This window comes from Amblyraja radiata, chromosome 11 (genome assembly GCF_010909765.2).
Source record: "Amblyraja radiata isolate CabotCenter1 chromosome 11, sAmbRad1.1.pri, whole genome shotgun sequence".
In the NCBI taxonomy this organism is placed as follows: domain Eukaryota; kingdom Metazoa; phylum Chordata; class Chondrichthyes; order Rajiformes; family Rajidae; genus Amblyraja; species Amblyraja radiata.
Genome location: NC_045966.1, coordinates 7,433,793 through 7,722,150, shown reverse-complemented (window position 1 = coordinate 7,722,150; position 288,358 = coordinate 7,433,793). Strand labels below are relative to the sequence as shown.

The 288,358-nt window shown below is 44.2% G+C and overlaps 5 protein-coding genes and 1 non-coding gene across 7 annotated transcripts in view; 3 read left to right on the top strand and 3 right to left on the bottom strand.

Moving 5' to 3' along the window:
* The window catches only part of LOC116978252 (solute carrier family 22 member 5-like), a 306,466-nt gene extending 296,979 nt beyond the window's left edge, over nt 1–9,487 (bottom strand). Inside the window, exons 1-2 of the mRNA XM_033029253.1 lie at nt 9,100–9,487; nt 7,342–7,445 (exon numbers count right to left, since the gene is read on the bottom strand). Of these exons, the coding sequence (XP_032885144.1) occupies nt 7,342–7,445; nt 9,100–9,486 (491 nt within the window). The 5' untranslated portion in view covers nt 9,487. The remainder of the gene's footprint in view (nt 1–7,341; nt 7,446–9,099) is intronic.
* Nucleotides 9,488–13,553: 4,066 nt separating this feature from the next.
* LOC116978249 (solute carrier family 22 member 5-like) lies at nt 13,554–125,031 on the bottom strand. 2 transcript variants are annotated; one of them, XM_033029250.1, is made up of 10 exons: nt 124,548–125,031; nt 105,885–105,988; nt 96,898–97,052; nt 89,666–89,837; nt 88,969–89,095; nt 85,385–85,485; nt 79,939–80,153; nt 77,172–77,354; nt 75,820–75,955; nt 13,554–13,726 (listed from the first exon to the last, which is right to left on the bottom strand). In XM_033029250.1, exons 1-10 carry the CDS (start codon nt 124,932–124,934, stop codon nt 13,651–13,653), a joined length of 1,656 nt encoding a protein of 551 aa, XP_032885141.1. In that variant the 5' UTR covers nt 124,935–125,031; the 3' UTR covers nt 13,554–13,650. The 2 variants fall into 2 exon arrangements, with proteins under 2 accessions (XP_032885141.1, XP_032885140.1); XM_033029249.1 differs by lacking the exon at nt 13,554–13,726 and adding an exon at nt 73,050–74,074.
* LOC116978820 lies at nt 96,025–96,211 on the top strand. Its single transcript, XR_004413575.1, has one exon. It is a non-coding gene; the product is annotated as a U2 spliceosomal RNA (small nuclear RNA).
* Nucleotides 125,032–155,930: 30,899 nt separating the features above from the next.
* On the top strand, nt 155,931–206,511 carry LOC116978250 (solute carrier family 22 member 5-like). Its single transcript, XM_033029251.1, has 10 exons — nt 155,931–156,623; nt 170,831–170,934; nt 175,447–175,601; nt 175,965–176,136; nt 183,858–183,984; nt 200,507–200,607; nt 200,996–201,210; nt 201,993–202,175; nt 204,038–204,173; nt 206,269–206,511. Exons 1-10 carry the CDS (start codon nt 156,237–156,239, stop codon nt 206,345–206,347), a joined length of 1,659 nt encoding a protein of 552 aa, XP_032885142.1. The 5' UTR covers nt 155,931–156,236; the 3' UTR covers nt 206,348–206,511.
* An 18,690-nt stretch (nt 206,512–225,201) lies between these two features.
* Nucleotides 225,202–259,604, top strand: LOC116978248 (solute carrier family 22 member 4-like). Its single transcript, XM_033029248.1, has 10 exons — nt 225,202–225,635; nt 233,430–233,533; nt 235,937–236,091; nt 236,893–237,064; nt 239,328–239,454; nt 241,648–241,748; nt 248,828–249,042; nt 249,969–250,151; nt 255,897–256,032; nt 259,449–259,604. Exons 1-10 carry the CDS (start codon nt 225,249–225,251, stop codon nt 259,522–259,524), a joined length of 1,656 nt encoding a protein of 551 aa, XP_032885139.1. The 5' UTR covers nt 225,202–225,248; the 3' UTR covers nt 259,525–259,604.
* A 9,438-nt stretch (nt 259,605–269,042) lies between these two features.
* On the bottom strand, nt 269,043–286,235 carry LOC116978247. Its single transcript, XM_033029246.1, has 5 exons — nt 285,978–286,235; nt 280,851–281,455; nt 273,355–273,513; nt 270,255–270,411; nt 269,043–269,496 (listed from the first exon to the last, which is right to left on the bottom strand). Exons 1-5 carry the CDS (start codon nt 286,027–286,029, stop codon nt 269,372–269,374), a joined length of 1,098 nt encoding a protein of 365 aa, XP_032885137.1. The 5' UTR covers nt 286,030–286,235; the 3' UTR covers nt 269,043–269,371.
* Nucleotides 286,236–288,358: the final 2,123 nt, after the last annotated feature.

The following is a 288,358-nucleotide window of genomic DNA, read 5'->3' as shown; positions in this document are numbered from 1 at the left end:
TAATATTTAAGTATCTCAAGTATTACAAACACCAGGAATATAAAATATAAAGATAATATACTCGTATAGTGATAGGGAACCACAGACAAAGCCTAAAAATAGAGACATGGAATGCAGCAGTGATGACACCCAAGTTTCCAGAATTTCATTGATGATGTTATAGCGTGCACCCATCGTTGTACCAGAAAATTAGATCTACTGTCAACTAAGTTAGACTTGTGGATAATCATTTTATTCTCTAATCAAGACTTAGTTTGTTACCTAATTAAGCATTTCGGTAACCTCCCTTCTGCATTCAAAACCAAGTTTTATGGTTGCATCCAATGTCTTATACAACTGTTACATAGCATTCCAACTTCTACATTCAGTACCTTGACTGATGAAGGCCAATGAACCAAAAGCTTAGTGTGTAGGAAGGAACTGCAGATGCTGGTTTACACCGAAGATGGACACAAAATGCTGGAGTAACTCAGGCAGCATCTCTGGAGAGAAGGAATGGGTGACATTTCGGGTCAAGACCCTTCTTCAGACTGAGTCAGGGAAGAGGGAGACATAAAGATATGGGTGGGTAATGTGTGATTATGTCAGATCAAAGCAGACGATGATAAGGAAATGTAGAATGGTTCATTGCTAGCTGAGGGGAATGTGATAAGGATCATCTGAAAACAAGTGGATAACAAAAAAAAAAAGGAAGTGGGACAGACTTGTCAGACCAAACCATAACAAGTGGTTGAGCAGGGAGGAACTGCAGATGCTGTTTTATACTAAAGAGACCCAAAAACACTGGAGTAACATCAGGTCAGACAGCATATCTGGAGAAAAGCAATAGGTGTTGATTTGGGTCGGAACCCTTTTTCAGACTGAAAGATAGAGAAGGCTCAATATGAAGGAGTAATCACCTTAAGAATAGAAAATATGCCATATGGTAGGAGCAGAATTGGGCCATTCTGCCCATGTCTACTCTGCCATTCGATTATGGCTGATCGATCTCTCCCTCCTAACCCCATTCTCCTGCCTTTCCCTCCTAACCACTGACACCCATACTAATTAGGAATCTATCTATCTCTGCCATTGATGGTCCCCACAGCCTTCTGTGGCAAAGAATTCCACAATGTCACCAACCTCTAACTAAAGAAATTCTTCCTCATCTCCCTCTTAAAGGAATGTCCTTTAATTCTGAGGCTATGACCTCTGATCCTAGACTCTCCCTCCAGGGGAAACATCCTCTCCACATCCACTCAATATGAAAATGATTGAGAGGAAAGTATTAAAGAACTGAACAACCACGTAGCAATGAAATAAATGGACTTGCCCAAATACCTCCTCGTCGGTGAAAAGTACTGCTGGTGGAGTGATGCCATTTTTCTTTGCCATGAATTGAATTATTGATTCAGCTTCCTTTACCCTTCCCTTGGACAGTAGCCAGCGTGGAGATTCAGGAATAAACCTAGAATTAAACAAGGTATTCTGTAACAGAATTATTGAAGCATCAAATTACTACAATGATATTCTTTAACAATGATTGGCACAGCTGGTAGGTCTGCTGCCTCACAGCACCAAAGACCTGGGTTTGAAGCATCAAAGGACTTGTAAAATTACTACCACTATATTCTTAACCAAACGATAGGATACCATAAAACGTTATTCATCCCCGGAGGGAAATTGGTATGCAGTCACAACACAACAAGGTACACAAAAACTTGAAATTAACATTCAATTAAGTGAGAAATAAAGAAAAAGACAAGCGACTGTTGGCTGGCTGCCGTGTGCACAGCACCTTATCCAGGACGAACGAACGAACAAACAAACAAACGATTGAAGGCTTATCCCATGGGCAGAGGAATCTAAATTTAGAATGCCCCTCCACTCCCTTCTCCACCCCCCTTTGTTCTCCCACCGTCCCTCACAGCGGTCCCCCCATGCTGGGTCCCCATTGTCTTCCCCATCCCCCTCACATGCACATCGAGCGCTAATCGCGGGTCGATCACTAGGCCCCACCACCACCAAGGCTCCCGCTCCTGCCGAGGCTCCCGTTAACGCCTATGTCGAGACTCGTGCTACTGCCAAGGCTCTTGCTGCCGCCGCCGAGGCCCCTATCGCCACCACTGAGGCTCCTTCAGCCTCTGACAGGTCTCGCTGCCTGGCTTATCTGCAGTCCCCTCGGGGGGCCTTTGGGGCGAGTTGCCTACTGGACTGGCAAGTAATAGGTTGAAATGTGTACGAAGGAACTGCAAATGCTGGTTTACACTAAAGATAGACACATAATGCTGGAGTAACTCAGCGGGACAGACAGCATCTCCAAAGAGTAGGAATGGGTGACGTTTCGGGTTGAGGCCCTTCTTCAGACTGAGATACAGGTGAGGGGGTTTTTCGATGGGCAAATGGTGGACATATTTTGGTTATCTTGGTCAGAATGAATCCCACTGACACCAGCATTGTGAGGTCATTCAACCTCATGGTTTGAAGGTTGAAAGTTCTACATACCACCACAAAGGAATGTACATCAAACTGATCAGGCTCAGGGTCAGTATCAACATTCTCCATCCTCTTATGAAATAGGCAACAAAAGATAGCATCATGTATCCCACGGCATAAAAACAGCCAATTCCAAGTGTAGAGAATGTAACCCGGCTGGATTTCTGAAGAAGTTCAGATCCTGCAAGAAATGTATAACAAGGTTCAGTGATTTGTGAGTTCATTTTCATTCACTGTCACTGGAACATTTACATTGAACTAAAAATTGCCAACATTAAATTTCCTGCTAAACCATAAACCAAGCCCTGTGAAGCTTGAAGCATTTCACCTTAATGAGGCCACTTATTAAAGTAATAAAAAGCAGCACATCATAGGGAACAAAGTTTAATTTTTAATCATGTGTCAGGGCGTTGGGATGTCTCTGACAACATCTAGCCTCTTTGATAATGGTTCAATGGTACTTTATTTATCACTTGTATCAACTGAGAGGGGAATTCATTTTCTCCATAGCGATCAGTAAGATATTGCCATACATAATAGGGCGACATGGTGGTGCAGCGGTAGACTTGCTGCCTTACAGCGCTTGCAACGTCGGAGACCCGGGTTCGATCCCGACTACGGGTGCTGATCGCAATCGCAACTGAATAGTTAAATGTAGAAAAAGGCGAAGAAATGGCATGAATGAAACTTCCATGAATGAAACTTACCAAGCACAAACGTAATCATATAGTTTGAAATCTCACCGATGCCTCTGAAGAAATGAATCAGGCAGAAGATTTCCCAGCTGGGTGACAATGTGATAAGAAGATTAAATAAAACCTGTACCGCCATAGTTCCAAACAAAACAATCTTCCTCCCAAACCTGGAAAACAGAATAAAACTTTCAATTATATACAGAACTGCACGCTTACTGACCAAAGTATCCACGTAAACATCTGCATGTATTTAAACACAATCTAAATCACACATTTAGTTTAGTTTAGTTTAGAGATACAGCATGGAAACAGGCCATTCGGTCCACCGAGTTCATGCCAACCAGCAATCCCCATACATTAGTTATATCCTACACACTCGGGACCATTTACAGAAGCCAATTAACTAATAAGCCTGCACATCTTTGGAGTGTGGGAGGAAACCGGAGCACTCGGAGAAACCCCACAGTCATCGGGGAACATACAAACTCCATGCAGACAGCATCCATATTCAGAATCGAACCAGAGTCTCTGGCACTGTAACACAGCAATTCTACCACTGCGCCACTGTGCCGTTCCTGAGATTTGTTGAGATAAATGTATATTGTCTACAGGTTACGGTAGAGAGCATATGGCTTGCTTCATGGCCTGGTTCGACAACTTGAATACCCAGGAGCGAAGAAGACTGCAAAAAGTTGTGAACACTGTCCAGTCCAACACTCCCCACCATCGAAGAGATTTACCGTAGTCACTGCCTCAAAAAGGCAGCCTGCATCATCGAGACCCACATCACTCTGGCCACACACTCATTTCACCCCTGCCATCGGGAAGAAGGTGAAGGAGCCTGAAAACTGTACAGTCCAGGTTCAGGAGCAGCTTCTTCCCTACAGCCATCAGACCATTAAACATCAAAATCTCAAATAAGCTCTGAACTACATAGACTATTATTATTATCTATGTCTATATTTCTGTGTATATGTGAGCGTGTGTACAAATACACACACTGAAATGTTTTCTCTCGTTTTTATTATATTGTTTACAGTATACTATGCATATTCTGTTGTGCTGCTGGAAGTAAGAATGTCATTGTTCTATCTGGGACATATGACATTAAAACACTTTTGACTCTTGACTAGATGAACATGCTTGTTTGATAAACTTTCCCTCAATTACACAAGTGAACCAGCCTGCAGATGAGTCTTTTTACAATACTGGAAGGATTTTGAGGAGCGAGATTGTTATTGAGGTTTTTTACACCATTACACTGTTCTCAACAAAATTCTACCCATCCTGTGAAACCTTACAAAGAACAGAAATCAATTAGATAACTTCAAGACCGAAAGTCAAAATCTTTTTTCATAACAGACAAATTTTCATCATTTTACCACCATTTTGGACACCAAAAATGTGACTTTAAAAACTGTCACATTTAGTCATGAATATTGAATTCATAAATAAACTTCATATGCCCCCTCATACATGATCTAGGGAAATATTTTCATCAATACCAAGAGAAAAATACAATAACATGTCTGGTATTCTGCCCAGCAAAGATCCCGTAGTGGTCGTTGTGCTTGGTGTCCATTGTCACAATGACTGTTTCAGGGTCGACATCTCTGTAAGATAAACCACGGGGGCTCCAAACCAATAATGCTTTTCAAACACCCAACGAGGTATCCTATGGCAGTAGTGATTTTTGGGCGAGTTAATTATTTTTTTCTTATTTTCCAATTTAATATGGTGTCAAAAACACAACGATTGTTTACGATATATATTCTAACTTTTTAAAATCAATTAAAAAAAAAATTTGGACTTAAATTGGTCATCAAAACTAAGAAACTGAGCCAATCTTCAATGTGGCAACACACTGTCTCTTATTAGCTTTCGTACAGACCAAGTCGCTAACTTCATTCCTTCGTGTCAACTTCCAGAAGCTCCACAACGACCGTTACGGAGACATTTTACTTACTAAAAAATCATCCAAAATCAAACCTTCTGACGAATCATCGGCCAATGGTGTAGCTCAAATCCATAAGGTAATGTACCGATTAGATCACATTGGTGAAAATGTTTAGTTTTCGCTAATAATGTAACGTTCGTTTTCTGGGACACCAAACCTTTGAGTGTTTACTGCAACGTACGTTTGTGTGTATGATGTGTTACGCACGATGCGGTGTCCTCTCAGATGGATGCCGTATTCTAGTACATGATCAGGTGAATGAAGTGCAAACGGTGTTTGCAATTTTATTGTTCTATGTGGTATTCAAAAAAATAGAAAGGAATAAGAAATACATGCACTTACTGTGCCAACCAGGTTACTGGTGGACACCACTCGACAACCGTTACACAAAATGTATTTGTGTATTCTGATGCCATTTTCGGAAACTTGCCGTCAACATGCTACCTTTTCTTATATTTTTTGTTGATACTATATTAGTCATGAACCCAATAATGTGCTTGTCAACTTTTTTGAAGGAATTTGAAATTTGACCCCCTTTGTCACATTTTTTGTGTGCAGTATTTTAAAAAGACACAGATAGAAACATTTTGTATTACTCTAATACTTGGGATTCAGAGGCAGACTCGTGGTGTCGTACAGCATGGAAACTGGCCATTCAGTCCGACTCGTTCACGCCAACCAAATTGCCTGTCCGGTCTCATCCCATTTACCTGCAATTGGCCCATATCCTTTTTCGCCTTACTTATCTATTTATCCATCTAAATGCTTTTTAAACAATGCTATTGTATCAGTCCATTCCACTTTCGAAGGCAGCTCGTCCCACATACTAACAACTATTTGTGCATAAAAAGCTATTCCTCAAGTCTCCTTTAAATCCTTCCCTTCTCACCTTAAATCTATGCCCTCGAGTTTTTGTCACCCTTACCCTGGGAGAAAGTCTGTGATCATTCAGCTTATCTATGCCCCTCATGATTTTATGTATCACTACAAGTTCACCCCTCAGTCTCCAACACTCCAGAGAAATGAGCTCTAGCATTTCCTTGGATTCATATACAAGCCACCATCTTCTCAGGCAGCCCCTTGTGGTTGTGGATGACTTACTTCCAGAGAAACAAAATGCTGGAGTAACTCATCGGGTCAGGCAACATCTCTGGATAAAATAGATAGGTGACATTTCAGGTTTGTTCAGACAGCCTGAAGAAGGGTTCCAATCTGAAACATCATCTGTCCATTTTCTCCAGAGATGCTGCCTGCCCCATGCAGTTACTCCAGCATTTTGTGCCTATCTTTGGTATGAACCAGCATCTGCAGTTCTTAATTTCTATAGTCTGAAGAAGGGTCTCGACCTGAAACATCACATATCCAAGCTGCTGCATCAGGGATCGGGCAGCCGAGTGGCTGAGTTGTCCAGTTATTAAAGAGAATTCTAATGAGGACAATTGGTCAGATATGTCCTTTTAAAAAGTGGGATAATTGTTACTACATGGGCTAATGGCCGGTTCATCACATAGTAAGAGGTTAAAACTATGCTGCAGTTATCTGAATGTGAGCAAATGTGTTCAGGCTTGAAGACGTATCTACTTCCTAAAACACTACATTCCACAGACCGCATTTCTGGGTTCGACGTTAAACTTTAGGGATACAGTGCATAAACAGGCCTTTCAGCCCACTGAGTCTACGCCGACCAGTGATCACCCAGTACACTAGCACTTTCCTACTAACCACGGACAATTTGCACATTTTTACTGAAGCCAATTAACCTACAAACCTGTAGGTCTGGAGTGTGAGAGGAATCCGGGGCACCCGGGGAAAATACACGTGGTCACATGGAGAACGTACAAACTCCATACAGACAGCATCCATGGTCAGGATCGAACCTGGGTCTCTGGTGCTGTATAGCAGCAACTCTATCGCTGTGCCATTGTGTCACGTTTGTTGTAATCATCCGTAAAATATATTTTTTGGAGTCTAATGAGGCATGTAAATAGAAAGGACAGGTTTAGAGGTTTCCGAGCCAAACATAGGCAGGTAGGACTAGTGAAGATGGGACATGTTGGGCAGAGTGGGCAAGTTGAATGCAGGGGCCTGTTTCCACACTGTATGACACGAAAGCATCCAACTGCTGTGAGCCTATGTCTTGCCTTGGGGTACAAAAGTGATGGAGAAGATTTATGATGAATATACCTCTCTGTGAATACAAAGGAAAAAGCTCACCTGTCTGATATTACCCCAGAACCACCAGAACCTATCAGCACTCCGAAGAAGTACAGTGATGTGGTAAGTGGTTCTTTCCATGTGGCGTCACACACCAAGTCCCACTGAAATGCAAAAAAAAATCTAATTAACCAAATATATGCACAAAATGCTGGAGGTCCTCCTGCAGTTCCCCAGGGCCCTGGTGAGACCGCACCTGGAGTATTGTGTGCAGTTTTGTTCTAATTTGAGGAAGGACATTCTTGCTATTGAGGGAGTGCTGTGTAGGTTCACCAGGTTAATTCCCGGGACACTTTAAGAATAAGGCGTACACCATTTAGAATTGAGATGAGGAAATACTTTTTTACCCAGAGAGTTGTGAATCTGTAGAATTCTCTGCCACAGAAGGCAGTGGAGGCCAATTCACTAGATGTATTCAAGAGAGTTATATATAGCTCTTTGGGCTAACAGATTCAATGGATATGGGGGGAAAAGCAGGAACAGGGTACTGATTCCGATGACCAGCCATGGTCATATTGAATGATGGCTCGATAGGCCGGATGGCATACTCCTGCACCTACTGGCCACGTCTTCAAATTATCCCTGATCAGCCCTTGTCCGAGGAAATGCCTGTATATCCTAACCCTCAGAATACCCTCTAGTAAGTTTCCAACTGCAGATGTTAAGCTCCATCAGGAAGATGGAACTGCATCTCTTTCGGGAAGACATCAAAGCTCTCAATTTCTTCCCAGATCAGTGGCCACCAGTTCCCCAGAACTAACTCATTCCTCCACTTGGCAGAGTCTATCCTCACCCTCAACAACATTTCTGTTGAATTCTCTCGCCTTCCTTACATCGAAGGTGAAACCATGGGTATTCACATCGGCTCTGTCTTTTCTTTGACTATGATGAATGCTCTAGTTCCAATCGTAAAGATCCAACACCGATTTTCCGGCACCATTGGTCCCAGAGCCTAGCCGTACTATCTGTTTTGCCGGACCAACAGAAACCGGCCCGCAAAGTCGGCCGTGGAAGTCGACTATGGGAATGGATCTGCCGGCTGCGGGCGGCCGGGAGTTCCAGAGCCCCGGCCGCAGGGAGCAGATTCGACCCGCCGATCGGCCACGGAAGTCCGATGAGGTCGAGATCGGCTGCTTCATTCGGGCGCCACATTTTTGTGGGGACTTCCGGAGGTTTGGGGGCTGGTAGATATTTTTCTGATTACAGGAGCAGGTGGGCCACCAGTTGCCGGATAATCGGGGATTTGATTATTGCCCAGAAAGACGAAAAAAGCGGGAGAAACTCAGCGGGTCAGGGAGCATCTCAAGAGAAAAGGAGATTTCAAGAAGAAACACTTTTTCAGACACATATTCCTACACATGCATTATTCCCCACCCCATTTTCCTCTGGATTCCTAGTAAGAGGCAGGTTGGGAAGAAGTGTTGTCAAGGTAGATGTGGCTGGCAGTGGATCTGTAGCAGAGGTGCATTAGGGTTGTCTCCTGAATCCATGCAGGACCATGCATCAAATGACATGATGTTCATTCCTTATCTCCGACACCTCTCCCCTTTTTTCATCTCTCAGTCTCCATCTCAAGAGACAGACTATTCAAACACGTCTGCTACACATCCACTGCCACCCACATCTACCTTCTATCTACACTTCTTCCAAACTCTGCAGGGGACGTTTCGGGTGGGGATCTTTCTTCAGGCTTCCTCCAGCACTTTGTTCCTCGCTCGCGGGTGACTACTGCCACAAGCTCGCTGCCCTCAAACAAACCTCGGAGACGATGGTGGAGGTGTACTGGTCCTGACTGTAATCCCACCCATCCAAACACGGCTCCTCTTCGATCCCGGACACGTTGAGGAGATCTGGGTCTGGAAACACCTCCGAGAGGTTCCTGATCACATCCAAGCGGTAGCGACTGCATTGGCTGTACTGGACTTGGGTTCCCGGCACCAGTGGGATGGTTCTGTTCATCCAGGCTTGGCTGAGGTTGAGATTCCCGGGAATCGAGCAGCGATGCTCTGGGGTATCCCCGACAAAGATGATGCTTACTGGGACCAAACCGTTGGGAATAACGCTGACAGTCAAGAGCAGGAAGATGAGTTTCTGAGCCGGTCCCCATTCTCCCAGGAAGGCTGTAATTTCATCGTAATCCCGCATGTCAGTTGCGGACGCAGTCACGGTGGCACAGCGGTAGATTTGCTGCCTTACAGCAAAATGCAGCGCCAGAGACCCGGGTACGGGTGCTGTCTGTATGGAGTCTGTCCGTTCTCCCCGTGGGTTTTCTCAGAGATCTTCGGTTTCCTCCCACACTCCAAAGATTGTTAGTTTATAGGTTAATTGGCTTGTTTAAGTGGCTTGATAAAAATGTTAAATTGTCCAAGTTGGCGATATGCAGAGTACTACTGCCCTGCCGACTACAACATTCAGAAGGTTCAGAAGGTCGCGGCGCTGACTGCACCCGGGTTCCGAAAACCTGGAGCGCTTCAACATAGTGAGTGAACCTGAAGTTGTAGACCAGGATTTTTCTAAAATACTGATGATTGATTTATCCCCTTGCAATAATTATGCAACAGGTTCTGGAAACACACCGTCCGTGCTAAACAGCAACACTTTCTAGTAGCCCAACGCATCACCGGTTCCTCGCTCCCCTCCATTGAGTCTGTCCAAAGCAAGCGTTGTCTGCGAAGGGCGCTCAGCATCGCCAAGGACTGCTCTCACCCCAACCATGGACTGTTTACCCTCCTACCATCCGGGAGGCGCTACAGGTCTCTCCGTTGCCGAACCAGCAGGTCCAGGAACAGCTTCTTCCCGGCGGCTGTCACTCTACTCAACAACGTACCCCGGTGACTGCCAATCACCCCCCCCCCCCCCCCCCCCCACCCCCCGGACACTTATTATCACTTATTATTATTTATTCAAATCATTTGCTATGTCGCTCTTCCAGGGAGATGCTAAATGCATTTCGTTGTCTCTGTACTGTACACTGACAATGACAATTAAAATTGAATCTGAATCTGAATCTGAATCTGAATCTGAATCTGAAATGAATGGGAAAGAACTCCAGATGCTGGTTTACACCGACGATAGACACAAAATGCTGGAGTAACTCAGCGGGACGGGCAGCATCTCCGGAGAGAGGGAAGGGGTGACGTTTCGGGTCGAGACCCTTCTTCAGACCGAGTAGATTAGTTCTTCAGACTAGTAGAAATAGGGTGGATTAAATGGCTTTAGGGCCAAAGGCCATTTAAATATTGCCGACAACAGACCTGTTTTCGTGCTATATCGCTAACGTCTAAAATCTAAATTAAATGAAGAGAGAATTAAGATGTGCGCGTCGGGTCAAGGTTTGTGGTTAACCATGTGATATCTTTGTTAATCATTTATCTCTGAAACCCAATGCACACATCTTAATTCTCTCTTCATTTAATTTAGACTTTGGAGATACAGCAAGAAAAAAGGCCTGTTTTCACACTCTGTGACTCTAATCAAAACTGCAGTTGTTTGTGTCTACGACATATAACGATAATCCCTTACTCGGTTATAGTGGACAATCGGCAATAACGGATACCGTTCCCCTCCCAATGGTCCATTATAATGAGGGTTTCCATTGTTAATGTAAGCTGAGAACTGAGGCAAAAGAACATTGTTACAACTTACCCTTGATTTTTTGCATCTGATCAATAGTATCTGGGAGATGAGCGTTGAATGTTTCAGACACATGTAAACACAAAAGCAACATAGAAATATAGAAAATAGGTGCAGGATTCGGCCCTTCGAGCCTGCACCGCCATTCATATGATCATGGCTGATCATCCAACTCAGTATCCTGTACCTGCCTTCTCTCCATACCCCCTGATTCCTTTAGCCACAAGGGCCACATCTAACTCCCTCTTAAATATAGCCAATGAACTGGCCTCAACTACCTTCTGTGGCAGATAATTCCAGAGATTCACCACTCTCTGTGTGAAAAATGTATTCCTCATCTCGGTCCTAAAAGATTTCCCCCTTATCCTTAAACTGTGACCCCTTGTTCTGGATTTCCCCAACATCGGGAACAATCTTCCTGCATCTAGCCTGTCCAACCCCTTAAGAAAGTTGTAAGTTTCTATAAGATCCCCCCTCAATCTTCTAAATTTGCGAGTACAAACCGAGTCTATCCAGCCTTTCTTCATATGAAAGTCCTGACATCTCAGGAATCAGTCTGGTGAACCTTCTCTGTACTCCCTCTAAGGCAAGAATGTCCTTCCTCAGATTAGGAGACCAAAGCTGTACGCAATACTCCAGGTGTGGTCTCACCAGGACCCTGTACAACTGCAGTAGAACCTCCCTGCTCCTATACTCAAATCCTTTTGCTATGAATGCTAACATACCATTCGCCTTCTTCACTGCCTGCCGCACATGCATGCCTACTTTTAATGAATGGTGTACCATGACACCCAGGTCTCTTTGCATCTCCCCCTTTCCTAATCGGCCACCATTCAGATAATAGTCTACTTTCCTGTCTTTGCCATCAAAGTGCATAACCTCACATTTATCCACATTATACTGCATCTGCCATGCATTTGCCCACTCACCCAGCCTATCCAAGTCACCTTGCAGCCTTCTAGCATCCTCCTCACAGCTAACAATTGAGTTAATTGGAGAGTGGGAATTAGGGAATGAGATAATTAGTACAAAGTTCAGAGTTAATTAGGAGCTGCATATGCTGGTTTACAAAGAAGGACACAAAGTGATGAATTTCCCAGCTGTTATCAGGCCACTATATCATCCTATCAACAACTAGAGAGTGGTCCTGATCTACTATCTACCTCATTGGAGACCCTTGGACTATCTTTAATTGGACTTTATCTTGCACTAAACTTTATTCCCGTTATCATGTATCTGTGCACTGTGGATGGGTCGATTGTAATCATATATTTTCTTTCTGCTAACTGGTTAGCATGCAATAAAGGTTTTTCACTGTACCTGAACACATGACAATAAACTAAACTAAACAGCAGGTCAGGCAGCATCTCTGGAGGACACGGATAGTTGATGTTTCGGATCGGGAAGGACTGAATCTGAAGACGTTCTGACTCGTCAACTATCCATGTTCTCTAGAGATGCTGCCTGACCCGCTGAGCTACTCCAGCACTTTCTGTCCTTTTAATTAGTTAATTAGGGAGTGAGAATTTTTGAATAAGTGAATTAGGAAGTGAACTTTTTTGTCTGTGTTATGTGTTGCTATTAGCAATGTTTTGGGACTTGTCCAGCTTACTTGGAAAGTCTCATTTGCCTCTTCATTAATGTGCATTTTCCTTTTTCAAAAACTGGAAAGCCTTGGCTGCATTTCACTTTGGCTATTGCAGTTTACAAATCCCGACGCCAGATGGTTGTGTTGTCCCTAACATTAGGCTGTTGCAGATTGCTTGTACCGACAGCAGATGGCGGTGGTATACCTCTGCATGGACACTTGCAGTTTACTCACACTGACAGCAGATAGCGGTGTTGTACCTCCATATGGACACTTGCAGTTTACTCGCACCGACAGCAGATGGCGGTGTTGTACCTCTGCAGGGACACTTGCAGTTTACTCACACTGTCAGCAGATGGCGGTGTTGTACCTCCATATGAACATTTGCAGTTTACTCGCACCGACAGCAGATGGCGGTGTTGTACGTATGTATGGACACTTGCAGCTTTCCACATCTACCACCAGAGGGCTGTATTTTACAGCAGTTTCCACTGCTATATGATGGTGATAATGGATAAATAAGGAACTGTAGATGCTGGTTTACAGCAAAGATAGACATAAAGTGCTGGAATTCAGTGGGACAGGCAGCATCTCTGGAGAGAAGGAATGGGTGACGTTTCAAGTCGAGACAATTCTTCAGACCTGCTGAGTTACTCCGGCGATTTGTATCTATCTTTGGAATAAACCAGCATCTGCAGTTCGTTCCTACATGTTTTGGGTTGGGACCCTTACGAAAGGACCTTAAGTGAACATGTTAAGGGTTGGTTCATAGCATTTAATAAATTGCTCTACAAAGAGGAAAATATCCAAGGAATATAATGTAATCGGATGTAAGAAAGACATAAAAAGTTAATGTTGTTTTTAAAAATAATGTTTTAGAGAAAAGGTCCAGTAATTTGATTTCGTGAAACTTTGGAAGAATCATCAAATCCTATTTCATGCAGAAGATCTGATCATTTCACTGTGATCGCCAGGTGTCTCAGTTTAATTCTGTATCAACAGAAGAAGTTGCCACTCCTGAAGAGTTGGAGCCTGACCCAAACGGCAATGAATTCCTCAGTCGCTTGGCTGCTGGTGAAGATCTGTGCTCAAAGCATTTCCTCTTTGAAAATCACCACATTGTTTTCTCTGGTTTGAGTTGAATCAGAGTGAGAACATTTGCACCTGTATATGAAGAAAATAAGTCATGAACCATGGACACATACTGAATCATTTTCTTGTAACACTCTACAAATGTATCATTTATTTCAAGACAAGTTATTTTTAATTCAACAAAGTTCAGTGCCAGAGTTTATCATCATGGGCTGAGTGTTTGCAACAATGCATTGTTGTGACACAGATTGCTAGCATGTGGGGTCCCTGCACGCAGGTTTTTGCCAAACCATCCCGTGCATTACTTGAGAGAATTATACAATCAAATAACGAAAAAAAGTTAAACAAGCAAACAATGAGACAATCTGGTTTCTACGTGTTTCTACATTTTCTATATTGTTATAGTCATAGATAGTCATAGTGTCATATAGCGTGGAAATAGTCTCTTCAGCTCAACTTGCCGACACCGACCAACATGCCCCATCTACACCAGCCCCACCTGCCTGCATTTGGCCAATATCCCTCTAAGTCCATCCTATCCATATTCTGAAGACAGACACAAAAATCTGGAGTAACTCAGTGGGTCAGGCAGCATCACTGGACAAAAGGAATAGGTGAACTTTTGGGTTAAGACCCTACTTCAGACTATCCATGTACCTGTCAAAATGTTGCGATATGACCTGCCCCATCTGTTATAACATTCAAAACAGATGTAAGCAGATACATTACTGATAGGATAGGAAGGGGATTGAGGACTATGGGCCAAATGTAGGCAAATGGAACTATTCCAGTGTGCAAATGTGGAATTCAGTCCTCCCATAAATAAACCTGAGACATTATCTACATTTTTCATGCATACCAAATTAAAGGTGTTGTATTTGAATGCACGCAATATAAGAAATAAAGTGGATGAGATTTAATTCGACAGGGAGAAGGTGAAATCGGATGTGCCGGTATTGCAGCTGAACAAAGGGGACTACAGGGGCATGAGGGAGGCACTGGCCAAAGTTGTCTGGAAAGGGACCCTAGCAGGGATGACAGTGGAACAGCAATGGCAGGAATATCTGTGAATAATTCGGTAGATGCAGACCTTTTCATTCCAAAGAGGAAGAAAGATTCCAGGGAGAGAAAGAGGCGACTGTGGCTGACAAGAAAAGTCAAGGACAGTATAAAACTAGAAGAGAAGGCATATAACATTGCCAAGATTTGTAGGAAGCCAGAGGATTGGGAAGCTTTAAAGAACAACAGAAGGCAGCTAAAAAGGCAATATGGGGAGAAAAGATGAAATACGAAGATAAGCTAGCTAATAATATCAAAGAGGAATGCATGAGTTTTTTCAGTTATATAAAGGGTAAGAAAGAGCCAAGAGTGGACATTGGACCACTGGAAAAGAATGCAGGAGAAGTGATAATGGGGAATAAAGAAATGACGGAGCAGTTGAATAAAATGTTTGCATCAGTCTTCACAGTGGAAGACACCAGCAACATGCCTGAAATTCAAGAGAGGCAGGGGGTGGAAGTTAGTGGAGTGGCCGGTTGGGTCTGACTTTGATGGTTGGTAAGAATTTAGAGCCCATTATAAAGGATGAGGTTACGGAGTTCTTAGAGGTTCACAATAAAATACGCCAAATTCAGCATGGCTTTGTGAAGAGGCGGACTTACCTGACAAATTTTCTGGAATTCTTTGAAGAAGTAAATAGCAGGACAGACAGAGGAGAGCCGGTAGATGTTGTATACCTAGATTTTCAGAAAGCCGTTGATAAGGTGCCACATGGGAGGCTGCTAAGGAAGACAAGAGCCCATGGTATCAAAGGGCAGATACTGGCATGGATATCAGGTTGGCTGGATGGCAGAAGGCAAAGAGTGGCATTAAAGCGGGCTTTTTCTGGATGGCTGCCAGTGACTAGTGGAGTTCCGCAGGGGTCGGTGCTGTGGCCGCTGCTCTTCACGTTGTATATTAATGATTTGGACGAGGGGATTGTAGGCCTTGTGGCAATGTTTGAGGATGATACGAAAATAGGTGGAGAGGCAGGTAGTGTGGAGAAAGCAGGGATTCTGCAAAACGACTTGGACAGGTTCATGGAGTGGGCAGAGAAGTGGCTGATAGCATATAGTGTAGAAAAGTGTGGAGTCATGCATTTTGGTAGCAGGAATAAAGGCGTAGACTATTTTTGTATTGGGGAGAGAATCCAGAAATCGGAGGTGCAAAGGGAATTGGGAGTGGGGTGCAGGATTCCCAAAAGTTAATCGGCAAGTCGAATCAGTAATAAAGAAAGCAAACGCAATGCTAGCATTTATTTTGAGTGGCCTTATATACAAAAATAGGGATGTACTGCTGAGGCTCTATAAAGTGCTGATCAGGCCAGATTTGGAATATTGTGAGCAATTATGGGCACCATATCTAAGGAGGATGTGTTGGCTCTGGAGAGGGTCCAGAGGAGGTTTACAAGAAAGATCCCAGGAATGAGCAGGTTAACATATGATGAGCGTTTGATGGCACTGGGCCTGTAAAAGAATAAGGGGGGACCTCATTGAAACTTACAGAATAGTGAAAGGTTTGGATAGAGTGGATGTGGAGTGTCTCGGACTAGAGTTCATAGCCTCAGAATTAAAGGATATTCTTCTAGGAAGGAGATAGGGAGAATTTATTTAGTGAGAGGGTGGTGAATCTATGGAATTCTTTGCCAAGTCAGTGGATATATTTAAGGCAGAGATAGATAGATTGTTGATTAGGGTGTCAGAGGTTATGGGGAGAATGCAGAAGAATGGGGTCAGGAGGGAGAAATAGATCAGCCATAATTGAATGGTGGAATAGACTTGATGGGCCGAATGGCTTAATTCTACTCCTATCACTTATGATCTTATGATCTACACTAAAGCTACTGTCATTTAGGGCATAAGTTATTTTTAAGAAAGGAAAAAAATGAAAAAGACCACATTGACTTAACATTTAATTTTTTGCATTTGGTCAATTGTATCTGGAAGAGGAATATTGAACGTTTCTGGCAGAAACAAGACCACAATTCCTGAGAACACCATCAACACCCCCATCACAATAAACGGCAGGTTCTCTTGATAAATACCTGTGAAAAGAAAGCATACATTTACCTACAAGTGAAAATCAACAAATTAATATAAAAAGCCAAAGTATTTCATGTAACAGAGATCAATGTGAAATTAAATGTACTTCAAGAAATGTATATTTAAGACATTTGTCAGCATCCCTGGGTAGAAGGAATGGGTGACATTTCGGGTTGAGGCACCTCTTCATACTGAGAGTCAGGGAAGAGAGAGACACAGAGGTAAGGAAAGTTAAGATGTGAAAATTAGACATCAAAGGAGAAATAAATCAAGGAACGTGTAGACTAGATCATTGTTAGCTAGGAGAAGGTGAGACCAAAGCACACAGAGACCAGGGCATCGGAGATGTCCTCATTCTTTAGGGAACAGGGGTCCCCTCTTCTATTATAGATGAGGCTCTCACCAGGGTCTCCTCCATATCCCGCAGCTCTGCTCTTACTCTCCATCCCCTTCTCGTAACAAGGGCAGAGTCCCTCTTGTCCTCACCTTCCACCCCATCAGCCGCCGCATACAACATAATCCTCCGACATTTTCGCCACTTCCAACGGGATCCTACCACTGGCCACATCTTCCCATCTCCTCCCCTGTCTGGTTCCACAGAGACCGCTCCCTCCGTAACTCCCTGGTCAATTCGTCCCTTCCCACCCAAACCACCCCCTCCCCAAATACCTTCCCTTGCAACCGCAGGAAATGCTACACTTGTCGCTTTACCTCCCCCCTTGACCCAAGCAGTCTTTCCAGGTGAGGCAGAGGTTCACCTGCACCTCCTCCAACCTCATCTACTACATCCGCTGTTCTAGGTGTCAACTTCTCTACATCGGTGAGACCAAGCGCAGGCTCGGCGATCGCTTCGCCCAACACCTCCGTTCAGTTCGCACTAACCAACCTGATCTCCCGGTGGCTCAGCACTTCAACTCCCCCTCCCATTCCGAATCCGACTTTTCTGTCCTGGGCCTCCTTCATTGCCAGAGTGAGGCCCAGCACAAATTGGAGGAACAGCACCTCATATTTCGCTTAGGTCGTTTACGCCCCAGTGGTATGAACATTGACTCCTCCAATTTCAGATAGTCCTTGCTTTCTCCCTGCTTCCCCTCCCCTCCCCTTCCCAGCTCGCCTACAAGCCTACTGTCTCAACCTTTTTCTTTCTTTTTCCCTACCGCCCCCCACCCCCCGACATCAGTCTGAAGAAGGGTCTCGACCTGAAACGTCGCCTATTGCTTCTCCATAGATGCTGCCTCACCCGCTGAGTTCCTCCAGTATTTTTGTCTACACAGAGATAAAATGTAATAGTGGACAGTCAGACTGGGTGGAGAACTGGGAAGGTGGAGGGATGGAGAGAGAGGGAAAGCAAGGGTTACTTGAATTTAGAGTTGATAATCAAAGCGTGCACAAGTCATTTCCATTTTCAGGTTTGGGTGATTTGCATTGTTCCTGACCTGGTTACTCTGATATGGTTAATCAAGACCTAGTTTGTTACTGTCTTTCAGTAACCTCCCTTCTGTAATTAAATGTTTAAGAAATAATTGCAGATGCTGGAAAAATCGAAAGTAGACAAAATGTTGGAGAAACTCAGTGGGTGAAGCAGCATCTATGGAACGAAGGAATAGGTGGGGTTTCGGGTCGAGACCCTTTTTCAGACTGATGTGGGGGTGGGAGGGTGGGAAGAAGAAAGGAAGAGGCAAAGACAGTGGGCTGTGGGAGAGCTGAGAAGGGGAGGGGAAAGACGGAGAAAGCAAGGACTACCGGAAATTAGAGAAGTCAATGTTCATACCGCTGGGGTGTAAACTACCCAAGCCAAATATGAGGTGCTGCTCCTTCAATTTATGGTGGGACTCACTCTGGCCATGGAGGAGGCCCAGGACAGAAAGGTCAGATTCGGAATGGGAAGGGGAATTGAAGTGCTGAGCCACCGGGAGATCAGGTTGGTTATTGCGAACTGAGCGGAGGTGCTGGGCGAAGCGATCGCCAAGCCTGCTCTTGGTCTCACCGATGTAGAGCAGTTGACACCTAGAGCAGCGGATGCAATAGATGAGGTTGGAGGAGGTGCAGGTGAACCTCTGCCGCACCTGGAAAGACTGCTTGGGTCCTTGGATGGAGTCAAGGGGGGTTGTAAAGTGACAAGTGTTGCATTTCCTGCGGTTGCAAGGGAAAGTACGCAGGGAGAGGGTGGTTTGGGTGGGAAGGGACAAATTGACCAGGGAGTTACCGAAGGAACGGTCTCTGCGGAAAGCAGAAAGGGGAGGAGATGGGAAGAACTAGGGTGGGGGAGGGACGGAGAGAGAGGGCAAACAAAGGTTACTTGAAGTTAGAGAAATCATTTTTCTTTACTACCTAATCTACCTGTGATCTATGTTGGGATAGTGTAAAAAATCCTCATAATCTACAAGAATAGGGTGGCATGGTGGCGCAGCGGTAGAGTTTCTGACTTACAGCGCCAGAAACCCAGGTTAGATCCTGACTATGGGTGCTATCTGTATGGAGTTTGTATGTTCTCGCCGTGACTTGTGTGGGTTCTCTCTGAGATCTTTAACTTGTTCCCACACTCCAAAGACACAAAGGTGGCTTTGGTAAATTGTAAATTGTCCCTAGCGTGTGTTGGGTAGTGTTAGTATATGGGGATCGCTGGTCGGTGCGGACTCTGTGGGCCGAAGAGCCTGTTCGCGTGCTGTATCTCCATATTAAAAAAACGAACATCAAGAGATGTCATTGTTACCTTACCAAGTAAAACAATGTAAGGAGAAATAATACTGCCAATTCCGGAAGCCACTGAACTCACTCCAAAACCTGTGTTTCTAATGGGGGTTGGATACAGTTCGGAGGTGTAGACAAAAACCATGGTTGCAGCACATGTGCTTCCCAGTTTTCCAATTAGCACCAGCACTGTAGAAATTGTTGAATGATCTAGAAAAAGCAGAAAGAGCTGTATTAATGCTATCGGTCTGCAAGCGGCAAGCTGTGTGGATCTGTCACAAACGTAACACAGAGCTTAGTTTTCACCAGTTCAGTTCAGTTTAGTTCATGGTCACTAGGTGCAATGAAAAGCTTTTGTTGTGTGCTAGCCAGTCAGTGGAAAGAAAATACATGATTACAATCGAGCCATTTACAGTGTACAGATACATGATAAGGGAATAATGTAGAGATTAAGGAGATCATAGTTAATGTAAGCAATGTTGCTGTAGGAGTAGAGATTTGAGAGTGTGGAGCGAGTGTAATATGTGATTGTAGATCTGTTTCTGTGGCTAGCACGCTAATAATCACCTGGGATGGGCACCATCTTGTCTGCTTCGGTTACATGTACAAGTTAGCTCCAAAGAGTAAACATCGGGAAACTTTTGTGTCTTTTCTCTGCCTTTAAAATTGGTTTGTGTGGGTTTATTTTTGAAATGAAGGAAGCAATGCAGTGTATTTCATCTTTGCAAACTGACAGCATCTTATGATGTGATTTTTGAAACATTGTTGTAAGAGATGGTTGGCCATTCAATGAAGCGTGTTAATTTGGTAGCTCAGACTGTTAATTGCTTCGATAAATGACACAGCGGCACACTGGCATAGCGGTAGAGTTGCTGCCTTACAGAGCCCGAACCATGGGTGCTGCCCGTATGGAGTTTGTACGTTCTCCCTGTGACTCCAGTTACGGAGTGATCGCTGGTCGGCATGGACTCGGTGGGCCGCAGGCCCTGTTACCACGCTGTATCTCTAAAGTAAAGTGCAGTCTAAAGTCTAAAGGCTTGTTCACGATTGTCACACTAGGGTGTAGAAGTAGTATAAAACTTACTTGATGGTATGAGGTTCATGAAGAGCAGAACACCTCCACTTAGAATAAGAATGCCCGAATGGCTGAGCCTGCGTGGAAATTTCCAGAGGAGAAACCAGGATGCGAAATTGGCCGGAATCTCAATGGCACCAAAGAGGAAACAATTCAGATAGTCGTTGCCATGGAGATTGGGTACATTCAGAGACAGACCATAGTATCCAATTATTATAATCATCCTGCAAAATAAAAGGCAAAATACTTACTCTGTAATACAACCTGTTTTTGTTGTCTTGTAGAGTCTCATTGTCTGTAACTCATTTTCACCTAGCCCCCAGCCAACAATGGTTGCGTCATTGTGGGGTACCACAAGGCTCAGTTCTGGGACCCCAGCTATTTACGATATATATTAATGATTTGGACGAGGGAATTGAATGCAACATCTCCAAGTTTGCGGATGACACGAAGCTGGGGGGCAGTGTTAGCTGTGAGGAGAATGCTAGGAGGCTGCAAGGTGACTTGGATAGGCTGCGTGAGTGGGCAAATGCATGGCAGATGCAGTATAATGTGGATAAATGTGAGGTTATCCACTTTGGTGGCAAAAACAGGAAAGTAGATTATTATCTGAATGATGGCTGATTAGGAAAGGGGGAGATGCAACGAGACCTGGGTGTCATGGTACACCAGTCATTAAAAGTAGGTATGCAGGTGCAGCAGGCAGTGAAGAAGGCGAATGGTATGTTAGCATTCATAGCAAAAGGATTTGAGGTCTCCTAATCTGAGGAAAGACATTCTTGCCCTAGAGGGAGTACAGAGAAGGTTCACCAGACTGATTCCTGGGATGTCAGGGCTTTCATATGAAGAAAGACTGGATAGACTCGGTTTGTACTCGCTAGAATTTAGAAGATTGAGGGGGGATCTTATAGAAACGTACAAAATTCTTAAGGGGTTGGACAGGCTAGATGCAGGAAGATTGTTCCCGATGTTGGGGAAGTCCAGAACAAGGGGTCACAGTTTAAGGATAAAGGGGAAATCTTTTAGGACCGAAATGAGGAAAACATTTTTCACACAGAGAGTGGTGAATCTGTGGAATTCTCTCCCGCAGAAGGTAGTTGAGGCCAGTTCATTGGCTATATTTAAGAGGGAGTTAGATGTGGCCCTTGTGGCTAAAGGGATCAGGGGGTATGGAGAGAAGGCAGGTACAGGATACTGAGTTGGATGATCAGCCATGATCACATTGAATGGCGGTGCAGGCTCGAAGGGCCGAATGGCCTACTCCTGCACCTATTTTCTATGTTTCTATGTTTCTATGTCATCATCGTTACTTCTTTGCATATCTTTCATTCATATCTCTCTACATCACCATCTATATTTCTCATTTTCCCTTCCCCTGATTTTCAGTCTGAAGAACGGTCTCGACCCGAATCGTCACCTATTCCTTTTCTCCAGAGATGCTGTCTGACCCGCTGAGTTACTTCAGCACTTTGTGTCTATCTTCAGTCTCATTTCTAAGATTTCTTCTTCCATTTGATTTCATGTCGTTTGTAGAACCTGAACATGTGTGGCCTTTGCAGCCTTGTTTTAACATCGAACTGTACAGCACAGGAACAGGCCCTTCAGCCCACAATGTTTGTGCTGAACATGATGCCAAGTTAAACTGATCTCATCTACTGTGGGTGATCCATATCCTTTTATTCCCTGCACTTCCATGTGCCTATCTAAAAGCCTCTTAAACACCACTATCGTATCTGCCTCCACCACCACCTCTGGCAATGCGTTCCAGGCCCCCACCACGCTCTGTGTAAAAAAACTCACCTGACACATCTCCATTAATCTTTCTCCATCTCACCTTGTAACAACGCCCTCTAGTGTTGGATGTTTCCATCCTAGAACAAAGGTTCTGACTATCTACCCCTTCTATACCTCTCATAATTTTATATACTTCCATCTAGTCTCCCCTTAACCTCCGACATTCCAGACGAAACAATCCAAGTCTATTCAATCTCTCCCTTGAGCTAAACCCTCGTATCTAAGCAGCATTCTGGTAAACCTCCTCTGCACCCCTTCCAAAGCCTCCACGTTTCCTGCATTGGGGGGGGGGGGGGGGGGGGGGGGGGGGGGGGGGGGGGGGGGGGGCGACCAGAACTGTACGCAATACTCCAAATGTGGCCTAACCAAAGTCCTATAGAGCTGTATCATGACTTCCTGACTCTAATACTCAAAGCCCCTCACAATGAAGGCAAGCAACACCATAACGCCATCTTTACCACCCTATCTATGTGCTGCCATCTTCACTGAGCTATGAACTTGGATTCCTGGATTCCTCTGTACATTAATATTGTTAGGGGTCTTGATATTAACTGTATACTTTTGCCTTCCTTTCATCCTCACAAAATGCAACGCCTCGCAGTTCCTCGGGCTAAGCTCCAACTGCCATTTCTCTTCCAATTTCTGCAATTGATCTATATCCATTATATCTCTGACATCCTTCCTCACAGTCTGCAAAACCTCCAATATTGGTGTCATCGGTAAAATTACTCATCCATTCCTCTACATCTACATTCCATAAAAAGGCTGCCAACATCATCAAAGACCCACACCATCCTGGCCACACACTCATCTCTCCACACCCATCAGATAGAAGGTACAGGAGCCTGAAATCTGGTACATCCAGGTTCAGGAACAGCCACTTCCCCACAGCCATCAGGCTATTAAACTCACCATCAAACAAACTCTGAACTATAACAGCCTATTGCACTTTATCTGTTTATTTATATGTGTAATATATGGTCTATGGTATATGGACACACTGAACTGTTCTGTATTTAAGTTTACAATATTCTGTTGTGCTGCAGCAAGCAAGAATTTCATTGTCCTATCTGGGACACATGACAATAAACTCTCTTGACTTGACTTGACATTTACGTCCAGGTAATTTATATAAAGCACAAACATCAGAGGTCCCTGCACAAATTATGGTCTGTAGGTTAATTGGCCTCTGTAAATTGTCCCCAGTATGTAGGGAGTGGATGAGAAAGTGGATAATATAGAACTAGTGTGAACGGGTGATCGATGGTCAGCATGGATTTGATGGGCAGAAGGGCCTGTTTCCATGCTGTATTTCTAAACTAAAATTAATAATTAAAACCCGGACAGTGGAAAATATTTAGAGAAATTCTAGTTTAGTTTAGTTTTGACTAGTTTAGAGATACAGTGTGGAAACAGGCCCTTCAGCCCACCAAGTCCGCGTCGACCAACAATCACCCGTCCACTAATTCTGTTAAGCCAGTTTTGCATCCTACGCACTGGGGTGATTTTACAGAAGCCAATGAACTTACAAACTGGCATTCTTCGGAATGTGGAAGAAAACCGGAGCACATGGAGGAAACCTACGCGGTCACATGGAGAACGTACAAACACTGTACAGACAGCACCCGTAGTCAGGATCGAACTGCGTCTCTGGCGCTGTGAGGCAGCAACTCTACCGCTGTTGCACTGTGCCGATAAAAGAACATATTCCTCACAGATTATTTTTAATAAACAGGTCAGAATATTCTTTTTGAAACTCATACTTACCACACGAGTGCGCTAATGACTGTGATGACTAGGATATTGCGAGATTTTATCAATTGAGTAACTGGAACAGATTTTACTTGTTCATTCTGTATATGTTCAAGCTGGAAGAAAAACAGAAGATTCAACATTGCGTCAGCTCAGCGGAAATTGTCAGTATTATTATCCACGTCTCCCGATTCATATTGGACATGGGATGGTCCAGAAACGGATTATTCACAGTTTGTTCTGTGAGCTTGTGAATGAATGAATGAATGAATGAATGAATGAATGAATGAATGAATGAATGAATGAATGAATGAATGAATGAATGAATGAATGAATGAGTGAATGAATGATACAAGTCACAGTGATATTCTTTGTTTTGCACACCAAAGGCATGCAAAGAGTCGCCACATAAAGACCGCTGAAAAAGTTACAAAGTATCCCAGCTTATACACAGAGGATTGAGCAATGTTGCACAAATTGCAAAGTTGCCTTAAAAAACCTTGGCACAACCTCCTAAAGGGGCTGTCCCACTGTGGTGACCTAATCCGCAAGTTAAGAAGAGTGTCTTCGACCTTCAAGCTCGAGAGCACTCGCCTGGAAAACCACGAGCTGGATTGACCGTCTGCGTTGAAACCACGAGGTGGATCGACCGACCACACACACACGCACGCACACACACACACACACGCATGCACGCACGCACGCACGCACGCACGCATGCACGCACACACACACACACACACACACACACACACACACACACACACACACACACACACACACACACACACACACACACACACACACATCGCAAAGGCAGGGGCCAGGGAAAGCGGGTGAGCTCTGTCTGAAATTCACACCTATGATAAAGGGGAAGGTTTAAAGATGGCTGCACAGTGTATGGTAAGTCCTTTAGAGAGCGCAGAGGGGGGGGTGGGGAGGAGAAGGGGTGAGAAGGAGGGGAGAAGGGGGGAGAAGGGGGGGAGAAGGAGTGGAGAGACTTTTAAGAAATACTAGACTAAGTGGGACCCGTGGGTCCTAGCTTCACACGGGAGGGCTGGTATCCCAACACAATATTCCACCTCACCACCAATTCCAAGATTGCTGGCCAGTGTGGGGGGGGGGGGGGGGGGGGGGGGGGCTCTTTCTGGAGTGCAAGCATGGGTGTTTTGGGGCCGAAGGGACTGGTTTCCAGAGGGCTAGTATGGACATTGTGCGCTGAATGGATTCTTGGGCTGGCAGCTCAGTCACTCAGGCCTGGCAGCTCAGTAACTCAAGCCTGGCAGGCTGGCAGCTCAGAAACTGCCAGAAATTCTGCCGGAAACAGGTGAGAGTGTGAGAGAGAAGAGGGAGAGGGTGGGCAATCAATTTTAGACATTTTCTTTTTTTTTACAGTTGCAAAAGGCACACACAGTTGCAAAAGGCACACGCAGTTGCAAACGGGAAGGTTTTTTGTAAAATATACTCTTTTATTGGCATTCCACAGCAAACACATTTACATAAAACGGGTTTCAGGTATAATGCTATATGTATACATCATCCACTTATGTTTGTCTTGAATTACCTCTTTTTGAGATTTGTACAAAACAAATATAGAAACAAGAACACAGTAAAAACTACGAACACTTAGGGAGTGATCTTTTCTTTACCATATAATCCAAAATTTGTAAAAATAAAGCCTGGCCTATGAGGCATTACATAGTTAATGTTCCCAGTGTGACACAAATAAATCCAGTTTAAAGTCCCATGTCTTGAACCCCTTTCTAGAGAAAAACTCTTTGATAAATATCCGTTAACTTCAATTCTAGCAGTGGGCTTATTATATAGTACCTGTCTGGTTTTAATAATAGTGACATGCAGGCCAAATCTATGTAGAACTCGATAGAGAAAGTTCCAGTTCACAGAGTCGAATGCCTTTTCAGCGTCCACACTTATCACTATTGCTTCAATTTTATTTTTTTTAATGTAGTCCACAATATGTAGTGTCCGTCGTATATTGTCCTGTGTTTGACGTTGCCGAATAAATCCTGTCTGGTCATTGTGTATTAATTTAGGCAAGAACTGTTCTAACCGTTTGGCCATGATAGAAGTGAATAATTTATAATCTACATTAAGAACTGATATTGGTCTAAATGACCCACACTCTGTTTTATATTTACATTCTTTTGGTATAGCAGAGATAATTGCCTCCCTCCAGCTCGGTGATGTTTGTGTCTTTTTAAAACCCAGTTTAATGTACGGAGTATAATAGGTGTTAACTCATCTTTAAATTCCTTATACCATTCTGCCTTATAACCATCAGATCCTGGTGGCTTGCTTAGCTTGAGCCTACTAATTGCAATTTTTAATTCACCCTCTGTTATGTCTCCAGTCATTATCTTGTTTTGTCCTTCAATTAATATAGGCAAATCTAAGGAATTCAGGTGTCTACTTGAGTTTGGTTACCTCCTGGAACTTCAGAATACAGTTCTGTAGAATACTTCAAAGGCTTCCTGAATTTCACTTAATTTACTTTTCAATATTTTTGTTCTTGGGTCTTTGATTCTGTGAACTGTATTTTCAGCCATCTTTTTTTTCAGTTTCCACATCAATACTTTCATAGATTTAGAACCATTTTCATAGTGCCTCTGTTTAAGGAACATTAACTTTTTCTTGATTTCTTGTGCAGGCAGATTGTTGATTTCATTCCTAGTATTCCTAATTTCCTGCAATGTATTCCGCACCAGCGTCAATTTGTGTTTCCTTTCTAGTTCCTTCAGCTTATTTTGCAAATCATCAAATCTTTTATTCCTTATTTTTTTCATATATGAAGATATTGCTATAATTTTTCCTCTTAGAACAGCCTTCAAAGTATCCCACAAAATAGGGGAAGAGACCTCTCCATTATCATTGAATTCTAAATAGAGACTTATCTCCTTTTTAATTTGTTCCTTAAAGTTAAGATCATTGAGTAGGCTCGAGTTCAGTTTCCATGAAGCATTGTTTGGACGTAGGTCTAAATCAAAAGATAGGTAAATAGGTGCATGGTCACTTAAATCTATTGTTCCAATTCCACAGGTGTGTATTTTATCTTTATCCTTTCCAAATGTTATAAAATAGTCTATTCTTGTGTATAGAGAGTTTGGGGCCGAGTAATGGGTGTAATCCCTTCTATTAGGGAAAAGGTCCCGCCATATATCAATTAAACCGACCTCTTTAAAAAGAGTTTTGACTTTCTTATGTAAAGACTTTGTATCATGAGTTTTTCTACTGGACGAATCTAGCTCTGGTTGTAAATGTATATTTAGGTCTCCCCCACAAATAAGAAGGCCTTCCGTTTCCATTATCATGATATTAATAATTCTCTGGAAGAAATTAAAATCACTTCCAGGAGGTGCATATACATTCAGCAACGTAACCTGATTCCCATCTATATTCCCCCTATCTAAAATAAATCTACCCTCCTTATCACTCATTTCAAATACTTTCTCAAAATGTAACTTGCTTGAGATGAGAGTAGGACTCCTCTCCTACGTCCCGATATATATGAGGAGAAACAGAGGTTAGTGAAACCCATTCTTTTGGGACGACAGATGGCACAATGGGCTAAGTGTTCGGCTGGCGACCGGAAGGTGGCCGGTTCGAATCCCGCTTGGAGTGCATACTGTCGTTGTGTCCTTGGGCAAGACACTTCACCCACCTTTGCCTGTGTGTGAATGTGTGAGTGATTGGTGGTGGTCGGAGGGGCCGTAGGCGCAGAATGGCAGCCACGCTTCCGTCAGTCTGCCCCAGGGCAGCTGTGGCTACAGAAGTAGCTTACCACCACCGAGTGTGACTGAGGAGTGAATGAATAATGCGATGTAAAGCGCCTTGAGTATTAGAAAGGCGCTATATAAATCCCATCCATTATTATTATTATTATTCTTTTAAGTTTTTCGAGTTCTTTGTCATTCAGGTGGGTCTCCTGTAGGTATACTATATGGGCTTGTTCTTTCTTCATTTTAGTTAGAATTTTGCTGCGTTTAATTGGGTTTAACAGTCCATTCACATTAAAAGAGATGAATTTTACCTTGCCAGTAGCCATTTGTATTTAACTTTCTGTGTATCAGTAACATGGTGAAATTAGACATAACAAATCTACTCCCTGAAGAGACAAAAACAAAAGAACATATGAAAATACAAAGGCATGATTCCAAGGTAGGAGCCTCCTGTTGGATAGGGGAAAACAGTTGAACGTAACAAATGAAGTAACGCACCGTCAACTTTTAAGTTCTGTTCAGCTCACCAACATTTTTTAAATTATACATAACTTAAAGCTCTTCTGAAGATGAGGGCTGTCTTCTGAAGACCCACAGTCTTGCCACGATGTCCTTCTCCCGTTCCTCGGCCATCCCCTGAGATCTTGATCTTTCCACCATCTCCCACGCAATGCGGGACAGTTGCCCAGCCAGGCTCTCTTTTTCGGTGTGGTCACTCTGACGGGCAGTCCTCTGTTCCTCATTTCAGTGGTCACCTCATCCACCATCTGGTGCAGCCGTGTCTCGTCATCGTAAAATACTCGTAACGTGGCGGAGAACGGAGTTTGGAAGTGGATCTTGTTCTGCTTTAACACCCGTTTCGCCTCAGAATATTCTTTTCAAGGTTTAAAAACACATAAAGGGTACTCCCAGGTCAGTATTCTCAGTGTTCTGTAGATTTCCAGCTCAGACTGAGAGTCGTGACCCTTTCCCTCCCCCATCTTGCAGAGACTGAGCCACGCCCACACTTCTGGGTTTTATAGCTCCTCCCCCTCTCACAGGAAGGGGCGTGGCCTTCATGGCGTGATTGACAGGAGAGAGCATCTCAGCATTTTTTAAACATTAATAAGTCTTTTATTTTTTATCGATGGAAAAAATCCTCTTGTCATGCTAAGCGGAAGGGGACTCTGAGTAAGGTGGCCAAAAATCAAAGCCGTAAGTGATCGCATTTTTTCTAAAATCAACATACAGCGCAAACAGGAAGTGGTCAAGATTAGACTTTAACCAAACTACTAGCAAATGCGGCCTAGTGGAAATGAAATTTCAACACAATTAAATTTGTGGCTTTATAAAAATGTGCTGAATATTCTGCCACCTTTAAATTCCAATTAGATTCTGAGTTGTTACAAAATCTGAATCTTGATCAATAGTGCAAATCCCATAAATAGTGCTCTGAAATTTAATTAGAATTTTTGTAAAAATGAGCAGTTTTTAAACACATGTGGATACAAGGAACTGCAGATGCTGGTTTACAAACAAAGACACAAAGTGCTGGAGTACTTCAGTGAGCCAGGCAGCATCTCTGGAGATTTTTTAACAAATGACTGTTTCAGTAGAGGAACTACTGTCCAGTATTGGTTAACGTTTGTGGAGATAACTTCTTACAACCAATCATTTCTAGATTATGACATCTGTGTATTACACAAGGGGCGGCACAGTGCCACAGTGGTAGAGTTGCTGCCTTACACCGCCAGGAACCTGGGTTCAATCCTGATTACTGGTGCAGCCTGTACGGTGTTTGTACGTTCTCCCTGTGACCATGTGGGTTTTCTCCGGCAGCGCTGGTTTCCTCCCACACTCCAAAGACAAAAAGGTTTGTAGGTTAATTGGCTTCAGTAAATTGTCCCTAGTGTGTAGGCTCGTGTATGGGGTGATCGCTGGCTGGCATAGACTCATGGGGCCGAAGGGCCTGTTTCCATGCTGTTTCTCAAAAGTCTAATATAAAGTCCAACTCCAAAGCAGAATATTTTTGTTTTCTCAATATTACAAGCAATAGACTAATTTTAGTTCTCCACTAATAAAGGTTTATAGGATAAAGCGCATGGAAATCAGAGCGAGAATTAGTGAAACAATCTTGCTAATGATCTGAGAGTAATCCTATGTAATGTATTTCAAGAACGGTGAGAATTACATTCTGCATTCTGTATCTTTCCCTTTGCTCTACCTATTGTGCTTGAATTTGGTTTTTGAGTGTATTATGTATAACATTATCCGATTTGAATGGATAGCATGCAAAATAAAAATATTCACTCTACTTCTGTATACGTGACAATAATAAACCTGAACCTGTCTTTTAATGGAATGAGGCAAATGTGATCTTATCTCCAAATCACTGCTAATAAAATCAAAAATAACTTTATCCAGTGAGAAGTTTTGACACACAGTTCAAGTTGATCTCGTTTAGTTTAGTTTAGTTTAGTTTAGGGAGACATCACGGAAACAGGCCCTTCGGCCCACCAAGTTCGTACCGACCAGCGATCCCCATACACTAACACTATCCTACACACCAGGGACAATTACAATTTTACCAAGCCAATTAACCTACAAACCTGTACGTCTTTGGAGTGTGGGAGGAAACCGGAGCACCCGGAGAAATCCCACCCAAGTCATGGGGAGAACATATGAACTCTGTACCGACAGCACCCACAGTCAGGATTGAACCCAGGTCTCTGCTGCTGTAAGGTAGCAATCTACCGCTGCGCCACCGCTGCCCTATTTGTGCAGTTGCTGTTGTACAGGTGCATATTTGTCAGGATACTCGTGCCTAATATTTCAGCAGTGAAGTTGGGTCGAAAATGTACATCCATTCTTTTTTGTGTGAAGTCAGGTTTCCAATATTAAAGTCTTAATGATCGAGTAGCTTGGTGAAGACTTATCATCTTAACACAAGTGGATAATAAAAGCTAACACAAGTGGGACTGACTTCAGACCAAACAATATCAAGGAGTAGTGTAGGAAAGAACTGCAGATGATGGTTTACACCAAAGATAGACACAAAACGCTAAAGTAACTCAGCGGGTCAGGCAGTATGTCTGGGGAAAAGGAACAGGTGACGTTTCGGGTCAGAACCCTTCTTCAGGCTGAAAGATATAGAAGGCTCAATATTAAGAGGTAATCACCTTCTGTATAGAAGGTATATGAAAATAACTGAGCTCTGTATTAAAGAACTAAACAACCACACAATGAAATAAATGGTCTTGCCCCAATACCTCATCGTCAGTGAAAAGTACTGCTGGTGGAGTGATGCCATTTTTCTTTGCCATGAATCGAATTATTGATTCAGCTTCCTTAACCCTTCCCTTGGACAGTAGCCAGCGTGGAGATTCAGGAATAAACCTAGAATTAAACAAGGTATTCGGTAACAGAATTATTGAAGCATCAAAGGACGTGAAATTACCACCATGATATTCTTTAATAATAAGAGTGGCACAGGGGCGCAGATGGTGGAGCTGCTGCCTCACAGCACCAAAGACTTGGGTTTGATCCTGACCTCTGGTGCTGTCTGTGTGGAGTTTGCATGTTCTCCCTGTGACCATGTGGGCCTCCCCTGGGTGCGCCTGTTTACTTCCACATCCCAAAACACATGCGACTGTAGGTTAATTGGCCTTTGTAAATTGCCCCGAGTATCTAGAGAATGGATGCGAAAGCGGGATAACACAGAACTGGTGTGAATGGGTGATTGATGGTCAGTGTTGCTTCAATGGGCCGAAGGGCCTATTTTCATTTGATGGAGATTGCACGTTCTCCCCGTGACCGCATGGGTTTTCTACGAGATCTTTATTTTCCTCCCACATTTCAAAGACATACAGGATTGTAGGTTAATTGGCTTGGTATAAATGTAAATTGCCCCTAGTGTGTGTGTGTGGAATAGTAATAGGTGCGGGGATCGTTGGTTGGAGCGGACTCGTTGGGCTGAAGGGCTTGTTTCCGCGCTGTAGCTCTAAACTAAAAAAAACAACAAAAAAACATTATCTAATTGTATTCAAATTTACAAGTGGATTTAGAAATGACAAAAACATGGGATAGCATGTGGGGTGTTCAATGCAGATTTTCACTTTTGACATGTTATGTGAATTCTCAGATGGTGAACAACATTGGCAAATATCTATGACTTAGATACTCTCTCTGAGGCACTGACGGGAAGAAAAGAAAGAGATTAAAGAAACTCCCAAGGCTTTTTATACCTACATTAAAAACAAGTGGGTAACTGGGGAGCAGGTAGGGCAGCTTATGGATAAAGTAGGGAATTTGTGCTTGGGGGCAGGGGATGTAGGTACGGTACTGAACAAGCTCTTTCCTCTGTTTTCACCAAGGAGAAGGACATGGAGGACAGTGAGATCAGTGTGGAGAATAATAATATGCAAGGACATTTTGAGATTATGGAGGAGGAGTTTTTGGCGCTCTTAAAGAGCATTAAAGTGATTAAATCCTCAGGACCTTTACTTTTAGTTTAGTTTTACTTTAGAGGTGCAACATGGAAACAGACCCTACGGTCCATCGAGTCCATGCCGACCAGAGATACCCACACACTAACACCATCCAACACACACTAGGGACAATCCACAATTTTTACCAAGCCAATTAGAATTTACAAACCCCATACCGACAGCACCCAAAGCCAGGATCGAGCCCGGGTCTCTTAGTGTTTGCCAAATTGGCTTGGCATTTAAAGAGTTTTCAGAAAATGTGTTGGTTGCAAAGTGTTTGCCAAATTGGCTTGGCTTTTAAAGACTTTTTAGAAAATGTGCTGGTTGCAAAGTGTTTGCCAAATTGGCTTGGCTTTTAAGATGCTTGCAAACATTTTCGGATGGATAAAGCATGAATAAACATTTTATTAGATCAGGACTGTGTTTAATTGTTAAATTGGCGCTTATTCCGTGACTTCCGCTTATTTGAAAGATGGCGCCGATGACGTCATTTCCGGTTAGCGGCAAGATGTCGCTGAGTGCGTCATTTCCGGTTTGTGACAAGATGGCGCTGACTGCAGAAGGCACAATGAAGACGCCGTTGAATAATTCAAGAGAGCCGACTGCTCTGTCTATGGTGAGTGTGTTTGTTGAACGTTATTTAAAGCACGTTTTTGCTTCAGCAGCAGCAGCCTCTACAGGAGGCTATAAACGTTTGAATCATTCGGTTTACGCACTGTATGTTTACCAGGTTCTGAAGTTACTTGGCATTTTAGTATTGGTTGTGTGCGTGAGTGAGCGTGAGTGTGTATGTGTGTGTGCGAGTCAGTGTGTGCGAATCAGTGTGTGCGAGTCAGTGTGTGTGAGTCAGCGTGTGCGAGTCAGCATGTGCGAGTCAGTGTGTGTGTGTGTGTGTGTGTGTGAGTCAGTGTGTTTGAGTCAGTGTGTGTATGTGTGTGAGTGAGTCTGTGTGAGTGAGTCTGTGTGAGTGAGTGTGTGTGTGTGTATGTGTGAGTCTCTGTGTGCGAGTCTGTGTGTGAGTGTGTGTGTGTGTGTGTGTGTGTGTGTGTGTGTGTGTGTGTGTGTGTGTGTGTCTGAGGGTCTGTGTGTGTGAGTGTGTGTGTGTGACTGAGAGTCTGTGTGTGTGTGTGTGTGTGTGTGTGTGTGTGATTCTGTGTGTGTGTGTGAGTGTGAGTGTGTGTGTGCATGTGTGAGTCTGTGTGTGTGTGTGTGTGTGTGCGTATGAGTCTGTGTGTGTGAGTCTGTGTGTGTGTGTGTGAGTCTGTGTGTGTGTGTGAGTCTGTGTGAGTGTGAGTGTGTGTGTGTGTGTGTGTGAGTCTGTGTGTGTGTGTGTGTGTATATATGTGTGTGTGAGTCTGTGTGTGTCTGTGTGTGTGAGAGTCTATGTGTGTGAGTGTCTGTGCGTGGTGGAGGGTGTGTGTGTGATCAACAAATAGTACAAATAATATAGTCTGTCATAGTTCAGAACTTATTTGTTGTTTAATAGCCTCATGGCTCTCAGGAAGAGGCTGTTCCTCAATGTGGATATTACAGTTTTCAGTTTACAAAAGTTGGACATGACTCCAGAAGTCGGGCAACAAGCCGTGATTCAGTCTGTCAGTCCAGAGGCCATGAGTGAGTGAGTGAGTCAGCCCAGACCCAAGTTAGCCCCAAGGCAGTGAGTTAGTCGAGAGGCCATGAGTAGGTCGCTCACAGTCCGCCCCCCCCCCCCCCCCCCCCACTGACATCCCCCACCTCAAGATGCTGCCCTCTGCCTGGCTATAGGATGTTCCCCATTCTGAAGCCGCCGCCATCCCCCACTGCAGGACCCCCCTCCCTCATCAGCCCATGAGAGCCCCCGCCTGAAGCCGTCCCGCTCCCTCGGCTGCAGGACGTTTGCCATCCCCCAACCCACCCCGACAGCCCCCACCTCAAAAAAATGTTTTGCACACATTCTTCAGTGAGTCCAGAGGATTGAGAATTACAACAAATCAATGGAATTCTTCAATTTGCCACAACCACAAAATGGAAGGATGCACCTTGATGATGACAATCCAGAATTGCTGCAGGAATTACTATGCGATAGAACTGAACAACAGCAATTTGTTGAGGAGAATGGGCCTCTGCTGAATGCTGAGCAGAGAGCAGTGTATGCAGTCAATTTAACAGAAGGTGAAGACATTCCCCTTCAGTAGTCCCAATTCCCCATTCAATCAAGTTTTGCTATGATGGTCCATAAAGCACAAGGACAAACAATGCAGAAGGTGTTGATCTACCTCAACAAACCGGTATTTCAGCATGGAAAAGTATATGTGTCTCTTAGCTGAAGAAAGAAGAAGGGAAATGTCAAAGTTTTCCTGCAGGATGGAACATCGACCAAGAATGTTGTCATTAAAAGCGTGCTTCATTGAATGAGGACTTCTGAGATTAATTCTCAGATTTTCTTTGTTAAAATTTGACCGCTGAATCTCTCTATATTTAAATAGTCTCTTTTTTTTATCAACAGCAAAGAGACATAAAGACGCAGTGAGCAGCAACAAGAGACACACCAAGAAAGAACTTAATAATTCTCATCTTTAACATTTAAATTGTTCTTATATTTTAAGAGGCATTCACATTTTAAACTTTAATAAATCCTTTTTCCACTTTTCATGCCTTCTTATGTTCTTCATCACAATGGGAACCTAATGGGCAGGAATGGATGCTCTGTGGGAGAGCCACGAAGAGTACATGGGGGGAGGTTGGGAGATGGACTGAATGCGTGGGGGGGAGGGGAATGGCAAGGAGCAGAGTGGGAGGGTGAAGGCAGCAGGGGTGACTGAGTGAACTGCCAGCGTACCAGGCGTGAGTGACTGCACTGCTAGCCCACCAGCCGTCAGTGACTGAACTGCCAGCCCACCAGCCGTGAGTGACTGCACTGCCAGCCCACGAGCCGTAAGTGAACTGCCAGCCCACCAGCTGTAAATGACTGAACTGCCAATCCACCAGCTGTAAATGACTGAACTGCCAATCCACCAGCCGTGAGTGACTGCACTGCCAGTCCACGAGCCATGAGTAAGTGAACTGTCAGACCACCAGCTGTAAGTGACTGAACTGCCAGCCCACCAGCCGTGAGTGACTGCACTGCCAGCCCACCAGCTGTGAGTGACTGCACTGTCAGCCCACCAGCCTTGAGTGACTGCACTGCCAGCCCACCAACCGTGAGTGACTACACTGCCAGCCCACCAGCCGCAAGTAAGTGAACTGCCAGCCCACCAGCTATGAGTGACTGAACTGCCAGCCCACCAGCCGTAAGTGACTGAACTACCAGCCCAATAATCCATACAGTCCACCCTCTCCCCCTTCTCTCTCACATTCACCTGTTTTGGGCAGAATTTCTGGCAGTTTCTCAGCTGCCAGCCTGCCAGGTCTGAGTGACTGTGCTGCCAGGCCTCAGTGACTGTGCTGCCAGGCCTCAGTGACTGTGCTGCCTGGCTTCAGTGACTGAGCTGCCAGCCCAAGAATCCATTCGGCCCACAATGTCCATACTAGCCCTCTGGAAACCAGTCCCTTTGGCCCACAACACCCATACTAGAGCAACAGAAAGCACCCCCCCCCCCCCCCCCCCCCCCCCCACTGGCCAGCAATATTGGAAATGGTGGAGAGGTTGAATATTGCGTTGGGTGACCAGCCCTCCCGTGTGATGCTGGGACCCAACGGGTCCCACTTAGTCTAGTGTTTTGTATTTCTTCAAGATCTTTGTTAGCTAAAATCACACTCTCACATTTTCCTTGTATATCTTTGCCTACATCGCCAGGAATTTTATGGATATCGTCAGTTACTTTGTTGAAAACCTGCAAGTTATTCACTAATGTTTTGCCATATTTCTCAAGGGAAGTGATAGCTTGTGGGAAGTTTGCAAAATTGGAAGCAATAAACACAAGATCGCGATGGAGGGACTTTTTCTGCATGATTTCATTGACGATCCTGACTGCAGCAGATTCTTCTTCTTCAAAACAGTTGATGATTTATTTTATCTTTTCAAAATTTGCTGCATAGTAGAGTACAGCAGAGAGCCATGTACCCCAACTAGTAAAAATAGGCTGAGGAGGTAGCGGAATCTCGCGTGCCATTTCCTTGAACAACTGCACATGCGATGGTGCTTTGAGGAAGATTCTCTTGACATTGGAATCTAGGCAATTGACATTTGGAAACAAGCTACGTATGTGCTTGGAAATTCTATGAAGTACTTGAGCTAAGCATGTCAAATGCAACATTTTGGGGAATAAAACTTTGTCACAAACAGAAGAACATTCTTGTGTTTTATACCTTCTGGTCAAAGTACAGCAAGTGAAGATGTAAACAACTGAGCAATAGTAGAGCTGTTTGATTTCTCCAATACTTGCAATGTCAACAAATACTCCTTTGATGGTTGACCTGCCTCCAATGTACCAATGACCACATTGGCAACATATCTCCCCACAGCATTGGTTGTCTCGTCTATTAGGATCCATATTGTGTTGCATGCAACTTCATCTCTAATTTTCTGCACTACAATGTTGAAGTTGCTGTCAACATAATTATGTTCCTCTGTGTATTTCTCTAAAAAACTCTGAGAGATTTGTTTTCCAATTTCCACGGTGGAATTCCAGCATCAATGAATGCCTTGCACAGATCACTCGAAAACACAGATTTGCGACTGGAGCCAGCAGTAAATGTAGTGAGGAGAAAAGCTTGGGTATTTCACTTGAGTAGTCTACACCCCAGCAGTATCAACATTGACTTCTCTAATTTTAGATAGTACTTGTCTTCTCCCTCCTCACCCTCACCCTTCCCAGCTCCCCTTTTAGTCCTACTGTCTCAGCATCTTCCTTTCTTTTTCCCACCAACCCCCTCCCCACATCAGTCTGAAGAAGGTTCTCAACCCGAAACATCACCTATTCCTTCTCTCCATAGATGCTGCCTCACCCGCTGAGTTTCTCCAGCATTTTTTGTCTACCTTTGATTTTTTCCAGCATCTGTAGTTCTTTCTTAGGTAGATCTTGGAGAAGGCTGAACCAGTGGGCAGCGGCATGAACGAATGAATGACTGACGGTGGTGCCCCCGGTTTTGACCCGGTGGTGGAAATTTTCTTGTAAGTTATACTATGTTAACACGTTAATAATAACATTTATTTTAACGTGTTAACATAGAAAACCTCATTGTAATCACGGTGCAACTAGAGAAAATAGCACGACCTTTTAGCAAAATGGCAAAAAATGGCTGATTTAGGCATCGTGAAAAAGGCATTATCTTGGTGAAATCATCAAAAAAGGCATGAAAAGGCATTTATGGCATTTATGGCAAAATCCTGGCTCTAGTCATTACCTACTGATTGAATGGGTTGAAGGTTAAAGGGTCTACATACCACCACAAAGGAATGTACAGCAAACTGGTCAGGCTCAGAGTCAATTTCAACATTCTCCATCCTCTCACGAAATAGGCAACAAAAGGCAGCAACATGTAACCCACGGCATAAAAACAGCCAATTCCAACTGTAGAGTATGTAACCCGAATGGATTTCTGTAGAAGTTCAGATCCTGCAAGAAATGTATAACAAGGTTCAGTGATTCGTGAATTCATTTTCATTCAGTCACCCTGGAACTTTTAACTATCTATATTTTCTATACTATTACTAAAACTCTCATCTTGTCCTCTTCCGGTTTGCGTTGTTTTTAAATTTGAGCAAAAACGGTACCTTATATCGCTAGGAATTTTTCGCCACCTTACTCACCGTTCTCCTCTGCTCCAAGCACACCAGGTTTTGTTCAGATCGGTGAAATATTACACAAGTTATTCCCCGGGATGGCGATGCCCCTTCCGGCACCCGCTGTCAATCACACTGAAGAAGCGGAGTGTGGGCTGTGTTTGTGCGTGGGGCTGGCTGTGTTCACGGGCCGGGGCTGGCTGTGTTCTCGGGCGGGGGCTGGCTGTGTTCGTGCGCGGGGGCTGGCTGTGTTCGTGCGCGGGGGCTGGCTGTGTTCGCGGGCTGGCTGTGTTCACGGGCTGGCTGTGTTCGTGCGCGGGGCTGGCTGTGTTCGCGCGCGGGGGCTGGCTGTGTTCGAACGCGGGGCTGGCTGTGTTCTCGGGCTGGCTGTGTTCTCGGGCTGGCTGTGTTCGCGGGGCTGGCTGTGTTCGCGCGCGGGGGCTGGCTGTGTTCGCACGCGGGGCTGGCTGTGTTCGCGGGCTGGCTGTGTTCGCGGGCTGGCTGTGTTCGCGCGCGGGGCTGGCTGTGTTCGCGGGGCTGGCTGTGTTCGCGTGCGGGGCTGGCTGTGTTCGCGGGGCTGGCTGTGTTCGCGCGCGGGGGCTGGCTGTGTTCGCACGCGGGGCTGGCTATGTTCTCGGGCTGGCTGTGTTCTCGGGCTGGCTGTGTTCGCGGGCTGGCTGTGTTCACGGATGGGGTCTATGAGCCGGACAGGTGCTGGGGACGGGAGCCGCTGAGTGATTCCGGAGCCTGGTCCTGGAGCCGGTAAGTACGGTTGAAGCCGGGGCCGGAAACCGGTGAGCCCACCCCCCCCCCCCCCCCATCTCCCCCTCCCCTACACCCCCCTGCACCACACCCCCCCTCCCACACACACCCCGGCCCCCTCCCCCAAATCCCCCACCCTCCCCCGTCCCCACATCCCCTCTCCCCCACCCCCCCTCCCACTCACCCCCCCACACCTCCCTCCCCTACACCACTCCCCTACATTGACCCGCTACCCTCCAGTATGTACCCAACTACCCTACAAACCGCCCCCTCCCCTACACCGCCCCTCCCCCACACCACCCTCCCACACACCCCCTCCTCCACACACCCCTGACCCCACACCAGTCGGCTGAAGGGCCTATTTCCACACTGTATCTCTAAACTAAACTAAACTAAACTAATGCTGAGGCATTATAAGGCACTGATCAGGCCGCACTTGGATGAATGAATGAATGAATGAATGAATGAATGAATGAATGAATGAATGAATGAATGAATGAATGAATGAATGAATGAGTATTGTACACTTGGAGTATTGTAAGCTGTTTTCCGCCCCATATATGAGGAAGGACGTGCTGGAATTGGAGAGGGTCCAGATAAGGTTTACGAGAATGATCCCAGGACCATTGGGTTAACATATGATGAGCGTTTGGCAACACTGGCATGTACTTGCTAGATTTTAGAAGGATTACTTTCTCCGGTTATTTCTCCGGGATTTAGCATTATACCAATCGCAACATAATAAGTGCCCAATACCAATGAAGTGCTTTGAAAGGCTGGTCCTCTCCCACATCAAATCCAGCATCCCTGCCTCACTGGACTCTCATCAATTTGCATACAGGGCAAATAGATCAACAGAGGATGCCATCTCTCTGGCTCTTCACACTGTCCTGACTCACCTGGAAAGACAGGGCACGTACGTGAGAATGCTCTTCATAGAATATAGCTCTGCATTCAATACGGTCATCCCCACCAAGCTCACCACCAAACTCCACCAGCTAGGCCTCAGCTCGCCGATATGCGATTGGATCCTGAATTTTCTGACGGAGCGACCGCAGGCAGTGAGACTGGGCCCACACCTGTCCTCCACTATCACCCTGAGCACCGGCACACCACAGGGCTGTGTACTAAGGCCCATGCTCTACTCCCTCTTCACTCACGACTGTGTTCCTGCATTCGACACCAACAGTGATTGGGCTGATCACCAACGGTGTTGAAACAAAATACAGAGCGGAGGTGCAGAACCTGGCGGACTGGTGCGCACGTAACAACTTGTCACTAAACACCTCCAAGACCAAGGAGCTGATTATTGACTTCAGGAGGTCACATAATGGAGAATACGCCCCAATCTCCATTTACGGGGAAAGTGTGGAGAGAGTGTCCAGCTTTAATTTTCTGGGCACTCACATTTCAGAGGACCTCACATGGTCCACCAACACCGCTGCGCTGGTCAAGAAGGCACAGCAACGACTGTTCTTCCTGAGAACATTAAAAAAGACTGGTCTGCCCCAACAGCTGCTGACAACCTTCTACCGCTGCACCACAGAGAGCATATTAACGTATGGCATCTCTGTGTGGTATCTCAGATGCACGGAGGCGGAGAGGAGATCTCTTCAGCGCGTCGTCCACAGAGCGCAGACGTTTATAAGTAGCAATGTTACAACATTTTGAGATTTTAAAAATCAAGTCTGCAACTTATCCCATCAGATAAAGCATAAAAACAAGTTTAATTTGACACCTAATTCACTTTCATATCTCAAGTATTTAAAAAGTTATGGCCATTTTCATACTGGGAAATGAGCATCTTGTTCCCTATTGATTTTCTATGGACATAACAAAAAAGCTGTGATCGTGAACAGTCAAAAGCCCATAACTTTCTTAAAAATTAAGAGAACTGAATGAAATTTTCAGTTATCATAGATTGAAGCATTCTGAAACAAATATAAAATAATCTTACTTGGATGACCTGAAATTAAAGCATATAATTAGTTAGTTACCTAATTGTAGCTAATTTCAGACTTCAATTACTAGATCTAAACATCTATCCATTTCTTAATAAATGATTAACATTTTTAAATAGCCTAAATGTCCAAATAATATTCACAAATAATTCACAATAAAACATGATTTTTAAATCTCATTTACATTAATTTATAGACCAAATGGAAGGAATTTAGTGTTCAATTGCTGTAAATAAATGCCCATTTAAATCAGCTTTCCAGTGGGTCCCTGTGGAACGCGCTGGTTTAGAACGTTCACATTGCGCTAGATTCGTGCCCCCAAATGCCCAGAAAAATACTGCGGGATATAATGGGGCCAAAATGAGCTACTCGCAATATTAAACTTTGTATAAAGGGATCTTTAGAAGCCCTTTTTAATGTAAAAATATACAGCTTACCTTCATTTATTTGCTTTATGAGACCCTGCGGTTGCTGGTGGTCGCGGGTTTAGAGATTGATTTTTAAACTACTATAACTATTATACGAGGCCTTTAAAACTAATAATAGCTTTTGCGACGGGGTCTTTCAGCGATTTTTCGTTAATAATTAACTAGGCTGAACATCTTCGATTTGAACAGCCTGGAGAAAATCGCGTTTTAAACCCGCCCCCTCTAAACGGCGCCAAAATCGCGCACACCCGCAGCGACAGATTTTCAGCGACGCTTCAGGTAGGCTTTGCAACATACCTATTATAAGGACACAGCTACCAGCTTTGGAGGGCATCTACCACACACGGTGCCTCAGGAAGGCCGTCAGCATCCATACAGACTCCTCACACCCTTGTAATGGACTGTTCGAACTACTTCCCTCCGGCAGACGTTACAAGGCCTTCTACGCCCGAACCTCCAGACTCAGGAACAGCTTCATTCCCAGAGCTATAGCGGCTCTGAACCGCCCCTGCTGAGTGCCCCCCATCCCCATGGACTGTCTCCCTTGGATGGTCACGTCACACAGATACATCTGCACTTTAGTCTGTTTGATCTGTTTTGACTATTTTACTGTTGTAATGTTCTTTTTACAAACCATGTTCTCGGGGTATCTAAATCTGAATGTTATTAGTTATTTAAGTTATGACATCGGATGGAAGCTGCATACCCAAATCTCGTTGTGCTTATGTGCAATGACAATAAAATATATTATTATTATTATTATATTATTATTATTATTATAAATAAATGTAGAAAAGGGCTAAGAAATAGCATGAATGAAACTTACCAAGCACAAAGGCAGTCATGAAGTTTGAATCCCCACCGATGCTACTGAAGAAATAAATCAGGCAGAAGATTTCCCAGCTGGGTGACAATGTGATAATAAAACTGAATAAAACCTCTAGTGCCATCGTCCCAAACAAAACAATCTTCCTCCCAAACCTGGAAAACAGAATAAACCTTTAAATTATATACAGCACTGCACACTTACTGATAAAAACATACATGTAAACATTAGCAATGTTACAAAATTTTGAGATTTTAAAAATCAAGTCTGTAATTTATCCCATCAGATAAAGCATAAAAATAAGTTTAATTTGACATCTAATTCACTTTCATATCTCAAGTATTTAAAAAGTTATGGCCATTTTCATACTCGGAAATGAGCATCTTGTTCCCTATTGATTTTCTATGGACATAACAAAAAAGTTGTGATCGTGAACAGTCAAAAGCCCATAACTTTCTTAAAAATTAAGAGAACTGAATGAAATTTTCAGTTATCATAGATTGAAGCATTCTGAAACAAATATAAAATAATCTTACTTGGATGACCTGAAATTAAAGCATATAATTAGTTAGTTACCTAATTGTAGCTAATTTCAGACTTCAATTACTAGATCTAAACATCTATCCATTTCTTAATAAATGATTAACATTTTTAAATAGCCTAAATGTCCAAATAATATTCACAAATAATTCACAATAAAACATGATTTTTAAATCTCATTTACATTAATTTATAGACCAAATGGAAGGAATTTAGTGTTCAATTGCTGTAAATAAATGCCCATTTAAATCAGCTTTCCAGTGGGTCCCTGTGGAACGCGCTGGTTTAGAACGTTCACATTGCGCTAGATTCGTGCCCCCAAATGCCCAGAAAAATACTGCGGGATATAATGGGGCCAAAATGAGCTACTCGCAATATTAAACTTTGTATAAAGGGATCTTTAGAAGCCCTTTTTAATGTAAAAATATACAGCTTACCTTCATTTATTTGCTTTATGAGACCCTGCGGTTGCTGGTGGTCGCGGGTTTAGAGATTGATTTTTAAACTACTATAACTATTATACGAGGCCTTTAAAACTAATAATAGCTTTTGCGACGGGGTCTTTCAGCGATTTTTCGTTAATAATTAACTAGGCTGAACATCTTCGATTTGAACAGCCTGGAGAAAATCGCGTTTTAAACCCGCCCCCTCTAAACGGCGCCAAAATCGCGCACACCCGCAGCGACAGATTTTCAGCGACGCTTCAGGTAGGCTTTGCAACATACCTATTATAAGGACACAGCTACCAGCTTTGGAGGGCATCTACCACACACGGTGCCTCAGGAAGGCCGTCAGCATCCATACAGACTCCTCACACCCTTGTAATGGACTGTTCGAACTACTTCCCTCCGGCAGACGTTACAAGGCCTTCTACGCCCGAACCTCCAGACTCAGGAACAGCTTCATTCCCAGAGCTATAGCGGCTCTGAACCGCCCCTGCTGAGTGCCCCCCATCCCCATGGACTGTCTCCCTTGGATGGTCACGTCACACAGATACATCTGCACTTTAGTCTGTTTGATCTGTTTTGACTATTTTACTGTTGTAATGTTCTTTTTACAAACCATGTTCTCGGGGTATCTAAATCTGAATGTTATTAGTTATTTAAGTTATGACATCGGATGGAAGCTGCATACCCAAATCTCGTTGTGCTTATGTGCAATGACAATAAAATATATTATTATTATTATTATATTATTATTATTATTATAAATAAATGTAGAAAAGGGCTAAGAAATAGCATGAATGAAACTTACCAAGCACAAAGGCAGTCATGAAGTTTGAATCCCCACCGATGCTACTGAAGAAATAAATCAGGCAGAAGATTTCCCAGCTGGGTGACAATGTGATAATAAAACTGAATAAAACCTCTAGTGCCATCGTCCCAAACAAAACAATCTTCCTCCCAAACCTGGAAAACAGAATAAACCTTTAAATTATATACAGCACTGCACACTTACTGATAAAAACATACATGTAAACATTAGCAATGTTACAAAATTTTGAGATTTTAAAAATCAAGTCTGTAATTTATCCCATCAGATAAAGCATAAAAATAAGTTTAATTTGACATCTAATTCACTTTCATATCTCAAGTATTTAAAAAGTTATGGCCATTTTCATACTCGGAAATGAGCATCTTGTTCCCTATTGATTTTCTATGGACATAACAAAAAAGTTGTGATCGTGAACAGTCAAAAGCCCATAACTTTCTTAAAAATTAAGAGAACTGAATGAAATTTTCAGTTATCATAGATTGAAGCATTCTGAAACAAATATAAAATAATCTTACTTGGATGACCTGAAATTAAAGCATATAATTAGTTAGTTACCTAATTGTAGCTAATTTCAGACTTCAATTACTAGATCTAAACATCTATCCATTTCTTAATAAATGATTAACATTTTTAAATAGCCTAAATGTCCAAATAATATTCACAAATAATTCACAATAAAACATGATTTTTAAATCTCATTTACATTAATTTATAGGCCAAATGGAAGGAATTCAGTGTTCAATTGCTGTAAATAAATGCCCATTTAAATCAGCTTTCCAGTGGGTCCCTGTGGAACGCGCTGGTTTAGAACATTCACATTGCGGTAGATTTGTGCCTCAAATGCCGAGAAAAATACTGCGCGATATAGTGGGCCCAAATTGAGCTACTCGCAATATTAAATTTTGTATAAAAGGATCTTTAGAAGCCCTTTTGAATGTAAAAATATACAACCTACCTTCTGCTATTTTCTTTATGAGACCCTGCGGTTGCTGACGGTCGCGGGTTTAAAGATTGATTTTTAAACTACTATAACTATTATTCAAGGCCTTTAAACCTAATAATAGCTTTTGCGACGGGGTCTATCAGCGATTTTTCGTTAATAATTAACTAGGCTGAACATTTTCGATTGGAACAGCTTAGAGAAAATCGCGTTTTAAACCCGCCCCCTCTAAACGGCGCCAAAATCGCGCACAACCTCAGCGGCAGATATTCAGCGACGCTTCAGGTAGGCTTTGCAACATACCTATAAACATATGCATGATATTAAACACGGTACGCGGACGCGGCACTGACAGACAAGAAGCCGAAGCTAAGAAGCCGAAGCCAAAGAACTGAATAGAAACGAGGCCGAAATGCCAATGAACCGAAAGAGTCCAAAGACAAAACGCCTACTAACCGAAAGGATGGGATGCCTAAATACAAACTAACCGAAAGGGCGGGACGCCTAAATGCCTACGAACCGAAAGGCTGCGTCGCCTAAAAGCAAACTTACCGAATGGCCGCTCAGTCGAAAATGCCACCTACCCGAAAGGCGGCGTCGCCTACAGGCCAAAGGACCGACTGCCGCTCAACAGAACAGTCCAATAACGGACTTGTCGTTGCCGGGGGGCGGGACATGTCAGCGATTGGTCCAAACCCCCGCGGCCATCACATCACTGTGAAGGCATGAACATTGTCCCAAACCTCCGCTCCACCCGACCCGCAGCCCGCAGAGGGTGGCCGTGGAAGAGTGGGGGCTGTCCCGAGCGATGCACACCTTCAACTTGGTGCTTGGGTTCAGATTGTCCAGTCACCTATGGCTTGTGTGGGAAAATGAACCCCACGCTCCCATCTCCCCCTTCTCTCTCCCCTCTTCTCTCTCTCCCCTTCTCTCTCTCTCCCTTCTCTCTCTCCCTTCGCTCTCTCCCTTCTCTCTCCTCCTCTCTCTCTCCTTCTCTCTCTCCCCTCTTCTCTCTCTCTTTTCTCTCACCCCCCTCTCTCTCACCCTTCACTCTCTCTCCTCGATGCACCGCCATCGGACCCCAACCTCCACACCAGGGTGATTCCTTCCCCCCCTCCGACCCCCGGTCTTTGACACCAACACCAGGGTGATTCACCCCGGACGCGGGGACAGACGGTTTATATATTACCGTCTCAGTGTTTGCGGAACACACCCAAGCTCCCACGCACAAAACAGGCAGCATCTCTGGAGAGAAGGAATGAGACCATTCTTCAGAGTGCGTCTGAAGGGTCTCGACCCGAAACGCCACCCATTCCTTCTCTCCAGAGATGCTGCTTCTTCAGCTGAGTTACTCCAGCATTTTGTGTCTATCTTTGGTGTGACAGTTGTGTCATTTCATCGGCTTTGTGTATTGCGTGCCCATGACAGACGCTGGACATGCCGCTCGCATCTATTCAAACAAGTGCGCTCAAATTTATACATGTAATACATGATATACATGTTAATTAACCATGTATAAATGCATATCATGTATTTCATGTATAAATCGTTCCTACATTCGGAAACATGGTTAATGTGGGATTTCAATTTGAGCGCATTTGTTTGAATAGATGTAAGCGGCATGATGCTGGAGAAACTCAGCTGAAGAGGCAGCGTCCGTTATTGGACTTTTCTGTTGAGCGGCAGTCGTTCCTTTGTCTTGTAGGCGGCGCCACCTTTCGGGTAGATGGCGTTTCGACTGAGCGGCCACTCGGTAAGTTTGCTTTTAGGCAACGCGGCCTTTCGGTTCGTAGGCGTTTAGGCGTCCTGCCCTTTCGGTTAGTTTGCATTTAGGCATCCCATCCTTTCGGTTAGTAGGCGTTTCGTCTTTGGACTCTTTCATTGGCGTTTCGGCCTCATTTCTATTCGGTTCTTTGGCTTCGGCTTCTTGTCTGTCGGCGCCACGTCCGCACACAATTAAACATAATCTAAATCACACATTTAGTTTAGTTTAGTTTAGTTTAGCTTAGAGATACAGCAAGGAAACAAACCCACTGGTTCATCGATTCCACGCCGACCTGTAATGCTGAGGCTCTATAAGATGCTGGTCAGGCCGTATTTGTAGTATCGTGAGCAATTTTGGGCCCCATAATCTGTGAAAGGATGTGCTGGTTCTGGAGAAGGTCCAGAAGAGGTTTACGAGAATGATCCCAGAAATGAGTGGGTTAACATACGGTGAGCATTTGACAGCACTGGGCCTGTACTTGCTGGAGTTTAGAAGGATGGGGGGTGGACCTCATTGAATCTTACCGAATAGTGAAAGGCCTGGATAGAGTGGATGTGGAAAGGATATTTCCACTAGTGGAAGTCTAGAATCAGAAGTCATAACCTCAGAATTAAAGGATGTTCCTTTAGGAAGGAAATGAGGAGGAATTTATTTTCAGGAAGCCTAATGAAGCCAATGGGGGAATCATAGGCTCTTCTGTGGACTGGGTGTGTAGGTTGTGAGGTTCACAACTACTTCCTCATTGAAGCATTGAAGCTCAACACCATCTGTAAAGCTGCTGCATCAGGGATCAGGCTACCGAGTGGCTGAGTTGAACACTTGTTAAAGAGAATTCTAATGAGGACAATTTATCCTCCTAAAAAATGCGATAATTTTCACTTGATGAGTTAATGGCCGGTTTATCACTTGGTAATGAGTGCAGGCAGGTGGGACTAAGGGAAAAAAAAAATTGTTCGGCGCGGACTTGTAGGGCCGAGATGGCCTGTTTCCGTGCTGTAATTGTTATATGGTTATAAGAGGGTAAAACTATCCTGCAGTTATCTGAATGTGAGCAAATGTGTTCAGGCTTGAAGATGCATCTATTCCCAAAGACATGTAGGCTTATACAACACTACTGTCCACTGACCACATTTCTGGTTTGGACTTTAGAAATACAGCGTGGAAACAGGACTTTCAGCCCAACGCGTCGGCGCTGACCAGCGATCACCCCGTACACTAGTACTATCCTACACACTAGGGACAATTTACAATCTTACCCAAGCCAATTAACCTACAAACCTGTAGGTCTTTGGACAGGGCGGAAACTGGAGCACCCGGGGACAACTCACACGGTCACAGGGAGGATGTAAATTTTTGGAGTCCAATAATAGTCACGTAATTGCTCAATCTGCAGCCACGGTCTAAATGGATGGATGATTTCTATCCACTTCTACTCTACTTGGCAGATGGGCTGAATATTAGAGATATTCAAATTATATCATTTGCATCTTGCTCTTATTCTTTGAAGTGATGCACAGGATAATTATTAAAGAGGTGAAATCTAACTTTCTGCTGGTAACATGTGGAGAGGAATACATCGTGAAAGGGCACTGAGTTCCTTGCCCAGAATAGGGGTATTGTGAACCAGAGGGCATAGGTTTGTGAGGGGTGAAAAGATTTAACAGGAACCGGAGGGGTAACCTTTTTCCACAAAGGGTGGCAGGTTAATGGAACAAGCTGCCGGAGGTGGTTGAGGCAGGTACTATCACAACATTTAAGAAACATTTAGATAGGTACATGGATAGGATAGGTTTAGAAGGGTATGATACGTGGGACTAAAGTAGATGGGACATGTTGGTTGGTGTGGGCACGTTGAGCCGAAGGGCCTGTTTCCACGCCGTATCACTCTATGCTTCCTTGACACAAAAGCATCTTACTGCTGTAAGCTTGTGTCTCGCCTTGGGGTACAAAAGTGATGGTGAAGATTTTTGATAAATATGCCTCTGTCTGCGAATAAAACTGTGCAGCGAATTGTGGACACAGCCCAGACTCACACAAACCAACCTTCCGTCTATTGACTCCATCTACACCTCACGCTGCCTCAGCAAGGCCAGTAGCATAATCAAGGATGTTGCAACCTGGCAACTCCCTCTTCTCCTCTTTCCCATCAAGCAAAATGTATAGAAGTGTGAAACGCACGCCACCAGATTCAGGGCCAGTTTCGTCCCAGCTGTTATCAGGCAACTGAACCATCCAACCGCAACCAGAGAGCAGTGTTGAACTACTATCTACCTCTTTGGTGACCCTCGGACTATCCTTGTTTGGACTATGATGACTTTACCTTGCACGAAATGTTATTCCCTTATCATGTATCTATACACTGTAAATGGGTTGATTGTAATCATGTATTGTCTTTCCACTGACTGGTTAGCATACAACAAATGATTTTCACTGTACTTCGGTACATGTGACAATAAACTAAACTTAACAAAGGAGAGAGCTCACCTGTCTGATATTACCCCAGAACTTGCCGAACCTATCAATACTCCGAAGAAGTAAAGTGATGTCGTAAATGGCTCTTTCCATGTATCGTCACACACCAAGTCCCACTGAAATGCAAAAAATAAACAAATTATCCAAATATATGCTCTTCTTATGTAAAGTTGCAAGCAACATTTAAAACAATTATTCTTACAGCCTTCACCATGGAGAGCCTGTCTCTTTGCATGTCCATTGGGAAGATGTCAGGGCTCTCCATTTCTTAGCTCTCTATTTTGTGGTACGCTGCTCCTGTGCGACGTGGCAAATCAGGTTGCTTCCAGTCACCCTGACGACTATGTGTGCGGGAAGTGCGTCCAGCTGCAACTCCTGGCATGCCGCATGGCGTTGCTGGAGCTGCGCATGTATACACTTTGGTGTATCCGCGATGCTGAGGGTATCGTGGATAGCACGTTTAGTGCATTGGTCACACCGCAGATGAGGGTTGCTCGGGCAGAGAGGGAATGGGTGACGGCCAGGCAGCCCAAGGGAAGGCAGCTACTGCATCTCCCTCCAAAACAGATATACCCTTGTGGATACTGTTGGGGGAGATCGCTTATCATGGGAAGGCAGCAGCAGCCAAGTCCATGGCACCATGGGTGGCTCTGCTGCGCAGGAGGGCAGGAAAAAGAGTGGGAGAGCTAAAGTGATAGGGGATACCATTGTAAGGGAAATTGATAGGTGTTTCTGTGGTCGCAAAAGAGACTCCAGGATGGTATTTGCCTCCTTGGTGCAAGGGTCAAGGGTGTCTCTAGGCGGCTGCAGGGCATTCTGGAGGGGGAGGGCGAACAGCCATTTATTGCGGTGTACATAGGTACCAACGACATAGGATAAAAAACGGGATGAGGTCCGACAACGCGAATTTAGGGAGTTAGGAGGTAAATTAAAAAGTGGGTCCTCAAAGGTAATAATCTTTGGATTACTACCAGTGCCACATGCTGGTCAGAGTAAAAATGACGTGATATTTTGGATGAATACGTGGCTTGGGAGATGGTGCAAGGGGGAGGGGTCATATTCCTGGGGCATTGGAACTGGTTCTGGGAGAGGTGGGACCAGTACACACCGGACAGTCTTCACCTGGGTTGGACCGGAACTAATGTCCTCTGGGGAGTGTTTGCTAGTGCTGTTGGGAAGAGTTTAAACTAATATGACAAGGGGGTGGGAACCAATGCAGGGAGACAGAAGGCTGTAAAATGAGGGCAGAATCAAAATGTAGAAGGAAGAAAAGTACAAGTGGAAGGCAGAGAGATCAATGGTAAAAATCAAAAAGCACACATTACATCATAATTCTATAAGGGCAAAGGATGTCGAAACAAACCTGAAAGCTTTGTGCTTTAATGTGGGGAGCATATGTAATAAGGTGGATTAATTTAATGTGCAGTTAGTTGTTAATGGATCTGATATAGTTGGGATTACGGAGTCATGGCTCCAGGGGGACCAAGGCTGGGAGCTCAATGTGCTGGGGTATTCAATATTCAGGAAGGATAGACAGAAAGGAAGAGGAGGTGGGGTGGCAATGCTGGTTAAAGAGGATTTTAATGCAATAGTAATGAGGGTTGACGGTGGATATGCAATGGCAACGATTTAAAGACCGCATGGATGAATTACAAAAATCGTTCATCCCTGTCTGGCGTAAAAATAAAACGGAAGGCGGCTCAACGATGGCTAATGAGGGAAATTAGGGATAGTGTCAAATCCAAGGAAGAGGCATATAAAGTGGCCAGAGGAAGCAGCAAACCGGATGATTGGAAGAAATTTAGAATTCAACTGAGGAAGACAAAGGGGTTAATTAAGAGGACAAATATAGAATATGAAAGGAAGCTGTGGGGAATTTAAAAACGGACTGTAAAAGCTTTTGCAGATATGTGAAGTGAAAGATTAGTGAAGACAAATGTAGGTCCCTTACAGTCAGAAACAGGTGAATTTATAATGGGAAACAAGGAAATGGCAGACCAATTAGACCAGTACTTTGGTTCTGTCTTATCTAAGGAAGCCACAATCTCTCAGAAATATTAGGGGACCTAATCCACATTATCCACATCTAAAATCTCCATTCGTCATGAAATTGTGTTGTGTAAGCTGTTGTGGCTGAAGGCAGATAAATCCCCAGGACCTGATGGTCTGCATTCCAGAGTACTCAAGGAGAAAGCTATCAAAATCGTGGTTGTATTGGTGATCATTTTCTAATGTTCTATTGATTGGATCAGTTCCTGTGGACTGCAGGGTAGCTAATGCAACTCCAATTTATAAGAAAGGAGGGAGAGAGAAAATAGGGAATTATTGACCAGTTAGCGTGACATGTGGTTAGTGGGGAAGATACTTGTGTCGATTATTAAAGATGTAATATCAGTGCATTTGGAAAGCAGACAGATTCGGTCAAAGTCAGCATGGATTTATGAAAGGGAAATCTTGCTTGAATAATGGTTTGGAATTTTTTGAGGATGTAACAAGTAGAATGGATAAGATGAGAGCCAGTGGATGTGGTGTATCTGAACTTTCAAAAAGCCTTTGACAAGGTCCCACACAAGAGATTAATGTGCAAAATTAGAGCACATGGTATTGGGGGTAGGGTATTGACATGGATAGAGAACTGGTTGGCAGACAGGAAGTAAAGAGTAGGAATTAACCGGTCATATTCAGAATGGCAGGCAGTGACTAGTGGGGTGTTACAAGGCTCCATGCTGGGACCCTAGTTATTCACTATATATATTAACGATTTAGGCGAAGGAATTAAATGTAACATCTCCAAATTTGCAGATGATACAAAGCTGGGTGGCAGTGTGAGCTGCGAGGAGAATGCTATGAGTCTGCAAGGTGACCTGGATAGGTTGGGTGAGTGGGCAGATGCATGGCAGATGCAGTATAATGTGGATACATGTGAGTTTATCCACTTTGGTGGCAAGAACTAGAAGGCATATTATGAATGAATGAATGAATGAATAAGTTTATTGGCCAAGTATTCACATACAACATGACATACAGTGACAGTTAGGAATGACACATAAAACATTAATAATAAAACATTATCAATTAAACATGTGAATTAAATAAAATACCAGAGCAAAAGAAGGCTACAGATTTTTGGTTATTGAGTAGAGCTACTACTCGTGGAAAAAAGCTGTTTTTATGTCTGGCTGCGGCAGCTTTGACAGCTCAGAGTCACCTTCCAGAGGGAAGCGATTCACAGAGTTTGTGGGGTGAGAGGGGTCAGAGATGATCTTACCCGCTCACTTCCTAGCCCTTGCAGTGTACAGTTCATCAATGGAGGGAAGGTTGCAGCCAATAGCCTTCTCAGCTGGTTGGACGATTCGCTGCAGCCTCCGGATGTGATGCTTGGTGGCTGAGCCAAACCAGACCACAATGGAGGTGAGGACAGACTCTACGATGGCCGTATAGAATTGGACCATCATTGCATGTGGCAGATTGTGCTTCCTCAGCTGCCGCAGGAAGTACATCCTCTGTTGTGCCTTTTTGGCTGTGGAGTCGATGGTGGCCCCCCATTTAAGATCCTTGGAGATGATGGTTCCCAGGAACTTAAAATACTCAACAGATGTGACTGCGGGGTTGTTGATGGTGAGTGAGGTGAGAGAAGGGGGATGGTGTCAGATTAGGAAAAGGGTGGGTGCAACGAGACCTGGGTGTGCTTGTACATCAGTCACTGAAAGTAAGCATGCAGGTACAGCAGGCAGTGAAGAAAGTTAGTGGCATGTTGGCCTTCAGAGTGAGAGGATTTGAGTACAGGATCAAGGAGGTCCGATTGCAGTTCTCCAGGGCCCCGGTGAGACCACACCTAGACTATTGTGTGCAGTTTTGTTCTCCTAATTTTACGAAGGCCATTATTGCAATGTTGAAAAAATTGAGTGACTGGGCTTGTATGCACTGGAAATAGAAGGATGAGAGGATTCTTATAGAAACATATACAATTAATAAGGGATTGAGTAGATGCAGGAAACATGTACCCAATATTGAGGGAGTCCAGAACCAAGGGTCACAGTTTATGAATAAGGGGTAGGCCATTTATAACTGAGATGAGGAAAAACGTTTTCACCCAGAGAGTTGTGAATCTGTGGAATTCTCTGCCACAGAAGGCAGTGGAGGTCAATTCACTGGATGTTTTCAAGAGAGTTAGATATAGCTCTTGGGAGAAAGCAGGAACATGGTACTGATTCTGGATTGTGGCTGAACAAGGCACTGATTCTGGCCCTTGTGGCTAAAGGGATCAGGGGGTATGGAGGGATGGCAGGTACAGGATACTGAGTTGGATGATCAGCCATGATCATATTGAATGGCGGTGCAGGCTCGAAGGGCCGAATGGCCTACTCCTGCACCTATTTTCTATGTTTCTACTTTTCCCAGATCGGTGGCCACCAGCTTCCCAGAACTAAACACACTCCTCCACCTGGCCGTGTCTATCCTCATCCTCAACAACATTTCTGTTGATTCCTCTAGCTTTCTTTAAATCAGTGAAACCACGGATTTTCACATCGGCCCCGGCTCTGTCTGTCTTTTCCTTGGCTATGATGAATGCTCATTGTTCCAATTGTACCCAGGTAAATGTCCACCTTCTATTTTACGGCACCCTTGGTTCCACAGCCTTGCTGTATTGTCCATTTTCTGGACCAACGGAGGTCACGGCCTGGGGGGGGGGGGGGGATATTTTTCAGTTTGCGGGAGGGGGAGCAGACCACCAGTTGTCGGAAAATCGGTGATGTATTATTACCCAGAAAGACAGAAAATGCTGGTCAGGGAGCATCTCTGGAGAAAAGGAATAGGTGACATTTCAGGTAGAAACACTTCTTCAGACACATATTTCTACACATGCGTTATTCCCCAACCCATTTTCCTCTGGATTCCTAGTATGTGGCAAGTTGGGAAGAAGTGTTGTCAAGGTAGATGTGGCTGGCAGTGGATCTGTAGCAGAAGTGCATTAGGTTTGTCTCCTGAATCCATGCAGGACCATGCATCAAATGACATGATGTTCATTTCATCAACATCACCATCAATGTTCCCCCCCCCCCCCCTCGAATTCCTTATCTCTGGCACATCTCCCCTTTTTTCCATCTCTCTGTCTCCATCTCAGGTGACAGACAATCCAAACACATCTGCTACACATCCACTGCCACCCACATCCACCTTTTATCTACACTTCTTCCCAAACTGCCTCTTACTAGCAATCATGAGGTTCCTCCATCTCTGCTGCATCTGCTCATGAGATGGGACTTGACATTCCAAGACATCTGAGATGTCCCCTTTCTTCAGGAAATGTTGTCCCCTTTCCCCCTCGCCCACTTACCCGGCAAGTGTGGAAGATGCCCTTACCCGTGTCTCCTCCATTTCCTGCAATTCAGCCCTCGACCCTTCCCTCCCCAGACCAAACGAGGATGGTATTTCCCTGGTTAAAAGTTCAGAAGTGATTGGAGCAGAATTAGGCCATTCGGCCCATCAAGTCCATTCCGCCATTCAATTTTGGCTGATTTATTTCCCCCTCTTAACCCAATTCTCCTGCCTTCTCTCTGTAACCACTGACGCCCGAACTAATCCCAGTCTGTTCATTTGACCTCACCGGTCTCCGCTCCTGAATCCTGCACTTTGTGCTCTCCATTCTTGTCCCACTCCTTCCCTGCAACTCCTTCCGCCAGCTCTCTCCCGCCAAGGTCCCCACACCAAACGCCGCCTGTCCATTCCCCTCCCCAGATGCTGCCTGGCCTGCTGAGATCCTCCAGAATAGCAAGTGCAGGAGTAACTCAGTAAACAAAGTGCACACAAAGTGCTGGAGTAACTCGGGGTCGGGCAGCTTCCCCGGGAGAACACGGACAGGGGACGTTTCAGGTCGTAAGTCTGAATCAAACCTCGGAGACGATGGTGGAGGTGTACTGGTCCTGACTGTAATCCCATCCATCCAAACACGGCTCCTCTTCGATCCCGGACACGTTGAGGAGATCTGGGTCTGGAAACACCTCCGAGAGGTTCCTGATCACATCCAAGCGGTAGCGACTGCATTGGCTGTACTGGACTTGGGTTCCTGGCACCCGTGGGATGGTTCTGTTCATCCAGGCTTGGCTGAGGTTGAGATTCCCGGGAATCGAGCAGCGATGCTCTGGGGTATCCCCGACAAAGATGATAGTGAACGGGGCGAAACCGTTGGGAATAAAGCTGACAGTCAAGAGCAGGAAGATGAGTTTCTGAGCCGGTCCCCATTCCCCCAGGAAGGCAGTAATTTCATCGTAATCCCGCATGTTAGTTGCAGACGCGGCGCTAACTGCGCCTTGGTTCCGGATGCCTGGAGGGCTTCAACCTTGTGGGTGGACCTGAAGTTGTTGAGCAGGATTGTTCCAAAATACTGATCATTTATCTCATTGCACTAATAATGCAACAGGTTCTGGAAACACCGTCCGTATTAAACAGCAACATTTCCTGGTGGAAGTAACTGGGAAGGAAATCCAGATGCTGGTTTACACCGAAGATAGACACAAAATGCTGGAGTAACTCAGCGGGACGGGCAGCATCTCCGGAGAGTGGGAAGGGGTGACGTTTCGGGTCGAGACCCTTCTTCAGACTGAGTAGATTAGTTCTTCAGACTAGTAGAAATAGGGTGGATTAAATGCCTTAGGGCCAAAGACCATTTAAATATTGCCGACAATAGACCTGTTTTCGTGCTATATCTCTAACGTCTAAAGTCTAAATTAAATGAAGAAAGAATTAAGATGTGTGCGCTAGGTCCAGGTTTGTGGTTAACCATGTGACATCTTTGATAACCATTTATCTCTGAAACAAGATTGCTCTCTTAAATTTCTCCCATAATATCTATAATATCTGCCTGTTAAACAAGTTGTACTTTGATACCTACTACGGTTACCCACGATAGACACAAAGTGCTGGATTAACTCAGCAGCTCAGGCAGCATCTCTACAGAAAAAGGGACAGGTGACGTTTCGGGTCGCGACCCTTCAGCAATGATACCTGGGTGTCATGGTACACTAGTCATTGAAATTAGGGATGCAGGTGCAGCAGGCAGTGAAGAAAGTGAATGGTATGTTGGCATTCATAGCAAAAGGATTTGAGTATAAGAGCAGGGAGGTTCTACTGTAGTTGTACAGGGTCTTGGTGAGACCACACCTGGAGTATTGCATACAGTTTTGGTCACCTAATCTGTGGAAAGACATTCTTGCCATAGAGGGAGTACAGAGAAGGTTCACCAGACTGATTCCTGGGATGGCAGGACTTTCATATGAAGAAAGACTGGATAGACTCAGCTTGTACGCGCTAGAATTTAGAAGATTGAGGGGGGATCTTATAGAAAATTACAAAATTCTTAAGGGGTTGGACGGGCTAGATGCAGGGAGATTATTCCCGATGTTGGGGAAGTCCAGAACAAGGGGTCACAGTTTAAGGATAAGGGGGAAGTCTTTTAGGACCGAGATGAGAAAATCAGAGTGTGGTGAATCTGTGGAATTCTCTGCCACAGAAGGTAGTTGAGGCCAGTTCGTTGGCTATATTTAAGAGTGAGTTAGATGTGGTCTTTGTGACTAAAGGGTCAGAGGGTATGGAGAGAAGGCAGGTACAGGATACTGAGTTGGATGATCAGCCATGATCATATTGAATGGCGGTGCAGGTTCGAAGGGCCGAATGGCCTACTCCTGCACCTATTTTCTATGTTTTTATCAGACGACCATAATCGCCACCTGTTCCTTTTTCTACCTGACCCGTTGTGTTACTCCAGCACTTTGTGTCTATTTTCGGTATAAACCAGCATGTGGCACCAACGGCTGAGATCCGGGTTTGATCCTGATTACGGGTGCTGTCTGTATGGAGTTTGCACGTTCTCCGTGACTGGGTGGGGTTTCTCCTGATGCTCCGGTTTCCTCAAACACTCCAAAGACCTGGTGTGTCGGTTATTTAGCTTCTATAAATTGAAAATTGTCCCTAGTGAGTAGGATAATGCTAGTATACGAGGCGATCGCTGGTCGGCGCAGACAGCACACGCAGTTAGTATCGAGCTCAAGTCTCTGGTGCTGTGAAACAGCAGCTGTATCTCTGCACCACTGCACCACTCTATTTATTCCACAACAATACTGCAGAACATAACATGACAGAACATAACAGGACAGCATGAATGTAACATAAAAATCATGTTAAAATGCACATTGTAAATAATTAGTCGCATCTCAATAGTTTAATGATACTTCATAGATACAGAGAAATTATTTTATTTTAAATCATTTCAGTCAAAATCTTCACATACTTCCATAAGCACAATCATACTTAAATACAAGAATATAAAACTCAATCAGATTTGTGAGACACGTGCAAAACCATGCTGACGAGCATGTATCACTGTGGATGGCTCAATTGTAATCATGTATTGTCTTTCCACTGACTAGTCAGCATGCAACAAAAGCTTTTCACTGCACCTCAGTACATGTGCCAATACATTAAACTGAATTGAACTGAATTAAACTAAATGCAGACATATCTTATCCCTCAGATAACTCTCCAGTAATTTGCCCACCACAGATGTTAGGCCCATTGGTCTATAGTTATGGGGCTTTTCTTTGCAGCCCTTGCTAAGCTGAAGTAAAACATTTGCCACCCTCCAGTCTTCCGGCACCTCACCTATATTTAATGATGGTTTACGTATCTCAGCCCGGGCACCTGCAATTTCTTCTCTAGCTTCCCACAGTGTGGTTGGATATATTGGGTCAGGCCCAGGAGATTTGTCTATTTTCATATGCCTTACAACATTCAGCACCTCTTTGACAGTAATACTGACTGTCCTCAAGAAGATCTCCACTCACCGTTCCAAGTTCCCCAGTCTTCATGTCTTTCTCCAAGGTGAATTACTCATTGAGAACCTTGCCCATCTCCTGCAGTTCCATACAGAGATGGACAAAAATGCTGGAGTAACTCAGTGGGGCAGGCAGCATCTCTGGAGAGAAGGAATGGGTGAAGAAGTCTGAAGAGGGGTCTCAACCCGAAACATCACCCACTTCTTCCCACCGAGCCTGCGACGATCAGCGATCCTCGCTAACTAACACTATCCTACACACCACGGGTACAATTTACAATGTTATCGAAGCCAGGTAACCTATAAACCTGTACATATTCAGAGTGTGGGGGGCAACCGGAACACCCAGAGAAAACCCACACGGCCACGGGGATGTTGGCGATGATCAACTGGACTCTGACAACTTGCATTCGATTTCCAAACACACTTTATTTACTTGTGCACAAGGAGAGCAGCACAGGCCCAATTGCTGTACTACTGAAATTCTACACGAACGGTCACATTTTTATACAGATTTTGACCCTTGAGATTGTGCACCATTTCTAATTTCTTATCATCAATTACAATAAGGTTTCAAAACACTAATACCAATGCAACAACACAAATACAACTAAAACTACATGCTATTTAATCCTTTATTTAATTTTCGATATAAAGAACCTAGTTGTGTGCGTCAAGGAATACCAATCCCAAACAGTTGTGGTAGTTCAATGAATACCTATCAGGAACATCGATGTGCGTCAATGAATATCTAAAGGTTGTTGTGCTGTACAGCTATCTCAACCTTTGTCACACTGCAGCTTCCACATTGTGCTGTACAGCTACCTTAACCTTGTGCTGTACAGCTATCTTCACCTTTGTCATACTGCAGCTTCCACAGGGGGTACGAGGGCTTCTAACACTAAACTGTGGCACCTAGGCCGGGTGAGGCGGCTGATCTCGACCTCATTGAGGCTTCCATGTCGATCAGCGGGTCTGATTTGTCCCCCCGCGGCCCGGGCTCTGGAACGAGCTGCATTAACGAGGGTGCACGGAACGAGCCGCTGGAGGAAGTACTTGAGGCAGGTACGATCGCAATGTTTAAGGAACACTTAGACAGGTACATGGATAGGACAGGTTTAGAGGGATATGGGCCAAATACAGGCAGTAGGCTGTGGGCCGAGCATCAAAAATGTGTCTAGAAATCGGTTTTCGTGACCCAAGCCACCAAACTGCATGAAATTTTCCACAGATTTCGATGAAATATAATTGAGAAGGATGTCATAACTCGTCATTGCCAAAAGTTGCACATTAATTAATTAAACTAATTAGAAAATGAAATCTGGAAAGTAAGTGCCATCTAGTGGCCAATGCCCATATTACACCATGGCAGCCTATTTCTGTGTTGTATTCCATTTAAACTGTATATTATTATACCAAATTAACATCCACCACAGTGAGTTCACCAGGCACCTCCTCACTGTGATGGAAGGCAAAAGTCTTAAGTCTTTGTCTCATCCCTTCTTATTCTCCCTCTGCGCCGAGGCTTCGATCCAGGCTTCAGATGTTGTGACCCCGTCAGGCGATGGTAAGTAATGTCAGTCCCGCGGCTGAATCCGAGCTCCGCGAACGGGCTGGTTCAAGTCCGCGGCCCGGGGTGGTCGAAGCTGCCGAAGCTGCGGCCCTCCAGTCCAGCGGACGCAGCTGTTGTTGCGGGAGCTCCGGAGAACAGGTCACCAACCTGTGACTGTGAGCTCCCGACGATGTCGTCCACTGGGCCCGCGGTCGGGTCGGGTGGCCGCTGCCGCTGCCGCTGCCGCTGCCCCAGCTCCGAGGCCGGGTGGTATAGAAGTTTATATAGAAGTTATATAGAAGATTAAAACAAGTTACTTCTTACTTTTACCAATATGTTTAAAACATTATTTTTATGTGATCAGACATCAAGGCACAAAAACAAGTTGCTTCTTATTTTTTATTTTTGCTTTAGCTAGAACACCATGGTAGCTCAGAGATTAAAGTTAAAGGGCAAATACATAGTGAGAGATTAAAGTTACAGAAGCATGCATGCCAAAGTAGCCGAAGATAAGGCTAAAACTGTAATAAAAAGCTGTCTGGTTTTATGAATCAGAGAGCAATTAGAGAGCGAACAGGCCGTGTTGTCTCTGAATGTTCCAAGCCAAAATTGTTTGCAAATAAAGGCTTTTCGGCTTCTTGAAGATTTCTCCGTGTCTGTGTCATCTGATCCAAACTTTGAGTCTTAAAACCACGACAGTGGCCGCTTCCGCTGCCCCAGCCCCGAGTCCGGGTTGTGTGCCAGCCTGAATGAATGAATGAATGAATGAATGAGTGAATGAATGAATGAGTGAATGAGTGAATGAGTGAATGAGTGAGTGAGTGAGTGAGTGAATGAGTGAGTGAGTGAAATTAATGAGTGAGTGAATGAATGATTGAATGAATGAATGAGTGAATGAATGAATGTGAATGAATGAATGAATGAGTGAATGTACAGCTTCCAAATCTCATTTTTTCACATTATTAAAGGGTGCAATTAAATTAATTAAAGTCCATACAGATAGATTTTCATGAATTCAGACTTTAGATCTTACCTTTCAGTTCCAGTTGATTCACAAAGTTTGACTGCAGCACCTCAGCAGTGACTTTGCTTTCAAGACTTTCTTCCTCTTCTATCAACTTAGCAGCACATTCTTCAGCCTTCTTAATGCTTGGCCAGATGGGGCTATGAAACTGGCCAAACCACCTGTGAATGTGGAGAAGAGGGCCATACAATGCAGCACTGCCTTGTCTGCCCCCTACTACCCAACCAGTGCAGCCCAAAGGATCTTGCAGTGTTCAATAAAACCGCAAAGGACTGTGTAAAGGAATGGGAAACTGTCATATAACCAACCAGCTTCAAAGACACGAAAAGAAGAAGAAGCCTTCTTAATGCTTTTCTCACTAAATTCAATTACCCTGCTTATCAAGTTTCCACGACATGTATTCCACAAAACTAGAAAGAACCTTCATCGGAATCTCCAGTAAAACAGGCATCAGTCAAGTCCTCTCAGCTATGTTGTGTGCTAGCCTGAAGCAAAGCGCGTGATTGGCCAACTGGCATACAACTCAATGTTAAACGTGCTTTGATTGGACTAGAAATACCCCCAAATTTTCCGGGTTTTCTCTAATTTAATAAAAATGTGCAAGTCTTGCTCATGACGAGTTTCAGGGGTGATTTATATAATATTTTTACACAATATGTGAAAATTTCATGTCGTTCTGTGACTTGGGTCATGAAACACTGGAATAAAGCTGCTCGGCCCACAGCCTACAGGTGGAACTGGTGTGGATGGGACATGGCCGGTGTGGGCAAGTTGGACCAAAGGGCCTGTTTCCACACTCTATGACTCTAACCAACAGCTACAGTATTTTGTGTCTACCACTTATACACTGACAATCATTACTCGGCTATAGCGGACAATCGGCAATAACGGATACCATTCCCCTCCCTATGCTCCTTCTCTCCCCCCCCCCGCGCTCTCCCCCTTCTCTCTCTCCTCCGTCTCCACCCGCAGGAGCATCCCACAGTCACTGACCGCGATGCACCACCATCGGACCCCAACCTCCACACCAAGAGGTGAGAGAGAATGGGTAGAGAAGGGAAGAGAGAGATGGGAGAAAGGGGAGGGGAGGTAATCACCCTGGTGTGGGGCTTGGGGTCCGATGGCGGTGCATCGCGGTCAGTGACTGTGGGACGCTCCCGCGGGTGGAGACGGAGGAGAGAGAGAAGGGGAGAGAGAGAATGGAGAGCAGTGGGGGAGAAGGGGGAGAGAGAGAGAGAAGGGGGAGAGAGAGGAGGGAGAGAGAAGGGAGAGAGAAGGGGGAGAGAGAGGATGGAGAGAGAAGGGAAAAGAGGGGAGAGAGAGGAGGAGAGAGAAGGGAGAGAGAGATGGGAGAGAGAGGGGGAGAGAGAGGAGAGAGAGATGGGAGAGAGAGAGGGGGAGAGAGAAGGATGGAGAGAGAGGATGAGAGAAGAGGGGAGAGAGAGGAGGAGAGAGAAGAGGGGAAGAGAAAAGAGGGGAGAGAGAGAGAGGAGGAGAAGGGAGAGAGAGAGATGGGAGAGAGAAAGGGGGAGAGAAAGAAGGGAGAGGGGGGGGAGAGAGAGAAGAGGGGAGTGAGAAGGGGGAGACAGGAGCGTGGGGTTCATTTCCCCACACAAGCCATAGGCGACTGGGCAATCTGAACCCAAGCACCAAGTTGAAAGCGGCCGAAGGTGTGCATCGCTCGGGACAGCCCCCACTCTCCCACGGCCACCCTCCGCGGGCTGTTGGTGTTCCAATGCCAGGTGGTGGTGTTGTACCTAACATTACGCTGTTGCAGTTTGCCGCACCGACAACAGATGGCGATGTTGTACCGCTGTATGGACACTTGCAGTTTGCTCACACCTACAGCAGATGGCGGTGTTGTACCTATGTATGGACACTTGCAGTTTGCTCACACCGACACCAGATGGCGGTGTTGTACCGCAGTATGGACACTTGCAGTTTGCTCACACCGACACCAGATGGCGGTGTTGTACCTATGTATGGACACTTGCAGTTTCGTCGCATAGACACCAGATGGCAGTGTTGTATTATGTATGAACACTTGCAGCTTTCCATATCTACCACCAGAGGGCTGTATTTTACAGCACCAACAGGGAGCCAGTTTCCTCGACAATATGATGGTGATATTGGATAAATAAGGAACTGTAGATGCTGGATTACACCAGAGATAGACACAAATTGCCAAAGTAACTAATGCGGGTCAGGCAGCTTGAGAAAAAGGATGAGTGACGTTTTGGGTCAGGACCCTTCTTTGGACTGAGATTTAATACTTGGAATAGTTCTTGAAGTCACTCCCCATGCTCCCCTCTCCTATCAGTAAGAGTATAAAAGTATAAAAGTATCCTTTATTGTCATTCAGACATTTCAGTCTGAACGAAATGGTATACCTTGCAGTCATAACATAGAATAAAATAACAAAACACACACTTAACACAGGTTAACATCCACCACAGTGAATCTACCAGGCACCTCCTCACTGTGATGGAGGGCAAAAGTCTTAAAGTCCTTGCCTCTTCCCTCCTCGTCTCCCTCTGTGTTGAGGCGATCCAGGCTTCTGGTGTTGGCCCCCCGCCGGGTGATGGTAAGTCCCGCGGCCGAATCCGAGCTCTGCGAACGGGCCGGTTCAAACTCCACGGCTCTGGGCGGCCGAAGCTGCCGAAACTGCCACCCGCCAGTCCAGCAGACGAAGCTGTCATTGCGGGAGATCCAGAAAACTGGTCACCAACCTGGGACCTGTGAGCTCCACTGGCCGAGCCTCCGAGGCTCCGAAGTCGGGTCGCCGCCACCGCAACGCCACCACAGCCCTGAAGTCGTCCAGCCCTGCGTTGGTTAGTCCTGGCTCTGATTTATCTGGGAGCATCGAGGTCGGTCCCAGTTGGAGGCCGCCAGCTCCGCGATTAGGCCTCAGCGCAGACGGAGACAGGGGATACGACAAGAAAAGGTCGCATCCCACCCAAAGGATTTCTCCCCCCCCCCCCACACATTCACAACTAAAATAAACTGAATAAACTAAACAACAGGACAAAAGAAAACAAAAAAGAAAATACAGATGTACTGCAGGTGAGCCGCAGCTGTTTGGGCAGCACCGCCACTTCCGGAAGAGGTACAGAAGTGTGAAAACACACACCTTCAGATTCAGGGACAGTTTCATCCCAGCTGTTGTCAGGAAACTGAATTGTACTCTCACCAAAATGAGAGAGGCCCTCACCTCCCATCTACTGCAATGGAGACCCTGGAACTATCTTTAATTGGATCTCATTGGGCAGTGTTATATCCTTTATCCTGTATCTGTGCACTGTGGACGGCTTGATTGTCATCTTGTTCAGTCGTTTCGCTGACTGGATGGCACACAACTAAAAAATCATTTCACTGTACCTTGATACACGGGACAACAATAAACTAAAACAAACTTATTCCCCAAATCTGAGCCTCCTTCACTGTCACAGTGAGGTCAAATGCAAATTGCAGGAACAGCAACTCATATCTCGCTTGGGCAGGTTACAACCCAGTGGAATGAATATTGATTTCTCTAACTTCAAATAAATCTTGCTTTCCCTCTCTCTTCATACCTCTCCCATCCTATTCATTGTACTAGTTTCACTGTCGTCCTGTCTTGACCCGAAACGTCACCTATTCCTTTTCTCCAGAGAAGCTGTCTGTCCCATTGAGTTACTCCAGTTTTTGGTGTCTGGATTCAGTTTAAACCAGGATCTGCAGTTCCTTCCTGCACACAAAGTTTTAATCTGCTCCGGCTCTCGTTCTGCTGCTAATACTGTCGGAACCTTTGTCATTTTTGTACATCTCTTATCTCAGTATTTTGCTTATGTGACTGTGTGATTTCATTTGGCTTAAGTCTCCGAAATGGGAGTTTTACTGAGATGTTGTCACCTTGATGAGCAAAGGATGAGTTTTGGCACCAGGCAAAATAAATGAGTTGTCAATATAAAATATATCACACACAAAGACTTGGCATACAGGATCTAAATAGCAAGTCACAGGAACAGATGTAGATTCATGCTATGAGATGGATGGATCTGTAATGTAAATATTTCACAGTATAAAATCTTCAGAATGAACAAGGTATTGTAATATGAAGAAGGGTCTCAACCCGAAATACCACCGATTTCTTTTCTCCAGATGCTGCCTGACCCACTCAGTTACTCCGGTATTTTATGTCTATCTGAGTTGGGGAAGAAGCAATGGTCCTGCAGGACTTCTTAATTAGTAGGCGGAATGGAACTGCAGATGCCGGTTTACTAGCAAAGACACAAAGTGCTGGAGTAACCCTGAACATTTCCAAAAAAAGCTGCTCCATCACTGAATTCCATGTGGAGCCGAGAGAAAGAACACAACTACAAAACTTCCAGCTTCCTACCCACTGCTGCAAATAGTCTGAAGATGGGTCACCTCCTTCTTCCAACTCTCCCCCGCCAAGATCCCCACACCAATCATCGCCTGTCCATTCCCCTCCCCTGGCACCTCTGAGATCCTTCAGAATAGAAAGTAGAAGCAAGGAACTGCAGATGCTGGTTTACCAAGGAAAAGCCACAAATGCAGGAGTAACTCAGTGGGTCAGGCAGCATTGTCATTGCCAATCAACTGGACTCTGACAACTTGCATTTGTTTCCAAAACACACTTCATGTACAAGAGGGAAGCACAGGCCCAGCTGCTGAACCACATCGCAACGTCAATTCTTACACAGCTTTTGACCTTTGAAATTGTGCACAATTTCTCATTTCTTATCATCAATAACAATACGTTCTGTAAACACTAATACAAATGCAATGATACTAATACAAGTACATACTATTTAATCCTTTATTTAATTTTCAGTGAGGAGGACTATCAAGAACCTTGTAGTGGGCCTCAAGGTTGTTGTGCTGTACAGCTATCATAACCATTCTCATACTGCAGCTTCCACAGCATCTCTGGAGAAGGTGATGTTTCAGACAGCCGTGGAGACCTTTGTCGAGGCGCTGCGGCTCGCTGGACAGTAAAACCCACCCAGAGCTCGCTGGGCGTGGAACTGCCGGAGGCTCCGTCGGAAGGCTGGACAGTTCTTGGTTCTTGATTTCTTGGTCTTCCAAAATATTCCAAATGGAATTTAAACTGGAGGTGGTGAAGGGAGGGCTTAAGCCAGAAAAGGTTATTGGGAAGAAAGAGCTACTTTAAATTTAGTTGCATCTGGTTGGGTAACTATAGTTGGGTGGAGATTATTCCATGCTTTAATTGTGCGGGGGAAGAACGAATTGCTGTACACATCTGTCTTTGTAGCTGGGATCACAAATTGGATCGAATGCCCTCGTCTGCTCCTAATTGGTTTGGGTTTGGTGTAGGTCTTGTAATCTATGTCGAGCTGACCATTTAACATTTTGTAAAAACAGGTCAAACAGGAACGGAGGAGGCCGGGAACGGCGCAGCTGAAGCCTAGGTCGGTGGAGCGGAGGCGTCAGGAATGGACCCGGCGGCAGTCGTTGAGGCGCCGTTGGAACAAAGGATGACCAGGGTTGGGGGGACCCCCATGAGGGGCAGGGGAGGGGTAAGAGGGCAGAGGGGAGCGGGGGGCGGTTTAGAACAAAGGAGGACCAGGGGTGGGGGGACCCCCATGAGGGGCAGTGGAGGGGTAAGGGGGCAGAGGGGGAGTAGAACAAAGGAGACCCTGGCGCGGGATAATTTGTAACTGTGTTGCCTTCCTTAATGTGGTGACTATTTGCATACGTTGGGTATGCAAAACAAAGAGTTTCACTGTGACACGCCATGTGGCAATAAAATATTCATTCATTCATTCATTCATTCATTCATTCATTCATTCATATAACTACTGACTGCATATATAGGAATTAAATTATGTTAAGGTTGTAGGGTCTGAATTTATTTTTACTTTAGAGATACAGTGTGTAAACAGGCCCTTTGATGCGCCGAGTCCGCACCGTCTAGTGATCACCCCGTCACTACCACGATCCTACACACACACTTGGGACAATTTGCAATTTTGGCCAAAGCCAATTAATCTACAAACCTGTATGTCTTTGGAGTGTGGGAGGAAACCGGAGCACCCGGAGAAAACCCACGTAGACACGGGGAGAAGGTACAAACTCCATACAGACAGCTTCTGGAGTCAGGATCGAACCCAGACACTGTAAAGTAACAACTCTATTGCTATGCCACCGTGCCATCCCTTCTCTCACAGGCTCGGATCCCTGATTCCACCACATGGTCCACCACAATCCCTGATTCCACCACATGGTCCACCACAATCCCTGATTCCACCACATGGTCCACCACAATCCCTGATTCCACCACATGTCTGCACTTGGTCAAGCTCTGTACGGCACTGACATTTTGGGCCGAAGGGCCTGCTCCTGTGCTGCAATGTTCTATGTAATCTGGGGAAAACCCATATAGTCACAGGGAAAAGGTAAAAGCCCAAAGAACAACCTCAGGGGTCAGAATCGAACCCGGGCCACTGACCCGTGAGGCAACAGGACTACCTGCTGCAGAGTTGTGTCACATCACGGCTCCAGTGACCGGGATCAATCCTGATCTCCGATCCATCACAATCTTCCTGCTCTAATGCCTCTGTTCCACTTAGGAAACCTGAACGGAAACCTCTGGAGACTTTGCGCCCCACCCAAGGTTTCCGTGCGGTTCCCGGAGGTTGCAGGTGGTTGCCGGAGGTTGCAGGTAGTGGAAGCAGGTAGGGAGACTGACAAAAACCAGAGGTTTCCATTCAGGTTTCCTAAGTGGGACAGGGGCATAACCTTCCATGCTTTAATTCAGCCAAATAAGGAAAATATCCCATGTCCGTTTTTATCAGGTTTTTGACCTTCTTGTCGTCGTAAGTTCATAAGATATTTACGAAGGAACTGCAGATGCTGGGAAAATCGAAGGTAGACAAAAATGCTGGAGAAACTCAGCGGGTGAGGCAGCATTTATGGAGCGAAGGAATAGGTGACGTTTCGGGTCGAGACCCTTCTTCAGAATGACCAGTACTTTTTTGGTACTGGCAAGTCTGACAAGCCAGTACTTTTTTGGAAGAAAATGGCAACGTGTTTCATTAGCAATAATAATTTTCTAACAACAACATGAGACTAAAGTTTACAGAAGTCCATTTGTCATTAGTTGGACAAATCTAACCGATTCTTATTTGGCAGCTGGTAACATTTATGTTCAGGATTCAACTTGGACCTAAAACTGGTGTTTTATTGAATCTTTCTCAGAAGTCTGGCCTAATGAGATCTAAGGTTCATAAGTTGCCTGGGTTTCAGCAACTATGTTACAGAGAAAGGTTGAACAAGTTAGGTCTTTATTCTTTGGAGCGCAGAAGGTTAAGGGGGGACTTGATAGAGGTCTTTAAAATGATGAGAGGGATAGACAGAGTTGACGTGGATAAGCTTTTCCCATTGAGAGTAGGGAAGATTCAAACAAGAGGACATGACTTGAGAATTAAGGGACAGAAGTTTAGGGGTAATACGAGGGGGAACTTCTTTACTCAGAGAGTGGTAGCTGTGTGGAATGAGCTTCCAGTGGAAGTGGTGGAGGCAGGTTCGATTTTATCATTTAAAAATAAATTGGATAGGTATATGGACGGGAAAGGAATGGAGGGTTATGGTCTGAGTGCAGGTAGATGGCCTGTTTCTGTACTGTAATTGTTATATGGTTATAAGTTCATAAGTAATAGGAGCAGATTTAGGCGATTTGGTCCATCAAGTCTACTCCACCATTCAATCATGGCAGATCTATCTCTCCCTCCTAACCCCATTCTCCTGCCTTCTCCCCATAACACCCGACACCCGTACTATTCAAGATTCTATCTATCTCTGCCTTCAAAATACCCATTGACTTGGCTTCCGTAGCCTTCTGTGGCAATGAATTCCACAGATTCACCACCCGCGGAGTCAAGAAATTCCTCATCTCCTTCCTAAAGGAACATCCTTTATAATTTGGTAAATGTGATTGATGAGTCATTAACACAAATGTTTAACGGGAAGAGTTTGTTGTGGTACATCAATCTTGAACAATTTTGCTATCAAGTAAAATCACACCAAGCTGTGTGGCCATCAATAATTCCTCTTACTCAAAAACAAACATATCACTTGCTTTCTGCAGTGGTTCCATTGCATTTATGGAATAACTGGGTGGCACGGTGACGCAGCGAGAGAGTTGCTGCCTTACAGCACCAGGGACCCGGGTTCGATCTTGACTACGGGTGATGTCTATATGGAGTTTGTCCGTTCTCTCTGGGCCTGCGGGGGTTTCTCCTGGAGGAGCTCTGCTTTTCTCTCACACTTCAAAGACACACAGGTTTGTAGGCAAATTGGCTTGGTAAAATTGTAAATTGTCCCTAGTGTGTGTAGGATAGTGTTAGTGTGCGGGGATCGCTGGTCGGCATGGACTCAGTGTATAGTATAGGTTCTTTATTGTCATTATAACATGTAAACATGTAAAACAAAATTAAAAATGCCAACCAGTCAGTGCACCATTCACACATTATCTAAAAGCTAACGATACGTAAATCTGAAATAAACAACTAAAATAAATAACATGAAAAAAACAAGCATAAACACACAACCACACATTCTTCTGTCGATTGCACAATCCCTTTGGTATGTAGCGCACCTGCGCTCATTTGGTGGCTATATTAAGTGTAGTTATTGCTGTGGGATAAAAACTGTTTTTGAGTCTGTTTGTCCTTGTCCTCATTGATCTGTACCGTCTGCCTGACGGCAACAGTTCAAACAGGGAGTGTCCGGGGTGGGAAATGTCCTTTATAATGTTCTGGGATTTCTTGAGATGGACCGAAGGGCCTGTTTCCGCGATGTTTCTCTAAACAAAACTAAACTGTTGTTAAGCTGGAAAGGGTGCGGAGAAGATTTAGGAGGATGTTGCCAAGACTCGAGGGTCTGAGCTCTAGGGAGAGGTTGAGCAGGCTAGAACTCTATTTCTTGGGCAGCAGGAGGATGAGGGGTGATCCTATAGAGGTGTACAAAATTATGAGAGGAATAGATTGGGTAAACACACAGTCTTTTACCCAGAGTAGGGGAATCAAGAACCAACGGACATAGGTTAAAGGTGAGGGGGGGAAAGGTTTAATAGTAACATGAGGGGAAACCTTTCTTACAATTAGCATGGTAGGTATATGGTCGAGCTGTTGGAGGAAGTAATTGGAGCAGGTACTATCACAATGTTTAAGAAGCATCTGGACAAGCACATGGAGGAGCTGATGGTCAACTTTATTTTACACAAAGGGTGATGGGTAATTTCAAGAGTCTATGATATAAATATGAGTTCAAATTAAAAATGCTGATGTGCAGAAGTTTTAATAGCACTAAATCATAACTCTCCCAGCAAGAAATAAGTGGGCCATTTCACAGATGAAATTACAGTCTATTTTATAAAGCAATGCTTTAAAATGAAACACTATAAACTGCTCGCTGTGCAATACTAAAAAGACCTGCTGTTTCATAGTTGTGTGAAGTCCGTCCATTTTGTGATCAGGTCCTGCCTTTGGCAGAGTTATATAAGCTTTGTTGAAGTTGGTAACTCCAAGATGGCTCATGTGGCCACAAACCATCAGCATCAGCCCAGCTCCATGTGAAAAACAGCATTCATTAGACAGACGGCACCTCAGAAATGCAGGGAGCATTCAGTGTTTGACCAACCTTCCTCATTAACAGGGCCTTGGATCAGACATCAGTGGTTCAGCCCACACTGCTGCAGCTAAATTGAAAGCTTTTTCACAAATGGTTTGTGCGGGGTGATTGAACAAGCAGCAGGAGGTTCAGAGACCACTGGCTTATTTTAGCTGTTTAATGCAACAGCTATTTCAACTGTTTAAGGCGGCACGGTGGCGCAGAGGTAGAGTTGCTGCCTCACAGTGCCAGGGACCCGGGTTTGATCCTGACCTCAGGTGCTGTCTGTATGGAGTTTGTACATTCTGATTGAGGCCATTTGGGTTTCCTCCGGGTGCTGATCCTGGTCATTAGAGCATAGGTGATAGGAGCAGAATTAGGGCATTTGGCCCATGAAGTCTAATCCGCAATTCAATCATGGCTGACCTATCTCTCTCCTAACCCCATTCTCCTGCTTTCTCTCCATACCCCCTGACACCGGTACTAATCTATCTATCCCTGTTTAAGAAATATCCACAACCTCCTGTGGCAAAGAATTCCACAGATTCACCACCCTCTGACTGAAGAAATTCTTTCTCATCTCCTTCCTAAAGGAACGTCCATTAATTCTGATGCTTTGTTCAAGAAGGAACTGCAGATGTTGGAAAATCGAAGGTAGACAAAATTGCTGGAGAAACTCAGCGGGTGCGGCAGCATCTATGGAGCGAAGGAAATATGCAACGTTTTGGGCTGAAACCCTTCTTCAGACTGATGCAGGGTGGGGGGGGGGGGGGGGAATAATAAAGGAAGAGGAGGAGCCAGAGGGCTGAGGGAGAGGCTATGGTCTCTAGTCCTGGACTATCCCACTGGTGGAAACATCCTCTCAACATCCACTCTATCCAAGCCATTCCTTATTCAGTATGTTTCAATGAGGTCCCCCCTCATTCTTCTAAACTCCAGTGAGTACAGGCCCAGTGCCGTCTAACGCTCATCATAAGTTAACCCACTCATTCCTGGGATCATTCTTGTAAATCTCCTCTGGCCCCTCTCCTGGGTCTTTAGTATGAAAGAATGAGAATGGATCGACTGGGCTTATGATGAATGAACAGATCAACTGGGCTTATATTCACTGGGAGGGGATCTTATAGAAACATACAATATTATTAAGGGATTGAACAGGCTAGATGCAGTAAAAAATGTTCCCGATGTTGGGGGAGTCCAGAACCAGGGATCACAGTTTAAGAATAAGGGGTAGGCCATTTAGGACTGAGATGAGGAACATCTTTTTCACCCAGAGAGTTGTGAATCTGTGGAATTCTCTGCCACAGATGGCAGAGGAGGCCAATTCACTAGATGTTTTCAGGAGAGATTTGGATGTAGCTCTTAGGGCTAATGGAATCAAGGGATATGGGGAGAAAGCATGAATGGGGTACTGATTTTGGATGATCAGCCATGATATTGAATAGCAGTGCTGAATCGAAGGGCCGAATGGCCTACGCCAACATCTGTTTTTTATGTTTCTACGTTTCTATGTTCAATCTCTGGATGTGCACTTCATGGTCTCTCGGTTCCTCCATTTGACAAAGTCCATTTGCGGTCTTTGCCTTGTCTGGTTGCACCTCCCCAAATACTGTACCTTACACCCCCCCCGGGCTAAATTCTATTTGACCCTTTTCTTCCAAACTGATCAATCCACCTATAACTTACTATACTCGTAAGCTTTTCCTCCTTTCTGATAAACACAAAGCCAATGTTTCTATCACCTGCAAACCACTTTGTAATTTAAGTCTAATTCTTTTACATCTCACCATAGGAACTGAATATGAACCCTGCGAACTTCAACTGGTAATACCCTCCAGGAACAATACAGGTTTGTAGTGATATACCTGATGCTAGATCAAGTTTAACAGGTTGACAGCCCCATCCCTTTATCAAGGCCATACATAGGCTCTGTTTATGGTGAGTTTCCAAAGGCATAAAATATTATAGTCATAGTCATACAGCATGGAAACAGACCATATATCTCAGCCTGGTCAACGGCAATTTCTTCTCTATCCCCCCCCCCCCCCCCCCCCCCCCCCACACACACACACACACACACACAGTGTATTTGGATATATCTGATCAGGCCTGGGAGACTTGTCTACCTTCCTATGCCTTAGGACGTTCAATACCTCCTCAACCATAATACAGACTGTCCTCAATACATCACCAGATGCTGGTTTACCCATTAGATGGACACGAAATGCTGAAGTAACTCAGCGGGTCAGACAACATCTCTAGAGACAAGGAATAGGTGACGTTTCATGTCAGAAATTTTCTTCAGACAGCAGGGAGTGACAGACGGGTCTGAAGAATGGCTCAGACCCAAAACGTCACCTATTCCTTTTCTCCAGAGATGCTGATTTACTCCAGTGTCTATCTCCAGTCTTCATGTATTTCTCAGAGAGGAAATACTCATTGAAGACCTTGTCCATCTCCTGCGGCTCCACTCAGAGATATACTCCACCCATACCTGGTCAAAATGCTTCTGAGGTAATTGAGAAAATTAAATTCACCTAATTTAAAAAAAGCCTTGTATTAGATACTAAGATCATGTGTTAGGAGCCGAATTAGGCCATTCAGCCCACCAAGTCTACTCCACCATTCAATCATGACTGATCTATCTCTCCCTCCTAACCCCATTCTCCTGTCTTCTCCCCATAACCCGACACCCACACTAATCATGAATCTATCTATCTCTGCTTAAAAATATCTATTGTCTTGGCCTCCACAGCCTTTTGTGGCAATGAATTCCACACATTCACCACCCTCTGATTAAAGAAATTCCTACTCATCTTGTTCCTAAAGGAACGTTCATTCATTCTGAGGCTATGACCTCTAGTCCTAGACTCTCCCTAGATGCAGAAGGGATTTACAATACAATACAATTTATTTATTGTCCTTTGAACCTCAAATGAAGTTCAAACGAAATTTGGTCTCTGCAGTCATACAACAAGAAAAGAACCAAGACACACAACCAACGCAATTTACACAAACATCCATCACAGTGAATCTCCTCCTCGCTGTGATGGAAGGCAAAGTCAGGATGCTGACTGAATTAGAGGGCATTAGCTATAAGCAGAGGTTGGACAAACATTGACTGTTGTCACTGGAACACCGAAGGTCGCGGGGAGACCTGAAAAGCATTTCAAGTTATGACAGGCATAGACATGGTAAGTAGTCAGACCCTTTTTTCCAAGGGTCGTAATGTCAAAGACTAGAGGGCATAGGTTTAAGAAGGGCAATTTTCAAATGAGATGTGTTGGACAAATTTCCTTTTAACACAAAGAGTAGTGGGTGCCTGGAAAGTGTTGCCAAGGGTAGTGGAGGAGGCAGATTATAGTGGCATGTAAATAGGCACATGCATATGTAAGGAATGAAGGGATATGGATCACGTGCAGGCAGAGGAGATAAGTTTAATATAGTATCATGTTTGGATATTGTGGGCTGAAAGGCCTTTCTCTGTGCTGTTCTTTGGTCTAATGCCAACAAATTCCTCTTCTGATAAATGGATAATTGAAAGAAGGCGCCTAATATAATGACCAGTTTTGAACTTAAAGCAGGAGAGGAGTTTGAACCAAAACAGGAGGAATGAAAACGAAAGAAGAGTTGATCACAGAAAGCCTTGACTGTAGGAAACCATCACACTGGGTAGATGTCAAGGATTGGTTCATAGCATTTAATAAATTGCTCTACAAAGAGGAAGATATCCAAGGAATATAATGCAATAGGATGCAAGAAAACATAAAGAGTTCATGTCTATTTCCACCATGCCTTAGAGAAAAGGTCCAGTAAATTGGTTTTGGAAGAATCATCAAATCCTATTCCATGCAGAAAATCTGATAATTTCACTGTGATCGCCAGGTATCTCAGTTTCATTCTGTATCTTAACAGAAGAAGTTGCCACTTCTGGTGTTACCACTCCTGAAGAGTTGGAGCCTGACTCAAATGGCAATTAATTCCTCAGTCCCTTGGCTGCTGGTGAAGATCTGAGCTCAAAGCATTTCCTCTTTGAAAATCACCACATTGTTTTCTCCGATTGTTTTAGTTTTACTTACATACGAGTAAGAACATCTTCGAATTTTAAACCTATATTGGAATAAAAAAACATCATAAACCATGGACATATATTAAAAAAAAAATTCAAATCAGGTTAGTCTTAATTCAACAAGGTTCAGTGCCAGAGTATTTTTGAGCAGCACGGTGGTGCAGCAGTAGAGTTACTGCCTCACAGCGCCAGGGACCCGGGTTCAATCCAGACTGCGCGTGCTGCCTGTACGGGGTTTGTATGTTGTCCCCATGACCATGTGGGTTTTCTCCGGATGCTCTGGTTTCCTCCCACACTCCAAAAATGTACAGGTTTGTTGGCTAATTGGCTTAGTAAAATTGTAAATTGTCCCCAGTGTGTGTAGGATAGTGTTAGTGTGCGGGGATCTCTGGTCAGTGTGGACTCAGTGGGCCAAAGTTAATGTTAACGTTAGTTAAAGTTAGTCTACGAGTGTGGCCAGTTAATCTATTACTGTGGCCAGTTAGTCTACGAGTGTGGCCAGTTAACCTACTACTGTGTCCAGTTAGTCTACGACTAGTTTATGAGTGTGGCCAGTTAGGCTACTATACTGCAGGTTTTTGGGGTGTGGAAGGAAACCGGAGCATAGACAGATAGCCAACCAAGCTACAGTGAGTACATGCAAACTCCACACAGACAGAACCAGGGGCCAGGATGGAACCCAGGTACCCGGAGCTGTGAGGCATCAGCTCTACTAGCTGTGTCACTGTAACACCCCTAAAATCTGCAGATAGAAATTGCTGGATTCATCTATCTATATATATATTGATGATATATATATCTATATAATATTAAAACTCTGTGGCTGGCTGGCTGGCTGTGTGTGTTTCTGACTTGTGGCTGCCAGCCTTTGATTCGTTGCTACGCCAACGTCAGACCCAGAAACGCCAAGTTTTTTTCCATTTCGGTAAAGATTTCACTTTTCATTCCAGGTATCCACTCCTCATTAAATTTCGTCGTGTTTATGTACACATTTTTAATAAAATCCTTCTCCCCCCCCCCCCCCCCCCCACTCACTAATTTTGTCGCCTCCTGCTGGCCGGCCAGCGACCATAACGGCTGCTGGCGCCCGCATCTCGCCTCAAAGACGCCATTTAAAAACACCCGCACTGCTCATTCCTGAGACGCTTGAGTTGGAGGACCACGTCTCCCGTGGGGGCTACGGGTAGGGAACGGCTGTGTTAGGGGAGCAGACCCAACGGGTCTGCACTTGGTCTAGTTGCATTTAAAACTCAATTCTCGCCCTAGGGTTTCTGTGAAGGTGGGGGGGGGGGGGCGAGGAGGGGATAAGGGGCCGTCGAGAACAAAGGGGGGACGCGAAGGAGGGGTCACCATGAGCGAAGAGGGGCCCCTGCGGCCAGGTGCAGCAACAGGCCTGGTTCGCCGTGACAAGCTGATGGCAAGATTGATCGATGAACGTTTTGTAATTTTGTCAGCACCATAAACCCTTGTGTACTGCATAGATAAGGTCTGCTGAATGATTTTAACGGGCTGTATGCAAAACAAAGCGTTTCACTGTACCTAGGTACATGTGATTCATTGAATGACTGAATTCAGTCCTCCCATAAATAACCTTTAAAGCGACTGTCATTTCATAGTATGGAAACAGCATGGAAACAGGCCCTTCAGCCCAACTTATCCATGCCGACCTTGCCCCATCTATACTAGTTGCACCTGCCTGCGTTTGGCCCGTATCCCTCTTCACCTTTCCCAACCAGGGAAGAAGCTTTTTTTTTTAAAGAGAATGGCAAACACTACGTTGACTTACCATTTAACTTTTTGCATTTGGCTAATGGTATCTGGAAGCGGAATGTTGAATGTTTCTGGCAGAAACAAGACCACAATTGCTGAGAACACCATCAACACCCCCATCACAATAAACGGCAGGTTCTCTTTATAAGCATCTATGAAAGTAAAGCATACATTTACTTACAAGTGAACATCAACAAATGAATATTAAAAAATCAAAGCATTTCATACAACAGAGGCCAATATGTGTAGTTTAGTTTAGTTTAGAGGTACAGCGCTGAAACAGGTCCTTTGGCCTATCGAGTCCGGACCGACCAGCGATCCTCGCACATTAACACTACACACGCTAGGGCCAATTAACCCACAAACCTGTTCATTTTTGGGAGGAAACCGAAGATCTCGGAGTAAACCCATGCGGTCACAGGAAGAACATACAAACTCTGTACAGACAGCACCCGTAGTCGGGATCGAACCCGGGTGTCCGACACTGTAAGCGCTTTAAAGCAGCAACACTACTGAAATGCCACTGTGTCGCCCTATATATGCACTCAAATGTACAGTATTTCCCCAAAATATATGTTCAAGTCATTTCCAATTTCAGGTTTGGGCTATTTTCACAGTTCCTGATCTGGGTGTTCAGTTATCTCTATAGAAGTTGGGAGGTCATGTTGCACTTATATTTGACATTGGTGAGGCCGCATTTAGAGAGTTGTGTTCGGTTCTCGGCACCATGTTAAAGGAAAGATGTTGTCAAGCTGGAAAGGGTACAGAGAAGATTTACGAGTATGTTTCCAGTACTCGAGGGTGTGAGCTATAGGAAGAGGTTATGTAGGCTGGGACTCTATTCCTTGGAGCGCAGGAGGATGAAGGGTGATCTTATAGAGGTGCATAAAATCATGAGAGGAATAAATCAGGTGGATGCACACAGTCTCTTGTTCAAGGTAGGGGAATCGAGGACCAGATGACATATACGTTCAAGGTGAAGGGGAAAAGATATAATAAGAATCTGAGGGGCAAAGGGTGGAACGAGCTGCCAGAGGAAGTAGTTGAGGCAGGGACTATTGAACGTTTAAGAAACAGTTAGACAGGTACAGATTTGGAGGGATATAGGCCAAATGTAGGTGGGACTAGTGCAGCTGGGACATGTTGGACAAGTTGGGCCGAAGGGCCTGTTTCCACGCTGTATGACTCCATGACTCTTCTTGGTAAGGAAGGGTGTACCAATGCCCCAACTTCTATACAATACCCTGACTGATGAAGGCCAAATACCTGAAGCCTTCTTTACCACCCTATCTACCTGTGACCTCGGTTGGGATAGTGTCAATAATCCTTATATTCTACGAGTAGAAAGAAATGTAATTGTCACCTTACCGAGCATAGCAACATAAGGAGAAATAATGCTGCCAGCTCTGGAAGCCATTGAGCTCACTCCAATTCCTGTGTTTCTCATTGGGGTTGGATACAGTTCGGAGGTGTAGACAAAAGCGATGGAGAAGGCGCATGTGTTTCCCAATTTTCCAATTAATACCAGCGCTGTAGAAAGTACCAAGAGACCTAGAAAAAACAGAAATAGCAGTGTATCAGGTAAGATACTTTGGTCTTTTTAGTTTAGTTTAGTTTAGTTTAGAGATACAGCGTGGAAACGGGCCCTTCAGCCCACCAAGTCCGCGCTGACCAGCGATCCCCACACACTAGCACTATCCTACACACTAGGGACTATCTACAATTTTATGGAAGCCAATTAACCTACAAACCTGTACGTCTCTGGAGTGTGGGAGGAAACCGGAAAAAACGACCGGAAAAAACCCACACAGGTCACGGGGAGAACGTACAAACTCCATATAGATAGTACCCGTAGTCAGGATCGAACCTAGGTCCCTGGCGCTGTAAGGCAGCAACTGTATAGCTGCGCCACCGTCTTCAAGCTACTAGTTGTGTAGATTTGTCACATACTTAGCACATAGGTTAACTTCCCCCCCATACATGTTAGTTCCAAGGAATAAACATTGGGAAAGTCTTGTGTCCTGTCTTCATCATCATGAATAATGGAAAGAGTAAAAAGCGCTGGATAAAAGTTTCTGTTGACCGAAATACTGCATTGAAGATACTTCTTTATGAAGTATATTTCCAAAGTTGTTGTTAAATATATCAGCTAATGGGAAGGGCACTAAACAGCAGCAGGTCAATTTTTATACAGCAATAAGCACAACGACTCAAATTACTATGGCACCAAGTAACGAGAGAAATATGGAGGATTTTGGAGAGGACAACCAGTACCGAGTAAGTTTCAAGGTAGTTATGGAACGGGACAGGGATGATACAAAAGTTAAGGTCCTGAATTGGATGAAGGCCGATGACAAAATTGTATGACAAAATCTAACAGAAGCAGAGAGCAGTTACTTACAAAGACACAGCGGTAGAGTTACTGCTTTACAGTGCCAAAGACCTGGGTTCGATCCTGACTACGGGTGCTGTCTGTATGGAGTTTGTACGTTCTCCTTGTGTCCTGCATGGGTTTTCTCCGGGAGCTCCGGTTTCCTTCCTCACTCCATAGACGTACAGGCGTGTAGGTTAATTGGCTTTGATAAAATTGTGAATTGTCCCTAGTGTGTGTAGGGTAGTATTAGTGCGTGGGCTGATCGCTGGTCGGTGCAGACCCAGGAGGGCCGAAGGGCCTGTTTCCATGCTGTATCTCTAAACTAAACCAAGGTCTACGTCAAAAACAGGAGAGTTGTTCAAAAGTGAAGCAATGAGTTGAGGGGACATAGAATAATAGAAAAGGGAGGTTATCTTGCAGTGCTTAGGTCAAAACTGCAGTACCATGTATAATAGTGCTTGCTACATAATAAGAAAGCTTTGATTACACCAGAGATGGGGAGAGGACGTTTACTGGGATGTTGCCTAAGATGGAGCATTTCAGTATGAAGAAAAACCAGAAGCCTGAGGGGGATCTGATGAAGATTTACAAAACAGCACGGTGGCGCAGCGGTGGAGTTGCGACCTTAGAGCGCCGGAGACCTGAGGTCAGGTTGTACAGAGTTTGTTCCCTCTCCCCGTGACTTGCGTGGGTTTTCTCCGGGTGCTCCGGTTTTCTCACACACTGTGGAATGATCCCTTTAAACTATAGTAAAGTATAGTAAAGATGACCCCACTATTTAGGAAAGAGAGGGGAGAGACAAAATGAGGAATCATTGACTTGAATGCTGCACTCGGTTTTACACTTCACCAATGCTGATAGACCTGCAGAGTGCTTCCAGCATTTTCCAATTTAATAGCAAATTTCAACATTTGCATTTTTATTTTTGCTTGTACTCATTTGCTGGAATCTATAGCATGGATTTATGAATTGGATATTACATTTGACTGATCCAACTGATCTCAGAATAAAAGGACGTACCTTTAGAAAGGAAATGGGGAGGAATCTGTGGAATTCATTGCCACAGGCGGCTGTGGAGCCCATCATTGGTTATTTTTAAGCAGAGAATGGCAGATTCTTGATTAGTAAGTGTGTCAAAGGTTATGGGGAGAAGGCAGAAGAATGGGGTTGAGATGGAAAGATAGATCAGCCATAATTGAATGGTGGAGTAGACTTGATGGGCCGAATGGCCTAAATCTGCTCCTATGACATGACCTTATGGCACATTGAATATCTTTAAGTAGATTTGACAAGTGGCCTATTTAGATTTTCAGAAGACTCCTTAAAATGGAATGACTTTTTTTCGGGCGGTTCACCGTGTCAGAACATGATTAAAGCCGGTGAAAGTTGTTGTGGAAAAGAATGTGGATGATTTTAAGAGTTCCTGACACATGTGCGTCGCACAGGTATCTCTCTTTAATTTAGACTTTAGAGATACAGTGTGGAAACAGGCCCTTCGGCCCATCGAGTCTGCGCCGACCAGCGATCACCTCATACACTAGCACTACCCTACACACTAGGGACAAGTTACAATTTACAGAAGCCAATTAACCTACAAACTTGTACATCTTTGGAGTGTGGGAGGAAACCGTGGGTCAGGAGGATAACGCACAAACTCCATACAGACAGCACCTGAGGTCAGGTTCAAACTGGGGTCTCTGGTGCTGTAAGGAAGGAACTCTACCGCTTCATCACCATGCCACCCAGCTGTGTAAAACTTACTTGATGGTATGAGGTTCATGAAGAGCAGAACACCTCCACTTAGAGCAAGAATGCCTGAAAGGCTGAGCTTGCGCGGAAATTTCCGGAGGAGAAGCCAGGCTGCGATATTGGCCGGAATCTCAATGGCACCAAAGAGGAAACAATTCAGATAGTCATTGCCATGGAGATTTGGTACGTTCAGAGACAGACCATAGTATCCAATTGCAAGAATCATCCTGCAAAATAAAAGGCAAATGACATCATGTAAAACACTTTTGTTTATAATATTCTCCCAATTTCATTTCTTGGATTTTCTCTTCCATTTGATTTCATGCTGTTCACAATTGCTGCTTCTTCTTGTGGAGTCCACACACAAGATTAGCAGTTGAACACACTTCTCGGCATCTGCATACAATGGTGTCTGTCATGCGCTTCTTGTGCTTCTTGTGCGTGGTGGTGGAAAGATTAGTGGAGATAGGGCCGCGATCGACGTGAACGCCCTTGATTCAATTGCTGTTCACATATGGCATTTGCCATAACAATGTGATTTAGTCACATTTGTTAATGTCAATAAAAACATCTGAAATTGCTCAGTGAAATAAATTGTATTAAAATGCACCCCCTGTGGCATGGTGGCGCAGCGGTAGAGTTGCTGCCTTAAGCGGCCTTTTCACGGGGCGACTTGACGCAAGAGTTAACCGGAGTTTAACATCGTGGGAACCTCGTGCGATAACAGTACGGCATTCGTGGACCACCGTGGACCACCGTAGCGCTAACGGCAGGTAATCGTGTAACTTGGTCACTCGGGAGAAAATTCAAGAAAGTTTGAATTTCTCCAAGATTGACTTGTACACTTGTGGTTGAGTATTGCAACATTATATGAACGTAGTGGCCAGTGCGATATCCGTAATAACTCTTGCGGGTACCGTGGGAACTCCTGCGAACGGTGAACCCGGAAGCTGGACAGAGGGGACAGAAGGTGAGTAAAAATTATCTTCTGTGGGATTGAATTTAAAAAATAAATAAAAATAAAGATTTGCATCCGCATATGGACATCAACTTATTCATGAGTTATGTTAATGAGATTCAAGAAAATAACTATAATCTTTAAAAGGGACTTTAAAAGGGACTTTACTGAAAGGTTACGCATTTTTATGGTCCGTGAGAAATTTTTCACATGTACTTCTTTGAGAGATACAGGTCGGAGTCCTCGGGTCCAGGGGTCCGGAACGCTACCAATCAATGTTGTACAGAGACCCGTATAAGGAATGAACTGCACATGCTGGTTTAAACCGAAGACAGACACAAAAAGCTGGAGTAACTCAGCGAGTCAAGCAGCATCTCTGGAGAAAAAAAGCTGATGTTTCGGGACGAGACACATCTTCAGACTCAATTCCGATTAGGCTGTCTGAAGAAGGGCTCCGATTCGAATCGTCACCTATTCTTTTTCTCCAGAGATGCTGCCTGACCCGCTGACTTACTCCAGCTTTTTATGTTTTTCTTCCCAGATCTGACTTACCTAATGAGTTACACCAACATTTTGTGTCCTTCTGTGCGTATTAACCAGCATTAACCAGCGTCTGCAGTTCCTTTAGACATTACCTAACTTCAGATTTTAGAGATATAGCGCGTGGGAACTCCTGCGAATGGTAAACCCGGAAGCTGGACAGAGGGGACAGAAGGTGAGTATGTGTCCTTCGAGGACGTCCCACCTAATTGTCATTGTTGGATAATCTTTTTAACAGGAACACTTGCAGAGATGGCTCCCAGAAAATCTCAAAGAAAGTGGGTAAAGCGTGTCAGAGATGTTTTTGCCATGTTGCGCTATTCAGTTTCTATATTGTTTCAGTTTCTATATCTATATTGTTGCTCTATTCAGTTTCCCAGGGGGTCGGGACGGGACTGGAGTTGGGAGGGAAAGGTGGGGGAGTCGAGGGAGAGGAGGGGGAGACAGATGGGGGTGTCTTCATTTACTGGCGGCGGGTGTCTGTCACTGAAACAGGCAGGTGAGATTTCACATCCACCTTGTGTGTGCCCCTCTCTCTCTCTCCCTCCCTCTTACACAGGCTGAGAGACTCTGCCTCTGTGAGTGTACGTCTCTTTCTCCCCCTCTCCCACACACAGTAAGACCGAGGTACTGTGCTCAGTCCATCTGTATCTCCCACAGACACAGAGACACAATCGCATACACTCATAAACACACACACACACACACACATTCAATCTTTCAAAGTGCCGCTCATTTTATTAGATGTGTGACACTTTCATATAGTTTTTCAAAATTTTAGTATATCAAGCATTTAATGTTTTTTTTGGTTAAAGACGAGCATACTACACGAAATATAAACATACATAAATTTTTACTTTTCTAGAGTAGGGGCCCCGCCATCAATTTTCTAATTGGGCCCCGCAATTCCTAGCACCGGCCCTGTCTGTGTCTCCCACATACACAGTAAAACATGTCTCCAAATGAGCCAATTCAACCAATGGAGGATATTTATAGTGTGTGAAAAAAAAAGTTACATCATTTGTGTCACGTGTAGTTCACGATGTTCATTCAAGATTTAACGCGAAAGCTCGGGAGACGGACAAGTCACTCGCACAAATAACAGAAATGCCGAGTACCGTGGGAACTCTTTATCTGCCCCCCGTTATATCGTGCGAGACTCGTGCTGGACCACGACCACTTCACTCTGGTGACATCTTGCGTCAACTCGCCCCGTGAAAAAGCCCCATTACAGCACCAGAGACCCGGGTTCGATCCTGACTACGGTTGCTGCCTGTACGGAGTTTGTACGTTCTCCCCGTGACCTGCGTAGGTTTTCTCCGAGTGCTCCATTTTCTTTCCCCATTCGAAAGACGTACAGGTTTGTAGGTTGACCGTCTTCTGTAAAATTGTAAATTGTGCCTAGTGTGTGTAGGATAGCGTTAATGTGTGGGGATTATTATAGGTCGGCATGGACTCAGTGGGCTGATTGGCCAGTTTCCGCACTGTATCTTTAAACCTTACTATACTCCCATCTGCTTCCTGTAGGGACTCCATTCCAATGCCGGAGAGATTTATCGAGAAAGCAGGCCAACAGAACTAGTGGGAATTGGTGATCAATGGTCAGCCTTTGACTTTGACTTTGAGCCTGGACTCAGTGGGCCGAAGGGCCTGTTCCCATGCTGCATCTCTGAACTCCTAAGGTGTCGTTTCAGATCTTCTATCAAACAGCATATCCTCAGGCAGCTGTTACTTATCTTGGTCACTATCGGCACCTCCCCACTAAGTGAAACAGCTACAACTACACATTTAGCCATTTATTGCTGTGTCTATATCCTGTCACTCCATACCCCACGGCATTCCAGGTGCACATTCCCAGAAGGATTGTGATATGCAAGTATTTGGCTCACCTTCACCTTCTCAGTGGCAATCAATGCTAGACGTGCCAGCAATATCCACTCCCCTATACTGAATGCATGGTATTCAATAAAGACTTCCGGGCAGAGTGTAGCTTCAAAGCACAATTTTGGGGCAGCACAGTAGTGCAGCAGTAGAGTTGCTGCCTTACAGCGCCAGAGACCTGAGTTCAATCCTAACTGTGGGTCCTGTCTGTATGGAGTTTGTACATTCTCCCTGCGACTGCATAGGCTTTCTCCGGATGCTCCAGTTTCCTCCCACATTTAAAAAACATACAGGTTTGTAGGCTAATGGATTTGGTAAATTGTAAAATTGTCCCTAGTGTGTAGGATAGTGCTAGTACACGGGGTGATCACTGATCGGTGTGGATTTGGTGGGCCGAAGGGCATGTTTCCGCACTGTATCTCTAAAAGCTAAATAGTGAAAGGCCTGGATAGAGTGGTTGTGGAGAAGATGTTTCCACTAATGGGAGAGTCTAGGACCACATGTCATAGTCTCAGAATACCGATTGAATGGTGGACTTGATGGGCCAAATGGCCTGATTCTGCTCCTATCACTAATGAAGTCTAAAGTCTAGTATAAATAATAAGTGCATAGTTGAAAGATTAAATATCAGGTTATATTTTATTTTGCAACAGATCTGGTTGAGGTGAGCAATGAATAATTTTACTTTTATCAATGTATGTGCCACGTATTTTACTAAGAATATTTATATTCTAATTGCTATACAATGAATGATGCTCTGCTGATTTTCACAGATCAAAGGGGACAATGATCTTAGTTTTTTGACATTTATCTGAGGCACCTAATTTCACATTTGAGTTTCTTCAACCATGTCATTACCACAAGGCCCTCAGTACCGCCTGAGTCCTTTGGGTGAGTAATTCCCAAATAATTTGCTCACTCAGAGAGCAAATATCAGAAATAACTCATTTCAGCAAAATTATACATCACTATAAGCGGCACAGTGGCGCAGCCGGTCGAGCTGCTGATTCACAGCGCCGGAGACCAGCGTTTGTTCCAGATCTGAGTGCAGGTAGATGGGACTAGGGGGAAATAAGTGTTCGGCACGGACTAGAAGGGCCGAGTTGGCCTGTTTCCGTGCTGTAATTGTTATATGGTTATATGGTTATCTCTTTACTTTAGAGATCAGCATGGAAATAGGCCCTTTGGCCCACCGAACCCGCACCGACCAGCAATCACCCCGTACACTAGCACTATCCTACACACTAGGGACAATTTATGAAAGAAAGAACTGCAGATGCTGGTTTAAATCGAAGGTAGACACAAAATGCTGGAGTAACTCAGTGGGTGAGGAAGCATCTCTGGAGAGAAGGAATGGGCGACGTTTCGGGTCAAGACCCTTCTTCAGACTGATTTATAATTTATGATTTATAATATTTAGGGACAATTTATAATTTTACCAACGCTAATTAACTTACAAACCCATACGTTTTTTGAGTGTGGGAAGGAACTGGAGCACCCGGAGAAAACCCACGTGGTCACAGGGAGAATGTGCAAACTCGTGTATTGTCCTTACACTGACAGGTTAGCATGCATCAAAAGCTTTTCACTGTGCCTCGGTACACGTGACAATAAACTAAACTCAAACTCAAAACCCATAGTCAGGATCGAACCAGGGTCTCTGGTGCTGTAAGGCAGCGACTCTACCGCTGCACCACTGTGCCATACTCGGGTGTTGTCAGTGTGAAGTTTGCATGTTTTCCCTGGGACTGCCTGGGGTTCCTCCGGATTTCCTCCATATTCCAAAGACATGCAGATTTATAGGTGAATTGGCCTCTGTAAATTGCTCCTAGTATGTAGGGAGTGGATGAGAAAGGGAGAAAACGTAGAACTAATGTGAACGGGTGATCGGAGGTTGGCCTGAACTTGGTGGGCTGAAGGGCCTGTTTCCATGTTCTATCTCTAAACTAAACTAAACAATTCAAATCTGATGTGTGGAAAATATGTAGAGATTAAAGCAGTTGTAGAATGCATTCCTCACAAAGTGCTTTAAATCAACTATTGATAAATGTATCTGAGTATGTTGAATCTGATACTTACCACACGACTAAGTTAATCATTGTGATGGCGCGAATACGAGAGGTTTTTATCAATTGAATAACTGGAACAGATTTTACTTGTTTGTTCTGTATATGTTCAAGCTGGAAGAAAAAGAGAGGGTTCAACATTGTATCGGCTCTGCAGAGAGTGTCAATATTATTATCCACATCTCCTGATTCATATTGGGCATGGGATATGATAAAATAAAAAGGATGATCCAGAAGCGGATTATTCACAGTTTATTCTGTGAGCTTATGAATGAATGAATGAATGAATGAATGAATGAATGAATGAATGAATGAATGAATGAATGAGTGAATGAGTGAATAATGAATGCTACTTTATTGTCACATGTGACAACACACAGTGATTATCTTTGTTTTGCACAGCCAAGGTATGCGAATAGTCGCCACATGAAGGGCGCCGACAGTTACAAAGTATCCCACGACAGTTCCTCCTTTGTTCACCCCCCCCCCCCCCCCCCCCCCCCCCCCCCCCCACCCTCACGGTGGTTTCCCCATGCTGAGCTCCTTTGGTCTTGTATACACCTTATATACAGCTTATATACCATTGTATACAGCTCTATATACAGCTTGTATACAGAGGATCGAGCAATGTTGCACAAAACTTGGCACCACCTCCTAAATCTCAGCATTGTGCATCTTCCCCAAACTGCTAGCAAATGCCGCCTAGTAGAAATTGAAATTGAAATTCGAATTTTGTGGCTTTATAAAAATACCCTGAATATTCTCCCACAGTTAAATTAAAAATAGATTCTGGACAGATCCAAAACCTGAATCTTGATTAACAGTGCAAACTCCATAAATGCTGCTCGTAAATTTAATTATAATTTTTGTAAAATAGACAGCTTTTAACACATGTGGATACAAGGAACTGTAGATGCTGGTTAGCAGAAAAGACACAAAGTGCTGGAGTAATTCAGTGGATCAGGCAGCATCTCGGGAGAACATGGATCTCTGGAGATTTTTTAACAAATGACTGTTTCAGTAGAGGATCTGCTCTCCAGTATTGGTTAACCTTTGTGAAGATAAATTCTTACATCCAGTCATTTCTAGATTGTGATATTTGTGTATCACACAAGGGATGGGCGGCATGGTGGCGCAGCAGTAGAGTTGCTGCCTTACAGTGCCAGAGACCCGGGTTTAATCCTGATTATGGGCGCTGTTTGTACGGAGTTTGTACGTTGTCCCTGTGACCGCATTGGTTGTCTCTGGGTGCTCCAGTTTCCTTCCACACTCCAAAGACGCACAGGATTGCAGGTTAATTGGATTCTGTATCCTGGTGTGTAGGATAGTGCTAGTGTACAGGGGTGATCACTGGTTGATGTGGACTCGGTGTGCCGAAGGGTCTGTTTCCATGCTCTATCTCCAAAGTATAAACTAAACTCAAAAACTCAATACTTTTCCTTTCTCAATACTACAAGCAATAGAAACATAGAAACATTGAACATAGGTGCAGGAGTAGGCCATTCGGCCCTTCGAGCCTGCACCACCATTCACTATGATCATGGCTGATCATCCAACTCAGTATCCTGTACCTGCCTTCTCTCCATAACCCCTGATCCCTTTAGCCATAAGGGCCACATCTAACTCCCTCTTAAATATAGCCAATGAACTGGCCCCAACTACCTTCTGTGGCAGAGAATTCCACAGATTCACCACTGTGTAAAAAATGATTTTCTAATCTCAGTCCTAAAAGACTTCCCCCTTATCCTTAAACTGTGATCCCTTGTTCTGGACTTCCCCAACATCGGGAATAATCTTCCTGCATCTAGCCTGTCCAACCCCTTAAGAATTTTGTAAGTTTCTATAAGATAGAGCTGTTTACCACTAATAAAGGTTCATAGGATAAAGCCCATGGGGAAAATGGCAAGAATCAGAGAGAGAATAAGTGGAACAATCTTGCTCGTGATCTGAGTAAACCTATGTAATCGATATCTATAATGCTGAGAACTACAGCACATTCTGCATTCCGTATCTTTCCCTTTGCTCTACTATTGTGCTTGAGTTTGGTTTTTGAGTGTATTTATGGATAGCATTATCTGACTTGATTGGATTGTATCCAAACCGAAACTTTTCACTGTATCTCCTTACATGTGACAATAATAAACATAAACAACAGAAAGATAATAGTTTGTTGGCCTTCATAACAAGAGGAGATGAATATAGGAGCAAAGAGGTCCTTCTGCAGTTATACAGGGCCCCAGTGAGACCACACCTGGAGTATTGTGTGCAGTTTTGGTCTCCAAATTTGAGGAAAGACATTCTTGTTATTAAGGTAGTGCAGCGTAGGTTCACAAGGTTAATTCCCGGGATGGCGGGACTGTCATATGTTGAAAGAATGGATCGACTGGGCTTGTATACATTGTAATTTAGGATGAATGGGGAACTTATTGAAACATATAAGATTATTAAGGCATTGGACACGCTAGAGGCAGGAAACCTGTTCCTGATGTTGGGGGAGTCCAGAACCAGGGGCCGCAGTTTAAGAATAAGAGATAGGCCATTTAGAACGGGAGATGGGGAAAAACCTTTTCACCCAGAGAGTTGTGAATCTGTGGAATTCTCTGCCTCAGAAGGCAGTAGAGGCCAATTCTCTGGATGCTTTCAAGAGAGAGTTAGATAGAGCTCTTAAAGATAGCGGAGTCAAGGGATATGGAGAGAAGGCAGCAACGGGGTACTGATTGTGGATGATCAGCCATGATCACAGTGCATGGCGGTGCTCGTTTGAAGGGCTGACGGACCTACTCCTGCACCTATTGTCTATTGAGTATAAAACTATCTATTGATGGAATATGGCAAATGTGATCTCATCTCCAAATTACTACAAACGAAAAAGATTCAAAACTAATTTTATCCAATGAGAAGTTACGACACACAGTCCATGTTGATCTCCTATGTGTGCAGTTGATATAATACAGCAGCATATTTGTCAGGATATTCATGCCTAATTTTTCTGCAGTGAAGTTGGGTCAAAAATGTATGTCCATTCGTTTTAGGGTGGAGTCAGGTTTACATTATTAAAGTATTAATGATTGATTAGCTTGGTGAAGACTTATCCATCTTAACACAAGTGGATTAAGTGGGACCAACTTGCGAGACCAAACAATATCAAGGCGTTGTGTCGGAAGGAACTGCAGATGTTGGTTTACATCAAAGATAGACACAAAACGCTGGCGTAAACTCAATGGGTCAGACAGCATCTCTGGAGAATATGAATAGGTGACATAGAAACATAGAAAAATAGGTGCAGGAGTAGGCCATTCAGCTCTTCGAGCCAGCACCGCCATTCAATATGATCATGGCTGATGATCTAAAATCAGTACCTCGTTCTGGCTTTTTCCCCATAATCCCTTGATTCCTTTAGCCTTACGAGCTAAATCTAACTCTCCCTTGAAATTGTGACATTTCGGATAGGAACCCTTATTCAGACTGAAAGATAGAGAATGCTCAATATCAAGAAGTAATCACCTTCTGAATAAAAGATATATGAAAATAACTGAGCTCTGTGTTAAAGAACTGAACAACCAGGTAGCAATGAAATAAATGGTCTTGCCCCAATACCTCATCGTCAGTGAAAAGTACTGCTGGTGGAGTGATTCCATTTTTCTTTGCCATGAATCGAATTATTGATTCAGCTTCCTTTACCCTTCCCTTGGACAGTAGCCAGCGTGGAGATTCAGGAATAAACCTAGAATTAAACAAGGTATTCTGTAGCAAGATCATTGAAGCATCAAAGGACGTGAAATTACTAACCATCCGACCAACGACTAGAGAGCAGTCCTGAGCTACTATCTACCACACTGGAGAACCTCGGACTATCTTTAATCAAACTTTACTGGACTTTATCTTGCACTAAACGCTATTCACATCATTCCCTTTATTGTGTATCTATACACTGTGAATGGCTCAATTGTAATCATGCGGTGGGAAGTTGCGAGCAATACAGATTCGTAGGTTAATTGTTTGGTAAGAATTATAAATTGTCCTTAGTGTGTAGGATAGTGCTAAGTGTATGAGGATCGCTGGACATTGTAGACTCGGTGGGCCGAAGGGCCTGTTTCCATGCTGTATTTCTAAACTAAATTGAACTCAGCGGGTTATGCAGCATCTCTGGAGAGAAGGGATAGGTGATGTTTCAGGTCAGGGCCCTCGTTCAGACTGGGTTTTAGTTTGGTCATCTTGGTCAAAATGAATCCCAGTGACACTAGCATTGGAAGGTCATTACTTACTGATTGAATGTGTTGAAGGGTCTACATACCACCACAAAGGAATGTACAGCAAACTGATCAGGCTCAGGATCAATATCAACATTCTCCATCCTCTCATGAAATAGGCAACAAAAGGCAGCAACATGTAACCCACGGCATAAAAAAAGCCAATTCCAAGCGTAGAGTATGTAACCCGAATGGATTTCTGTAGAAGTTCAGATCCTGCAAGAAGAGTATAACAAGATTGAGTGATTCATGAGTTCATTTTCATTCACTGTCACTCTATTCTAATGTTTAACTAAATATTGCCAACATCACACTACCTGCTTAACCATAAACCAAGCCATGTAAAGCTTGAAGTGTTATAACTTAATTAAGAAAGAAGAGACAAGGACAGGAGCTACAAATAACGGCACTGAGTCAGTGAATGATCCCAAAAAAGATTGGGTTAACATATGATGAGCGTTTGAAGGCACTGGGCCTGTACTCACTGGGGTTTAGAAGGATGAGGGGACACTGCATTGAAAGTTACCAAATAGTGAAAGGCCTGGATAGAGTGGATGTGGAGAGGATGTTTCTACTGGTGGTTGAGTCTAGGACCAGCGGCCAGAGCCTCAGAATAAAAGGACATACTTTTAGAAAGGAGATGAGGTCGAATTTCTTTTGTCAGAGGATGGTGAATCTGTGGAATTCATTGCCACAGATGGCTTTGGAGGCCAAGTCAATGCATACCTTTGATGGGACGACAGATGGCACAATGGGCTAAGTGTTCGGCTGGCGACCGGAAGGTGGCCGGTTCGAATCCCGCTTGGAGTGCATACTGTCGTTGTGTCCTTGGGCAAGACACTTCACCCACCTTTGCCTGTGTGTGAATGTGTGTGAGTGATTGGTGGTGGTCGGAGGGGCCGTAGGCGCAGAATGGCAGCCACGCTTCCATCAGTCTGCCCCAGGGCAGCTGTGGCTACAGAAGTAGCTTACCACCACCGAGTGTGACTGAGGAGTGAATGAATAATGCGATGTAAAGCGCCTTGAGTATTAGAAAGGCGCTATATAAATCCCATCCATTATTATTATTATTACCTTTAACGTGGAGATTGACAGATTCTTGATTAGTACGGGTGTCAGGGGTTATGGGGAGAAGGCAGAAGAATGGGGTTGAGAGAGAAAGATAGATCAACCATGATTGTATGGCGGAGCAGATGTACCGAATTTCCTAATTCTGCTCCTAGAACTTATGAACTTAAGGAAGAAATGAAGAGGATAGGACCTATGAACAGCAGTGAGTGAAGGGTAATAGGGTTAATAATAGGGCAGACATTTAGATGAGCGGATTAAATAACTAAAAATTAGGATAAGAAGACCAAGTGATTTGCTTACATTTTGATGGATAAAGAAGTGCTGGTCAGTTGATAGAAAAGTTGTTAAAAGTTGGCCTATTTATACCATATAACAATTACAGCATGGAAACAGGCCATCTCGACCCTTCTAGTTCGTGCCGAACACGTATTCTCCCCTAGTCCCATATACCTGCGCTCAGACCATAACCCTCCATTCCTTTCCCGTCCATATAACTATCCAATTTATTTTTAAATTATAAAAACGAACCTGCCTCCACCACCTTCACTGGAAGCTCATTCCACATAGCCACCACTCTCTAAGTAAAGAAGTTCCCCCTCATGTTACCCCTAAACTTCTGTCCCTTAATTCTCAAGTCATGTCCCCTTGTTTGAATCTTCCCTACTCTCAGTGGGAAAAGCTTATCCACGCCAACTGTTGGCAGCCGCTCAACGCATCTGTCCCTCTCATCATTTTAAAGACCTCTATCAAGTCCCCCCTTAACCTTCTGCGCTCCAAAGAATAAAGCCCTAACTTGTTCAACCTTTCTCTGTAACTTAGTTGCTGAAACCCAGGCAACATTCTAGTAAAACTCCTCTGTACTCTCTCTATTTTGTTGACATCCTTCCTATAATTAGGCAACCAAAATTGTACACCATACTCCAGAATTGGCCTCACCAATGCCTTGTACAATTTTAACATTACATCCCAACTTCTATATTCAATGCTCTGATTTATAAAGGCCAGCACACCAAAATCTTTCTTTACCACCCTATCTACATGAGATTCCACTTTCAGGGAACTGTGCAGTTATTCCCAGATCCCATTGTTCACCTGCATTCTTCAATTCGCTACCATTTACCATGTACGTCCTATTTTGATTTGTCCTGCCAAGATGTAGCACCTCACACTTATCAGCATTAAACTCCATCTGCCATCTTTCAGCCTACTCTTCCAACTGGCATAATTCTCTCTGTAGACTTTGAAAATCTACTTCATTATCCACAACCCCACCTATCTTAGTATCATCTGCATACTTACTAATCCAATTTACCACACCATCATCCAGATCATTGATGTACATGACAAACAACAGTGGACCCAACACAGATCCATGTGGCACCCCACTAGTCACTGGCCTCCAACCTGACAAACAGCCATCCACCATTACTCTCTGGCATCTCCCATTCAGCCACTGTTGAATCCATCTTGCTACTCCACCATTAATACCCAACAATTGAACCTTCTTAACCAACCTTCCGTGAGGAACCTTGTCAAAGGCCTTACTGAAGTCCATATATACAACATCCACTGCTTTACCCTCATCAATTTCTCGAGTAACCTCTTCAAAAAATTCAAGAAGATTAGTCAAACATGACCTTCCAGGCACAAATCCATGTTGACTGTTCCTAATCAGACCCTGTTTATCCAGATGCTTATATATATTATCTCTAAGTATCCTTTCCATTAATTTGCCCACCATTGATGTCAAACTAACAGGTCTATAATTGCTAGGTTTACTCTTAGACCCCTTTTTAAACAATGGAACAACATGCGCAGTACGCCACTATTCCCGTTTCTAATGACATTTGAAATATTTCTGTCATAGCCCCTGCTATTTCTACACTAACTTCCCTCAATGTCCTAGGGAATATCCTGTCCGGACCTGGAGACTTATCCACTTTTATATTTCTCAAAAGTGTCAGTACTTCCTCTTCTTTGAATCTCATAGTTTCCATAGCTACTCTACTTGTTTCCCTTACCTCACATAATTCAATATCCTTCTCCTTGGTGAATACCGAAGAAAATAAATTGTTCAATATCTCCCCCATCTCTTTTGGCTCTGCAGATAGCTGTCCACTCTGACTCTCTAATGGACCAATTTTATCCCTCGTTATCCTTTTGCTATTAATATAGCTGTAGAAACCCTTTGGATTTACTTTCACCTTACTTGCCAAAGCAACCTCATATCTTCTTTTAGCTTTTCTAATTTCTTTCTTAAGATTCTTTTTACATTCTTTATACTCCTCAAGCACCTCATTTACTTCATGCTGCCTATAATTATTGTAGATCTCTCTCTTTTTCCGAACCAAGTGTCCAATTTCCCTTGAAAACCATGGCTCTTTCCAATTTTTACTATTTCCTTTCAACCGAACAGGGACATAAAGATTCTGTACTCTTAAAATTTCACCTTTAAATGTCCTCCATTTCTCTTCCACATCTTTCCCATAAAACAAACTGTCCCAATTTACTCCTTTTAAATCCTTTCGCATCTCCTCAAAGTTAGCCTTTCTCCAATCAAAAATCTCAACCCTAGGTCCAGTTCTGACCCTCTCCATAATTATATTGAAACTAATGGTATTGTGATCACTGGTCCCGAACTGTTCCCCAACGCATACCTCTGCCACCTGACCCGTCTCATTTCCTAACAGGAGGTCCAGCACCGCCCGTTCTCTAGTAGGTACTTCTATGTATTGCTGCAAAAAACTATCCTGCACACATTTTACAAACTCCAACCCATCCAGCCCATTTACAGAATGTGTTTCCCAGTCTATGTGTGGAAAATTGAAATCTCCCACAATCACTACCTTGTGCTTACTACTAATATCTGCAATCTCCTTACATAGTTGCTCTTCAAATTCTCGCTCCCCATTTGGCGGTCTATAATACACCCCTATAAGTGTTGCTACCCCTTTCCCATTTCTCAGTTCCACCCAAATAGCCTCCCTAGACGAGCCCTCTAATCTATCTGCCAAAGAAGCAATGCAACACCTCCGCCTCTTGCCCCTCCGATTCTATCACACCTGAAGCAACGAAATCCTGGAATATTTAGTTTCCAATCACAGCCCTCCTGCAACCATGTTTCACTGATCGCCACAACATCATACTTCCAGGTGTCAATCCAGGCTCTAAGTTCATCCACCTTTCTTACAATGCTCCTAGCATTAAAATATACACATTTAAGAAACCCATCCTCTCTTATTCTCTGTTTATTGTCTTTTTCTTCTCTCTCCCCTACATTTTGGGTCAGAGTGCTACCATTCTCTGCCTCCTGCCTCACACACTGACTGCTAGCTTTCCCAATTTGAGTCCCTCCCCCCAACCATACTAGTTTAAAGTCTCCCCAGTAGCCTTTGCAAATCTCCCCGCCAGGATATTGGTCCCCCTCGAGTTCAAGTGCAACCCGTCCTTTCTGTACAGGTCGCACCTTCCCCAAAAGAGGTCCCAATGATCCAGAAACTTGAATCCATACCCACTACACCAGTCCCTCATCCACTCATTTATCCTCCACCTCGCTCCATTCCTACTCTCACTGTCGCGTGGCACAGGCAGTAATCCTGAGATTGTTACCTTTGCAGTCCTTCTCCTTAACTCTCTACCTAACTCCCTAAATTCTTCTTTCAGGACCTCTTCTCTTTTTTTACCTATGTCGTTGGTACCTATATGTACCACAACCTCAGGCTCCTCTCCCTCCCATTTCAGGATTTCTTGGACACGTTCAGACACATCCCTGACCCTCGCACCAGGGAGGCAAACTACCATCCGGGTCTCCTGTCTGCGTCCACAGAATCGCCTATCCGACCCCCTGACTATAGAGTCCCCTATTACAATTGCCCTCCTCTTCTTTTCCTTACCCTTCTGAGCAACAGGACCGGTGCCAGAGGCCCGGCCACTATACAAAGTGAGAAATGATTAGAAACCAAAGGTGAAGCAGTAAAGCAATGGAAATCAATCGGAACAAGGAAAATATTCACAGAACTTTGACAAATTCTAAGTGTAATTGATATAACCAAGAAACGACTATTCTTCAAAAATGCAAAAGCTAATACCCCAATTACCCCATGTCAATTAATTACCCCAAGTAAAATATTTCCAGCAATGTAGATAAAAGTGCTGGAGAAACTCAGCGGGTGAAGCAGCATCTATGGAGCGAAGGAAATAGGCAACGTTTCGAGTCGAGACACTTCTTCAGACTGATGTGAGGGGGGGGGAGGGAGGAAGAAAGGAAGAAGAGGAGCCAGAGGGCTGAGGGAGAGCTGGGAAGGGGAGGAGAAAGTAAGAACTGCCCAAGCAACATATGAGGTGCTGCTCCTCCAATTTTCAGTGGACCTCACAATGGCCATGGAGGAGGCCCAGGACAGAAAGGTCGGATTCAGAATAGGAGGGGGAGTTGAAGTGCTGAGCCACCGGGAGATCAGGTTGGTTATTGTGAACCGAGCGAAGGTGTTGGGCGAAGCGATCGCCAAGTCAACGCTTGGTCTCACCGATGTAGAGCAACTGACATCTAGAGCAGCGGATGCGATAGATGAGGTTGGAGGAAGTGCAGGTGAACACCTCCGCTCGGTTCGCAATAACCAACCTGATATCCCGGTGGCTCAGCACTTCAACTCCCCCTCCCATTCCGAATCCGACCTTTCTGTCCTGGGCCTCCTCCATGGCCAGAGTGGGGACCACCGTAAATTGGAGGAGCAGCACCTCATATTTTGCTTGGGTAGTTTGCACTTCTTAAACATATTTCCAGAGATGTCTTGATTTCGAGGACAGAGCTGTAGTTTAAAGGATTTATATGTTGCTGTGATGAGACTGTACATTCACAGTTAGTTTTGTTTAGTTTAGTTTTTAATTTAGAGATACAGCACAGAAACCGGCTCTTCAGTCGACTGAGTCCGCACCGACAAGCGATCCCCGCACACTAACACTACCCTTCGCACATAAGAGACAATTTCACATTTCGACCAAGCCAATTAGCCTAGAAACCTGTACGTCTTTGGGATATGGGAGGAAACTGAAGATCTCACAGAAAACACACACAGGTCATGGGGAGAACGTACAAACTCTGTACGGACATGCACCCGTAGTCTAGATCAAACCCAGGTCTCTGACGCTGAAAGGCAGTAGCTCTACCGCTATGCCATCGTGCCGCCTTTTGTAGAATGGTATGATATGGCACTTTATTTGCCGCATGTAACAAGGTACAGTGAAATTAATTTCGCTGTTACAACTGTTAAAGTGTTAACAGTGAAGTTAAATTGAAGCAGGTTGCATTTACTTGCATGAAATTTATTCTGAAAATATCGCTTCTCGGCCATTTGGCTAAGGTTACGTGTAGTATCTATTCTTATCAGTTTAATATCTGATACATCCATTTTCTAGGAACCATATATTAAATTGATTTTTAGAACAGGGAGATGGAATAGGGGCTTGCTCTGTCCACTCCATGCAGCGACCAGGTATTGCAGTGCCTCTGTGATTTAAAAAAGGAGCGGCACGATGGCTCAGCAGTAGAGCTGCTGCCTTGCAGCGCCAGAGATCCAGGTTCAATCCTGACTATTGCTGCTGTCTGTATGGAGTTTGTACGTTCTCCCTATAACCGCCTGGGTTTTCTCTGATTGCTCCGGTTTCCACCCACATTCCAAAGACGTGCAGGTTTGTAGGTTAATTGGCTTCTGCAAATTGTCCTTGGTGTGTTGGATAGAACTTGATGATTGGTTGGCGTGGGCTTGTGGTGCTGAAGTGCCTGTTTCCACGCTGTGTCTCTAAAACTTAAACATAAAATGGCACATTGTCCATAGCGCTAATTCAAGCAAACTACATCACTCAAAACAAAAGATTATTTCCTAACTCATATCTGGCTGTTAATATCGGTAATGCGCTATCCTGTACAGGCACTCCCTGATTTAGGTAATAGGTAAACTCACAATTACATTAGCAATTCTTTTAAACCCACTGCTTTATTGCCGAGTTGTGCGTCTCGGTAGCAATGCGCTACTGCTCATGCGACCATTTCTGCAATTAAGTCGGCTGTTTTCGTGGATGCTACCCCATGGTCTCTGCAGCGGAGCGCCCCCATGGTCTGGAGTCTTAGGGATGTCGTTTTATACCAATTGCAACAAAATAATGAAAGGTAGAAACTGAGCTAAGAAATTGACTGATCAATGAAACTTACCAAGCACAAATGCAGTCATATAGTTTGAAATCTCACCAATGCCTTTAAAGAAATTAATCAGGCAGAAGATTTCCCAGCTGGGTGACAATGTGATAAGAAGATTAAATAAAACCTGTATCCCCATAGTCCCAAACAAAACAATTTTCCTCCCAAACCTGGAAAACAGAATAAATGTTTTAATTATATACAGCACTGACAAAAGTATGCATGTAAACATATGCATATATTTAAACACAATCTAAATCACACATTTGTTGAGATACATGTATATTCACAAAACTGTTGGATATATTTTCCCTCAGTTACATTAACTGGACATGCATACAGATAGCAACATATTGAGTTCCTCTTATACTTTGGAATGAGAGTCAGAGTCATGGAGTTATATTGCACAGACACTGGCCCTTCAGCCCAACTCATCCATTCCAACCCTTTCTTATCTGATCCAAATCCTATTTACTTGCAATTAGCCCATCTCCCTCTAATTACCTATCCATGTCCCCATCAAAATACCTTTCAAACATTCCAATTGTATCAGCCTATTCCACTCACTGAATACTTTCACAGTGAAATTCTTTGCTTACATACACAAGGTATGCAAATAGACACCCATAAAGTTACAAAGTACCCCTGTGCCAGGTCTCCCTTTGTTCTCCCCCTTCTCACGATGGTCCCCCCACGTCGGGTTCTCCTTTGTTCCATCCATCGGCAGTGACATCCTCACTTCCACGTGGTCCATCCTCGTCCATCAGTCTGTCCTCATACATCATTGACCACCGCACCGACCTCTCCATTAATGCTGCTGGGTCCTCTCCAGACGCCTCCTTGGCACCACAGACCCAGGGTTCGTTGGCCGTGGGCTTTGTCGACTGGCGAGGCTCCTCCTTCGACCTGCGAGGCTCCAACCCACAAGGCTTTGACCCTCAGACCCAATTCTTGCTATTGAGGCAGCGCAGCATAGGTTCACCAGGTTAATTCCCAGGATAGCGGGACTGACATATGGTGAAAGAATGGGCCGACTGGGCTTATATTCACTGGAATTTAGAGGGAATCTTAAAGAAACATATACGATTCTTATGGGATTGGACAGGCTAGATGCAGGAAAAATGTTCCTGATGTTGGGGGAGTCCAGAACCAGGGTCACAGTTTACGAATAAGGGGTAGGCCATTTAGGACTAAGATGAGTAAAAACCTTTTCATCCAGAGATTTGTGAATCTGTGATTTCTCTGCCACATTTTTTATGTTTCTATGGCCTCGGCTTCTCAGCGGCCCTCCGAAAGGCGTCTGCCGAAGCGGCCCCTCTATGGCAGCTCATCCCACTTACTAAAAACCTTCTGTACGAAAAAAGTTGCTCCTCAAGTCACCTTAAAATCTTTCCCTTCTCACCTTAAATCTACGCCCTCTAGTTTTACCCTTTCCCCTGACTCTCAGTTTGAAGAAGGGTCTCAACCCAAAACATCACCTATTCCTTCTCTCCAGAGATGCTGCCTGTCCTGCTGAGTTACTCAAGCAGCATCTCTGGAGAACATGTAGAAACAAATGAGAATGCTATGAGAATGCAGGGTGACTTGGGCAGGTTGGGGGAGTGGGCAGATGCATGGCAGATGAAGTTTAATGCGGATAAATGTGAGGTTATCCACTTTGGTAGCAAAAACAGGAAGGCAGGTTACTATGTAAATGATGTCAAGTTGGGAAAAGAGGAAGTACAACGGGATCTGGGGGTCCTTGTACATCAGGCTATGAAAGTAAGCATGCAGGTACAGCAGGCAGTGAAGAAAGCGAATGGCATGTTGGTCTTTATAACAAGAAGAATCAAATATAGGAGCAAAGAGGTCCTTCTGCTGTTGTACAGAGCCCTAGTGAGACCACACCTGGAGTATTGTGTGCAGTTTTGGTCCCATAATTTGAGGAAGGACATTCTTGCTATTGAGGGAGTGCAGCGTAGGTTTACAAGGTTAATTCCCGGGATGGCGGGACTGTCATATGCTGAGAGAATGGAGCAGCTGGGCTTGTACACTCTGGAGTTTAGAAGGATGAGAGGAGATCTCATTGAAACATATAAGAATGTTAAGGGCTTGGACACACTAGAGGCAGGAAACATGTTCCCGATGTTGGGGGAGTCCAGAACCAGGGGCCACAGTGGAAGAATAAGGAGTAAGCCATTTAATATATTTTTTTATTAAAGGTAATCAATTACAATGCTTCAAACAACTTTATATCAAATTAATTCAATTTGCATTAAGTAAAACACTAGTAATACTTATCTACTATTTTTTTAGAAATAATGATAGAGAAAGAATAGAACAGTTATAAATCATTAAGAGAGTGATTAAATAATAATTTGATTATATATAAGAAAGAAAAGAGAAACGAAAAAAAAAAAAAATTTGAGTAACCACAATATGTATTATTAATAACACTACTACAAGTGATAGTATCAATAAAGACATATATGTTAATTCCAATATAAAAATGAATTATTCTCACCAAATCCCGCAGGGTGCACGCCGAGCTGTGTTGCCAAGAACAGCTACTTCTCTAAATACTGTATATATGGAGACCATATCTGTTCAAAAGAATTATACTTGTCCAATAGGACAAATCTAATTCTTTCCAGATGTAACGTCTCCATCATCTCTGTTGCCCACATTTTGGTTGTGGGGGATAATGTTCCCTTCCAAAATTTCAATATGATTTTTTTCCCAATTATCAAACAGTAATCAAAGAAATTTCTTTGATTTACTGTAAGTGATAGATGTAAATCCGGAATTCCAAATATTATTAGCTTTGGGTTAGGGTCCAATTTAACTTTGATGACTTCAGAAATAACTTTAAAAATTTCTGTCCAGTAATAATTCAATTTAGGACATGTAACGAAACTATGTATTAAATTTGCCTCTGCTTTCTTGCACTTATCACAAATAGCGGAGAGATTCGGAAAAATACTATTTAATTTAGTTTTCGAATAATGTAACCTATATAATACTTTAAATTGTATCAGTATATGTCTGGCGTTTAATGAACACCGGTGTATTCGTTGTAGACTTTCTTCCCAGTTTTCTTTTGTTATAGCCAATCCCATTTCATTTTCCCATGCTTGACGATATATTTCCGTTATTGGATTCTCCTTATCCAAAATGATGTTATATATATAGGCTATTAATTTTTCTGTATTTGGATGTAAATTAAACAGTTCGTCTAACAATCCTGCTTCTTTATTTTTATAATCTTGTGTATTGGATTTAATATAATCTCTAATTTGTAAATACCTAAACAAATGTTGTGGAGACAATCCATAAATATCTTGTAACTCCTGGAATAAAAGAAATTTTCCTTTTCTATAAAGGTGTTCTATCCTTGTAATTCCTAAATCATCCCATTGTTTAAACCCCCCATCTAATATAGCAGGTTTAAACGCTGGATTATTCATAATTGGTAATCTAAATGAGAGATTATCCAAATGTAGAGTCTTAACTATTTGTTTCCAAATACGTCTATTATTATATATTATTAGGTTGTCTTTATAATATTTTTTTTGTACTTCCGTTGGTGCAAAAATTATCGAACCTACATTGAAAGGTAGACAGTCTTCCTTTTCTATATTTAACCATGTCGGTTCATGATCCATATTTACCCACCAGAAATTCATATTCTTAATCTGAACAGCCCAGAAATAATATAAAAAGTTTGGAAGTGCTAATCCTCCATTTATCTTAGCTTTGCATAGATGTTTTTTATTTATTCTGTGATTTTTATAATCCCAAATAAAACTATTGACAATATTATCAATTTTTAAAAAAAAAGTTTTTGGAAGAAAAAAAGGAATAGCCTGAAACAAATATAACAACTGCGGTAGAAATACCATCTTTATGGCACTTATTCTACCAATCATGGATATAGGAAGTGTTTTCCAATATAAAATATTTTTTCTAAGTTTATCTAATAGTTGAGGGTAGTTGGATTTTATTAATGAGTTATGAGTTTTAGTTACGTTAATCCCTAAATATTTAAGTTTGTCTGTAACTACTTTTAATGGGTATTGTTGTAATGTATTTAGATTTATTCCTGTTATTGGCATAATCTCGCTTTTATCCCAATTAATCCTATACCCAGAAAATGCACCAAACTTAGTTATAATGTTTAGCAGGTTGGGAATACTAATTTCCGGTTTTGTAATATAAATCAAAACATCATCTGCATATAAAGAAATTTTATTAATTGTTGTATCAGTATTATAGCCATATATTTCAGGTTCAGATCTAATTTTTTCCGCCAATGGTTCTATCACCAATGCGAACAATAAGGGTGATAACGGACATCCCTGTCTACATCCCCTAGAGAGTTTGAATTTGGCTGATAAAATTTGGTTAGTCAAAATTCTTGCCATAGGATTCGAGTATAAAATTCTTACCCATTTACAAAATCTATCCCCCAATTGAAACTTTTCCATTATATTAAATAAATACATCCATTCCACCTGATCAAACGCTTTTTCTGCATCTAGTGATATAACCGCTAGTTCCGTATCTCGTATTCTTTTTGAATATATAATATTAAACAAACGTCTGAGATTATGGGATGAGTAACGTTTTGGGATAAAACCTGTTTGATCATAATGTATTAATTTAGAGATCACTAAACTTAATCTCCTAGATAAGACCTTAGTTAATATTTTTTGGTCTGTATTTAAAAGGGCAATCGCTCTATATGATCCAGGATCTTCCAAATCCTTATCTACTTTAGGGATGAGTGTAATTGTGGATTCATTTAAAGATTCTGGTAATTTTCCTTGGTCATATGCATATCTATACATTATTTGTAATCTTGGGGAAATCAGATCTTGAAATTTTTTATAAAATTCTGCACTCAGGCCATCTGGGCCCGCTGCTTTTCCGTTCTTTAGCGAACTAATTGATTCTATAATGTCTTTTACTGTTATTTCAGCATTTAACAATTCTCTACCTTCCTGATCTAAGCTATTGATTTGACATTCTTGTAAAAATATTTCCATACTATCTGTTTGTCCTGTTAGTTTTGACGAATAAAGATTTTTATAATATTGTAAAAATCTATCATTAATATCTTTTGGAGTAATTAATATATTTCCATACTCAGATCTAATTCCGTGTATCATCTTCTCATCTTCTAATTTTCTAAGCTGTCGTGCTAGTAATTTTTGTGGCTTATCTCCAAATTCAAAATACACTTGCTTAGTTTGTTGAAAAAGTTTAATCACTTGATTAGAATATATTTTATTTAATCTATATTTTACTGATGCAATTTTATTACTTAACTCTTTGGAAGGCTGTTTTATATTTTCATTATCTAGACGTTTTATCTCATTTTCTAAATTTTGTTCTATTTTTCGATTTTCTTTATTGAGATGTGCTTGTGCGGATATTATTGCGCCACGCATGAATGCCTTAAATGTGTCCCAAAATAGTGATGGAGAAGTTTCAGGATTATCATTAGTTTCAAAAAATAATTTAATCTGATCCATCACATATTTACAACAGTCATTGTCCTTTAATATCTGAGGGTTAAATCTCCAGGTAGTAGTTTTATTAGATATATCTTTTAATTTTATCTTAAATGTTAATGGCGCATGATCCGAGATGATAATATTATGATATTTTGCATCATACGTAAAAGGAAGTAATTTAGAATCTATTAAAAAATAATCTATCCTCGAATAGGTTCCATGTACGGGCGAGAAAAAAGAATATTCTCGTCCGGATGGATTATCTAACCTCCAGATGTCTTTAATATTAGATGTATTGATAAAAGCATTTATGAATTTACTTGATTTCGAGGCAGCTTTCCTTTTTGCAGATGATCTATCTAGATAGTTATCTAAAGTACAATTTAAATCACCTCCAATTATTAAATTGTGTTGAGTGGATATAGGAATATTATTAAATATTTTCTTAAAAAATAATGGATTATCAAAATTAGGGGCATATATATTCATTAAAATTACCTTTTTTGAATATAATTCCCCTGTAATTATTACATATCTGCCTTCTTTATCCTCTATAATAGAACTTTGTATGAAAGGTATACCTTTGCGAATAATTATTGCAACTCCTCTAGATTTATGAATAAATGTAGAATGATACACCTTAGAAATCCATTTAGCTGTTAATCTATGTTGAGCATCTTTTTTAAGATGAGTCTCTTGAAGGAAGATGACATCTGTCTTCAATCTGTTCAACTGAGCTAACACCTTTCCCCTTTTAATTGGTTCATTAATTCCTTTTACATTCCAACTGCAGAAGGTTACTCCATCACCCCCAGTCTTCACCTTTATACTATTAGGGCGGCTTTTTTTGGAGTAGCCTTCTTGACTCCCCCAGCTCCCCGTTGCACCCGGACATCAATCCAATGAGAATTTCTATCCACCTTAATCCGCATCTATGTCTTCTTAAACTAAATACACAATATCCTTCACATCTACATTCAAATAATATATAATATAAGATCAATAAAAAACAAAAACAATAAGAAATATCAATAATAAAAAAAAAGTAAAGGGTGTTAATAGGGTGCTCAGAAAAAAAAGGAACTACACTTGTATAGTGTGTAGTATGTGAAGGTGAAAGCCACACTAACGTGGCCATTAATCTAAAGACTTCCGTTTTTTTAATAAAAAAAAAAGATGTTGATTATACCAGCTCCTATCTCAAATGCTATATATATTGGGGTGGGGTACTAACTTTATATACTTAGTACTTAGTAATTATTTCTATTATTCATATTACTATTTGCTAATTACTAATATCAATTATATTTAATACTATAATATGTAATACTATTATCATGGAATAATTAAATATTTTCTAATAATTAATACAGAACTACTACTAAATGCCCATTATTCCACTTCCTTCTAAGTGAGTATTTCATAACCACAGGTCGATGATAAAAGTTCAGTCCTCTCCTTCTCCCTCGGATTCTTCCTCCGCATCTTCTCTCTCTTCATCTTCTGGCTTCTGCTGTATGCCTCGGGCGAATTTCAATGCTTCAGTATGCTTAACGAAACGATATTCCTTGTCATCATAAGTTACTCTCAGTATTGCTGGGTACATCAAGCCATATCTCAGATTCTTAGTATTCTGTAAATTCCTCAGGATACCTTTTGTTTCTTTAAATAGTGCTCTTTTCTTGGCCACTTCTGCTGGGAAGTCTCTAAAAATACTGATGTTGTCTCCCTCGTATTTCAGGTTTCTCTTTTTTATTATTATCTTCATCATTTCTTCGAAGACATGGTCAAAGGCCACTTTTACAATCATTTGTCTGGGCGATGAACCTATCCCAGGGGCCCGTCTTAGAGCCCTATGTGCACGGCTCAACAGGGGTTCATGATCCAAATTCAGAATATCCATTAAAAGTTTTGCAACAAATTTTCGAGGATCTTGACTCCCCTCACGACCTTCGCTCAGACCAACTATACGCAAATTTTTACGGCGTTGGCGTCCCTCCAGATCAATACATTTCTCGTTTGTTTTACGTAATAATTCTAAGAGGCGTTTGTTCTCGGCACGGAGTTTTTCGGTCTCCTTAGTATTCACTTCAGCAATTTTAGTTAGCTCTTTAATTGCTTCGCCTTGTTGGTCTAGCGAAATTATAGTAGGATCTATCTTGTCATCCAGCTTTCTTTCCATCCCAGCAGCTATATCCTTTACATCCTCAATTTGAGTTTGTAACTCGGCATTAGCCTTTTCCTTCCACTCATCCATCATACTTTTTACCGTCGTTATAACTTGTTTTATTAAGTCTTCTTTATCTTCTTTATTTTTCTCGTGAGACACCAGCATATCCGCTTTTAAACTTTTTATCTCCTCCATATACTCCTTCCTCTGCTTCTTTATCTCCTCCATATACTCCTTCCTCTGCTTCATTATCTCACCTAGAATGGTAGTCTTGAGTTCCTCCATTTCAGCTTTCCTCTGTGAGACATCTTCTTGAGAAGCAGCAGCAGCAGCAGCACTCGAGCTGAGGCCAGTTTCCTTTCTCGTAGCTTTTTTTCCAGTGGTGGGGGGAGGGGAGCGCTGGGTCATAATTTCTTCTTAAAATCGCGCGCCTGATGACGTCACGCACCTTTTAAACGCTGCCGGAGCCGTTCGCAATCGATCTCCTGTGGTAAGTGCGTTTGTTTGACCCTTTTACCCCCGTTTTAAATTCAGTTTTTTTCGGAGCTGTAATGGCGCGATTCCACTCACATCGTGGCGCCAACCGGAAGTCGGAGTAAGCCATTTAGAACGGAGACGAGGAAACACTTTTTCTCACAGAGAGTGGAGAGTCTGCGGAATTCTCTGCCTCAGAGGGCGGTGGAGGCAGGCTCTCTGGATGCTTTCAAGAGAGAGCTAGAGAGGGCTCTTAAAAATTGCGGAGTCAGGGGATATGGGGAGAAGGCAGGAACGGGGTACTGATTGGGGATGATCAGCCATGATCACATTGAATGGCGGTGCTCGCTCGAAGGGCCAAATGGCCTACTCCTGCACCTATTGTCTATTGTCAAAGAACTGCAGATGCTGGTTTATACCAGTTATACCAGCTGCTCTATATAGACACAATGTGCTGGAGTAACTCAATGGGTAGCACCTCTGGTTTTCTTCATAATGCTGCATAATGCTTTTAGTCTGAAGAAAGGTCTCGTCCCGAAACGTCACCCATTCCTTCTCTCTAAAGATGCTGCCTGTCCTGCTGAGTTACTCCAGCTTTTTTTGTCTATCTTCGGTTTAAACCAGCATCTGCAGTTCCTTCTTTCACATTTAATCAGACTTTGTTGGACTTAATTGTTATAATCTTGCACTGAATGTTGTACCCTTTATCTTTTTATCTGTGCATAGTGGACAGCTTAGATTGTATTCATGTACAGTCTTTTCTTTGACTGGATAGCACGCAAATAAAAGCTTTCAACTGTACTTCGGTACACGTGACAATAATAAACTAAACTAAAAAATTAAGAAATGAAATGGCTCACCTGTCTGATATCATTCCAGAACTACCGGATCCTATCAACACCCCCAGGAAGTACAATGATGCAGCAAATGGCTCTTTCCAATTATCATTACACACCAAGTCCCACTGAAATAGAAAAACACACATCCAAATGTCTAATTGTATGGTCCTAAGCAATGTTGCAGCAACAATTGATTATTTAAAACAATTATTTTTACATTATGAAACACACAATTGTTTGATATTAAATTTCTTTCAGGGTGGCACGGTGGGTCAGCGGTAGAGTTGCTGCCTTACCGTGCCAGAGACGCAGGTACGATCCTGACTATGGGTGCTTGTTGTACTTTCTTCCCGTGACCTGCGTGGGTTTTCTCCGGGATCTCTGGATTCCTCCCACACTCCAAAGACGTCCTGTTTTGTAGGTTAATTGATGGGGTATAATTGTAAATTGTCCCTAGATTAGTGATAATGTGTGGGGATCGCTGGTCGGCACGGACTCAGTGGGCTGAAGGGCCTGTTTCCACACTGTATCTCTAAACTAAACTGAACTAAACTAAAGGTTCATGCGAATAAGACTACCTAAGTTGGACTCGTGCATTGCAACAGGCTTATTGCACACCAATGCCTCTCCTTCCTTTGGACACTGAGCGCTATGCTCTTAGGTTGCATCACAACTTGGTTTGGGAACAGCTCTGCCCAAGACCACAAGAAATTGCAAACAGATCAGATATACCATAGTTGTAGATGTGGCTCAGTTCATCACACAGACCAGACTCCCCACCATTGACTCCATCCACACTTCCCGTTGCCTTGGAAAAGCAACCATCATAATCAGAGACTTGTCCCATCCTGGTCATTCTTTCTTCTCCCTGCTCCCATCCGGCAGAGGGTACAGAAGCTTGAAAGTGCACACCACCAGTCTCAGGAACAGCTTCTTCCCCTCTGCTATCAGGTTTCTGAATGGTCTTTCCATTCCATAAGCTGGACTTTGTCTATCGAACTGTTGGCACTACAATGCTGAGAACTATATTCTGCTCTCTGTATCTTCCCCTTTGCCTAACTATTGCACTTGAGTTTGAACTGATTGTATGGCATATGTGATCTGTTTGAATAACGGGTAGGCCATTTAGGGACGGGGTACTGATTTTAGATAATCAGCCATGATCATATTGAATGGCGGTGCTGGCTCAAAGGGCTGAATAGCCTACTTCTGCACCTATTTTCTATGTTTCGATGATAGAATGTAAAACCAACCTTTTTACTGTACTTCAGCACCCATGACAATAAACCTAAACCTTTACAATTGGTCTGTACCACACACAAGCTTCTTTTCACTTTACTTTCATCCAATACCAACTGCAGATCCTTCCTTTATAATTCATCTCCTCATCTTGGTTTTCCTTCAATGGATTTATGCTCATTGGTTTGATGGACTTGGGCGGCAGAGTGGTGCAGTGGTAGAGTTGCTGCCTTACAGTGCCAAAGACCCGGGTTGAATACTGATTACGGGTGCTGTCTGTATGGAATTTGTACGTTCTCACTATGACCATGTGGGTTTTCTCTGGGTGCTCTGCTTTCCTCCCACATTCCAAAGATGTAAAGGTTTGGAGGTTAATTGGCTTTTGTAAAACTTGTAAATAGTCCCTAGTGTGTAGGATTGTGCTAGTGTGCAGGGATTGCGGGTCGGTGCAGACTCTTCTTCTTATCGAGTCCACACATAAGATTCGAAGTTGTTCAGCCAGAGCTGAACCCACTTCTCGGCATCTGCATACAATCGTGTCTGTCTTGCACTTCTTATGCGTGGTGGTGGAAAGATTGGTGAAAACAAGGCCGCGACGTGAACGCTCTTTCCTTGACCCTAGAGCGGACTTGGTGGGCCGAAGGGCCTGTTTCCGCGCTGTATCTCTCAAGTCTAAAGACAGGACTGACCAACCCTTTGGGCTTAGACACAAAAACCTGCAGTAAATCAACGGGTTAGGCAGCATCTCTGGAAAAAACAGACAGATGCGCCTTGGATCGGAACATTTCCTCAGACTCAAAACCTTTCCCAGTCTGGGGAAGAGTCCTAACCCAAGGCGTCACCAGTCCAGGTTCTCGAGATGCTGCCTGACCCATTGAGTTACTCCAGCATTTTGCATCCACCTTTGGTATAAGCCAGCATCTGCCAATTCTTGTTGTTGTAGCCCTTTGGGTTTGTGGGGTTACGTTCATTTCAACCTGAAGATTGACTACTGAAATTGATGTCAGTACTTTCACTTACCAGATGCACTTATGCATGTTGGGCCCAGTGCAGTGTCAACAGATAGCTTGCATTGCGCTCTTCATATCTCTTGTTCAAATTTCTACCACAGATATCATAATCATAATCATAATCATATTTGTAATTTCTTAACCAAGTATGTTTTGCAACATACGAGGAATTTGATTTGCGATTATTGAGACTATTAAGAATGGACTAACGCTGTACAGACAGCACCCGTAGTCAGGATAGAGCGCAGTTCTCTGGCGCTATAAGGCAGTAGCTCTACCGCTATGCCACCGTGCTGCCCTGTGCCCCGGGGAGCCGCGCTGGCCGAACATTACCGCGCCCCCGAGGAACAGAACGACGACCGAAGACCGGAATACCCCCCGGTAGGCCCGACTCGCCCCACAGTCTTCCCAGGGGACTGCGGTGAAGCCGGGCGGCGAGGCCTGTCTGGGCCGAAGGAGCCTCATTTTTTTTTCTATGACCCAGTAGCGGCAGCGTGTGCCTCAGCGGTAGTGGGGCCTTGGCAGCGGTGGGAACTGAAAGCCCTATGATCTTTGGAGGGAAACTCGGTGGCAACGTGGTCCTCAATGGCGGTGGGGTCCCGCGGTCAATGAGCGTGAGGAGGGAAGGGACGACAAAGGGGACCCGGCGTGGGGGAGGGTGGGGGGCAATCTAGTTTAGAATCATTTGCCCAGGGTCTAGGTCTGTGTTTCTTTGTTGCCGTGAAGGCACTGTGCACACAGCAGACAGCCAACAGTTGCTTGTCATTTTCTTTTTGTTTTCATTTTTAATTTCAAGGTTTTGTGTACCTTGCGTCTTGTGACTGTCGGCAGACCAATTTCCCTCTGGGGGTGAATAATGCTCATTGTATCGTATTGTTTAAACAAAATAATCTACATGCCAAATGCCCAACCTTGATTTTGAGACTGTGACCACAGGTTCTCGATGTCCCTGCCAAGGAAATCATGCCACTACCCTGCCAACCCCTTTTGTATCTTTGATGTTTTATTTTCAAGATGTTTGTTTTAAGCTCTATAAAGTATGTGCAGTCTACTCTCCACTTTTAACAATCCGCACTTCCCAATAATCAGTCTCATGATTCCTTGCTTTCATACCTCTGTCCAAGCATTAGACCAGACCTCCACTTAGTACTCCAGATGGCATCGCACTAGGGCTAGAGCCAGGATTGAAGTGAGAAATCTCCAATTTCGTACTCAAGCCTTCTTGTAACTCATAGGGTCAGGCAGCATCATTGTTGGAATAGAATGGATGACATTTCTAGTTGGGACCCTTCTTCATACTGATACAAGTTTTAGTTTAGTTTCGAGAAACAGAGGAAACAGGCCTTTCGGCACACTGAGCCCACGCGACCAGCGATCATCTGTATACTAGTTCTATGGGACAGGCAGCATCTCTGGAGAGAAGGAATAGAGATAATTCTTTCTCTCCAGAGATGCTGCCTGTCCTGCTGAGTTTGTATCTATCTTCAGATTAAACCAGCATCTGCAGTTCCTTCCTACACACTAGTTATATCCTACACGCTTGGGACAATTTACAGAAGCCAATTAGAAACATAGAAAATAGGTGCAGGAGTAGGCCATTCGGCCCTTCGAGCCTGCACCGCCATTCAATATGATCATGGCTGATCATCCAACTCAGTATCCTGTACCTGCCTTCTCTCCATACCCCCTGATCCCTTTAGCCACAAGGGCCACATCTAACTCCCTCTTAAATATAGCCAATGAACTGGCCTCAACTACCTTCTGCGGGAGACAATTCCACAGATTCACCACTCTCTGTGTGAAAAAAGTTTTCCTCATCTCGGTCCTAAAAGATTTCCCCTTTATCCTTAAACTGTGACCCCTTGTTCTGGACTTCCCCAACATCGGGAACAATCTTCCTGCATCTAGCCTGTCCAACCCCTTAAGAATTTTGTACGTTTCTATAAGATCCCCCCTCAATCTTCTAAATTCTAGCGAGCACAAACCGAGTCTATCCAGTCTTTCTTCATATGAAAGTCCTGACATCCCAGGAATCAGTCTGGTGAACCTTCTCTGTACTCCCTCTATGGCAAGAATGTCTTTCCTCAGATTAGGAGACCAAAACTCTACGCAATACTCCAGGTGTGGTCTCACCAAGACCCTGTACAACTGCAGTAGAACCTCCCTGCTCCTATACTCAAATCCTTTTGCTATGAACGCTAACATACCATTCGCCTTCTTCACTGCCTACTGCACCTGCATGCCTACTTTTAATGACTGGTGTACCATGACACCCAGGTCTCGTTGCATCTCCCCCTTTCCTAATCGGCCACCATTCAGATAATAATCTACTTTCCTGTTTTTGCCACCAAAGTGGATAACCTCACATTTATCCACATTATACTGCATCTGCCATGCATTTGCCCACTCACCCAGCCTATCCAAGTCACCTTGCAGCCTCCTAGCATCCTCCTCACAGCTAACACTGCCCCCCAGCTTCGTGTCATCCGCAAACTTGGAGATGTTGCATTCAATTCCCTCGTCCAAATCATTAATATATATCGTATATAGCTGGGGTCCCAGAACTGAGCCTTGTGGTACCCCACTAGTCACTGCCTGCCATTGTGAAAAGGACCCGTTTACTCCTACTCTTTGCTTCCTGTCTGCCAGCCAGTTCTCTATCCACATCAATACTGAACCCCCAATACCGTATGCTTTAAGTTTGTATACTAATCTCTTATGTGGGACCTTGTCGAAAGCCTTCTGAAAGTCCAGATATAACACATCCACTGGTTCTCCCTTATCCACTCTACTAGTTACATCCTCGAAAAATTCTATAAGATTCGTCAGACATGATTTACCTTTCATAAATCCATGCTGACTTTGTCCAATGATTTCACCACTTTCCAAATGTGCTGCTATCCCATCTTTAATAACTGATTCTAGCAGTTTCCCCACTACCTACAAACCTACAAACTTGCACATCTTTGAAATGTGGGAGGAAACTGGAGCACCCAGAGTAATCCCACATTGTCACAGGGAAAATGTACATACAGATAACACCCATAGTCAGGATCGAACCTGGGTCTCTGGCGCTGTAAAGCAGCAACTCTACTGCTGCACCACTGTGCCGTCCAACACAAACTGAAGACAAATTGCCTTACAGATATCTTGGTTCTTGGTTTCATGTAACATGACGCCACAATTCCTGTACTCAATATACTGACCGATGTGAGATACTGTAGATTTAGCTCTTCGAGCGAAGGGAATCAAGGGATATGGAGAAAAAGCCGGTACTGGTTTGGGATGATCAGCCATGATCATATTGAATGGAGGTGCTGGCTCGAAGGGCCGAATGGCCTAGTCCTGCACCTGTTTTCTATGTTTCTATATATATTTTTCTATTGATTGATTGATATAATTTAATTGCCACACAACCAAGGTCGGTGGTATTTGGGTTGCCAGCAGCGGTACAGTAATAAAGAACACAACCAAAATTAAAATTTTACACAAACATCCACCACAGCATTCATCACTGTGGTGGAAGGCACAGAGCTTGGCCAGTCTTCCTCCATTTTCCCCCGTGGTCGGGACCACCACCCTCCACAGCCGTTGCTGCGGGCGTCCAGATGGTAAGGGACAAAGTCAAAGTCAAGGTGAGTCCAGGATCGGCTCTTCCCAACCAGAGATCGCGGCTTCAGGCTGGTGAAGGCCGCAGGCCGGCGGTCAAAGTTTTAAAGTACCTGCCGTGCCGCAGCCGGAAGCACCGCAGTCTGCAGGGCCGGCGGTCGAAGCTCCCCTCCAGGGGAGATGATAAGTCCATGCCGCACCCACGGTAGAAGTTGGCCGCGGGCTGGCGGTGGAAGCTTCTTCTTCCCCCCGGGTCCCCCACGAGGGATCCCGGGCTGTAGACGCCGCACCAGCTGGAGTTCTGCAGACTGCTTCAGGCTGCCGGCTGCCGCGGGCCAGCGTAACGGAGCGCTCCCCTCCAGCGAGGTCTCACCCGCTCCGCGCCGAGAGTCCACGCTGCGCCCGCCGCTGAAGCTCCGGGCGCGTCTCCGGGAAAGTCCGCGCCGATCCTTGCTGTTAGGCCACGGGGGAGGCGACCTGAAAAAATCGCCTCTCCATGGAAGAGGCGGCCGAAACGGTTTCCCCCTTACCCCCCCACACCACCCCCCACACATAACACACAAAGAAACATTAAAAACAGACTTTTAAACATACTAAAAAAAAAAATAAATAAAAATAAAAAAAAAACACAGAATGAAGCACAGAATGCCAGAACATTTTTTCACCACGCTGTCTTTATGTATGGCCACTTTCCTGCAACTACGAATCCCTGTCTCTGTTCTATAACACCCATCCTGGGCCCTACTATTTTGAATGAATTAATGAATACTTTATTGTCACATGTGACAACTCTCATAGTGAAATTATTGCTTTGCATTCCCAAGGTATCCAAATTTGACATTTTCAATCTTGATAATAATTAACCCAATTCTCTGAATTTGCTTAATCTTCCAAAGACTCTGACCAAATTCTTGTTGATCTGCCATAGTCACTCCATTGGTCATGTGCCAAATATTACCTAGTCACACTTATAAGGGCCTGTCACACTTAGGCGACTTTTTAGGCGAGTGCAGGAAACTCTGCGCTCGCCTCATGATCGCCTCATGTTCGCTGGTGGTCTCCGGTGAGTCTCCTTCACGGTCGCGAGGAGTTCCCACATTCTGGGAACTAGTCGCGGCCTCAGTATGGTTGCGGCAAATTTTTCAACATGTTGAAAACCTTTCAGCGACCAACAATTGGTCGCCATGGAGAAAATCGATAATCCTGTAGTTGTAGGTGCAGTTGTAGTGGGGTCGCCATGTGGTTATGGGTAGTCGAGTTAGTCGTAGGTAGTTTTAGTTAATCGCCTTTGCTGGCCAGGCATTTTCATTGGCTCATTAGAAAATACGTAGGCGTGAGTTTTCACAACCAAGGATAACCGAACGGTAATGTTAAATGCCCGCCAAACTTCACAGCTGTGTATCTCTGGCTTATTAAAAGTAGTCTGACTTCTTAAAAGTGTCTCCACTCCTTCTCCCCCCCCTTCTCCCCTCCCCCCCACCCCTCTTCCCTCTTTTAAAATACTTACCGTACAATGTGCTAGCCGTCTTAACCTTCCTGTTCATTGCGGTGTGTGTCTGTATCACCTTGGCTTTGCACCGTGTGAATTTCAGACAGCCCTCCCCCACTTTCCCTGGCCCCTGCCTTTGCGATGTGTTTGTGTGTGTGTGTGTGTGTGTGTGTGTGTGTGTGTTCCACTCTGACAGTCGCAGTTCCAGTTCCCGGTTTTTCAGGCGAGTGCCGCGAACTTGACAGTCGGCTGCAGTCCGCTGAAAAATCACCTAAGTGGGGCTGGCCCTTTAAGAAGTCCTTTGCAACATTTTAAGTTATAGTTGAAATACAAATTAGTATTACTTGAACCTGTCGTCAATGAGTCACGTGGGAAGACATTTCTTCTCATTTCAGCCCTAAATGGCCTTCCCTTTTATTCAAACTACAGTTCACTGGTATGGAAACATCTTTCTGTAAAGAGAAACAAATTCAGAGCCGATGGGGCGGCACAGTGGCGCAGCGGTGGAGTTGCTGCCTTACAGCGTCACAGACCCGGGTTCGACTATAACTATGGAGTTTGTACTTTCTCCCCGTGACCGCGTGGGTTTTCTCCGGGTGCTCTGGTATCCTCCCACATTCCCACATTCCGAAGACGTACAGGTTTGTAGCTTAATTGGCTTTGGTAAAATTGTAAAATTGTCCCTTGTGTGTAGGATGGTGCTAGTGTATGGGATGATCGCTGGTAAGGGCGGACTCTGGGCAAAAAGGCCTGTTTCCACTCTGTACTATTGTCCATCTCTAAAGTGCCAAGTGCTGAAGTTCAAATTAGTGATGTTTATAGAAACAAAGATAGGACAGGTTTGGAGGGATATGGACCAAACGTGGGCAAGTTGGACATATACTTGGGACATGTTGGCCATTGTGGGCAACGTATAAACTCCGTACAAACAGCACCCGTAGTCAGGATTGAACACAGGTCTCTGGTACTGTAACGCAGCAACTCTACCGCTGTGCCATCGTGCCACCCAATTCTTTTCTAACAGCCAATGCAGTAGAGTATTATTAGGCAGGTACATGGATAGGACAGGTTTGGGGGGGAATGGACCAAGAGCGGGATGGTGGGACAAGTGTAGATGGGACATGTTGGCCGGTGTGGGCGATGTATTCCATAATGTATCTCTCTATGACTATGTGCCTTACAGCAAATGGAATTGGAAATAATTAATGATATATATTGAAAATTGGATATATATATATTAATAACAGAGTGGGAATAAACAAACTGTTCCCAGTTTGACAGACTCAGGGACATGAACTCCCTTATCATACTTTTCATATTCTATATCCATGATTTCGAAGGCTTCAAATGTCATATATCCAAGATGGCTGATGACATACACAAATTAGGAATATGAGTACAGAGGAGAGGGCAGATAGGTTACAAGTTGCCTAATTCTGGTCCTTTGACTTATGAATTCACGGGTGGCATGATGGCGCAGCGGTATATTTGCTGCCTTTCAGCGCTTTCAGCGCCAGAGGAGCGGATTCGATCCCGACTACGGGTGCTACATGTATGGAATTTGTACGTTCTCCCCGTGACCACATGGGTTTTCTCCGAGAACGGTTTAATCTCACATTCCAAAGACTCCTGTCTTACTATAGGTTATTGCAGCCGCATCAGCCCATCCTAATTTCTGGCAATATCTCACACCATAATTTGTATGCGCTTTGCTTTATTTCCCTCCTCTTGGCACTCATTCAAATCGCCATTAAAACTTCTGATACAATCAGCCCAGGTCTTTCTCTCTGCATTTGTCCCTCACAAACACAAGCTGCCGTCACCGATATGAATCAATTCTCTCTCCACAGTTTTTATACATAATTTTCCACATACATAATAATCCACCATTTTGGGCGTCACAGTGGCACAGCAGTAGAGTAGCTGCCTTACGGCACCAGAGACCCAGGTCCAATCCTGACTACGGGTGCTGTCTGTACGGAGTTTGTACGTTCTCCCTGTGACCTGTGTGGGTTTTCTGAGGGTGCTCCAGTTTCCTCCCACACTCCAAAGGCGTGCAGGTTTGTAGATTAATTGGCTTGGTATAATTGTATATTGTCCCTGGTGTGTGTAGGATAGTGTTAATGTACTGGGATCGCTCGTGGGCGGGCTGACGGGCTTGTTTCCACTCTGTATCTCCAAACTAACTTAAATTTGACTAAACAAAACTAAAACTAGTTAAAATCCCCTCCCATCTTGAAGGGATTGGAGAAAGGTTGAGTGCAGACAGAAACAAAGTCAGGGCCAAGTGTTAAAGTTCGAATTTCTGATGTTTATGGAAACAAAGCAAAGATAGATTATACCTAGTTCAATACCGATTGAGAGAAAGGATTATTGTTTTTTTGAGATAATTAATAACAAATGCACCAATGCTGGAACTCCAAATCATAAGCATAAACTCTTGGAAATACATGCGTACAATACAAAACTCCGTACATGCAGCGCCCATAGTCGGGATCGAACCCACTCCTCTGGCGCTGAAATGGGCAAGAGAAACAAACAGATCTAAACAAAATGATCTCAGTTGGAGATCATTTGTGAGAAAAACGTTCTCTCAACCCCATTCTTCTGCCTTCTCCCCATAACCCCTGACATCCTTACTAATCAAGAAGTGTTCTGGCCTTTTCCTATCTCCAGTTACAGTTTAGTTTATTGTCATGTGTACCAAGGTATAGTGAAAAGCTTTTGTTGCGTGCTATCCAGTCAGCAGAAAGATCAGCCATAATTGAATGGCGGAATAGACTTGATGGACCGAATGGCCTAATTCCGCTCCTATCAATTATGAATTTACTAGAACAATTTGGGGCCGGCAATAGATGACCAAGGAAGGCTGGAGACATAATGGCCCATTCTTGACTGGGGAAGACGGACTTCCTTCCTACACACCCACATCTACCTTCACAACCCTGTCTCTGGCAAGAAATTCATCCCTTTCTTGCAGTTTCTCCATGTCCACCACATCTGCTGTCAAAATGGCATTCAATTCAAAGACACGGAGATGTTTGCCTTAGAGTCACTTTCTTTCTTGGGCCACATGTCCAGTCTACATTTGTCTCATTATCCTCATCCCCCTTTCCCCCCTCATTTATCTTCCCACCTATACCCCTCCCTCTTGCTTTACATTTCACTTCTCTCTCTCTTAATAGCCATAAAGTCATTATCATGGAGTCTTACAGTGTAGATTTTGGCCCTCCAGTCCAACTTGCCCACACCAGCCAACATGTCCCATCTAACTAGTCCCATTTTCCTGCGTTTGGCCCATATCCGTCCATACCTGTCCTATCCATGTCATAGAGTGATACAGTGTGGAAAGAGGCCCTACGGCCCAGCTCGCCCACACCGGCCAACAATGTCCCAGCTACACTAGTCCCACTTGCGTGCAATTGGTCCATATCCCTCCAAACTTTTTCTGTCCATATACCTGTCTAAGTGTGTCTTAAATGATGGGATAGTCCCAGCCTCAACTACCTCCTCTGGTAGCCTGTCCCATACACCCACCATCCTGATGGAAGAAGGAAAGGAGGCCGACCAAAACTCACATGGAGGCGAACATTCCAGAAGTATTTGGAAGCCCGGGACGCAAGCCTAACGAGGGTGAAAGACGCCGCACATAACCGAACAGGATGGCGAAAGCTTGCTGCCCAATGCACTCAACAGTGTGGGAGGAACTAAGTCTATGTAAGTCTACTCAACCTCTCCCAAAAGCTCACACCCTCTAGTCCTGGCAACATTCTTGTAAATATTTTCTGAACCCTTTCAAGCTTGACAATATCTTTCCTATAATATGGTGCCCAGAACTGAAGACAATATTCTAAGTGCAGTCTCACCAATGTCTTATGCAACTGCAACATGACCTCCCAATTTCTATACTCAATACAGATCAGGCCCAGGAGATTTATCTACCTTCAAACATGACAGTACCTGCAGTATTTCTTCAAAAGTAACCCTGACTGCTCTCAAACCACTTCCAGTGACTGCTCCAATTTTCTCTGTCCCACTGTCTTTCTCCTTGGTAAATAAATACAGAGGAGGAATATTCATTTAGGACCTTGCACATCTCCGGTGGTTCCACACAGAGGTGATCACTTTGATTCAATAGACAATAGACAATAGGTGCAGGAGTAGGCCATTCGGCCCTTCGAGCCAGCACTGCCATTCAATTTGATCATGGCTGATCATCCTCAATCAGTACCCTGTTCCTGCCTTCTCCCCATATCCCCTGACTCCGCTATTTTTAAGAGCCTTGAGAGGTCCCACCTTCTCTCTAGTTACCATTTCCCCCTTTCTAAGCATATAAAACTAAAAGTATCATCTTGTTTGTCTGTCTGTGAGATCAAGGAACTATGCAAAAATGGTACACAATAACGCAAATATTTTTGCAGGTTCTTACTCAGCTTTTTCCTGTGGTCGTATCAAGTTTCTTCACATTTGATGATATTTAAAGTTTAAAAAAAGCCAACTTTGAAAATAATAACTGCCTGTGAGAGTGAGACTTTTCTAGCAGCTTTCAGTGATAATGTCACAATGCCATATCACAGTCATCCAATCACAATGGGATCTCATTTACACAAGCTGCCGTGAAGATTCCGAAAACCGAAAATGACATCATAATGGGATCTCGGCTGCTCTCTGCTGCTGATCTCTGTTGTAAGGAGAGGGACGTAGTGGGGGGGATTTAATAGATTTAAAGTGACATTTAAAAGTTGGATTTCTGCAAATCTGTACTGGCAGTTGGGGAGTTATGACATCACAATGTCCTACCGGCTACAATGTTTCTATCCCAGAACACTGAGTCCTTCACAGCAAATGTCCTTCAGGGAAAGACTATGCAAGGCTAACCCAGCACAGCAAAGTTTAATGATTAGATTTGGATACCAAAAGATGGCCTTGTAGGTGGCACCTACATCAGATTAAATCTTAGTGCAATTGTATTTTTTTTTGTTTAAAATCACCTGCACAGTTGGGCGCTTTGGGTGAGTGGTGGAATATTGAATTGGGGGAAATGGTTGTGTTGGGGGAACGTGTGAGTGGTGAAATCTTACATTGGGGAATGGGTTGTCTTGGGGGACCAGGCCTCTCGTGTGACAGGGACCCAACAGGTGAGTGGTGAAATCTTATATTAGGGAACGGGTTGCGTTGGGGGACCAGGCCTCCCATGGGAGCTATGGGTGAGTGGTGGATTATTGCGTTGGTGGAACGGGTTTACGTTGGGGGAATGGGTGAGTGGTGAAAACGGGTTGCATTGGGGGAATGCGTGAGTGGTGGATTATTGAGTTGGGGGTCGGAGCCTAACAGGTCCCACTTGATCTAGTATCTTTTAAAAGTTGTCATTATATCTGCTTTTACAGCTTCCTCTGGCGGCTCAATCCAGATACAGACTACCCAGAGTGAAAAGGTTGTCCCCGAGGTCCCTCGTAGATATCTCCGCTTTCTCTTTAAGCATATTTGCTCTAGTGTATTAATAAAATCTTTTGGGATTGTCCTTAATGCTACCCGCAGGAGCTATCTCCTGGCCTTTTTTTGCCCTTCTGATTTCCTTTTTTAGTTTACTCCTTAGTTTCCAAAACTCCTCCAGGGATGCACTTGATCCCAGCTGCCTATACTTGCCCATGCATCTTTCTTGTTTTTTACTAACGTCTCAATTTCCCTCGTCAGCCCAACTTCCTTACGTTTGTCTGCCTTGTCCTTCACTCTAACAGGGACGTGCACATCCTGAGCTTTCTTTGGTACACTTTTAAAAACATCCCACTTGGCTGATGTTCCTTTCCCCTCCAATAACCTGCTACAGTCAACCTTCCCTCATAGCTTCAAAGTCAGCCTTACCTCTGTTGAGCAATTTAACACATGGACCCTCTCCATCCCTATGCATAACCATCTTAAACCTAATCGAACTGTGGTCACTTGTCCCAAAAGGCTCATCCACACACTTCATTAACTTGCCTTTCCCAATTTCCCAATATTAGATCCAGCATTGCCCTCTCACATGTGGGGGGCTTAACAAACTGCATAAGAAAACTCTCCTGAACACTTTTGGGGAATTGCACCCCATCTGAACCCATCACGCTGTGGCGGGGACTGGCAGGAATCCAGCCAAAAACTAGTCGGACACAAGTTGTGCGCACTAGACGTGTTTATTCTTCTGCATACAGCTCCCTACTCCTCAGCTGACATGGGCGTTGCCCGGCCTTAAATACCAACTCAGATATCGACCCAGTGACTCGCCCCATCCCCACCAGACGCCGCCCTCTAGAGCCGATTGTTCGTCATGACCTTGGGTTGCTATCAGGTGCCGCCACATGACCCCCCCCCCCCCAGAACCAGAGGCACCGAACCGCACAGGGCGTTGCACGAGGCGGCTTGAATGCGTTGATACCATTCCATGCCCCAGGGGCTTGCTCGGTTCGGAAGAATCTCCGGGAGGCCAGGACGGCGGACGCCCACGACGGGGAGGTTGAGCCACATGGACTGGCTCGCTCAGGCCCAAGTGAGCCGCTTTCAAACGAGCCACAGACACCGTTTCACGCCGACCTCCCATGTCCAAATCAAATGTAGTAGGCCCGTGCTGCAGCACGTGAAAGGGACCTTCATACGGGCGCTGCAAGGGTGACTTTGAGTCACGGCGAAGAAAAACGTATGGGCAGCCCATCAGTGGCTGTGGCACATGGGAAGGGGCCACTCCATAGAAACATAGAAACATAGAAATTAGGTGCAGGAGTAGGCCATTCGGCCCTTCGAGCCTGCACCGCCATTCAATATGATCATGGCTGATCATCCAACTCAGTATCCCGTACCTGCCTTCTCTCCATACACTCTGATCCCCTTAGCCACAAGGTCCACATCTAACTCCCTCTTAAATATAGCCAATGAACTGGCCTCGACTACCCTCTGTGGCAGGGAGTTCCAGAGATTCACCACTCTCTGTGTGAAAAAAGTTCTTCTCATCTCGGTTTTAAAGGATTTCCCCCTTATCCTTAAGCTGTGACCCCTTGTCCTGGACTTCCCCAACATCGGGAGCAATCTTCCTGCATCTAGCCTGTCCAACCCCTTAAGAATTTTGTAAGTTTCTATAAGATCCCCTCTCAATCTCCTAAATTCTAGAGAGTATAAACCAAGTCTATCCAGTCTTTCTTCATAAGACAGTCCTGACATCCCAGGAATCAGTCTGGTGAACCTTCTCTGCACTCCCTCTATGGCAATAATGTCCTTCCTCAGATTTGGAGACCAAAACTGTACGCAATACTCCAGGTGTGGTCTCACCAAGACCCTGTACAACTGCAGTAGAACCTCCCTGCTCCTATACTCAAATCCTTTTGCTATGAAAGCTAACATACCATTCGCTTTCTTCACTGCCTGCTGCACCTGCATGCCCACTTTCAATGACTGGTGTACCATGACACCCAGGTCTCGCTGCATCTCCCCTTTTCCTAGTCGGCCACCATTTAGATAATAGTCTGCTTTCCTGTTTTTGCCACCAAAATGGATAACCTCACATTTATCCACATTATACTGCATCTGCCAAACATTTGCCCACTCACCCAGCCTATCCAAGTCACCTTGCAGTCTCCTAGCATCCTCCTCACAGCTAACACTGCCCCCCAGCTTAGTGTCATCCGCAAACTTGGAGATATTGCCTTCAATTCCCTCATCCAGATCATTAATATATATTGTAAATAGCTGGGGTCCCAGCACTGAGCCTTGCGGTACCCCACTAGTCACTGCCTGCCATTGTGAAAAGGACCCGTTTACTCCTACTCTTTGCTTCCTGTTTGCCAGCCAGTTCTCTATCCACATCAATACTGAACCCCCAATGCCGTGTGCTTTAAGTTTGTAAACTAATCTCTTATGTGGGACCTTGTCGAAAGCCTTCTGGAAGTCCAGATACACCACATCCACTGGTTCTCCCCTATCCACGCTACTAGTTACATCCTCGAAAAATTCTATAAGATTCGTCAGACATGATTTACCTTTTGTAAATCCATGCTGACTTTGTCCAATGATTTCACCACTTTCCAAATGTGCTGCTATCCCATCCCAACGTTAATCCATGATGCGACGTTGGGATGGGATATAGGGCGCCAAACCTCTCCCGCAAGTGGATCAGCACCGTTGACGGGGGTTCCTGGGACCCATCAGCAGCAGGGACAAACTCCCCCGGGACAGTGAGCGGAGCACCATATACCAACTCCGCAGAGGACGTTGACAGATCCTCCTTGGGGGCAGTCTGAATCCCCAACAGGACCCATGACAACTCGTCCATTCACCCAGGGCCTGTGAGACGAGCCTTCAGGGTGGCCTTCAGATAGCAGTGGAACTGCTCCACCAACCCATTTGATTGGGGATGGCACGCTGTCGTGTGGTGGAGCTGCGTCCCCAACAGGCGGGCCATGGTGGACCATAACGCTATGATTTTCCCAGTCTATATTGGGAAAGTTAAAATCCCCTACCACAACAACTTTATTTGACCTGCAGCTGCCTGCAATCCCCAGGCACATTTGTTCTTCTTATTCCCGTTGACTATTCGGGGGTCTGTGATACATCCCCAACAATGGCTGCAGGAGGATCGCGACTGGGAACTGAATATTCAGGGTTATACGTCCCATAGAAAGGACAGGCAGGTGGGCAGAGGTGGGGTAGCTCTGTTGGTGAGGGATGGAATTCAGTCCCTTGCGAGGGGTGACATAGCGACTGACAATGTAGCTGTGGATAGAAATGAGGAATTGTAAAGGTAAGAAGACACTACTGATTAATACTTATTGTGGATGATCAGCCATGATTACATTGAATGGCGGTGCTGGCTCGAAGGGCTAAATGGCCTACTCCTGCACCTATTGTCTATTGTATAATGGGAGTGATCCACAGGCCCCCAAACAGTAGCCTGGATATAGGTTGCAAGTTGCAGCAGGAGTTAAAGTTGGCATGTAACAAAGGTAATGTCACTGTGGTTATGGGAGATTTCAATATGCAGGTAGTCTGCGAAGATCAGGTTGGTTCTGGACTCCAAGAAAGGGAGTTTATAGAGTGCCTCCGAGATGGATTCCTAAAGCAACTTGTACTGGAGCCGACCAGAGAGATGGCAATTCTGGACTTAGTGTTATCTAATGAACCAGATTTAATAATGGAACTCAAGGTAAAGGTAAAGGTAAAGGAACCGCTAGGAGGTAATGACCATAAAATGATAAGTTTTAATCTGCAATTTGAGAGGGAGAAAGTTAAATCAGAAGTGTCAGGGTTGCAGTTGAACAAAGGGGACTATGAAGGCATGAGAGAGGAGCTGGCCAAGGTCAACTGGAAAAAGGTCCTAGCAGGAATGGTCAGGTTGGATAGGGTGTCAGACTTTGCGAGAAAGGTCGCCCAGGCCAAAACTCCTCAACTGGCCCACCGGCTGGGCTTTGTGTGCAGTCCAGCACCTGGGCCAACTCATCATTCACACAGCCACGGCCGAGTAAGTCAACGAATTGCCATCGGGAATTTGTCCCTTATTTTGACCTTTTGTTACCTTATTTGGGAGCAGGAAAGTTGGCAAGGACCAGTTGTTCGTACCTATCAATGCCCGTAGCTCATCTGCCTTACGCGTCAGCCCCCCCTGCATTAATATACATGCAGTTTAAACCAACCTCCTTCCTCGCTCTCTGCCTTTCACTTGCCCATTCTGTCCACTAACATTTCCCACACCACCCTCCACACCAACTTCCAGCTTCTCACGTCCCTCTGTCCTGCATGATATCCCACCTCCTTGCCAATCTAGTTTAAATCCTCCCGCAACCCTTCCCGCTAGGATGTTGGTCCCCCTCCAGTTCAGGTGCGACCCGTCCCTTTTGTACGGGTCACTCCTACCCCGGAAGAGATCCCAATGATCCAGAAATCTAAATCCCTTCCCCCTGCACCAACTCCTCAGCCACACATTATTTTCCCCTATCTTCCTATTCTTTCCTTCACTAGCACAAGGTACTGGCTAAATGTTTTTTAAACGTTGCGATCGTACCAGCCTCAACTACCTCCTCTGGCAGCTCTTTCCACCCACCCATCACCCTTTGAGTGAAAAAGTGACCCCTCAGGTTCCTATTAAATCTCTCCTCCCCCCCCCCCCCCCCCCCCCCCTCGCCTTAAACCTGCATACTTCAGGAAATTGATAAAATGAATAACTACAATATATTAATGACTTAAATGCTTTAGAAACATAAAAGCTAGGTGCAGGAGGAGGCCATTCGGCCCTTCGAGCCAGCACCGCCATTCATTGTGATCATGGCTGATCGTCCCCAATCAATAACCCCGTGCCTGCCTTCTCCCCATATCCCTTGATGCCACTAGCCCCTAGAGCTCTATCTGACTCACTAGAGCTCTATCTAACTCACAAATAATTCATGTCGTTAGCATGAGCACAAATAATTAAAACATGCAATTTACCTATTCTTATCTTTCTTCTTCAACGCTGTAAAATATGTATTCAAGTTTAGTTTAGTTTAGTTTAGAGATTCAGCGCGATACAAGCCCTTCGGCCCGCCGAGTCTGCACCGGCCAGCGATCACCCCGTACACGAGCACTATCGTACACACTAGGGACAATTTACAATTTTACCGAAGCCAATTAAATTACAAACCCTTTGGAGTGTGGGAGGAAACCCCACGGGCTAACAGGGAGAACGTATAAACTATGTACAGACAGCACCCGTAATCAGGATCGAACTCCGGTTCCTGACGCTGGAAGGCAGCAACTCTACGACTGCGCCACCGTGAATCAATTGCTGCAATTTCTCTCGTGTAAACCTGAACATTTCCAACAAACCTGCTCCACCTCTGAATTCGACGTGGAGTCAAGAGAAAGAACACAATTATAACACTTCCAACTTTCCATCCACTCCTGCTGAAGAAGGATCCCGACCCAAAACGTTGCACATCCATGTTGCACATCCATGTTCTCCAGTAATACTGCCTGACCCGCTGAGTTACTCCAGCACTTTGTGCTCCCTATTCTTGTCCAACTCCTTCCCCTCACATCCTTCCGCCAGCTCTCTCCCGACAAGGTCCGCACACCAAACGTCGCCTGTCCATTCCCCTCCCCAGATGCTGCCTCACCATCTGAGATACTCCAGAATATAAAGATGAAACAACGAACTGCAGAAGCTGGTTTACCAAGGATAAAGACACAAAGTGCTGGAGTAACTCAGGGGGTCAGGCAGCATCTCTGCAGAACACGGACAGGGGGACGTTTCGGGTGGGGACCTTTCTTCAGGCTTCCTCCAGCACTTTGTTCCTCGCTCGCGGGTGACTACTGCCACAAGGTCGCTGCCCTCAAACAAACCTCGGAGACGATGGTGGAGGTGTACTGGTCCTGACTGTAATCCCACCCATCCAAACACGGTTCCTCGTCGATCCCGGACACGTTGAGGAGATCTGGGTCTGGAAACAACTCCGAGAGGTTCCTGATCACATCCAAGCGGTAGCGACTGCATTGGGTGTACTGGATTTGGGTTCCTGGCACCAGTGGGATGGTTCTGTTCATCCAGGCTTGGCTGAGGTTGAGATTCCCGGGAATCGAGCAGCGATGTTCTGGGATATCCCCGACGAAGATGATGCTAAAACCGGCGAAACCGTTGGGAATAACGCTGACAGTCAAGAGCAGGAAGATGAGTTTCTGAGCCGGTCCCCATTCCCCCAGGAAGGCAGTAATTTCATCGTAATCCCGCATGTTAGTTGCAGACGCGGCGCTGACTGCGCCTTGGATCCGGAAGCCTGGAGCGCTTCAACCTAGTGGGTGGACCTGAAGTTGTAGAGCAGGATTGTTTCAAAATACTGATCATTTATCCCATTGCACAAATAATGCAACAGGTTCTGGAAACACCGTCCGTGCTAAACAGCAACACCTCTCACCCGTGGAGGAATTTGTGGAAGGACATTCTTGCTATTGAGGGAGTGCAACGTAGGTTCACCAGATTAATTCCCAGGATGGCGGGACTGAAATAAGGCGAAAGAATGGGTCGACTGGGCTTGTATTCACTGGAATTCACTGGATGAGAGGGTATCTTATAGAACCAAATAGTAGCAATGTTACAAAATTTTGAGATTTAAAAACTCTCGTCTGCAATTTATCCCATCAGATAAAGCATAAAAAGAAGTTTAATTTTACACCTAATTCACTTTCATATCTTCTGTATTAAAAATGTTATGGCCATTTTCATACTCGGAAATTAGCATCTTGTTCCCTATTGCTTTCCCATTGACTTAACACAAAAGCTGTGATCGAGGACAGTCAAAAGCCCATAACTTTCTTAAAAATTAAGAGAACTAAAAGAAATTTTCAGTTATTATAGATTGAAGCATTCTGAAACAAATATGAAACAATCGTACTTGGATGATCTGAAATTAAAGCATATAATTAGTTATATTGTATGCCTAATTGTAGCTAATTACAAAATTCAATTACTAGATCTAAACATCTATCCATTTCTTAAGAAAAGATTAATATTTTTAAATAGCCTAAGTGGCCAAATAATATTCACACAAGAATTCATACTATAACATGATTGTTAAATCTCATTGTCATGAATTTATAGGCCAAATGGAAGGAATTTAATGTTTCATTCCCGTAAATTAATGGCCATTATAATCATCTTGCGTGTGGGTTTTTGTGGAACGCGATTGTTTGGAACGTTGCGGTTTGCAGTGAATTTGAACCCCATATCGACAGGAAAAACACTGCCGGTTCGTATCGGGCCAAAATCACATTTTCGCCAATGAAATTTTGATTAAAGTCATCCTAAGAAGCAAGTTTATATGTAAAATAGATGACTGACCTTATGTTTTGTCCCTTACGTGAGATCCGTCCCGTTGTCGGCATTGACGGCGTTAGATGTCGCTTTTTTATTTTACTCCAGCGATTAAATTGTCCCGCGATTTAAAAAAAAAAACTTCCGAGAACGCAAGTCGGAACAATTTTTCAGCATCAGCTAGCAGCCCGAGAAAATATATCTCAGACAGGCAGGAGAAAACAGCATTTTAATCCCGCCGCCCCCCCCCCCCCCAAAGGCGCCAAAGTCGCGCACACGGCCAGTGGCAGAACTGCAGCGCCGCTGAAGGTAAGTATTGTAACATACCTACATATAGAATTCTTAATAGGCTGTGGGCCGAGCATCAAAAAAGTGTCTAGAAATCCATTTTCGTGACCCATGTAACTGAACTACATGAAATTTTCCACAGATTTAGATTAAATATAATTGAGAAGGATGTCATAACTCGTCAGTGCCAAAAGTTGCACTCCCTTTACTGAACCCCACTGACTGCCAGTGTGCAGAGTGGAGGTCACGACCATAGTGGGACTGGGGCAGTTCCAGTCTGGGGGACAGTCCTGCAAGGCATCTTCCAGTCACTTTAATAGGAAATTTAATTAGACTGCAGCAGAGGTCCCAGCTTTTAAGGGCTCATGAACCTGCCTAATTAAAGGGTCAGGACAGATTCTGTGGGTTCCCCCATTTGCTGAACCCCACTGACTGCCATAGTGGGGAGAGTGGGGGTAACGGCCATTGTGGGACTGGGGCAGTGCCAGGCTGGGTGACAGACCTGTAAGAGGCCTGTCTTATTTCTGATGTAAATGTCACATCCTGACCAATAATCAAATGCTCTGATGTTTACTCGATGAGTATTCATTTTAAGCTACAATGAGCTTATATTTATGTTAGAGATGGTGCCTTTGCAAATGAGGGCTATTGCCTTTAACCTAAAATAACCCTAAAAGTGTTGCCTTGTTTGAGTATTTTTAGTGTGTGTGTGTGTGTCTGTTTATACCTGTCAAACGTGTATCTGTGGATGTAAGTGTGTATGTATGTGTGGATGGATGTATGTGTGAATGTATGTCTGTGTGCGGATGGATGTGTGTGTGTGTGCGGATGTACGTGTGCATGTATGTGTGTGTGCGGATGTATGTGTGCATGTATGTGTGTGTGTGCATGCATGGAAATGTGCGTACGGATGGATGTGTGTGTGTATGTATGTATATGTGGATGGGTGAGTGGACTGTCGCACTGTCATTCACCAGCACGCTATTATCGTAAGTAATTCACTCATTATTTAAATAATTTGACCAAATAAACAGTGAAACGATCGACATTAAAATAAAACTTTATATAATCATATACTTCCAGTTTATTTGTTTACATTACATCTGATCTTCATCTGAATATTCTTCATCAGAATCCAAGTCTTTTGATAAGTTTTGATAAGTCCATTGATAAGTTAGTTCAAGTTCAAGTGGAGGGTCAGGCAGAGGCTACAAAAAAAAATCTCATAGTCATTGTCTGCATGGACTTCAATTCATAAAATTTCAACCTCTTCTTAATGTTAATGAGATTAACACTGTTACTACCATAGATAAATTAGTTCAAGTTCAAGTTCACATACACCAATTCATTTCTACATAAACATCAGCCATTTCTGACCATTTCTCACTCCGATGGAAGCCTATAAAGTGCAGTCAATATTCCTCCGTTTACTCATCGACGGAGGTCAATTTAAAAACAAACCTAGCTATCTTAGGTGGCGTTTTTGTAATTTATCGCTTTTTTGATAAATTATATTCACTTTTTTTGTTTATTCACAATTATGTGTTGTATGACTTAATAATTTTTATGTATACTTTATTTTATGTTTTTCTCTTTCCCTTAATTATGTTTAATAGTGTCAGGAGATGTAAAACTACTGTAGAAATTATGAAGGACAACTCTGGATTCGGGATTCCGAGGTACTTGGCTGCATCACATGAATCATACAGTCTGGTAATAATAGCCAATGCAAGATAATAGTCGAATAAATATCGGAGGTCTCACCTTCTGTAGTTGGAACATCAGAGGTGCGAATGAGCCAATTAAGAGGGGTAAAATTCTGGCACAATTAAAGTCATTAAATATGGATATTGCTTTCCTACAAGAGACACATCTGAAACAACAAACTCAGATCAGATTAAGGGCAAATTGGATAGGTCAAACCTATTACTCCTCATTCACCTCTAAAGCAAGAGGCACAGCTATTATAATTCGGAAGGGTATACCTTTTAAATTAAAGAAATCTATATCTGATAAAGAGGGAAGATATGTTATAGTCACGGGAGAAATTTACAATACACTGTAGTGGCCTGGTCGAGGTCAGGAAAAGACCGGACACCAGGCGGATTCAAAAGAAGCTTTTTAATGGTAGCCGTACGAGAACACACACACGACACCCTTATCTCCACCCCTCGGGAGTCGTCTGGAAACCCCGTGGCAGACCAACGCCCCTGTCCCTCAATCGGCGAGGGGGATGATCCAAGGAGTGGCCTACCCCACAGGGACCGCCACAGGACCCCCCCCAAGTACCCGAGGTACGAAACGGACAGGAGGGCGTACACGGCGGCCAGCCCGGGTGCACACAACGCTCGGCCCTGGAACAGGCGCCTGGTCAACAAGTGCGGGGGACGAAGTAGCCAGAGGAGGAGGTACCCTAGACTGGGGCCGCCCTCGCTTTCGGGGCAGCGCTACCAGCGCCGGCCGATCAATATCGATATGTGCTGGCTTCAACCGCGCAACTGAAACAGTCTCACGCCGACCCCCAATGTCCAGGACGAAAGTCGACGAGCCATGTTCCAAGACCCGGAAGGGACCTTCGTACGGCCGCTGTAGAGGTGTCCGATGTGCATCCCTGCGCAGAAAAACAAACTGGCAGTTCTCCAGAGCAGAGGGAACGTGCGGACGGAAGGACCCATGACGAGACGTGGGCACCGGCGCCAGCTTGCCCACCGTCTGCCGAAGACGTTGCAGAGCGTCCGAAGGCTGCTCCATCTGGCCACGTGCCAGCGGGATGAACTCCCCGGGCACCGTTAACGGAGACCCATACACCAACTCGGCGGAGGAGGAGGCCAAGTCCTCCTTGGGTGCGGTGCGTATCCCCAGCAAAACCCACGGTAGAGCGTCTACCCAGTCTGGGTCAGTGAGCCGCGCCCTCAGGGCACCCTTAAGCTGCCGGTGAAACCGCTCCACTAGGCCGTTCGACTGCGGGTGGTACGCCGTCGTGTGGTGCAGACGAACACCCAGGAGGCGTGCCATGGCCGACCACAGCTCTGACGTGAACTGAGGCCCCCGGTCGGCCGTTATGTCCAGTGGAACACCGAACCGGGCGATCCAGTGCGCCAGCAATGCTCGAGCACAGGTGGTTGACAAAGCCTGGCTGCAGCTCCCCAGCGGCGATGGTAATAACACCAACCAACTTTGCTGGCGTCTGGTTGAACTGCAGGCGAATTAGGCTGGTTTGGGCGTCGGCGACCTCTGCTAGCATTGGTTTGGTTCGCCACAACACCATTAACTATGATAAATATTTACGCGCCTAATTTTGATAACCCACAATTTTTTAGGAAAATAATAGATTTAATCGCAGAGCATAATTATCAAAATATAATAATGGGGGGAGATTTTAACTGTGTTATAGATCCATACTTAGATAAATCAATAAAGCTAGGGAAGCGTCTTGTTAAAACTAAGACCTGTGAATTTTTAAATACTTATATAAAAAATAATAACATAGCTGATGTTTGGAAAATAGCAAATCCAAGTGGTAGGGAATACTCATTTTATTCATCAGTTCACAAAACTTATTCGCGAATTGACTATTTTTTTATTGGACACAAAACTAATCTCGTATACGAATAAACCATCATTTCATAATAGTATTATTTCTGATCATTCACCATTGACTTTTATACTTAAAATTGAGGAAATGCCGAGTATAAAACCTTTTTGGAGATTCAATGTACATATATTAAATAACCCGCAGGGTTATGAGTATATAAAAGAACAAATTTAAAAAAAAATCAAAATAAATGACACGCCAGGTATTTCTGCACCGCTATTATGGGAAACCTTCAAGGCATATATTCGCGGTGTTATAATTTCTTACCAAAGTTTTAAAAATAAGGAAAATAAAAGAGAACTTCAGCGGATAGAACAGAAAATAAAACTACTAGAACTGGACAATGCAATTGACCCAACAATAAATAAACATAATAAGATAACTTTATTGAAATATAAAGTCAATAGAATACTATCGGCTAGAGTAATAAGATTATTCCAAATTACAAAACAAGCACACTTCGAATTTGGGGATAAGCTACTTGCGAGGCAACTGAAGCAACGAGAAAAGGAAAAAACTATTACTAAAATTAAATCGGATAAGGGTGAGTTTTTAACACTGCCTAAGGATATTAATAAGAGGTTTGCCCAATTTTATCACAATTTATATACATCTAAAATAAATACAGATGTAAGTAAAATTACAAATTTTTTAGATAATTGCAAGCTCCCAAAATTGGATAGTTTAGAACAAGAGCAATTAGGAGCACGGATTACTAATGAAGAAATAAAACAAATAATAAACTCACTGAAAAATGGGAAGACCCCAGGACCAGACGGTTTTAGTAATGAATTTTATAAAAGATTTCAGGAGTCAATTGTACCAAGATTATTCAATTTATACACGCAGGCTTATACTGAAAATAAACTACCAGAAACCCTAGCAGAAGCAACAATAACACTTATACCAAAAAAAGATAAAGATTTAGATGAACCGGGTTCTTATAGAGCTATTTCACTACTAAATACGGATCAGAAAATTTTAGCAAAGATTCTAGCTAGAAGGCTAAATAATTATATTAACAATTTAATAAATACGGATCAAACGGAATTTATACCCAAAAGACAATCATTTAATAATTTGAGAAGGCTTTTCAATATAATGTACTCTCATAATGAGGACAATGAAGATATTTCAGTTGTCACTCTGGATGCAGAGAAGGCATTTGATCAAGTAGAATGGCAGTATTTATACAAGGTACTCCAAAAATTCAATATGGGAGAGAATTTTATTAGATGGGTTAAACTACTTTACGATAGACCTACGGCAAGAATACTAACTAACAATACGCTATCTCCAAAATTTTACTTATCAAGGGGTAATAGGCAAGGGTGTGCCTTATCACCATTGCTATTTGCCCTTATGATAGAACCATTGGCCGAAAGGATTAGAAATCACCCGAATATTCACGGATATAACACTAAGGACTCAAAGAATAAAATTTCACTATATGCTGATGATATCCTTTTATATATTACTAATACACAAACGAGTATACCCACCTTATTAACACTAATTGAGGAATTCGGCTCTTTTTCAGGATATAGAATAAATTGGAATAAAAGCGAAATTATGTCTTTAAAACCACAGGATTCGAGACACTTACTAAAATTCCCTTTCAAAATTGCAACAGAAAAATTCAAGTATCTGGGTATTCAAATTACGAGAAGACACAAATCATTATTTAGTGCCAATTTTATACCACTATTAAATAAACTGATTAAATTTTGGAAAACGCTTCCGCTCTCATTGATAGGTAGAATTAACGCTATAAAAATTACTTTCTTACCACAATTAATATATTTGTTTCAAGCGATCCCAATATATATTCCTATATATTTTTTCAAAAAACTAGATTCCACTATCACTAATTTTATATGGGATTACAGAACACATAGAATTCAACGAAAGCATTTGTGCAAATCTAAAGAAGTTGGGGGTTTATCATTACCTAACTTTATGTATTACTGCTGGGCAGTGCATATTAAGAACATAATGTACTGGCTGGATAGTTCCACTCAGCAGTTGGAGTGGATAAGAATGGAGAAAGAGGAGTGCTATCCGCACGATATAGGAACGATCCTGCTCTCACCGATAAAATTGAATAGTATAATATATAAGAAGAACCCAATTATTCACAATATAATAAGAATTTGGAAACAAATAAAAGTATCCTTGAAATTAAATAATTTATCAGTACTAACCCCACTATTGAACAACCCCACATTCAAACCTTCTCTCATCGACAACACATATCAACAATGGGATAGACTGGGGATTAGGAAAGTAGGGGATATGTATGAATTGGGCAAACTGTTATCATTTCAACAATTAAAATTAAAATTTAAATTGAAGGATAATCAATATTTTAAATATATACAGGTATGTGACTTTATGAAGAAATATACACATAGATTTCAAACTATATTTTTAGACCCTTTAGAAGAAGCAATGAATATTAAGGCTGATTCACAAAAATTAATATCATACTTTTATAATAATATATTATATAGAGAATCACCCTCAACAGAAGCACTAAGGGAAGATTGGGAACATGAGCTAATGATAAAGATCTCGAAGGATAGATGGGAAAAGTATTTGATGAATACACATAACTGTTCTATTAATGCAAGACATAATTTAATTCAATTCAAATTATTACATAGACTACATTATTCAAAAACGAGGTTGAATAAATTTTATCCAAACGTCTCTCCCAGATGCGATAAATGTTTGTTTCAAAACGCTAATATAACACATTCATTTGTAGGATGTACTAAGTTGAATAAATTTTGGAGTGATATATTTGATATATTTACAAAGCTCTTCAAGTCAAGAATAGAACCCAAAATGGAATGGATTATATTTGGAATAATAGGAGAAGATACCAATTTAAATAAAGACCAAAATGGTTTTTTTAATTATGGGTTAATAATTGGAAAGAAATTGATACTTAAATTTTGGAAAAATATAACCATACCAACTGTTAAAATGTGGATTAGGAATATGATGGACATAGCACGCCTTGAAGAAATGAGACTCCGACTAATAGATAAATATGACCAATTCTTAAGGAGTTGGTCTCCTTTCATCGACTTTTTGGAATCATGTGATGCAGCGGTACCATAAGGATTGCTGATTTCAGTTCATGACGTGGATAGATCTACATCTCCGAATACAGATTTGAAAAATTCTCTTTTAAGGGGCCTTCTCTTCTATTTCTACTTTACACTTTTTCTTTTTTATTTATTTTTTTATTTTTTATATACACACTTCACGTTTTTCTACTCTCTACCATCTATTTTTCCACTTTTTCCCCTTTCTATTATTTTCTTTTTCTTGTCTTGCTTACTTCCTTCTCATAACATAAAACTAGAGGTTGTACATAGAATGGATTACGGTATGACATAGTTGGCACCTAAAATTAGGTTCCACTGTATTGTTTTGTACTGTATTAACTTCTAATAAAATAAACAAATTTAAAAATAAATAAATAAATAAATAGAAATATTCCTCCGTTTTTCTCCCGTGGTCGTGTCCTGGAAACGGCCGCTATGGATGGCACTATAACAGCCTCCCCCGCGGAGATAATCCAAACACACTCCGCAGCTCAGCGTTCGCGAATCGGCCGCTTCTTAATTCTGCAATTTGAGAAGGAGAAGGTTAAATCGGAAGTGTCAGTGATGCAGTTGAACAAAGGGGATGATGAAGGCATGAGAGGGGAGGGGAGCTGACTAAGGTAGACTGGAAAGGGATCCTAGCAGGAATGACGGTGGAACAGCAATGGCAGGAATTTCTGGGCATAATCCGGAAGACGCAGTATGATGTTGTGGCGATTAGTGAAACATGGTTGCAGGATGGCTGTGATTGGAAACTAAATATTCCAGGATTTTGTTGCTTCAGGTGTGATAGAATTGGAGGGGCAAGAGGTGGAGGTGTTGCATTGCTTGTCAGGGAAGATATTACAACAGTGCTTTGGCAGGATAGATTAGAGGGCTAGTCTAGGGAGGCTATTTGGGTGGAACTGAGAAATGGGAAAGGTGTATAATTGGAGAATTGGAAGAGCAAATATGTAAGGAGATAGCAGATATTAGTAGTAAGCACAAGGTAGTGATTGTGGGAGATTTCAATTTTCCACACATAGACTGGGAAACTCATTCTGTAAAAGGGCTGGATGGTTTGGAGTTTTTAAATTGTGTGCAGGATAATTTTTTGCAGCAATACATAGGTACCTACTAAAGAAGGGGCAGTGCTGGACCTCCTGTTAGGAAATGAGACAGGTCAGGTGGCGGAGATATGTGTTGGGGAGCACTTCGGGCCCAGTGATCACAATACCATTAGTTTCAATATAATTATGGAGAAGGTCAGAACTGGACCAAGGGTTGAGATTTTTGATTGGAGAAAGGCTAACTTTGAGGAGATGCAAAATGATTTAAAAGGAGTGAATTGGGACATTTTGTTTTATGGGAAGGATGTAGTAGAGAAATGGAAGACATTTAAAGGTGAAATTTTAAGAGTACAGAATCTTTAATGTCGCTGTTCGGTTGAAAGGAAAGAGTAATAATTGGAAAGAGCCATTGTTTTGAAGGGAAATTGGACACTGTTCGGAAAAAGAAAGAGATCTACAATAATTATAGGCAACATGGAATAAATGAGTTGCTTGATGAGTATAAAGAATGTAAAAATAATCTTAAGAAGAATCTTTTTTAAAAAAATTTTAAAAACTTTTATTGTATGCCAACTTTGTATTTTTATTTTTACTTCTACTATCTTGCACTATGAATATGACCAGACGCTAAACTGCATTTCATTGTACCTATACTTGTATTTGTGAAATGACAATAAAGTTGAATTGAATTGAATTGAAGAAAGAATTTAGAAAAGCTAAAAGAAGATATGAGGTTGCTTTGGCAAGTAAGGTGAAAGTAGATCCAAATGGTTGCTATATTAATAGCAAAAGGATAACGAGGGATAAAATTGGTCCATGAGAGAGTCAGTGGACAGCTATCTGCAGAGCCAAAAGAGATGGGGGAGATATTGAACAATTTCTTTTCTTCAGTATTCACCAAGGAGAAGGATATTGAATTGTGTGAGGTAAGGGAAACAAGTAGAGTAGCTATGGAAACTGAGGATCAAAGGAGAGGAAGTACTGACAGTTTTGAAAAATATAAAAGTGGATAAGTCTACAGGTCCTGACAGGATATTCCCTAGGACATTGAGGGAAGTTAGTGTAGAAATAACAGGGGCTATGACAGAAATATTTCAAATTTTATTAGAAACGGGAATGGTGCCGGAGGATTGGCATACTGCGCATGTTGTTCCATTGTTTAAAAAAGGTTCTAAGAGTAAACCTAGCAATTATAGACCTGTTAGTTTGACGTCAGTGGTGGACAAATTAATGGAAAGGATACTTAGAGATAATATATATAAGCATCTGGATAAACAGGGTCTGATTAGGAACAGTCAACATGGATTTGTGCCTGGAAGGTCATGTTTGACTAATCTTCTTGAATTTTTTGAAGAGGTTACTAGGGAAATTGATGAGGGTAAAGCGGTGGATGTTGTCTATATGGACTTCAGTAAGGCCTTTGACAAGGTTCCACATGGAAGGTTGATTAAGAAGGTCAATTGTTGCGTATTGATAGTGGAGTAGCAAGATGGATTCAACAGTGGCTGAATGGGAGATACCAGAGAGTAATGGGGGATGGTTGTTTGTCAGGTTGGAGGCCAGTGACTAGTGGGGTGCCACAGGGATCTGTGTGGGGTCCACTGTTGTTTGTCATGTACATCAATGATCTGGATGATGGTATGGTAAATTGGATTTTTAAGTATGCAGATGATACTAAGATAGGTGGTGTTGTGGATAATGAAATAGATTTTCAAAGTCTACGGAGAGATTTAGGCCATTTGGAAGAGTGGGCTGAAAGGTGGCAGATGGAGTTTAATGCTGATAAGTGTGCGGTGCTACATCTTGGCAGGACAAATCAAAATAGGACGTACATGGTAAATGGTAGCGAATTGAGGAATGCCGTTGAACAGAGGGATCTAGGAATAACTGTGCATAGTTCCCTGAAGGTGGAATCTCATGTAGATAGGGTGGTAAAGAAAGCTTTTGGTGTGCTGGCCTTTATAAATCAGAGCATTGAGTATAGAAGTTGGGATGTAATGTTAAAATTGTACAAGGCATTGGTGAGGCCAATTTTCTGGAGTATGGTGTACAATTTTGGTCGCCAAATTATAGGAAAGATGTCAACAAAGTAGAGAGAGTACAGAGGAGATTTACTAGAATGTTGCCTGGGTTTCAGCACCTAAGTTACAGAGAAAGGTTGAACAAGATAGGTCTTTATTCTTTGGAGTGCAGAAGGTTAAGGGGGGACTTGATAGAGGTCTTTAAAATGATGAGAGGGTTGGACAGAGTTGACGTGGATAAGCTTTTTCCATTGAGAGTAGGGAAGATTCAAACAAGAGGACAAGATTTGAGAATTAAGACAAAAGTTTAGGGGTAACATAAGGGGAAATTCTTTACTCAGAGAGTGGTATCTGTGTAGAATGAGCTTCCAGTGGAAGTGGTGGAGGCAGGTTCGATTTCATAATTTAAAAATAAATTGGATAGTTATATGGACGGGAAAGGAATGGAGGGTTATGGTCTGAGTGCAGGTAGATGGGACTAGGTGAGAGTAAGTGTTTGGCACGGACTAGAAGGGCCGAGATGGCCTGTTTCCGTGCTGTAATTGTTGTATGGTTATATTATATGGTTATATATCATTTCATTCCAAAAAGGAAGAAAGATTCTAAGTGGAGTAGGAGGCAACCGTGGCTGACAAGAGAAGTTAGGGATAGAATAAAACTAAAAGAAAAGATGTATAACACAGCAAAGGCTAGCCAGAAGCCAGAGGATTGGGAAACTTTCATAGGACAACAGAAGGAAACAAAACGGGCAATACGGGCTGAAAAGATGAAGTACGAAGGGAAGATGGCCAGGAATATAAAGAAGGACAGTAAAAGCTTCTTTAGATATGTTAAGGGAAAAAGAGTAGCAAAGTAAAATGTGGGTCCCTTGAAGGCAGACACGGGTGAAATTATTATGGGCAACAAGAAAATGGCAGAAGAGTTGAATAGGTACTTCAGATCTGTCTTCACTAAGGAAGACACAAACAGTTTCCCAGATGTACTGGAGGACAGACGATCTAAGGGAGTAGAGGAACTGAAAGAAATTTTCTTTAGGCGAGAAATAGTATTGGGTAGGCTAATGGGACTGATGGATGATAAATTCCCTGGGCCTGATGGTCTGCATCCCAGGGTCCTCAGGGAGGTAGCTCTAGAAATAGTGGACGCATTGGTGATCATTTTCCAATGTTCAATAGAGTCAGGATCAGTTCCTGTGGATTGGAGGATAGCTAATGTTATCCCACTTTTCAAGAAAGGAGCGAGAGAGAAAATGGGGAATTACAGATCAGTTAGCCTGACTTCGGTGGTGGGAAAGATGCTGGAGTCAATTATTAAAGAGGTAATAATGGGGAATTTGGATAGCAGTAAAAGGATTAGTCCAAGTCAACATGGATTTATGAAAGGGAAATCATGCTTGACTAATCTTTTGAGGATGTGACAAGTAAAATGGATGAAGGGGTGCCAGTGGAAGTAGTGTATCTAGACTTTCAGAAAGCCCCCTAGACTTTCAAGAAAGGTCCCGCACGGGAGACTGGTGACTAAAATTAGAGCACATGGTATTGGGGGTAGGGTGCTGACATGGATAGAAAATTGGTTGGCAGACCGGAAGCAAAGAGTAGGAGTGAACGGGTCCTTTTCAGAATGGCAGGCAGTGGTGAGTGGAGTGCCGCAAGGCTCTGTGTTGTCGCCGCAACTGTTTACCATATATATTAATGATATGGAAGAGGGAATTAGGAGCAACACTAGCAAGTTTGCGGATGACACAAAGCTGGGTGGCAGTGTGAACTGTGAAGAGGATGTTAGGAGGTTGCAGGGTGACCTGGACAGGTTGAGTGAGTGGGCAGATGCGTGGCAGATGCAGTATAATATAGATAAATGTGAGGTTATCCACTTTGGCGGCAAAAACAAGGGGGCAGATTATTATCTCAATGGAGTTAGGTTAGGTAAGGGGGAGGTGCAGCGAGACCTGGGCGTCCTTGTACACCGGTCACTGAAAGGTGGCTTACAGGTACAGCAGGCAGTGAAGAAAGCTAATGGAATGTTGGCCTTCATAACAAGAGGATTTCAGTATAGGAGTAAAGAGGTTCTTCTGCAGTTGTACGGTGCTCTGGTGAGACCACATCTGGAGTATTGCGTACAGTTTTGGTCTCCTAATTTGAGGAAGGACTTCCTTGCGATTGAGGCAGTGCAGCGTAGGTTCACGAGATTGATCCCTGGAATGGCGGGACTGTCATATGAGGAAAGATTGAAAAGACTAGGCTTGTATTCACTGGAGTTTAGAGGGATGAGGGGGAATCTTATAGAAACATATAAAATTATAAAAGGACTGGACAAGCTAGATGCAGGAAAAATGTTCCCAATGTTGGGCGAGTCCAGAACCAGGGGCCACAGTCTTAGAATAAAGGGGAGGTCATTTAAGACTGTGAGAAAAACTTTTTCACCCAGAGAGTTGTGAATTTATGGAATTCCCTGCCACAGAGGGCAGTGGAGGCCAAGTCACTGGATGGATTTAAGAGAGAGTTAGATAGAGCTCTAGGGGCTAGTGCAGTCAAGGGATATGGGGAGCAGGCAGGCACGGGTTATTGATGGGGGACGATCAGCCATGAACACAATGATCGAAGGGCCGAATGGCCTCCTCCTGCACCTATTTTCTATGTTTCTTTGTTAACGGAGGCCGCAGCTTCACTATGTTAAGTACCTAGGCCCCGCGGTCAGAGCACTTTTACTCGGTAAGTGATTGCAGGCAGCTCCGTGATTAGATGTTAAAGACCTATTAGACTACAACAAGCTGGCATTAATGAAAATGTTTAATTTACTTTGTTCTGGATACACAACTTCATGAGTGAATGAATGAATGAATGAGTGAATGAATGTACAGCCTCCAAATCTAATTTTTTCACATTATAAAAGGGTGCAATTAAATTAATTAAAGTCCATACAGATTAATTTTCATAAATTCAGCTTTTAGATCTTACCTTTCAGTTCCAGTTGATTCACAAAGTTTCACTGGTTTCACGACTTGGCTGTCCTCTTTGTGTTGCAGCACCTCAGCAGCGACTTTGCTTTCAAGGCTTTGTTCCAGTTCTATCCACTTAGCTGCACATTTTTCAGACTTCTTAATGCTTTTCTCACTAAATTCGATTACGCTGCTGCAAGTTTCCACAACATGTATTCCACAGAACAACAAAGAACCTTCATCGGAATCTCCAGTAAAACTAGCATCAGTAGAAGTACTCTCAACTATAATGTGTGGTCCCTGCCTAGCTAGCCTGAAACAAAGTGCGTGATTGGCCAACTGACGTCCGACTCAATGTTAAACCTGCTTTGATTGGACTAAAAATACCCGAAAATTTTCCGTTTTTTCTCTAATTTAATAAAAATGTGAACATTTTGTTCTTGACGAGTTTCAGGGATGATTTATATAATATTTTTACACAATATGTGAAAATTTCATGTAGTTCCGTGAGTTGGTTCACAAAACTGCACCAAAAAGCTCCTCGGCGCACAGCCTATAAAAGATTAGACATGCTGGAGGCAGGAAAAATGTTCCCGATGTTGGGGGAGTCCAGAACCTGGCGTCACAGCTTAAGAATAAGGGTAGGCCATTTATGAGTGAGATGTGGATAAACGTTTTTACCCAAAGAGTTGTGAATCTGCGTAATTCTCTGCCACAGCAGTGGAGGCCAATTCACTAGATAGATAGATAGATAGATAGATAGATAGATAGATAGATAGATAGATAGATAGATAGATAGATAGATAGATATAATTTATTGCTACACAGCCAGGCTGGTGGAAATTTGGGTTGTCTGCAGCGATACAATAATAAAGAACACACAATAAAACTGTAACACAAACATCCACCACAGCATTCATCACTGTGGTGGAAGGCACAAAAATTTGGCCAGCCCTCCTCCATTTCCCCCCCGTGGTCAGGACCAGAGTCCAGAGTCAGTCCAGGATTGGCTCTTCCTCACTGGAGACCACGGCTTTAAGTTGTTGTAGGCCGCAGACCGGCGGTCAAGATTTAAAGTCCCCGCCAGCCAGACTGCAGGGCCGGCGGTCGAAGCTCCCCTCCAGGGGAGATGGTAAGTCCATGCCGGACCCCCGGTAGAAGTCGGCCGCGGGCCGGCAGTGATGGCTTCTTCTTCCCCCGGGTCCCCAACGCGAGATCCCGGGCTGTAGACGCCGCACCAGCTGGAGCTCTGCAGACCGCGACTTCAGGCCGCGACTTCAGGCTGCCGGCTGCCCCGGGCCAGCGAAACGGAGCGCTCCCCTCCAGCGATGGCTCACCCGCTCCACATCGAGAGTCCACGCTGCGCCCGCCGCTGAAGCCCCGGGCGCGTCTCCGGGAAAGGCCGTGCCGATCCTTGATGTTAGGTCATGGGGGAGGCGACCTGAAAAAACTCGCCTCTCCGTGGAGGAGGCGACCGAAGCGGTTCCCCCTTACCCCCCCCACACAAAACACACAAAGAAACATTAAATACAGACTTTAAAACATACTAAAAAAAGAAAAAAAAAAGTTGAAAAACTGACGAGCTGCATGACATGGCTGCTGCCAGAGCAGCGCCCCCTCAAGATGTTTTCAAGAGAGAGTTAAATTTAGCTCTTAGGGTGAAAGGAATCAGGTGACATGGGGAGAAAGCAGGAAAGGGTTACTGATTTTAGATGATCTGTCATGATCATATTGAATGGCGCTGCTGGTTCGAAGGGCCGAATGGACTAACCCTGCACCCATTTTTCTGTTTTTCTATGTTTCTGTTTCTATATCTCTCGTTTCCCTCTCCTCTGATTCTCAATCTGAAGAAGGATCTCGACCCGAAATATCACTATTCCTTCTCCCCAGAGATGCTGCCTGTCCCGCCGTGTGTCTATTTGTGTCTATCTTTGGTTTAAACCAGCATCTGCAGTTCCTTCCTACACACAGGAGTAAAGTGTGTTTTATTGTCATATGTCCCAGCAGAACAATAAAATTCTTACTTGCAGCAGCACTGCAGAATGTGTGAACATAGCACTCTGTGAACAATGGAATAAACGAGAAAAAAAGTTAGGATCCTGTGGTCAGAATCAGACCGGGCCTCTGGCGCTGTAGCTCTCCCGTGCCATTCTGACAATGCATCAAAAATCTGACTACCTCACGAGAGTAGATTAAGGTTACAGAGATTAGCACAATCTATGAGTCAACATTTTCGTACGGACGAAATGAAAGTCACAAATAAACAAAATAAGTTTGCCTCGTCCCACATCAGCTGGCAATCATTAATTTCAAGGGTAAACTAGCAATGCATAGGAAGGAACTGCTGATGCTGGTTTACACCGACAGTAGACACAAAATGCTGGAGTAACATAGCAGGTCAAACAGCATCACTGGAGAGAAGGAAAGAGAACGTTTCGGGTTGTGAACCTTCTTCACACCCAAAACGTCACCCATTCCTTCTATCTAGAAATGTTGTCTGTCTCGCTGAGTTACTCCAGCATTTTGTGTAAATTAGAAATATTTCTTCAGTCTGAAGAAAGGTCTCAACCTGAAATGTTGTCTGATCATTCCCTCCACAGATGTAGCAGACACTCCAGTGTCTTGTGTTTTGCTCAATATTCCAGCATTTGTACGCTTAGTGTAGTATATCACGTTTTTGGTTTAGAGCACAGGTGTGTATTTTAATATCTGCAAATGGGGAGTCTTGAGATTTAGCTACTCATATGACGCATATCACATTATCACCATTATTTATAGCACTGTACCCAAGGGAGGATGTGTGTGTGGGACCCGTGCCCTTGTGAGGGTCAGTGTGTGTGTGTGTGTGTGTGTGTGTGTGTGTGTGTGTGTGTGTGTGTGTGTGTGTGTGTGTGTGTGTGTGTGAGGGGGGGAGGGGTGTACCCCAGTGAGGGTCAGTGTGTGTGTGTGTGTCATGTCCCCCAGTGAGTGTCAGTGTGTCTGTGGGACCCCAAGAAAGATGTTGTCAAGTTGGAAAGGGAAGCTTTACGAGGATGTTACCAGGACTAGAGGGTCTGAGCTGCAGGGAGAGGTTGAGTAGGCTGGAACTCTATTCATTGGAGTGCAGGAGGATGAGGGGTGATCTTATAGAGGTGTACAAAATCATGAATGGAATAGATCGGGTAGATGCACAGAGACTCTTGGACCAGAGAATCGAGGACCAGAAGACATAGGTTTAAGGTGAAGGGGAGAAGATTCAATAGGAATCTGAGCAGTAACCTTTTCACACAGAGGGTGGTGTGTGTATGGAACAAGCTGCCAGATGAGGTAGTTGAGGCTGGGACTATCCCGACGTTTAAGAAACAGTTAGACAGATACATGGATAGGGCAAGTTCTTTAGTAACTTGTCAGTTTCTTTGTTGAACTAAATTAAGGCGCATGTTGCAATCAAAAGCGCTTGAACAATTGGTTGGGAAGAAAGCCAAACTGGACCAAAGGTGGGCAGGTGAGCCTAGTGTAGCTGGGTCATGTTGGGCTGTAGGCTGTTTCCACGGTGTATCACTCTATGACTCTATGGCCCATCCCCCAGTGAGGGTCAGTATATGTGGGACTGTATCCCTGCACATCCTTCCTATAAAGATGTATTAGAACTGCATACAACACTCCAAACACTCCAACCTAACCAAAGTCCTACTGTACAGTATAAAACTGCAAAAGCTGCAATATGATTTCCTGTCTGTTATATTCAAATATTTCTTCCTGGCTTGGCCAGTATACTTGCATGCAATATGCAAGTGACTGTCGTTAAGCAAAGATTGGTCAATTTTGTCGCAATCATACATCAAAGCTCATTATCTAAGACTAAAAACAGACTTTATCTGAAAGGACTATATAAAGATTATGGAGAATAGCACAATCTAGGAGTCACCACTATGGTGTACGAGAAATGGAAGTCACACCGACATGAAACGACTTTGCCTCGAACTAATTCAGCAGACAATCGTTAATTGTAAGCGTAAATTAGCGATACTTGGGCACTTCAGCAAAGAGAAGTAATTTTCACCAGCATACAGACATACCCCAGCGGCGGCATGGTGGCACGCCCGCTAGAGTTGCTGCAAGATACCCGAGTTCGATCCTGACTACAGTTTGTACGTTCTCCCTGTTACCCCGTGGGTTTTCGAGAGGGGCGAACGTACAAACTCCATACAGACAGCACCTGTAGTCAGGATCGAACTCGGGTCTCTGGCAGTGTAAGGCAGCAACTCCACAGCTTATATATTATTTACCAAAATATAACAAATGCGTCCAGCACAATTGGACCTATCACATGCTCAACATGTCTTTAAAGTTCTTTATTTAAGACAGTTATCCTCTCAGTACCTGAATCCTCGCCACAAATTAGTATCTCTCATTTTCTACTTTCATTCCGATTTTGTGCATATTACTCAACGGGCAATTTCATTTGCTTTTACAAATGTTTTCACATACCACATTATTGACAGTCATTTGGTATTAATGATCATCAAAGAGATTGCAGATGCTGGGGTCCTGAGCAAAACAAAGTGCTGGAGGAACTCAGTGGGTCAAGCAGCATCTGTGGAGAACTGATCCAATCTAAATCAGTCTGAAGAAGGGCCTCAACCCGAAACGTCGTCTATCCATTCACTCCACAGAGATGACTGGAACCGCTGCCCCAACAGTGCATTTTAAGGCACCCACTGCCCACTGTGTAAAATAAGTATCTTCTTTAAACGTTGTCCCTCTCACCTTAAAGCCATGCCAGCTTGTCTTTGATTTTTTTCATCCTGGAAAAAAAGGGTTCTGACTGTCTATCCTATCTCTGCTTCTCATCATTTTATACATTTTAACACAACTTTAAGAAAAACTAGACTAAGTGGGACCCGTTGGGTCCCATTCTCACATGGGAGGCCTGGTCCATCAACGCAATATTCCACCTCTGTGTAGGCTCAGTGGCTCCCGGCCCCGGCTCCGACCGCATTCATCGGCTCCAGGCTCACTCACCAGCTCTCGTCCCCGGCTGCACACATCGACACTCGGATTGTCGTGGTGGTCGCCGCCCCCGCTCGCAGAACACAGTATCCGCTCGCAGAGCACAGCCCCTCGCTCGTAGTCCACTTCAGCTTTATTCTCCCGTCCAGACAGCGGGTGCCGGAAGGGGCATTACCATCATGGTGACAGACAGGTGAGAAGACCAATCTGCTCATCTCACAATTTAAAAAAACTTCACAACTATTGTACTATTTCACCAATCGGAACAAAACTTATTTGATTGCAGCAGAGGAGAATGGTAAGGTGGTGAAAAATCGTAGCGTTATGGGGGATTGTTTTTGCACAAATTTAATTACAACACAGGCCAGAAGTGGTCATGATGAGAGTTTTAGTAATAGTATAGATGTTTTAATTACTTAGAGCAATCATACGCTGGTTTGTTTACTAACCTGGGAATTTTTGTGTCATGGGAAGATCGATTAAAAAATATTGAAAAAATATTAAAGGGAACAACAGTGGAGGAATAGTTAAAACAGTTAATTAGAGAGTAAGAATTAGTGAAGTGCATTGAGAATAAGGGAACGAGTTAATTAGAGGTTCTTTGATAGACACAAAAAGCTGGAGAAACTCAGTGGGTCAGGCAGCATCTCTGGAGCCAAGGAATATGTGTCTTTTCAAGTCGAGACCCTTCTTCAGAGTGAATTGAGCATTTTTGCCTCTAACCAACATCTGCCGTTAGTTCCTTCACAGTGAGCTTCTTTGCCTGTGCTTTGGTATTGTCAATTTTGAAATTTTTATCTGCCTCCGAAATGTCTTCAGACCAGTTGAACAGGTACTTTGGATCTGTCTTCACGAAGGAAGACACAAATCTTCTCCCAGATGTACGAGTGGCCAGTGGACCTAGGGTGACAGAGGAACAATACAATACAATACAAAACAATAATACTTTATTAGCCATACCTTGTTTCGGAAATAGTCCAGGTGTATTTGAGTGCCGGATGGAAGTTGGTGGTGAAGTGGATGAAGTCAGTCAGTTGTGTGTGGGCGCAGGAGGTGGCCCCAAAGCAGTCGTCGATGTAACAGAGGTAGAGGTCGGGGATGGGGCCCTGGTACGTATTGAACAAGGATTGTGCCCGAAACGTTGCCTATTCCTCAGTCTGAAGAAGGGTTTCGGCCCGAAACGTTGCCTATTTCCTTCGCTCCATAGATGCTGCTGCACCTGCTGAGTCTCTCCAGTTTTTTTGTGTACCTTATACTTCATTAGCCAAGTATGTTTTGCAACATACGAGGAATTTCATTTGCCAACTAAGTCATACAAATAAAAAGCAGCGGAACGGACAAAATACATTTTAACAGAAACATCCACCACAGTGACTCCTCCACATTCCTCACTGTGATGGAAGGCGAAAAAAAGTTAAATCTCTTCCCTTCATTATTCTCCCACGGTCGGGGGACTTTGAAGGAAATTAATCAGGAAATTGTGTTAGGTAGACTGATGGGACAGGAGGCTGATAAATCCCCAGGGCCTGATGGTCTGCATCCCAGTGTACTTAAGGAGGTGGCTCCAGAAAAGGTGGATGCATTGGTGATCATTTTCCAATGATCTATAGATTCTGGATCAGTTCCTGTGGATTGGAGGTCAGCTAATGTTATCTCACTTTTTAAGAAAACAGAGAGAGAGAAAACAGGGAATTATTGACCAGTTAGCCTGACATCGGTGATGGGGAGGATGCTGGGGTCAATTATAAAAGATAGCGGCACATTTGGATAGCAGTAACAGGATCGGTCTGAGTCATCATATTTACGATGGGGAAATCATGCTTGACTAATCTTCTGGAATTTTTTGAGAATGTGACAAGTAAAATGGATGAAGGAGAGCCAGTAGTAGTGTACCTGAACTTTCAGAAAGCCTATGATAAGGTCCCACATGGAGATTAGTGGGCAAAATTGGACCACTTTGTTGGCAAGAACAGGAATGCAGATTATTATCTGAATGGTGTCAAGTTAGGAAAAGGGGGGAAGTGCAACGAGATCTGGGTGTCCTTGTACATCAGTCACAGAAAGTAAGTAAGCAGGTACAGCAGGCAGTGAAAAAAGCTAATGGCATGTTGCCTTCATAACAAGAGGAATTGAGTATGGGAGCAAAGAGGTCCTTCTTCAGTTGTACAGGGCTCTGGTGAGACCACACCTGGAGTATTGTGTGCAGTTTTGGTCTCCAAATTTGAGGAATGACATTCTTGCTATTGAGGGAGTGCAGTGTCGGTTCACGAGGTTAATTCCTGTGATGGCTGGACTGTCATATGTTGATAGAATGTAACAGCTGGGCTTGGATACACTGATGAGGTAAAACTTTTTCACTCAGAGAGTTGTGAATCTGTAGACCAGATATTGATATTTTTGCGTCCAGGTTGAATCACCAATTACCAAGGTATGTGTCCTGGGAAACAGACCCTGGGGCAGAAGCTACAGATGCTTTCTCACTGCATTGGGGGAAATGGCGTTTTTTATGCTTTTCCCCCATTCTGCCTCATCAATCGGGTACAAAGGAAAATTCAACAATATTCAGCATCTGGGATTCTCATAGTACCCGATTGGCCTACTCAACCGTGGTATTCGGTCATACAGGGGATGGTGTTAGAACCATGTTCCATTATTGGACATAGCCCGAATTTATTAATTCATCCAGTAACTGGGGGGGGGCAGTCACCCATGCCATAAGACTATGGATTTGTTGATTTGTAGAGTCTGAAAGACCCACTACACGACATGGGGCTGTCAGACAGGACGATGAATCTCATCACATCCGCACAAAGACTGTCAACACGGAAGCAGTACCTCGGACACGTCAAGAAATGGGGCATATACTGCTTTGACAACAACCTCGACCAAAGGGCCAAGAACATTCCGGCCGTATTGGAATTCTTAACAAACCTCCATTATGATAAACGATTGGGCTACAGTGCCATCAATAGTGCCAGAAGTGCACTCTCCAATTACCTATCACAAGGAACGGAGCGGCACACGGTGGGAACGCACCCCCTGGTAACAAAACTTATGAGGGGCATATTCAATGCAAATCCCCCTAAAACCAGGTACTCCAAAATCTGGGATGTGGGTGTCGTTTTGGACATGCTGAGGAGCTGGTCGCCCATAAACAGCATTATCACTGCAGAAACTGACCATGAAGATGGTTATGCTCATGGCGTTAGTTACTGCACAACGAGTCCAGTCATTAAGCAAACTGAGCCTGGACTCCTTGATCATCTCACCAGAGAAACTGGTGTTTGTCATACATGAGTTAATAAAACAAACAGACCAGGTTCATCGGGTCAAGTGATTGAATTTATGGCATATCCATATGACGAACGTCTGTGTATAGCAAGACATATCCAATTATACATGGAATATACTAAGAGCATTTGAGGTCTGGAAATGGCTTTGTTAATTTCTTACAAGAAACCGCACAAAAGGGTCACGACCCAAACTATCTCAAGGTGGCTCAAATGTGTCCTAAAGATGGCAGGAATAGACACTAATGGTTTTAAATCTCATTCCACCAGGGCTGCAGCAACATCCGCAGCAAAAATTCTGGAGGTACCCACGGACCAAATCCTCAGAATAGCAGGATGGTCATCCGAAAGGACTTTCCAAAGGTTTTATAATAAACCAGTTTTGGAGCCATCATCATTTTCGGAAAGCATTTTACGTTCAATATTATAATTTGCCCGAAGGGTTACAGGGCTATGATTTCAATTAATAAATGTATTTTCTCGTTATATCACACAAGTCTTTGTATAAGTGTGTCTAAAATTGCTAATGATACTCTCTCCCAATACCCAAGGCAGTTGTGAAGCATGGACTCGTTCCACGGCATGAGGTCACAGAGCTTTGAAATCTTCACGTAGTCACTCACGTGACTCCGAAGTAAAATAGTAAGATTAAACGAGAACTTACCAGTTTGAAGTTTGATCTGTATTTTATGAGGAGGAACGTTGAGGGAATACGTGCCCTCCGCTCCCACCCTCCTATGATCATATAAAAACTGGTATCTCTTTGATAATCTTACTATGTTAGGTCATTATAGTTTCTGTGACCTCACACCGCTGCTTTGAAGAATGACACGCATGCATTGGAAGCGGGTTCTTCACGTATTCCCTCAACGTTCCTCCTCATAAAATACAGATCAAACTTCAAACTGGTAAGTTCTCGTTTAATCTTACTATTCTTTCTCAGTCCAGACACAATTGTGTTGCTGTGGGATTTTATATCAATTTCATGATTTTCAACATTTTTACTTAATAAAATTGGCAGTCAACTCTTCAAAAGCCTTTTAATGTTCAAAGGTCATTCAGATCTGTGCAATGGTACAGGGGGTAGAGTTGCTGCTTCACAGCGCCAGAGGCCCAAATTCAACTCTGATCTCCATTGCTGTCTGTGTGGAGTTTGCACGTTTAGTTTGGTTCAGAGATATAGCGTGGAAACTGGTCCTTAGTCCCACCGAGTCCGCACCGACTAGCGATCCCTACACACGAACATTATCCTGCACACTAGGGACAATTTATAATTATGCTAAGCCAATTAGCCTACAAACCTGCACATGTTTGGAGTGCAGGATGAAACCGGAGAACCCGGAGAAAACCTACACAGGCTACGAAGAGAGCGTACAAACTCCATACAGACAACACTCATAGTCAGGATCGAACCCGGGTTTCTTGTGCTGTAAGGCAGCAACTCTACCGCTGGGCCACTGTGCCGCCCTATTTAGGTTGTCCCAAAGGTACCCATGTCTACCTGTGCAGGTAGACACAAAGTACTGGAGTAATTCAGCGGGATAGGCTGCAACCCTGTTTGGGGTTGAGACCTTTCTTCAGACCTGAAGAAACTGGTCGGCGCAGACTCAATGGGCCGAAGGGCTTGTTTTTGTTTTGTATATCTCCACTAAACTAACCCTTTCTGCCGTGGGCCTCCTCCATTGCCAGAGTGAGGACACACACAAACTGGAGGAACAACACCTCATACTTTTCGGGTAGCATACAAACCAAGGATATGAACATTGAATGCTCCAATTTTAGATAACTAACCTACAAATACCCCCCCCCCTCCTCCCCCCCCCCCCCCCCCCCCCCCACACACACATTTTGTCTTTCCATCTCTGTCCAAACTTCCCCCCCACCCCCTTCCACTGTATCCACCTATCACTTGCTAGGCTTTGTCCAGGGAGTGACATAACTCCCCCCTGTTATGTCACTGCTGGAAGGATCAACAGGCTCCCTGGACGGATGTGAGGGATATAGGTGGAAGTGAGGGGGAGAGGTGAAAAAATAGGGGTGGATTAGTGGGAGAAATGGGAGTGAGGGTGGCAGAGGAAAGAGGGGACAGGGGGTATTATTTAGTCTTGGAGATTTCAATGATCATACCTTTGCGTTGTAAGCTACCAAGGGCGAGACACTGACTCAATGTAATACAGTGTGTAATGCCCCTGTCCCACTTAGGAAACCTGAACGGAAACCTCTGGAGACACCCAAGGTTTCCGTGCAGTTCCCGGAGGTTTTTGTCAGTCTCCCTACCTGCTTCCACTATCTGCAACCTCCGGCAACCACCTGCAACCTCCGGGAAGCGCACGGAAACCTTGGGTGGGGTGCAAAGTCTCCAGAGGTTTCCGTTCAGGTTTCCTAAGTGGGACAGGGGTATTACTGAGCCAGTGGGACTCAGTTCGACACACACTGTGGTGCAATTAACTGTACAGATTGGATGTGGAGAGAATGTTTCCAGTAGTGGGAGAATCTAGGACCAGAGGGCATAATCTCGGAATAAAAGGACATACCTTTTGAGTGGAGACAAGGAGGAACGTTTTTCACCTGAGGGTGGGGAATCTGTGAAATTTATTCCACATAAGATTTAATAGGAGCCTGAGGGGTAACGTTTTGAATTAATGAATGGATGTTTATTTGCCAAGTATGCACACATACAAGGAATTTGCCTTGGTGCTCCACTCGCAAGTAACATCACGACATACAGTAAATCATTAAGAATAAAACATTAAACTTTAAAGCATTAAGATTAAACAAAGGGTGGTGTGAATATCGAAGTTACACAAAGGGTGGTATGTACATATAACCATTTAACAATTACAGCACAGAAACAGGCCATCTTGGCCCTACAAGTCCGTGCCGAACAACTTTTTTCCCTTAGTCCCACCTGCCTGCACTCATACCATAACCCTCCATTCCCTTCTCATCCATATGCCTATCCATATGCCTAACATGGAACGAGCTATCAGAGGTAGGCAGTTGAAGCAGGTACTATCAGACCATTTATGAGACAATTGGTCTGGTTCATGGATCGGACAGGTTTAGAGGGACATGGGCCAAGCACAGACAGGTGAGACTAATGTAGAAGGACATGTTGGTCGGTGTGGGCAAGTTGGGCCAACGTTTCCACACTGTATGACAATAAATCTAAACAGATGTGGTGACCAAGTCACTTGGTATTTTTAAAACAGAGGTTGATAGTTCTCGTTTAGAAAGTGTGTAAAGGTTACGGGGAGAAGGCAGGAGAATGTGGTTGAGAGGGAAAAATAAATCAGCCATGATCGAATAGCGGAGCAGACTCGATGGGCTGAATGGCCTAATCCTGCTCCTATTTCTTATGGTCTTATGGATCATTTTTGCTATGTCAGTGAATCATCTAGTTTAATGCATTGTGGGAGGAAATGGGATTATCACAATGTATGCACTGTGTGAATGTAATTGTTTGGGGAACTATTTGAATTGTATTTCAATGGGAAATATTTTTAAAGCAGCAATTAATAAAATAAATGTTGCAAGGCTGAGTCATATGCAAGACTCAGTCAACACCTGTATTTTTGCATTCCAATCAGTCTATCTATCTATCTATCTATCTATCTATCTATCTATCTATCTATCTATCTATCTATCTATCTATCTATCTATCTATCTATCTATCTATCTATCCTATAAATTCTATTCTATATTCTATTCTATCTATATTTATATCTATCTATATCTATATCTATCAATCTATATCTACATCTTCTATCTATTCTATCTACCTATCTCTATATCTCTTCTCTATATACATAACTTAAAACTCTGATCTTGTTATCTTCCGGTTTGGCGGTCTTCCTATTTGCCCAAACATGGTTTGCGATAGCGCGAGATGTTTTGACAGTTCACTCACCGTTCTCCTGTGCTGCGATTGCACCAAGTTTCATTCCGATCAGTTGAATGTCGTAAAAGTTAGCGAGGTTTAAAAATCTTAAAAACCGCGGGTGCGCAGATCGATATCAGTCGGCTCCACGCATATAAGTCTCTTCCCCTCTCACTCCCCGGGACGGTCTGCCCCTTCCTGCACCATCGCATCTTTACTGGAACTGAGAATGCCCTGTGGAGGTTTCCAACCGGACTTTCGGAGGGACCCGAAGCAGCCCAGCCCAACCCGGTGGAACTCAGCTGGTCAGGCAGCGTCTGTGGAGGAAGAGTTTTGGAACCTGTTGCAGGGTTGTAACCTGAAATGCCAACCACTCCTCTGCTTCCATAGACGCCAAGTGATCCTCTGAGTTCCTCAGGCTCTTAGTTTTGTCATTCCCAATGGCAGCATCTTTTACTTTTCTTTAAAGATACAGGAAACGGGTCCTTCGGCCCACCGTATCCACACCGACCAATGATCACCCCGTACACTAGCACTGGGGTTATTTTTACCGAACCTAATTAACCTCTGCAAACCTGTACATCTTTGGAATGCGGGAGGAAACCAGACCACCCGGAGAAAACCCACACGGTCCCAGGGAGAACGTACAAACTCTACAGACAGCACCCATGACTCAGGATCGAACCCAGGTCTGTCACTGTAAGACAGCAACTCTACCACTGCGCCTCTGCACATCATGTGTCTCGATTTAACCAACCCCAGTTGTATCGTAGCGCCACTGATAGAGACTTAGAGAAAGGCAGTAACTGGATGTAACAAGCATAAGTTCGTGTTACAGGTGCAAAATTAGGCCCATTCGGCCCATCAAGTCTACGCCATTCATCTCCGGTTTCTCTCCACTGAAGGTCCAGTGAAGTAATGGCAGAAGATTTGGATGCACTATTGAAAAGCCAAGGAATTAATTCATGAGGAACAGATTTATGTGATTATGAGAAGCTTATGCGCTCGATATGCAAAGTATCGGAAAACTGCCAAATATTTTACTGTAAAATGTGACTCCAGTTTTACAACCTTCTATGTCTGGCCAGTCATCTGGGGAACTTGTAAAATAATATTTTTCCGTTTAAACTATTTTGTTCTGTTCTTTTAATAGAATAGATGCAGAATGCAAATAAAAGTTGTGAATGTGTCAGATTGGAGTTCTTCCATGTTTAACATTAAGAATTTCTTTACTCTTTCTATGGTACAGGAGAGGCGTGTTTGTGACTCTTTAGACATTGGACTTTAGAGATACAGCGTGGAAAAAGGTCCTTCAGCTCACTGAGTCCACGTCATCTAGCGAACATCATATCCTCGACACGGGGCAATTTACAATTTTACAGAAGCCAATTAACCTACAAACCTGCATGTCTTCGAATGCAGGAGGAAACTGGAGCACGCAAAGAAAACACATGTGGTCACTGGGAGAACGTACAAACTCCATACAGACAGCATCCGTAGTCGGAGAACCCGGGTCTCTGGCGCTGTAAGGCAACAACTCTACCGCTGTGTCACTGTGCCGCCACTGTCCTGACTCTTTTCAATTAGTGTTTTTAAAACAATTTTTCTTGCTAAAATCAGCAACTTTGAATGGACTCATTTTTGACCAAGTATTGCTCAGTGGGAACTACACAGTTTCTTTCTTTTTACATTTTGCCAAAAAGACATAACTTTGGTTTTCCTTGTTTTTCATTGCGGGTGAGAGAAAATATAAGATGGGAACTCTGTTCGGGAAATGTTTCTTTGCTCACTATTTTATCCAACATTGTGACAAATATTTATATCACCTCTGCCCCAGAAGAGATCCCAATGGTGTAAAAATCGGAATCCCTGCACACTGAACCAATTCCTGAGCCACACATTTGATGTTAACTGAGATTAATGATATAGATTTAAAAAAATAATGTGGTCATTTAATGTCTAGAATTAGAAGATAAATTAAGAAACAGGATCTCCAAGATTACTCCTCTGTCATATGGGAGGAGGATGGGATGTAAAACCTCGACACTTTCAGATCAGTTCTGTAGAAGGTGGGACCTGTAAACGATGGATGGGTTGCACCCAAGGTCGATCAGAACTGATAAACTCCTCGGGTTGTTGGTGTCTTTGGGCAGCGTTTAACCTTCTAATGCATTGTGATGGGTACCTGAGCAAGAGGTTAAAGGGGAGCAAAACGAAGAAATGAAAGGCAGGAGACAGGAGGAATAGAAGCACACAGATACACAATAAATCTAAATGATAGGGTTAATGGTCACAGAGTCATTCAGCATGGATACAGGCCCTTCGGCCCATCTTGCCCACAGGGGTCTCAACCCGAAACATCACCCATTCCTATTCTCCAGACCCGCTGAATTACTCCAGCATTTTGTGTCTATCTTGGTTGTAAACCAGCATCTGCAGTTCCTTCCTACACTTAAAAGACATAACATTGATTCAGATGGAAGTAAAAAAATCAAGAAAAAGAAAACTATTATATTAGTGGTGTAGGTACAGGTACTGCAGATGCTCGTTTACTTAAATTGACACTAAGTGCTGGAGTAACTCAGCGGTTCAGGCGACATCTCTGGAGAGAAAGGATAGGTGATATTTTGGGTCGGGCCCTTCTTCAGAGTGGGCCACCAAACAATAGCAACATTGTAGGAATGTGTACAACTCAAGTGGTAACTAAGCAGTAAAAAGAGACTGGGGCATTAATTCAAGGCGACTTTAATCTGCATGTAATTTGGATTAATTAAATTGGAAGTGGCAGCAATAAGAAAGAGTTCATAGAGTGTATCTGGGATTGTTTCCTCAAGTAGTATGTTCTGGCCTAAACCAGTCATGGGCTTTTTAGAACTAGTAATGTGTAATCTTCTTCTAGCGTATGACCTAAAGTTGTAGGACGACTTGTTCTATTTGATCTTATTTGATTGTGCACGCCAGGTTGATTGCATTCGTTGAAACAGGGCGGACCACGTGAAGGTTGCAATCTCCCACCACAGTAATGTGTAATGAGACGGATTTAATGAATGTTCTCAGAATAAACGATCATTCAGCAAGTAATGATTACAGCAAGAAGAATTTAGTGTTTAGCTTGAGAGTAAGAAACTGGAGTCTGAAACAACAGTGTTAAACTTAAATAAAGTGATGGTGGAGTATATATCAGCGTGACCAAGTGTAGATTTGGTGATCATTTCGTCCAACATTTACGCTCAGTCCACCATGGCCTACGTGATCTCCTGGTTGCCAAACATTTTCACTCCCATTCCCATACTGACCTTTCTGTACTGGGCCTCCTCCAAGGATCCAGGGCTCTGGCCGCAGGGGGGCAAATTTGACCCATCGATCAGCCACGGTAGTTGGCTTTGGGAAAGTATCTGCCAGCTCCAGCCCAGCTGGAGTTCCAGAGCCCCGGCTACAGGGAGCAAATTCGACCTACCGGTCGGTGCGGAAGTCCCAAAGAGAGTGAGATTGGCCGCCACATTTTTGGGGGGATTTCCAGAGAGGGGGATGTCAAGTGTGCTCTTAAAATTATATTTGGATTACAGGAGGTGCAGGACTGCCAGTTGGCAGAAAATCGGTGGTGGACCTGTATTAGGTACCTCGTAGAGGGAAGGGCTACTGGGATGTGCATGTGATGTTTGCATTCTGAGATCCTAAAAGGAGAGACCCCAGAAACAGTGGCTGCATTCATTGTAATCTTTTAAAAGGCCTCAGATTGTGCAGATATACTGAAGGATTGGAATAGTGCCAAAATGATAGTTTCATTCTAAAAATGTGGGAGGCACAAAGTGGGTAACTTTACATCGGAAATGGTAAACTCAGTTATTGATAGATAACAGCAGAACATTTAGAAAGTCAGAATGCAAATAAGCAGAATCAAAATGTTTAGTTTTAATTTAGTTTGTTATTGTCACTGGCCAGCACCGCCATTCATTGTGATCATGGCTGATCGTCCCCTACCAATAACCCGTGCCTGCCTTCTCCCCATACCCCTTGACTCCACTAGCCCCTAGAGCTCTATCTAACTCTCTCTTCTAACTAACTATCTCCAAACTAAATGTACCTCGGTACACATGACAATGAACTAAACTAAACTAAACTAAACTGGTCTATGCAGCAAACCCCATCTAAGCTAGTCACATATGCCGCGAGTGTTCCATATCCCTCTAAACCCGACCTTATCCGTGTACTTGCCCTGTATGCTTTTATCTGTCGTTTTCACATCTTACATTCTCTTTGTACCCTTCAATATATCAATTTTCCCTCTCCCCTGGCTCAGTCTGAAGAAGGGTCTCTGTGTAAACTGGCATCTGCAGTTGCTTCCTACACATGTATTTTAAATGGGTTAAAGTGTCTGCCTCAACTACCTCCACCGGCAGCTCGTTCCACATATAATCAATGAAAAAGTTGCCCCTCAGGTTAGTAATGAATCTCTAAAAAATCATCTCACCTTCAACAAAGCAGATCTTCCATCGTCTTTTAGCGAATATTCCAAGAAGAAAAAAGTAACGGAAAGATAAGCATTTAAATGTCTTTACTGCTTAAAATGTTTTTAACAGCGCCGGGGAAAGTTAACCCGTGGATTATGGAGCAAGCGGATATTTACCAGCTCCAGGCAAAATTAATTACACATGGTCCGATTTAAACTAGGGAAATATTTTCCTGAGCGTCCTTGCCAACATTGCTCTCTCTGCAAGATTCAAACGCCCGGTCCATTTAAAAAAAAAAACGCTCTGATGTGTTACAGCGTACATCTATTGACGTTTATAACTCGCGCCACCCACATCAAAGTCAGTTGCATATCCTGCCAAATTCTTCTTCCCATGTGTCCCTGGCGACCAGATTCCTACTGGACGATTGGCATACGAGCTATTTATTGCAAGACTCGGGATCTGGGCTGGGTCCGTTGCATTTGCAACGCCGGATGACTGCGTTTGGGTTTAAAGGCTGTGGGATTCGTAGGGGTTTGGAAAAATCTTGTTTTTCCCTTGCCAATTTGCCTTCCACCTTGCATCAGTCCACGCTGCAACAAACATGCGGGATTACGATGAAGTTACAGCCTTCCTGGGAGAATGGGGACCCTTCCAGAAGATGATCTTCTTTCTTCTGAGCGCCAGCATCTTCCCAAACGGTTTCTGCGGATTGTCCATCGTCTTCGTCGGGGATATCCCAGAGCATCGCTGCTCGATTCCCGGGAATCTCAACCTCAGCCAAGCCTGGATGAACAGAACCATCCCACTGGTGCCAGGAACCCAAATCCAGTACAGCCAATGCAGTCGCTACCGCTTGGATGTGATCAGGAACCTCTCGGAGGTGTTTCCAGACCCAGATCTCCTCAACGTGTCCGGGATCGAAGAGGAGCCGTGTTTGGATGGATGGGAATACAGCCGGGACCAGTACACCTCCACCATCGTCTCTGAGGTACAGTCACCGGCACGATTTAGCCTGAGAATAGTTTGTAAAGGACATTCTTGCTATTGAGGGAGTGCAGCGTAGGTTCACAAGGTTAATTCCCGGGGTGGCGGGACTGTCATATGCTGAGAGAATGGAGCAGCTGGGCTTGTACACTCTGGAGTTTAGAAGGATGAGTGGTGATCTTATTGAAACATATAAGATTATTAAGGGTTTGGACACGCTAGAGGCAGAAAACGTGTTCCCGATGTTGGGGGAGTCCAGAACCAGGGGTCACAGTTTAAGAATAAGGGGTAAAGCCGTTTAGAAAGGAGAAGAGGAAACACTTTTTCATACAGAGAGTTGTGAGTCTGTGGAATTCTTTGCCTCAGAGGGCGGTGGAGGCCAGTTCTCTGGATACTTTCAAGAGAGAGCTAGATAGTGCTCTTAAAGATAGCAGAGTCAGGGGATATGGGGAGAAGATAGCAACGGGATACTGATTTGGGATAATCAGCCATGATCACATTGAATGGCGGTGCTGGCTCGAAGGGCTAAATAGCCTACTCCTGCACCTATTATCTATTGTCTATTGTCTATTGTGAAAATTAAGTTAGAACATCACAAAGTGTTCGAGTAACTCAGCCGGTCAGGCAGCATCTCTGGAGAACACGGACAGGCTACTTTTCGGGTCTTCAGGCATAATCTATCCCTATTCTCCAGAGATGCTGACCCACTCAGTTACTCCAGCACTTTGTGTCTTTTTCTTGCAAACCAGCATCTGCAGTTCCTTGTTTCTACTCCTAAGTTAAAACCCAATTAGATTTGTGTGAAGAAGAGACGGGTGCAATTTAATACTTGATGATACGACCGCAATGTATGTACTTCAATGATTCAATGATACTTTACAGTATTGTCACAATAATAATGTCATTGTTTTAATATTCACCTTTACCAACTACCGGCCTTGTTGTTTTGCTCTGAAACCATCCAGTTCCAAAAGAACAATTTTAATCTAATGGAACTGCAGATGCTGGAATCTTGTGCAAACCACACAAAGTGCTGGAAGAACTCAGTGGGTCAGGCAGCATCCGTGGGAAACAGCCAGCTTTAAAGCAGTGTGTAGCACACCATCAAAAAGGAGGTCTGAGGTAGAGTCCTAACCAGATACGTTGCCTGTTCCTCCCCCCCCCACAGACACTGCCTGACCTGCTGAGTTCCTCCAGCACTTAGTGTTTTGATATAATTTCAAGTTTTCCAATTCAATTTCCTTCCTCTCAGGATCAGAATCATGAAAAATCTCTTCAAAACCAATGACATCCCACCTGCTCCCTAATTCTGTGAAGGTAGTGAGTGCAACAGGGGTTGCGTATAGCAACGCATAGGGTCATACAGCATGGAAACAGGCCCTTTCGGCCCAACTTGCCCACATTGACCAACATGTCCCATCTACACTAGTCCCACCTGCCTGCGTTTGGCCCATAGCCCTCGAAAGCTGTCCTATCCATGTACCTGTCTAATGGTTTCTTAAACATTGCGATAGTCCATGCCTCAACTACCTCCTCTGGCAGCTCATTCCATACACCCACCACCCTTTGTGTGAAAAGGTTACCCCTCAGATGCCTATTAAATCTTTCTCCCTTCACCTTAAACCTATGTCCTCTATTTCTTGATTCATCTATTCTGGGCAAGAGTGTGCATCTACTCAATCTATTTATTTCATGATTTTACACACCTCTATAAGAGCACCCCTCATCCTCCTGCGCTCCAAGGAATCGAATCCCAGCCTGCTCAACCTCTCCCTGTAGCTCAGACCCCCGAGTCCTGGCAACATTCTCGTAAATCTTCTCTGAACCCTCGCCAACATCTTCTCTACAACATGGTGCCCAGAACTGAACACAATACTCTAAATGCGGCCACACCACAAGTCCCACTACAAAGACTGCCTTAGTGAAAACAAGTCTGGGTTGAGTTTAAAGTTTGATGATAACTTTGGGACTAAATTTGTATGCCACTGCCAAGGTTGTGAACATGAGACTTTCTAGCAGGAGGAGTAGTATTTTGAATACTGACAAATGTATCTCCTTCCTGGTAAAATAACATTGCGAGACCAGTCTTGATCCGCAGTCACCGATTTGGGTGAAATTAAAAGAACGAGAATCAAATCTTAAATATTCCCTGCAGGAAGGCTCATCTTCAAAATGGGAAGCATTCTTTAGCCTGCTTTTGTTTATTTTTAGTTTAGTTTATAGATATAGAGTGGAAACAGGCCCTTCGGCTCACCAGGTCCATGCCAACCAACGATCACCCGTACACTAGTTCTCTCCTGCACTCCAGGGACAATTTACAGAAGTTAATGAACCGACAAACCTGCACGTCTTTGAAATCCAGCATGTCCGCTATGTATCCTGTGGTGGGAATCCAAAGATGATTACATCGGAACATTGAACATACAACATAGAACATGGGAACGGCCCACAATGTTTGTGCCGAACATGATGCCAAGTTAAACTGATCTCTTCTGCCTGTACACGATCTATATCCCTCCACTTCCTGCACTTCTATGTACCTATCTAAAATCCTCTTAAATATCACCATCGTATCTGCCTCCACCATCACCCCTGGATTGCAAGATTGCAACTTTCACGTGGTCCGCCCTGCTTCGGCTAATGCAATCAACTCGACGTGCACAAACGGAAGATCAAATAGAACAAGTTGTCCAACAACTTTAGGCTGTGCACGCCAACACGAAAGAAGGAGAAGACCACCCCTGGTAATGTGTTCCAGGCCCCCACCATTCTCTGTGCAAAAATACTTACCCCACACATCTCCATTAAACTTTCCCTACCTCACCTTATAGTTATGGCCTGCAGTGCAGTCCTGAACTACTATCTACCTCACTGGTTACCCTCGGACTATCCTTGATCGGAATTTGCTGATTGTACTTTGGACTAAATGTTATTCCCTTCTCTACACTGTAAATGGCTCGATTGTAAACATGTACTGTCATTCCGCTGACTGGATAGCACGTAACAAAAGCTTTTCACTTTTCATGTGACAATAAACTAAACTAAACTAGTGTTAGACATTTCATGAGGTAGACCAGGCTTGGCCGTATTCTTCTGGTGTCAATAATGGACAAAATTAATGGAAGATGGAAGAGATGGGCCTCATATAGAAGGAAGGATGTGTTGGCTCTGGAGAGGGTCCAGAGGAGGTTTACAAGAATTTCATAGGTTAACATATGATGAGCGTTTGATGGCCTGTACTCACTGGAGTTTAGAAAGATGAGGGGGGACCTCATTGAAACTTATCAAATAATGAAGGACTTGGATAGAGTGGATGTGGAGAGGATGTTTCCACTAGTGGGAGAGTCTAGGACTAGAGGACATAACCTCAGAATTAAAGGACGTTCCTTTAGGAAAGAGATGAGGAAGAATTTATTTAGTCAGAGGGTGGTGAAGCCATGGAATTCTTTGCCTCAAAATGCTGTGGAGGCCGTCAACGGATATTTTTAAAGACAAGATAGATAGATTCTTGATTAGTATGCGTGTCAGGGGTTATGGGGAGAAGGCAGAATGGGGTTGTGAGGGAGAGATAGATCAGCCACAATTGAATGGCGGAGTAGAATTGATGGGCCCAATGGCCTAATTCTTCTCCTATCACTTATGACCTTATGATGTAATTATTATAAATTACGATAAAGTCAACGCAACTGCCCAAGTCATAGTGTGTAGACATTCAGACAACGTGTTAGATATTAGTAGTGGAAATGAGCTGCATGACTCTCCAGTCACCCTCCGATAACCTATAACACCAACAAATTGGATTTAGACATATCTTAAATATTAATTTTCCACACCAGAAATAATGGACTAATTGTATTTTTGAAATCACTAGCTTTGGTTCTAAATTAAGAAAATCTTTCACGTTTTATCCCCTGAGATTATCTTTTGCTCAGAATGATTGCATACCAACATTCCTCTGGATAACATTAAGATGTTAAGACCTGAAATTAATTCATAGCAAATTATATGCAATATCGCTAAATAACATTAACAGTGCACGCAAATGTAAAATAATGTTATTCTTTATTAAGTAAAGCTTCTCTGATTATTTATTCCTTTAGATAAATAAAGGGTGGCAAGGTGGCACAACGGTAGAGTTGCTGCCTTTCAGTGCAAGGGACCCAAGTTTGATTCTGACTACGGGTGCTGTGTGTATGGAGTTTGCATGTTCTCCCTGTGACCAGCGTGGGCGTTCTCCGAGATCTTCGGTTTCCTTCCACACTCCAAAGACATGCAGGTTTATAGGTTAATTGGCTTTGTATACTTGTAAATTGTACCTAGTGTTTGTACGATAGTGTTATTGTGCGGGTATCGCTGGTCAGTGCGGACTCAATGGGCCGAAGGGCCTTTCCTCGCCATATCTCTAAACTAAACTAAACTAATCTACATAACTAAAAGTTCAAAAAGTACTTAGACAGTAAACATTTCATTATTTTATATGAATTCATTTTCATGGTGTGGAAAGGCCGGGAAGAAGATGAAGACAGCCATCTTGTTCTGCTTTTGCACTGAAGAAGATGGCGGTGAGCTTTTCTCTTTATCTGTTGTAATTCATATGGTCAAGGTGGTCCAACAGTGAAGTCCTGGAATCTTCATAAGTCATAGGATCTATCTTTCCCTCTCTACCCCATTCACCTGCCTTCTCCCCATAACCCCTGTGACTCGGAGATAATGTAATTGAAAAAATTGTCATGCATACAACTTTGCTGCACATGGAATGAGGTACAATTTGTCCTATTGTTGACAGCAATTGATTATTGAGCTTACACTTTTGAGCATTTAAGCTGTGCCAACATTGATGTTTCTCTTGTAGGTAATGGGCATTGCTGAGGGGACAGAATTTATAGCTCAAACCAAATCCATACAGAGGGTAGTGAGGGGCTGGCTTCCGGGTAATTTGTTATGTACAGCCATTACAGCATATAGGTTTTGAAACATAGCATGGCTGTAATGGAGTACCATCAACAAAATGAAGAAGTGAGCATGTAAGAAAGGAAATATATATGTCCAAGCATGAATGTAATGTGACTGAGATGGCCATGCAAATATTGAGTAGCTAAGCACTGGTTGGCCAGATCTTCACAAGGGTTTTTTGCAATTCATTTATGGGGATCTAGGCGTTGATGAGACCAAAATCTATTGCTGATACATAACTTTGCTTAAAAATGTGTTTGTGAGCCATCTTCTTGAATCACTGTTGTCCTTTAAATGACGGTACATCCAAAGTGTTAACGGAGGAGTTCCAAGACCTATACTAACTTACTTACTGCCTATCATGCCTCCTGGCATGTCGGGCAGCAACAAAGGTCCTGTCTCTTCTGGGCTAGCTTCTGGACACTGCCCCAGGTCAGGTCGACAGCCCTGGAAGTCTATCACGCCCAGTAGTGTTGATTCCTTCAGTTGCTGTTTCCGTAACATATTTGTTTTACGAGACAGGGTTGTTAGCCCTGTGCTCAACCTCCAACCTGGCGGAATCTAAGAGCAATGCCTAGTACCTATAAACTCAGGACTGCTCTCTGGTTGTTGGTAGGATGGTTCAATGAAGTGAACCAGATCTTTTATGTGAAACTTACATAACCCACAAAGTTATGTACTTTGTCCTGGATAGTTTCAAGCTTCCTGAGAGTTATAGAAATTCAACTCACCCAAGTGAATAGAGTATTCCACGATGAGTGACTTGGCCACTGTAGATAGTAGAACAGCTTTGTGGTATCTGAAGGTGAGTAACTTGCTACAGGACGTCAACATCTACTCTTCTTTTGTAGCCACAACATGTGGCCAATGCAGTTACTTCCTGGTCTATGGTATCCGTCAAGATGTTGAAGTTGGGAATTGGTAATGATAATACCATTAGCTGGTTAGTTCCTATCTAGTTGAGATAGCCACAGGTATTCATAGGGATTTGATCATCCTTGTAGATGAGTCATTGAAAGTTAAGGACACAAAGAGCTGGAGTAACTCAGCAGGTCAGGCAGTAGATCTGGAAAACATATGTGACTTTTTTGTTCGGAACCCTTCTTCAGATTGATTGTAGAAGGTCTTTTCTACCCTGCACAATCAATCTGAAGAGATCACCTATTCATGTTCTCCAGAGATGCTGCCTGACCCATTGAGTTACTTCAACATTTTCTGTACTTTTGCATAAACCAGCATCTGCAGTTCCTTGTTTCTATATTGAAAATCAACATGCGGGTACAACAAGTGACCAGAAATGTAAATGGTATATTACATGTGATTGCACGAAGGTTTGAGTGCAAAGGATATGTCACTGAACTCATTCATATAAGGTCCTCATCTGGAACGTTGTGTCTCTTGGTCTGTTCTCTCTGACTATAGAGGATCTATATGCAATAGAAAGAGTGCAATAGAGGTTTTGCATCACAGAAATTGATTCGTGGGATGATAGATTTTTCAATGAGGAGAGATTAAGAAGAATGAGATGTGTTCTCACTGAAGCATATAAATTCCTACCAGGCTTTGGCGGCATGATGGCACAGCGGTAGTGTTGTTGCCTTACAGCGCCAGAGACTCAGGTTCGATCCTGACTGCGACTGCTGTCTGTACAGAGTTTGTATGTTCTCCCTGTGCCCATGCGTGTTTTCCCCGGGTGCTTCGGTTTCCTCCCACACTCCAAAGACTTCCAGGTAATGATTGTAAATTGTCCCTAGTGCGTAGGATAACGCTAGTGTATGGGGATCGGTGATCGGTGTGGACTTGATGGGACAAAGGGCCTCTTTTTACGCTGTATCTCTAAACTAAACTAAACAAATCTTGACAGGCCAGAACCAGGGATGATGTTTTCCATTCTGGGATATCTGGAACTAGAAATCGCAATCTCAAAATAAAGAGTCAAACTATTTGGGCTGAGATAAGAAGAAATTTCTTCACCAAAAGGGTTGTGAATTTTTTTGAATTTTCATCCCAAGGGAGCTGTGAAGACTCAAATTAGAGGTCGATAGATCTGTAAATATTAATGGAAACTAACCTCATGGGGTTGGAACAGAAAAAAAAAAACATTGCACTCAATACAATTCATAAGTTCATAGTCATAAAGTCTTACAGAGTGAAACCAAGCCCTTTGGACCAACTTGCCCATAACCGCCACCATGTCCCATCTACACTAGTCCCACCTACCTGCATTTGGCCCATATCCCTTTAAACCTGTCCTATCCATGTGCCTGTCTAAATATTTCATAAACGTTGCGCTAGCACCTGCTGCAACTACCTCCTCTGGCAGCTCATTCCATACACACGTTGTATGAAAAAGTTACCCCTCAGGTTCCTATTAAAACATTCCCCCCTCATGTAAACCTATGGATCTTGATTCCCCTACTCTGGGCAAGAGACTCTGTACTTCTACCCAATCTATTCCTCATGCTTTTCATATGTCCATAAATCGCAGGTGCAGAATTAGGCCATTCAGCCATCGGGTCTACTCTGACATTCAATCATGGCTGATCTACTGTATGTGTCCCTCTCAATCCCATATAGTCAGTTGGGATCTTATTGAATCACGGAAGAGGCATAAAGGGCTAAATACCCTGCCATATTGTATATGTTTTATATTAACACAAAGATTTTGTGAATTATGCCTAAAAATTATGCGAGGTGAATGTTCAAAGAATTTATGTGTCATAAGCAACTCCAGTGCAATGATAAAGTGAAAGATTAAGTCTCATGATTTTGTGCAGTGGCAGACCAAACCACAGACAGGTCTGGAAATGAGATTTTGTCAGTACAGATCAAACATTCTAGTAAGGTCTGTTGTAAGCATTTTTATTCCTTCTTTGGTTTGCCCCAAATGCAATATTCAAAAAAAGTGTTATGAAAAGAAACTGCAGATGCTTGTTTAAAACAAAGTGCTGGAGTAACTCAGTGGGTCAGGCATCATCTCTGGAGAAAATGGATAGGGCCGGGACCCTCTTTCAGATTCTGGTTCAGATTCAAACAAGTGTTTTCTTGTTAGCATGGATTTATGTGAACATGCAGTGTTGGGCTAACTTGGTATCACTCCATGTGTGTGCATTGTAAGGAGGCTGAAGAATATTACATCGGCTCTGCCATAGGCAAGTAAGGTGGTACTTGGTGGAGAAAGTGTATTAGTGATTTGGCTATTGGTGTGCTACTCTGCCATTGCTGTTTGCGCTCCATGTGCTCCTGTCCAGGAAGCTGAAAGAGACTGCTGCCTTACCAGATGATCATCCTCTACTCAGACACTCTCGAGTCAAGAATTTCTGATTTCATCACTCCCGGCTCTCCGCCCTCTAAAGCCTCCAACCTTATCGTTCCCCAGCCCCGCACGGCCCGATTTTATCTTCTCCCCAAAATCCACATACAGAACTGTCCAGGCAGACCCATTGTTTCTGCTTGTTCATGTCCCACTGAATTAATTTCCACACACCTCGATTCCAGCCTTCACCCCCCTGGTCCAATCCCTCCGTACCTATGTCCAAGACACCTCTCACGCTCTTTGTCTATTCAACCACTCTGTTTTCCAGGCTCACCATTCCCTCATCTTTGCTAAGGATGTCCTGTCACTCTAAACCCCATCCCCCACCATGAAGGTCTTACAGCCCTCCGTTTCTTCTTCGACCACAGAACCAGCCAATTTCTGCCTACCGATACTCTCCTCCACCTAGCAGAGCTGCTCCTTACCCTCAACAACTTCTCCTTTGACTCCTCCCACTTCCTCCAAATCCAAGGTGTAGCTATGGGCACTCGCAAGGGCCCTAGCTTTGCCTGTCTCTTGGTAGGGTATATCGATCAATCACTGTTCCAGGCGTACACTGGCCCTAGCCCTGAACTCTACCTCCGCTACATTGAGCCATGCAGAGCTCACTGACTTCATCAACTTCATGACTAATTTCCATCCTGCACTCAAATTCACTTGGACCATTTCCGACATTTCCCTACCGTTTCTAGATCTCGCCGTCTCCATCACAGGAGACAGACTATTGACCGACATCTACCACAAACCTACTGACTCCCTTAGCTATCTAGACTATACTTCTTTCCACCCTGCTTCCTGTAAAGACTCTATCCCCTACTCCTAATTCCTCGGTCTATGCCACATCTGCGCCCAGGATGAGGTTTTCCATACTAGATCATTGGAGATGTCCTCATTCTTTAGGAAACCTGGGTTCCTCCCTTCCAATATAGATGGCTCTCACTTGGGTCTCCTCAATATCCCGCAGCTCCGCTCTTGTTCCCCCACACATTCGCAACAAGGACAGAGTCCCCCTTGTCCTCACCTTCCACCCCATCAGCCGTCGCATGCAACATATAATCCTCCAACACTTTCGCCACCTCCAACGGGATCCCACTACTGGCCACATATTCTCATCTCCACCCCTTTCTGCTTTCCGCAGAGAACATTCCCTCCGCAACTCCCTGGTCACCTCGTTTCTTCCCACCCAAACAACCTCTTCCCCGGGTACTTTCCCCTGCAACTGCAGGAGATGCAACACATGTCCCTTTACCTCCCCCTTCGACTCCATCCAAGGACCCCGCCAGTCTTTTCAGGTGAGGCAGATCTTCACTTGCACCTCCAACCTCATCTACGTTATCCGCTGTTCCAGATGTCAACTTCTGTACATCGGCGAGACAAAGCACAGGCTTGGCGATCGTTTCACTGAACACCTCCGCTTAATCCTTTTTTACCTACCTGATCTCCCGGTTGCTCAGCACTTTAACTCCCCCACCCATTCCAGAGTGAGGCCCAGAGCAAATTGGAGGAACAGTACCTCATATTTCGCTTGGGTAGTTTACCCATCAGTGGCATGAACATTGACTTCTCTAACTTCAAATAGCCCTTGCTTTCCCTCTCTCTCCATCCCCTCCCCTTCCCAGTTCTCCCATCAGCCTTTGTCTCCGACTACATTCTATCTCTGTCCCGCCCACTCCCCTGACATCAGTCTGAAGAAGGGTCTCGACTCGAAACGCCACCCATAACCAACGTTACTCCAACATTTTCTGTCTACCTTGTGCAAATCTTTGGTTGTGTACTACAGTACGATGACTGAGGTTGAAATGGAGTTGTACCTCTCATTTATGCTGTAGATGAATTCCATTGCAAGGAGATACCTAAGGGAGCTGAGGTGCAGTAAGGTGGCAAGGAAAATTGAGAAGGGAGCATTTGAAAGGCAAATGGACAAGAAAGGTTTAGAGGGATATGGGTCAAAGGCGGGCAGGTGGGACTAACGTGGATGGGGATCTCAGTCGGCACAGACAAGTTGGGCCGAAGGGCCTATTTCCATGCTGTATGACTCCAAGAGGCTTGGAGTTATGCCACAGCATTGCTGGACTCCAGTCTAGACTGGGATGGGGACTTTGTGGACTTCTTCATGATCATCAAGGCTTGCATGTCATCATGTAGCAGGTATAAAGAAGAATTCCTGAGACCAGCCACGCTTAAGAAAGATTAGCCCTTGACAGACAGCAGGTTTTTATTAGTTTAATTTAGAGATACAGCATGGAAACAGGCTCTTCGGCCCACCGTGTCCATGCCGTCCATTGATTGCCCATTCACGCTAGTTTTATGTTATTCCATTTTTGCGCCCACTATCTACACACCTGGGGTAATTTACAAAGGGCCATTTAACCTGCAAACCCACACGTCTTTGGGATGTGGACGGAATCCGAAGCACCCAGAGTAAACCTACGTTGTCACAGGGAGAACGCGCAAACATCACACAGACAGCACCCAAAATCATGAGCGAACCCAGGTCTCTGGCGCTGCAAGGTAGTAACTTTAGCAGCTGTGCCACTGTGCCACCCTTTCTGTAGGAAAAACACAAGGGAGGCCACCCTATGATCAGAGTTTTTTCTGATCATGAAGATAGTCGTGAATGTGGCATCTCTGAGATCCCCCAGACAAGAGAGGCAGCGGATTCGAAGCAAAATAAATTCATGTCCATAAGTTATGGAGCAGAATTAGGCCTTCCAGCCCATCAAGTCTATACTGCCATTCAATCATGGCTGATCTATCTTACCCTCTCAACCCCGTTCTCCTGCCTCCTCCCCATAACCCCAGACACCCATGAATTTCAGAAGTCCGAGTCCGCGGCAACCAGCGATCCCCGCATATTAACACTATCCTACACCCATTAGGGATAAGTTTTACATTTACTAAGCCAATTAATCTACATATCTGTACGTCTTTGGAGTGTGGGAGGAAACCGAAGATCTCGGAGAAACCCCATGCAGGTGACAGGGAGAACGTACAAAATCTGTACAGACAGCACCTACGGTCAGGATCGAACCCAGATCTCTGGTGCTTTAAGGTAGCAACTATACCGCTGTGCCACTGTAGCGCCCCTACTCCAGGACTACTCCAGAGACCTTGAGACTTTGGTTTTGTTGGTCTTGGGTAGAGATGAGATAGGATTGGACTATACCTTGTGGATGGAGATAATGACATTTGCTTCACGGATTAAGTTTCAGATGAGGATTTGTTTGATGTGCTTTTTAATAACTGTTTATCTGTGAAAAAAATCCTCCAGCCATGGTTTCAGTGGACAGTTGGAATAGTTATTAAGTAGGACTTAATAATTAGTTTTAAGACCCCTTTATAAAAATTGTTCCTGACTGATCACAAAGTATGCTGTGATCATTTTATTAGTGGTATTTCATTGGAGACTGCCAACAAAAGGGTATGTTAAAATTATTTAACTATATTGATTACAAATTATTCATTGGTACTTCTTGATTTTGCTTTGTGAAATAGAAGTATTCTAGCATCCATTTCATGTACACAATTTTTACATTGCTGTAGGATTTCTCCATTCATTAATCAAGGACCAGTCTCACCCTGGTCACTTCTTCTTCTCCCCTCTCCCATCAGGCAAGAGTTACAGAAGTTTGAAAACGCATGCCTCCAGATTCAGGGACAGTTTCTTCCCAGCTGTTATCAGGGAACTGAACAGTCCACTCATCAGCTGGAGTGCGATCCTGACCTCCCATTGACATCATTGGAGACCTTTGAACTATCTTTAATTAGACTTCAATGTTATATCTTTACACTAAATATTGTACCCTTTTTTCTTTATCTCTGCACTGTGGATGGCTTGATTGCATTCATGTATAGATTTTTCCATGCCTGGGTAACACAAAAACAAAAGCTTATCACTGTATCTACGTAGACATGACAATAATAAACTAAGCTAAACTAACAAACAAACAGTTACACTGAAGTGTTACCACAATGATACATGCAAGCCCTCTCAATAATCAATTACGTAATCGGACTTGTATCTCAGTAAACTCTAAGGAAACCCAATGCACTAGGAAAAGTAAAACTAATGAACTGCACTAGGAAGCACTTGATCTTTTAAAATATATACTGTACAAATTATATAAAATGATACCAAATAAGTTGGCAGTCCAGCCTACTCTATGATATGCCATGCCCTATTTAAAGTTAGCTTAAATTCATATCTAATGTAATAACTAAATGAATATAGATCATTTATATATAATAAATTAAACTTGTAATTTGTGAATTCTGACTTGTTAGTGATTCTATAATAGATGTATTATATATATTCAAACAGCAAAAGCATAAATTCCTTTCCAGCAACATCAGAATGGAAACAACTGTGCAATAGACTTTATAGCTGCAGGCATCGCGTGATAATGCAGTGACTATTCTCCAATTCCCATTTTAGCACGCTTGCCCAAATACATTCCTCTTCATTTGTCCTTTGGCAGATGCTTTTCTTTTCAGCTGCACTTTAAAACAGTATTTCAGTTTTAACATTTAGTTATCAAAGACCCTTACGTGAATCATTGTCTTGTGTTATTCTTTTTTTGTTCTATTTAAGCCACATGGCAAACCCTTATCATATCTAAGGAGTATGAATTCTCCGTTATCATATGTACATGCATTCGGAGGCTGAACTTGTTTTTAATGGTTAAACAAATAACAATCTGGGATACCATCCAGGTCTTTAAAATGCCGCAAAGCAATCTTCAGGTTTCAAGTGAGAGTCAATGAGAATTGTTTTCCTCACAGATATGCAGATATCTGGAATAGATATATTTTATATACTAAAGCAAACATAAACATTTTAATCATTAATTTTATTCATTTCCCCCTGCTAAACCCTCTTAATGCAAAGCAGTGGTTGGGATTCTATATATGACTTACAGTAATTATAATTGTGTAACACAAACCCAAAACTTTGCCAGAGAAAGGAAGCTGGATCTTTCAGCCTGGAACATAATCTGTGCACATTTCATTCCTTCCTGAGCATTGGCAAAGTCTTTCTCTCAATGTTCATTCAAGAGTCAGTTCAAAGACCGAGGTTCGATTCTGCCCTTGGGTGCTGTCTGTGTGGAGTTTGCATGTTCTCCCTGTGAGCTGCGTGGGTCTTCTCCAGGAGCTCAGGCTTCCTCCCACATCCCAAATATGTGTGGGTCTGTAGGTTCATTGGCCTCCATTAAAAAAAAATGCCCCTAGTGTGCAGGGAGTGGGTGAGAAAGTGGGATAACACAGAACTATTTTGAACAGGAGATCAATGGTTGGCATGGTGGGCCAATGCATTTCACTAAACTAAAAAGGTCAAGAGTCATGAGTGAAGAGTGTTTTATTGTTATACGTCCCGAAGCAGAAAAATAAAGTTCTTACTTGTAGCAGCACAACAGATATATAAACATAGTATTCAGTGGAACTTACAGTAGAACATAGAAAAGTACAGCACAGGAAATAGGTCCTTCGGCCCACAATGTTTGTGCTGAACATGATGCCAAATTAAACTGATCTCATCAGCTTGTACATGATCCATATCCCTCCATTCCCTGTGCTTCCATGTGCCTATCTAAAAGCCCCTTAAGCACCACTCTCAGAGACACCATCATAAACAGTGAAAATAAATTCAAAATATAAAAAACAATATTCCCTACACTTCCATGTGCCTATCTAAAAGCCTCTTAAACGCCACTATCGTAGACACCATAATAAACAATAAAAAGTTCAAAATATAAAAAACTGTGTACTTGCAAAGACAAAAACACACATTGATTGAGATAACTTACTATTAGCAAATTAATACATAACAACATTTGACGACATTTCAGAAATAGATTCTTGCCTGTATTTCAGAGATGAAAGATGATGTATAAATTAGTCAATGTCCCCTCGGTAGCATGCAATAAAATGTACTTGCATTTCAGTGGGACTTGGTGTGTAACAATGACTGGAAAGGACCTTTTTCTATGTCTGTATTCTTCCTGGGAGTTCTGGTTGGCACCTTTATCGCTGGCCAGTTGTCTGACAGGTGAGTTATTACATCTCTCCTCACTTGTACCAGGTATTTAATTATGTGATCAAGTGCCTGTTCATTGCAGGCTGATTTTCATCGTCTATATTGTATAATAAATATATGGCATGCAAACCTACGAATGAGATTTTAATGTTTTAAAGGATGTGCTGGTTTTCAACATTTGGAAACTCATTCTATAGCTTACTGTTAAAATATTCAATATCGTTCTGTTGGTAACAATAGAATCAAACACATTTTCTCTCTTTAAACACCTGAAATAAATGTAATTTGTCATTACTACAACTAGTGATGTTAACTCATTTGATCTCATGCCACTTTACAAAATAATCCATCTTTTGGAATAAAATAACAATTTGTAGGAAGTCACTAGATGTTTGGGAAGATAAGGGTCTCGACCCAAAATGTCACCTATTCCTTTTCTCCAGCGATGCTGCCTGACCTGCTGAATTACTCCAGCTTTTAGCGTCTGTCTAAGATGCGGACTGCAGGCGACGTAAGAAAAACTATCAGGGCGGAACGGTAGCGTTGCTGTCTTACAGTGCTTGCAGCACCGGAGACCCGGGTTCAATCCCGACAATGGGTGCTGTCTGTACGGAGTTTGTACGTTCTCCCCGTGACCACGTGGGTTTTCTCTGAGATCTTCAGTTCCCTCCCACACTCCTAAGACGTACAGGTTAATTGGCTTGGTGTATGTGTAAATTGTCCCAAGTGTGTGTAGGATAGTGTTAATGTGTGGGGATTGCCTGTGGGTGCGGACTCAGTGGGCCGAAGGGCTTGTAACCGCACTGTATCTCTAAATTAAACAGAGGGAATTCTCTGCTGTCTGCCTCAGGGAGCGTCATCGACCAGGTTATCTTCAGCTAACTCAGTGGGTGAAGAGTGATTCCCAATTCATAGTATGGATTGCATCCGTCTAGAGGAATGATCTTCATCATTGAAATATAGGGACAGGAACTAACCACTCTCTATGACCTTTATACCCTTCAGAAAGCCTTTTGGGCCTGTCCCACTGAGGCAATTTTTTAAGCGACTGCCGGCGACTATCACAGTCGTAGCAGGTCGTCGAATTTTAGATCCACTGGAAGAAGCAATGAATATTAAGTCTGACTCACAAAAATTAATATCATATCTATATAATAGTATTTTAAATAGAGAATTACCATCAACAGAGGCAATTAGAGAAGACTGGGAAAAATAATTAACGATAAAAATTTCGAAGGAAACATGGGAAAAGTATTTGATATACAGTATATACATAAAGGTTCGATTAATGCTAGACACAATTTAATTCAATTCAAAATACTACATAGACTATATTATTCAAAAACTAGGCTGAATAAATTCTACCCAAACATTTCTCCCAGCTGTGATAAATGTCTTTCTCAAAATGCCAATATTACACATTCTTTTGTTTCTTGTACAATACTTCATAAATTTTGGTGTGATATTTTTGATATATTCACAAATCTATTTAAGATAAAAATGGAACCTAATACTGAAATGATTATATTTGGAGTAATGGGAGACGGGAACAAATTAAACATATCCCAAAACTCATTTTTTAATTATGGGTTAATAACCAAAAAAACTCATACTTAAATTTAGGAAAAATACAACTATACCAACGCTTAAAATGTGGATTATAAATATGTTGGACACAGCACACCTTGAAGAAATGAGACACCTCCTAATATATAACAAAGACCAATTCTTAACGAGTTGGTCTCCATTTATTGATTTCTTGGATTCATGTGGTGCAACTGTATCATAAAAAGCAAATGTGTCAGGTATGGGTGAAAGATGATCAACAATATAAAAATTCATCTCCTAGCGTCTATTTGCTAATCTCTCTCCTGCTCTCTATTCTTTCTTATTTCTCTTCCTCACTGTCTCTTCCTTTTTTATACACACTACACTTTTCTCTACTCTCTACTATCTCTTTCTTTCTTATCTCTCGCTTTAAAAATAAAAATGGAGTTGTACAGAGAATGTATCAGGTTAACATATATTTGGCACCTGAAAAAAGGTACCACTGTATTCTACTTACTTCTAATAAAATAAAAATAAAAAATAAAAAAACAACCTACGACCACACAGGCAACAACCTACGACAACCGAAGTCAACCTACATCCACCCGCGACAAGCTACGACCCTGTCGTCGACAACTGACGACAACTGAAGGCAATTCAGTCGCCGGTACCTGTCGCCGGTTGACGTAGGTTGACGTAGGTAGTCGCCAGTGGAATTCGCCAAAGTCAGCACCAGCGACAACCTACCTCACCTGGCGACAACCTGCGACAGCACCTACATCAGGAGAAGTCAAGCTACGCTCATTGGCGTCAACCCACTGTCGCCAAAAATGTTTGAACATGTTGAAAATCCAGCGGCGACCAGAAAGACACTATGACTCTTTAGACGACTGAGGAGACTACTCACGACCATACAGGCGGCAGCCCAGCGACCATGTGGTGACAGCCTAGTCACCTGTAGTCACCTAAAAAATAGCCTAAGTGGGACAGGGTCTTTTGAGTCCCAATGGAAGACTGAGGAGTACCCTCCTCAAATGTATCTGCTGTCAATATTTGTCTCCATAGTGCATCTGCTTCCTGATCTTAACCAACAGGTCCACGGCTCTGTGCAGACTTACATCAAGTAAGACCATGTCCATTGGTATTTCACTTGTCCCTGCTGTCATGTTGCATCTCCGATAGACTCTCAGCTAGACTGCACCTAATCAATAGACAAATGGGAAACACTTCAACCTACTTTGTCTCTGGCCCAAAACTGGTCAGCCCAACTTCAGACACTGACTACAGTACAGACAGTGCTTGCACGTGCACATGGACAGACCAAAGTCCTGGGCCTCCTCCATTGTCAGAGTGAAGCCAAACCTAAATTGGAGGAACAGCACCCCGTATTTCGCTTGAGCAGCTTACAACCCAGCTGTATGAATATTGACGAATATTGATTTCTCTAACTTCAAGTAACATTGCATCTCCTTTATCTCCATCCCTCCCTCACCCCAGTTATTGTACTGGTTTCACTGTTGAGTTTCAGTGTCTTTATAACTCGTTATCACCTATCCCACAGCCAACAATGGACCATTGTGGGCTCCACTATTCCTTGATTATTGTTGCCTTTTGCATGCCTTCCATTCATTTGTCCTATATCTCTCATTTCCCATTCCACCGTCTCTCAGTCTGAAGAAGGGCCTCGACCCGAAACGTCACCTACTCCTTTTCTCCAGCGATGCTGCCTGACCCACTGAGTTACTCCAGCATTTTGTGTCCAATCATCACCATCTTGTTCACTGAAACACATGAGAGGAAGGGCTTTATAATTTACAACTTCAAAGTAAATGGTGTCTACCAACTTTCCTCCACTATACCACTCTGCCTACTGAAAGGTCCATGTGAAAATGTTGGGATACATGAATGGCTTTCTACAATTTTAAAGAAGACATCTTTACATCTTTATTTTAGAGTTTAGAGATAGAGTGTGGGAACTGGCTCAGCGATCCCCGTACATGAGCACTATCCGACACACTGGAGACAACTTATAATATACAGACTCCAATTAAACTATAATTTTTATATCTTTCTAATGTGGGAGGAAACTGGAGCACCCAGAGAAAACCCATGCAGGTCATGGGGAGAACATACAAATTCCGTACAGACAGCACCTGTAGCCAGGATCAAACCTGGGTCTTTGGCGCTGTAAAGGCAGCAACTCTACCGCTGCGCCAGCGTGTCGCCCTATAAAATGAAGGTGATTAATTGATCATTGATGATTACATTTCCTGTCACCTTCAGGGACCAAGAGCTTACCAAGTGGACAAAGGAAATGATCCAATGGCATTCTCAAAATGTATTTGAAAAATGTAAAATATTTCACTGTGGCATATATCAAAGAGAATTCCTGGTCATTATTGTGGAACCATGGTTCAGGGCAAAAGACATTTGGACAGTTACATGGATAGGAAAGGTGGAGAGCGGTATGGGCCACATGTGGGCAGGTAGGATTAGTGTAGATGGGGCAGCTTGATCAGCATAGGCAAGTTGGGCCGAAGGGACTGTTTCCTTGCTGTACTACTCTATGACTCCACGGCTCTATGACAACTCAATATTCTTGCATCTCTCATTGCTCCCCATCTACAATTCCCTCATAACTCAAAATAAAGTTAACTCATTTGGATGACATTGAGTACCTCACGTCAGTTCACAGGGATCACACCGATCCCACCTCACTATTTTCCCTCACATTCAACCTTTTCCAGAACCTCCTGCTGCGTTTGTGGCAGAACTCACATTGGCCTCATCAACCAACACAGGACTGGAGTAGACGCAAGGCATCATCAGTAGCGAGAGACTGCCTGAGTTTATGCAATAGTGGCTGTCCGCACCTCTGTAAAAATGCATTTGTGGTAACTGAGAAAGTGGATTTACTGAGCAAAAATATGCAACAGTATGTTTGGATTTTTCTGAAGTTTTGTTTCTGATTTTCAGATTTGGGAGGAAGTCTGTTTGGTTTGGAACCATGGCTGTGCAGACTGGATTCACTATGATTCAAGTGTTCTCGCCAAACTGGGAAATATTTTGCGTTCTCAATTTTTTTGTGGGCATTGGACAGATTTCAAACTACGTAGCTGCCTTTGTTATAGGTAAGTACGTGCGTTATTGATTGCTATGTTTAAAAACTCATTGGGTTTGATTTGTATTTTATTAATGTAATGTATATAATGGTAACTGTAACTTTAAGAACTGAGTACTAGAATGTTATGCTTTGTGTCATGTGATATATTCAATATCTTATCAGTCTCGTGAATATGTGTGAGTATGCGCAGTGTACTTTTGTAAAATAATGAAGACCCACACTGGCAACAGCGTGTACTGAAAATCTGTGCTTGTTCCTATCTCCATGCTGAAGACGTAATATCTTACAATTAACTGAAGTCGATGAAATAAAATTGCTAACAATACCTCACAATTGTAATTGGTCTTGTTCTTGTTAACTTTCCTTACAGGATCTGAGGTCCTTGGGAAATCAATCCGGGTTGTCTACTCTACACTAGGACTTTGCATTTCTTATGCAATCGGCTATATGTTCCTGCCTTTCATTGCATACTTTATACGAAGCTGGAGGATGCTGCTTTTTATCCTGTCTCTTCCAGGCCTGCTCTACATTCCTCTGTGGTGGTATGTAGGAATTAACCTTAACATATCAAAACACTTTTATGGACGCCAATGTTCAAGGGGGAAAGGGGAAGGGGGAAAAATTTTATAGGAATCTGAGGGGTGCCTTTTTCACGCTAAGGTTGTGAGTGTATGGAACGAGCTGCCGGAGGAGGTAGTTGAGGCAGGTGCTATCGCAAAGTTTAAGAAACAATTAGACGGATACATGGATGGGACAGGTTTAGAGGGATATTGGCCAAATGCAGCCAAGTGGGATTAGTGTAGATGGGGCATGTTGGTCAGTGTGGGCAAGTTAGGCCAAAGGGCCTGTTTCCACACTGTATGACTATGAAAGGTTGGACAGACTTGGATGGAAGGCTGAGAGTGTAAATACGCTGCTAAAGCTTACCCCCCTTGGTCTAGTTCAGTAAAACCACTGAGTCAAGCACTGGACCAACTAAATTTTATTTTTGAACGAACAACAAATCCCCCTATACGATAACCAAGCCAACGCGGGTTCGCTCCATGTCTCTGCCTGACCAAGCCCTTCAGCCTCGTGCAAGCAGACACTACCAAAAGGTCACGCAGTCCCAAGCGCCCTTCCAGAAGATCGACAATGATCCAAGTCGGGGTTACCTTTTATAGGCCAATGAACCATGAGGGGCCGAACTACATAGGGGTGGCTCCCATTACAAGCCAATCACACATATTGATTACATTGAAGTATTATTGACAGTCCCCCAACCGAATTACAAAGAGTCCCAATACAATGTTTCTCCAGAAGCTTCTGGAAGGAAGTCAGCTAAATGAATAATGCAACATTTACCCTTGCAGTACAAACAATTCAGCCAGGGCTTCACACTTCGGCCAATCACCAAACAGCAGGGTAACTGTCTTGCAACATTATCAACATTATTTATAATCCCTCTGCAGTAATCCAATCAAACCGATGCATCTACAACACCTTAGAGTTTCTCTGCAAAGTCCTCATACATATTATCAATTGCGAGGACATCTGGACCACACCTTATCTGATGTATTGATCTGGGACCTAGACTTCCTGGCACCAGCTTGCAGCTTGAGGCTTATTACAGAAAAAGGCAAACAGGCCCTGTAGATGCATAAATCCTTTGCTTTATTTTAGCTCTGTTTTGGCCAGGATTTACAAGACCTTCTTCTTCTTTCATGTCCATCATCTATGTTTCAAATGTTCGGCCAGGCTCTTGCACACTGGACAGCCTTCCCGTTTGCCACCGCTAGATCCAGGCAGCGTTGTTCACCAAGATGTGAACATTTTAGTAGGTGTGGCATGGATTGTACAGATTATCCACATTCACATTCTGTAGTAGCAGAATTAGCTCAGGACACTTCCAGTTTCCAGCCCCGTGACGTGGATGCTTCTGCTATAGGAGACCTGATAGAAATATATAAAATTACGAGAGGCATTGATTCACTGCACATGATTCATATCCCTCCATTCCCTGCATATCCATGTGCCTCTCCAAAAGCCTTTCCAATAAATACCACTATTGTATCTGATCCACCACCACCTCTGTCAGCACGTTCCAGACTCCTACCACTCTGCCTAAACAACATGCCCTGCTCATCTCCTGTAAAGTCTGCACAAAGCCCTACAAAGCTGCAACATGTCTTCCTGGCTCTTTTACTCAATGCCCCGACTGATGAAGATAAGCGTATCGCGATGCATGTGTAGGAAGGAACTGCAGATGCTGGTTTAAACTGAAGATAGACACAAAGTCCCTCAGTCTGAAGAAGGGTCTCGACCCAAAACATCACCCATTCCTGTTCTCCAGAGATGCTGCCTGTCTTGCTGACTTCCTCCAGCACTTTGTGGCTATAAGCATACTGCACATCCTCTTTACTACTCAATATACATATTGCCTCAGGGGGTTATGAACTTGGAACCCAAGATCCTTCTGTACATCAATGCTGTTGAGGGTCTTGCCATTAACTGTATACTTTCCCCTTGCAATCGACAACTCAAAGTGCAATCCCTATGTCTATAGTGTCAAGTCAACTTTATTGAGGTCTGCACAAGTGTAGTGAGGTGCAGGTATAATGAAAACCTTGCTTGCAGCAACATCACAGGCACCTAGACTCAGACAATGGATTTACTAAAAGGGCTAAACTCATTATAGCGAAAATCTGTTACAATGGGATATCCTTTACGAGCAATAGGAATCGGGGCATGAAAAACTCACTGTTAACATGTTAGGATTAGATAATGTACAGAAGTTTAAGTGATCAGCAAATAGTAAGATTTATAAAATGGAGCAAGTGAAAACTGCAAATTGAATAAGGTGTAATATAACGTGGTAAATATTAACTGCATTGAATTTACCATAATGTGATTATATTCAGAATTTCAATTTCACAGTTGTTGCTATGTGCAACTGGTTATTGCTTACTAAAAAACATTGTATACAGGGGAGATTTTTGGCATGGTTCAATTTTAGTTCACTTCGGACTGCACAGACCCAGTTACAACACACTTTCTCTGGAACTCTTTCTCATAAAGAAGAACATGTTTTTTTTATTGGCTTTCATAGTTTAAGTGGAATCCTGAACAACTAATGTTGGGCGGGGAAAAGAGAAGATAGAAAGTGAAGTCATATTTGGAGGTGCATTTGCTATAATTCAATAAATATATTTGAGGAAATATAAAAGTTTTTATGGTTTTAAAATGTTTCGAGGGATATGGGCCAAACACAGACAGGTAAGACTAGTGTAGGTGGGGCATGCTGGTCGGCGTGGGCAAGTTGGGCTGAAGGATCTCTTTCCATGCTGCATGACTCTATTAACAAAATCACACTAATAGCTTCATACAGTTGAGTGTATTGTCACGTGTGCCGAGGTACAGTGAAAAGCCTATTGTTGCATGCAATCCAGTCAGCGGAAAGACAATACATGATTACACTCGAGCCACTTACAGTGTATATATGATACCGTTTAGTGCATTTTGTCAGTTTCACTTCAATGTGAATTCCTTAGCATTTGAATTTTTTGCTTTTATGAAAATGTCTCTCAAAAGACTACTGTTAGAAAATTGCAGTGTTGATCATGACTACTGCTGCCAAGCAATCAAATTGCTTCTTAAGGCCTCTTTGATCTTTCGATAAACTCAAATAGTGCTTTGTAAGGCATTATGGATTGCTGATGTTCGGATAATTGGTCTGTGGTTTCTTAATTCATCTCCCAGTACTGTTTTTTCCACAAATAACTTGTTTGCGAATGTTTGGGACTGACAATAATGACTGAAAATCTAATTATGGAACATTCACAATGTAATAAAATCATGAAGAGCAGACAGTATGAATTTCGTAAAATCTTTTCTGAGGAAATGAACATAGGCCTTTTCTCAGAATGCCTTGAATGTGAGTACTGTTTTGCTGGAAATTCGTGGAAATTAATTATTTTATATTAAAATACGATTTCAGAACATTTCTGTCAAAATGACACTGACAGAAAGACCAATTCTTTGGCAAATTAGAGTGTCAGAGAATATTGCATATTTCAATGATTCAATTTTGCACTCTTTTTTTATTTTTCGTGTGTGTGTGTGTGTGTGTGTGTGTGTGTATGTGTATATATACACACACTGAACTTTTTTTCTCATTAATTGTTTTGTTTGTAGAATACTTTGTTTGAATATTCTGTTGTGCTGCTGCAAGGAAGAATTTCATTGTTCCATTTGGGACATTTGACAATAAAACACTCCTGACTTGACTCTTCCTTTAATGACACCTTATTGTCACATGGACGTAGGTACAGTGAAATGTTTTGTTTTTATACAATCTGGGTAAAGTCATACTATAGATAAGCACAATCATAGATAAGTACAAAAGCGCAGCGATTATAGTGTGAGTATAGTAGATTTCACCGAGACAGTACGCAAAGAATCGCCATCATGCTGGCGCCAATTTCAAACCCAATTTGACATTTGACATTGAAACTTGTCACAAAAATCCAGGTATTGATACATGACAAAGTGCAGCAAATAATGAAAAAGGGTGAAGGAGATGGGGGCTTGGAGGATTTTTTATTTGCTTTTAGAGTAATGAAAGTACTTTAGATTGGGGAAGGAATGAGTGGGTTAGCATATGATGAACGTTTGACGGCACTGGGCCTGTGCTTAAAAGGATGAGGGGGACCTCATTGAAAGGTCCCAAATAGTGAAAGGCTTATGGGTGTGGAGAGGATGTTTCCATTGATGGGAGAGTCTAGGAAGATAGGAGAGTCCAGAGGTCATAGAATCAGAATTAAAGGAAGTTCCTATAGGAAGATGGGAAATAATTTATTTAGTCAGAGGGTGGTGAATCTGTGGAATTCTTTGCCACAAAAGGCTGTGGAGGCCAAGTCAATTGATATTTTTAAAGCAGAGATAGATAGATTCTTGATTAGTATGGGTGTCAGGGTTTATGGGGAGAATGCGGGAGAATGGCGTTAGGAGGGAGGGATGGATCAGCTATGATCGAATGCCAGAGTAGACGATGGGCAGAATGGCCTTATTCAACTCCTGTCACTTGCCCTAATGATTAGAAGTTGTGATGTCGAGGTTCTGAGAAGGGCCTAGAAAAGAAAAGAAAAAGGGGGAAGAATTGGCCAGGTATAATTATCAAGGTTCAGTGTGCAGACTGAAGTTGTCAAGGTAGTTCTAGTTTGAGTTTTATACATGCAGCATGGAAACAGGCACTTCGTCCGAGTCTGGACTTTATCTTGCACTAAACCTTGTTCCCTGTATCCTGTAGCTGTACACTGTGGATGACTTGAATGTAATCGTAATTTATTTATTAGCCAAGTAGGTTTTGCAACATACAAAGAATTTGATTTTGCCATACAGTCATACCAAAAAATAGCAACAAGACACACAACTACATGAAAATTACCATAAACATCCACCACAGTGGCACCACCACATTCCCCACTGTGATGGAAGGCAATAAAGTGTTATCTTCATTACTCCTTTCTCCCGTGGTCGGGCAGTCAAACCATCCGCAGTCGGGGCGATCGAAGACTCTACAGCCGGCGAACTAAGCTCCCACGCCGGGGCGATCGATCCTCCCACTCCGGTGCAATCGAAACTCCCACGCAGGGCAATCGGAACTCCCATGCTGGGGCGATCGGAGCTCCCGCGTCGGGGTGGTCGAAGCTCCTGTGGCTAACCCTAACCCTGCCGGCTTGGAGGTCCCGAATTCGGTCCCTAACCAAGAGACCACGAGCTCTACGATATTAAGTCTGCAGGCTCCCACGGTTGGAGCTACCAAGGTTGATCCCCAGCAAGAGGCCGCCAGCTCCATGATGTCAGGCTGCAGCGCAGACAGAGATACGATACGAAAAAAGTCGCTTCTCCGTCGAGGAAAGAGATCAAAAAAGTTTCCAGCACCCACCCCCGCCACTCCCCCCGCCACTCCCCCTGCCATCCCCCTCATAATACAAAATGCAAGGTACACTAAAACATACATTTATGTACACTCAAACATATATTTAAAAACAGACTAAAAACAGCAAAGAAGAAAAAGACGAGACAAACCGTTGGCAGCGTCAGGTATTATTCAGCGCCACCTGCTGACGCATAATCACGTATAGTCTTTCCTCTGACTGGATAGCATGTAACAAAAAAGCTTTATACTGTACCTCGGAATATGTGACAATAATAAACTAATCTAATCTAAATGCTTAGAAATAAATTCTGCTGTTAAGATTGTACGCAATTAACAAAAGTGAAAGTTTTGTATGTTATTGTCAATTATCTGTAAAGAGTGTTAAGGTTCAATCCTAACCATGGGCTCTGTCTGTAGTGAGTTTGTACGTTCTCCCTGTGACCATATGAGTCTTCTCTGGGTGCTCCGCTTTCCTCCTATATTACAAAGACGTGCTGGTTTGTAGGTTTATTGGCTTCCGTAAAAATTGTAAATAGTCCCTAGTTTGTTGGACAGACCTAGTGTACGGGTGATCGCTGGTCGGCGCGGACACAGTGGGCTAAAGGGCCTGGTTCCATGTTGTGTCTCCAAAATTAAACTAAAACTTTGCTTTTTTTTTTGTAAACCAGCATCTGCAGTTCCCTGTGTCTCTACTTATTATAATTGGTCTTTTGAGGAAATGAGCCCAAGTTCTTGTGAAATGTATTTGCGATGAGAGGTCTGAATACCTTGGGCCTAACAAGATCCATTACATATCGCTTACTTTTTGTTCTCTTTGCAAATATGAATTTTGTAATTGACCACATGATAACCACAAAAATAAATCAGATGTTTTGAATATTGTTGGTGGTTTTGTCTTCATGCACTGTTTTTTGTTTGGTTTATGTATATGTATCTATATGTATACACGTATTTGGACATATACAAATATGTATGTGAACATATATGTGTGTGTGTGGTATGTATACATTATTATATTAGATAATAAATGAGAAAAAGTTCATATATATAAACTTTATATATATATATAGTACACACACACATATATATATCAACATTATACTATATTTATATAATATTTATGTACACATGTACACATCGATAGTTTATTGCAATAAAACACCCACTGAAATGTCAACCACTGGTCCCTGCTGAGTTAGTTCATCTCATCTCGTGCAATAAGAGACAGGAAACAGACTTTCAGTCCTCAGGGCCATGGAAGAGGAAAGTAAATACTTTACAATCTGCTGATTTCTTTCTGTCACGTGAGACCAGAGTCAGCCACAAGTATTATCTTGCTTGAATTGTAGCCATTTAGTTTACTTTACTTCACAGATATAGCGCGGAAACAGGCCCTTTTGCCCACCAGGTCCGTGCCGACCAGCGATCCCCGCACACTAACACTATCCCACACACACTGGGGACAATTTACATTTACACCAAGCCAATTAGCCTACAAACCTCAGAAAACAAAGATCTTGGAGAAAACCCACGCGGAAGAATGTATAAACTCCGTACATACAGCATCCATGGTCAAGGTGGAACCCAGTTCTCTGGCGCCGTTAGGCAGCAACTCTGATGCTGCACCACTGTGCCGGCCAAAGACTAACATATTTCTCCTTTCATATTTTCTTCTGAAAGTGCAGAAATCTTTGGTTCTTGCCTCAATCAAGGACACAATTATACTTCCACATATGTTGACAGTTTCTTACCAGTTGCACATGAACAAATAGCGATTTAAATTTTGAGCTATGTCGAACAAAAGTTCACAACTTGGCTCCAGAACTTTCAAAACAAAATGCCTTTTTCAAATCCCTGGCCTATGTGATAATAACACAGTGTTCATACGTTATCTGATTGGTGTGCTTATGTTTAGTTTAGTTTAGTTTAGTTTAGAGAAACAGTGCAGAAACAGGCTCTTTGGCCCACCGAGTCCGCGCCGACCAGTGATCACCCCGTACACTAGCACTATCCTACACTCAAGGGACAATTTACAATTTTGCTGAAGCCTATTAACCTACAAACCTCTACGTCTTCGAGTGTGGGAGGAAACCGAAGCACCCGGAGAAAATCCACGTGGTCACAGGGAGAACGTACAAAATCCGTACGGACAGCACCTGTAGACAGGATCGAACCTGGGTCTCCGGCACTACAAAGCAGCAACTCTACCATTGTGCACCATGCTTCATAAGTGATAGGAGCAGAATTAGGCCATTTGACCCACTAATTCTATGCCACCATTCAATCTTAGCTGATCTATCATCTCCTCTTCGTAAAAACATGATCATTTTTTGTTGCTTTTAGGTTTGTGCCTGAATCCCCACGCTGGCTTTTGCACAAAGGACGGATACAGGAGGCTGAAGCAATAATCCAACACATGGCAAGGAAAAATGGCATCACTCCTCCACCTGTACTCTTCAATGATCTTGAGGTATCGACACATAATATTGCTTTAATTTTCCATTTGGTCATTGAGTACATTAATGCCTGTTTACTTGTTATGGTATTTGGTGACTGAGTGAATATTAAGGGTCAATCAATTTCTAAAATCTGGTTAAGTTTTGCTCTAAACATTTAACTTTAACCCAAACTTAATCTTAACTTGTAGTTTTATTTTGTGGAGTTGGTTCGAAACAAGCTGGGTATTAGTGGCAGATACACAGTTACATACAGTAGCTGCACGTAAGAATTTCAGTGTTCTATCTGGGACACATGACAATAAAACATGCTTGACTTGTTAATTAGATGGCTCACGAGAAGAACAGAGATTTATTCAGATCGAAGATAGACGCAAAGTGTTGGAGTAAGATACGAAATGCTTGGGTAATTCAGCGGGTGAGGCAGCATCTATGCAGCGAAGGGTCGGCAATTCCTTCTCTCCATAGATGCTGCCTCACCCGCTGAGTTACTCCAGCATTTTGTGTATACCTTCGATTTTACCAGCATCTGCAGTTCTTTCTTAAACAAGTGTTGGAGTAACTCAGCAGGTCAGGTAGCGTCTCTGGAGAAAAAGGATGGGTGACGTTTTGGGTCGATACCCTTCTTCAGACTGAAGGTAGGGGTGGGGGGAACTGGAGGAAGGCAAAGGTCGGAACAAATCAGGGCTTGCAATAGATGACCAAGGAAGGGTGGAACCCACAATTGCCCATTGTTGGCTGGGGAAGAGATGATAATGAAGGGATACAAGGTTAAGAACAGTGGAACTAGTAGGGCAACTGACGGGGAGGAAATGTGTAAGAAGGAACTGCAGATGATGGTTTAAACAGAAGATAGACACAAAAAGCTGGAGTAAGTCACCAGGACAGGCAGACTTACAGGCAGAGAAGGAATGGGTGATGTTCCAAAACGGAGTCTGAGGAAGACACAAAAAGCTGGAGTATTCACCGGGACAGGCAGCATCTCTGGAGAGAAGGAATGGGTGACGTTTCGGGTCGAGAGCCTTCTTTGTTGAAGAAGGGTCTCGACCCGAAACGATCTAAAGAAGGGTCTCGACCCAAAACGTCACCCATTCCTTCTCTCCAGAGATGCAGCCTGTCCCGCTGAGTTACTCCAGCTTTTTGCGTCAATCTTGTGGGGGTGGGAAAGAGGATATGCAGGGAGATACTTGTAATTAGAGAAATCTACTTTCAAACCGCTGGGTTGTAAGCTGCCCACGCGAAATATGAGGTACTGTTCCTCCAATTTGCATGTGGAGGAACCCCAGTACAGAAAGGTCAGTGTGGGAATGGGAAGGGGAGTTAAAATGTTGATTCAGGTCTTTGGATTTTGCTGCAAATATCAATATGGGAAACCTTCGCTTATGAGGCATTTTGTAGTCCAGTTTAACAAAGTCTACAAAAATGCTTAAGGTACACGGAGAATGGGGTGGGATGGAGGGTTGGTTGGGGGAATGTCTCTGATAGGGGAAAACCAGGGTGACCATGGGGGTAAGCTGTAAGTAAGGTCATTTGGTCAATGAGTGAATGGGAGCAGTTGGAGAGCGAGAACATGAACAAAATTATGTAGGAGCTGCAAGATGCGATTTGATGCAAAGTTGCGAATAGTGAAAGGCTTGGATAGAGTGGATGTGGAGAAGATGTTTCCACCAGTGGGAGAGTCTAGGACCAGAGGGCACAGCCTCAGAATTAAAGGATGTTCCTTTAGGAAGATGATGAGGAATTTCTTTAGTCAGAGAGTGGTGAATCTGTGCAATTCATTGCCACATAAGCCTGTGGGGGCCAAGTCAATGGATATTTTTAAGGCTGGGATAGATGGATTTACTATTTGTACAGGTATCAGGGGTTGTGGGGAGAAGGCAGGAGAATGTGGCAAGGAGGAAGAGATAAATCAGCCATGATTGAATGGCGGAGTAGACATGATGGGCCGAATGGCCTAATTCTGCTATTATCACTTATGAACTATGAAGATGCAGAACAGATTCAGCTGGGCATGGCTTCCACTTCCCAGGGAACATAGAAGAGGGAAATCTCCACAGCAGAAGACAAAGTGTTGGGGGGATATAGCAGACCTGGACACAGCTGTGGGAGAAAATGGACAGACTTGTCACCTCTATCCAACTTTGACCTGATCGTTCAATGGGCATGGACCTAAATGAGGAGATTCCTTTGTTGGTGCTTAGGTACATAGAAACATAGAAACATAGAAATTAGGTGCAGGAGTAGGCCATTCGGCCCTTCGAGCCTGCACCGCCATTCAATATGATCATGGCTGATCATCCAACTCAGTATCCCGTACCTGCCTTCTCTCCATACCCTCTGATCCCCTTAGCCACAAGGGCCACATCTAACTCCCTCTTAAATATAGCCAATGAACTGGCCTCGACTACCCTCTGTGGCAGGGAGTTCCAGAGATTCACCACTCTCTGTGTGAAAAAATTTGATTACACATTGCTTGTGTAGCTATCACTGGTATCAGCATGCTCCCGATACCATAGTTAGGATCACACACCACATACCTTTTAAATCAAAACTCAATAACCTTGCTGCCTCACAGTGCCAGAGATGCAAGTTCGATCCTGACCATGGGTGCTTGTCTGTACGGAGATGGCATGATCTCCCCGTGACCTTCGTGGGTTTCCCCCAGGATCTCCGGTTTCCTCCCACACTCCAAAGTAGTGCAGGTTTGTAGGTTAATTGGCTTTGGTCAAATTGTAATTTGTCCCCTGGTGTGTGAAGGATAGTGTTCGTGTGCAGGGATCGCTCATCTTCGCGGACTCTGTGGACCAAAGTGCCCGTTTCCGCGCAGTATCTCTAAAATAAACAAAATTTAATTCTTACATAATTTCCTTTAAATGATGAAATTCACAACATGACGTCATGTAAAGATAGTGTTTCGTCTCCTTATAACCCATGATAGCAGTGTTTTTATCAGCTGGGCCAGGATCAGAAGTGGACACAAAGTGCTGCAGTAACTCAGCGGGCCAGGCAGCATCTCTGGAGAACAGGCTGAGGTGGCAATTCAGGTTGTAATACTTCTTTAGGTTGATTGGAGCAGCAGGAATAAAGTTGAAAGAGTGGTGGGGGGGTAGGGGGGTGGGGGGGGGGATAAAGGCTGGCAAGTCATAGGTGGATGCAGGTGAGGGGATTGGGAGATTCAAAGGCAGATGGTTGGACAATGGCCGGAGATGAAAAGACAGCAAGTGTGAGATAGGGATAGAAGAGGCACGAAATGTGAATCCAGAGGAAGGAATACAGATGGAAGGGGATGGGGATGGGGGGAAAGGGATAAATGAGTGCACATCCAGTTGGGGCATGGGGAAGTGAGGGGCAAAGGCATGATAGGAGAGGGATTATATGTGTCGGTTGGTTACCTAAAGTTAGAGTATTCAATGTGCATACCAAAGATAGACACAAAATGCTGGAGTAACTCAGCAGGTCAGGCATCATTTCTGGAGAAAAGTCTGAAGAAGGGTTCCGACCCAAAACATCACCTATTCCTTTTCTCCAAAGATGCTGCCTGGCCTGCTGAGTTACTCCAGCATTTTGTGCTATCTTCAGTATAAATCGTCACGGTGGCACAGCGGTAGAGTTGCTGTCAGAGTTGCTTCAATCCTGACCACATAGAAACATAGAAAATAGGTGCAGGAGTAGGCCATTCGGCCCTTCGAGCCTGCACCTGCACTATGGGTGCTGTCTGTATAGAGTTTGTATGTTCTCCCCGTGACCTGCATGGGATTTCCCCAGGAGCTCCGGTTTCCTCCCACAATCCAAGGACGTATAATTTTGGAGGTTAATTAGCTTTGGTGTTAATGTAAATTGTCCCTAGTGTGAGTAGGATAGTGTAAGTGGGTGGGGATCTCTGGTAGGGGCGGACTCGGTGGGCTGAAGGGCCTGTTTCCGCACTGTATCTCTAAACCAAACTAAACTAAACTAAATCTGCAGTTCCTTCCTACACTCAATGTTCATACCGTTGTTTTGTAAGCTGCCCAAGCGGAACATAAGAATCGGAAATAATGTGATGTGGTCTGAAAAGCAATCTTCATTGGGGGTTGCATTCGCAGCTTGAACTGTGTCCTGGCATACCATCATTAAACTGGAAGTTTTACACCACTTACATTGTAAACCACTGTTTGCAGTCCAAGTTTAGCGTGCAGGTTAATGAATAAACAAAGTGAATCACACAGACCATCTGCACAGCTGCAAAATAACATTTGGTTTGGATTAATATGTATACTAATTCTGCAATTACATTATTAACTGTAATTGGGTATAATGCAGACGGAATACAACAGAATGTGAAGTAGTTGAAACCTCACTGTACAAGTCACTTGTAATTCAGAGCTGATCCTGAGACCAGAATCAGGATCCATTCAGAACTTATTGTGAATGTAAATGAGCCACAAGAGAGTTATACCACAAGCAAAATTGTGAGATCAACAATAAATGATGATTACCGAATAATGAAAGGCATGGATAGAATGGATGGGGAGAGGATGTCTCCACTAGTGGGAGAGTCTAGGTTCAGAGGCCATTGCCTCAGAATAAAAGGACATACGTTTAGAAAGGAGATGAGGAGGAATTCCTTTAGTCAGAGGGTGGTGATTCAGTGGAGTTCATTTCCACAGAAGGCTGTGGAGGCCAAGTCAATGGATATTTTTAATGCCGAGCTAGATAGATTAATGATTAGTATGGGTGTCAGGGGTTATGGAGAGAAGGCAGGAGAATGAGGTTAGGAGGGAGAGAAAGATCAGCTATGATTGAATGGTGGAGTAGACTTGATGGGCCGAAGGTTCTAATTCTGCTCCTATCACTTATGAACTTGCCCACACTGACCAACATGCCCCATCTATGATGATCCCACCTGCCTGCGTTTGACCCTTGTCACTCTAAACCTGTCCTATTCATGTAGCTGTCCAAATGTTTCATAAACGTTGTGATAGTACCTGCCTCAACGACCTGCTCTGGCAGCTCATTCCATGCACCCATCACCCTTTGTGTGAAAAGGTTACCCCTCGGGTTCAAATTAAATATTTCCCTCCTTGCCTTTAATCTATGACCTCTGGTTTTGAAGAGTGGAAACAAATTACTCCGATCTTTGTAAATTCTACCATTTGATTATTGGAGATTCTTTCTTCTCATGCTCCCATCAGGCAGAAGATACCGATGTTTGAAACCAGACTCAAGAACAACTTCTTCCCTCTGTTATCAGGCTTCTGAACATAAGCACTGAACAAAGCACTGTTTTAAGTTCAAAGATAGACACAAAATGCTGGAGTAACCCAGCGGGACATCTCTGGAACGAAGGAATGGGTGACGTTTCGTGTCAAGACCTTTCTTCAGACTGGAGTCAGGGGAAAGGGAAATGAGAGATATAATCGCACCAGCTTCTCGTTCTCACCTAGCAAACAGCTAACAATGGCCTGTTTCCTTTATCATCGTTACCTTTTTGCATATTTTCATTCATTTGTTCTATATTTCTCTACATCACTGTCTATATCTCTCGTGTTCCGAAACGTCACCCATTCCTTCTCTCCAGAGATGCTGCCTGATACGCTGAGTTACTCCAGCATTTTGTTTCTACCTGTTCCATAAGCTATTGGACTTTGTCTCTGGAACTGATGCACTAATGCTGAGAACTATATTTTGTACTCTGTATTTTTCCCTTTGCTCGACCTATGGTACTTGAGTTTGGCTTGATAGTATTTATGTGTAGTATTATCTGATTTGATTGGATAGCATGCAAAACAAAGCTTTTTACTCTAGCTCAGTACAAGTGGAAATAATAAATCTAAACCTATCTCAGAAGAACGAATGTGTAGGAATACAATACAATACAATACAATTCAATTTATTGTCATTTGGACCCCTTGAGGTCCAAACGAAATGTCGTTTCTGCAGCCATACTTTACAAAACAAAAAGACCCGAGACACAACACAGTTTACACAAACATCCATCACATCGTTGTGATGGAAGGCAAAAAAAACTTATCTCTCCACTGCACTCTCCCCCCCGATGTCAGAGTCAGAGTCAAAGTCAAAGCCCCCGGCTGGCGATGGCGATTGTCCCGCGGCCATTAAAGCCGCGCCGGGTGATGCAATGTCGCGCACCGGGTCTTGGTGTTGGAGCCCCGGCGTGCGCTCGCAGAGTCCCGCGGCCATTCCAAGCCGCGCGGGGCGGTGCTGTAAGGCCCCGCTCAGGTGCTCTTCAACCCCGCAACTCGGGCGGGAGAAGTCGCCGTTGCGGAAGCCCCGAAAAGCGGTCTCCCAGCAGGGACCCGCGGGCTCCCGGCGTTGCCGTCCGCCAAACCCGCAGTTGCAGCCTCCGAATCTCTGGAGGTCGGGTGGCAGCAGCGTCCACCACAGCTCCACCCGCTCCGGACTCGGCCAGCCCCGTGACGGTGAGCAGTCGGCAGCTCCGCAGCTGGAACCCCAGGTCGTTCCTGTTGGAGGCCGCTCCACGTTGCAGCCCCAACGACAACGGAGACCCGACAAAGAAAGGTCGGGTCTCCCGTGCAGGGGAAAGATTTTAAAGTTACCCCCACCCCACCCCCACCCCCACACACACATACCCCAACAAAAAAAATAACAAAAACTACATAAAAACGAGACAAAAAATAATAAAACACAGACGGACTGCAGAGGCCGCTGCTGACGAGAGTCGCGCCGCCCAATGAAAAGAAACGGCAGATGCTGGTTGGAACCGAAGATAGTCACAAAAAACTGTAGTAACTCAGCGGGATGGGTAACTTCTCTGGAGAGAAGAAATGGGTGACGTTTCAGTCGAGACCCTTCTTCAGACTGGTTAGGGATAAGGGAAACGAGAGATATAGGCGATGATGTAGAGAGATAAAGAACAATGAATGAAAGATATACAAAAAAGTAACAATAATAAAGGAAACAGGCTATTTTAGCAGTTTGTTGGGTGAAAACGAGAAGCTAGTGATACGGGTGGGGGAGGGATAGAGAGAGAGCAAATGCTGCGGTACCTGAAATTCGAGCAATCAAATTCATATCACTGGGCTGTAAGCTGCCCAAGCGAATTATGAGATGCTGTTCCCTCAATTTGCGTTTAGCCTCACTCCGATAATGGAGAAGAATTTTACTTCGGAGTCACGTGAGTGACTACGTGAAGACCCCGCCAGTACGCATGCGTGTCATATCGTCTATCGCATTGCGTTGCGACTGGCAGGGTGTACGTGATTCTCCTGCCAGCAACAGACCTGAGGTAAGTTTTTTAAAAACTTTTGAGGCTTAGATCTTCTTGCAGGAACCTCTACTTAGAGGTCCTGCTAAAAGTCCGGGGCGAAGTCGGGACGGAGGGGAGACCCCAGTCACGAACTTCAGGGAACCTCGGTCACGGGGAATCCCGCCCACGGACCTAGGCGCTCGGAAGACGCCTTGCGGAATGCGGGTAGCGAGCGACGGTGAATTCACCTTTGAGCCGCTGGTGGTAGAACCAGCGGCTTCATATTGGTGGACAACCGCTCCGGAGACCTTGGAATACAGGAAGCGGACGGCGGTGGATTTGCCTTCGAGCCGCTGGCAGTAAAACCAGCGGCTTCATATTGGTGCTGGGGGCACCTGAACAACCGCTCCGGAGACCGTGGAATACGGGTAGCGAGCGACGGTGAATTCACCTTCGAGCCGCTGGCATTGGAGCCAGCGGCTTCATATTGGTGACGGGGGCACCTGGAGAACGCTGCACAGACTGCGGGATGCGACGAGCGGACGGCGGTAAGTCGCCTACTGAGCCGCTGGCAGTAAAACCAGCGGCTTCATATACACCCCCCCCCCTGACTTTGTAAATCGCGGCTATCCCTTTTATAGGGACCGCGGGGATATCCCGGCTGCAGTTACTGCGGGGATACCCAGATCGGTGGGGAGGGGGGAGGCCCCGACTGGAGAACATCACGGAGAAGCCCTGCTATAAGGGACCGCGGAGAAAAAGCTCGGGGGAGAAACAACCCGCAATGGAAGCCTTTCTACAAGGACCACAGAGGGAACCCCAGCTGTAACAAACTACGACCACGAGACCAGGCTCGGGAGGACCGTTGCCCCGCAGCAGAAGGTTTTAAAAAGGACATGCAGGTAAATTCCTTACTCGAAGGTCGTTTTGTGCTATTTTGTGAGAATATGTTACAGGAATGGACCGCATCCAGACTGACTGCGGAGGACAGCAGAATTGCGGGCAGTCAGAGCAGTCAGCGCAGTCAGCAACGGTTGACTGCACCTGGATCGCTATTGATCAGCAGTCTCCGACCTGGCACCTGCACAGTTGGAATCGACAACAGACTGGTGGGAAGGACAAGCAGAAGTCGGACAAGCCGAAGACTTGGACGAGTCAGGCTGTGAAGACTCACCGCCGGCAGGAGCAACTGTGATCGCATATCCCGCATGGATCGGTTGATGGAGCAGAAGCTCCAATGTGACATGCTCCGGTATATGGAGTCTAGTCACCATGGGGTCCCAGGATGCCCATGGCAGCACCTTGAGGGCTGCATAATGCATCTCCCTCGACAGAGGGGAGCATTAGGAGTCACTTCTGGGCTGACTCTGAAGACCGGGGTTTGGCTGAAGATACAACAAGTGTGCAGGGGGTGCAGGAACAACACTACCAGCAGCAGGAGCTTGACGAGTGGCCGTCGGGTTCAGGAAGGCCACTTCATCACGCAAGACCTCACATCTTCGAAGGCAGCACCCCTACGCACCCACCAGCAAACCACGATGAACTGAAGCTGGTGAAAGCTTGAAGGCCGTACAACCAGGACAAAGGTCTTTTTAGGCCACAACCCAGAACGGCCTTCCTGGAAGATGCGCCAACCCCATACTCGAGCTCCTCTACCTCCCAGGAGCAGGTGCAAAATCATGCACACATGTTTGAGGCAGCTCCTGGGTCGGGTTGCATAAGTCCTCCCATTCGGATAAAGGTATGGAACCACATCGATGATGTCTCCTGTCACGGATACAAGTTGGTAATATTAAACTGGTTTGAATATTTACACTGGTTTGGGATAACATAAGATTAGTTTATACTGCACACAGGTATGGTTGGAGTTGTCTTTCAAGGCAGGCTCACAAGAATGGGATGTGGACTGATCATTGTCAACAGCCTCAACCCGCATGTGTAGTATAGACTTTTCTAAATAACTTCCATGTGATCATTTCCGCTCACAGGGTTGAAGATATTTGAAATTTAACTGGATGACGCAACGATACACTCACAGGCGTTGCAAAATGTGCTAACTCTAGTTTCCAGATTATTTACCAAAACACTACTATCAGTGCTTCAACTGCACAGAGCTAACAAATAAGTGGCATGGCCAATCTGGATGATATTGAACATACTGTATTTTACTAAATTAGCCTTATCAGCAACATAGCTATATTTGAGAAATTGGTTCTCACCCGTTCAGTTAAATTTTGAATTAAGTTGATACCAACTGAAACTATTGATTATTGGGATACAATCATCCATTTATTTGTCTTGGATCAGCTCTAAGACAAAAAATTAGACCTCTGCTATTTTTAGCTGAAACTATCAAAGTCATAATGATGGACAGCTTTGCTCCACTAAAACCTCTTATCCGTAAATCTTCAGTCATTTCCAAACTGATGCTATTGCCCAAAGATGGGTAATTTACTAATACCATCTCTAGTTACGGAGGCAGATGGGATTAGCATGAGTTATCAAGTGTTCAGTCATGGTATCAACTGCCAATGGACACCAGGTGCATTCTGTGCATTAAAGGGTGTGTGGTATATGTTAATCACAAAGGTACAATCAAATCAAAGTATCCGGTGATAGTTTACCAAACCGCATTTAGCACTGGTGTATTATTATGCAAAATCAATGACAACACAGGATGAATGTGTGATCACAAAGTATTTAATGACATTGTGGATCGATGGAACACTAACTATTGAGATGCTTGCATCCAGGCTCAATCAACAGTGAACGAGGCATATAGTGGCGAAGGGTGCATTCTCGCTACACTAGGAAGGAATGTTCTTTTATGTCTTCCTCCATTTGGCCTCAATAGACGGGTCTTGCAAAATTCAGCAAGATTCCCGCTTCCGGGTTTTCATAGTGCCTGCCTGGGTTATGTACCTATGGCTCCCGCTGAGGTGAAGAATGAGCATAAAACCTTACATAGTTATTTCCGGATAAAAAAGATGCTGGTTCAGTTGTGATGTTGAAACCATCCTCTGCATGATATAATCAATTCATAGACTTACAGACTCTGAGAGATCGTTCCTGCGGCTCGGGTTGTCAAACCATAAGCATTAGGAGTGCTCACTACAGATTGCAGGGATAGCACCAAATAGCAGCAATCTGCATAGGAGATGGGAAGCATTGTTTATGCTTCCTTACGTTTAACTCGGCACGGATGACTGACACATTAAAATTCAGTTTTATGGGATTATAACATTAAGTTAATATTCCATTACTGTGCTTGAAGTACCTCCTCATCATTTGGCTGCTGAGAACATAAACCACTCTGTCCGGTCTCACCCTCTGACATCTAGAATATGAAGGTATCGTCAACTTAAAACCTCCCAGGCCTAGGGACGCAGAGAGATGGGTTGTTAACATTGTACTACGTCACTTCACCGATGGGCACCAGCAACATCCCTGTCCATGCTCATACTCACGTACTAGTGATTATGCCATGGCGCTGAGTACAGCGCTATGGGTCCAGTCATTGCTACACTGGATAGGATGATCATATCTGCAGGCTATAATAACATGTTTTGTTTATGATTAGTCAAGCAGATTAGACAGGGACACAAGACCAAACTAGATGTTGCATATCCCATGGACCTTGGGTTGCGTGTGATCACGCATCTACACCAGTATGTCAAGGTTCCCAAGAGCCTTATAGACTCTGACAGCAATATTGTTAGTTACATAAAATCTTGTTAGAAGGAATCACTACGAACCTTCTCCAGATGGTTATATGGGTCTGGCATATACAGGAGTGTACATTGACATTGAGTCTCATTCCACCAGGACCGCTATACCTCAGCAGCAGGGATGGACCACATCCTAGCGGTTGCAGGATGGTCAAACTATTGATCTGTCCAAATATTCAGAATAAACCTATTGCCAGATCAGGGGTATTGCCAACTCTATGTTAGGACTGGTTCATACTTCCTCCAGGTTGAGGGAGGTTACTATTGCCACTATTATTCATTAATAGCATCAACATGTCTATATCTATGTCATGTCTGAATGCATTCTTAATGTTCACTCACCATTGGCCTACTGATGCAGTGTATGACGCCTGGACTCGTTTCCACGGCGTGAAATCACAGAGCTTTAAAATCTTCACGTAGTCACTCACGTGACTCCGAAGTAAAATAGTAAGATTAAACGAGAACTTACCAGTTTGAAGTTTGATCTTTATTTTATGAGGAGTAACGTTGAGGGATTACGTGCCCTCCACGCCCACCCTCGATCATAAAGTTCAACTGGTATCCTATTTCTCTAATCTTACTATGTTCAGTTCATTTACTGTTGTCTGTGATTTCACACCGCTGCTTTGAAGATTGACACGCATGCGTACTGGCGGGGTCTTCACGTAATCCCTCAACGTTACTCCTCATAAAATAAAGATCAAACTTCAAACTGGTAAGTTCTCGTTTAATCTTACTATTAATATTGTTTGGCATTGAGAGTGGCACAGTGGTCCAGATGGTAGAACCGCTGCCTCACAGCACCAGAGACCCGGGTTCAATCCTGACCTTGGGTACTGCCTGTGTGGAGTTTGCACATTCTCCCTGTGACTGTGCGTGTTTCCTCCGAATGCCTCGATTTCCTCCCAAAGTGTGGGTTTGTATGTTAATAGGCTGATGTAAACATTGCTTCTGATGTGTAGGGAGTGGATGAGAAAGTGGGATAAGATAGAATTAGTTCAATAGTTCATTCTTGTCACATGTACTGAGGCACAGTGAAATTATTTACTGTATTTATAGTTCAGTAAAGTATTACTGTACATAAACACAATCTTAGATTAAGTACAACGTGTATACAAATAGTCCATTCAGTCAATATGCAAGAGTCGCCGGGTTTTGGCCCCATTTTCAGAGTGAAGCTGGCCATAAAAGGCCCATTGTTGTAGAAACATGGAAAAATAGGTGCAGGAATAGGCCATTTGGCCCTTCAAGACAGCACCGCCATTCAATATGATCATAGCTGATCATCCAAAAACAGTACCTCGTTCCTGCTTTTTCCCCATATTCCTTGACTCTGTAGCCCTAAGTCCCGCCATCCCGGAAATTAACCTGGACTCCCTCAATAGCAATAATGTACCTTCCTCAAAGTAGGAAACCAAAATTGCACCCAACACTCCGAGTGCGGTCTCACCAGGGCCCTAGCGATGTTGCAGGATCGGTCTGGTGAAGTGAGGTTGTAGGCATTCTCCACCATTCTGTGCCACTGCAGGCCGCGAATGGTCCGCGCAAACGGTCCCTTGGAGCAGCTCCCAATGGTCGCCTTCGACTCAGTGGGTCAATGGTACTGTTTCCATACTGTACTTCTAAACATCTATCTATCTATCTATCTTCTATATTACTAAAAGTCTGTTCTTGACCGGTTTTGGCCATCTGTTCTGCGATTTCCGAGAGAACGCCACCACCTACGGCCGTCATTTTTGGCCACCTTGCTCAGCGCCCCCCTCCGCCGCATGTGTGCCGAGGATTTTTCCCGTCGATTAAAAATGACAGAGATATTAATGTTTTTACAAAATTCCCCATTCTCTCTGCTGCCCCCGCTGGCGGCAGGGGGGAGGGACTATAAAACCAGGAAGTGGTGTGCCTCACTCACTCTTCAAGATGGAGGAAGGCAGAGGGTCACATTTCTCTGAGCTGTGAATAACACTGAACACATGTCTACTCAAATGTAAGTGCCCTTAGTGGTTCTAAAATGCTTGCAGAATGTGTCTATTGGTTCTAAAGCTTGCAAAAAAAGATGTCTATTGGTTCTAAAGCTTGCAAAAAGTGTCTCTATTGGTTCTAAAGCTTGCAAAAAATGTCTATTAGTTCTAAAGCTTGCAAAAAGTGTCTCTATTAGTTCTAAAGCTTGCAAAAAGTGTCTCTATTGGTTCTAAAGCTTGCAAAAAGTGTCTCTATTGGTTCTAAGCTTGCAAAAATATGTCTAGGTTCTAAAGCTGGCAAAAATATGTCTATTGGTTCTAAAGCTGGCAAAAAAATGTCTATTGGTTCTAAAGCTTGCAAAAAAAATGTCTATTGGTTCTAAAATGATTCATACTAGCGCTCCAGAAAGCCCCCCCCCGGTTGGCTTGGCTTGGGTGTGTCTTGAAATTGAAAGGCACTACTTACTGCAAATGGTGGCATGAAGTTGAAAGGCACTACTTACTGAAAATGGTGGCTTGGGAGCTTTGGCTTGAGGTTGAAAGGCACTATTACTGCAAATGGTGGCTTGGTTGCTTTGGCTTGAAGTTGAAAGGCACTACTTACTGCAAATGGTGGCTTGGGTGTGGCTTGAAGTTGAAAGACACCACTTACTGCAAATGGTGGCTTGGGAGCTTTGAAGTTGAAAGGCACTACTTACTGCAAATGATGGCTTGGGTGTGGCTTGAAGTTGAAAGACACCACTTACTGCAAATTATGGGTTTGGTGTGGCTTGAGTGTGGCTTGAAGTTGAAAGACACCACTTACTGCAAATGGTGGCATGAAGTTGAAAGGCACTACTTACTGCAAATGGTGGATTGGTTGCTTTGGCTTGAAGTTGAAAGGCACTACTTACTGCAAATGGTGGCTTGGGTGTGGCTTGAAGTTGAAAGGAACTACTTACTGCAAATGGGGGGGCGTGGGTGCATTGGCTAGAAGTTGAAAGGCACTACTTACTGCAAATTGTGGCTTGAAGTTGAAAGGCACTACTTACTGCAAATGGTGGCATGAGGTTGAAAGACACTACTTACTGCAAATGGTGGCTTGGGTGTTTTGACTTGAAGTTGAAAGCACTACCTACTGCAAATGGTGGCTTGGGAGCTTTGGTTTTAAGTTGAAAGGCACTATTACTGCACATGGTGGCTTGGTTGCTTTGGCTTGAAGTTGAAAGGCACTACTTACTGCAAATGGTGGCTTGGGTGTGGCTTGAAGTTGAAAGACACCACTTACTGCAAATGATGGCTTGGGTGTGGCTTGAAGTTGAAAGACACCACTTACTGCAAATGGTGGCATGAAGTTGAAAGGCACTACTTACTGCAAATGGTGGCTTGGGAGCTTTGGCTTGAAGTTGAAAGGCACTATTACTGCAACTGGTGGCTTGGTTGCTTTGGTTTGAAGTTGAAAGGCACTACTTACTGCAAATGGTGGCTTGGTTGCTTTGGCTTGAAGTTGAAAGGCACTACTTACTGCAAATGGTGGCTTCGGAGCTTTGACTTGAAGTTGAAAGGCACTACTTCCTGCAAATGAGTATAGAAGTTGTGATGTAATGTTAAAATTGTACAAGGCATTGGTGAGGCCAATTCTGGAGTATGGTGTACAATTTTGGTCACCTAATTATAGGAAGGATGTCAACAAAATAGAGAGAGTACAGAGGAGATTTACTAGAATGTTGCCTGGGTTTCAGCAACTAAGTTACAGAGAAAGGTTGAACAAGTTAGGGCTTTATTCTTTGGAGCGCAGAAGGTTAAGGGGGGACTTGATAGAGCTCATTAAAATGATGAGAGGGATAGACAGAGTTGACGTGGATAAGCTTTTCCCACTGAGAGTAGGGAAGATTCAAACAAGGGGACATGACTTGAGAATTAAGGGACAGAAGTTTAGGGGTAACATGAGGGGGAACTTCTTTACTCGGAGAGTGGTGGCTGTGTGGAATGAGCTTCCAGTGAAGGTGGTGGAGGCAGGTTCGTTTTTATCATTTAAAAATAAATTGGATAGTTATATGGACGGGAAAGGAATGGAGGGTTATGGTCTGAGCGCAGGTATATGGGACTAGGGGAGAATACGTGTTCGGCACTGACTAGAAGGGTCGAGATGGCCTGTTTCCGTGCTGTAATTGTTATATGGTTATATATGATGGCTTGGGTGTGGCTTGAAGTTGAAATACACTACTTACTGCAAATGGGGGGCGTGGGTGCATTGGCTTGAAGTTGAAAGGCACTACTTACTGCAAATTGTGGCTTGAAGTTGAAAGACACCACTTACTGCAAATGATGGCATGAAGTTGATAGACACTACTTACTGCAAATGGTGGCTTGGGAGCTTTGACTTGAAGTTGAAAGGCACTACTTACTGCAAATGGTGGCTTGGGTGCTTTGGCTTGAAGTTAAAAGGCACTACTGTAAATGCACTTCCTGTTTGCACTGTATATTGATTTTTGATAAAACGCTACCACTTACGGCTGTGATTTTTGGCCATTTTACTCAGTCCCCCTCCGCTGAGCAGATGCAGAGAATTCTTCCCATCAATGAAAAATAAAAGTGTTATTAGTTTTTTTTTAAATGTTGAGAATCTCTCTCCTGTCAATCACTCCATGAAAGCCACACCTTTTCCGGTGGGGGGGGGGGGAGGGGTTCTAAAACCCGGAAATGTGGATGTAGCTCAGTCTCTGCAAGATGGAGGGAGAGGTCACGACTCGCTGTCTTTAGTGGCTTTGCACCCTACTTCAAATGGTATGAAACTGCACTTGAATTTGGTGGCCTTGCATCCTGCTAGAAGTGGTAAGTAACTGCATTTTAATTTGGTGGCCTTATACCCTGCTTGAAAAAGAATTTCAAGGATTAGCCGTGAGTCAACTACCAGCCCACCAGCCGTGAGTGAGTGAGTTGCCAGCACAACAGGCTTGATTGACTGAGACGCCAGCCCAAGAATCCATTGGCGCACAATTTGCATACTAGCCCTCTGGAAACCAGTCCCTTCAGCCCACAACACCCATACTAGCGCTCCAGAAAGCCCCCCCCAACTGGCCACCAATATTAGAATTGGTGGAGAGGTGGAATATTGCTTTGGATGACCAGCCCTCCTGTGTGATGCTGGGACCCAACGGGTCCCACTTAGTCTAGTATATTACTAAAACTCTCATCTTGACCACTTCCTGTCTGCGTTGTAATTAAATTTGCACAAAAACGATCCCCCATAGCGCTATGATTTTTCGCCACCTTACTCACCATTCTCCTCTGCTACAAATCAAATAAGTTTTGTTCTGATCGGTGAAATAGTACAAAAGTTATAAAGGTTTTGAAGGTTCCCCCTCCCCCACACCCCCCTCCCCCACACCCCCCCTACCCCACACCCCCCTCCCCCACACCCCCATCCCTCACACCCAACACTCCCCCACACACCCCCTCCCCCACATATATCCATCCCACACCCCCCTCACCCACAACCCCCTCCACCACACACCCCCACAACCCCCCTCCCCACACACACCCCCTGCCCCCCCCCCCCCTCCCCTACACACACCCCCCTCCTCCCCCACACCCCCCCCCTCCCCCTCCCCTGGGTCCCACTTAGTTAACATTAACACTGAATCTCATTTCCTTTCAGCTGGAAGAGATGAAGGCTAAAAGTGTAATATCTCATACAATAATACACTTGGTGAAAACCAGTAATATCCGAGCCATCACAATTATCAACTTCCTTGTGTGGTGAGTATGAAAGAGGAGAGGCTTTTAAAAAAAATTTGATCAAGTAAATTGGGACTTTCTATCTTATCTTTAAAGAATGTAGCATTAAAAGCTCAGTTAGCACCCAGAAAGTATGATTATGTATGCAAAAAAACACTGCTTTCAGTTCTCAAATTAAAATAACGTACCTTTAGAAAGGAGATAAGGAGGAATTTCTTTAGTCAGAATGTGGTGATTCTGTGGAATTCATTGCCTCAGACGGCTTTGGGATACATTTAAGGCAAAGATTGACAGATACTTGATTACTACGGGTATCAAGGGATATGGGGAGAAGGCAGAAGAATGGGGTTGAGAGAGAAAGATAGATCAGCCATGGTGGATTAGACTCTTGTGTATTATAATGTTGTAGGATGATTCTATCAATTGAGTACTACGGCCTATCTTTGAGCACACCAAACCTCAACGGCAATGCCTATTTGAACTGCTTCTTCTCTGCTGCCATTGAAGTTCCAGCCTACACAGCTGCCTGGCTCCTTCTCCAGAGACTTGGCCGCAGGTTCAGCCTTTCAGGAGCACTTTTTCTTGGAGGCGGTGTTCTTTTCTTCATCCGGCTTGTACCATCAGGTAAGTTATTATACCGCATCTATAATTATAATTTCAGACAGCATGCCTTTTATGTAATACTAGACCAAGTGCAGACCCGTTGGGTCTGCTCCCCCAACGCAAGGTTCCACCACTCGCCCATTTCCCCCAACGCAATATTGCACCACTCACGCATAGCCCCCAACTGCGCAGGCGTGACTCATTTCTCCTCATCCCCCAGCACTCCCTCCTCCTCCTCTTCACCCTCTTCAATCCCTAGAGAGGGAGGGGAGGTGGGGAGGATGGGGTGGTAGAGAGCGAGGGGTGGTAGAGAGGGAGGGGGGTAGAGAGGGAAGGGGTGTAGAGAGGGAGGGGGGCAGAGAGGGAGGAGGGTAGAGAGGGAGGGGGAAAATAGGGAGGGGGTAGAGAGGGTGGGGAGTAGAGAAGGGAGGTAGAGGGATGGGGAGAGAGGTAGAGGGGCTAGTATCTTTGCTCCAAAGACGTACGAGTTTGTAGGTTAATTGGCTTGGTAAAATTGTAAATTATGCGTGGTGTGTGTGATAGTGCAAGTATGCGGGAATCGCTGGTCGGCACGGACTCCGTGGGCCAAAGGGCCTGTTTCCGCGCCATGTCTCTCAACTATAAACTAAACTAAACTAAATAGTTTTGTCTACCTTAAACATTTCACAAAGCATCTCTGGCAAAGCTGATGCAAGACGCACATACTCCAAACAAAAACAATAGGTGTCTATTGATTATCGAAGCTGTTTCTTGTGGATCTGTGTATCCTTGAACAAGTTTATCTTTGCACATACTTTTATTAGATCTTTCAGCGCTTACCACAACACTGGTCATGGTCGGAAAATTTGTTATTACTTCTGCCTTCTCCATTGTGTATGTCTATACTGCGGAGCTCTACCCAACTGTGGTCAGAAACATGGGCGTCGGAGTGAGCACCATGGCCTCCAGAACCGGCAGCATCATCTCTCCATATTTTGTTTACCTCGGTAAGATAACAGAGTTAAATTTTACTCTACATTTGGAAAGTTGCAGGCTTTGTCAATAAACATGGCACAATAGTCTATAGCGTGACATATAGATTAAATTGAATATTCTCCCTTATAGTTTAGTTTTGTTTACTTCAGTTTACTTTAGTTTAGTATAGTTTATTGTCACGTGTACTGAGGTACAGTGAAACGCTTTGCAGTCACGTGCTGTCCAGTCAGCAGAAAGTCTTTTCATCCTTACATGTTGTGTACATGGACTTCAGTAAGGCGTTTGACAAGGTTCCGCATGGTAGGCTGTTCTGGAAGGTTAGATCGCATGGGATCCAATGAGAAATAGCTGAAAGGATAGCAAATTGGCTTCATGGAAGGAAGCAGAGGGTGATGGTGGAAGGTTGCTTCTCAGACTGGTGGCCTGTTACAAGTGGTGTGCCTCAGGGTTCAGTGCTGGGCCCATTACTGTTTGTCATCTACATTAATGTAGATGGGGTGGTAGAGAACATACAGGGCAAGATTAACAAGTTTGCTGATGATACAAAAGTTAGTGGTTTTGCAGATACTGAAGATGGTTGTGAAAGATTGCAGCAGGATCTGGATCGATTGGCCAGGTGGGTGGAGGAATGGTTGATGGAATTTAATACAGAAAAGTTTGAGGTGTTGCATTTTGGGATGTCGAACAAGGACAGGACCGACACTAAATGGTCGGGCCCCTGGGTAGTGTTGTAGAGCAGAGGGATCTAGGAGTACAGGTGCATGGTTCCTTGAAGGTCGAGTCGTAGGGAGATATGGGGGTCAAACAGGCTTTTGGCACTTTGGCCTTCATCAGTCAGAGTATTGAGTATAGAAGTTGGGTGGTCATGTTGCAGTTGCATAAGACGTTGGTGAGACTGCATTTAGAATATTGTGTTCAGTTCTGGGCACCATGTTATAGGAAAGATATTGTCCAGCTTGAAAGGGTTCGGAAAAGATCTACGAGGATGTTGCCAGGACTAGAGGGTGTGAGCTATAGGGAGAGGTTGAGTAGGCTGGGTCTCTATTCCTTGGAGCGCAGGAGGATGAAGGGAGATCATAGAGGTATACAAAATCATGAGAGGAATTGATCAGGTAGATGCACAGAGTCCTCTGCCCAGAGTAGGGGAATCGATGACCAGAGGACATAGGTTCAAGGTGAAGGGGAAAAGATTTAATAGGAATCCGAGGGGTAACGTTTTCACACAAAGGGTGGTGGGTGTATGGAACAAGCTGCCAGAGGAGGTAGTTGAGGCTGGGACTATACCATCGTTTAAGAAACTATTTGACAGGTACATGGATGGGACAGGTTTGGAGGGATATGAACCAAGCGCAGGCAAGTGGGACTCGTGTAGCTGGGACATTGTTGGCCGATGTGGGTGAGTTGGGCCGAAGGGCCTGTTTCCGCACTGTATCACTCTGACTCTATTACAATCAAGCCGTACAGATACAAGATGAAGGGGATGTAGGATAGAGCTAGTGTAGAGGGTGATCGCTGGTCATTGGGCACTCAGTGGGCCGAAGGGCCTGTTTCCGTAAAGGCTATCCATTGCTTTCGCTATTTGATACGTTTGAATGAGGTGTCCCCTCACCCTTCTAAACTCCAGCAAGGCCCAGTGCCGTCAAACACTCATCATATGTCAACTCACTCATTCCTGGGATCATTCTTGGAAACCTCCTCCGGACCCTCTCCAGCGCCGGCACATCCTTCCTCAGAAAGGTATGGTGGGGAGTCTGCATGTGTGGCGTTCCCTCCCCTCCCTCCTACAAAGCCTTTATCTTCGTGATGATAGAAGTTGTGAGTCTAACAACATCTACTTGCAACGTTACAAACTTTGTGGTGTCTATCTTCACAGGAGCATATAATGAACTTCTGCCCTTCATTTTAATGGGAGGTTTAACAATCCTGTCAGCAGTTCTAGTCTTGTTTCTGCCTGAAACAATCAATAATTCTCTTCTGGAAACCATTGACCAGATGCAGGACATCAAGTGGTAAGTATGTAGTTGATTTTCTTATCGTTTCCATATGTTCCTCTTTTCTGGGGGACCCTTCTATTGTTTTCAACATATTCCAAATACTTTTATGTGGACAAAAAAATAGTTTTTATGGACAGGTTCTACGATTGTAAACTTGGTTGGATATGTAATTTGAGAACTGTGGGCAGAATAAACCACCAACACTGGACACATTATCAAGCTAATCCATGTTCATGTGCATGCATACTCCAGCGGTCTTAGTTTAGATATACAGCATGGAAACAGGCCCTTCAGCCCACCTTGTCCATGCTGACCATCATTCATCAATTCACACTAGTTCCATGTTATCCCACTTTCTCATCTACTCCCTACACATGAGTGGCACCGTACAGATGCCACTGAACCTGCAAACCCGCATGTCTTTGAGATGTGAAAGGAAATCAGAGCACCCGGTGGAAACTCGCGCAGTCACAGGGAAAACGTGCAAACTCTACACAGGCAGCACTGAAGGTCAGGGTCGAAATCTAGGTTTCTGGCGCGATGAGGTAGCAACTCAACAGCTGTGCCACTATGCTACCCTTAACCTACTTTATTTCAGTATGACGAAGGGTCCCAACCCTGGAATGCTACCTGTTCCTTTTCTCCAGCGATGCTGCCTGACCAGCTGAGTTACTCCAGCATTTTGCATCCTTCCTTTCTTTCAGTTAAGTCTTTCACTTCATTTCAGTCCCTCACTTTATTTCAGTCTTTATTTCTATTTTGTTTTCTCTCGTATGTATTTTGTTGGAATAAACTGTGCTAATTTGCCGTGGTAATGAGTGAAGAATTCAAACTAACTGAATGCGGATGCTCTAAGTTTGAAGTGCAAGCAAAATGATAAATTACTCTGTAGGCCAGGCAGCATCAGTGGAAAGCAAAAGAGTAATGTTTCAAATTGAAGATCCTTTGTCAAAATTGGAAAAGTGGGGAAAGAAATAACTTTTAACTTGCAGAGAGGGTGGGGGGTGGGGAAGGAAGATAACTAATAAGGAGAATTGGCGAGTGTCTCAAATTATTAAAAAATTAAGTTCTAGAAGCAGAATTAGGCAATTTGGTCCATCAAGTCTACTCCATCACTAAATCATGGCTGATCTATCTCTCCCTCTCAAACCCATTCTCCTGCCTTCTCCCCATAACCCCTGACACCCTTCAACAATCTGTCAATCACCTGCTTAAAAATATCCATTGACGTGGCCTCCAACACCTTCTGTGGCAATGAATTCCACAGATTCACCACCCTCTGACGAGAAATTCCTCCTGAAATTCTTTCTAATTGGGCGTCCATTTATTCTGAGGCTACGACCTCTGGTCCTAGACTGCCCCACTAGTGGAAACATTCTCTCCACGTCCACTCTATCCAGGCCTTTCACTGTTCGATAAGTTTCATTGCGTTCCAGGTCATCCTTTTAACTCCGTGTACAAGCCCCGTGCCGTCAAATGTCAGTATATTTTGCGTTTTTTTAAATTTTTCGATGGTGACAAGCCTTCGATGAGAAAGTGGGATAACATGGAACTAGTGTGAATTTAAAGCCACCACCATTCAGAACTTCAGCAAAAACATTTTTGGGGGTCGATTTGGATGGCATGAACCTCACTTCCTTCATTGAACTTTAGTGTTCCTTCATCCACAATGCACAGATACAGGATGAACGGAATAAAGTTTAATGCAAGATAAAGTCCATAAAATCCGATTAAGGAAAGTACGAGGGTCTCCAATGAGCTCGACGGTAGGTGAGGATCGCTCTCTAGTTGGTGAGAGGACAGTTCAGTCGCCTGATAACAGCTGGGAAGAAATGGTCCCTGAACTGGAGGTGTGTGTTTTCACACTTCTGTACCTCTTGCCTGATGGGAGAGTGGAGAAGAGGGAGTGACCGGGGTGAGACTGGTCCTTGATTATGCTGCTGGCCTTGCTGAGGCAGCGTGAAGTGTAGATGGAGTCAATAGAAGGGAGGTTGGTTTGCGTGATGGTCTGGGCTGCGTCCACAATTCTCTGAAACTTGTTAGGAATGCTTGTTAATGTTTGCTCCTGTTAATGGTTTTACTCCTTTCAATGGCTTCCTTTTGGTTGCAGCTTCAAATTTAGAACTCCTTGCAGCAATCAAGACCGTTCTGTTCAAAATGAAATGGGTGAAAAATCTGATGGTCATTAAGAAGCAACAGATTGGACTTGACTGCGGCCGTAATACTGTAATGTAGGAGAAATTGCAAGCATCTTTTTTGGGGATGCGTCACAGAGTAACATTATCTCAAGTCACAATATGTCCAGCAATACAACTACAGTACTCAGGGACCACTGTAAAAGACTAGTACATAGAAACATAGAAAATAGGTGCAGGAGGAGGCTGATCGTCCCATATCAATAACCCGTGCCTGCCTTCTCCCCATATCCCTTGACTCCACTAGCCTCTAGAGCTCTATCTAACTCTCTCTTAAATCCATCCAGTGATTTGGCCTCCACTGCCCTCTGTGGCAGGGAATTCCATAATTTCACAACTCTCTGGGTGAAAAAGTTTTTCTCACCTCAGTCTTAAATTACCTCCTCTTTATTCTAAGACTGTGACCCCTGGTTCTGGACTCGCCCAACATTGGGAACATTTTTCCTGCATCTAGCTTGTCCAGTCCTTTTATAATTTTATATGTTTCTATAAGAGCCCCCCTCATCCTTCTAAACTGCCTCAATCACAAGGATGTCCTTCCTGAAATTAGGAGACCAAAACTGTACACAATACTCCAGATGTGGTCTCACCAGAGTCCTATACAACTGCAGAAGAACCTCTTTACTCCTATACTGAAATCCTTTTGTTATGAAGGCCAACATTCCATTAGCTTTCTTCACTGCCTGCTGTACCTGCATGCCAACTTTCAGTGACCGGTGTACAAGGACACCCAGGTCTCGCTGTACCTCCCCCTTACCTAACCTAACCCCATTGAGATAATAATCTGCCCCCTTGTTTTTGCCGCCAAAGTGGATAACCTCACATTTATCTATATTATACTGCATCTGCCACACATCTGCCCACTCACTCAATCTGTCCAGGTCACCCTGCAACCTCCTAACATCCTCTTCACAGTTCACACTGCCACCCAGCTTTGTGTCATCCGCAAACTTGCTAGTGTTGCTCCTAATTTCCTCTTCCAAATCATTAATATATATGGTAAACAGTTGCGGCCCCAACACCGAGCCTTGCGGCACTCCGCTCGTCACTGCCTGCCATTCTGAAAAGGACCCGTTCACTCCTACTCTTTGCTTCCGGTCTGCCAACCAATTTTCTATCCATGTCAACACCCTACCCCCAATACCATGTGCTCTAATTTTAGTCACCAGTCTACCATGCGGGACCTTATCAAAAGCTTTCTGAAAGTCTAGATATACTACATCCACTGGTACCCCTTCATCCATTTTACTGGTCACATCCTCAAAAAATTCCAGAAGATTAGTCAAGCATGATTTCCCTTTCATAAATCCATGTTGACTTGGACTAATCCTTTTTACTGCTATCCAAATGCCCCATTATTACCTCTTTAATAATTGACTCCAGCATCTTTCCCACCACCGAATTCAGGCTAACTGGTCTGTAATTCCCCGTTTTCTCTCTCGCTCCTTTCTTGAAAAGTGGGATAACATTAGCTATCCTCCAATCCACAGGAACTGATCCTGAATCTATTGAACATTATAAAATTATCACCAATGCGTCCACTATTTCTAGAGCCACCTCCCTGCGGACCCTGGGATGCAGACCATCAGGCCCGGGGGATTTATCATCCTTCAGTCCCATTAGCCGACCCAATACTATTTCTCGCCTAATGAAAATTTCTTTCAGTTCCTCTATCCCCTTAGATCCTCTGTCCTCCAGTACATCTGGGAGATTGTTTGTGTCTTCCTTAGTGAAGACAGATCAGAAGTACCTATTCAATTCTTCTGCCATTTTCTTGTTGCCCATAATAATTTCACCCGTGTCTGCCTTCAAGGGACCCACATTTGACTTTGCTACTCTTTTTCCCTTAACATATCTAAAGAAGCTTTTACTGTCATTCTTTATATTCCTGGCCAGCTTCCCCTCGTACTTCATCTTTTCAGCCCGTATTGCCCGTTTCCTTCTGTTGTCCTATGAAAGTTTCCCAATCCTCTGGCTTCCGGCTACTCTTTGCTGTGTTATACATCTTTTCTTTTAGTTTTATTCTATCCCTAACTTCTCTTGTCAGCCACGGTTGCCTCCTACTCCCCTTTGAATCTTTCTTCCTTTTTGGAATGAAATGATCCTGCGTCTCCCAGATTATGCCCAGAAATTCCTGCCATTGCTGTTCCACCGTCATTCCTTCTAGGATCCCTTTCCAGTCTACTTTGGCCAGCTCCCCTCTCATGCCTTCATAGTCCCCTTTGTTCAACTGCATCACTGCCACGTCCGATTTAACGTTCTCCTTCTTAAATTGCAGATTAAAACTAATCATATTATGATCACTACCTCCAAGCGGTTCCTTTACCTCGAGTTCTCTTATCATATCTGGTTCATTGGACAACATTAAATCCAGAATTGCCTTTTCTCTGGTCGGCTCCATTACAAGCTGCTCTAAGAATCCATCTCGGAGGCATTCTACAAACTCTCATTCTTGGGGTCCTGAACCAACCTGATTTTCCCAGTCTACCTGCATATTGAAATCCCCCATCACCACAGTGGCATTACCTTTGTTACATGCCAGTTTTAACTCCTGCTGCAACTTACACCCTACATCTTTTTGGGGGTCTGTAAATAACACCAATTAGTGTCTTCTTGCCTTTACAATTCCTCAACTCAATCCACAGTGACTCTACCTCGTCAGTCCCTATGTCTTCCCTCGCAAGGGACTGAATTCCGTCCTCACCAGCAGAGCTATCCCCCCTCCTCTGCCCACCCGCCTGTCCTTTCTATAGGATGTATAACCCTGTATATTAAATTCCCAGGCCTGATCCTCCTGCAGCCACGTCTCAGTAATCCCCACAATGTCATATCTACCAACCTCTAACTGAGCCTCAAGTTCATCTACTTTACTTCTTATACTTTGCGCATTCATATACAATACTTTTAATTCCTTACGCATCTCACCTTTCACATCGATCCCTATTACACTTGGCCATACTCTCCTATCCCTTTGTGAGCTTCCTTTCCCGTTAATTCTGGGGTCATTAACCATCCCTTTACTCTCTTTCCCTTTAACTCCATCCTCGACTATCCCATTTGACACCCCACCCCCCTTATTCAGTTTAAAACCACCCGTGTAGCAGTGGCAAACCTGCCTGCCAGAATGCTGGTCACCCACCTGCTAAGATGCAAACCGTTTTGTACAGTTCCCCCTTACTCAGGGACCACTGTAAAAGACTTATACGAGATACATTCATCGCTCTACAAGAGGAGCTTCATCTATTTTTTGCAATCTGAACGTAAAAACTCTACAATTTCACCAATGAACATTGAGTACGTCAGTCACTCCAACTGAGTTGATATGACTGATTGCAAAACAACCACAATCATCGTTTTGTGTGACGCCAATAGTGTGTTTATCCTTGGTTTCCATTGACTACAGTTTTACCAGTTTCTTGGTTTCTTACTCAGTAAAATGTAGTTGAGATTTCATCTTTGCCTTCATTCTGCACCAGCTTTTTTTGTCCATGTTTGAGAGAAACCATTCCCCAGCTACTCTTCTGAGATACAAAACTGTACATTTAAAAGCTCTGGATATCAGAGTTTAGAGATTGGAGATGCGGCGTAGGAACAGGCCCTTTGGCCCAACATGTCCTCGCCGACTATCTATCACCCGTACACTAGTTTTATGTCATACAAACCAGGGGCAATTTTACAGAAGCCAATTAACCTACAAACCTGCACATCTTTGGAATGTGGGAGGAGACCCGAGTTTAATCCTGACTGTTTGTAGGTGCTGTTTGTACGGAGTTTTATGTTCTCCCTGTGACTGCGTGCTCCGGTTTCCTCCCACACTCCAAAGACGTACAGGTTTGTAGGTTAATTGGATTCGGTAAAAATGTTGAACTGTCCCTAGCATGAAGGATAGTGCTAGTGTGCGGGGATTGCTAGTCGGCATGGACTCGATGGGCCAAAGGACCTGTATCTGCGCTGTATCTCGAAACAAAGTAAACGAAAGGTCCTAACCAAACCAACATTTGTCCATTCTCTGCAGGTTGACCCACTGAGTTACTCCAACACTCGGTATTTTCTTGTGTCTCCTTCTTGATATTGATTAGTTTGATTTCCGCTGTTATTGATGGTATTTAGTTTTGCTGCACTTTATTCACTTCAGCAAGATACTTTTGCTTAATATTTCTTCCTTGGTAGAACAAATATTTTTTTATGTGTAAGTTATGAAGCTCTAATTCAGAGTTATAAATGAATATTTTAAATGGCTATAATAATGAGTAATCATTGAATAACAAACTTAAACATTTTATTCATATTCTTAATCAATTATCAATAGCGTTCAATGGAAAATTAAAATGGAATTTGTGAAAGATTGCAGAATGATGTTAATGCTGTCCATTGATTCATAAGAAGAATAAATGTTAGCCATGGATGGCATATTAAAATGCAAGCGTTGAATTGCTTTTTTTTTCTATTTACACATTTTTGTATTTGCATTATAGATTTCACTAGACTAAGTGGGACCTGTTGGGTCCCATGTTCACACAGGAGGACTGGTCCCCCAACGCAATATTCCACCTCTCCACCAATTCCAATATTGGTGGCCAGTGGGGGGGAGGGGGGGGGCTTTCTGGAGCCCTAGTATCAAAGGTATCAAAGGTATTTTATTAGTCACATTCACATACACCCAGGTGTAGTGAAGTGAAATGCTTTTTGCCATTTTGCAGCACACAAAAAAGAATACAGACATAACACCAATGAGAGTCTTAAACACATAGAACATCCCCCCACAATGGCTCCCACCATGAGGGAAGGCACAAAGTCCAGTCCCCATCCCACCCATAGTCGGGCCCATTGAGGCCTCCACAGTTGCCTCTACGGAGGCCCGATGTTCCAGGCCGTTCTCGCCGGGTGATGTTGCTCCGGCGTCGGGTGAGTCCTCTCAGTGGTCTGGGAACCCTGGAACGGCCGCTTCCGCACTGGAAGCCGTGGCTTCCGAAGCCAACAAGGCCGCACCGGTTGGAGCTCCACAACTGGCGATCTCATCTAGAGATCCCAGGCTCCCGATGTTAAGTTCAGTGCCGCCGCCCGCAGCTGGTCGCTCCACAGTCCCGCAGCTCCGCGATGTTTTACCCGGCGGTCTCAGCTCACCGGAGCTCCAGCGCGGCGACCCAGGCAAGGCGTCGCCCGCTCCGCGATAGCGCTCCAGCGCTGTGCCGCCGCCGAAGCAGATGTTCTGGGCGGTCCCCGACAGGAAACGCCGCTCCAGGCCCGCTGGTAGGCCGCGAGGACGGGTCGAAGCTGCAGCCCGGAGAAAAGCCGCCTCTCCGACCAGGTAGGGACCCTGAAAGGTAGTATGGGTGTTGTGGGCCGAAGGGACTAGTTTCCAGAGGGCTAGTATGAACATTGTGGGCCGAATGGATTCATGGGCTGGCAGCTCAGTCACACAGGCCTGGTAAGCTGGCACCTCAGTCACACAGGCCTGGTGGGCTGGAAGCTCAGTCACTCAGGCCTGGTGGGCTGGCAGCTCAGTCACTCAGGCCTGGTGGGCTGGCACCTCTGTCACTCGGGCCTGGTGTGCTGGCAGCTCAGTCACTCAAGGCTGGTGGGCTAGCAGCTCAGTCATTCAGATCTGGTGGGCTAGCAGCTCAGTCACTCAGGCCTGGTGGGCTGGCAGCTCAGTCACTCAGGCCTGGTGGGCTGGCAGCTCAGTCACTCAGGCCTGGTGGGCTGGCAGCTCAGTCAGGCCTGGTGGGCTGGCAGCTCAGTCATTCAGATCTGGTGGGCTGGCAGCTCAGTCACTCAGGCCTGGTGGGCTGGCAGCTCAGTCACTCAAGGCTGGTGGGCTAGAAGCTCAGTCAGGCCTGGTGGGCTGGCAGCTCAGTCACACAGGGCTGGTGTGCTAGCAGCTCAGAAACTGCCAGATGTTCTGCCAAAAACAGGTGAGAGACTCTGTGAGAGAGAAGGGGGAGAGAGTGGAGAATCAATTTTAGACATTTTTCATCTTTTTCTGCAATCACAGCAATGAAGGAGGAAAGTCTATCCTGGCCTGGATCTCACAGGGAGCCAACGAAGGGAGGGAGATAAATACTGGGATGAGGTTTCATACTTGCAGGGGGAATATTTGCAGGGGCCGAAAGGGCACTTAAAAAAAAATCTGAGTGAAATCTCAGTGAAAGGCACTTTTACTGGACTTTTCCTGTCCTGGCAGGGGCATTTCGGGCCAAAATGCTCCTCCTGAGCAAATACGGGCATTTTGAGCAAATGGGACTGGTTTCACGGCTAAAAGGGGCCTTGTGGGCCAAAATTAGTGGTTTCAGGCAGGCCAAACAGCTCCATTTCATTTCCATTTCAATTTCAAGTACAGGGCAGGCCAAACAACGAATTTCATTTTCAATTCATTTCGATTTCCATAGCAGATTCAAGCACAGGGCAGGCCAAAAAACTAATTACATTTTCATTTCATTTCCATTTCCATTGCAGTTTCCAGCACAGGGCAGGCCAAACAGCTCATTGCATTTTCATTTCATTTCCATTTCCATTTCATTTCCATTTCCATTGCAGTTTCCAGCAGAGGGCAGGCCAAACAGCTCATTGCACTTTCATTTCATTTCCATTTCCATTGCCGTTTCCAGCATAGGGCAGGCCAAACAGCTCATTGCATTTTCATTTCATTTCCATTTCCATTGCAGTTTGTAGCACGGGGCAGGCCAAACAGCTCATTACATTTTCATTTCCATTTCCATTGCAGTTTCCAGCACAGGGTAGGCCCAACAGCTCATTGCATTTTCATTTCATTTCCATTGCAGTTAGGAGCATGGGGTAGGCCAAACAGCTCCTTGCATTTTCAATTAATTTCCATTTCCATTGCAGTTTCACGCACAGGGCAGGCCAAACAACATTGCATTTTCTTTAAGGGCTAACAAATCATTTATTGCAAGTACATTGCAGACTCACAGTTCAGTTGATTCACAGCTTAGAATCACAGTTTTGGCCTCTCCTTCCTGATCTTCCAGAGTGACTGACTCATTTCAAGGCATCCAGGGTTTTATAGTTCTGCCCCCCCCCAGAAGGGGTGTTACCTTCATCGTGGTGATTGACAGACGAGTGGACCAATCAGCTGATCCCAAGATTTTTTAAACACTCATAACTTTTTTATTTTCCATCGATCGGAAAAATCCTCGGGGCTCCCTCAGCGGAGGAGGACTGTGAGTAAGATGGCCAAAAGTTATAGCGATAAAGGGTAGCGTTTTTTTCTAAAATCATTATGCTGCGCAGACAGGAAGTGGTCAAGGTGATACTTTTAGTTATATAGAAGTCATGGAGTTATCCAGCATAGAATGAGGTCTTTGGCTCATTAAATCAATGTGGACCATTGTACTGACCAGCACTAATCCCAATTACCCACACTGTGACAATCTGCAGCCTTCTAATCCTTACTGATTCAAAAACTTGTCCAAATGCTGTGATATTCATATTAAGTTCCTTCATTAACTCCTCAGCATTCCTTGCCACCCGGAGGTCCTAAGCTTGCCTTCCTTACTTCTTGCTGGCACAGAAACCTGTTGTCCCTCAACTCTCACTATTTCCTTTCCAAAAGACTCCCATTTATTGTAGAGGAAGGAACTGCAGATGCTGGATTAAGCCTAAGTTCGACACAAAAAGCTGGAGTAACTCAACAGGTCAGGCGGCAACTCTGGAGAAAAGGAATAGGTGACATTTCGGGTCAAGACCCTTCTTCAGTTTGAAGAAGAAGGGCCTCAACCCGAAACGTCACGTATTTCTTTTCTCCGAAGATCCTGCCTGACCCGCTGAATTACTCGAGCTTTCTGTGTTCATCTTCCCATTTATTGTACGTTTTACCTGAACGCAACTGTTCCCAATCTATTTTCACTAGCCCTGTATATTATTGAAATTGGCTCTCCCTCAATTAAGGACAGCAACTTGCAAACCACCCTTATCCCCCTCCATAATTGTCTTACGATCATAGAATCATAGTCAAACATCAAGGAGACAGGGCCTTCAACGTTACTTCTCCATGTCAAACAGGATACCATCAAAGCTAGTCCCATTTGCCCGTGTTTTGGTCCATACCTCTCTAAACCTTTCCTAACCATGTACTTGTCCAAGTGTCTTTTAAATGCTCTTATTGTACCTGCCTCAACCACCTGTTCTGGCAGCTCGTTCTACTTACAAATTTGCGTACAACGCCATCGTTGTGAGCTGGATTTCAAATAATGATGAGACAGGAGTACAGGAAGAAGATTGAGAACCTTGTGACAAGGTGTCACGACAACAACCTTTCTCTCAATGTCAGCAAGATAAAGGAGATTGAGATCGACTTCAGGAAGCAAAGTGATATCCAGAGGAAACCTCCATTGTCACAGGAAGAACGTGCAAACTCCACACAGACCGCACCCAAGGTCAGGATCGAACCCAGGTCTCTGGCATTGTGAGGCAGCAGCTCTACTGCTTTGCCACTGTGCCGCCCCTGAATAAAATAAACGAAGAGAGAGCCTGGATGTGTTGATGGGAGAGGAAAAGTCAGAGGGGTTGTGGGTTACTTGAAACTAGAAAATGCCGTGTTTATACCATTGGGTTGCAGGCTACACAATGGGACCCTTGCACTAGATCGTTCACAAGACCTGCTGGATCTCCCAGTTGCTAAACACTTTAACTCCCAATTCCCATATTGGCCTTTCTATTCTGGACCTCCTCCATTGCCATTGTAAAGCCACACACAAACTTAAGAACAACACTGCATCTTACACTTGGGTAGTTTACAACCTAACAGTATGAACATTGAATTCTCCAATTCTCAGCTCCCCCCTTTTACCCTCACTTTCTTTCTTGGGCCACATGTCCAGTCTACATTTGTCTCATTATCCTGCATCCCCCTTCCCCCCCCTTCTTTTATTCCACACCTATACCCCTCCCCCTTGCTTTACATTTCACTTCTCTCTCTCTTTATAGCCATACAGTCATTGTCATAGAGTCTTACAATGTGGAAACTGGCCCTCCGGCCCAACTTGCCCACACCGGCCAACATGTCCCATCTACACCAGTCCCACCTGCCTGCATTTGGCCCAAAGATCTCTAAACCTGAACTATCCACTCACGAATTTCCCCCCTGCAACATACAATCTCAAGCAGAGGATTAATCATGTATTGTCTCAATCATGTACTGTGTTAATCCGTGTGCGGACTCGGCGCCGACAGACAAGAAGCCGGTCGAAGCCAAAGAACAGAAAAGAAACGAGGCCGAAACGTCAATGAACCGAAAGAGTCCAAAGATGAAACGCCTATTAACTGAAAGGATGGGACGCCTAAATGCAACCTAACCGAAAAGGCAGGACGCCTAAACGCCTACGAACCAATAGGTTGCGTTGCCTAAAAACAAACTTACCGAATGGCCGCTCTGTCAAAACGCCACCTACCCGAAAGGCGGTGGCGCCTACAAACCAAAGGACCGACTGCCGCTCAACAGAACAGTCCAATAACGGACTTGTCGTTGCCGGGGGGCGGGACATGCCAGCGATTGGACCAGACCCCCGCGTCAATCACATCACTGTGAAGGCATGAACATTGTCACAAACCTCCGCTCCACCCGACCCGCAGCCCGCGGAGGGTGGCCGTGGGAGAGTGGGGGCTGTCCCGAGCGGGGGCTGTCCTCTCTCCCATCTCTCTCTCACCCCTTCTCTACCCATTCAGGTTGGGGCCCGATGGCGGTGCATCGCGGTCAGTGACTGTGGGATGCTCCCGCGGGTGGAGATGGAGGAGAGAGAGAAGGGGGAGAGAAGGAGGGGGGGGGGGCGGGGGAGAGAGAGAGAGAAGGAGCATAGGGAGGGGAATGGTATCCGTTATTTCTGATTGTCCGCTATAGCCGAGAAATGATTATCGTTGTATAAGTGGTAGACACAAAATACTGCAGTTGTTGGTTAGAGTCATAGAGTGTGGAAACAGGCCCTTTGGTCCAACTTGCCCACACCGGCCATGTCCCATCCACACTAGTTCCACCTGCCTGCATTTGGCCCATATCCCTCTAAACCCGTCCTATCCATGTACCTGTCTAAGTGTTCCTTAAACATAGTGATCGTACCTGCCTCAAGTACTTCCTCCAGCGGCTCGTTCCGTGCACCCTTGTTAATGCAGCTCGTTCCAGAGCCCGGGCCGCGGGGGGACAAATCAGACCCGCTGATTGACACAGAAGCCTCGATGAGGTCGAGATCGGCCGCATCACCCAGCCTAGGTGCCACATTTTAGTGTTAGAAGCCCTATTACCCCCTGTGGAAGCTGCAGTATGACAAAGGTTAAGCTAGCTGTACAGCACAAGGTTAAGGTAGCTGTACAGCACAATGTGGAAGCTGCAGTATGACAAAGGTGAAGATAGCTCTACAGCACAACAACCTTTAGATAGTTGATGCACATCGATGTTCCTGATAGGTATTAATTGAACTACCACAACTGTTTGGAATTGGTATTCCTTGACGCACACAACTAGGTTCTTTATATCGAAAATTAAATAAAGGATTAAATAGCATGTAGTTTTAGTTGTATTTGTGTTGTTGCATTGGTATTAGTGTTTTGAAACATTGTAATTGATGATAAGAAATTAGAAATGCTGCACAATCTCAAGGGTCAAAATCTGTATAAAAATGTGACCGTTCGTGTAGAATTTCAGAGTAGTACAGCAATTGGGCCTCTGCTGCTCTCCTTGTGCACAATTAAATAAAGTGTGTTTGGAAATCGAATCCAAGTTGTCAGAGTCCAGTTGATCATCACCAACATCCCCGTGACCATGTGGGTTTTCTCTGGGTGTTCCGGTTGCCCCCCACACTCTGAATATGTACAGGTTTATAGGTTACCTGGCTTTGATAACATTGTAAATTGTACCCGTGGTGTATAAGATAGTGTTAGTTAGCAGGGATCGCTGATCAGTGCAGACTCGGTGGGAAGAAGTGGGTGATGTTTCGGGTGGAGACCCCTCTTCAGACTTCTTCACCCATTCCTTATCTCCAGAGATGCTGCCTGCCCAACTGAGTTACTCCAGCATTTTTGTCCATCTCTGTATGGAACTGCAGGAGATGGGCAAGGTCCCCAATGAGTATTTCTCCTCTGTTTTCACCCTGGAGAAAGACATGAAGACTGGGGAACTTGGAACGGTGAGTGGAGATCTTCTTGAGGACAGTCAGTATTACTGTCAAAGAGGTGCTGAATGTTGTAAGGCATATGAAGATAGACAAATCTCCTGGGCCTGACCAAATATATCAAACCACATTGTGGGAAGCTAGAGAAGAAATTGCAGGTGCCCAGGCTGAGATACGTAAACCATCATTAAATATAGGTGAGGTGCCGGAAGACTGGAGGATGGCAAATGTTTTACTTCAGCTTAGCAAGGGCTGCAAAGAAAAGCCCCATAACTATAGACCAATGAGCCTAACATCTGTGGTGGGCAAATTACTGGAGAGTTATCTGAGGGATAAGATATTGAAAAAGTTACTTTTATAACAACAGGTTCGCTTCTTAATACACAGACAAATCACAAACGTTTGGTAGACCAGTTCAAACTTTACTTATTATCGGCCGATGGAAGGGTGGGAGAACTCTAGTCAAGTGAGCAATACAGACACTTCACTGTCCTCATCCACTTCCTCAAACAACAGAATTACATCGTATTATATAGTGTTCAAGAAGGAACTGCAGATGCTGGAAAATCGAGGGTACACAAAAAAGCTGGAGAAACTCAGCGGGTGCAGCAGCATCTATGGAGCAAAAGAAATAGGCAACGTTTCGGGCCGAAACCCTTCTTCAGACTGTCGTATTACGTAGTGTTTTTTTGCCACCTTAGCACATTCCACAAACATTAGTCATGGTCAGAGGTACAGGAAAATAAAGGTTTCTACACAATGCATCACATCAAAGGCATTTTGTCACATGGTACAAGATATTTTACATATTCAAGACATTGGCCATTTGTTAATACCCCTTAGATCAATCCAGTTTCCTCTCTCGTCACTTCCTCCCTCACAGACATCGGACATTTGGTGCAAGGCATTTTACATATTAAAGACATCAGCCATTTGTCATTGCCCCTTAGTGAGATCAATCTAGCTTCTTCTCTGCTTCCTCTCTCATCACTTGGTAGACAAATGTTATAGTATTCATCATCTCAATACACAGCAACCTGAGGCAAACCTAAACTTGCCTTTCTGTATTAATCTACTGGAGAGAAGCCTAATTTGATACTAAATATAAGCTGTAAACTAGCCCAGGAACCAATTTCAGATTCAGATTCAGATTCAACTTTATTGTCATTGTGCAGAGTACAGTACAGAGACAACGAAATGCAGTTAGCATCTCCCTAGAAGAGCGACATAAATATGAGCAATAAATAAATCTGTTTACGTGCAAACAGTCATAGTATTTTTTTCCTGTTGATGTTCCCCTGGTCATGTTCATAAGTGACTGGAGCAGAATTAGGCTATTTGGCCCATCAAGTCCACTCTGCCATTCAATAATGGCTGATCTATTTTCCCCACTTAACCCAATTCTCCCGCCTTCTCTCTGTAACCACTGACACCCGAACTAATCCCAGTCTGTGCATTTGACCTCACCAGTCTCCGCTCCTGAGTCCAGCACTTTGTGCTTCCCATTCATTTCCCACTCAGGAGGTCCGATTGCATTTCTCCAGGGCCCCAGTGAGACCACACCTGGACTATTGTGTGCAGTTTTGTTCTCCTAATTTTACGAAGGCCATTATTGCTATTAAGGGAGTGCAATGTTGAAAAAATAGAGTGACTGGGCTTGTATGCACTGGAAATAGAAGGATGAGAGGATTCTTATAGAAACATATACAATTATTAAGGGATTGGGTAGATGCAGGAAAAATGTACCCAATATCGAGGGAGTCCAGAACCAAGGGTCACAGTTTATGAATAAGGGGTAGGCCATTTATAACTGAGATGAGGAAAAACGTTTTCACCCAGAGAGTTGTGAATCTGTGGAATTCTCTGCCACAGAAGGCAGTAGAGGTCAATTCACTGGATGTTTTCAAGAGAGTCAGATATAGCTCTTGGGAGAAAGCAGGAACATGGTACTGATTCTGGATTGTGGCTGAACAAGGTACCGATTCTGGCCCTTGTGGCTAAAGGGATCAGGGGTATGGAGAAAAGGCAGGTACAGGATACTGAGTTGGATGATCGGCCATGATCATCAGGAGGAGGAGCCATCTTGGTGAACGGCTGCTAGCCAGCAGCCGTCCGTTTTAAATCCGTTTTAAATCCGTTTTTTTTATAGTTTTTACTGAGTCCTGTTTTTTGTTTGTAGGGGATATGGTCTTTTTAATGTGGGGGGTAGGTGTAAACCTAATTTCTAGGTCCCTACCTGGTCGGTGTGGCAGCTTCTTCTCCGGGCTGCCCGTCGATCCGTCCTCGTGGCCTACCTGCGGGCTTGGAGCGCCGTTTCCTGGCGGGAACCGCCCAGCACCTCGGCCTCGGCGGCGGCACAGCATTGGAGCGCTGGAGCGGAGCGGAGCGGGCGATGCCTTGCCTGGGTCGCCGCGCTGGAGCGACGCGCTGGAGCTCTGGCGAGCTGGACCGCCGAGAGCAATAACTCCGGGCTGCGGGCTGCGGAGAGGCGGCGCCGACTTTGTCATCTGGAGCCTGGGAGCTCCAAACCGGCGCGGCCTTGTCGGCTTCGGCAGCTGCGGGCTCCAACCAGAAAGCGGCCGTTCCAAGTGGCCCAGCCGCCGAAAGGACTCTCCCGACGCCGGGGCAAGACCACCCGGTGAGAACGGCCAGGGACATCGGGCCTCCGTAGAGGCAATTGCGGTGGCCTCAATAGGCCTGACTTTGGGGTGAACATGGGGTGGGGACTGGACATTGTGCCTTCCCCCATAGTGCTATCCACTGTGGGGGGATGATTTTTTTTGTCTAACTGTAGTCTTGTAGGTCTGTGTCCAAGATGGCTGCCGTGAAGGGAGAGTGGACGCTGGCACGAATTGGTTGCCGCTGCTCTCTCTTCACACTGTGTTTTTGATTTTCTGTTTTTGGATTGAATTCTGTTTTTAATTTGTGTCTCTGTGATGTCTTTATTATTTGTTATATTCCGATTATATGTTATTCCGATTAAATGTCTATTATTGTTATGTCTGTATTCTTTCTTTATGTGCTGCACGGAGAGGACGCTGGCGCTGTTTGTTCGCCGCTTCTCCGTTTGCTATTGTCTGTTACTATTGTAAAGCGACTTTGAGTCTTAGAAAAGCGCTATAAAAATAAAATTTATTATTATTATTATTATATTGAATGGCGGTGCAGGCTCGAAGGGCTGAATGGCCTACTCCTGCACCTATTTTCTATGTTTCTACTTTTCCCAATCGGTGATGTATTATTACCCAGAAAGACAGAAAATGCTGGTCAGGGAGCATCTCTGGAGAAAAGGAATAGGTGACATTTCAGGTAGAAACACTTCTTCAGACACATATTCCTACACATGCGTTATTCCCCAACCCATTTTCCTCTGGATTCCTAGTATGTGGCAAGTTGGGAAGAAGTGTTGTCAAGGTAGATGTGGCTGGCAGTGGATCTGTAGCAGAAGTGCATTAGGTTTGTCTCCTGAATCCATGCAGGACCATACATCAAATGACATGATGTTCATTTCATCAACATCACCATCAATGTCCCCCCTGCCCTCGAAATCCTTATCTCTGACACATCTCTGCTTTTTTCATCTCTCTGTCTCCATCTCAGGAGACAGACTATCCAAACACATCTGCTACACATCCACTGCCACCCACATCTACCTTTTATCTACACTTCTTCCCAACCTGCCTCTTACTAGGAATCCAGAGGTTCCTCCATTTCTGCTGCATCTGCTCATAAGATGGGACTCGACATTCTAAGACATCTGAGATGTCCCCTTTCTTCAGGAAAAGTTGTCCTCTTTCCCCCTCGCCCACCTACCCGGCAGGTGTGGAAGATGCCCTTACCTGTGTCTCCTCCATTTCCTACAATTCAGCCCTCGACCCTTTCCTCCCAGACCAAACGGGGATGGTATTCCCCTGGTCATGTTCATAAGTGATTGGAGCCGAATTAGGCCATTCGACCCATCAAGTCCACTCCGCCATTCAATTTTGGCTGATCTATTTTCCCCTCTTAACCCCATTCTCCAGCCATCACCCCATAAACCCTGACGCCCAACTAATCCCAGTCTGTTCATTTGACCTCACCAGTCTCCGCTCCTGAGTCCAGCACTTTGTGCTCTCCATTCATGTCCCACTCCTTCCCCTCAACTCCTTCCGCCAGCTCTCTCCCGCCAAGGTCCCCACACCAAACGCCGCCTGTCCATTCCCCTCCCCAGATGCTGCCTGGCCTGCTGAGATCCTCCAGAATAGGGTGATTTCACGAAAGGTCACTGGAGCATAGATCCTCACCCACGTGACCGCAAAATCCAACTGGGGTACAAGCGTCACTTCCGGTACATGTTATTGATGCTGAAAACGCGCACTTTCACACCCGTTAAAAACCGCGAAAACGGCCCGTTTTTGAGCTGTAAATAACTGTGCCAGTCGGGGTGACCGCGAGACACAGTTATCTTACTTTACAGTCCAGAAGATAGATAAAAACAAAGGTAAATACAAGAGGGAGCTGAAGGGGCAACAACAGCGGAAGTGCTTGGCGGACATTCGCCGTGGAGATATAAAGATCGAAAATATTGGGAATTATCGCGTTTGTTCGCTGCATTTCATCAAAAGTGGCATTATTGACGTTTTATCTTTATTCATTTGTTATATGAAAAGTTTTAAAAGTGAAAAATCCGTCAGTAAAATTGCAAAATCGCCCATGGTTCTCAGGTGGGTTTTAACATGCAAAATGAAAACGCTTCTGAATCTACATTTACCATTTAAATAATCGTAAACTATCAATGCGTTTTGAAATAAATCTTACTCAGATGCAAATTAAGGAATGGGATAATTGTCAGTTTTCATTTTGCATGTTAAAACCCACCTGAGAACCATGGGCGATTTTGCAATTTTACTGACGGATTTTTCACTTTTAAAACTTTTCATATAACAAATGAATAAAGATAAAACGTCAATAATGCCACTTTTGATGAAATGCAGCGAACAAACGCGATAATTCCCAATATTTTCGATCTTTATATCTCCACGGCGAATGTCCGCCAAGCACTTCCGCTGTTGTTGCCCCTTCAGCTCCCTCTTGTATTTACCTTTGTTTTTATCTATCTTCTGGACTGTAAAGTAAGATAACTGTGTCTCGCGGTCACCCCGACTGGCACAGTTATTTACAGCTCAAAAACGGGCCGTTTTCGCGGTTTTTAACGGGTGTGAAAGTGCGCGTTTTCAGCATCAATAACATGTACCGGAAGTGACGCTTGTACCCCAGTTGGATTTTGCGGTCACGTGGGTGAGGATCTATGCTCCAGTGACCTTTCGTGAAATCACCCTATTCTGGAGGATCTCAGCAGGCCAGGCAGCATCTGGGGAGGGGAATGGACAGGCGGCGTTTGGTGTGGGGACCTTGGCGGGAGAGAGCTGGCGGAAGGAGTTGAGGGGAAGGAGTGGGACATGAATGGAGAGCACAAAGTGCTGGACTCAGGAGCGGAGACTGGTGAGGTCAAATGAACAGACTGGGATTAGTTGGGCGTCAGGGTTTATGGGGTGATGGCTGGAGAATGGGGTTAAGAGGGGAAAATAGATCAGCCAAAATTGAATGGCGGAGTGGACTTGATGGGTCGAATGGCCTAATTCGGCTCCAATCACTTATGAACATGACCAGGGGAATACCATCCCCGTTTGGTCTGGGAGGAAAGGGTCGAGGGCTGAATTGTAGGAAATGGAGGAGACACAGGTAAGGGCATCTTCCACACCTGCCGGGTAGGTGGGCGAGGGGGAAAGAGGACAACTTTTCCTGAAGAAAGGGGACATCTCAGATGTCTTAGAATGTCGAGTCCCATCTTATGAGCAGATGCAGCAGAAATGGAGGAACCTCTGGATTCCTAGTAAGAGGCAGGTTGGGAAGAAGTGTAGATAAAAGGTGGTAGGAGGGTAAACAGTCTGTGGTTGGGGTGAGAGCAGTCCGTGGCGATGCTGAGCGCCCTTCACAGACAACGCTTGCTTTGGACAGACTCAATGGAGGGGAGTGAAGAACCGGTGATGCGTTGGGCAGTTTTCACCACCCTCTGCAGTGCTAGCCGGTCGGAGACAGAGCAGTTGCCATACCATACTGTGATACAGTTGGTAAGGATGCTCTCGATGGTGCAGCGGTAGAAGTTCACCAGGATCTGAAGAGACAGATGGACCTTCTTTAGTCTCCTCAGGAAGAAGAGACGCCGGTGAGCCTTCTTGACCAGAGATGAGGTTTATATCTTTTATCAATTTAATATCTTCTTATATTTTTAACTTAATTCAGCCTTATCAATATGTCTGCATTTAGTTTAATTAAGTTCACTTCAGTTTAATGTATTGGCACATGTTGATTAGCCAGCGGAAAGACAATACATGATTACAATCGAGCCATCCACAGTGATACATGCTGGTCAGCATAGTTTTGCACGTCTCTCAAATCTGATTGAGTTTTATATTCTTGCATTTAAGTATGATTGTGCTTATGGAAGTATGTGAAGATTTTGACTGAAATGATTTAAAATAAAATCATTTCTCTGTATCTATGAAGTATCATTAAACTATTGAGATGCGAGTAATTATTTACAATGTGCATTTTCACATGATTTTTATGTTACATTCATGCTGTCCTGTTATGTTCTGTCATGTTATGTTCTGCTGTATTGTTGGGGAATAAATAGAGTGGTGCAGTGATACAGCTGCTGTTTCACAGCGCCAGAGACTTGAGCTCGATACTAACTGCGTGTGCTGTCTGCGCCGACCAACGATCGCCTCGTATACTAGCATTATCCTACTCACTAGGGACAATTTTCAATTTACAGAAGCTAATTAACCGACACACCGGGTATTTGGAGTGTGGGAGGAAACCGGAGCATCAGGAGAAACCCCACGCGGTCACAGGGAGAAAGTACAAACTCCATACAGACAGCACCCGTAATCAGGATCGAACCCAGATCTCAGCCGTTGCTGCCACATGCTGGTTTATACCGAAAATAGACACAAAGTGCTGGAGTAACTCAACTGGTCAGGCAGATAAAGGAACAGGTGACGATTCGGGTCGTCTGGTAAAGGGTCTCGACCCGAAACGTCACCTATCCCTTTTTCTGTAGAGATGCTGCCTGAGCTGCTGAGTTAATCCAGCACTTTGTGTCTATCTTGTGGGTAACCGTAGTAGGGTATCAAAGTATGACTTGTTCAACGGCAGATATTATAGATATTATGGGAGAAATTAAACAGCAATCTTGTTTCAGAGAAAAATGGTTAACAAAGATGTCACATGGTTAACCACAAACCTTGACCCAGCGCACACATCTTAATTCTCCCTTCATTTAATTTAGACTTTAGACGTTAGAGATATAGTACGAAAACAGGTCCGTTGTCGGCAATATTGAAATGGTCTTTGGCCCAAGGCCATTTAATCCACCCTATTTCTACTAGTCTGAAGAATTAATCTACTCAGTCTGAAGAAGGGTCTCGACCCGAAACGTCACCCCTTCCCCCTTTCCGAAGATGTTGCCCGTCCCGCTGAGTTACTCCAGCATTTTGTGTCTATCTTCGGTGTAAACCAGCATCTGGATTTCCTTCCCATTCACTTCCACCAGAAAGTGTTGCTGTTTAGCACGGACGGTGTTTCCAGAACCTGTTGCATTATTAGTGCAATGGGATAAATGATCAGTATTTTGGAACAATCCTGCTCAACAACTTCAGGTCCACCCACAAGGTTGAAACCCTCCAGGCATCCGGAACTAAGGCGCAGTCAGCGCCGCGTCTGTAACTAACATGCGGGATTACGATGAAATTACAGCCTTCCTGGGGGAATGGGGACCGGCTCAGAAACTCATCTTCCTGCTCTTGACTCTCAGCGTTATTCCCAATGGTTTCGCCCCATTAACCATCATCTTTGTCGGGGATACCCCAGAGCATCGCTGCTCGATTCCCGGGAATCTCAACCTCAGCCAAGCCTGGATGAACAGAACCATTCCACGGGTGCCAGGAACCCAAGTCCAGTACAGCCAATGCAGTCGCTACCGCTTGGATGTGATCAGGAACCTCTCGGAGGTGTTTCCAGACCCAGATCTCCTCAACGTGTCCGGGATCGAAGAGGAGCCGTGTTTGGATGGATGGGATTACAGTCAGGACCAGTACACCTCCACCATCGTCTCCGAGGTTTGATTCAGATTTACGACCTGAAACGTCCCCTGTCCGTGTTCTCCCGAGGAAGCTGCCTGGCCCCGAGTTACTCCAGCACTTTGTGTGCGCTTTGTTTACAGGGTTACTCCTGCACTTGCTATAGGGTGATTTCACGAAAGGTCACTGGATCGTAGATCCTCACCCACGTGACCGCAAAATCCAACTGGGGTACATGCGTCACTTCCGGTACATGTTAGTGAGGCTGAAAACGCGCACTTTCACACCCGTTAAAAACCGCGAAAACGGCCCGTTTTTGAGCTGTAAATAACTGTGCCAGTCGGGGTGACCGTGAGACACAGTTATCTAACTTTACAGTCCAGAAGATAGATAAAAACGAAGGTAAATACAAGAGGGAGCTGAAGGGGCAACAACAGCGGAAGTGCTTGGCGGACATTCGCCGTGGAGATATAAAGATCGAAAATATCGGGAATTATCGCGTTTGCTCGCTGCATTTCATCAAAAGTAAAAAGGCATTATTGACGTTTTATCTTTATTCATTTGTTATATGAAAAGTTTTAAAAGTGAAAAATCCGTCAGTAAAATTGCAAAATCGCTCATTTTAACATGCAAAATGAAAACGCTTCTGAATCTACATTTACCATTTAAATAATCGTAAACTATCAATGCGTTTTGAAATAAATCTTACTCAGATGCAAACTAAGGAATGGGATAATTGTCAGTTTTCATTTTGCATGTTAAAACCCACCTGAGAACCATGGGCGATTTTGCAATTTTACTGACGGATTTTTCACTTTTAAAACTTTTCATATAACAAATGAATAAAGATAAAACGTCAATAATGCCACTTTTGATGAAATGCAGCGAACAAACGCGATAATTCCCAATATTTTCGATCTTTATATCTCCACGGCGAATGTCCGCCAAGCACTTCCGCTGTTGTTGCCCCTTCAGCTCCCTCTTGTATTTACCTTTGTTTTTATCTATCTTCTGGACTGTAAAGTAAGATAACTGTGTCTCGCGGTCACCCCGACTGGCACAGTTATTTACAGCTCAAAAACGGGCCGTTTTCGCGGTTTTTAACGGGTGTGAAAGTGCGCGTTTTCAGCATCAATAACATGTACCGGAAGTGACGCTTGTACCCCAGTTGGATTTTGCGGTCACGTGGGTGAGGATCTATGCTCCAGTGACCTTTCGTGAAATCACCCTATTCTGGAGGATCTCAGCAGGCCAGGCAGCATCTGGGGAGGGGAATGGACAGGCGGCGTTTGGTGTGGGGACCTTGGCGGGAGAGAGCTGGCGGAAGGAGTTGAGGGGAAGGAGTGGGACATGAATGGAGAGCACAAAGTGCTGGACTCAGGAGCGGAGACTGGTGAGGTCAAATGAACAGACTGGGATTAGTTGGGCGTCAGGGTTTATGGGGTGATGGCTGGAGAATGGGGTTAAGAGGGGAAAATAGATCAGCCAAAATTGAATGGCGGAGTGGACTTGATGGGTCGAATGGCCTAATTCGGCTCCAATCACTTATGAACATGACCAGGGGAATACCATCCCCGTTTGGTCTGGGAGGAAAGGGTCGAGGGCTGAATTGTAGGAAATGGAGGAGACACAGGTAAGGGCATCTTCCACACCTGCCGGGTAGGTGGGCGAGGGGGAAAGAGGACAACTTTTCCTGAAGAAAGGGGACATCTCAGATGTCTTAGAATGTCGAGTCCCATCTTATGAGCAGATGCAGCAGAAATGGAGGAACCTCTGGATTCCTAGTAAGAGGCAGGTTGGGAAGAAGTGTAGATAAAAGGTAGATGTGGGTGGCAGTGGATGTGTAGCAGATGTGTTTGGATAGTCTGTCTCCTGAGATGGAGACAGAGAGATGAAAAAAGCAGAGATGTGTCAGAGATAAGGATTTCGAGGGCAGGGGGGACATTGATGGTGATGTTGATGAAATGAACATCATGTCATTTGATGTATGGTCCTGCATGGATTCAGGAGACAAACCTAATGCACTTCTGCTACAGATCCACTGCCAGCCACATCTACCTTGACAACACTTCTTCCCAACTTGCCACATACTAGGAATCCAGAGGAAAATGGGTTGGGGAATAACGCATGTGTAGGAATATGTGTCTGAAGAAGTGTTTCTACCTGAAATGTCACCTATTCCTTTTCTCCAGAGATGCTCCCTGACCAGCATTTTCTGTCTTTCTGGGTAATAATACATCACCGATTGGGAAAAGTAGAAACATAGAAAATAGGTGCAGGAGTAGGCCATTCAGCCCTTCGAGCCTGCACCGCCATTCAATATGATCATGGCCGATCATCCAACTCAGTATCCTGTACCTGCCTTTTCTCCATACCCCTGATCCCTTTAGCCACAAGGGCCAGAATCGGTACCTTGTTCAGCCACAATCCAGAATCAGTACCATGTTCCTGCTTTCTCCCAAGAGCTATATCTGACTCTCTTGAAAACATCCAGTGAATTGACCTCTACTGCCTTCTGTGGCAGAGAATTCCACAGATTCACAACTCTCTGGGTGAAAACGTTTTTCCTCATCTCAGTTATAAATGGCCTACCCCTTATTCATAAACTGTGACCCTTGGTTCTGGACTCCCTCGATATTGGGTACATTTTTCCTGCATCTACCCAATCCCTTAATAATTGTATATGTTTCTATAAGAATCCTCTCATCCTTCTATTTCCAGTGCATACAAGCCCAGTCACTCTATTTTTTCAACATTGCACTCCCTTAATAGCAATAATGGCCTTCGTAAAATTAGGAGAACAAAACTGCACACAATAGTCCAGGTGTGGTCTCACTGGGGCCCTGGAGAAATGCAATCGGACCTCCTGAGTGGGAAATGAATGGGAAGCACAAAGTGCTGGACTCAGGAGCGGAGACTGGTGAGGTCAAATGCACAGACTGGGATTAGTTCGGGTGTCAGTGGTTACAGAGAGAAGGCGGGAGAATTGGGTTAAGTGGGGAAAATAGATCAGCCATTATTGAATGGCAGAGTGGACTTGATGGGCCAAATAGCCTAATTCTGCTCCAGTCACTTATGAACATGACCAGGGGAATACCATCCCCGTTTGGTCTTGGGGGGGGGGGGGGGGGGGGGGGGGAGAAATGGAGGAAACACGGGTAAGGGCATCTTCCACACCTGCCGGGTAGGTGGGCGAGGGGGAAAGGGGACAACTTTTCCTGAAGAAAGGGGACATCTCAGATGTCTTGGAATGTCAAGTCCCAACTCATAAGCAGATGCAGCAGAGATGGAGGAACCTCAGGATTCCTAGTAAGAGGCAGGTTGTGAAGAAGTGTAGATAAAAGGTGGATGTGGGTGGCAGTGGATGTGTAGCAGAAGTGGTTTGGATAGTCTGTCACCTGAGATGGAGACAGAGAGATGAAAAAATGAGAGAGGTGTCAGAGATAAGGAATTCGAGGGCAGTGGGGGCATTGATGGTGATGTTGATGAAATGTACATCATGTTATTTGATGCATGGTCCTGCATGGATTCAGGAGACAAACCTAATGCACTTCTGCTACAGATCCACTGCCAGCCACATCTACCTTGACAACACTTCTTCCCAACCTGCCTCTAACTAGGAATCCAGAGGGAAATGGGTTGGGGAATAATGCATGTGTAGGAATATGTGTCTGAAGTAGTGTTTCTACCTGAAATATCCTTTTCTCCAGAGATGCTCCCTGACCCGTTGAGTTACTCCAGCATTTTCTGTCTTTCTGGGCAATAATACAAATCCATCACCATCCGGCAACAGGTGTTCTGCTCCCCCAACCCCCCTAATCTGAAAAACATCCCCTCTCCCGCCCCCCCCCCCCCCGGAAGTGCCCCCAAAACATGGCGTCTAGGCCGGGTGAGGCGGCCAATCTCGGCCTCATCGAGACTTCCGCGGCCAATCGGCGGGTAGAATTTGTCATCTGTGGACGGGGCTCTGGAACCGCTGTCCGGCCGGAGCTGGCAGATCCATTCCCAATCGCCGACTTCAACAGCTGGCCGGTTCCTCAATCCCCCCCCACAAGGCCGTGACCCCCGTTGATACAGAAATCTGACAATACGGCAAGGCTGTGCAACCAAGGGTGCCGGAAAATAGGAGGTGGACCTTTACCTGGGTACGATTGGAACAATGAGCATTCATCATAGCCAAGGAAAAGACAGACAGAGCCGGGGCCGATGTGAAAATCCGTGGTTTCACCTTTGATTTAAAGAAAGCTAGACGAATCAACAGAAATGTTGTTGAGGATGAGGATAGACACGACCAGGTGGGGGAGTGTGTTTAGTTCTGGGGAACTGGTGGCCACCGATCTCGGAAACATAGAAACATAGAAAATAGGTGCAGGAGTAGGCCATTCGGCCCTTCGAGCCCACACCACCATTCAATATGATCATGGCTGATCATCCAGAATCAGCACCCTGTTCCTGCTTTCCCTCCATATGCCTTGATTTTGTTAGCCTAAGAGCTATATCTAACTCTCTCTTGAAAACATCCAGTGAATTGGCCTCCACTGCCTTCTGTGGCAGAGAATTCCACAGATTCACAACTCTCTGGGTGAAAACATTTACCCTCATCTCAGTCCTAAATGGCCAACCCCTTATTCTTAAACTGTGGCCCCCTGGTTCTGGACTCCATATCGGGTACATTTTTCCTGCATCTAGCCTGTCCAATCCCTTAAGAATTTTATAAGGTTCTATAAGATAACCTCTCATCCTTCTAAATTCTAGTGCATACAAGCCCAGTCGCTCCATTTTTTCAACATTGCACTCCCTCAATAGCAATAATGCCCTTCATAAAATTAGGCGAACAAAACTGCACACAATACTCCAGGTGTGGTCTCACCAGGGCCCTGTACAACTGCAGTCGGGCCTCCTTGATCCTATACTCAAATCCTCTCGCTCTGAAGGCCAACATGCCATTAACTTTCTTCACTGCCTGCTGTACCGGCATGCTTACTTTCAGTGTTCAAAAAGGAACTGCAGATGCTGGAAAATCGAATGTACACAAAAATGCTGGAGAAACTCAGCGGGTGCAGCACCATCTATGGAGTGAAGGAAATAGGCAACGTTTCGGGCCAAAACCCTTCTTCAGTCTGATGCTGCTGCACCCGCTGAGTTTCTCCAGCATTTTTGTGTACCTGCTTACTTTCAGTGACTGATGGACAAGCACACCCAGGTCTCGTTGCACCTACCCTTTTCCTAATCTGACACCATCCCCCTCCCCTCACCTCACTCACCATCAACAACTCCGCAGTCACATCTGTTGAGTCTTTTAAGTTCCTGGGAACCATCATCTCCAAGAACCTTAAATGGGGGGCCACAGGCAATGATGGTCCAATTCTACACGGCCATCATAGAGTCTGTCCTCACCTTCTCCATCATGGTCTGGTTTGGCTCAGCCACCAAGCACGACACCCGGAGGCTGCAGCGAATTGTCCGATCAGTTGAGAAGGTTATTTGCTGCAACCATCCTTCCATTGACGAACTGTACACTGCAAAGGCCAAGAAGTGAGCGGGTAAGATCATCTCTGACCCCTATCACCCTGGTCACAAACTCTGTGAATCACTTCCCTCTGGAAGGTGTCTCTGAGCTGTCAAAGCTGCCACAGCCAGATATAAAAACAGCTTTTTTCCACGAGTAGTAGCTCTACTCAATAACCAAAAATCTGTAGCCTCCTTTTGCTCTGGTATTTTATTTAATTCACATGTTTAATCGATAATGTTTTATTATTAATGTTTTATGTATCATTCCTAACTGTCACTGTATGTCATGCTGTCACTTGCGGGCAGAGCACCAAGGCAAATTCCTTGTATGTAAATACTTGGCCAATAAACTTATTAATTCATTTATAATCTGCCTTCCAGTTCTTGCCACCAAAGTGGATAAACTCACATTTATCCACATTATACTGCATCTGCCATGTAATTGCTCACTCACCCAACCTATCCAAGTCACCCTGCAGACTCATAGCATCCTCCTCGCAACTCACACTGCCACCCAGCTTTGTATCACCCGCAAACTTGGAGATGTCACATTTAATTCCTTCGCCTAAATCGTTAATTTATATTGCGAATAACTGGGTTCCCAGCACTATTTTAGCCCTCAGTTGAATTCCAAATTTCTCCCAGTCCTCCGGTTTGCTGCTTCCTCTGGCCAATTTATATGCCTCTTCCTTGGATTTAACACTATCCCTAGTTTCCCTCGGTAGCCACGGTTGAGCCGCCTTCCCTGTTTTATTTTTACGCCAGACAGGCATGAACGATTGTTGTAATTCATCCATGCGGTCTTTAAATCGTTGCCATTGCATACCCACCGTCAACCCTCATTACTATTGCATTAAAATCCTCTTTAACCAGCAATGCCACCCCACCTCCTCTTCCTTTCTGTCTATCCTTCCTGAATATTGAATACCCCAGCATATTGAGCTCCCAGCCTTGGTCCCCCTGGAGCCATGTCCCCGTAATCCCAACTATATCAGATTCATTAACAACTAACTGCACATTAAATTCATCCACCTTATTACATATGCTCCCCACATTAAAGCACAAAGCTTTCAGGTTTGTTTCGACATCCTTTGCCCTTATAGAATGATGATGTAATGTGTGCTTTTTGATTTTTACCATTGATCTCTCTGCCTTCCACTTGTACTTTTCTTCCTTCTACATTTTGATTCTGCCCTCATTTTACAGCTTTCTGACTCCCTGCATTGGTTCCCACCCCCCTGTCATATTAGTTTAAACTCTTCCCAACAGCACTAGCAAACACTCCCCAGAGGACATTAGTTCCGGTCCAACCCAGGTGAAGACCGTCCGGTGTGTACTGGTCCCACCTCTCCCAGAACCAGTTCCAATGCCCCAGGAATATGACCCCTCCCCCTTGCACCATCTCCCAAGCCACGTATTCATCCAAAATATCACGTCATTTTTACTCTGACCAGCATGTGGCACTGGTAGTAATCCAGAGATTATTACCTTTGAGGACCCACTTTTTAATTTACCTCCTAACTCCCTAAATTCACTTTGTCAGACCTCATCCCGTTTTTTATTCTATGTCGTTGGTACCTATGTACACCGCAACAAATGGCTGTTCGCCCTCCCCCTCCAGAATGCCCTGCAGCCGCCTAGAGACATCCTTGACCCTTGCACCAGGTAGGCAACATATCATCCTGGAGTCTCTTTTGCGACCACAGAAACACCTATCAATTTCCCTTACAATGGTATCCCCTATCACTATAGCTCTCCCATTCTTTTTCCTGCCCTCCTGCGCAGCAGAGCCCTCCATGGTGCCATGAACTTGGCTGCTGCTGCCTTCCCGTGATAAGCCATCTCCCCCAACAGTATCCACAAGGGTATATCTGTTTTGGAGGGAGATGCAGTAGCTGCCTTCCCATGGGCAGCCTGGCCGTCACCCATTCCCTCTCTGCCCGAGCAACCCTCATCTGCGGTGTGACCAACGCACTAAACATGCTATCCACGATACCCTCAGCATCGCGGATACACCAAAGTGTATACATGCGCAGCTCCAGCAACGCCATGCGGCTTGCCAGGAGCTGCAGCTGGACACACTTCCCGCACACATAGTCGTCAGGGTGAGTGGAAGCAACCTGATTTGCCACGTCGCACAGGAGCAGCATACCACAAAATAGAGAGCTAAGAAATGGAGAGCCCTGACATCTTCCCGATGGACATGCAAAGAGACAGGCTCTCCATGGTGAAGGCTGTAAAAATAATTGTTTTAAATGTTGCTTGCAACTTTACATAAGAAGAGCATATATTTGGATAATTTGTTTATTTTTTGCATTTCAGTGGGACTTGGTGTGTGATGATACATGGAAAGAGCCATTTACGACATCACTTTACTTCTTCGGAGTATTGATAGGTTCGGCAAGTTCTGGGGTAATATCAGACAGGTGAGCTCTCTCCTTTGTTAAGTTTAGTTTATTGTCACATGTACCGAAGTACAGTGAAAATCATTTGTTGCGTGCTAACCAGTCAGTGGAAAGGCAATACATGATTACAATCAACCCATTTACAGTGTATAGATACATGATAAGGGAATAACATTTTGTGCAAGGTAAAGTCATCATAGTCCAAACAAGGATAGTCTGAGGGTCACCAAAGAGGTAGATAATAGTTCAACACTGCTCTCTGGTTGCGGTTGGATGATTCAGTTGCCTGATAACAGCTGGGATGAAACTGTCCCTGAATCTGGTGGTGTGCGTTTCGCACTTCTATACATTTTGCCTGATGGGAAAGAGGAGAAGAGGGAGTTGCCAGGGTGCAACATCCTTGATTATGCTACTGGCCTTGCTGAGGCAGTGTGTGATGTAGATGGAGTCAATAGACGGAAGGTTGATTTGTGTGAGTCTGGGCTGTGTCCACAATTCGCGGCACAATTTTATTTGCAGACAGAGGCATATTTATCAAAAATCTTCACCATCACTTTTGTACCCCAAGGCGAGACACAAGCTTACAGCATTAAGATGCTTTTGTGTCAAAGAAGCATAGAGTGATACAGCGTGGAAACAGGCCCTTCGGCTCAACGTGCCCACACCGACCAACATGTCCCATCTACATTAGGCCCACGTATCTGCACTTTGGTCATACCCTTCTAAACCTATCCTATCCATGTACCTATCTAAATGTTTCTTAAATGTTGTGATAGTACCTGCCTCAACCACCTCCGGCAGCTTGTTCCATTAACCTGCCACCCTTTGTGGAAAAAAGTTACCCCTCCGGTTCCTGTTAAATCTTTTCACCCCTCACAAACCTATGCCCTCTGGTTCACAATACCCCTATTCTGGGCTAGGGACTCAGTGCCCTTTCACGATATATTCCTCTCCACATGTTACCAGCAGAAAGTTAGATTTCACCTCTTTAATAATTATCCTGTGCATCACTTCAAAGAATAAGAGCAAGATGCAAATGATATAATATGAATATCTCTAATATTCAGCCCATCTGCCAAGTAGAGTAGAAGTGGATAGAAATCAACCATCCATTTAGACCGTGGCTGCAGATTGAGCAATTACTTGACTATTATTGGACTCCAAAAATTATTTTTTAGGACTGTTTACACCAACCGCGGCACGGTGGCACAGCGGTAGAGTTGCTGCTTTACCACGCCAGAGACCCAGGTTCGATCCTGACTACAGGTGCTGACTGAATATAGTTTTTACATCCTCCCTGTGACCGTGTGAGTTGTCCCCGGGTGCTCCAGTTTCCGCCCTGTCCAAAGACCTACAGGTTTGTAGGTTAATTGGCTTCAGTAAGATTGTAAATTGTCCCTGGTGAGTAGGATAGTACTAGTGTACGGGGTGATCGCTGAACAGCGCAGACGCGTTGGGCTGAAAGGCCTGTTTCCACGCTGTATTTCTAAAGTCTAAACCAGAAATGTGGTCAGTGGACAGTAGTGTTGTATAAACCTACATGTCTTTGGGAATAGATGCATCTTCAAGCCTGAACACATTTGCTCACATTCAGATAACAACAGGATAGTTTTAACCTCTTACCAAGTAATAAACCGGCCATTAACTCATTAAGTAAAAATTATCGCGTTTTTTAGGAAGATAAATTGTCCTCATTAGAATTCTCTTTAACAAGTGTTCAACTCAGCCACTCGGTAGCCTGGTCCCTGATGCAGCAGCTTTATAGATGGTGTTGAGCTTCAATGCTTCGATGAGGAAGTAGTTGTGAACCTCACAACCTACACACCCAGTCCACAGAAGAGCCTATGATTCCCCCATTGGCTTCATTAGGCATCCTGGAAATAAATTCCTCCTCATTTCCTTCCTAAAGGAACATCCTTTAATTCTGAGGTTATGACTTCTGGTCCTCGACTTCCACTAGTGGAAATATCCTTTCCACATCCACTCTATCCACGCCTTTCACTATTCGGTAAGATTCAATGAGGTCCACCCCCCATCCTTCTAAACTCCAGCAAGTACAGGCCCAGTGCTGTCAAATGCTCACCGTATGTTAACCCACTCATTTCTGGGATCATTCTCGTAAACCTCTTCTGGACCTTCTCCAAAACCAGCACATCCTTTCACAGATTATGGGGCCCAAAATTGCTCACGATACTACAAATACGGCCTGACCAGCATCTTATAGAGCCTCAGCCTTACAGGTCGGCGTGGAATCGATGAACCAGTGGGCTTGTTTTCTTGCTGTATCTCTAAGCTAAACTAAACTAAACTAAACTAAATGTGTGATTTAGATTGTGTTTAATATCATGCATATGTTTACATGTATGTTTTTGTCAGTAAGTGTGCAGTGCTGTATATAATTTAAAGGTTTATTCTGTTTTCCAGGTATGGGAGGAAGATTGTTTTGTTTGGGGCAATGGCGCTAGAGGTTTTATTCAGTTGTATTATCACATTGTCACCCAGCTGGGAAATCTTCTGCCTGATTAATTTCTTCAGAGGCATCGGTGTGATTTCAAACTTCATGACTGCCTTTGTGCTTGGTAAGTTTCATTCATGCCATTTCTTAGCCCTGTTCCACATTTATTTATTCTGTTGCGATTGGTATAAAGCTTAATCCCAGTAACTGGAGAAAGTCATCCTTCTAAAATCTAGCAAGTACATGCTCAGTGCTGCCAAACGCTCATCATATGTTAACCCAATGGTCCTAGGATCATTCTCGTAAACCTCCTCTGGACCCTCTCCAATTCCAGCACATCCTTCCTCAAATATGGGGCCCAAAACAGCTTACAATACTCCAAATGCGGCCTGATCAGTGCCTCAGCATTAGTTTAGTTTAGAGATACAGTGGAAATAGGCCCTTCAGCCCATTGGGTCCACACTGACCAGCGATCCCCACACATTAATGCTATCATACATACACTAAAGACAATTTACACTTATACGAAGCAAATTAACTTACAAACCTGTATGTCTTTAGAGTGTGGGAGGAAACCGAACATCGCAGAGAAAGCCCACGCAGGTCAAGGGGAGAACGTACAAACACCATACAGACAACTCCCGTAGTCAGTATCGAACCCGGGTCTCTGGAACTGTAAGGCAGTATTTCTACCGCTACGCCACCGGCCCACCCACAAATGTTATTATATGCTTTTTATTTTACCTTGGTGCTGTTTGATAAGTGGCCTCATTGAGGTGAAATACTTGAAGCTTTACATGGCTTGGTTTATGGTTAAGCAGGTAATTTAATGTTGGCAATTTTTAGTTGACTATAAACGTTCCAGAGTGACAGTGAATGAAAATGAACTCACGAATCACTGAACCCTGTTATACATTTCTTGCAGGATCTGAACTTCTACAGAAATCCATTCGGGTTACATACTCTACACTTGGACTTGGCTTTTTTTATGCCGTGGGTTACATGTTGCTGCCTTTTGTTGCCTATTTCGTGAGAGGGTGGAGAATGTTGATATTGACTCTGAGCCTGATCAGTTTGCTGTACATTCCTTTGTGGTGGTATGTAGACCCTTCAACCTTCAACCCATTCAATCAGTAGGTAATGACCTTACAATGCTGGTGTCACTGGATTCATTCTGACCAAGATTACCAAAATATGTCCACCATTTGCCCATCGAAAAACTCCCTCACCTGTATCTCAGTCTGATGAACGGTCTCGAACCGAAACGTCACCCATTCCTTCTCTCCAGAGATTTTGCCCGTCCCGCTAAGTTACTCCAGCATTTAGTGTCTATCTTCGGTGTAAACCAGTAAACAGTTCCTTTGTACACATTTTAACCTACAGTATAACCAGCCACGCTTTGTGTTACCATCAATGGGTATTTTTAAAGCAGAGATTGACAAATTCTTCATGAGTAAGAGTGTCAAATGATACAAGAGAAGGCAGGTGAATGGGCTAGGGAGGGAGGGAGGGATAGATCAGCCCCAAGTGAATGGAGTAGACTCAATGGTCCAAATGGCTTAATTCCGCTCTTTTGACTTTTGCACGCAACTTCTCTCCCTCCCTCTCTCCAACCAGTCTGAAGTAGAGTCCCAACTTGAAACGTCATCTGTCCCTGTTCTCCAGAGATGCTACCTGACCTATTTAGTTTAGTTTAGTTTAGTTAGAGAAGGAGAAATTGAGAGGCGGGGATAACATCTTTGCAAGGGGCAGGATGGGAAGAAGTCCAGATAAGTCCAAATATTTTTAATCCAGCTAACTGTGGAAGCCGGTAGGTTTGCAGTAGATGTCAGTTGATAGTCCGTCCACTGTGATGGAGGGAGATAAATCAAGAAAAGGGAGGGAGGTGTCAGAGATGGTGCTTTGGTGCAGCGAGGCGACAACTATAGCTATTCTCCAGTCCTCTGGGACCACACCTGTGGCTAGAGAAAATGCAAAATAATCTTCACCAATCTCCTCTCCTGCCTCTCTCAATTACCTGGGATAGATGCCATCAGGGCTGTATGGTGGCGCAGTGGTAGAGTTGCTGTCTTACAGCGCTAGACACCCTGGCTTTGGGTGCTGTTGGTATGGAGTTTGTACATTCTATTTGGCTTGGTAAAAATTGTAAATTGTCCCTGGTGTGTGTTGGATGGTGTTAGTGTGCGGGTATCTCTGGTCGGCATGGACTCGATGGACCATAGGGTCTGTTTCCACGTTAAAACTAAACGAAAAGTAAAGGTCCTTAGGATTTATTCACTTTAATGCTCTTTAAGAGCGCCAACAACTCCTCCTCCATAATCTCAAAATGTCCTTGCATATTATTATTCTCCACACTGATCTCACTGTCCTCCATGTCCTTCTCCTTGGTGAAAACAGAGGAAAGAGCTTGTTCAGTACCGTACCTACATCCCCTGACCCCAAGCACAAATTCCCCACTTTATCCATAAGCTGCCCTACCTGCTCCCCAGTTACCCACTTGTTTTTAATGTAGGTATAAAAAGCCTTGGGAGTTTCTTTAATCTCTTTCTTTTCTTCCCGTCAGTGCCTCAGAGAGAGTATCTAAGTCATAGATATTTGCCAATGTTGTTCACCATCTGAGAATTCACATAACATGTCAAAAGTGAAAATCTGCATTGAACACCCCACATGCTATCCCATGTTTTTGTCATTTCTAAATCCACTAGTAAATTTGAATACAATTAGATAATGTTTTGTTGTTGTTTTTTTTTAGTTTAGAGCTACAGCGCGGAAACAAGCCCTTCAGCCCAACGAGCCTGCTCCAACCAGCGATCCCCGCACACTATTACTATTCCACACACACTAGGGGCAATTTACATTTATACCAAGCCAATTAACCTACAATCCTGTATGTCTTTGGAATGTGGGAGGAAAATAAAGATCTCGTAGAAAACCCATGCGGTCACGGGGAGAACGTGCAATCTCCATCAAATGAAAATAGGCCCTTCGGCCCATTGAAGCAACACTGACCATCAATCACCCATTCACACCAGTTCTGTGTTATCCCACTTTCGCATCCATTATCTAGATACTCGGGGCAATTTACAAAGGCCAATTAACCTACAAAGTTGCATGTGCTTTGGGATGTGGAAGGAAACCGGAGCACCCAGGGGAAGCCCACGTGGTCACAGGGAGAACATGCAAACTCCACACAGACAGCACCTGAGGTTAGGATCAAACCCAAGTCTTTGGTGCTGTGAGGCAGCAGCTCCACCATCTGTGCCCCTGTGCCACTCTTATTATTAAAGAATATCATGGTAGTAATTTCACGTCCTTTGGTGCTTCAATAATTCTGTTACCGAATACCTTGTTTAATTCTAGGTTTATTCCTGAATCTCCACGCTGGCTACTGTCCAAGGGAAGGGTTAAGGAAGCTGAATCAATAATTCGATTCATGGCAAAGAAAAATGGCATCACTCCACCAGCAGTACTTTTCACTGACGATGAGGTATTGGGGCAAGACCATTTATTTCATGGTGTGGTTGTTTAATTCTTTAATACAGAGCTCAGTTATTTTCATATACCTTCTATATAGAAGGTGATTACCTCTTGGTATTGAGCCTTCTATATCTTTCAGTCTGAAGAAGGGTTCTGACCCGAAACGTCACCTGTTCCTTTTCCCCAGACATACTGCCTGACCCGCTGAGTTACTCCAGCGTTTTGTGTCTATCTATGAAGTAAACCATCATCTGCAGTTCCTTCCTACACTACTCCTTGATATTGTTTGGTCTGAAGTCAGTCCCACTTGTGTTAGCTTTTGTTATCCACTTGTGTTAAGATGATAAGTCTTCACCAAGCTACTCGATCATTAAAACTTTAATATTGGAAACCTGACTTCACACAAAAAAGAATGGATGTACATTTTCGATCCAATTTCATTGCAGAAATATTAGGCATGAGTATCCTGACAAATATGCACCTGTACAACAGCAACTGCACAAATAGGGCAGCAGTGGCGCAGCGGTAGATTGCTACCTTACAGCAGCAGAGACCTGGGTTCGATCCTGACTGTGGGTGCTGTCTGTTCAGAGTTCATATGTTCTCCCCATGACCTGGGTGGGATTTCTCCGGGAGCTCCGGTTTCCTCCCACACTCCAAAGACGTACAGGTTTGTAGGTTAATTGGCTTGGTAAAATTGTAATTGTCCCTGGTGTGTAGGATAGTGTTAGTGTATGGGGATCGCTGGTCGGTGCGAACTTGGTGGGCCGAAGGGCCTGTTTCCGTGATGTCTCCCTAAACTAAACTAAACGAGATCAACTTGAACTGTGTGTCAAAACTTCTCACTGGATAAAGTTATTTTTGATTTTATTAGCAGTGATTTGGAGATAAGATCACATTTGCCTCATTCCATTAAAAGACAGGTTCAGGTTTATTATTGTCACGTATACAGAAGTAGAGTGAATATTTTTATTCTGCATGCTATCCATTCAAATCGGATAATGTTATACATAATACACTCAAAAACCAAATTCAAGCACAATAGGTAGAGCAAAGGGAAAGATACAGATTGCAGAATGTAGTTCTCACCGTTCTTGATACGTTACATAGGATTACTCTCAGATCATTAGCAAGATTGTTTCACTAATTCTCTCTCCGATAACCATGCGCTTTATCCTATAAACCTTTATTAGTGGAAAACTAAAATTAGTCTATTGCTTGTAATATGCAGAAAAGAAAAATATTCTGCTTTGGAGTTGGACTTTATATTAGACTTTTGAGAAACAGCATGGAAACAGGCCCTTCGGCCCCATGAGTATGCCAGCCAGCGATCACCCCATACATGAGCCTACACACTAGGGACAATTTACTGAAGCCAATTAACCTACAAACCTTTTTGTCTTTGGAGTGTGGGAGGAAACCAGCACTGCCGGAGAAAACCCACATGGTCACAGGGAGAACGTACAAACACCGTACAGACAGCAAAAATATTAGTAATCAGGATTGAACCCAGGTCTCTGGCGCTGTAAGGCAGCAACTCTACCACTGTGGCACTGTGCCGCCCCTTGTGTAATACACAGATGTCACAATCTAGAAATGATTGGTTGTAAGAAGTTATCTCCACAAACGTTAACCAATACTGGACAGTAGTTCCTCTACTGAAACAGTAATTTGTTAAAATATCTCCAGAGATGCTGCCTGGCTCACTGAAGTACTCCAGCACTTTGTGTCTTTTTTTGTAAACCAGCATCTGCAGTTCCTTGTGTTTATAAACTGCTCATTTTTACAAAAATTCGAATTAAATTTCAGAGCACTATTTATGGGGTTTGCACTATTGATCGAGATTCAGATGTTGTAACAACTCAGAATCTAATTGGAATTTAAACGTGGGAGAATATTCAGCACATATTGAAGGAGGACCAAAAGGGACAAAGGAGGACCTGGCATGGGATACTTTGTAATTTTGTCAGCGTTCTTTGTATGGCACCTATTTGCATATCTTGAGTGTGCAAAACAAAGAATATCACTGTGACTTGTCACATGTGACAATAAAGTATAATTCATTCACAAGCTCACAGAACAAACTGTGAATAATCAGTTCCTGGACCATTACATGCCCAATATGAATCGGGAGATGTGGATAATAATACTGACACTTTCCGCTGAGCCGACACAATGTTGAATCCTCTGTTTTTTCTTCCAGCTTGAACATATACAGAATAAACAAGTAAAATCTGTTCCAGTTACTCAATTGATAAAATCTCGCAATATCCAAGTCATCACAGTCATTAGCGCACTCGTGTGGTAAGTATGAGTTTCAAGAAGAATATTCAGAAGTGTTTATTAACAATAATCTGTGAGGAATATGTTATTTTATCGGCACAGTGTAACAGCGGTAGAGTTGCTGCCTCACAGCGCCAGAGACGCAGTTCGATCCTGACTACGGGTGCTGTCTGTACAGTGTTTGCACGTTCTCCCTGTGACCACGTAGGTTTCCTCCATGTGCTCCGGTTTTCTTCCACATTCCGAAGAATGCCAGTTTGTAAATTCATTGGCTTCTGTAAAATCGCCCCTGGTGTGTAGGATGCAAAACTGGCTTAACAGAATTAGTGGACGGGTGATTGTTGGCCAATGCGGACTTGGTGGGCTGAAGGGCCTGTTTCCAAAACTAGTCAAAACTAAACTAAACTAAACTAAACTAATCTCTAAATATTTTCCACTGACCAGGTTTTAATTATTTAGTTTAGTTGTGCCAGTAAACAGGCCCTTCCATCTTTAATATTGGCAGTATTTATGTATGAATTTAATAGTTCACACGTCTTGGATTGTGACATTTTAAACTTTACAAAGACCCACTTTAAAAACTTCTATCCGCCCATCAAATCCATACTGACCATCGATCACCCGTTCACACTAGTTCTATATTGTCCACTTTCTCATCCACTCCTTACATACTGGGGACAATTTACAGAGGCCAATTAACTTACGAACCATAATTTATGCGGGGACCTCTGATGTTGTGCTTTCTATATATAACCTGGATGTAAATGTAGATGGATGGATAAGTATTTTTGCTGATGTCACCAATATTGGAGGTTTTGTAGACAGTGAGGAAGGATGTCATAAGATATAATGGATACTAGACCATGTGCGGACCCGTTGGGCCCGTCCCCAAGGCATTGGATGCTTCAAGAAAGAGCTAGATAGTGCTCTTAAAAATAGCGGAGTTAGGGGGTATGGGGAGAAGGCAGGATCGGGGTACTGATTGGGGATGATCAGCCATGATCACATTGAATGGCGGTGCTGGCTTGAAGGGCCGAATGGCCTACTCCTGCACCTATTGTCTTTTGTCTATTGTCTATTGTCTACATCCCTTCCACAGATGCTGCCTGATCTGCTGAGTTCGTCCAGCACTTTGTTTGGCTCAGATTCCAGTAACTGCAGATCCTTGTTTCTCCAATGGACATTTTATTATTGGTTTGCTTTATCAAGTTGCCCTTATGGAATCCTAGGCATGTGCTTTTTAATTAATATTAGTTCAACATGCACCTATTGCACCTATACTCCTGCACCTATTGTCTATTGTCTATTGTCTATAATATTCCACCGCTGACCCATTGCCCCAAACTGAGTTTTTTTAAATGTAAATGAAATTTGGGATCCCATTGTGATGTCATTGTGAGGTGGGCAGGGAGGGCGGGAAAGAAGTTTTTAAAGTGGGTCTTTGTAAAATTTAAAATGTCAAAATCCAAGACGTGTGAACTATTAAATTCATACATAAATACTGCCAATATTAAAGATGTTTGGAGAACTGAAAACCCCTCAGGGCGAGAGTATTCATTCTATTCTCCAGTACATAAAACGTATTCAAGAATTGATTATTTCTTAGTGGACTCCAAACTTATTCCTTATTCATATAACTCACGATACCACAATATTATCATTTCAGATCATCCCCCTTTAACTTTTATGGTAAAAATACAAGGAATATCGGAAAAGCAGACACACTGGAAATTCAACCCACAAATCTTAAACGACAGGGCATGTTATGACTACCTCAACATGCAGATTTAAATGTTTTTCCAGATGAACGACCTTCCAGAGACATCTACGTCCCTTTTATGGGAAGCTTTCAAAGTATTCGTTAGAGGGTGTCTTATTTCATTTCAAGCTTCTCAAAATATGAAGATTCGCACTAAACAACACAAACTAGAAAGAGAGATAAGCCAGTTGGATTTAGAAAATGCGATTGCTCCTATGATAAAACGTAACAAAATTGCCGCTCTCAAATATAGGTTAAATCATATACTCTCAGCTCAAATTTTAAGGCTATTCCAGCATACTAAACAAATAAACTATGAATTTGATGATAAACCACAGAAATTGTTATCACGTCAACTTCGGAAATTACAGGATGAACGAACAATCTATAAAATCAGATCAGAAAAGAGAGATTTGCTCACGCTACCTAAGGACATTAATGATAGATTCCTGCAATATTACCAGACACTATACTCAGCAAAAACAACACACAGCTCAGTGAACATGCAAATTTTTTTGCAGAAATGCAATCTTTCAGGTTCAAGTGAGAAAGATAGAGACTTACTGGGCGCAGACATAACATTAACAGATAGTGAAGAAACTATTAGATCTCTGAAAAATGGGAAGACCCCTGGTCCCGATGGTTTGAACAATGAATTTTATAAAATATTTAATGACCTGGTCCCCCCATGCTTACAGACTCCATATAGTTACGCTTTTTAATCAACAGATATTGCCACAAACTTTGACTGAATCAACAATAACACTAATTCCAAAAAAAGATAAGGATCTTGAAGACCCAGGCTCGTATTGAGCCATAGCCCTTTTAAACACTGATCAAAAGATATTAGCCAAAATTTTAGCTCACAGATTAAGTTTGGGGGTCCACAAGTTAATACGCCACGATCAATCAGGTTTTATTCCGAAACGATATTCATTCTGTAATCTAAGACATTTATTTAATATATTATATATTAAAATAGAATATTAACTGAAGATTTATCAATCATTTCGTTAGACGCTGAAAAAGCATTTGATCAAGTGGAATGGCCCTACCTCTTTTCTGTGATGGAAAAATGTCATCTTGGTGAAAACTGCTGCTCATGGGTGAAACTCCTATCTACAAACCCAACAACTAGAATAGACAAATCAAATGGTGTCACCTAAATTTAATTTATCCGGAGGGTGTAGACAAGGATGCCCACTTTCCCCACTTCTATTTGCCCTTGTTATAGAACCACTCGCAGAGATCATTAGATCCCATTCAGAAATACATGGGTACAATACTAAACACACAGTTAATAAAATGTTGTTATATGCAGACGATGTATTATTATACATCACAAACCCAGAAACTAGCATTCCGACTTTACTAAATCCCATAACTCAATTTGGTTCATTCTCGGGATATAGAATTAATTGGAATAAAAGCAAAATTATGCCAATAATGGAACAAAACCCTTACACTTCAACAGTATCCTTTTAAAATCGCCTATGATCAGTTTAAATACCTTGGAATCTATGTGACTAAGAAATATACTTCTTTATTGAAGTCAAATTTTTCTCCTCTACTTACTAAATTACACAGAAATGTCTAATATTGGAAAACACTTCCCATCATTTTAGTTGGTAGAATTAATGCTATAAAGATTATTTTTCTCCCACAATTATTATACTTATTCCAATCAATTACAATATACCTCTCAAAAGAATTATTTTAAAAAATGGATTCTATTGTTACAAACTTTATCTGGGACTATAAGAACCACAGAATAAATAAAAAAACATTTATGCAAGTCCAAAGTTAATGGGGAATTAGCTTTACCAAACTTTTTATAATATTATTGGGCAGTTAATATTAAAAATATTACCTTCTGGTTGGATGACATTGATCAACAACCAGATTGGCTAAAGATGGAGAAGGAGGACTGCTTACCTTTTGAAATAGGCTCGATTCTCTTAGCTCTGATTAATTTGAATAAAAAAAACATACGGAGGAAATCCGATTATACATACATATGTGGAAACAACTAAAACCCACTCTAAAATTCGGTAATTCATCGCTTTTTCTCCCGATTGCAAATAACCATTCTTTTAAACCGTCTGTTCTAGATAGAGGATTTGTTCAATGGAAAACCCATGGAATTAAAACGGTGGGAGATCTTTACCAAAATGGTATTTTTCTCTCATTTCAGGAACTACTGCAGAAATACGAGCTACACGCTAATAATATTTTTAGATATCAGCAATTTAGAGACTATGTAAAACTACATATGCAAGATTACAGACTTAGGACTCCAGAAACCCTTGATGAATATTTGAATAGACTTCCCAACACAAATAAATTAATATCTTATATTTATAATATCCTCCTAGATACTGAGGTCCCGCTTTCAGAATCATATAGACGGGCATGGGAAGATGAGTTGTCTCAACCCATAATAAAAGACACATGGAATGAAAGTTTACAATATATAAATCACTGTTCGCTAAATGCTAGACACTCCTTGATTCAATTCAAAATATTATACAGACTACATTATTCGAAGGTAAAATTAAATAGGATATTTCCAAATATTTCCCCGTCTGTTCTAGATAGATGTCAATTTCAAGAAGCCAACCTAACGTATAAAAATTCAACATTTCTGAGTGGACATTTTAAAAATTATTTCTGAAGTTATCAATATCCAATTGGACCCAGAGCCAAAATTAATAATATTAGGATTATCAGAACATACTACAAACTTTACGACAAGTCAGAGCCAATTTTTTGACTACTGTCTAATAACTGCGAAAAAATTAATATTAACATTTTGGAAAAAACCAGCAGCCCCCACAATTAAAATGTGGGTTACAGAAGTGACCCTTGCATTTGGAAAAAATAAGACTTGGCTTGATTGACAAACCAGAACTTTTTGTTAGAATATGGTCTCCATGTATTGAATATTTGAAAAGGTAAACTGGTTTAACTCATAATCAGGATTGAAAGCTGAGTTTGGGACTGGATGAATAGTTACGCTCAACATTTCCAGGATCTATCTCCATAATCTTGTCATTGGTAGTTTCTCCTTGCGTCTCCTTTTTTTTCTTCTTCTTTTTCTCTCTTCTTCTCTTTCCATTACTGTCTCTTCTCTTTCTCCCTTTACCTCACTCTTTAAAAAAACAAATAACTGAAGCTATGTAAGAAAGCTGTAATTAAATTGTCGCTTATTATTATTTGTACATATGCTTCTAATAAAAATAATTTTAAAATAAATAAATAAATAAACGTCAATAGTGTAAAATATACCATCAATCTGAACGAAGCTTGTTTCATTTACATCACAGGACAATGGTGAGTAAGGTGGGCCAAAAATTGTAGCGCTATCGTGTAGCGTTTTTGCGCAAATATAGGTACAAATATAGAAATAAACAAATATAGAAACAAACAAGATGAGAGTTTTAGCAATGTACTAGACTAAGTGGGACCCGTTGGGTCCATTTCTCACATGGAGGGCTGGTCCCCCAACGCAATATTCCACCTCTCCACCAATTCCAATATGCCACCACTCACGCATAGCACCTAACTGCGCAGGCGCGGCTGACGGGTCCCGGTTGTGACGCCCCTGATCTCCCCTCCTCCCCTCACCCACCCCCCAAGCCGCCCCTTGCCCCCCCCCCCCCCCACACACTCACTCCATCCCCCCCTCAGCCCCCCACCCCATCCACTCAGTGGCTCTCCGGTGGCGCAGCCATTCCCTCCCATTGGGTTCCCATGGTGACGTAGAACACGCAGGTATTGCTGCGCAGGTACAGCTGACGGGCACGGCTAGTGGAAAAGGGATTTATTAAAGCTTAAAATGTGAATAATTCTTAAAGTATAACAACAATTTAAATGTTAAAGAGGAGATTCACACAGTCCATTCTTTCTTGTTGCGTCTCTTGTTGCCTTCTGCAGCAGGGGGAGGGGGTTTACATTTCTCTTCCAATTTCTGCAGTTGATCAATCTATCTATCTATGTATAATATTACCAAAACTCTCATCTTGACCACTTCCGGTCCACGTTGTAATTAAATTTGCGCAAAAACGCTACCCTATATCGCAAGGGATTTTTCGCCACCTTACTCACCGTTCTCCTCCGCTCCAAGCCGCCAAGTTTTGTTCCGATCGGTGAAAGATTACAAAAGTAACTCAGCGGGTCAGACAGCATCTCTGGATAAAAGGAATAAAGGGCCTGTCCCACTTTGGCGACCTAATCCGTGAGTCCAGAAGAGTGTCTTCAACCTTCAAGCTCGAGGGCACTCGCCTGGAAAATGTTGAAACCGCGAGCTGCATTGAACGAACTGTGAGCTGCACACACACACGCATGCACACACACACACACACACACACACACACACACACACACACACACACACACACACACACACACACACACACACACACACACACACACACACACACACACACACACACACACACACACACACACACACCACAAAGGTGGGGGTCGGGGAATGCGGAGGAGCGCTGTCTGCGCGATGAAGATGAAGGTAAACGGCTGCCACAGTGTATGGTAAGTCCTTTAGAGAGGGCGGGGGGGGGAGGGGCAGGGAGAAGGAGAGGGAAGGGGAGGGAAGGGGAGGGAAGGAGAGGGAAGGGGGAGAGAAGGGGAAGAGAAGGGGGAGAGAAGGGGGAGAGCAGGGGAGAGAAGAAGTTTAAGAAGTTTAATAAAGTTTAGTGGGCATTTTACCTACCGGTAGGTCTTCCAAGGTCCTGAAAACTTCAAGGAGCCAATCAAAATGCCCGGACAGTGAAGGAGATTGCCTACGGCTGCCCTCGAGTGCCTGTAAGTAAATAGCGACCCCACTCCACTGCACTACAAGTGAAAAAGACCCATGCCGACCAAAATCTACTCACGGAAAATGTTTCAATATCCTGAAATTTTTTCCGCGAGTGGGCGGGAACTTCCCTCGAGCAGGCAGGAGTGTTCCAGCTACCTCATAGGACCTCCTAGGACCACGTGTCGACCATGCTGCGTGTTTGAGTCCAGGGCAAACTCGTCAAAACTCGCAGATTAGGTCGCCCAAATGGGACAGGCCCTTAAGTGACGATTCGGGTCGAGACCGTTCTTCAGGCTGAGACTCAGGGGAAGAGGAAACGAGAAATATAGATGGTGATGTAGAGAGATATGAATGAAAGATATGCAAAAAAATTACGAATGATGACGCAACCATTGTTGGCTGGGAGCTAGGTGAAAATGAGTTACAGACAATGAGACTCTACAAGACAACAAAAACAGGTTGGGAGAACATTTAAAACAAAAGTGTTTGACAAGAAGTATTTTGCCTTTTATTTTTCAGGATGATTATAATAATTGGATACTTTGGTCTGGCTCTGAGCATCCCCAATCTCCATGGCAACGACTATCTGAATTGTTTCCTCTTTGGTGCCATTGAGATTCCGGCCAATTTCGCATCCTGGTTTCTCCTCTGGAAATGTCCACGCAGACTCAGCCATGCGGGCATTCTAGTTCTAAGTGGAGGTGTTCTGCTCTTCATGAACCTCATACCATCAAGTAAGTTTTACACTGCTCCTACAGTGACCCTAGTGTGATAATCGTGAACAAGCCTTTAGACTTCAGACTGCACTTTACATTAGCGATACAGTGTGGAAACAGGGCCCTAGGGCCCACCAAGTCTGTGCCGACCAGCGATCATCCCGTACACTAACACTATCCTGCACAAATTAGGGGCAATTTTACAATTTTCCAGGGAGTCACAGGGAGAACGTACAAACTCCATACGGGCAGCACCCATGGCCAGGATTGAATGCGGGTCTCTGGTGCTGTAAGGCAGAAACTCTACCGCTATGCCATTTATCGAAGCAATTAACAGTCTGAGCTACCAAATGAACAAGCTTCATTGAATGGCCAACCATCTCTTACACCAAAATGTCAAAAATCACATCATAAGATGCTGTCAGTTTGCAAAGATGAAATACACTGCATTGCTTCCTTTATTTCAAAAATAAACCCACACAAACCAATTTTAAAGGCAGAGAAAAGACACAAAAGTTTCCCGATGTTTACTCTTTGGAGCTAACATGTACATGTAACCAAAGCAGACAAGATGGTGCCCATCCCAGGTGATTATTAGCGTGCTAGCCACAGAAACAGATCTACAATCACATATTACACTCGCTCCACACTCTCAAATCTCTACTCCTACAGCAACATTGCTTACATTAACTATGATCTCCTTAATCTCTACATTATTCCCTTATCATGTATCTGTACACTGTAAATGGCTCGATTATAATCATGTATTTTCTTTCCACTGACTGGCTAGCACACAACAAAAGCTTTTCATTGCACCTAGTGACCATGAACTAAACTGAACTGAACTGGTGAAAACTAAGCTCTGTGTTACGTTTGTGACAGATCCACACAGCTTGCCGCTTGCAGACCGATAGCATTAATACAGCTCTTTCTGCTTTTTCTAGATCATTCAACACTTTCTACAGTGCTGGTGCTAATTGGAAAACTGGGAAGCACATGTGCTGTATTCATGGTTTATGTCTACACCTCCGAACTGTATCCAACCCCCATTAGAAACACAGGTTTTGGAGTGAGTTCAATGGCTTCCGGAATTGGCAGTATTATTTCTCCTTACATTGTTTTACTTGGTAAGGTAACAATGACATCTCTTGATGTTTAGTTTTTTTAATATACTGATACACCACGCGAACAGGCCCTTCGGCCCACAGAGTCCGCACCGACCAGCGATCCCCATATACTAACACTACCCAACACACGCTAGGGACAATTTACAATTTACCAAAGCCAATTAGCCTACACACCTTTACGTCTTTGGAGTGTGGGAGCAAGTTAAAGATCTCAGAGAGAACCCACACAGGTCACGGTGAGAATGTACAAACTCCATACAGATAGCACCCATAGTCAGGATCTAACCTGGGTTTCTGGCGCTGTAAGTCAGAAACTCTACCGCTGCGCCACCATGCCACACTATTCTTGTAGATTATGAGGATTTTTTACACTATCCCAACATAGATCACAGGTAGATTAGGTAGTAAAGAAAAATGATTTATCTAACTTCAAGTAACCCTTGCTTTCCCTCTCTCTCCATCCCTCCCCAACCCTAGATCTCTGACTAGTTTCACTGTCCTTCTGTTTCATTTTATTGATTGTATGCCTCCTTGTCACCTTCCCCTCAGCTAGCAATGAACCATTCTACATTTCCTTATCATTCTCTGCTTTGATCTGTCGTTTTCACTCATTACCCTTCCATATCTTTATGTCTCCCTCTCCCCTAGCTCAGTCTGAAGAATGGCCTTGAGTCGAAATGTCACCTATTCTTTCTCTCCAAAGATGCTGCCAGTCCCGCTGAGTTACACCAGCATTTTGTGTCTATCTTCGGTATAAACTAGCATCTACAGTTCCTTGCTATGCACTATGCTTTAGGCTCAATGGTCTTCATCAGTCAAGGCACTGAGTGTAGAAGTTGGGATGTTCTGCTACAGTTGCACAAGACTTTGAGAGGCCGTGTTTGGAGTATTGTGTGCAGTTTTGATCACCCTGCTACAGGAAGGATGTTACTAAGCTGGAAAGAGTGCAGTGAAGATTTAAGAGCATGTTGCCTGAACATGAGGGCCTGAGCTATTTGGGAAAAGCTGTGCAGGCTTGGACTTTATTGCTTCTAGCACAGGAGGCTGAGGGATGGACTTATAGACGTATATAGTTGTTTGTTTTGCATGCTATGCAATCAGATCAGATATACCAAGTTCAAGTCAAGTTCAAGTTCAAGTGAGTTTATTGTCATGTGTCCCTGTATAGGACAATGAAATTCTTGCTTTGCTTAAGCACACAGAAAATAGTAGGCATTTACTACAAAACAGATAAATGTGTCCATATACCATGATATAAATATATACACACATGAATAAATAAACTGGTAGTGCAAATAACAGAAAGTGGTTGCTAATAATCAGAGTTTTGTCCGAGCCAGGTTTAATAGCCTGATGGCTGAGGGGAAGTAGCTATTCCTGAACCTGGTTGTTGCAGTCTTCAGGCTCCTGTACCTTCTACCTGAAGGTAGCAGGGAGATGAGTGTGTGGCCAGGATGGTGTGGGTCTTTGATGATACTGCCAGCCTTTTTGAGGCAGCGACTGCGATAAATCCCCTCGATGGAAGGAAGGTCAGAGCCGATGATGGACTGGGTAGTGTTTACTACTTTTTGTAGTCTTTTCCTCTCCAGGGCGCTCAAATTTCCGAACCAAGCCACGATGCAACCGGTCAGCATGCTCTCGCCTGTGCACCTGTAGAAGTTAGAGAGAGTCTTCCTTGACAATCCGACTCTCCGTAATCTTCTCAGGAAGTAGAGGCGCTGATGAGCTTTTTTGATAATTGCGTTAGTGTTCTCGGACCAGGAAAGATCTTCAGAGATGTGCACCCCCATGAATTTGAAGTTCTTGACCCTTTCAACCATCGACCCGTTGATATAAATGGGGCTGTGGGTCCCCCTCCTACTCCTTCCAAAGTCCACAATCAGTTCCTTGGTTTTGCTGGTGTTCAGGGCCAGGTTATTGCGCTGGCACCATATGGACAGTTGCTCGATCTCTCTTCTGTACTCTGACTCATCCCCATCAGTGATACGCCCCACAATAGTGGTGTCGTCAGCGAACTTGATGATAGAGTTCGCACTGTGGTTCGCTACGCAGTCATGGGTATAGAGTGAGTACAGCAGGGGGCTGAGCACGCAGCCTTGAGGTGCTCCCGTGCTGATTGTTATTGAGGCTGACACATTTCCACCAATACGAACAGACTGTGGTCTGTGGACGAGGAAGTCAAGGATCCAGTTGCAGAGGGATGCGCAGAGACCCAGTTCTGCGAGTTTGGTAACCAGTTTGGAGGGGATGATTGTGTTAAATGCCGAGGTGTAATCAATGAATAACAGCCTGACATATGAGTTTTTGTTGTCCAAGTGGTCCAGTGCGGAGTGGAGGGCCAGCGAGATCGCATCCACCGTTGATCTGTTGTGGCGGTATGCGAACTGCAGTGGGTCCAGGTTTTTGTCGGAGTTGATTTGCTCCATGATCAACCTCTCAAAGCACTTCATCACCACCGGCGTTAGTGCCACTGGTCGATAGTCATTGAGGCATGTCACCTTACTCTTCTTGGGCACCGGTATAATTGATGCCCTTTTAAAGCAGGTGGGGACCTCAGACCTCAGAAGTGAGAGGTTGAAAATGTCCGTAAAAACTCCCGCCAGTTGGTCCGCACAGGTTTTTAGAACACGACCGGGTATACCATCAGGTCCAGGTGCTTTTCGGGGGTTCACCCCTCTGAAGGATTTCCTGACATCGGCCTCTGTGACTGAGACTGAAATGCCATCACAGCGAATGGGGGATCGGGAAGGCACATCAGTATTCTCCCTGTCAAAGCGTGCGTAAAACGCATTGAGCTCGTCAGGGAGTGATGTTACACCGGCATTCGAGCTGCCTCCTGGTTTTGCCTTGTAGGAGGTGATTGCATTCAGACCCTGCCACAGCTGCCGAACATCTGTCTCGTCCTCCAGTTTGGAGCAGAAGTCCCTTTTGGCCTTTTTGATGGCCTTACCAAGGTCGTATCTGGTCTTCATGTAGGCCACTGTATCGTTGGATGTGAATGCCCTGTGTCTGGACTTCAGGAGAGTGCGGATCTCAAAGTTCATCCAAGGTTTCTGATTGGGAAACACTCAAACATACAATCAGTTCACACTCAAGAACAATAGATAGAGCAATGGGGAAGATACAGAGAGCAAAATATAGTCCTCATCCTCATAGTGCATTGTGGCATATCAATTTAGTTTAGTTTAGTTTAGAGATACAGCGATCCCCGCACAATAACCAGCGATTCCCGCACATTAAAACTACCCTGCACACACTAGGGTTAATATTTCAATTTTACCAAGCCAATTAAGTTACAAAGCTATACATCTTTGGAGTGTGGGAGGAAACCGAAAATCTCAGAGAAAACCCACGCTGTCACATGGAGAACGTACAAACTCTGTACAGACAAGCACCAATAGTCAGGATCGAACCCAGGTCTCTGGCGCTGCAAGGCAGTAGTTCTACTGCTACGCCACTATGCCACCCATAGTTCCTTAATCAAAGTCCAATGTCCTCAATGGAGAAGAGGTGAATGGAACAGTGCCCCAGCTATAGAATATATCAAGTAAGTGGAGATGTGAGCTGATGAAACCATTTTAGAGTTGAAAAATGCAATGATATTTGGTCATATCTCAGTACTTGAGGATGTATTAAAGGAAGGAGTGACAGATTCTGAACACATACTCTCACATTATTTGAAATTAAGTACAAGGTAATAATGCATTTTTATTCAAGATAATAAAAGCAAAACAACCCATATCAGTTTAGCAATGTCCTAACGGATTGCAATAATAACGTAAGCAAGTTTTTGTTTTTAATTTCCCAGTAATAATGTTCTAATTATCCAGTAATATTGGGTAGTGTGATGTTCTGCTCAGGAAAATGACAAGGTATCAAACAAATTTGAGTCCAGTGTAGGAGCAAATGGAAAGGCAGCACAGAGTTGGTGTTCCAGAGTAACGGACCATGCATTAAAACTGGTGCGCACCAGGAGACCAGTCAAAGATGATCTACTGAGCACGACTTTGATACAGCTTTTACATTCTCAGCTGACAAGATTACACAGATACTTGATCAACAATAAAACTAGGATTTAATTACAGAAGGGAGGTTACAGAAAGACTTAATTAGGTAACAAACTAGGTCTTGATTACAGAATAAAACAATTATCCACAAGTCTAAATTAGTTGACAGTAGATCCAATTTTTTGTTACAACGATGGGTGCACGCTATAACATCATCAAGAGTTCAAGAAAGTTTATTGTCATGTGTCCCTGATAGGACAATTAAATTCTTGCATTGCTTTAGTGCGCCAGAACATAGTAGGCATGAATACAGAGCAGATCAGATGTGTCCATATACCATTGTATAAATATGTACACACATTTATACAATGAGTGTCGTCACTGCTGCATCCCATGTCTCTACTTTTGGGCTTTGTCTGCGGTTCCCCGTCACCACATTAGCACAATCCACATCCCTATTTACTAGTTATTAGCCCTCAATAATCTTTGCCCTGCAACATACAGTCTCAAGCAGATGATTAATCATGTATTGTCTGAATCATATATCGTCTTTCCGCTGACTAGTGAGCATGCAACAAAAGCTTTTCACCGTACCCCGATACACGTGACAATAAACTAAACTCAAACTTCAACTGAAACTCAAAACATGTTTCCCATCTCCCCACCAAGAAGCCATATCAGAGTAACCAGATCAGGAACAATGCAAATCACCCAAACCTGAAAATGGAAATGACTTGTGCACGCTTTGATTATCAACTCTAAATTCAAGAAACCCTTGCTTTCCCTTTCTCTCCATCCCTCCACCTTCCCAGTTTTCCGCCCAGAATGACTGTCCACGATTACATTTTATCTCTGTGTAGACAAAAGTGCTGGAGGAACTCAGCGGGTGAGGCAGCATCTATGGAGAGAAGGAATAGGCAATGTTTTGGGTCGAGACCCTTCTTCAGACTGATGTCAGGGGGTGGGGGGCGGGAGGGAAAAAGAAAGAAAGAGGTGGAGACAGTAGGCTTGTAGGTGAGCTGGGAAGGGGAGGGGAGGGGAAGGAGGGAGAAAGCAGGAACTATCTGAAATTAGTGGAGTCAATGTTCATACCGCTGGGGTGTAAACTACCTAAGCGAAATATGAGGTGCTGCTCCTCCAATTTGTGCTGGGCCTCACTCAGGCCATGGAGGAGGCCCAGGACAGAAAGGTCAGATTCGGAATTGGAGGTGGAGTTGAAATACTGAGCCACCGGGAGATCTGGTTGGTTAGTGGGAACTGAGCGGAGGTATTGGGCAAAGCAATCTTGCTTGGTCTCACAGATGTAGAGCAGTTGACACCTAGAACAGCGGATGCAGTAGATGAGGTTGGAGGAGATGGAAAGACTGCTTGGGTCCTTGGATGGAGTCAAGGGGGGAGGTAAAGCGACAAGTGTAGCATTTATTGCGGTTGCAAGGGAAAGTACTTAGGGAGGGGGTGTTTCGGGTGGGAAGGGACGAATTGACCAGGGAGTTATGGAGGGAACGGTCTCTGTGGAACCAGAAAGGCGAGAAGATGGGAAGATGTGTCTTCCATTGCATATCCACCGTCAACCCTTTAAGAATCAATTGCCAGTCAATCTTGGCCAATTCACGTCTCATACCCTCAAAGTTACCTTTCTTTAAGTTCAGAACCCTTGTTTCTGCATGAAATACTTTGGCTTTTTATATTAATTTGTTGATTTTTCACTTGTAGGTAAATGTATGCTTTCTTTTCACAGGTATTTATCAAGAGAACCTGCCGTTTATTGTGATGGGGGTGTTGATGGTGTTCTCAGCAATTGTGGTCTTGTTTCTGCCAGAAACGTTCAATATTCCTCTTCCAGATACAATTGACCAAATGCAAAAAATGACATGGTAAGTCAACGTGGTCTTTTTCATTTTTTTCCTTTCTTAAAAATAACTTATGCCCTAAATGACAATAGTTTTAGTGTGGATCGTGTGATAGGAGTAGAATTAAGCCATTCGGCCCATCAAGTCTACTCCGCCATTCAATCATGGCTGATCTATCTTTCCCTCCTGACCCCATTCTTCTGCCTTTTCCCCATAACCTCTGACACCCGTACTAATCAACAAGCTATCTATCTCTGCCTTAAATATATCCACTGACTTGGCCTCCACAGCCTTCTGTGGCAAAGAATTCCATAGATCCTCTACCCTCTCACTAAAAAATTCTCCCTATCTCCTTCCTAGATGAACATCCTTTAATTCTGAGGCTATGAACTCTAGTCCTAGACACTCCACATCTACTCTATCCAAGCCTTTCACTATTCTGTAAGTTTCAATGAGGTCCCCCCTCATTCTTCTAAACTCCAGCGAGTAAAGGCCCAGTGCCGTCAAACCCTCATCATATGTTAACCTACTCATTCTTGGGATCATTCTTGTAAACCTCCTCTGGACCCTCTCCAGAGCCAGCACATCCTTCCTCAGATATGGTGCCCATAATTGCTCACAATAGTCCAAATGTGGTCTGATCAGCACTTTATAGAGCCTCAGCATTACAACCCTATTTTTGTATATAAGGCCACTCAAAATAAATGCTAGCATTGCGTTTGCTTTCTTTATTACTGATTCGATTTGCCGATTAACTTTTTGGGAATCCTGCACCCCACTCCCAATTCCCTTTGAACCTCCGATTTCTGGATTCTCTCCCCAATACAAAAATAATCTACGCCTTTATTCCTGCTACCAAAATGCATGACTCCACACTTTTCTACACTATATGCTATCGGCCACTTCTCTGCCCACTCCATGAACCTGTCCAAGTCCTTTTGCAGAATCCCTGCTTTCTCCACACCACCTGCCTCTCCACCTATTTTCGTATCAGCCGCAAACTTTGCCACAAGGCCTACAATCCCCTCATCCAAATTATTAATATACAACGTGAAGAGCAGTGGCCACAGCACCGACCCCTGCGGAACTCCACTGGTCACTGGCAGCCATCCAGAAAAAGCACGCTTTAATGCCACTCTTTGCCTTCTGCAATCCAGCCAACCTGCTATCCATGCCAGTATCTGCCCGTCTTCCTTAGCAGCCTCCCATGTGGCAACTTATCAACAGCTTTCTGAAAATCTAGGTATACAACATCTACTGGCTCTCCTCTGTCTGTCCTGCTATTTACTTCTTCAAAGAATTCCAGCAAAATTGTCAGGTAAGTCCGCCTCTTCACAAAGCCATGCTGACTTCGGCCTATTTTATTGTGAACTTCTAAGAACTCCGTAACCTCATCCTTTATAATGGACTCGAAATTCTTACCAACCATCAAAGTCAGACCCAACCGGCCACTCCACTAACTTCCACCCCCTGCCTCTCTTGAATTTCAGGCATGTTGCTGGTGTCTTCCACTGTGAAGACTGATGCAAACATTATATTCAACTCCTCTGCCATTTCTTTATTCCCCATTATCACTTCTCCTGCATTATTTTCCAGTGGTCCAATGTCCACTCTTGCCTCTTTCTTACCCTTTATATAACTGAAGAAACTTGTGCTATCCTCTTTGATATTATTAGCTAGCTTACCTTCGTATTTCATCTTTTCTCCCCATATTGCCTTTTTAGCTGCCTTCTGTTGTTCTTTAAAGCTTCCCAATCCTCTGGCTTCCTACAAATCTTGGCAATGTTATATGCCTTCTCTTCTAGTTTTATACTGTCCTTGACTTTTCTTGTCAGCCACGGTCGCCTCTTTCTCTCCCTGGAATCTTTTTTCCTCTTTGGAATGAAAAGGTCTGCATCTACCGAATTATTCACAGATATTCCTGCCATTGCTGGTCCACCATCATCCCTGCTAGGGTCCCTTTCCAGACAACTTTGGCCAGTGCCTCCCTCATGCCTCTGTAGTCCCCTTTGTTCAGCTGCAATACCGGCACATCCGATTTCACCTTCTCCCTGTCGAATTGCAGGTTACAACATATCATGTTGTGGTCGCAACCTCCTAGTGGTTCCTTTACCTTGAGATCCCTTATCAAATCCGGTTCAGTAAATCCAGAATTGCCTTTTCCCTGGTAGGCTCCACTACAAGCTGCTCTAAGAATCCATCTCGGAGGCACTCCACAATTTCTCTTTCTTGGGGTCCAGTACCAACCTGATTTTCCCAGTCTACCTGCATATTGAAATCTCCCATGACCGCCGTAACATTGCTTTTCTTACATGCCAATTGTATCTCCTGATGCAAGTTGTATCCTATATCCTGGCCTGTAATATGTTGGGGTCCTGTAAATAACTCCCATTAGGGTCTTTGTCCCCATATAATTTCTCAGCTCTATCCACAATGATACTACATCGTGTGATCCTATGTCACCTCTCGCCAAGGACTGAATTTCATTCCTTACCAACAGTGTTACCCCATCCCCTCTGCCCACCTGTCTGTCTTTCCGATAGGATGTATAACCTTAAAGATTCAGCTCCGATCCTCTTGCTTCTCTGTAATTCTCACACCATCATACCTACCAATTTCTAACTGTGTCACAAGCTCATCCACTTTATTTCTTATATTGCGTGCATTCAAATACAACACCTTTAATTTGGTATGCATGAAAAATGTAGAAAATGTCTCAGGTTTATTTATGGGAGGACTGAATTCCAAGTTTGCACACTGGAATAGTTCCATTTGCCTACATTTGGCCCATAGTCCTCAATCCCCTTCCTATCCTATCTGTAATGTATCCGCTTCATCTGTTTTGAATGTTATAACAGATGAGGCAGGTACTATCGCAACATGTAAGAAACATTTTGACAGGTACATGGATAGTCTGAAGTAGGGTCTTAACCCAAAAGTTCACCTACTCCTTTTCCCCAGTGATGTTGCCTGACCCGCTGAGTTACTCCAGATTTTTGTGTCTGTCTTCGGAACATGGATAGGATGGACAGAGGGATATTGGCCAAGTGCAGGCAGGTGGGGCTGGTGTAGATGGGGCATGTTGGTCGGTGTCGGCAAGTTGAGCTGAAGAGACTGTTTCCACGCTATATGACACTATATAGTAGAAACGTAGAAACATTTGCTTGTTTAACTTTTTTTAGCTATTTGATTGTATAATTCTCTCAAGTAATGCACGGGATGGTTTGGCAAAAACCTGCGTGCAGGGACCCCACATGCTAGCAATCTGTGTCACAACAATGCATTGTTGCAAACACACAGCCCATGATGATAAACTCTAGCACTGAACTTTGTTGAATTAAAAATAACTTGACTTGAAATAAATGATACATTTGTAGAGTGTTACAAGAAAATGATTCAGTATGTGTCCATGGTTCATGGCTTATTTTCTTCATATACAGGTGCAAATGTTCTCACTCTGATTCAACTCAAACCAGAGAAAACAATGTGGTGATTTTCAAAGAGGAAATGCTTTGAGCACAGATCTTCACCAGCAGCCAAGCGACTGAGGAATTCATTGCCGTTAGGGTCAGGCTCCAACTCTTCAGGAGTGGCAACTTCTTCTGTTAAGATACAGAATGAAACTGAGATACCTGGTGATCACAGTGAAATGATCAAATCTTCTGCATGGAATAGGATTTGATGATTCTTCCAAAGTTTCACGAAACCAAGTTACTGGACCTTTTCTCTAAGATATTATTTTTAAAAACAACATGAACCTTTTATGTTTAAGAAGGAACTGCAGATGCTGGAAAATCGAAGGTACACAAAAATGCTGGAGAAACTCAGCGGGTGCAGCAGCATCTATGGAGCGAAGGAAATAGGCAACGTTTCGGGACAAAACCCTCCTTCAGAAGAAGGGTTTCGGCCCGAAACTTTGCCTATTTCCTTCGCTCCATAGATGCTGCTGCACCCGCTGAGTTTCTCCAGCATTTTCGTGTACCTTATGAACCTTTTATGTCTTTCTTACATCCGATTACATTATATTCCTTGGATATTTTCCTCTTTGTAGAGCAATTTATTAAATGCTATGAACCAACCCTTAACATGTTCACTTAAGGTCCTTTCGTAAGTGTCCCAACCCAAAACATGTAGGAAGGAACTGCAGATGCTGGTTTATTCCAAAGATAGATACAAATCACTGGAGTAACTCAGCGGGGCGAGGCAGCGTCTCTGGATGGAAGGAATGGGTGATGTTTCGGGTCTGAAGAAGTGTATCGACCTGAAACGTCACCCATTCCTTTTCTCCAGAGATGCTGCCTGTCCCACTCCAGCACATTATGTCTATCTTTGGTGTAAACCAGCTTCTACAGTTCCTTATTTATCCAATATCACCATCATATAGCCGTGGAAACTGGCACCCTGTTGGTGCTGTAAAATACAGCCCTCTGGTGGTAGATGTGGAAAGCTGCAAGTGTCCATACATAGGTACAACACCGCCATCTGCTGTCGGTGTGAGCAAACTGCAAGTGTTCATACAGAGGTCCAACACCGCCATCTGCTGTCAGTGTGAGCAACCTGCAACAGCCTAATATGGACACAAAAAGTTGGAGTAATTTAGCCGAAACAGGCGACAGAAGGAATAGGTGACGTTAAGGGTCGAGACCCTTTTTCAGACCCAATGCAACAGCCTAATGTTAGGTACAACACCACCATCTGGCGTCGGGACTCGTAAATTACAATAGCCAGCGTGAAATGCAGTCAAGACCTTGCAGATTTTGAAAAAGGAAACATTTCAGAGCCAAATTAAACTTTCAAAAAAAGCTCTGCAAGTCCCACAACATTGCTATTAGCAACACGTAATATAGAGGGGAGAAGAGGGAGTGACCGGGGTGAGACTGGTCCTTGATTGTGTTGCTGGTCTTGTCACATTGTTCCTGCGACTGATCTTAGTGGCCATTCATAAATAGGGACGTTGGACCATTGAGTCTACACAAGCTAATTGATAGCTTAGCTTCAGACGATTTGCCTACGTCTAGTGTCCGAGAGAGAGATCAAACAATGTTTGATTAAGTTCAAGTTCGTGAGTTTATTGTCATGTGTCCCTGTATAGGACAATGAAATTCTTGCTTTGCTTAAGCACACAGAAAATAGTAGGCATTTACTACAAAACAGATAAATGTGTCCATATGCCATGATATAAATATATACGCACATGAATAAATAAACTGGTAAAGTGCAAATAACAGAAAGTGGTTGTTAATAATCAGAGTTTTGTCCGAGCCAGGTTTAATAGCCTGATGGCTGAGGGGAAGTAGCTATTCCTGAACCTGGTTGTTGCAGTCTTCAGGCTCCTGTACCTTCTACCTGAAGGTAGCAGGGAGATGAGTGTGTGGCCAGGATGGTGTGGGTCTTTGATGATACTGCCAGCCTTTTTGAGGCAGCGGCTGCGATAAATCCTCTCGATGGAAGGAAGGTCAGAGCCGATGATGGACTGGGCAGTGTTTACTACTTTTTGTAGTCTTTTCCTCTCCAGGGCGCTCAAATTGCCGAACCAAGCCACGATGCAACCGGTCAGCATGCTCTCGCCTGTGCACCTGTAGAAGTTAGAGAGAGTCTTCCTTGACAATCCGACTCTCCGTAATCTTCTCAGGAAGTAGAGGCGCTGATGAGCTTTTTTGATAATTGCGTTAGTGTTCTCGGACCAGGAAAGATCTTCAGAGATGTGCACGCCCAGGAATTTGAAGTTCTTGACCCTTTCAACCATCGACCCGTTGATATAAATGGGGCTGTGGGTCCCCCTCCTACTCCTTCCAAAGTCCACAATCAGTTCCTTGGTTTTGCTGGTGTTGAGGGCCAGGTTATTGCGCTGGCACCATATGGACAGTTGCTCGATCTCTCTTCTGTACTCTGACTCATCCCCATCAGTGATACGCCCCACAATAGTGGTGTCGTCAGCGAACTTGATGATGGAGTTCGCACTGTGGTTCGCTATGCAGTCATGGGTATAGAGTGAGTACAGCAGGGGGCTGAGCACGCAGCCTTGAGGTGCTCCCGTGCTGATTGTTATCGAGGCTGACACATTTCCACCAATACGAACAGACTGTGGTCTGTGGACGAGGAAGTCGAGGATCCAGTTGCAGAGGGATGCGCAGAGACCCAGTTCTGCGAGTTTGGTAACCAGTTTGGAGGGGATGATTGTGTTAAATGCCGAGCTGTTGTCAATGAATAACAGCCTGACATATGAGTTTTTGTTGTCCAAGTGGTCCAGTGCGGAGTGGAGGGCCAGCGAGATCGCATCCACCGTTGATCTGTTGTGGCGGTACGCGAACTGCAGTGGGTCCAGATTAAGGGTCCAGATTAAGGTCCTTTGGTAAGGGTCCCAACCTGAAACACGTAGGAGGAACTGCAGATGCTAGTTTACACCGTAGACACAAAAAAGCTGGAGTAACTCAGCGGGGCAGGCAGCATCTCTGGATAGACGTTTCGGGTCTGTCGAAGAGTCTCAACCCGAAACGTAACCCTTTCCTTCTCTCCAGAGATGCTGCCTGTCTCGCTGAGTTACTCCAGCATTTTGTGTCTGCCAACCTGAAACATCATCTGTTCAGGTGAGGAATGTTCGGAACAAAACAGCGGCAGCCAGGTCTGTGGCACCAAGAATGGCTCCGAGGCACAGCAAGGAAGGGTAACGTCATGCAGGGCTACAGTGACAGGAGACCAAAGAAACTGCAGGTGCTGGTTTACAAAAAAAAGACTCAGAATGCTGGAGTAACAGCGTCTCTGGAGAAAAAGGATGGGTGATGCTTCGGGTCGGGACCCTTCTACACACTTGTCTAAAGAAAATCAGTAAACCAGTCTGAAGAATGGTCCCGACCTGAAACGTCACCCATTCCTTTTTCTCCACAGATGCTGACTGACCTGCCGAGTTACTCCAGCACATTGTCATGCTCAAGATTCCAGCAACCTGCAATTCCTTGTCTCCCCTTTGTAAATAATTAGATAGTTCTTCTTAACATATAGGGATTCTATGGGGGAAAGTAACTTTTAGGACCCTCTTGTTATTGCATATAAATTAATTTAAATTAGTTAAAATCCCAAGAACCATTCTAAGAAGGGTCCTGACCTAAAACGTCACCCATCCTTTTTCTCCGAGATGCTGCTTGACCCGCTGAGTTACTCCAGCACTCTATATGTCTATCTTTGGTGTAAACCAGCATCTACAATTCCTTATTTATCCAATATCACCATCATATAGCAGTGGAAACTGGCACCCTGTAGGTGCTGTAAAATACAGCCCCCTGGTGGTAGATGTGGAAAGCTGCAAGTGTCCATACATAGGTACAACACCGCCATCTGCTGTCAGTGTGAGTAAACTGCAAGTGTCCATGCAGAGGTATACCACCGCCATCTGCTGTCGGTACAAGCAATCTGCAACAGCCTAATGTTAGGGACAACACCACCATCTGGCGTCTGGATTTGTAAACTGCAATAGCCAAAGTGAAATGCAGCCAAGGCTTTGCAGTTTTTGAAAAAGGAAAATGCACATTAATGAAGAGGCAAATGAGACTTTCCAAGTAAGCTGGACAAGTCCCAAAACATTGCTAATAGCAACACATAACACAGACAAAAAAGTTCACTTCCTAATTCACTTATTCAACAATTCTCACTCCCTAATTAACTAATTAAAAGGACAGAAAGTGCTGGAGTAGCTCAGCGGGTCAGGCAGCATCTCTAGAGAACATGGATAGTTGACGAGTCAGAACGTCTTCAGATTCAGTCCTTCCCGATCCGAAACATCAACTATCCGTGTCCTCCAGAGATGCTGCCTGACCTGCTGTTTAGTTTAGTTTATTGTCATGTGTTCAGATACAGTGAAAAGCTTTATTGCGTGCTAACCAGTTAGCAGAAAGAAAATACATGATTACAATCGACCCATCCACAGATACATGATAAAGGGAAACATAGAAACATAGAAACATAGAAAATAGGTGCAGGAGTAGGCCATTCGGCCCTTCGAGCCTGCACCGCCATTCAATATGATCATGGCTGATCATCCAACTCAGTATCCTGTACCTGCCTTCTCTCCATACCCCCTGATCCCTTTAGCCACAAGGGCCACATCTAACTCCCTCTTGAATATAGCCAATGAACTGGCCTCAGCTACATTCTGTGGCAGAGAATTCCAGAGATTCACCACTCTCTGTGTAAAAAATGTTTTTCTCATTTCAGTCCTAAAAGATTTCCCCTTTATCCTTAAACTGTGACCCCTTGTTCTGGACTTCCCCAACATCGGGAACAATCTTCCTGCATCTAGCCTGTCCAACCCCTTAAGAATTTTGTAAGTTTCTATAAGATCCCCCCTCAATCTTCTAAAATCTAGCGAGTACAAGCAGACTCTATCTAGTCTTTCTTCATATGAAAGTTCTGATATCCCAGGAATCAGTCTGGTGAACCTTCTCTGTACTCCCTCTATGGCAAGAATGTCTTTCCTCAGATTAGGAGACCAAAACTGTATGCAATACTCCAGGTGTGGTCTCACCAAGACCCTGTACAACTGCAGTAGAACCTTCCTGCTCCTATACTCAAATCCTTTTGCTATGAATGCTAACGTACCATTCGCTTTCTTCACTGCCTGCTGCACCTGCATGCCTACTTTTAATGACTGGTGTACCATGACACCCAGGTCTCGTTGCATCTCCCCTTTTCCTAATCGGCCACCATTCAGGTAATAGTCTACTTTCCTGTTTTTGCCACCAAAGTGGATAACCTCACATTTATCCACATTATACTGCATCTGCCATGCATTTGTCCACTCACCCAGCCTATCCAAGTCATCTTGCAGCCTCCTAGCCTCCTCCTCACAGCTAACACTGCCCCCCAGCTTCGTGTCATCCGCAAACTTGGAGATGTTGCATTCAATTCCCTCGCCCAAATCATTAATATATATTGTAAACAGCTGGGGTCCCAGCACTGAGCCTTGCGGTACCCAACTAATCACTGCCTGCCATTCTGAAAAGGACCCGTTTACTCCTACTCTTTGCTTCCTGTTTGCCAGCCAGTTCTCTATCCACATCAATACTGAACCCCCAATACCATGTGCTTTAAGTTTGTATACTAATCTCAATAAAGTCTAGTCCAATTAAAGATAGTCCTAGGGTCTCCAATGAGGTAGATAGTAGATCAGGACCGCTCTCTAGTTGTTGACAATAGGCAACAGGTGCAGGAGTAGGCCATTCGGCCCTTCGAGCCAGCACCTGCTGTGTTCCTCCATTCAATGTGATCATGGCTGATTATCCCCAATCAGTACCCCGTTCCTGCCTTCTCCCCATATCCCCTGACCGCTATTTAGGGCTTGGACACGCTAGAGGCAGGAAACATGTTCCCAATGTTGGGGGAGTCCAGAACCAGGGGCCACAGTTAAGAATAAGGAGTAGGCCATTTAGAACGGAGACGAGGAAACACTTTTCCTCACAGAGAGTCTGTGGAATGCTCTGCCTCAAAGGGTGGTGGAGGCCGGTTCTCTGGATGCTTTCAAGAGAGAGCTAGATACGGCAACAATAGTGGGTCAGGGGATATGGGGAGAAGGCAGGAACGGGGTACTGATTGGGGATGATCCTCACCTCTCTCCATCAATCCCATCCCCAATTCTCTTTTTCAACTTCCTATCTCCCCGACTCCAACCAGTCTGAAGAAGTGTCCAGACCCAAAATATCATCTGTCCATTCCTTCCCTGGATGCTGCCTGACCCGTTGTGTTCCTCCAGCACTTTATGTTTTGCTCAAGAATTCCAGCATCTGCAGTTCCTTGTGTCTCAATGTTTCTTCCTGGTTTAGGATGTCTGGATAGATCTTGTCGATGGAACCACTGGCTCTTGTCAGAGATGACCCCATATTACACAGGAGTGACACTAGACCTCCTTCAGAGCCATCTGGCCTGAGGTAACGGATGTAAACCGGGCTGGTTTACAAGTTCACATGCTCTAAATCAGGCTGCTTTCATATACATCCCCTGTACCACAGCATCCAGAGATCTAACTCCCGCACAAAGCACCTGGGGAGTGTTTGAGTTTCTATAATCGCCCCAATGCGAAGCATTAAGAATATACGTGGAAATAATCGCAGTCAGCGGTATAGTTGGAGAAGCTGCAGCTGATCAGAGAATGCATGTAGGCGTGAGAATGTGTGTTTTTACAAAGATGTCGAAAGCAATCTAATAGTCATAGTCACACAGCGTGGAAACAGGCCCTTTGGCCCAACTTGCCCACACCGACAAACATGTCCCATCTACACTAGTCCCACCTACCTGTGTTTGACCCATATCCCTCTAAACATGTCCTATCCATGTACATGTCCGTGTACCTGTCTAAATATTCCTTAAATATTACAATAACTCGTTCCACACATCCACCACCCAATGCATAAAAACATTAACTCTCGGGTTCCTATTAAATCTTTCCACCTCACCTTAAACCTATGTCCACTGGTTCTCGATTTCCCAACTCTGAGCAAAAGACTCTGCATTTACTCGATCTATTCCTCTCATGATTTTGTACAATCTTGTTCTAACTCCCTTCAACAAATAAGGATGTGGAATAACTATGACCAAATCCCCAATTGAGAGCAGTCCTCACTCTAGACCCTCAGACTATCTTTAATCGGACTTTACTGGACCTTATCTTGCACTAAACGTTATTCCCTTTATCATGTATCTGTACACTGCGGATGTATCGATTATAATAATATTATATTTCCGCTGACTGGTTAGCACTCAACAAAGGTACAAAGGGAATAGAAACATAGAAACATAGAAAATAGGTGCAGGAGTAGGCCATTCGGCCCTTCGAGCCTGCACCGCCATTTAATATGATCATGGCTGATCATCCAACTCAGTATCCTGTACCTGCCTTCTCTCCATACCCCCTGATCCCTTTAGCCACAAGGGCCACATCTGACTCCCTCTTAAATATAGGCAATGAACTGGCCTCAACTACCTTCTGTGGCAGAGAATTCCACAGATTCACCACTCTCTGTGTGAAAAATGTTTTCCTCATCTCGGTCCTAAACGATTTCCCCGTTATCCTTAAACTGTGACCCCTAGTTCTGGACTTCCCCAACATCGGGAACAATCTTCCTGCATCTAGCCTGTCCAACCCCTTAAGAATTTTGTAAGTTTCTATAAGAAATAAGAATAGATCAGGTAGACACACAGAATCTCTTGCCCAGAGTAGGGGAATCGAGAACCAGAGGACATAGGTGAGGGGAGAAAGATTTAATAGGAACCTGAGGGGTAGCTTTTTCATGCAAAGGGTGGTGGGTGTATGGAACGAGCTGCCGGAGAAGGTCGTTGCTGTAGGGACTTTCGCAACGTTTAAGAAACATTTCAACAGGTACATGGATAGGACAGGTTTAGAGGGATATGGGCCAAACGCACGCAGGTGGGACTAGTGTAGATGGGACATGTGTGTACAAGTTGGGCCAAAGGGCCTGTTTCCATGCTGTATAACTCTCTGACTCTATAACAAAAGCTTTTCACTGTACCTCAGTGCATGTGATAATAAACTATGTCTGAAGAATAGTCCTGGCCCAAAATGTCACCTATCCATGTTCTCCAGAGATGCTGCCTGACCCTCTGAATTACTCCAACATTTTGTGTCCAGCTTTGGTATAAACTTTTGTCTGCAGTTCCTTGTCATTACATTCTTCCAATCAACCCCCTTTTGCCTTCCTCGCTTCGGACAACCCACGTCCTCGCACACATCACCTGTTACTTTTCTTTCAAGGCAACTTTCTGGATGGGCTTGTGGACAAAACATGATGACTTGTGCATGAGTGATCGTGCAAAAATAATTTCACTCTGCAGTGCAGATGAGTCAACGAAGAACCAATAAACCAAGTAAAGCACCAACACAACTTTGTATTGAATCTTGTACCATATACACTCTCCATACATTTCACACAAAGTTTTACATGAAGTTCACAAAGTTTATCAATAATGAGATATTTGATACTTAATTCATGATATTTGAAATGTATGCTATTATCAATGCATTCACAAAAATGTAATCACAATATATTTACTTCCTTGCATCACCTCAGGTTGCTAATTGTCTAGATCACATTACTATGCTTGTAAATTGAAATCTATTCCATTTCCTTTGTTCTGGAATAACCACAAATGTTTGCACTGATCAGAATTAGCAGCAAATAATGTCTGCTGGTGTGATCAATATATCGCTATTTCCTCATGTTCGAATCATGATGCTGTCCCTTTAAGAATTTATCTGATGCCTGCATTCGAGGGTATTAGCTGTAAGCATTTGATGACACTGGGCCTGTACTCGCTGGAGTTTAGAAGGATGAGAAGGGGCCACATTTAAACTTACTGAATAGTGAAAGGCCTGGATAGAGTGGCTGTGGAAAGGATGTTTCCACTAGTGGGAGAGTTTAAGACCAGAGGGCACAGCCTCAGAATTAAAGGATGTACCTTTAGGAAGGAGATGAGGAGGAATTTATTTAGTCAGAGGGTGGTGAATCTGCGGAATTCATTGCCACAGACGGCTGTGGAGGACGTCAATGGGTATTTTTCATGGATTCTTGATTAGTACGGGTGTCAGGGGTTATGGGGAGAAGGCAGGGGAATGGGGTTGAGAGGGAGAGATAGATCAGCCATGATTGAATGGCGGAGTAGACAATTGCAAATGGAACAATAACGGAAGTCTACACAACAGGTGGTGAAGTGTACACCATAAACAACTCAATGTGTGGAATTGATTGTAAATGTTCGTTGACAAACATCTAAGATACGTGTCAGATTCTTCTAAAGATGCTACTAACTGAGAGTCTTGACCTGAAATGCCACATGTCCATCTTCTCCAGAGGTCAGTTTTTAGAGATACAGCACAGTAACAGGCCCTTCGGCCCATCGAGTCCGCGTCGACCAGCGATCCCCGCACATTAACACTACCCTACACACACCAGGGATAATTTTACATTAATACCAAGCCAATTAACCTCCAATCCTGTACGTCTTTGGAGTGTGGGAAGGGTCTCTGGCGCTGTAAGCGCTGTAAGGTGGCAACTCTACCGCTGCCACCCAAACTCACTGAGTTACTCCACCATTTTATCTCGGTCTTCATTTATATGGGGTCCAATTCAGTGTGAACACCATAGAAAAGCGAAACGACTTTTGTTTGGTAAAGCAGCATCTGCAGTTGCTTGTGTCTAAATAATATAATGAATGTACAACCCTCAGCAGGGGAGAGAGGGTGCAGCTGATATTCCACCCGATCGTAGACCAACGGGCATCACAAACAACTGAAGCAACGTTTGGACGAAGACAACCGATCAATCGCAGTTTCCACTTGTGCTGCCGAGAGGATTGACCCTCACACGTGACTAACACACATGTGGTGTAACACGTTAATAGTCCCACGAGCGGGCGTTTCTGGTGTGTAAACCACGTCATCTTGTAGCTGCTGAGAGCATCCAAACTCAAACTCCACGTCGACTTCTGAAAAGCACAAAAGTCCCATTGACGGTGAATCAGTACTTGAGTCGTTAACCACACCGATCGCCCACACACTAGTTCCGTCTGAAGAAGGGTCTCGACCCGAAACGTCACCCATTCCTTCTCTCCAGGGATGCTGCCTGTCCCGCTGAGTTACTCCAGCATTTTGTGTCTACCTTTGATTTAAGCCAGCATCTGCAGTTCCTTCCTACGCACACTAGTTTAGTTTCGTTTAGAGATACAGCGCGGAAAACAGGCCCTTTGGCCCACTGAGTCCACGCCGGCCAGCGATCCCCACACATTAACACCACCCTACACACGCTAGGGACAATTTTACATTTATCACAAGCCAATTAACCTGTACGTCTTTGGAGTGTGGGAGGAAACCGAAGATCTCGGAGAAATCCCACGCAGGTCACGGGGAGAACATGCAAACTCCGTACAGACAGCACCCGTAGTTGGGATTGAACCCGGGTCCCTGGCGCTGTGAGGCAGCAACTCTACCGCTGTGCCACCGTGCCATCCAATAGTTCTATCCCACACACCAAGGACTATTTACAGAAGCCAATTAACCTACAAACCTGTACGTCTTTGGAGTGTGGGAGGAAACCGGAGGACCTGGAGAAAACCCACGCGGTCACAGGGAGAACGTACAAACTCCATACAGACAGCACCCGTAGTCAGGATTGAACCAGGATCTCTGGCGCTGTGAGGCCTCAGCTCCACCGCCGCGCCACCGTTGCAGTTTTTCGCAGGTTTACCTGGAGGTGACCCAAAGGCAACTCGACCGCTCCCTGTCTGTGGTGTCGGATGTCTCCTTGTCACTGGCGGCCTGGCGAGGCTGGTGGGTTGTGTGCCAGTTTGAGGGGCATTCAGTCCAGGCCCAGCAACGCAGGTACAGCAGCTGAGAAACATGACCTGAAAAGTCAGAAGAAACACAGTGCAGCACTGGCTTGTGACATGTCAATCTCCATAGGTCGAATCTGTAATGTTAAATAACTTCCACCTACGTTCCCCTCCCCGTTCTCCCCTCCTCCCTCGTCCCCTTCCTCCCCCCTAGTCGTCCAAACAGTTCCACCGTTCTCCACAATGTATCCCTCGAGAGATGACACCTTCCCTGGCCAACAATGGCCCCACGAGGCCACCTCCATGCCTGAAGTCATTTGTGGTGGCCATGAATGATTCTCGCCTCCAGCTCTTCACCCCCCCCCCCCCCCCAACCTCCTCAAGCCTCGAGCCAACACTCTCCCTACCTCTACTCCGGTCTCTGCAACTCATTCCTCCACTTTTTCGCTGATAAAATCAGCACCATCTATCAATCTTTATCCCCTGTACCCGACTCCCCAGCATCTACTCTACCACCTACCAAGGCCCCTCCTTTCAACATCTCCACTGACCTCCTTACCCCTCCTCCACACTGCTTCCTCTCCCAGTTTAACCTGGTCACCCCTACTGAAATCTCCAAACTCATCAGCTCTTCCAAACCTACTACCTGCTCCCTCGACCCTCTCCCCACTCCCCTGTTGAAGTCCTGCCTCCCCGTACTCTGCCCCTACCTCACTAATCTCTTCAACTCCTCATTGTCCCAAGGAATTGTCCCCTCCGCTTTCAAAACTGTTGCCGTTACACCAATCTTAAAGAAACCTGGTCTTGATCCCTCCTCTCTCATTAACTACCGCCCAATCTCAAACCTCCCCTTTCTTTCAAAAACCCTGGAGCGTATCGTTGCGTCGCAACTTCATTCCCACCTCCTTGCGTATAACCTACCTGAACCCCTCCAATCTGGCTTTCGCCCCCTCCATAGCACAGAAACTGCTCTCCTCAAAGTCCTCAACGACCTCCTCACCTCTGCTGACACTGGTTCCCTCAACATCCTCATCCTCCTCGACCTGAGTGCAGCCTTCGATACAGTGAACCATAACATCCTGCTCACCAGACTCAAAGACCTCGGCATTGAAGGTTCTGCACTCAGCTGGCTCCGTTCCTACCTTTCCAACAGATCCCACTTCATCTCTCTCCACAACCACACCTCTGCTACAGCCACAGTCACTCAAGGCGTTCCCCAAGGCTCCGTACTCGGCCCCCTCCTCTTCATCATCTACTTCCTCCCCCTTGGTCAGATACTCCGCCACTTCAACCTGGACTTCCACTGTTACGCTGATGACACCCAGATTTACCTTGGCACCAAATCCCCCCACAACCCCCCCCTCTCCCATATCAACCCCTGTTTGTCAGCTATAAAAACCTGGATGCAACATAATTTCCTCAAACTAAACAGCGATAAGACAGAATTCCTCCTCATAGGCTCCAAAGCCACACTCAGCAAAATCAATAACCCCACTCTCACCATCGACGGCACCACTGTCTCCCCATCTCCCAAGGCCCGCAACCTTGGCGTGATCTTTGATTCCACCCTCTCCCTTGAGCCTCACATCCGCCATGTCATTAAAACCTCCTTCTTTCATCTCCGCAACATCGCCAAACTCAGACCCTCTCTCACACCGCCCGCTGCTGAAAGACTCATCCATGCCTTCATCTCCTCCCGACTGGACTATTGCAACTCACTTCTCCTTGGCATCAGCTCCACCTACATCAACCGACTCCAACTGGTCCAGAACGCAGCCGCCCGACTCATCACCCATACCAAATCCTGGCATCACATCACTCCAGTCCTCAAACAACTTCACTGGCTTCCCATCTCCCACCGGATCACCTACAAAATCCTGATCCTCACCTACAAAGCCCTCCACCATCTGCCCCCCCCATATCTCACTGACCTCCTCTCCCCCTACCAACCCTCACGGTCCCTCAGATCCACATCAGCCGGTCTCCTCTCCATCCACAAGTCCAACCTCCGCAGTTTTGGGGACAGAGCCTTCTCCAGGGCAGCTCCCAGGCTCTGGAACTCCCTCCCCCAACTGATCCGCAATTCCGTGTCCCTCACCATCTTCCAGTCCCGCCTCAAGATCCATCTCTTCACCTCTGCCTATCCTTAGCCCCACGTCCCCGTCCCTTTTCATCTGTGCATTAATTGCCTCATACTGTGTTTTGTATTGAATTCTGTCTTTACTTTGTGTACTAGTCATGTCTCTACTATTTATTTCATTCCCCTTACATGTTTTTCCTCTACATGCTCAATTTTTGTAAGGTGTCCTTGAGACTCTTGAAAGGCGCCCATAAATAAAATTTATTATTATTATTATTAATACTTTCAGTCTGAAGAAGTGTCCCGACCCAAAACATCACCCATTCTTTTCCTCCAGAGATGCTGTCTGACCCGCAGAGTTACTCCAGCACTTTGTGTCCATCTTCAATGTATATGGGGTCCAATTCAGTTTGAACATCTTAGTTGAGAACATTTCCATTTTGGTATTCAACTTAATGTTCAAGTTCAAGTATTGCCACATGCACCAATCAAGGTACAGTGGAATTTGATGTGGAATGTTAAAAACCAAACAAACCGTGTAAAGAACACTGCCTCATATTCCATGTTCATAAGTTATCGGAGCAGAATTAGGCCATTCGGCCCATCAAGTCTATTTCTCCATTAAATCGTGGCTGATCTAGATTCCCCTCTCAACTCCATTCTCCTGCCTTCTCCCTATAACTCCTGACATATTCCTCTTGGGTAGCCTAGAACCCAACAGTATGAACATTGAAGATAGACACAAAGAAGCTGGAGTAACTCAACGGGTCAGGCAGCATCTTTGGAGAAATGGAATAGGTGACGTTTCTGGTTGAGATCCTTCTTCAGACAGATCACATGAACATTGAAATCTCCAATCCCCCCTCTCCCTCCCATTTCTCCCTCATTGATTCTATGTTCTACGTTACTTAGTAAAGGGATTATCTTTAACCTACTTGAGCTCGTTGACTTTCAGATAGTTGGTCCTGAAGTTCATGGTTTTGCTTCAGAAGTTGCAGACGTTCTCTCTCCAGCTCAGTAATTTTCTCCATCAAGCTGCACAATCGGAACAGCATTCCCATTCTCATCTCTTCACTGGAAGCGCTGGGTCTGAACTGAAACAGCAGAATCATTCCATTTACAATAAACAATAGGTGCAGGAGTAGACCATTCGGCCCTTCGAGCCAGCATCGCCATTCAATGTGATCATGCATGATCATCCACAATCAGTTCATGCCTTCTCACCATATCTCCTTGACTCCGCTATCTTTAAGAGCCCTATCAAACTCTCTCTTGAAAGCATCCAGAGAATTGGGCTTCTGAGTATTCCACAAATTCACACCTCTCTGGGTGAAAAAGTTTTTCCTCTTCTCCGTTCTAAATAGCCTAATCCTAATTCTTATACTGTGGCCCCTGGTTCTGGACTCCCCCAACATCGGGAACATGTTTCCTTCCTCCAGCGTGTCCAATCCCTTAATAATCTGATAGGTTTCAATAAGATCCCCTCTCATCCTTCTAAATTCCAGTGTATACGAGCCCAGCTGCACTATTCTATCAATAGACAATACACAATAGGAGCAGGAGTAGGGCAGAGCTGCCAAGTTTTGTCAGAGCATTTCAGTATTCTAATACATGAAAAGCAGTATTTTGCTGAGAAAATCAGTATTTTTTGTTTGCGGTGTCATTTTGCTGAAACAAATGTTGTTTTTTATGTGCGGTCATACCCATGTGAGAGTACAAGAATGCATAACTTTGCTACCAATTGACATGTCTTCTACACACCTTACTTGACAGTGCATTCATTGCCATCTCTTTGTATACTTCTGTTTCAACGGCTGCTTCCTGCTTTTAGCACCAGATGGTGATGTAGAAGCCATTTTGGAAGACTCCCTCTCCCTCCCTCCCTCTCTCCTCATTCCTTTCTTTCCCTTCCTCTCCCTCTCTCTCTCCCTCTCTCCCTCCCTCCCTCCCTCCCTCTCTCCTTCCCTCTCTCTCCCTCCTCCTTTCCTTCCCTCTCTTCCTCCCCCTTCTTCCTTTTTTTCTCCCTCCCTCTCTTATTCCCTCTCACTCCCTCCCTCCTTCACCCTCTCTCCTTCTCCCTTCATGAACAGTCTGTGACCCATAGCGCTGTGGCCATAGCACTAGGTGTAAAGGCAATAGCGCTCCAGCTGGTAGCGCTATAATTAGAACCCATAGCGTTGTTCGTTTAAATTCCCACGCGTTAAACTGACAGTGCTGTTTAAACCTGTAGCGGGACAGGCAGATCAAAGCTTACAAAAATAATCATCCAGATCTTGACATTTAAAATTAATAGATTTAATCTGCTATAAATTTTAGAGTTACAGTATAACTTTTTATATCCTTGCATTTTGTAAGCAGCAAGATGAAACAGGAAGTTGGGCCGATTTTTTAACAACCCGTATTTTACAAAGCAAATCCGTACATTCATATTCTTATCGCATTTCCGTACAAAATACGGAAAATCCGTACTGCCTGGCAGCTCTGGTGAGCCATTCGGCCCTTCAGGCCAGCACCGTCATTCAATGTGATCATGGCTGATCATCCCTAATCAGCACCCCGTTCCTGCCTTCTCCCCATATCCCCTGACTCCGCTATCTTTAAGAGCGCTATCTAGCTCTCTCTTGAAAGTAGCCAGAGAACCAGCTTCCACCACCCTCTGAGGCAGAGAATTCCACAGACTCACAACACTCTGTGTGAAGAAGTGTTTCCTCGTTACTCCCCTTATTCTTAAACTGTGGCCCCTGGTTCTGGACTCCCCCAACATCGGGAATATTTCATGCCGCTAACGTGTCCAAACCCTTAATAATCTTAAAAGTCTTAAAAACCCTTAAAAGTCTGAAGAAGGGGTTCGGCCCAAAACGTTGCCTTTTTCCTTCACTCCATAGATGCTGCTGCACCCGCTGAGTTTCTCCAGCTTTTTTGTGTACCTTCGATTTTCCAGCATCTGCAGTTCCTTCTTAAACACCCTTAATAATCTTATATGTTTCAATAAGATGCCCTCTCATCCTTTAAACTCCAGAGATTTGACAGTCCCGCCATCCCGGGAATGACATTTAGTGCAAGGTAAAGCCAGCAAAGCCCCCAATCAAAGATCATTCGGGCGACATCAAAGAGGTAGATAGTAGTTCAGCACTGCCCTCTGGTGGTGAGGTCATGCAGCATCCCTGGAGAAAATGGATAGGTGACCTTTCAGGTCGGAAATGAAGAAGGTACTTGGCATTGGTACATGGATAGGGGCTAGTGGAATCAAGGGGTTTGGGGAGAAGGCAGGCACAGGTTATTGATTGGGGACGATCAGCCATTTTCCAGCATCTGCAGTTCCTTCTTAAACACCCTTAATAATCTTATATGTTTCAATAAGATGCCCTCTCATCCTTTAAACTCCAGAGATTTGACAGTCCCGCCATCCCGGGAATGACTGGCGGGCAACTGTACTAACCACCTTCAAGGCTCCAACCTAACTATGCAGGACCCTAGTGGGCTGCTGCTCACATAAGCTATGAGGAGAATGAGTCTGAACGGTGGCATATCAGGTGCAGATGCTGGTTTATGCTAAAGATAGACACAAATTGCTGGAGTAACTCAACAGGTTCCAGTTTAGTTTATTGTCACGTGTACCGAGGTACAGTGAAAAGCTTTTGTTGCGTGCTAACCAGTCAGCGGAAAGACAATACATGATTACAATCAATCGATTTACAGTGTATAGATACATGATAAGGAAATAACATTTAGTGCAAGGTAAAGCCAGCAAAGCCCCAATCAAGGATCATTCGGGCGACATCAAAGAGGTAGATAGTAGTTCAGCACTGCCCTCTGGTAGTGAGGTCATGCAGCATCCCTGGAGAAAATGGATAGGTGACCTTTCAGGTCGGAAATGAAGAAGGTACTTGGCATTGGTACATGGATAGGGGCTAGTGGAATCAAGGGGTATGGGGAGAAGGCAGGCACGGGTTATTGATTGGGGACGATCAGCCATGATCACAATGAATGGCGATGCTGGCTCGAAGGGCCAAATGGCCTCCTCCTGCACCTATTTTCTATGTTTTTATGTTTCAATGATAGAACAGGTTTGCAGGGACATGGTCCAATGCTAGCAGGTGAGACTAATGTAGCTGCGACATGTTGGCCAGTGTGGGCAAGTTGGGCCGAAGGGCCTGTTTTCATGCAGTATTGCTCAGTGACTCTAAGGGTCCAGAACCGAAACGTCATCTATCCATTTTCTCCAGGGATGCTGCCTGACACACTGAGTTACGCCAGTATTTTGACGACATATCAGTCTTTGTGTCAATCCTAGGTTTAGAGGGAATCTACAGATGCTGGTTTAAACCAAAGACAGAAACAAAAAGCTGGAGTAACCCAGCGAGTCTGGCAGCTTCTCCGGAGAAAAGGAATAGGTGATGTTTCAGTTTGAGATTTGGAGGGAAATGTGCCAAACGCAGGCAGGTGGGACTAGTGTAGATGGGGCATGCTGGTACGGCATGGGCAAGTTGGGCCGAAGGGCCTGTTTCAATGCTCTATGACTCTATGATATCTCTGGATGGGTCCCAACCAGAAAAGTCGTCTGTTCATTCTCTCCGCAACTTCACCTATCCATGTTCTCTAAAGATGCAGCCTGACCCGCTGAGTTATTCCAGCACTTAAGAGATTCTTGTACCAGTATAATTGTGCCTATTTTGTAATGTAATGTAATGTGACATTGTAATGTATTGTAATGTAATTTAATGTAAGGTTATTGCTGAACTGTATGCAAGATAGGATTTTCACTGCACCTCGGTACATGTGACAATTGTTGGACACACAGAGGCGCAGCGGTAGAGCTGTTGCCTTACAGTACCAGAGACCCGTGTTCGATCCCGACTACTGGTGCTGTCTGTCCGTGACATGAGCGGGTAACCTCCGGTTTCCTACCACACTCCAAAAACGTGCCGTTTTGTCGGTTAATTGGCTTCGGTAAAATTGCAAATTGCCTCTAGTGTGTGTCGGATAGTGCTAGTGTGCGGGGATCGCTGGTAAGTGCGGACTCGGTGGGCCGAAGGGCCTGCTTACTCGCCGTATCTCTAAACTAAACTAAAGCAAAATTAAACTCTCCCATCTGGTTTTTAAAATGTTCAAGTCAAATTGTCTTTTGTTAAAGCGAGCCTCCGTTTCTCAGTCACGTTGCATCTCCTTATCTTGCGATCTAAACATGATATTGTGTCCTTGGGAGTGTAAATCCCCTTCACAATAGTGCTGGTGAATCGATGCTAATCGCTCCTTAGTGAACATCTAATTGGGTATATCATATAACTGGGCACTAGATAATGGTCACTGCTATTAATGTCCCTGATGGGAGGAACAGTCATCAGGTTACAATGAGGCCACCGCACAGAAGCATGCAACCTGACCCACATGGTCAACCCTGTGTATGGAATCTACAAAGGTCTACACCCACACCCCTTCACCGAATCTTTTCAGAGTATCCTTCTATTCTCTCTGTGCTCTCTAACTTCTCCTTGAATGCACCAACGATATTTGCCAAACCACTCCCTGGGCTAGAGTTGCACATTCTTGCCCATCATAGGTGAAGGTTTTTTTTACACACTGAGCTATAGGGAGAGATTGAGTAGGCTGGGACTCTATTCCTTGGAGCGCAGGAGGATGGGGGAGTGCTCTTATAGAGATGGATGAAATCATGAGAGTAATAGATCAGGTAGACGCACAGACTCTTGCCCAGAATAAGTGAATCGAGGGCCAGAGGACATAGATTTAAGGTGAAGGGGAAAAGATTTAATAGGAAACTGAGGGGTGACGTTTTCACACAAAGGGTGGTGGGTGTATGGAACGAGATGCCAGAGGAGATAGTTGAGGCAGAGACTATCCCAATATTTAAGAAACAAACAGGTACATGGATAATAATAATAATAATGGATGGGATTTATATAGCGCCTTTCTAATACTCAAGGCGCTTTACATCGCATTATTCATTCACTCCTCAGTCACACTCGGTGGTGGTAAGCTACTTCTGTAGCCACAGCTGCCCTGGGGCAGACTGACGGAAGCGTGGCTGCCAATCTGCGCCTACGGCCCCTCCGACCACCACCAATCACTCACACACATTCACACACATTCACACACAGGCAAAGGTGGGTGAAGTGTGTTGCCCAAGGACACAACGACAGTATGCACTCCAAGCGGGATTCGAACCGGCTACCTTCCGGTTGCCAGCCGAACACTTAGCCCATTGTGCCATCTGTCGTCCCAAATATATACACATAGTACACAAGTAGTACACAAATATGCTGGAGAAACTCAGCGGGTGCGGCAGCATCTATGGAGCGAAGGAGATAGGCAACGTTTCGGGCCGAAACCCTTCTTCAGACCGTCCTCGGCACTCCAGCACTCTGTGCCTTTTTTTTTGTAAACCAACAACTGCAGTTCCTTGTGTCTTTCTCCCTTGTGTTCCTGTTTCTCATTTCAGATCGATCTGAAATACAGTATCTCCTACTCTCATGCCCTCTAGAATACAATTAGTGCGGGTGTCAGGGATTATGTGGAGAAGGCCGGAGAATGGGGTTGAGAGGGAAAGATAGATCAGCCATGATTGAATGGCGGAGTAGACTTAATGAGCTGAATTGCCTAATTCTGCTCCTATCACTTATGAATTTATGAATAACATCCTAGATTCCCCTGTACATCGACAGATGATTCTGGCTTTGTGGTTATTAGATTCCCTGTGACTACCACATTCTGTTTCCTTCCTTGGATTCCACCCTGCTCCACACTTCCATGGCAGCCAATGTAGACATTCTCCTTGAAGTAACCCTTGTGACCCTCGGACTATCCATGATCGGACCTTGCTTGCTTTACCTTGCACTAAACGTCATTCCCCAATCATGTACCTAAGGGCCTGTCCCACTTAGGCGATTTTTTCGGAGACTGTCGACGACTGTCATGGTCATAGCAGGACACCCCCCCCCCCCCCCCCCCCGCGACAATGTCCATGACAAGCTACAACAACTTACCGCCTAGTCGACATCAAGCTAGGGCAAGCTACCGACAACCAGCGACCCATTAGGACGTCCACCTACGACCACACCTACGATAACCTACAAGCACACAGGCGACAACCTACGACAACCAAAGTCAACCTACGTTCACCCGCGACATGCTATGACCCTGTCGGCGACAACTGAAGACAATTCAGTCGCTTGTTGACGTAGGTAGTTGCCAATGGAATTCACCAAAGTCAGCAACCGGCGGCAACCAACGTCACCTGGCGACAACCTACGACAGCGCCTACTACAGGAGAAGACAAGCTACGTCAAGCCCACAGTCGCCGAAAAGTTTTGAACATTTCAAAATCCAGCGGCGACCAGAAAAACGTTACGACTCTTTGGGCGACTTGAGGAGACGGCTCACGACCATACAGGCGTCACCCCGCGATCTATCTTTCCCTAGTCGCCTGTGGTCGCCGAAAAAAACGCCTAAGTGGGACAGGGGCTTAAATGGCTCGATTGTAATCATGTATCGTCTTTCCGCTGACTTACAGCGTTTCACTGTACCTCGTTGCACGTGACAATAAACTAAACTGAAAAAGCCTTCACTCTGGACATTTCAGTGACCAGTACCTGTTGGCCTGGATCTTTGTCCATTAGTTTTCGGTGCCATTACCCGATTTAAACCCACATTCCGCTGTCTAACGGTCCCACTTTACATTACATAGCTTTCATCTGTAGTATGACTGTACACTAACCTAAAAATTACTCCCTTTTGCTGAAGTGCCCAATATTTCTAATTTACACTTGAAATTAACTATTGTCAGCTGTAGTGGCTCCAGGCAGATTCATTTCCTGTAGGTGTGACTTCCATTTCTCCCAACCATGGTCTTGACTCACGGATTGTGCTGATTTCTGTCGTTTTTAACTGCTATTTTGAGATAAAGTCAGAGTTTTGAAGCATGGTTGCGCCAACATTGTTGAACAGTCTTTACTTAACAATAAACTCAGTGGAATACTTGTCACTAATATTGACCAAGACAGGAAGACACACTTGAGAATCAGAGACAAGAAGTCATGTTGCAGCTTCATAGGACTAAGGATTTTAAATTGTCCCTGATGTGTGGAGGATATTGTTAGTGTACGGGGTGATCGCCTGTCGGCACAGACTCGGTGGGACGAAGCATCTCTAAACTAAACTACACTGTATCTCTAAACTTAACTAAACTGTAAAACTTTATGTGCAGGAAGGAACTGCAGATGCTGGTTAAATCCAAAGGTGCTGGAGTAACTCAGCGGGGCAGGCAGCATCTCTGGAGAGAAGGAACGGGTGACGTTTCGAGTCGAGACCCTTCTTCATACTGAAACGTCACCTATTCCTTCTCTCCAGAGATGCTGCCTGTCCAGCTGAGTTACTCCAGCATTTTGTATAAAACATTATAATTGTGTTGACTAACCTTGGTCTCCAGCTTATTTTGGCTGAGTAGCTTGTTGCGCCCAACTTTCTCCAAGATTGCAGGTTCCTCTGTCGTATTCCATTTGGTTTTCTTACACCAGTTATTTGAAGTTATTTCACAGCCATCTTTTTTTATCTTACTCTTGTAGACATCAGTGACCGTGGGGTCGGCCTTTGCGAGTACAGTCAGCTTTGCAAAGTTGCCCGATAGTTTTGGGGATGGAGGTGCACGAAGTAAAGGAGGTACATTGTTCATCTCGAAGACTTCATCATCTATGGGGGACAGCCCCATTTTACTTTCACTCGCTCCATCCGAGAGGGCGACACAGCTGAGAGATCGTTCGTACAGTCCCGATCTGCTGTCGCACGACAAGAAAGAGTAGAGGCTGGAACTGTTTGAGGTGTACCTGCTGTGTTCGGAGTTGTCCTCTTGTACGTCAGATGATGCCCTCTTCTGATACAGGCAAGTAGGGCTCGATAAGTCCAGCCCCGAATCTTCTGACCTGCTTCTCCAAAACGACGCGGGTTCTTGTTTAAATTGACTGAAATCACAATCTATATCATCTTGAGACACAGATTTCTTTCTCTCCTTTTTCTGTTTCTTGCCTGAAATGGAAATTGTTCACTTGTGATTGGCACAATGTGCTGGAGTAACTCAGCGGGTCAGGCAGCATCTCTGGAGAATAAATATGGGTCAGGACCCTTCCTCAGACCCGAACCATCGCCTATACTTTTTCTCCAGAGATGCTGCCTGACAGAAACATAGAAACATAGAAAAAAGGTGCAGGAGTAGGCCATTCGGCCCTTCGAGCCTGCACCGCCATTCAATATGATCATGGTTGACGATCCAACTCAGTATCCTGGACCTGCCTTCTCTCTATACCCCCTTTAGCCACAAGGGCCACATCTAACTCCCTCTTAAATATAGCCAATGAACTGGCCTCAACTACCTTCTGTGGCAGAGAATTCCAGAGATTCACCACTCTCTGTGTGAAAAATGTTTTTCTCATCTCGGTCCGAAAAGATTTCCCCTTTATCCTTAAACTGTGAACCCTTGTTCTGGATTTCCCCAACATCGGGAACAATCTTCCTGCATCTAGCCTGTCCAACCCCTTAGGAATTTTGTAAGTTTCTATAAGATCCCCCCTCAACCTTCTAAATTCTAGCGAGTACAAGCCGAGTCTATCCAGTCTTTCTTCATATGAAAGTCCTGACATCCCAGGAATCAGTCTGGTGAACATTCTCTGTACTCCCTCTATGACAAGAATGTCTTTCCTCAGATTAGGAGACCAAAACTGTACGCAATACTCCAGGTGTGGTCTCACCAAGACCCTGTACAACTGCAGTAGAACCTCCCTGCTCTTATACTCAAATCTTTTTGCTATGACATTTCACGGTTGGATACTTCTTCCAACACAGTTCCAACCCAAACTGTCACCTATCCATCTTCTGCAGAGATGCTGCCTGGCCCGCTGAGTTACTCCAGCATTTTGTTTCTATCTGTGGAAGTAAGTCATCCTCAATCGCAAGGGCCCACCTGAGAAGAAGGCGGCTTTTATGTTAATCCAAAGATAACTGGAGCTCTTTTCCCAGGAGTGTTGGAGACTGAATGGTAAACCTGGAGCGATACATGAAATCATGAGGGGAATAGATAAGGTGAATGGTCACAGAGAAGGGTCAGGACCTTTCTTCAGACGGATCATTCAGGGGATGAGGATTTGAGAGCAGCCTTGATAGTGTAAACAAAGAAGGTACATGACCCTCTGGGGCAGCATCACTGATCTGAAATATTAGCTGTTTTTTGGTTCCCTAGATGCTGGCTCACAAGGTTGAATTTTATTTTGGAGAGATAGCAGCATGGAATCAGGCCCTTCAGCCCACCGAGTCCATTCTCACCATCAACCACCCATTTACACTAATAGTTATATCATCGAGACGTACAACATGGAAATGTCCTTTTGCCCGACATCCTTGCCCACCAAGATGCCCCATCTAAGCTAGTCCTATTTGCCTACATTTGATCCATATTCCTCTAAACCTTTCCTATCTATGTACCTGTCCAAGTGTGTGTTTTTTTTAAAGGACACTTGGACAGGTCCTAGACTAATCCAACTTTATTCTCCTCAGAAGATAGACACAAAAAGCTGGAGTAACTCTGCGGGACAGGCAGCATCTGTGGAGAGAAGGAATGGGTGACGTTGCGGGTCAAGACCCTTCTTCAGACTGAGAGTCAGGAGAGGGAGACATAGAGATATGTAAGGATAAGGTGTGAAAACAGGATCAAATGGGATGATGATAAAGGAAAATGTAGGAAAATGGTTCATTGTTAGCTGAGGGGAAGGTGACAAGGTGGTATACAATCAGTAAAATTAATCAGAAGGACAGTGAAACTTGTCAGAGAACTAGAATGGGGGAGGGACAGAGCGAGATGGAAAGCTAGGGTTACATGAAGTTAGAGAAATCAGCGTTCATACCGCAGGGTTGTAAGCTGCCCAGTAGTATGAATATTGACTTCACCAACTTCAAGTAACCCTCGCTTTCCCTCCCTCTCCATACCTCCCCCATCCTAGTTCTCCAACTTGGCTCCACAGCCGTCTGTGGCAATTAATTCCACAGATTCACCACCACTGTGCTGAATGCTTCCAGCATTTTTCTTCTTTGCCAACAGATTTCCAGCATCTTCAGTTTTACTTGATTTCCATGTGACTCTCTGTGCTCAGTCAAGTGATTCAGACAATCAGGTTGCTACAATTGACAGTGACGAGAATCTACACATGTGTTTGCCATGTGAGGGAATAAAAATCAGTTCATCACTGCCCACTGGATTGCAGTGCGTTCAATCGGACCTATGTTTGGATTCAACTTGTGAGGAAGGAACTGCCGGTGCTGGTTTACACCGAAGATAGACACAAAATGCCAGAGTAACTCAGCGTGACAGGCAACATCTCTGGAGAGAAGGAACGGGTGATGTTTTGGGTTGTGACCTTCTTCAGCCTGAGAGTCAGGAGAGTGGGAGACACAGAGATATGGAAGGGTAAGGTGTGAAAACAACAGATCAAAGCAGACGGTGATCAAGGAAATATCGAATGGTTCACTGTTGGCTGAGGGGAAGGTGACAACGAGGCATACAATCAGAAACATTAATCAGGAGGACAGTGAAACGAGTCGGAGAACTAGGGTGGGGAGGGACAGAGATAGAGGGCAAGCAACGTTTACTTGAAGTTAGAGAAATCAAAATTCATACTGTTAGGGTTTAAGCTGGAATATGTTATCCAATATCCTTTATGCATCCATGGAGACAGAGTCAGAGTCCTACGGCACAGAAACAGGCCCTTTGGCCCAAATTATCAAAGCCAACCAGGATGCCCCATCTACATTGCCCACATTTGGCCCGTACCCCTCTAAAGGGCCTGTCCCACATGCCGATTTTGCAGGCCAAGTGTCGCCAAAAGATTTAGAACATTTCAAAATGTCCAGCGGTGACAAAAAAGTGGCTGCGACACTTGAAAAAACACCGCTTGTAATACGCCATCACTCCGCGTCATACGCCATCACTCCGCGTCATACGCCATCACTCCGCGTCATACGCCATCACACCGCGTCATACGCCATCACACCGCGTCATACGCCATCACACCGCATCATACGCCATCACACCGCGTCATACGCCATCACACCGCGTCATACGCCATCACACCGCGTCATACGCCATCACGCCTCGTCATACGCCATCACACCGCATCATACGCCATCACACCGCATCATACGCCATCACGCCGCGTCATACGCCATACCGACAGCACCCATGGTCAGGATCGAAGACGGGTCTCTGGCGCTGTGAGGGGGAAATGCTACCGCTGCGCCACTGTGATGCCGCGAATGTACCACTCTCCTTCACCCCATCAAGTTTGTACAATGCTGAGAACTATGTTCAGCCCTCTGTATCTGCCCCATTGCTCTACCTATTACACTAGAGTTTGATGGTTGGATTTACGTGCAGCATATCTGATCTGTTTGGATAGCAAAGCTTTTCATTGTACCTCGGCACACATGACAATAATAAATCGAAACCTAAACCTAACCCATTCTTTTTCTCCACAGAAGCTGCCTGGCTCGTTGAGTTACTCCAGCATTTTGTGTCTATCTAAGGTGATTCAGTCAGTGGCTGATAAAAGATCAACCCAAAATGTTAAGTAAGTATTCCCTCCAGAGAGTGGTAAGTCTGTGGAATTCTCTTCCTCAGAGGGCTGTGGAGGCAGGTTCTCTGGATGCTTTCAAGAGAGAGCTAGATAGAGCACTTAAAAATAGCAGAGTCAGGGGATATGGGGAGAAGGCAGGAACGGGGTACTGATTGGGGATGATCAGCCATGATCACATTAAATGGCGGTGCTGGCTCGAAGGGCCGAATGGCCTAGTCCTGCACCTATTGTCTATTATCTATTGAAAGTTCCTGGCCAAAGGTTCTGATTTTGTTTCCAATTTACAATATACGGCTTTAAATTCAAGGTGAATGATTGAACAGCAGCCAAACATACTTCTATACATTCAACTAAAAATCAGTACAGTCACAGTAATAGAGTGATACAGTGTGGAAACAGGCCCTTTCACCCAACTCGCCCACACCAGCTAACATGTCCCAGCTCCACTAGTCCCACCTGCCCGTGTTTGGTCCATTTCCCTCCAAACATGTCCTATCCATGTGTAACTGTTTCTTAAATGTTGCAATAGTCCCTGCCTCCACTACCTCCTCTGGCAGCTTGTCCCATACATCCACCCCCCTTTGTGTGAAAGAATTACCCCTCAGATTCCTATTAACTCTTTTCCCCTTCACCTTAAACCTATGTCCTCTGGTCCTCGATTTACCGACTCTGTGGGTCTACCCGATCTATTCCCCTCATGATTTTATACACTTCTATAAGATCACCCCTCATCCTCCTGTGCTCCAGCTTGCTCAACCTCTCCATATAGTTCAGACCCTCTAGTCTTGGCAGCATCCTCGTAAATCTTCTCTGTACCCTTTCCAGCTGGACAATATATTTTCTATAACCCGGTGCCCTGAACTGAATGCAATACTCTAAATTGTACAGTACAACGCAGTACAACACAGTATAATCCGGTACAACATTACCTATTCTCCATTTGAACTGCGAAAAGATTTGCATCTTTTTCCCGGATGACATATCAGAAGAGTGTTTCTTTCAAATCACACCAATCGTTAATCAGTTTCTCCTCTCGACGAACTTCGCTACTAGTTCAGAGATGGTGGGGGGACTTCTTTTCACTTTGTAGATGACGTTTTTCTTTCTTCTCCTGAAATATAAATTTTCAATTTGAAGACACGTTTCATGCAGAGGAACATCAAGTCGGCGCATTTAACTGAACTGAAGTAAAGAGCAGGAACTGGTTTGAAACTGAATATGCAGCCTATTTATAGCATTGACTAGATAATGAAATGAGCAAAAGGGATTACAGAAGAATGTACAAGGTGCCTGCATTCTCAAAGCGGCTTGGTGACATATTTCCACACATGCTTATTATACCTTACTGTACAAAGTGAAGCTTTCCTCAACACAAACCTTTGGGGCAGATGATGTTTGACATATAACCATATAACCATATAACAATTACAGCACTGAAACAGGCCATCTCGGCCCTTCAAGTCCGTGCCGAACACTTATTTCAGATCTGCTGTTTTATTTTAGTTCAATCCCATATCTGAGCATTTTGATGGTTCAAGGGTTCTTCATTGTCACGTTTGTCAAAGGTGGCACAGTGGTGCAGTGGTAGAGTAACTGCCTTACAGCGACAGAAACCAGGGTTCGATCCTGGCTACGGTGCTGTCTGTGTGGAGTTTGTACGTTCTCCATGTGACCTGCGTGGGTTTTCCCCGGGTGCTCCGGTCTCCTCCCACACTCCAAAGACGTACAGGTTTGTCGGTTAATTGACTTTGATAAAATTGTAAATAATTGTCCCCAGTGTGTAGGGTAGTGCAAGTGTAAGGGGATCATTCGGTGGGCCAGATGGCCTGTTTCCGCGCTATATCTCTAAAGTAGTCTAAATTTTAAAGTATGCACTGCACAGTGAATTTATACGCTTGCTTCCTGCATTTATGCAATTTATTTACAGCTCCATGGTTGATTGATTGAAAAATGCAGTACGGAAACAGGCCCTTCGGCCCACTGAGTCCATGCCGACCATCAATTATCCATTCACAACATTTAAGAAACATTTTGAGAGGTACATGGATGGGCAGGTTTAGAGGGATGTGGGCCAAACGCAAGCAGACGGGACGAGAGTAGATGGGTCATGTCGGTCAGCGTGGGCAGGTTGGGCCGAAGGGCCTGTTTTCACGCTGTATGGCTCTATGACTCGATGACACAGGTCCTATGGATTTCCTCATTCACATCCACTTTCTGCAATCTAGGGGTAATTTACAGAGAGCCAATTAACCTGCAAACTCGCCCGTCTTTGATATGTGGAAGGAAACTAGATCACCCGTAGAAATCTCACTCACACACAGGGAGAACGTGCAAATCCACACAGACACCACCAAGGTCATGATCGAACCCAGCTCTCTGGTGCTGTGAGGCAGCAGCTCTACCAGCTGCACCACTGTGTGGCCATGTGTTAATTATCATCGATTAGGCTGGTGTAGGATCACCCACCTTCCATGCAATTTCGGATTGTTTTTATGCATAATTAAATTTCCAATCTATCGACTTTAAATATAAAAATGCTTAATGAACACTTATTTATATAAATTTGAAATGCTGTTACAATGCTGTTCTGATTATTTCCAGCATTCTCTATTTTTATCGGGCGGCACGGTGGCGCAGCGGTAGAGTTGATGCATTACAGCACCAGAGACCCGGGGTTGATCCTGACTGTGGGTGCTGTCTGTACAGAGTTTGTACTTTCTCCCTGTGACCTGCGTGGGTTTTCTCCCGGTGCTCTGGTTTCCTCCCACACTCCAAAGGCGTGCAGGTTTGTAGGTCAATTGGCTTTGGTATAATTGTAAATTGTCCCTAGTGTGTGTAAGATAGTGTTAAGTCACAAAAAGCTGGAATAACTCAGCAGGCCTCACGGCATCTCTGGAGAAAAGGAATAGGCAACGTTTCGGGTCGAGACCCTTCTTCAGACTTTCTTCAGTGTTGGTGTTAGTGTGCGGGGTGATCATTGGTCAGCGTGGACTCGGTGGGCCGAAGGGCTTGATTCTGCAATGTATCTCTAAGCTAAACTATTTCTGAAGATCCCCACCTACTTTTACAGCAGCAGTGACAAAGCAAAATTCCCCCAAGCTATCAAAGAAACATTGTGAGAAAAATGTAGGCTCTAAACTTGAACGGAGACATCCGAGATGCGTGTTCCTTTGCACTGATCAGGTATCATTCTGACTATGTAATGGAAATAACTTTATAAGATTCTTTCGACGTGAAACAACTAACATCAGTTATGCCCCAAATTATGCCCGGAAGGCATGGCTCGCCCACCCAGAGTGAAAGGAGTCGG

Coding starts and splice junctions, on each gene's coding strand:
- LOC116978247 (XM_033029246.1), bottom strand. CDS start 286,029: ATGTCATCCGGGAAAAAGATGCAAATCTTTTCGCAGTTCAAATGGAGA. Junction 273,514..280,850: donor AAAATAAGCTGGAGACCAAG/GTTAGTCAACAC, acceptor CTGCTGTTTCAG/TTCAGACCCAGCGCTTCCAG. Junction 269,497..270,254: donor TGCCTTTGGGTCACCTCCAG/GTAAACCTGCGA, acceptor TGTGCTTTTCAG/AAGTCGACGTGGAGTTTGAG.
- LOC116978249 (XM_033029249.1), bottom strand. CDS start 124,934: ATGCGGGATTACGATGAAATTACTGCCTTCCTGGGGGAATGGGGACCG. Junction 85,486..88,968: donor TACTTTTCACTGACGATGAG/GTATTGGGGCAA, acceptor TTTTTCTTCCAG/CTTGAACATATACAGAACAA. Junction 75,956..77,171: donor TCCTTATGTTGCTATGCTCG/GTAAGGTGACAA, acceptor TTACTTTCATAG/ATGCTTATAAAGAGAACCTG.
- LOC116978250 (XM_033029251.1), top strand. CDS start 156,237: ATGCGGGATTACGATGAAGTTACAGCCTTCCTGGGAGAATGGGGACCC. Junction 183,985..200,506: donor TACTCTTCAATGATCTTGAG/GTATCGACACAT, acceptor ATTTCCTTTCAG/CTGGAAGAGATGAAGGCTAA. Junction 201,211..201,992: donor CATCCGGCTTGTACCATCAG/GTAAGTTATTAT, acceptor TACTTTTATTAG/ATCTTTCAGCGCTTACCACA.
- LOC116978248 (XM_033029248.1), top strand. CDS start 225,249: ATGCGGGATTACGATGAAATTACAGCCTTCCTGGGGGAATGGGGACCG. Junction 236,092..236,892: donor CATGACTGCCTTTGTGCTTG/GTAAGTTTCATT, acceptor CATTTCTTGCAG/GATCTGAACTTCTACAGAAA. Junction 256,033..259,448: donor CAAATGCAAAAAATGACATG/GTAAGTCAACGT, acceptor CTTCATATACAG/GTGCAAATGTTCTCACTCTG.